General features: G+C 42.7%; 21 protein-coding genes and 1 long non-coding RNA gene across 36 annotated transcripts; 14 read left to right on the top strand and 8 right to left on the bottom strand.

Annotated features, from left to right (window-relative positions):
- Positions 1-46,219: 46,219 nt before the first annotated feature.
- ythdf3 (YTH N6-methyladenosine RNA binding protein F3) lies at positions 46,220-55,956 on the bottom strand. Its single transcript, XM_056433795.1, has 6 exons — positions 54,438-55,956; positions 54,061-54,337; positions 53,574-53,598; positions 53,127-53,206; positions 51,067-52,821; positions 46,220-48,490 (listed from the first exon to the last, which is right to left on the bottom strand). The coding sequence occupies exons 2-6, from the start codon at positions 54,082-54,084 to the stop codon at positions 48,467-48,469; spliced, it is 1,908 nt and encodes a 635-aa protein (XP_056289770.1). The 5' UTR covers positions 54,085-54,337; positions 54,438-55,956; the 3' UTR covers positions 46,220-48,466.
- Positions 55,957-56,301: 345 nt separating this feature from the next.
- abhd10b (abhydrolase domain containing 10, depalmitoylase b) lies at positions 56,302-60,436 on the top strand. The gene is made up of 5 exons (XM_056433796.1): positions 56,302-56,450; positions 56,898-57,084; positions 58,362-58,473; positions 59,457-59,594; positions 59,711-60,436. Exons 1-5 carry the CDS (start codon positions 56,357-56,359, stop codon positions 60,050-60,052), a joined length of 873 nt encoding a protein of 290 aa, XP_056289771.1. The 5' UTR covers positions 56,302-56,356; the 3' UTR covers positions 60,053-60,436.
- Positions 60,437-61,601: 1,165 nt separating this feature from the next.
- On the top strand, positions 61,602-64,589 carry tagln3b (transgelin 3b). Its single transcript, XM_056434004.1, has 5 exons — positions 61,602-61,738; positions 62,538-62,752; positions 63,141-63,315; positions 63,429-63,531; positions 63,614-64,589. Exons 2-5 carry the CDS (start codon positions 62,573-62,575, stop codon positions 63,753-63,755), a joined length of 600 nt encoding a protein of 199 aa, XP_056289979.1. The 5' UTR covers positions 61,602-61,738; positions 62,538-62,572; the 3' UTR covers positions 63,756-64,589.
- A 1,324-nt stretch (positions 64,590-65,913) lies between these two features.
- Positions 65,914-67,243, top strand: c1qtnf9 (C1q and TNF related 9). The gene is made up of 3 exons (XM_056434275.1): positions 65,914-66,100; positions 66,190-66,252; positions 66,474-67,243. Exons 1-3 carry the CDS (start codon positions 65,914-65,916, stop codon positions 67,241-67,243), a joined length of 1,020 nt encoding a protein of 339 aa, XP_056290250.1.
- Positions 67,244-68,399: 1,156 nt separating this feature from the next.
- Positions 68,400-83,164, top strand: spata13 (spermatogenesis associated 13). 7 transcript variants are annotated; one of them, XM_056433835.1, is made up of 14 exons: positions 68,400-68,860; positions 74,302-75,852; positions 76,732-76,799; positions 77,522-77,822; positions 78,658-78,802; positions 79,021-79,136; positions 79,373-79,552; positions 80,072-80,251; positions 80,482-80,661; positions 80,775-81,007; positions 81,502-81,631; positions 81,784-82,159; positions 82,304-82,378; positions 82,495-83,164. In XM_056433835.1, the coding sequence occupies exons 1-14, from the start codon at positions 68,852-68,854 to the stop codon at positions 82,674-82,676; spliced, it is 3,726 nt and encodes a 1,241-aa protein (XP_056289810.1). In that variant the 5' UTR covers positions 68,400-68,851; the 3' UTR covers positions 82,677-83,164. The 7 variants fall into 7 exon arrangements, with proteins under 7 accessions (XP_056289810.1, XP_056289809.1, XP_056289808.1 ...); XM_056433834.1 differs by having other exon boundaries at positions 78,655-78,802; XM_056433833.1 differs by lacking the exon at positions 76,732-76,799 and having other exon boundaries at positions 77,522-77,968.
- Positions 83,165-84,862: 1,698 nt separating this feature from the next.
- On the top strand, positions 84,863-90,604 carry tmprss7 (transmembrane serine protease 7). The gene is made up of 16 exons (XM_056433839.1): positions 84,863-84,970; positions 85,063-85,130; positions 85,300-85,493; positions 85,569-85,604; positions 85,684-85,912; positions 86,025-86,149; positions 86,497-86,609; positions 86,730-86,836; positions 87,034-87,170; positions 87,549-87,656; positions 87,784-87,891; positions 87,973-88,089; positions 89,078-89,273; positions 89,618-89,886; positions 90,180-90,316; positions 90,443-90,604. Exons 1-16 carry the CDS (start codon positions 84,878-84,880, stop codon positions 90,602-90,604), a joined length of 2,199 nt encoding a protein of 732 aa, XP_056289814.1. The 5' UTR covers positions 84,863-84,877.
- Positions 90,605-91,286: 682 nt separating this feature from the next.
- LOC130206094 (suppressor of tumorigenicity 14 protein homolog) lies at positions 91,287-98,405 on the top strand. Its single transcript, XM_056433841.1, has 19 exons — positions 91,287-91,406; positions 91,995-92,181; positions 92,272-92,396; positions 93,478-93,545; positions 93,659-93,852; positions 94,135-94,224; positions 94,398-94,617; positions 94,718-94,860; positions 94,997-95,094; positions 95,257-95,366; positions 95,576-95,709; positions 95,876-95,980; positions 96,154-96,264; positions 96,341-96,454; positions 96,571-96,690; positions 96,796-96,979; positions 97,059-97,330; positions 97,465-97,601; positions 98,077-98,405. The coding sequence occupies exons 1-19, from the start codon at positions 91,326-91,328 to the stop codon at positions 98,242-98,244; spliced, it is 2,661 nt and encodes an 886-aa protein (XP_056289816.1). The 5' UTR covers positions 91,287-91,325; the 3' UTR covers positions 98,245-98,405.
- Positions 98,406-107,141: 8,736 nt separating this feature from the next.
- On the top strand, positions 107,142-140,408 carry flt1 (fms related receptor tyrosine kinase 1). The gene is made up of 30 exons (XM_056433468.1): positions 107,142-107,379; positions 109,965-110,055; positions 111,162-111,367; positions 113,753-113,877; positions 120,440-120,605; positions 120,703-120,839; positions 121,323-121,494; positions 121,668-121,785; positions 122,089-122,258; positions 122,360-122,507; positions 127,683-127,806; positions 128,230-128,338; positions 130,508-130,816; positions 132,732-132,878; positions 132,958-133,089; positions 134,157-134,263; positions 134,429-134,564; positions 134,996-135,100; positions 135,195-135,308; positions 136,012-136,100; positions 136,516-136,600; positions 136,690-136,787; positions 136,939-137,061; positions 137,653-137,764; positions 138,027-138,126; positions 138,204-138,309; positions 138,426-138,523; positions 138,749-138,818; positions 138,974-139,065; positions 139,655-140,408. The coding sequence occupies exons 1-30, from the start codon at positions 107,325-107,327 to the stop codon at positions 139,821-139,823; spliced, it is 3,813 nt and encodes a 1,270-aa protein (XP_056289443.1). The 5' UTR covers positions 107,142-107,324; the 3' UTR covers positions 139,824-140,408.
- A 976-nt stretch (positions 140,409-141,384) lies between these two features.
- Positions 141,385-158,835, bottom strand: pan3 (poly(A) specific ribonuclease subunit PAN3). Of its 4 annotated transcripts, none has more exons than XM_056433469.1 (18): positions 158,040-158,833; positions 157,015-157,136; positions 156,765-156,834; positions 156,608-156,678; positions 156,280-156,424; positions 155,862-156,079; positions 155,302-155,406; positions 155,145-155,202; positions 154,564-154,725; positions 154,048-154,164; positions 153,472-153,573; positions 152,269-152,434; positions 151,927-152,014; positions 151,613-151,752; positions 150,432-150,561; positions 144,343-144,407; positions 144,126-144,264; positions 141,385-143,801 (listed from the first exon to the last, which is right to left on the bottom strand). In XM_056433469.1, exons 1-18 carry the CDS (start codon positions 158,377-158,379, stop codon positions 143,661-143,663), a joined length of 2,379 nt encoding a protein of 792 aa, XP_056289444.1. In that variant the 5' UTR covers positions 158,380-158,833; the 3' UTR covers positions 141,385-143,660. The 4 variants fall into 4 exon arrangements, with proteins under 4 accessions (XP_056289444.1, XP_056289446.1, XP_056289447.1 ...); XM_056433471.1 differs by having other exon boundaries at positions 158,317-158,832; XM_056433472.1 differs by lacking the exon at positions 158,040-158,833 and adding an exon at positions 157,802-158,033.
- Positions 158,836-159,141: 306 nt separating this feature from the next.
- flt3 (fms related receptor tyrosine kinase 3) lies at positions 159,142-169,065 on the top strand. Its single transcript, XM_056434003.1, has 24 exons — positions 159,142-159,534; positions 160,169-160,251; positions 161,011-161,162; positions 161,255-161,379; positions 161,506-161,617; positions 161,728-161,867; positions 161,987-162,165; positions 162,282-162,420; positions 162,562-162,739; positions 162,908-163,008; positions 163,150-163,264; positions 163,367-163,575; positions 163,667-163,779; positions 163,856-163,988; positions 164,967-165,071; positions 165,163-165,273; positions 165,358-165,514; positions 165,688-165,800; positions 165,940-166,073; positions 166,400-166,522; positions 166,616-166,727; positions 166,822-166,921; positions 167,758-167,863; positions 167,996-169,065. Exons 1-24 carry the CDS (start codon positions 159,507-159,509, stop codon positions 168,209-168,211), a joined length of 3,084 nt encoding a protein of 1,027 aa, XP_056289978.1. The 5' UTR covers positions 159,142-159,506; the 3' UTR covers positions 168,212-169,065.
- Positions 169,066-175,355: 6,290 nt separating this feature from the next.
- urad (ureidoimidazoline (2-oxo-4-hydroxy-4-carboxy-5-) decarboxylase) lies at positions 175,356-177,012 on the top strand. The gene is made up of 2 exons (XM_056434691.1): positions 175,356-176,405; positions 176,495-177,012. The coding sequence occupies exons 1-2, from the start codon at positions 176,141-176,143 to the stop codon at positions 176,842-176,844; spliced, it is 615 nt and encodes a 204-aa protein (XP_056290666.1). The 5' UTR covers positions 175,356-176,140; the 3' UTR covers positions 176,845-177,012.
- pdx1 (pancreatic and duodenal homeobox 1) lies at positions 176,917-180,958 on the bottom strand. 2 transcript variants are annotated; one of them, XM_056434690.1, is made up of 3 exons: positions 180,588-180,958; positions 180,325-180,506; positions 176,917-177,935 (listed from the first exon to the last, which is right to left on the bottom strand). In XM_056434690.1, exons 1-3 carry the CDS (start codon positions 180,737-180,739, stop codon positions 177,556-177,558), a joined length of 714 nt encoding a protein of 237 aa, XP_056290665.1. In that variant the 5' UTR covers positions 180,740-180,958; the 3' UTR covers positions 176,917-177,555. The 2 variants fall into 2 exon arrangements, with proteins under 2 accessions (XP_056290665.1, XP_056290664.1); XM_056434689.1 differs by having other exon boundaries at positions 180,325-180,955.
- A 1,488-nt stretch (positions 180,959-182,446) lies between these two features.
- On the bottom strand, positions 182,447-184,899 carry si:ch211-140b10.6 (protein POLR1D-like). The gene is made up of 3 exons (XM_056434036.1): positions 184,780-184,899; positions 184,246-184,320; positions 182,447-183,203 (listed from the first exon to the last, which is right to left on the bottom strand). Exons 1-3 carry the CDS (start codon positions 184,803-184,805, stop codon positions 182,855-182,857), a joined length of 450 nt encoding a protein of 149 aa, XP_056290011.1. The 5' UTR covers positions 184,806-184,899; the 3' UTR covers positions 182,447-182,854.
- Positions 184,900-185,866: 967 nt separating this feature from the next.
- lnx2a (ligand of numb-protein X 2a) lies at positions 185,867-196,164 on the top strand. Of its 2 annotated transcripts, XM_056434521.1 has the most exons (12): positions 185,867-185,946; positions 188,015-188,574; positions 190,976-191,211; positions 191,329-191,466; positions 191,667-191,866; positions 192,574-192,987; positions 193,113-193,286; positions 193,646-193,823; positions 193,911-194,136; positions 194,363-194,398; positions 194,538-194,696; positions 195,397-196,164. In XM_056434521.1, the coding sequence occupies exons 2-12, from the start codon at positions 188,081-188,083 to the stop codon at positions 195,530-195,532; spliced, it is 2,391 nt and encodes a 796-aa protein (XP_056290496.1). In that variant the 5' UTR covers positions 185,867-185,946; positions 188,015-188,080; the 3' UTR covers positions 195,533-196,164. The 2 variants fall into 2 exon arrangements, with proteins under 2 accessions (XP_056290496.1, XP_056290497.1); XM_056434522.1 differs by lacking the exon at positions 194,363-194,398.
- Positions 196,165-196,234: 70 nt separating this feature from the next.
- Positions 196,235-203,751, bottom strand: gtf3ab (general transcription factor IIIA, b). Of its 2 annotated transcripts, none has more exons than XM_056434144.1 (9): positions 203,603-203,751; positions 197,903-198,000; positions 197,716-197,812; positions 197,537-197,625; positions 197,384-197,457; positions 197,236-197,316; positions 196,931-197,163; positions 196,597-196,650; positions 196,235-196,515 (listed from the first exon to the last, which is right to left on the bottom strand). In XM_056434144.1, exons 1-9 carry the CDS (start codon positions 203,648-203,650, stop codon positions 196,390-196,392), a joined length of 900 nt encoding a protein of 299 aa, XP_056290119.1. In that variant the 5' UTR covers positions 203,651-203,751; the 3' UTR covers positions 196,235-196,389. The 2 variants fall into 2 exon arrangements, with proteins under 2 accessions (XP_056290119.1, XP_056290121.1); XM_056434146.1 differs by lacking the exon at positions 203,603-203,751 and adding an exon at positions 198,322-203,594 and having other exon boundaries at positions 197,903-198,235.
- A 98-nt stretch (positions 203,752-203,849) lies between these two features.
- Positions 203,850-207,223, bottom strand: rpl21 (ribosomal protein L21). Its single transcript, XM_056434147.1, has 6 exons — positions 207,179-207,223; positions 206,404-206,482; positions 206,225-206,286; positions 205,476-205,588; positions 204,337-204,487; positions 203,850-203,972 (listed from the first exon to the last, which is right to left on the bottom strand). Exons 2-6 carry the CDS (start codon positions 206,468-206,470, stop codon positions 203,883-203,885), a joined length of 483 nt encoding a protein of 160 aa, XP_056290122.1. The 5' UTR covers positions 206,471-206,482; positions 207,179-207,223; the 3' UTR covers positions 203,850-203,882.
- A 452-nt stretch (positions 207,224-207,675) lies between these two features.
- Positions 207,676-213,766, top strand: usp12a (ubiquitin specific peptidase 12a). The gene is made up of 9 exons (XM_056434544.1): positions 207,676-207,860; positions 208,924-209,004; positions 209,101-209,314; positions 209,536-209,771; positions 210,124-210,200; positions 210,470-210,553; positions 210,637-210,834; positions 212,739-212,817; positions 212,901-213,766. Exons 1-9 carry the CDS (start codon positions 207,813-207,815, stop codon positions 213,000-213,002), a joined length of 1,119 nt encoding a protein of 372 aa, XP_056290519.1. The 5' UTR covers positions 207,676-207,812; the 3' UTR covers positions 213,003-213,766.
- Positions 213,767-214,063: 297 nt separating this feature from the next.
- gpr12 (G protein-coupled receptor 12) lies at positions 214,064-220,160 on the top strand. Its single transcript, XM_056434583.1, has 2 exons — positions 214,064-214,624; positions 215,473-220,160. The coding sequence occupies exon 2, from the start codon at positions 215,485-215,487 to the stop codon at positions 216,487-216,489; it is 1,005 nt and encodes a 334-aa protein (XP_056290558.1). The 5' UTR covers positions 214,064-214,624; positions 215,473-215,484; the 3' UTR covers positions 216,490-220,160.
- Positions 220,161-220,341: 181 nt separating this feature from the next.
- wasf3b (WASP family member 3b) lies at positions 220,342-231,815 on the bottom strand. Of its 2 annotated transcripts, none has more exons than XM_056434530.1 (9): positions 231,388-231,815; positions 226,954-227,110; positions 225,064-225,198; positions 224,797-224,950; positions 224,018-224,135; positions 223,521-223,702; positions 223,091-223,366; positions 222,437-222,750; positions 220,342-221,349 (listed from the first exon to the last, which is right to left on the bottom strand). In XM_056434530.1, the coding sequence occupies exons 2-9, from the start codon at positions 227,084-227,086 to the stop codon at positions 221,192-221,194; spliced, it is 1,470 nt and encodes a 489-aa protein (XP_056290505.1). In that variant the 5' UTR covers positions 227,087-227,110; positions 231,388-231,815; the 3' UTR covers positions 220,342-221,191. The 2 variants fall into 2 exon arrangements, with proteins under 2 accessions (XP_056290505.1, XP_056290506.1); XM_056434531.1 differs by lacking the exon at positions 231,388-231,815 and adding an exon at positions 231,334-231,355.
- A 1,018-nt stretch (positions 231,816-232,833) lies between these two features.
- cdk8 (cyclin dependent kinase 8) lies at positions 232,834-241,439 on the bottom strand. 2 transcript variants are annotated; one of them, XM_056434332.1, is made up of 13 exons: positions 241,030-241,439; positions 239,534-239,609; positions 238,984-239,094; positions 237,310-237,450; positions 236,454-236,511; positions 236,232-236,363; positions 236,002-236,145; positions 235,179-235,248; positions 234,908-234,980; positions 234,651-234,742; positions 234,355-234,433; positions 234,075-234,233; positions 232,834-233,852 (listed from the first exon to the last, which is right to left on the bottom strand). In XM_056434332.1, exons 1-13 carry the CDS (start codon positions 241,155-241,157, stop codon positions 233,727-233,729), a joined length of 1,389 nt encoding a protein of 462 aa, XP_056290307.1. In that variant the 5' UTR covers positions 241,158-241,439; the 3' UTR covers positions 232,834-233,726. The 2 variants fall into 2 exon arrangements, with proteins under 2 accessions (XP_056290307.1, XP_056290306.1); XM_056434331.1 differs by having other exon boundaries at positions 234,651-234,748; positions 241,030-241,437.
- A 1,093-nt stretch (positions 241,440-242,532) lies between these two features.
- Positions 242,533-248,198, top strand: rnf6 (ring finger protein (C3H2C3 type) 6). The gene is made up of 4 exons (XM_056434296.1): positions 242,533-242,586; positions 243,663-243,818; positions 244,032-244,196; positions 244,559-248,198. The coding sequence occupies exons 2-4, from the start codon at positions 243,677-243,679 to the stop codon at positions 246,400-246,402; spliced, it is 2,151 nt and encodes a 716-aa protein (XP_056290271.1). The 5' UTR covers positions 242,533-242,586; positions 243,663-243,676; the 3' UTR covers positions 246,403-248,198.
- A 2,252-nt stretch (positions 248,199-250,450) lies between these two features.
- Positions 250,451-251,885, top strand: LOC130206364 (uncharacterized). The gene is made up of 2 exons (XR_008834097.1): positions 250,451-250,705; positions 250,849-251,885. It is a non-coding gene; the product is annotated as an uncharacterized LOC130206364 (long non-coding RNA).
- Positions 251,886-272,791: the final 20,906 nt, after the last annotated feature.

The following is a 272,791-nucleotide window of genomic DNA, read 5'->3' as shown; positions in this document are numbered from 1 at the left end:
AGAGGGCTTTACAATCTGTAAACATAGACATCCTGTCCCAAAACCTCACATCGCATCAGGAAAAACTCCCAAACAACCCTTTCACAGAGAAAATAGGGAAGAAACCTTCAGGAGAGCAACAGAGGCGGATCCTTCTCCCAGGATGGACAAGACACCCAAAAACCTATCGGAATTAGATCGGACAAAACTAATCAAGGTGTCAGAGTTCAGGCGTAAACCTACAGTATATCCCCGGATGTGTACCATGATTTATCCGTGACACTAAATATAACAATGTTACAGCTCCTTCTGCTTCTTGGTGTTTGCAGTAAAAGGAAAAGAGTTTTCTAATTTATCATATGTGCCATTTCCTTGCTTTATTTGACAGCCTATAACATAGCAGTGTATAAATATTGTTGACATATTTATACAAACGTATACTCTTAAGTCGTTTCCGTTGTATTTATTCAGTGACTTAACATAGACACGAATGGACACACGCGTCAGCTTCCATATGGTGTTCTTTTATTGTAGAAATGGATTCTGTGTGTGTGTGTGTGTGTGTGTGTGTGTGTGTGTGTGTGTGTGTGTGTGTGTGTGTGTGTGTGTGTGCGTGTGTGTGTGTGTGTGAGAGAGTAGAGCAGATGAAACCGCTTCTGTTGTGTTCTTCCTCTCGGGCAGCGCTCTGATGGCAGGTGCAACGGGATGACTGCCTGCCATCTGTCCAGGTATGCTGCGCCGTACGTCTTCACCCCACAGCTCGGTGGAGGTGTCTGAATCGTTGCGAGCGTGTCTGTTTCATGCCCTCTGTTCTCAGAAACATAAGACAAGGATTTTCTCATGAGTTTAACTTCAGATCAATCCAACTTTTTCCTTAATTTATGGTTTTCCATCATGACCAATATACGCCGACACTTGTTGAACACGTATAAGTCCATCACACAAGCACCCCCTACCAAGGGTGTGTGTGTGTGTGTGTGTGTGTGTGTGGGTGAGAGGGAGAGAGGCAGGTGGTAAATGACATTGCGAGCCAACAGACCGAGGTCATCTTCACTGGGCATAAGCCCAAGCTACATAATCAACTGGATAGCTGGCAGCTTGCTCTGCTGTCCTGACGCTGCCCACACTCACTGCTGTCCACACCTAGACGCTCCCCCGCACACACACACACACACACACACAACTTTCTGTAATATCGATTTGTAAACAGAATGAAATTATACAGAATTGTGATTGTTTTATTGATAGTAGCAGCAGCATTGCAGTCTAACTGTGGCACTAATTTGAACACAAAAAATTACTGTGAAAATTGGTAAATATGTTTTCACCATTTGTGTTATATCGATCTTTGGAAATAAATGAGGACCAGGATATTAATTTTAATAGGAGCATTTTGGATTATCTGAAGCATTTCTATTCTGCAAAAGCAAAACCATTCTTTATATTTTCACTGCTAACACACTATAATATTGCTGTAAGCTATAATAAAAACGGTTCATGTGTTTGTTAATGTACAATATGTGTCAACAATTCGAAGATATTCTGAAGGTATAATTGATATCAGTACAACATGTGTTTTACTTTATTGTCATTCATTATGTGCTTGTTCATACAGCCTCCTCTTGTCAGTATGGAGTTATCACTCTGCTTACTGCACATTAAATTGCAATATAAACATCTATTCAATGTTTAAACTGCTTGTGAGGGCTGAAGTGTCAGCTTTTCCTGCACGTCTCGTTTTGAGTTTATGCTAAATTAGATCCATTGTTTATTATTTTTTCTGATTAAAAAAATGACTATCATAGACTGCAGTGTAAAATAAACCGAGAACGTGTTCAGAATAGATCAAGTGCATTTACGTTATCTAAATCATCCAAGTGGTTTTTTTTCTTCTTCTTCTGGCGTGCTTACCTTTTTTTTCCTTTTACTTCAACGTTTCCTTCTCCGTTGTCTCAAAGAAAACCAAATACCACGGTTAATTTATAGTTGGGAAAAGAGTAGATTTCAGCCGCACTAAACGCCTGTGCAGTGAATAACACCGTTACGTTAACATGTGTAATGAGAAACTGCTTATTGGAAGATGTGTCCTCGAGATGTGTCTTTTTATTTTTGACATGTGGAATCCATACTTCTTAATCATGGACAGGAATATATATATATATATATATATATATATATATACATATTTACATGCTTGCATGTGGTTTCCCATCAATGTTACAGAAGATTGTCAATAATAAAGCGAGATTCATTTCCAGCAGGTGTCGGTTACCGTTGGTTATCTGTCTCCATATCAAAATGTGTATGTGGAGGGAACAAGGTCATAAAATATGGCAGCAACAATTTGTGATTTTACCCCTGCTAAGGTCCCCCATGCACATACCGACAGCGTGCCTACATTTACGCTTGAGGTTAGGAGGTGGATAGAGAGATGCTGAGGAGAGGGGGGATGGGATGGAGAGAGAAAGAGAGGAGGGAGGGGGACACAGCAGCTGGCTTCTTTTTCCCTGTCATTATCCCTGGTCGCTGTTTCAGTCAGCCCATTTGATGAAAGTCAAATAGAAGACTAGCCCTGATTATGTGACAACTGGAATTCACCTACTTAGTTAATCCTGCATCGAGGTTTAGATTTCAATTAATTTCTCTCTGGTTGCTCCATCCTCCCAGGGGGTGGTGAGAGTATGCTGGGGGAGGGGAGCCTGCTGTGTGGGTGAGGAGGATACAGTATGATGGAGAGGGCGGGGGGAAGGGAAGCCATACATAGAGAACAGAGATGGGGAAAATGTCTGCACAGCACATTTAGATATACCACGCAGCAGGGTGGGGAGATGGTAGCGGTCTGGTTTTCTTACTTTAACTGTGTGGTCAGGGAGCAAACAGTTTGTACCTCCTTTGCAAGCGACTCATTGTGCGTGTGTGACTGCAGCAAATGCATGAATGTCTTTCGTGCCTTTCCTGCACGACCGATACCGTATCTACATTTTGTTCGTATGCTTGTGTGTAAACCTGAGCGCATGCACACATTTCAGCGCATGTATTTATGTCTGTTTTATACAGAAAGCTGCATATTAATCAGGTCTCAGAGGCCCTTTAGAGGATCAAACCCCCCAGGTTGTGATTTTCTGCCATTAGTCTTACGAGGCTGAGGGGACTGAGACTGTTTAGGCCAGCTGAGCCTGCCGTGCTTAGGGAGCAACGCTACTGTATCTCCTCTCTCCTTCCCTCCCCTCCTCTCTCCGTCTCCTCCCGTCTCTGTATCTGACATTCCTTGACATTCTGATGAAGGTTTGAGTTAGAGCCTCCTGGCCGCTCGTCGCCATGGTAAAGCTTTCGCCTGATGGCGTTCGATCACACTGGGTGAAGCTGGCAGAGTGCCTGGTGACATGCTGCTGCACATCCATCTCAGAAAAGGGAAGGGAAATTCCATGAAGCAATATAGGTTCAATGTCATTTCACATTTCGGCAGATATTTGGATTAATGGAAATCAAAAGAGAAATAATTTATCTTCTCTGTATAATTGACATTGCATGTTTTCTAGTTAAAAGCAAGAACAAATATGTTGTTCTTGGACACTACAATCTAGTTATATTTATTTGTGTCCTCTTTTTGTGTATGAAATATAAGCCAATCATTTATTATTTTTAATGTATTATACAATTTGTTCAGGAATTAAAAGGTTGCGTACCAGGAATGAACAAATTGTCACCATCATGACATTATGCATTGAACATGAAAGATGTTTTTAGTTTGCCCTTTTGGTTACTGACATAATTCATGATGCTCCTTTTGTGAAAAAGCTGTTGGTTAATCACTTAAATTTCGTGAAGATATCCTGAATTTATTTGATCACATTGACTGCAACACAAAAGCACATTGTTTCAGACCTGCACTGCTATTGAAGGGCAACCTTTACATCATTATAGTTCTACTAATTTCTACTACATTATCTTTTATCCTTTACTTTCACAACATTTACTTTATTCTAAATATCAGTGCTCAACCAAAAACTTTTGTTTTCATACTATGCCTTTATTTCTTTCATCCAACAATTAATTTAATCTTTCGTGAAAAGAAGGAAACGCTAGTGGTTAACTCCTTTCATGGCATCATGAAGCTATAGCTGTAGTTATCCCTCTTCTAATGGGAAAGCTAATGGCAAAGCTAATGAGAAAGCTAATGTGAGAAGGTGATGGTGTTGGTAGCTGAAGATAATGCTATGGAGGCCTCCTGCTGGGAGTCCTCGCTCTCCATCAGTTCTCATTAATAGAAATGGTGCTGTGTTGGGAAAGGAGGCGGACTCTTCATACACTGCCAACCCGCTGTAATCTGCTTTCATCAGTAACGCCTGACAGTGGAGCTGGATACTCACCTTACCTCCACCCAGGCCTGAACCCCCTCGTCCTTAACTTGCTATCTCCTCCCTGCCAAGGTGAAACCCCCAGAGCAAAGGATGCTGGGACGCTAATGGTTCTTGGCATCCACGCCCACGAACAGTACCTCCAGATATGTGAGGACACCAATGTGAACACTATGACACATAAAGCTGCGGTAGAATGAAACATCATGGGGAATTCATTGTTACCTTCGCATTGAAAATGCCGGAAGGTTATGTTTTGATCGCCGTGTATTTATTTATTTATTTATTTATTTATTTGTATGCGTGTTATTCGCAAAACTCAAAAAGTATTGAACCGAATCGCATGAAATTTGGTGGGATGATTGTTTATTATCCGGGGACCAGTTGATTAGATTTTGGGATTGATCGGGTCAAAGGTCAAGGTCAAAGGTCATGAACAGGTCAAATCTTCTTGAATCACATGGAATTTGGTGGGATGATTGGTTATTATCCGGGGACCATTTGATTAGATTCTGGGATCAATCGGGTCAAAGGTCAAGGTCAAGGTCATGGAAAGGTCAAAATCTCTTTATTTACCATAGCACGATACATTTTTGTCCAATTGGCATGCAACTAATGCCAAAATGTTCATAATTCAATGCCCAATCTTGTGATATGCGAAGGTATGCGCTCTACCGAGTGCCCGTTCTAGTTAGTAGTGTAATAAAGGGATAGTTCAACATGTTGCTTTCTTGCAGACAATAAGATGAGAAAATCAATATTGTTGTCATGCGTTTTCAATAAATAGGAAGCTACAACTAGCAGCCTTTTAGATTAGCTTATCTTAGCACAAACACAGGAACCAGGGGAAAACAGCTGGTCTGCATCTGCATGTTTAATCTGTACAAAAGAACAAACATTTAAAAATATTGTGGTTCTACTTTTGGTTATATATTGGACTTTTTCTTGACGGGGAGAAATTACTTCCTGGAATCTTGTCATCACCATGAGGTTGCCAGGCAACCGGCAGAGATTTCAGGAAGTCACCACACCCTGGCCAAGAAATAGCCGGCCATGGATGTGTTAAGAGAGCTGGACACTGTGCCACAAGTCAGCCTGGCTGTCGCTTTGCTCACGTGGCCAATCATGATCCTCGTCAAAAGCTTTCCCCCCCTGTTGGTCAGCATTATAAAACTCAGTAAAAAATGTACGCTTTTAATCCATGAAGTTTCATGTTGAAAACATTTTATCAAAAGATGATTTTATGTGCAGGATGTCATCACAGTTTAAAGTCGATCGTCCAAGAGTGCTCAACCAGGCAGGGGCCCGACTTCTAGATTTCATTATTCATTCACGAGTCCTGCACATGGACCGAGCTAGCCAAGTCTTTTCCTTCTGTTTCCAGTCTTTATGCAAAGCTAAGTAAACCGCCTATTCAATAACCGACAGGACAGTAGTATCAATCTTCTCGTCTAACTCTCGATAAGAGAGCAAATAATTGCATTGCCCAAAATGTCAAACTATTCCTTGTTATGTGTGCATGTAGAGTATGTCTTAGCAAGTAAAACATTGCCAACGTGTTAGAAAATAATCAACCAGAAAAGGAGTCAGAAGGAATGAGTGTGTGTGTGATAGAGAAAGACATGTGGGAGAGTTTTCCTGGATATGTAATGGCCGCCATCCTCTCTCTCTCTCTCTCTCTCTCTCTCTCTCGCCCTCCTCCTCCTCTTTTTCCTCTCACGGCTGCGGCTCTGTGGATCCTCTGTGCCCAGGCATGCGGTACTGAACATGCATGGAAGCAAGCTACCTTCTGCACCGCTCCTCCCGCTATTTCAAGGAAAGTGCAACCTTTGCCTTGGGCCTTAATTATGTTCAATTTGCCAAGCTGGGCCTGAAACCATTGGGGGGTGGAAAAGCTCTCTGACCTATTTATCAATGCAGCTTTTTCCTTCCACTGACTGAGAACCGAACGAGAGAGAACAAGAGAGAGAACAAGAGAGAGAGAGAGAGAGAGAGAGAGAGAGAGAGAGAGAGATTACTTAGTTTTCACATCAGCAACAACAGCACAACATGTGTGGAAAACACAGGCTCAACAATGGTACAATATACCATATATGCAGTGTTTGCATTAGGAAGTGCTGATCGTCACGACTGAGGGTGTGTCACTGTACCATTTACATTTGATCTTATTAGGAAATTAATAATTCTGTTTGATTTCTTATGACCATTTGTCGATGCTCCGTGAAAACACTCAAACCAAATTCCTTTGTAGCATCTCTAAAGTCTCAAAACCCGGTTCAGAAACAATGAAACAGCATTATTTGTTTGACCTGCGGCCAACAAATCTGTATTATCTGCCAAACAGACCTCTGCTCTTTCAAAAGAGACTGAAGAAGCTTCTTCAGACCACATGATTGGAGGTAAACACTGAGGAGGCCATTGACCTTTCATTATAGCTTCTGATAAGGCCAACTATCTCCCCTCTCTACGCTGTGCCCTAAATGTCAAGTCACTGTATGTGTTATAATTACTCTGAGTTGGTATTTTCCTCCTCTTTACGTTTCAATGCAAATCCCACTATAGTTGAGGTTGGCTGAGGACATCTCAGACTACATTAGACATGTGTGGTTCATCTAGCTCTTCTTAGGATAATAAATTACACATTTTTTGTAACATAGCATTTTCCAAAGATGTAAGGCATTCTCAAAGCTGAGAATGTACCTCCCCAGAGTCAAGAGCTGGTTAATACATTCTCATTAAGAGGTTTTATGCATGGCCAAATAAACAAATGCTAATAAAGTCCTAATTATTTTTCTCAAAGCAAATTCATGGATTTTGAATATTCATGTTTGACCAAAAAGTAGTGCAATTATTTGAATTTTTCCTGGATGTTACTGAGCATGTTACTTTTGAAAAGGCCTCCCTTTAATTCCGGAACAAAACGTAACTCTGGAAGTCTTGGAAGAGTTGGTGTTTGTTTTATAAAGATCGGATTTGAGTGATTGCCGAGAGAATATTTGACACAACTAAAAGGCTCCTAAATGATCAGACTGTGCTTTTTAGCACATTTATATATAATTGGTTGAATATTTTCTTTCTCCCCGCATGCAATTTCAGTCAAGATGTTTTGCCAGAAGCCGAAGTGTCGATTTAATTTTGTTGTGAAAGATTATGTCAAAGACCTGCAGTATTTCTCTATAAAAGAGGAACACCCTCCAAACATTGACTCAATACAATGCACCATATTTCAGCTCTATTGTGATTTTTCTTCCCCCCCTCCCTGTGAAAACATTGTGCATCACTAATGCAATTTGACTTGTCAATGCAATTGTGTGGAAGAAGGTAGGCCCATTTTGTGAGTGTCAAAAAAGGCTTTTAAACTGTCACCTCGCTCTCTCCTTCCTTCATACAGAAACCTATTAGAGGTCCTCTTCTCCGGCTTGGACAATGGAGTGTGAACGCTGTTTGCCCATTCTGATTTCACTCGAGAGATATACACTAGTAATAACTGGTCAGGGCTCAGAGTCTGTTTTCGGGGATGTATGTGAATGTGTTTAACATGGTGGGTTCTGACATCCTAAACATAAGGGGTTTGGCGCATACAGACATGGCATACCAGGAGTCCAGGTCTAGTTTGCGTGATTGAAGATGGCACCTGTCTCATAAATGTCTTTACCGCTGCTGCTCTGAGCCTTCCGCAGCTTAGAGACAGCCAGAAGCCTCGCTTACAAGGAAGCCCAGAGAGGCAGAATCTGAGATTAGGAAGGTTGTTGTAAGCATTAAGATGCATGAATCGCCCTGTTAAGGACGAGGCTCTATGTTATTCGTTCGATTAAAAACTGTGAGGTGCTAAAGACATTCGTCAGACTCATTGCATGCGGTGATTTGCTGCATGCCTTTTTAACAAGTGCAGCCTTCACTTAAAAATGAAGTGAGGAGAAAACGAAATTAGGATTTGTGATTACAAAACTGAGTGCATGCTCCAAAAAAAACAGCAACAACTCATGAATAATGCATGGTGCCGTGGGCTATAGATTAAGTGTGAATATTCATTAATTTGCTTGCCCTTTGGGAGGTGATGCAAATTCCTACAAAGGCATGCTGGCAACTGGGTTATCCACCGCTCATATGAGTAAATAAGGGTAACTACGAATGGCACTGGTCATTTCTTCATGAATACCAAAGCTGCCTGCAAACTGCAGGACAGCGTCTGTGCTGTTCAGAAGTTTAACAGGGTTTTCCAAGTATTGAACCCCCTCCCCCCCCTCCTCTTAAGTGCTAAGTCACCAGAGCAGGAAAGCTCATTAGCGTAAAGAAGGTGGGGGAAGGAAAGAGTTTGAGTGATTAGGCTGATTGGATATAGCAGCTCTAGGTTGCTCAGGTCAGTACTAATCAGCATCCGAACAGAAGGAAGGTCCCTAACGAGTAATAAGAAAGAAAGACGAAGAGATAGGAATGCTGTCACACACACAAACCATAACCCTCTCATGTAGCCCCAGGCCGGCCCAGTGCAATCACTGAGTCAGCATGGCGATGGATGAGCCACCACGGAGTATAAAGACAACACAGCTAATATTTGATTGTTCTCTTTAGTCGCACCAGTTTGTGCTTTTGGACAGAGCCAGCGGGCCCAAACCTCCTGAAAATCAGAAAATAAATTGGGGGACCGTGCTCTGTGAATGACTCACAGTCTGCAGGTTTTCAGTCGACACAAGGCAATTTTACTGATAAGGCAACTTCAAACAGAGCAGAGGAGATATTCAAGGAAATCACCTCTTGTAGTTTTGACAACCTGTAGACTCTCATCCCTCTGCTGCACATCGCTGACTACCTTGGACACTATTTTATCTCTCACTCGACCTGCACTAGGTTCCCTTCCACATTCACTGTCTTCTTTTTCCTCAACCATGAAAAAACACACTCTGTAGGATGAATTGATTTTGTTTAGGGGATCATTTGCACATTTACCCAGAGAGCCCCACCATGTGCATCGGCCCTGCAGCATGGCAGTGGCAGGAGGAAGAGCAGGGATTGGACAGTGATAAATGAGTCATTAACCCCAAATTGATCATGACCTGCACACTTGTGAAGACATTTCATCATTAATATTTCAGCGTAATTATTTGTGCGCATGTTGACACCAAGGTTCTAATTTACACATCGCTGTGTGATGTATGAATTATTGTAATGAACAATATTTGAGCAGTTATTTCTTCCCTCTGCCACCATTTATATGTTCCCCTCCTCTCTTTGTCTCCCACCTCTCTCCCCTGTGTGCAGAGATAATTTTGTGTCATGATAAACTAATGTTTTAGGGCCTAAATCTGTCACTTATACATTTTACTCGGCTGGCTGAGGGAATTGTGCCACATGCAGATGTATGAACTGCTAGTGCAAAGTTTCTGATTTCTGTTTGTTCACTCGAAGATATTTTTGGTTATCGAAAAACACTTTTGGGAAACTGTCAGGAGAGATTTCATTTCTTATGAGTGGCGGAGAGATTGGCAAAACATTTTCATGAAGTTTGGTGTTCATCTCGCCTGAGCTGTGTTCTGTGCTGTCCCGGCTTTTATTTTGTCTGACGTGTAGGTATCTGCGTGGTGATTTTCTATCCCATAGAGGTGCAGTGTCTGCTTTGCTTTGTTCACCCCCCCCCCCCCCTGATGTACCCGTCAATTGTGCTCAGACAGATAGCAGCGACGGAGAGAAACCTTCATTTCCACTAACCCGTTCCCTTCAATATGAAGACAATTCAGAGCATCCACACTCTGCAAATCCTTCTGTACACTTGTGCTATAACATCAAAGAGCTGAGAAACATCCAAAGACAGATAGCAGCTGTGCTCTGATCGCTCAGACCAACATGCCAACACCTGGAACAACACATCTCATTTCAGGCACCAACACTGTTGCCACAGCTTCAACTTTAAAAGACTTCTGCGGGTGAGGTTTGAGGTTCAGAGCAGAGAGACATATTGATAGGTTTGAGAATTGGAGGTGAGTGCAAACCTGTGCATCAGCATGTCTTAATCCCAGAGAGCCATAATCTGGGATTAGTGATCCTCTCCTCACTGGATCCAGATTAGAGCATCCGCTCATGCAGCAGGCTCTGCACCAACGGCTGACGCCACCTCCGCAGCCCCTGTGGGAGGAGCTTAGAAAGGCTGTGGTGCTCCCTGATTGGAGGACGCTCGGGATAAACTATGTGGTGACAGGGGTTGCCAAGGCGATCATGCTGGCTTTGTGATGATTGGTTGTGTCAGAGCTCAGGATGCCTGGCTGTCCTCAAACCCGCATTAGATCACTCACTGTTGAGGTACTTGTATTAACGTACCTACACACACACACACACACACTGTTGAACATACGTGTAGACTGAATGATTGAAAGCTTTTCACTCTTCATACCAACAATTTTAACAACATACTTATTAGAACAGAGAGACATTGATTTATGGATCTGAAAGTGTGCAGTGCAAGCTATATTTCATTTGTGTGTGTGTGTGTGTGTGTTGGTGGATCTTTTGCTGTCAGATATCTGTCATACATGCACACGCACATACACACTCACGCACACACACACACACACATACACACAAAGCAGTAGCAGTAGCCCACATAGGTCAATCTCATCACCCTGCTCACTGGCACGTGTTGGGACCATAATCCTAAGGGTCAGAGGTCAGCTTCATGCTGCTTGCCTGGCTGAAAGGGCAGATGGGACACACACACACACACACACACATGCACACACGCACACATGTACACACAGGTCAGCCTCATGCTGCCGGGTTGGTTTGAAGGGCAGATGTGTACATTGTGTCATTATGGCGGCCGGGCTCCAGCCATGTTGTCATTGAGAGGACAGTCACTGGGTCAGGTGTACAGAGCCAGACACTGAATGGAGTGTATCATATGGAGGCTTTGGTTTGGAGTCTATATTCAAGTCTGCTCGTTATATCCATGACCTCTCTCTGGATGCATTTACATGACTTGAAGATGACGAAAGATCTCATGCAAGTCATATGTCATTGCCATTTAAAATGTGTGAAATTGTCTACGTCTTTTACTGATTTAGGAGGTCATTGTGAATCGGATTTTTTTTATTTTTTTTAAAGCCATAAATGCAAAAAGTGTTTGAGAGTTTATGTACAGCAAGCCTGAAAGGCAGAAACTCACCTGAATTGCTCTTTCTGCCGACTTCCTTGTTCACATTGGAAGCTAATCCACTTGAAGGTTTTTTATGAGACGGAGAAATCTGTGAGCAGCAAAAGAATGGAAATTGTGAAATGATGCTATTGATTTACTTTAGTAACATAAGAAACGTCAGAAGATCTTTTAGTTTTTTGTGCAACTATTTAGGTCACAGTGCATAATGGATTTCACTAACTGTTTTTGCCTCACGGGTGCGGGGAGCATTTTTGTAAGAAACAATGTAACAATGGTTTTTTTTGCACATCAATAACATGCTTCGTTTTGCTCACATGTCTCAACCCTTTCATTGTGGCAGAGACACAGTTTGGGCGGTTTATGATATGTAAGCTGCTTTCATTGCATTTCCCCTGCAAATGTGGTATTCAAAATACTGCAATTTTAAGCAATGTAATACATGTATAATCTGCTTTTGCTGGATTAGGCTCCCACATTATAACAAATCAGGAAGACACAACGGGCAGGGACTAGAGGTCTAAATATACTCCCTTTATCCGTCACTGCATCAGTCCCATTTTTGGGAGATGTGCTTCTGGTGATGAGCGCTGGTACTTTGTTTTTACTAGAAAACTATTAGAGTGAAATGACAGCGCTTATTTTAGAGACCGTCTGTTTCTACAAAACCTTCCATGAATAGTACAAGGCTTTGTTGAGATAATAGATATTTAAAAAAGATTAATTAAAGCAGGAGATGGAATTTAAGATAGTATTCCACAATGAATCATGAACACGCATTTTATCTTGTCAGGTGCATCTTTGATTATATTTCCTAAAAGTGCAATGTGTATTTGTCAGTATAGTCTAAATCTGGATCTGCAGGGAGCCTCCATGTAGAAGCCAATGGTAGTCTAGCGGTGAGTGAGAACACAAGATAGAAATGGGTGTTATCTGCTGTGAGAGAGGTGGCATAGGGTGACAGCCCTCAGTTAGGTCTGTCAGACCCGGGGCTCTGCAGTCTCAGGATAGCACAGAGAAAATGGAATTTGTTTTATCCCTGGTCTTCTTCAGGTCGACTGTGACAGGGTTGCCCCTCAATTGAAGTATCAGCACCTCTTTTCTCCTCTTCCTCCCGCTCGCTGCACTGTGCCTGTGTGTGCTCTGCAAGAAGCATGCCGAGAAGAGAAAATGAGAGGCGAGTGGGGGCAGGGTGGCGAGCACCTACAATAGGCAGCCAGGGGAATCCATAGTGCTCAAGGAATTTCCAGGCTTTTGTACCTCGGTTTATTGTTTGAATATATCTCCTCACCTACACCTATGTTCTGTTTGCTATCACACAGCATAAAACAATCCTGTATGTTTTATTGATTGCACTATGAATACAGAGCACTCCTTTAAATATTGCTGCCATTTTCAGCGTTGGCTATCTTGCCTTTAAGTAAATCACGTCTATCTAATGATCCTAAACTTCATGTTTTATGTATCTACCTCAACTAATAAGGTCAACTAGCAGTGAAATGGCCGACTGGAATCTATGCATTTTAATGCTGTTACAGAACAATGGACACGCGCCACACACAATAGGGTGGATATGGAATCAGTCAATGAGGAGGTAGTGTGACCAGCTGGAGCCCTCTACCCCCTGACCCCGAGGTCACCAACCGCTACCCGACTCTTTCATTCACCTCTCCTGGTCGACTCATGAAAATGCATAGAATAGCAAAGTTGCTTTGTCATACAGATAACCCCAACGCGTGGAGGTCTGATAGGGCATCATTACGAAATCACTTTCCTTTATATGGAGGGGGTGATTGCTCAGACGTGTCATACTCTGCTTGTTTGTGATTGAAAGCGAGGTCTGACCTGCAGCAGATGGACTTGGCTGTGTCTGGAAGTTGAGCAGTATAACTGGACACCCTTGCTTAACCTTGACCCCGTATCAATCTAGACTGCACTGCCAGGTCACTTGGGTTTCAATTTCTTTTGAGTAAGCATTCGAGGCAAGGGGGCAACTCGCATCAAGCAGCTACACTCCTTTCTTTAATCCAGGCTTCTGAAAAGCTGCAGGCCAAACCGAAAGTGCTTTAACTGGCTTCTGTGTGTCCCAGTCTCTTTCATAGCAGTGACTCAGGCTTTGTGTTGGGAGACTAAAGAGCTCTGTCCTGCTCTCCTCTGTCCTCTTTAGTGGCCATGGCGAATAGACCTCGCCGCCTCCAGCTCTCAGCTTGCAAACCGCTGAGGCTCAGACACTGTAAGGAACTGTGAACCAATCCAACCTGCAGAGGAACTGATCTGCCATTCTTGTCCGCCTGCACTTCAATGGCTATGTGACCTATTAGCAGGAGGTGGGCCTGTCAAAGAAATTGGGCCTTGAAGCTTTTGAGCGCCGAGGCAAACTATCAGCCTGCCAATGCAAAGTTTGTGCACAGTGAAGTCAAAGGCTTGCACCTCCATTTAGGCTTCACTTAGAGGCGGCTGACAGGTGTACGAGGCTTCTCCACTCCGATTTGTTAAACTTTCTAGAGCATTGACCAGGTTTGCCATGAAAAGCTTTTGAATGTTATTTAAACCAGTTTCAACAGTCAAGTCAGTGTGGACTTTGCTGGCTTTGTGTTTGATTGTAATAGAATCAGTGGATACAATAGGAATATTGAATTTTCCAAGGGTTGGATTTATGGTCTGTTTTTTTCAATCTAGTAGCATGTCTATAAAGCTCAGCCTCGTCGCTCGCTGAGTATTGTCAGACAATTGAGAGACCATTGGTTTGCTTACGCTCTCGGGAGGCAGAGACACGGGAGAGGCGTAGATAACCAACCCAAACATCCATGGATATCTCGTTGCCCTCCTTCCCTGGTCTTATATTTCCAGGGTTAAAAATCAATATGGCTACTGCTGATGAAATTTGACGCATGAGTGCGAGTCAGTCTGCAAAGTAGAGCTGGGCCGAGGCATTTCTCTTCACCCGCCTTCGTTCCCTTCCATTCTGTTTTTAAATGCAAAGGGGATTTCATTTCATTCTCCTTTTGCCATTTTACCTCTTTTTTGTTGTTGCTCTAAATCCAGCATTTGGAAAGCCCAGGGGCTGAGTAAATGTGATCGATTTCTAGAGAGTGTGTCATCCAGGCCGCCCTTTTTAGAAGTGGTTTGTAACAGAGGCACAAAGGCGCGTGGAACCATCATTCAGCCAGCTCTTCCATTGTTCACTTAATTCATGCTGAAGGATCCAGGTCAGGCCAGCAAGCACCCTTTACAGGTTAGAAGTCAGGACTCCTCTCTCATAAACCACGGGCAAGAACAAAACCACTTAAGTCCAGAGACGTGCTGTATCCGTAGCCAGGAGAAATCTATTTTCACAGCTGTTCTTCCTCTATTTGTAATATGACTGTGAAACTAATGAGAACAGAATATATCTGAAATTATATTTGCTCAACAGGGTTTGCAGGACAGGGAGCAGATATCAAGCGTGGTTATTAGTTGGACTGTGTTCACTGGAGGAGCAGATTTGAGATGATTTTGAATTTACACTTGGCCATTTTGTCTAACAGGGTTGTCTTTTGTGGGAAGTTGAGCTTGAATTAATCATAGCAACATGCCATCACTGTGTATTAGATTCGGATATAGCTGGTTTGTTTAGCTTTTATCTCTTTCACAAAGTATTCTGCGGCCCGGCTAAGTCTGTAACAATGAGCTGCTCCCAGCTATCTTCTCCTTGTCACAGAGGAAAGAATGCACGCGGCAGCCGTGCAGCCAGCCTCTCCTGTGAAGGAGAATTAATCTGCTCCGAACAACCTTTTATTTTCTCTACACAACTACTTGTCAACCGCCACTAAAAGCAATTTGTTTTTTGGCCCACTTCTTAAGGCTCATGTAGCAGGACTGAGAGAGCAGTGTGGCGTGTTGTTTCAAAAGGGAGAAGAGGGGAGGGGGGAGGCGGGGCCAGTGCTTTAATCTGATTAGACCTGGCTAAAATCCCAAACCAGGGCTGAAGTGCAGTGCTTGTGGTTTCTGAATGATTTACGCTAAATCTGTAACATGAAAATAATCTACTCTTAAAACCCAGGAAACAAATCAACTATGGTAAGGACATAAGTCGCTGTCATTACGGAGTCATTAGGAGAAACATTTCCATTCAGCGTGCAGGCCAGTGGTGCTGGCAGAAGGGGGCAGTGTGTGTGTGTGTGTGTGTGTGTGTGTGTGTGTGTGTGTGCATGTGTGTGTGTGTGTGTGTGTGTATACAGTGTGATTGTGTCTTTATATTACAGTATCTGTTTTTGTTTTAAATGTACAGTATGAATTGTCATTATTTTTGTTTGAATTTTTACATTTACGATGCAGAAGATTTGTGCGTTTGCATGTGTTTTCTATCGGCGCTCATCTCTCTCCAGTGCGTGTCTATATGCGTGTTTCTTTGTGCTGCTTTGGGATTGCAGGACGACTTCTCGGGTGCTGAAAAATGAATCAAAGCATGAGAGAGGAGCAAAGTCACACTGCAGCAGCTTGTCTCTCTCCACTGCTTTTACTTTAGCTGAGAGAGATAAATGGAGCCTGGAAAGAGTGTGTTCTAATAGGACTAAGAGTCTGCAATCACCTCCACAACCACGCAGCAGTGAACACCCAATTCTCTTTGATGAGTGGGTAAATACGAGCAGAACCACTGACGAAAAAGTCCAGATCATCAATGAATATTTATAATGGAAAGATTAGCATTTATTGTACAAGTAGTATTTGTCGATTGGAAGTACATTCAGGGGAGGCGGCCATTTAGGAAGATCGATAGAAAACTCTCATAAACATCCACTTCAGCAGATGGGTTGATGATCAATACAATCTAGAAAAGAAAACCAGCTGGTTATCAATATCCATTCAATATTGGAAAAAAATAGTGAATTGAGCAATAAGGCAGAGGACAGGAGGAAATATTACCTTTCACTGCCACCTGGTCGACTTGGAGCGATAACACAAAGCCAGATCTTCCTCATGACGCCATCAAAGTGTTTTACCTCGGTATACTATGTTGTCAGCCACAGAGCTCCGTTGTCTCATTAATAGCCTCCCAACACAGTGCAGATTTCAATATCAGTTTTCTCTCATTATCTCTCTTCTCTGATACCGTTTCATTTTGCGCGGGCTAAATTAAATGTAAAAACTGTAATGCAATTTTGCTGGAGGAGAACATGGCGGCTAATTGCATTAGGCTGAACTGTCGGTGGCGTGTGCAGCGTCGAGGCCCCCATCACTCTCTTGCAATTAGCGCTGGCTAGTCCCCTCAGCAGCAGGTGTCGTTCTGCCCGTGCCAGCACTCCAGCTGATTACCTTAGCCGAGCGCTGCGAGCCGCTCTCCTTCCATCTAGGTTACCGCACCACCACAGTCCTGTGCAGATACTCCGAGAGCCACAATTACATTACTGAAGAGCCCATAGATACAGATGGTCACGCTGAACGCGGGAAAGGCTGTCGAGTTGCAGAAAGGACCAGTGTGATGCTGTCATGCTGCCGGTAGAGGAGAACGCTTAGCTGCAACCTTGGGCGTGAAGGTTGTGGTGTATTGATGGGAGAAGCCAGGAGGATGAGGAAGAGAGGGCTATGAGTGAGCTTTGAGTGGAAAAACAGCAATAAACACACACACACACACACACACACATATACACTCAGCATGAGGTTGGCAGCATTCCAATAGAGAGCAGTTGGGCAAACCAAATTATAAATTTACAAGGACTAAATTACATAGCAAATGTGCACACATACTGTCACATCAGAGACACAGCTACAGGCACACAAACACACGCACAAGAACACACGCACACACACACACACACTCCTTCTCTGGCTGGCTGTCCTCTCTGTCTAACACACACACACACACAAGTACACACATAAACAAACACACCAGGGAAACAGAAGCCGCGAACATCAAACAATTGAACTTGAACTTTGGATGATATGTGCATGATATGAATAAAATAAAACTATCAAAGAAAGCGCCTCAGCTTTGCGATGCCATTTATTTGTTACTGGACCTTCCTTCCTTGATGTGTCCACGTATCTGAAATGCAACGCAGTGAAAACCAACTCAAAACCAACTTTCATCCCTGTTTCTTATATTTTGCGTTTTGTTTTTTATTCTTGTGTGTTGCTGCTACTGTCACGACAAATTTCCCCTTGGGGATTAATAAAGTATATATCTATCTATCTATCTATCTAAATTGTGATCCAGCAATATGAGAAAGCCAAAGAGCCGTGATCCAAATTCAAGAAGAGGTTGTAAAATTATCTTGTAAATTGTTGACCAGGAGATGTGGCTGAACTTGTTTGCACCTTGATACGTTTCTCTTGTCCAATTCATCCATATCTGATGGGTAAGTGAATGAAGTTATCCAAAGAAAGGGCAGAAGGTGTTGTATGGTAAGCTGATGGTAAAACCCTTTGAGGCAAACCCACTCACTAGAACATTTATATAATATTCTGTATGCTTTTGTTTTCCGAAAATGTAGTATTTTGTGGATAAGTCTAATTATTTCATAGAAGTCTTTATAAAACTCCTGTGATAAAAATTCCTGACTTTGACTTTAAAACAAAACAAAATAAAATGTTTATGTATTTTGTGTTGAATCTGACCCTCATCGCTTGCCATCCAGAAAGGTGTTTCGTGTTGTGTCGACTGGCACCGTGTTCCCGCTGTGCCATTGCTTTCAGTCTCCAGGGTGAGAGAGACCGTGCACTCTAGACATGACTCACTCATTGAATTCCTCCACTCACATGGCCTCACTGCAGCTCCGATCCACCGGAGACATTGCGTAAGTTAAAGACAACTTCCCTTACTCGATCTAATAAAATGATCAGTGGTGTTAATTACTGCCAGTCTTCTTTGGCCCTATACCATAGATCAATGCTTTTACACTTCAGGTGTTTTTTAAGGATCCAACCTTATGCTATCTGTCTGAGTCTCTCACAGTTCTCTTACAGCGACAATGAACCACCGTTAGCAACGGGCCACGCAGTTCAAGAATGGCCCTGCAGGCCCGCCGCCAATTACACCCTGAACAAGAACAGAAAAGTAAACGGTACAAACACTTCACACACTCACACACGTGTACCCAATCGCACAACTTCTTTCTTTGCCACTTGTTCTTACGTTCTTTCTCAGAGGTCTTAGCATGTAACGCAAAGAGCCGATCGACTGCAGCCTATTTGTTCTCAAGCTGTGAATGTGGAACTCTTAAATTTGTCATTTCTTAACGGCAAACTCTGACATTATACAACACTATATTAGCATCTTGTCTTTTACTAGAAAAACACGCCAGAACAGTTCTGTCACCAATGCAAGCAAAATAGTACATCTGAATTTAAATGAATATCCATTTAAAAGCCCAGTACACTTTATATATAATAATGCTTTTTGTTATGTCTGTACACTCTTATGAATGCGATAGCACAGAAACACCTGGAGGGAAGTTCTTGTAATGTGGCACAAACGTTCACTTGAACTGGTGGTCAAAGGTCACTGTGACCTCACAAAGAATGACTAAATGCAATAACTAATTTTCTACTCGGAACAATTTCAGATAAATGTCGAATAGGTTAAAATGATGAAGTGATGGCATGAATGTAAATTGCAACATTGGCTTAAAACAATGAGACGGTAACTCTAGTTAAAAAGGTATTTCAATAATTAAACATCAGCATCACTATGGATGGTTAAAAAGCCTCAGTGGTCACAGTCTGGACTGGTCCTGATCAGATCTTTGGGGGTATTTTGATGAAAATGTTGTGGTCGGTGGAGCAGCTCCAGCTCACATCTATAGAGACAATGCACACTCGTCTCTCCCCTGGTTAATTGCTGTTCATGTCCCCCCCCCCCCCCCCCCCCTTATATCAGCCCCTCAGCCAATTTACATCTTATTATGTCTAACTGTGCTGAGACCTAGGATCTCAAATAGAGAAGAAAATTACTCTCCATTTCTGGGGGAAATGTGACTCGTCCTAGTCACCCCAACATCGATGCATTCTGTCACTGTGTCAGAGGGGAATATGAAGATATTGTATACATTCTGGCCATGCCATTTGGATATTGTTCCATACTGTTAACCCAATATTAAAACCGTTATGTCATTAACTATATAAACAAATTACTTGTTTGCAAAACAACTAAATGAGCGAGGGTGAATTTGGCTTCTGCATTCAAAAATCAACATACAGTTGAGGCTTAAAATCACTTGATTATATTTGTATGCTTGAGGAAATGTTACTGCAATTACAGTTTACTTTCATTATATAAAGAGTAAGTTACCACATCTAAAATATACTCACTTGCCAAACACGAAGCAATTATCTACTTTCCTATATCGTTTTTATTGTTCACACATCTTGGAGCGTTGGCAATTGCAGTCAAGTTTGAAAAACAGTGTTGATTGATTATTGTTTTACTTCATTTACGGTCCTCCTTGTGAGCAAGTGAACATTCTTCTCTCCGATAATTATTGTTTAATTAAAGGGGAATCTTGCTAAGAAATTGTCAAGATGTCGTGCTGCCAAAAAAGCCAACACAAATAATGATGGATACTTGTGTATTATATATCTGTTGATTAGTTAGATCTAGAAAGGATTTGTGTCATGCTTTTGTGACAACGTGCTGTTTTAGTTAACTTGACTGAGAGAAAAAGCTTTCTGGTAGGGCAATTATTGTAGTTTTAAGCAGCCTATGTGGGAGGACAGCTCCACTCCCTAAGTTCACTCACCAGCAGTCAGTGACAAAGCCGATCTATTAAGAAAGCCAGAATTTGACCAGCTCTCTCAATCGATCCTCTGCCCCGTGCAGCCTATAAAATAAGGCATCGTAATGCGTGGCCTTTGATGAATGACAGGAACACACTGTCGAACTGATGACTTAAAGTTGTAGGCTGTTACCATCAGACTACCGCAAACACATGACTGTCAGTGACATCCCAATCACTTATTCCAAATGAAAGTCATAAAAACAAGCCACGGTGATGAGGACGCTTTAATTGTTTTTGATAACACGATTAGCTCATAAACATTAGAACATAAGCACATAAAGTGGGTGCAGATAATGAAATATGGCACACATTGGCAAGGTTTTGATGGCATTGGGTCATTTATTGTAATCTGTTAATAATGTTTATTGATTAGGTTACATAGAACTACATTACACCCATTAGCATTCATCAACCTGCAGGTATTATCTTTGTTTTTCATTCAGCTGTTGTTATTTCAACCACAAGCTTCCTATTATTTCAGGTTGCTGGGAAAACATCACTTGTGGAAAAGTTAAATGATGTATCTTAATTGACTTTATAGGCACCCGTTATATTGCATGTGTTCACTCTCTCTCTCTCTCTCTCTCTCTCTCATCTACATGTTCACACACACACACAGTGGTGGTGAGATGGGATCCTCTGATTCAGCAAATCAAAGGCCTCTCCTCCTGTCCATATTATCGATGCTGCTGGAGGGCCGTAAAGGATGCCGGGGTACAAGGCAGGGTGGGGGTGGGACGAGCTGGTTGATCTGTGGGGGGCAGGGCTGTAGCTGCAGATTATTCTGGAAATTGCCAGCTGCAGTGTCTGCAATCAAGATCAAACTGGTTCCGGGTGGGGGAGGAGGAAGTCACTGTCGATTTTTGTCAAGCCAGCCTGTGCCTGTGTGTCTCCCGGCTGAGTGGGATGACATTCGCGAGGGCGACGATGGAAATGTCCCACCATCTCATCCTCTCCTTAATAATTCATTCCGCCTGCCTGGGCTCTCTGCAGGTCTGTGGCTGCAGCCTTTTAATGGAGCCGGTGATTACCAACACCGACATCTTAACATTTAAATAATACACAGACGCCGGGCCGGAGCAAAATCAATCGCACATAGAGAGAGCGTTGTGGAGCACAGCACCAGCAGCAGCCATCTTACAGGATACACACAGCATGGAGATGCAAAAACACATCTAGCGCTCCTCGCTCTGCACGCTACCTCCACCCACCCTATTCCCAAAGATACTATGGGGTCTTCTTTTCCTTTTTTCTCTCATCCTCACCTCCTCCCTGTATCCTCTCTCTTTTCTCCCTCTCCCTCTATCTATCTCTGCTTCTCCTGCTCTCTGAGGATTGCAAGGCTCCTGAGGCGAGCGGCGGAGCCCTGGGACAGACCCTGATTAAAACTGCCTGCTAATAAAAGAAGGCCCCAACGCTGCAGCTCACGCTCTAATCCTAATCCTAATCTGTATGCATTCGCAGCAGCACATATTTCCTCCCTTGCTCAGTCCTCTGACACCAGACTAACGGAAACACAGAGGCAGCCATTTTGGAACAGCTGCATGGAGCTCCATGTAATGGAGGAGCTCTGCCTCGGACACAAAACCGCGACGCCGAATCTCCTTGTACTCGTCTGTGACCCCGGTACGCTCCTCGAGGTGCGCGGCTGCCGATAGCGGCACAAGATAACGAAGGTGCATGATGTGACCCTGCAGCGTTTAGCTGAAAACCGAATCCCCTTTCATTTGTTTTGGCACGACGCTCCACTCCAGCTTACACCTGCATTTCATTTGCACTGATTTAAAAAAAACACACAGGGGAAGCTTGAGAGAGCAGGAGAAGCAGCGCGTTCACCTGAAAGCGAGACTGATGGGCTAACAATACAGGGGGAAGGTGAGCAGTTTATTTTAGCAGCCATGGGGGGGAGGGGAGGGAGGGGGGTGTCTGCATGTCTCCAGTGATGCGGGGGTTATTTCTTTCGGCAGGCCTGCGAGTGCCCCGAGGCGTGAGGGATAAGGGCCGTAGAGGAGAGCGGAAGAGAAAGAATCGGGCCTGGAGAGACTCTGCAACATGAGTGCGCTGGAGCCATTAAAAATATAACACGAGATGAGTGTAACAGTGTATATATAACTGTGGAAAAAGAGCCCGCTAAGACGTGTTGTGTGTTAAGCTGGTCGCCTGTATATTTTGGTCGCTGCAGGGAGCTGAAATCAAAGCAGAAAGGCAGCGAAAGAAGAAGTAAACGGAGGTGTTTATTCGTTGCTGCTGGTGTGTGAAAGAAGCAAATCACATCTGTGCAGCGACCACTTTCAGTGCGATAAGAAACAATGGAGTTTTTAAATGAACAGGGGGATTGGCTTATAATTATGGACGCTGGGAAAGGATCTTGGGTGTGGGAAAGAAGAGAGGATTATGAATTTTGGCAAATCAGAGAAAAGCACGAGGGGAAATCTCAACGGCGCTTCTTTTTTTTCCCTTTTCATTCTTCTCTCCTTTTCTCACTCTTTAATTTTCTCTCCCTCGCCTCTTTGTCTCTATCTTGAGCTCCTTCGCTCTCGTGGATGTCGTGGATTTTACATGAGTTTGTCTATTGGCATCTGCCTACATTTCAGCTGTTCACCCGTCCTTAATTCTCTAAACTGCTTGTACATCTAAACTGCATGAGCAGCTCTTTCTCTTATTATCATTGCAGCGCTGCAGTATTCATTCAAACCTCTTCATTCTTTCTTCTTTTTTTTTAATCACAAATCAGTTTTTGAAGATGGAGAACGTCCCAATGTGAGAGTGCTTTAATTCCCTCTTGTATCATTGGCCCTAATTGAGTGACTTTTCAATCAGAACAAATAGCTACATTTGACATTTTGCCTTTCAATTAATGAGGTTAGAAAATCCATCAAATTTGTCATATCATTCGTTTTCTCAAAACGAATAATATGACAAATTTACTAACATGCATAGACTACTGTCTTTTGTGCTTAAGAGTTTAAAGATAATATTGAACTATTTGTCTGTCTGTTCATTGGCTTAGCTGAAGGTTAGCTCAAGAAATTGGAAACTGCTTCAAGCTTTATGCTAAGCTATAAGCTAACGGACAGATATGACCATTGTCCTTTTATCTAACTCTTGGCAAACTATAATAAATTGAAATTGCGTTGCCTCATCATTATTTCATAAAAACAACTAGTTTTTCTTTGACCTTTTATTATTTAATCGAAAAAGAAATCAGCACACTACTAACAGTACAATCTACCAGAATACACAAGTCGGTCCACCGATGAATATGTGATGGGGCTTGTAATTACAGGGTGCTTCGCAGAGTGTGATTGCAGCGCACCAAGGGACAGCGAGAGCAAGGTTCACGCTTCTTAATATTTCCCAGAGAAATAAATATAACCAAAAGGTATGCCCGCATGCTCCTGCAGATCACAGAGCCAAAGTCGTCTCTGTGTAGCCACATTCCAGAGAGCAATTGTTGAGTGATCTGAGAAGGCTGTGGGGTGAAAGAAAAGAAATGATAATCATAGCAGAATTAAAGGATAGAGTTTCTTTAATCCACGATGTCTTCGTACAAATTTTTTTTTGGAGAATTGGGCTGACTTCCTGCTCCGAGAGCTTCATTATTCTCTCAGCTCTAATGAAGCTAATGGCTGTTCCTTCTCCTCATCGAAAGGACTCGCCTCTTAGCTCTGTGCCTCCGCTGATAATACAGCGGAGTTTGGTTCATACCAGAATCTCCATTTTTTAACAACGCACAAGTGGATCTCATATCCTCCACTTAACAGCAATAGTGGAAACATAAAATATTGAACTTGATAATTTGATGTTTAAATTGTATGAACTTCTGTATGGAGAAAGAACACAGGCACTCATCCTACCTCTTCAAATGTGTAATTTAAATCAGCGGTCGCCATTCTCTAACTCTCAAACTGCAATCAAGGCTGAGGGTTGGGAAATATTTTAAGCTCAAATCCATCCATTTGAATATGAATAATACACAAGGTAGAGTGCATTATGATAATAGCGTTCAATTACCCACGATATCTGCATATCTATATCCTTTACTTTTTTAATGCCGTGGAGAGGAGTATTTCTGAGGACACTGAGAGCAGCATGAATGTTGGATCTTGGTCATCTCTCTCCTGCCTCTCACTTGCTTGTGTAGTATCAGCATTCACGGTCCGCTTCAATCAATATCAATTAATTATCATGACTACTCCAGAATGATAAATGCTTTTTATCTATCACTTCACAAATCAATGGCTTCACTGTTACCATGCTAACATTTCCCTCATCATCCAGAGCTCAATCAATTGAAAAGTCGCAGTGGACAATTTACACTGAAGATGTATGATGAAGGGGAATCAATTTTAGTAGCAGTGAGAGTGAAGGGGAGTGCGATGTGAGATCTGCGACGAACAATTTAAAAAGAGGCTATAACATCAATGACTCAGATTGTGAAACAGTAGATCAAAAACTGAGTTACCTGCATTCATTATAGCGAAGTCCTTGCATGTCTTCTGGGCAGCAGTACATCTCCTCCTGTACTTTTTAGACATTGTTCAGATGGAACATCTGACAGGATGTTAAGTCAGAGGTTAATCTTTACACACTGGCCATGTTTTCCTGTCATGCATCGGTTGTAGCTCATGCCACAGACCTCTGTGACCAAGAACCCAATGACCTGCTGTAGATGGTGTGCGGCCCCCGGGTCAGGGTGTGACAGGCGACGCCTCTCCTCGACGCTATGCCGCTGACCTTTGACATTTTGTTTGAAAGCTTGGCTTTCAGAGGAGATGAATAAATCTTTAAGAGAAATGCTAACGTCCGTTCTTACACACAGTAGAGTCTTTGCAGGGATTTAAAATTGTGTCTGTTACTTTAAATTATGAAAACTTATTTGATTTAATTTCCCACTGCAAGCAAAACCAATATATTTTATTTGGCAAAAATACCCAGATTATCATGTGTTATCAGAAAAATGTACAAGTTTGTTGCTCCATCCATGAAAGATTGCCTGGGAACATCCTCTATCCAAGACTTTCACACCACGTGGGCGATTTAGTACTTTCTGAATGATAAAAAATATATAAAGATATATAGTGAATAGAAGGAGGAGAGCAAGGGTCAATTATCCTTTGTTGTATCATTGCATTTCCGTGTGTGCATGTGTGTTTGTGTGTGTGTGTGTGTGTGTGTGTGTGTGTGTGTGTGTCTGATGAAAGCCCTGGCATTTGTAACATTACTAACTGGGTGACTTTGGCGACATTCCCTGAAGCATCCAAGGTGGTGGAAACTGTTGGGAGTGAGAGCTCAAACACAAAGGCAATTATCACTTATTAGGCGCCGAAAACAAAAACAAAATGGAGATCTTTGGGATTGTATCTTAAATCAAAAATAAAAGTTGTTGTGCATAAAAATGGCATCCGTGATATTATTAAGCATCACATTATTAGGTTGTTCATACTATTTATGCATCAATGCATAATTATCATTTGCTGTTTTAGCTGGTCTAGTTTATATTCAGGATCAGCGGTTGAACCCTCTCCAAAGTGTTACAAGATGAACCCTTTGGTGAGCTATTTGAATGAAGTGGCAGAATATCTGCACACAAATAGAACACAGGTATCTAAAATATAGTCTGATGTTTTTCAGTTAAAGAATTCACTTATAAAATCAGTTGTAAAACACTTCAATTTCATGCTGAACAAAGAAGAATGACACGCATATATCAAACATCATGGTATTAACATGCAAATGGTGAGCAATGTTTTCTGTAATGAGCCCCTCTACTGTATTTCTGCCTCCTACTTAAGGATCATTAGGGAAGGAGAGAGCTCCATTCGGATAAATGTCATTATGCCTGAAGTGGCCAAAAGTTTTTATTTTAATGTCAGGAACATCGTCGTCTCTACATTTTCTCCACAGAGCGAGTTTAGGTCTCTATGCATGTTTGCATAATTTGGACATAATAGATTGTTCACAATGGTCCAATTACCATGATTATACATGTTTCTATGGTAACCCACCAGTCCAGGTTTGATTCATTATGTTTTACCTCCAAGGCACTTTTAATTGTTGTGATGCAAGATAAGAAATGGCTGTTGGCATTTTTAACAACCACCAATTGGCTTTTAACAGCTCATTTTCAGTTTCACGTGGTGTCGGCCAAAGCCTCGCTTAATGGACTCTGAAACACACACACAAACACACACACACACACACACACACACACCTGTCCAGTAACCAGTGGAGGATTATTCCATCAGTAATGAGGATGTAAACTTCACTTGATGTATTTCATCCTTCATTTCAAAACAGCTTCATCCTGAAAATGTCCCTTTGTGCAAATTGAAAAACAAATGCAGTTATGTATTATATATTCTGTATACATAATTTGGGAAGCTTTTACATTCACAGGAAGATATCCCTTATGCCTGCGTCACCGAGCCTTAATATCTTCTGAAATAATTATTTATAATAGAGGGGAACTGTGTTTCCAATTACAGCATTTTTCTTAAGAGCAAGAAGTCCCTTAAATGGTCAAATTGAAAATGTATCTCACATTCTACACAATAATTGCTTGTTTCCACAAAAGTAATCACAGCACTCCCAGGCGAGAGGTTTTCTTCACGGTGATTCTGCTCCCTGTAAGTCCACAGAGGACCGGTCCACACATCTGAGGCAACAGGTCTCAATCAGTCATGGTGGCCAGAGTTTGGACCTCCTGGACACAGAGCTATTGGTCGTTTAATTACACAATGTGGGTCAAATGTCTCATGAGAGATGGAAGGCTGCAAACAATAAAGGAGTGAGACACAACACATTTGATGACAGGAGAAAGTTGGAGAAACAATCTTCAGAATAATAGTGTGCGACCATAAAAGTTACTACTCCACACATTTCGGATAATGTACATTCATTTTAATGATTGTATTAAATTAGTGAGAATAACCATATGTTTGAATATTTGTAGTTTGGCTGTAACACACCAGGTGCACACATAAGCAACCAGTGGAGCGATGTAAATGAGTACTTTTACTTAAGCTCTGTGCTTTAGTAAATTCTTCTGGTGCTTGCCATAAATATTTCCATTTCCTGCTATCTCAAACTTCTACTCAACTACATTTCGAGGGGAAATAATGTAATTTTCACTCCACCGCATTTTTGTGACATTAAAATGTTGAATATAAAACATATGATTAGGTTGTTTAGGATGATGAATTTTTGTAATTTAAACTAGCAATTTGCACATAGATTAGGTCAAATATGCTCCAGCTGCAACATTAAAATGAAGATTAGAACATCAATAATAATGCTATATATGATACACATATATTATAGTATTCTGAAAGGGGCCACTGTGCATGATGAGTACTTTTGATAAATTTTTCTTGCAAAACATTAGAATTTTTACATAAATAGCATTTGTAAATGTCACCTTTTTTTAAAAGTATAAAATACATGCATCATACGTTCACACCGTGCAGACATGTGCCAAATGCATAAAGCCTCAAGTGAACATTGATGTGACAAGCAACGATATGTACATGGCTCTGCAACTCATAGGAATCTTGTTATATACGCTCCTCTCTGTTATCAGAACGTGCTCCAAATCTCTCACCTGGTGACGATCTTTGGTTACGAGTCACAGCGTGTGCTACCTATGAAGGTGCCTGAATAGTGAAATCTCCGCCATGTTATTGACGTGCTCTGTCCCGGCTGTCTCTCTGTCTCCCTCAGCTGTGCTATTTTCTGCTCTCCCTTTGCAGCGCGGCCCTCGCTCAGGCAGGCTCTAATTCTGCAGCACTCGCCAGCGTCCTTCAGTTGACCTTGGTGCGCCAGGCTGCCCTCTGACGCCATGCTTCCAGCGTCACTGTGCCCCCTGCGTCTCACCAACGCATCGTTACAGACGCACAATCGCACATCTTGCCACCCCGCTAATCAATAGCGCATCAGGCTCCAATCCCGTGGAGGGTGCCTCTGGGGGAAAATCATTGGATTTGCAGCCCTGTGACTGATCAAACATGTACGCTGGTGTGTGTGTATGCTTGCATGTGCTTACATCTGCTTGTGGGTGTCTTTCAGTAATGAGCGAGGTGCAAAGGCTAATAGCGTTATTTCAATGATGACGTGTTGGTCGCTGCACAGGGTTGAGTTTGTGTATGTATGGTTTGCTGTGTGTGTTAGCAGCATGTCGGCTTCTGTACCTCCTCTATAGAGGTTACACTTGTATCATCTAGTCCTCCCCCTCGCTGTGCCCTGCTGCTGAATAGGAGCACTTAACACCAGTGTGTGTATGTTTCTACCTACCTTAGAAAGAGAAAACCTTATTTATTTATTTTCTCTCTGTGACTCAAAACGTTAGCCAGCTGCTTGCAACATTGCATTGTTATTTCTGTCTTTGTAAGATTTAACCCATGCTCATACTTGCACACTGTCAAGTATGTTCCTCTGTCGAGGCAAATAACATAGGCAGAATCATTGTTTCAAAGATTGCAAGTGCTTTTTGCTTGTTTGATAGCAGAAAGTAACCATACTTCAGGTGCCCATGTTATGCAGAGCATGAAAATGCCTGCATTAAAAAAGATTACACAAACTACATTTTAACTGTGCTGATCCTAGACCTGCATCTCTATAAAGGGCTGACCAGTGAGATAGAAGAGTGAGTGGCATTCGCCTCTATCTCCACCGCTCCATTCCGCTCATCTGTCCCCGGGGCCAGAGTCAGAGCGGCAGGATCAAAAGTAAAATCAGAGCAGAGAGCTGTATCCAATCGTGTCAGTCAGAGAGGTCTCTCCCTCTACTGTAGTCTGACAACGTCCAGGGCTGAGGGCACTGATCTCTATCAACGAGGATAAATTCAGTCAAGCCTCTAAAATGTGTGGTGGTGGACCTCAAGTGATTTAAATCATTAAAATGAGGCCAGCTGCATCATGCAGTCGGTGCACACGGTGGGGGCATCCAGCATCCTGGTACAGAGAGAAGACTGCCATCATCTGGCCCCTGCTGATACATCCATCCCACTGCAGAGTGCCTGTGTGTGCAGAGATGCAATAGCAGATCAGTGTGGGAATTTAAATGTGTATTGGGATATGATAATGTATGTCTGGTCCAGTGCAACATTGTTGGCAACCTCTGAGACATACATACCGATCTTAAAGGAGCACTCTGTACCTTTAAGTAGAACTCGGAAGTCGCATGCATAATGGTGTACAGAACCGTACGAGGAAGACCATTTCACTGTCGTCGAAGTGTTGGCTTTTTCCTGAGAGGCCCATTCTAGGTAGCCGGTATAATAGCACGATATTGTATGTATAGTGTGGAACTTGTGTGATCAGGAGAAAAGGCGCACTAGCCTGTCAGCATCTTCAGGAGGAACTAAGCTTTTACCAGAGACAGACAACAATCACGCATCAAGCGCTCCATTTTCACAAATAATAGAGCAGCGGCTCCTGCAATCATTATATGCGTCTGCGAGAGGGAGAGTGTGTGTGTGTGTGTGTGTGTGTGCCTTGTATAATTGTAAGGTTACAGATATATGTTTGTGTTCATTCTGCTCATAGTAAAAAGGTTGTGAGGTGTTGATCTACCTTTCAGCATGCGATTGAGAAAGTAAATCGCTAGACACTCGCACTTGCGGTCTGGAAGAAAAACTGCTTTTAGGGAATGAAATGAAGCGACTCGCACTAGTGCTCAACTCAGTTTTCTCAGGCTTTCGTGCTGTCAGTCAACAAATATCTATAACGTACATCTTACGAATTCAAACTAACAGTTTCATCAAACGGAAAATTATTTACACGCCGTCTCTTTTTAAACATACAATTTGCATTTCTGTCTCTGTCTCACGAGCACACTTTAAGAACATGAGCACAGACTGTTCCAGAGCAGAGGACGCTTCATAAAAAAGGTAATCACATCCTTGGGCTTCATGAAATCTCTGCTAAACCTGATTGTCCTGCGAACAGCCAGCGCAAAAACAAACAGGTGGAATTATCTGTGACACATAGCAGGCAGCAAAAACACACGGAAGCATCTCAGTCAATCAGCAATCACGCCGGTCCAGAGCATAAACACACCTATTACACACGCCGAGCAGTGTCAGTGTAAACAAAGCAGAACAACACACTCTGCATTTCTAGCTGCAGTGGCTCCTCTGATTGGCTGGATCGATCGTCAGAGGCATTTGATGTTATAGGAGGAGAGGCAAGGCGTATTGATTGAAGGATAATCAGAGTCAAGCCGACTTGGTCCTCTTCAATAATTCAAAGGAAGGATTTGGGGCGAGATTCCCTTAGATGGGAGGTGTGATGTACATTGCATAGCCTGAGAGGGTTGGGTAGCTGCACAGGCACGGGAAGTGTGTATGCGTGTGTGTCTGTGTGTGTGTGAGAGTGGAATGGGGGTGGGGGGGGGGAGGTCACATGGTCTCAAACATGAGACATCTTTTTAAACCAATAGCACCAACGATTAATTCTTTTTTAACTTTTATTCTTTACTTTTACTTCTATGAAAACTACTTGTGGAAAAAACACTATTTATAATTTGTATGTTACATGCATGTGTTTGCATTTGTGTGTGTCACGCCCACTCAATGCACATATTTACCACTTTAGAGGCCTGTTGCAACATTCCTGAGGCAGAATGTACAGCACACTGTGTTTACATCACCCAGAGGACCTTACATTGCAATCCAACCATGGATTTTCCTCTAACACCTTCAGCTCTTTATGTGTGACTAAAACAGTTTTTCCGTGACATTGCTGTGAAAAACAGAACATGCATAAACGTTATACCTCCTTCCTTTATATTGTCCCTGAATGCTTTCAATTCAGGTCTTTTGAAACCCCAAATCAGTTCGCATCGGATCAGAGGGCAGTCAAATTAACTTTGATTACGTGGATGTAGATTTAGCTGGTTTTGTTGTAATGGAGTTATTATCACAACTCTTTTATTTTTGTTGATCTGTTAAAGGGTACCTGTAGTGCAAAACAACAACGTGCTACATCCATTCGGCGCATCAAATAAATCATATTTACCCCGCCGCTATTGTCAACAAGTCACGCATAGCCCGAGGATTTACATTTCTTTGTCAACATTCCGAGTCCGTGAACGCTTCAGGGCGCAGCCATTTTGCTAGTTATTTACTCATGTCAAAGCTAACTATGACGTTGAGTCGTTGAAAGGAATTCAGCCAATCCGGAGCCACTTTGTGACAAAACAGCGGATAGCCTATAACAAACAAACTGAGCTATAAAGGTGTACCAAATATAATGTCTTTCCCTCTATCGTGAAACATTCGTAGCGAAGAATTACACAATCTATATGGTCAAAATCAATGGAGATACTGCGAATGCCACGATACACGGGCAGCGGACGCGGCCTTATTCGATATACCGCGGCCTCCATGGTGCGCGCCTACTGAGACCGCTATATAAAGTATGGGCTTCTTAGTCTATGCTAAAGGATCATCATAATCATGGGCGATAGTATGCAGGCAAATGTTAGGCCTCTCGCTTATGGGAGAATAAAGGTGAATATATTCAGAATATTAGTAATAATCACACCAACTCTGGTGATCGCAAATTAGCCTACATGAAACAACTGGCAAACTTACCGATTTGACAGTTCTCCTCGGTGCAGGCCCCCGAACATGTCGGCCGATCATTGCATCAATGAAAGACATCTCCAGCGCTGGCTTATGCGCGATGTAGCTATCAAGCTCACTCTTTTGTGTGAAGCAGATGAGGTCTAATGACACTATATCATCGGACATAAGTTCGTGCTCTTTACAACAAATGCACTCTGTCTGTTTTTTGTGGCACACATTTCCCACAACTGCACCAAACGTCCGCCGACTTGCGTGCACGGTCCGCACGGTGAAGCATCTGGACCGGCGGTCCGTCGGCATCAACTTCATCAGAATCATCGCTATCATCGCTGTCACAATTCACTAAATGGGGATAGTCTGCTTTTAAAGGTTCAAACAAGTATCCAGTTGCTGAATCAGACAATCTTTCATCGTCCATATTGTCAATCTCTCAGCATTTGTTTGCGAGCGCTCGACGTTGTTTATATTGGTATCTGAACACATCCGCTGTGGCTGGCTGTCGATCTCTCAACGATTTGACGTCACACCACCCGCGACATATTCAAGCTCCAGTGCAATGTCGCATGTCGGAGTTGAGGACTTTGAACAGCCTAAACTACGTATTGTTATTGAATACTGGACCGTCAGTGCATGAATAACCTTTAGAAACACATTATCTTTTGATCTGGCTACATATTCGCTTTCACTACAGGTACCCTTTAAAACACCTTTCTTGCTTCAAACAATGTGTCCAGCTTCTAAAAAAAGCGCAAATGTCACCAAATGTATTCTCGTGTATTAAAATATCATCAGTATTTTTGCCCAAGTCTCTTATAAAAGTTGGGACCGGAGCTATCCATCCCTCCATTATCCAAACCGCTTATCTTTCTTTCGGGTTGCGGGGCGCTGGAGCCGATCCCAGCTGACATTGGGCGAAGGCAGGATTCACCCTGACAGGTCGCCAGCCCATCTCTGGGCACATATGACCACCATTCATGCTCAAATGTAAACACACCCACGGGCAGGTTTAGAGTTCAATTAACATGTCTTTGGACTGTGGGAGGAAGCTGGAGAACCCGGAGGGAACCCATGCTGCCACGGGGAGAACATGCAAACTCCACACAGAAGGACCGCCCACTAGGGACCGAACCCGTGGCCCTCTTGCTGTGAGGCGACAGTGCTAGCCACTACAACACCGTGCAGCCCCAGGAACCGGCTCTAGAATGCTGCAAAAGAGCAGGACATTTTAGAAATCTAAAATTCTAAATTTTAGACCAGCATGTCGAGAGCAAAATTCATAAATCCTTTACAAAACTCATACTGTATATTTGATTATGGAAATTAGAATGAATACCAGTTAAATAGTCAATCTTGAATTATTTTCTATTTTTTTGAGACAACGTTAGCAGTCTTAAACATATTACAATTAAACATCCATAACAGTTTTGGATTATTGTTAAAGTGTTGACCTTATGGATGAAAGCTCAGTTTTTTGCGTTGATAGGCTACCTTAATTTCCTCTCTCGTAAATAGTTAATGTTATTTCGTACATTTAAACAATACTGGGGGGCTCAGAACTACCTAGCATCAATTTAAAAAGGGCTTTGACATGCTGTACATACTGCATACTGCAACACATTAATGTAAGATAACAAAAAACCATTGAAAACGAGACATGTATTTCCCCAGCAGATGTTGTGTGAATACATTTGTATAGAAGGAGAGCATTGTGGGAGTTGTGTGAAAATCCCCAGCCAAGAATCTCTAAAAGAACAGACATGATTTATGGAAAATGGTTTTCGGGGAGGTTGATAGCACCTATGAATAAAGTTGTGAACCACCCTCTACTGAGACTTTTGAAAAAATATTTGGCCTGTGACCAAAATTATGGTGAACATATCCCAGTTTCTGGGTGGTGCTTGGATATGTCTTTAAAGCCAAGCTCAAGGTGCTCTTTGCGGTGAGGCCCTGCAGTGGCTTTAGCGTCTTCATATTTGCCACCATCATGACCTGCGCTGTGGATCTATGTGGTGCTAGTCATACGTGCCTGGAATCCGACTGCAGCGCTGCTTCTGCAGCTTGGCGAAAGGTCACACAGAGGGCTTCCTCCACAACGCCTTGTTTTCTCCCAGCGCTTATCTCCTAATCACTGCAATTACTATGGCAACACTTGTTTGTTTGTCTGCTGGAATGGTGCATTAGTGCGTTTGTATGCCGCTGACCGGTGCAGACGTGCAGCCGCCTGGGGAGGGACACTGCGGTTAGAGGCTATGCTGACTGTAGATGTGGGATATGGATAGAGGAGCCGCCACCATCATCATCATCACCTTAAACATCATCATCTTGATTGTGTGTGTGTGTGTGCGTGCGAGTGCTTCTCTTCCTCTGCATGTCTCTCTCAAAGTGAAGCTCATACCACTGGGGAATTTCTGCATCAGGTCATCTGTCAGTCTCCGTACTGCGCCACATCCTATACACCAAAGATGCTCCCTTAAGTGTATTGAGCTGCAAAGGTTATGCCTTTATTTGCTCTTGCTGTGCAGCCCTCTGTTGATGTTGCCTTTACATCTTTCTTTACTCTATTTCTTGGGTTCTCCTCTTGTACATATATTTTGTGATGTACACTGGAGTCTTGTGATATCTTGTTCTTCTGCTGCCGCCCTTGTCCGGCTCAGCTTCCGACAGCAGCCCCAGTCCATTTGCTATTTGAGAAAAGGAGGTGAGCGTGTAGACAAATGTCCTCTCCCATGCTCTCTGTCACCTCTTACCTGGAATCATACCTCCATACGCACTCTAATTATCCCATTTGATGGGAAACGTGGCTCCTCCGCTGCAGCTCTGGATCCAGAGCCCAGCGTTTCCAGCCCTTAGCAGGTAGATGCGAGGCTCGTCTCCCACTCCTCATTACTGCAGGAGATACCTGGCTAATTATGGTGCTATGCTGCTGTAATGGAGACAGACCTGGATGCCAGGGTGACTGGGAGGAGCAGACATTGATGGAAAAGAGGGTGATGGAATAGAGAGGATTAACAAAGGCTGCTTATGAGATTGCGGAAGACTGCAGTTAAATACAAACTGGTAAAGAATTGCTATTATTATTATTTATTTATTTTTATTACCGTTTTTTTAAAGACATACCTAATTTAAAAAATATATATGTATGTTTTTATATTTAAAAAATTCTCGTCAACATAAAAATATGTTCAGTCCCTGAATTTTTATTAAAACAATCTGAAATTCAATGTGTGAAGTAAAACATTTAAAATAGCATCCAGAGCTCGAGCTTGGATAGAAGAGGCGGCGACAACGTTAGCTGCAGCTTTTCTTTATTCCGACCTACACAGTGCAACGCTTCTCTATTTAATGCCGCTTGACCTTGAACGGAAAACTGTAGCTGAGCGGCGCGGCAGGTGCAACACACGTGTGTGTGTGTGTGTGTGTGTACATCCTCTCTGACCCAGCATGTCCTCTTTCCATCATCTCCTGTTTTCCTCCCATCATTGTAATGGCTCTCTGCGCTGCCTCTCCCGGTTTATGCAGCATCATTCACAAACATCCCCCAGTCCTCCTCCTCGTCCTTCACCTCTCTCACTCCCTTGTCCTCTCATTCTTTTGAAATCCTTGACTCACGTGAATTCTCCTGAAGAGCTCCTGTATGTCAGCCGACCAGCCAAAGAGACAAAGGCAGGCCTGAGTTAATTACCTAGCATTTAGAGCAGATGGCTGCAGATGATATGTAAATGCTTGCTCAAACGCTTGTGTGTGTATCAGTGTGTATGTTTGTTTATGTGGTTGTGAATATGGCTGCATATGTATGTTTGCATATTTACATCACATTATCTTTTCTTACATATGTGTATTAAAAAAATGGCATCCACGCACACACAGACAGGGAGGCTTGAAGATGCCTTTTATTTCTGTAAAGAGATTTCAAATGTGAGCTATGATATGGATTGTTTTATTCCACCCAGATAAAGTGTTAATGACTGAGACCATAATTACGGGTTGCAATTTTTCTACAGTTACTCGCAGCTTCCTTTAGGCTGCTTGCATATTCATTCAAATTATGTTTCCCAATCTGTTTCTTCATCTTAAAATTAAAATACTGTGTTTACATTTGATTTTAATTATTTGAGCCCCATATTTTGTGCCCTGGTTGTTAAAAGATAATGCACAAGTATTTTTTGTAAAGAAGTATCTGCTCTAAATTCTTCCGCTCTGAGGCTGCAGAGCACCAAGTTGTATCTAGGCCATAGGAAGCCAATTGAGATATTTCATTTTTAGTCTGTTTTTGTTCTTTGGCTTCTCAAGAGTATATTCTCAAAGACCAAAGAGATACTCTTTTTGAGAAGCTCACCTGATGCCAAATATAAGCTGTCGTGTTCTGTTTCTTAGCATGAAGCGAGACACACAGTAAATCAATAAGGAATGTGCAATATATATGTGCAGAGATATATGTTACAGTGCACTCCATGACACAGGAAGAAATGTTACCACAAAGGGAGGGCCGGACGGCGGGGAGATGAGTGTGGGGGCTGGGGAGTAGTCAGATCAATAGTACTGCTAGAGAGAACGGTCCGTTTTTGAATTCCCACTGTAAATTCTCTGTGCCAACGTTTTCTCAGCCGCGAATGTGTGAATTACATCGTACATCCAAGCTATAATGCACCCTTTTGTGTATTGTGCTGTAGCTGCTGCAACCTGTGTGAAATAATCTCTGTATGTTTATTCTCCACCAACACACCCAGCAGGCGTCTGTGAATGTGCAACTGTAAGTTTGCAATGCCACAGATGGAGACCCACTAATTTACTCATGATGGGGATTTAATATGAGAGAATGCTGCTGCGAAGGTCAGTTGTAACTAATACACAACATCCTCATTCAGTTTGTCACTCAATCTGAGCTTGATTCATATTCAGATCCATCCGCCCTCTGCTACATTTCACACCAACATTAAATATATTTCTTTCTATTTGCACTGATTTGTTTTTTAATGCTCAGACATGACACGATCAGTGCAGCAGCAGTTCCTGTGATGGTTCGTCCCCTATTGGCTTCCTGGTGAGCAACGCTCCTTCACAGCTCTGAGAAGTTAATGCTGCTTCAGGCCTTTTATGGCATGATGGCAGATACAGCAGTTTGGCTTCATACATGTTAGGATGAATTTGTTAATTCTGCTATAGTCTTCAGATATTTCACTGTGATGTTCAGGTTGTATTTTAAAATTAGATTCAGATCAAAAATACAACATTAGGAATCTGTTTCAATTTAGAGTAAATAAATCATTCTTACAACTGCTTGTTGTTACTGCAAGAATTATCTAGTAATATGTATAGTGTGTATGTTGAAATTAAACAATGAACATCTAATGTAATTAAAATGTTTTAAAAAATGTTAAATCTGAATATTCTGTGTGATGTTCTTTTTCACAGGACTGAGAGGGAATCAAATCAGTGTGCCACTGCTAGAAAATGGAACCGACCATCGCTGAGCTTTATATTATAACAACGAGGCCCTCTCCTGGCATCAAGAGTCTCTACACCAGCAGCATCTTACAATATGACATGGAAATACAACCAGGATCTCTATTGTAATGCTTTCCAGAGCTAGTCCATAGGGATATTTTAGTTATTATTCATCCACGTTTTAGTCTCAATCGTGACAACAGTGAAAGAAAACATTGGTGTTGTCTCAATTTTAAATTCTGGAGACATTCTCACTGAACAAATGCAGAGGAAATGCTGGGATACACCCCAGGGCACTCCTGCAGTTAGCAACATCATGTGTCTTTCAGTCTCAATATGTCTGCTCTGAAATAATGTCTCATTGTGTTCAAATTATAGTGACCTCAATTACAATAATAGTGTACAAAAGAGGATTCTGATGAACCTTTGGCTTGTCTTTTTGTGTTAACCACCGGGCTTTTTTCTTACATGGTTCGATATAATAGTCTGATACATTTGAGACTGACGGAGCTCACGCTAACTCATTTTCACTAGCACAAGCACACAGGACACATCCCTGCAGAGAAGAGTGTGCACCTTTGATCTGGTCTTGCTCGTGCTCTATATCTATAACTATTACATACTCTCTGTGTCCAGATACACTTGTCATGCATTGGCGAGCTCAGATCCCAGGGAATCAAAGGTGTTTGGTAGATGCCTCTAGAACCTGCATTAATATGCATAAGAGTGGGAGCCGCCCTATGATGTAATTGCAGTAGCGGCGAAGGTCAGTGCCTATGCCCATCCTGTGCACAATATCAAAGCGCAGATGTACACACCGCTTAGGTTTCTTAATGGTAATCTCCATGCATTTTGAAGCTTGAGGATAACTCTGTTGATAGGGGTATGTAAAGAGATAACAATCTGCCTTAAATTGTGTTACTGCCATCTCTTTATGCTCTAAGGGGTCTGACTCTCACACTATAATGGTGGGCTCTCATGTTCTTTCCTTGGAAACACATCACAGTGATCCTTTCATCCAGGGAATACATATGTTTACAAGCCTCCCACCCACCCATGTGGTCCTATTCTCAAGGCCCTGTTGGTTGCGAGTATAATGGTCCTTCCTTTTTATTCATGTTCCAGCTCTGGCCCTGATCTGGCCCCAAGGATTCTACTGTATATCAAAGCAAAGCATCAAAATGTTTAATGAGAATCACTGAAAAAAATGTTTGTTGAATATAGATCCCTTGCTACATTACGAAATGTATAATACGCCTTATAAGAGAAATTGCCTTTGAAGTGAGTGATTCATCCTGCGGTGGTGAATTGATGCAGTTTCAGTTATTCTCTCTGAATTGTTTCCTGGTTGTTTTGGATCCTGTGAATCCCTCACTGGTGCATCGGACTGATCCAGGACAGAGAACAACTTCTATCACTCTGCTATGACTGCCATCAGATCCAATTCTGTCGCCTTTTGACTTATACATATATATATATATATATATATATATATATGTGTGTGTGTGTATATGTTCAGTATTTAACAGGGAATCAAACTTGTCTTTGAGGTTGTTTAAGAGTTTCCAGTCAAGTCAAAAATAACATGTCAGTCAAATAATCTCAACATCATGTAAAACAATATAAGAAATATCACAATGCTGCAGTTTGGACTGAAAGTATGTTTCATGTAAACCTTTTTCTGAAAATCATTTCAAATCAGTTACAAGGCATTGAGGCTCTAAAGCCCACTGGTAATTGTAATTAAATTAGGGCTGTCAATCGATTAAAAAAAATTAACTAATTAATCGCACATTTTGAAATTGCGATTAATTAATCGCGATTAATCGCGATTAAAAGTTGTTTCCTTCTTTTTAAAGACAAAACTTCACACAGAGCTGTGTTTTCAAAGAGGCTCCTACATATACAGTGCCAGCGAGGTATTTAATATCGTGGATGATAAATTGTTTCTTCAGTGAAACATCAGATTAGTAAAAAATATATATATATTGAGACCCCATTGGTCCTGTCATCTTTAACATTGAACAGCAGCAGAACCAGTGGCCTTGGTAACTGACTGACATTCACATATGTCACGTTAACCCTCTGGAGGCTGGGGGCATTTTATACATTTTACAAAATAAATTAAATTAACCTTTTAAAGTCTTTTGCATGTGACACACCCCCACGTGTTATACATCAAACATTCCAGAACAATCTCAGCTCTGAAATAAGGCTCATTGTCCTCACGCCGTGTTCTCTGGTTCTCTGACTGACAGGCTAAATGAGCCTCACCTGTGAGGTGGGAGGTCCTTTGTGATTTACTGAGTGTTCATTGGTTGTTTTTTCCCCGAAATGTTGACAGACAAACGGATTGACAAATCACGTTGAAGGTTTCGTGACGAGTTCTTTCCGCGCCGTTGTCACCGACACGTCGCCTCTGTTCCTCTGTGTATCAGAGGGGAGACGGAGGAAGGAGGAGCAGGAGGAAACCCGACTGATTCATCCACGAGTTAAACTGATTTCTCCTTATTTTCGCGGAGAAATAATTGTTTTAAAACGAAACAGTGTCAAACCGTACTGCGGTTTGACACTCAGAGGATGTAACAACTTCAACGAACACCGAAGCAAGTCGAAGTGTCCTTGAGCAAGGCACTGAACCCCCAGTTGCTTCCCGGGCGCATCACTGCAGCCCACTGCTCCTTAATAACTAAGGATGGGTTAAATGCAGAGAACTAATTTCCCCTTGTGGATTAATAAAGTATATATTTTTTTAAACAATAATAATAATTGCGTTAATTGCGTTAAAATATTTGTGTGCGCTAACGCGGCCAAATTAATCGCATAGATTAACGCGTTAACGCTGACAGCCCTAAATTAAATACTAACATGCTCCTGTTTATCAAGTCTAATTTCCCAGGTTCACCATTTTAGTTTGGGCCATAGCATGCTCACACAAAATGTATTTGAGGCTGATGTGAATGCCTTTGGTTTTGCAGGTATTTGGTCATAAACTTATGTATTGGGCACATTGTTAACCTAATGATGGCACTGGATGCAAAATTACGGGACCATCAAAATTATTATAATTCATCTCTCGGGGAATATGATTGTACCAAATGTGATAGCAATTTATCCAGGAGTTCAACAAATGTTAACTTGTGTGTGGCACTGGAAAATAAGTCAGCGGATCACCAATATCTTTATACATTGTCTGGGAATCATAAATGTTTACTAAATGCTAGATACTTGACTCAAAACCCAAACTGCCAAGCTCATAATAGCACTAAAGGAAAAATCGGCGGTTCGTCAAAGTCAGAAGTATTCATCCACTGAGGATAATAAATGCCTCAAAACTATTTAATGGCAATCCATCCAATAGTTGCTTCGGGAAAAAGGGAGTGGCCTGACAGACAGGCTGACATCGCCATCACGAGTGTGGAAAAATGAACCAAAACCTGACCAGACGACTTTAAGATAAGGAGTTTCTTAAAGGGAATAGGTTGCCAGTTCTGTGGGATTCCCCCTGAATTAGCAGTAGAGAGGCACACTTCCTGTACAGTAGCAACTAAGAAGATTTACGTGAGCCTCTGTCAATGCTAATAACCCCTGTGGTCTCACAGAAAGCTCCCCCAGGGCTGTTTCACTGTGCAAGCAATGGGTGGGGGTCGGTGGGTTTGAGCTGATGCCTCTCAGACTGTCCTAACTCATTTAGCTCTTCGAGGCACGGCCAATCCAACTCTGTCGCGTAGAAATAAAGTTCATCATAACCCTGCTGTATTTGGAGATGACTTGAGATGGCGAGAGCACAGAAGCGAGGAATGGGTAAGATGCATGAGTGGACAGCGAGGCCAGAAATAAAGACAGACACGCAAGCAGATATTCAGAGGCTGGCCTTGGGGGTCTCGGGGCCTTCTGGGTATGCCCCAGTGCTGACATCAGCAGAGCCAAAGCAACCTCCACAGAGCACCATGAACCACAAAGGGTGGGCGGTAGGAAGAACAAAAGGGAGGGGCAAGGAGGAGAAAAGATGGAGGGGGAGGGGATAAGGATGGGGGGTACAACACTTGTTATCGGATCATTGGCTACAGTGGGTTGAGTCGATGTGATCAATAGAAACTGCACATGCAGCAGAGAGCCTTTAATGGCCCTTAATCTCCATCAGGCCTGAACAGAAGGGTGGAAGAGGAAGTCACAGGAGCAAAGCAGCCTGCATCACATTACACACTCAACCTGTACTCGCACAAAGCCACGCACTTAGATATTCTCTCTCACACACATACACAGCTGAGTGGTGACTCCGAGGACTCCCGGCCTCAGCGGCCAGCATGTCATATGTCTTCCCTCTGCACTTTTTCATTTCATTATTTATTTATTTGTTGATTAGATTTTGGGATCGAGTCAAAGGTCATGAACAGGTCAAAGGACCAGTTGAGATTTTGGGATCGATCAGGTCAAAGGTCAAAGGTCATGAACAGGTCAAAATCTTTCGCAGAACTCAAAAGTCAAAGGTCATGAACAGGTCAAAAATCAATCAGGTCAAGGTCAAGGTCAAGGTCATGGAAAGGTCAAACTCTTTTTTTTGTCCAATTGGCATGCAACTAATGCCAAAATGTTCATAATTCAATGCCCAATCTTGTGATATGCGAAGGTATGCACTCTACCGAGTGCCCATTCTAGTTTCAAATGCATTACATTTCTGATCTTTCCATTCGGTGCTACCCCCTGCAATGCAAAACCTTGACTTGAACACATCGTCCCAGCACAGGACATATTCCAACCTTTGAATTTAATAAGCAGCTTGACCACAGCTAGTGTGTCTCCACTCTTCATCTCTGCAGAACAAGAGTAGGTGCAGTCCAGTTATGAAGTATAAATGTGTTGCCTATGCTGTGAATGCAGCACTCTCTCTTATTCCTTTAGTTAATTTTACTCATCTGGTTCATAGATTTAAGATTCATATTTCATGAGGGTCTGCGCTGGCTGTAGCCAAGAATCCTAAATGAGCCATGCAACATAATACACATACAGATAGGAATTCGCGAATAAATAAAATGAATAACGATGGCCCAGATATGCTCAGATGATCTTTAGATTAGGGACCTTTGGAATTTGCACCAAATACAGATCCTTTGGTTTGGGCCTTTTCTTTTTTATTCTTTCCCCATTTGCCATATGCACTCAATCTCCAGGAGATTTTAAAGCATCATAAAACAGGATTGATGACGCTGTCTATTCTCATGTCTCTTGTGTGTACATTTGAGATCTCTGAAGGACAGCAGGAAATGCAAGTATCTTAACAGCAGCCGGATACACAAGCACTCCTCTTTACACTGAGGCCTATCCACTTACATTAGTGATACACGGGGAAAGGCTTTTCATACCCAAGGAGCTGCATCAACATTGTGGCGTTGATTAGATAGGTGCTTCGTGTTGCCAGGAAACATTTGAACAGATTAATGACCTCGTAGGCCTTGAATTATTCCCAGTTGCATTGAACACTGCCTATATGCATTACTTAAACATTTCATTTGTCCAACAAACACATAGTTGTGAAAAATGCTTTTACAAATTGCTGACGAACACACTGCTGCACTAGTTACCTTCCCATTGAAAATGCCGGAAGGTTATGTTTTGATCGCCGTGTATTAATTTATTTATTTATTTATTTATTTATTTATTTGTATGCGTGTTATTCGCAAATCTCAAAAAGTATTGAACCGAATCGCGTGAAATTTGGTGGGATGATTGTTTATTATCCGGGGACCAGTTGATTAGATTTTGGGATCGATCGGGTCAAAGGTCAAAGGTCATGAACAGGTCAAAATCTTTCGCAGAACTAAAAAAATATTGAACCGAATCGCATGAAATTTGGTGGGATGATTGTTTATTATCCGGGGACCAGTTGATTAGATTTTGGGATTGATCGGGTCAAAGGTCATGAACAGGTCAAAATCTTTCGCAGAACTCAAAAAGTATTGAACCGAATCGCATGAAATTTGGTGGGATGATTGTTTATTATCCGGGGACCAGTTGACTAGATTTTGGGATCGATCGGGTCAAAGGTCAAGGTCAAAGGTCATGAACAGGTCAAAATGTTCTTGAATCGCATGAAATTTGGTGGGATGATTGGTTATTATCCGGGGACCATTTGATTAGATTTTGGGATCAATCGGGTCAAAGGTCAAGGTCATGGAAAGGTCAAACTCTTTTTTTACCATAGCACGATACATTTTGTCCAATTGGCATGCAACTAATGCCAAAATGTTCATAATTCAATGCCCAATCTTGTGATATGCGAAGGTATGCGCTCTACCGAGTGCCCATTCTAGTTATTGTTGGAATAGCTTCATAAATCAATTGGATGAAAAGGAATCATGAAGTGAGTTGCCCTGTACTTACAGTATTGGTTAAAATTGTAATTGTAATCAGTTTCATTCATGATTCCAGTTGGGAAAGTCAAATAATAGTCACTTTTTAAGTATCTAAATCCAGAATTTGCCCCACCGATACATATACATGATGATGCAGGCAGTGTTTTATTGACTTGCTTTGAAAAAGAAAATTAATTTAAATTTAGCTATGAGCTCAGTTTGTACTTTTCCACCGATTTGACACACAATGTCATCAGGGTTATCCGGACGCTGGCTCGAGACTTAAAAAAAGAATAGATATAGCATCAAACAACTATTTGTGCTGCAACGATTAAGTGGAGAAGTGTCTGTATCATGCTTTGTTGACATGCCTTTTAGTGCATGTTCGTGAATATGAGAGTGCCCCACCGGCTATATCTTAAGGCCGCCGCTCTGCACTGCACTCATAAAGCGATGACAGCCGAGAACGCCGTCCCGGAAACGGAGCACCCTCCCTCCAGTTCCCGCTCAGGTAAACACCGTTAGCTCTGTCAGCACTGTTGCCGTCGTTTAGCACCGTTAGCTTCCAGCTGCGTTTCACATTTTTTTAAGAAAGACTTTGTTACAAACTAGCTGTGGAGTTTGAAATAAGTAGAAAGGAGTAGGGGTTGCATGATGGGAAATGTAGGATTTTACAAATTGTTAGCTTGGTCCATTCTAGTTTTGATAATTAATTTGTATCTGGTTTTTTTGACTGCCTCAATGTTAAAATAAGTAGAAAGCAATTGTTTTGACAATATCTAAATATGGTGTGAGACATATCTATGTTCATGTATGTACAGTATGTGTACGTCTATTTTCTTATATTCTATTCTATTCAACACTCGCATTAACATAATTACCAAATAAATACATGAGATTACAAATCTGTCATTTTGCTTTCATTGTGTCCCACAATTAAGTCTTTCCAGCGCAGATCTACATCATAGCATTGTGGTCGGAAACACGCTCAGCCTCTACTTTCAGTTAGCGTGTAATGATATAACCATGGCAACAGAGACACCGTGGAAAAGGGCAGGAAGAAAACTTACATTACTGTCACTTAAAACACCTTTTTTCATATAGAAAATAAAACTTCAAAGTAGCCTTGAAAATAGAACTGTGAGTCTTACATTAATCATTGTCGGTGCTCTTATATTTTTTCCGCTGACGCCACCTTACTTTCATTTACATATGGAAACACTTTCCTACATAACACAAACAATGCTTATCAGGAAGGCCGACACACACATTCAAAAATAATTTCAGGTCCTTCTGATCAACCGCATGTCAGTTAACAGTCATCAACAGGATTAATGTTCCATGAAGACCTATTGCGTGTGCCATGGCCCAGAGTGGGAAAACCTTCAAAAACAGCGAAGAAGTGCCAACCCTGAGCCCTAACCTTGCCTTGAGCCATGTGTTGATGAGTCTTCAGTGTGACTGGAACTTCAAAGGCATTTCAGCTCACGAAGCAGAGGATGCTCCTTCTCTCTCATCTTCACTCAACTGAATCGCTCTGCAGAAGGACAGTTTGATGATTTGGGGGGCGAAAAAAGAAAAGTTTGCTTGGCACTTTCTTGGAACAGCTTTGACCACTGTGGATGGAGGCAAATTAAGTCCTGCTAACATTAAAGTCATTAACCAGTTAGTTTGAATCCAAAATGGTAGAAAAACAACTAAAAAACAACAACATGAGTGAAAGAAGCTTGCAGTGCATATCTTCCTGTACCCCGTTTCATTCTAATGATTAAAAAACAGGATTTACTGTTAAAGAAAGAGCTAAAAGACCTGAGAATAAATCCTATCATACCGCATATTTCATCATTTCCATGAACAGAGTAAAATACGCATTATATTAGAGGTACATCTCTGCACCATCACACACTAGTATTAGGGCGTTGTGAGATGAATAAATAGCGTGTCCCCTGCTTCGTGTTGTGTTCACAGACAAATGGAGGAAAGGAAAAGTGTGGTCTTTTCAAAGGCTGCCTGTGAAAACCGGATGGATGCACAAATTAACACAGAGAAGTTGCAATCCAAAGCCTCCAATGTTATAATTACAGCTCTTTCTTCCCCTTGACAAACACAAAGAGGGATTCTTCTCACTCCCTGCTCACGTCCTCGTTCTCCCTCTTTACTCCACCTCTCGCTGCACAGCTTGCCGAGCTGGCATTAATTGCTCCAAAAAGCTGTGGAAGCACAACAAGTACTTCTCATCCTGGTATAATTGTGTCTGTAGGAGTTGGAGGGCTTGATAAGAATGAAGGCTTTGCTACTTATACTCATAGGAAAGGCTTTGTGTTACATCTTGAGAGCTGAGGACTTTTGAAAGAACCGTGAAATGATGGCGCACTCTGGTGGACAAACAAAGTGTGGAAGGTTATTCATTTCAGGGTGGAATAAATATGTAAAGAGAATATAAAAAGCAAGGCACACAAACAAATGCCCTTCATGTTTGATATGATATAATCACTCATTGTAATGTTCCTGTGAATTACTAAATACATGCATAATAGACGTTAGTTCAATCTTAATGTTGATTTAGTAAACAGTCGTACAACTCACAATGAAAATCAATTTCAATGACAACTTTATTCATATAATTTTGCAATAAGTATTTTATAACTATGTCTTCTTTTATAGGTCTAACACATCTCAAAGTCTGATTACTGTACTGCCTTTACCTGCCCTGGTAACTAAATAACGTCATACATACATGTTTTAAAACAGTAAACAGGAAATTCCACATAATCTATTACATTTTATTTCAAGATAATAATACAAAAGTTTCGGACAGTTTAAAATAAATCATGCAGTCACGAAACTTTACAGGCGTGTCGTTGAGATCAAAAGGTTCAATCAGAGCAAGGGAACCAGATAGGGGGTAGGATGTGGGGAAGGAGCCACTGCCTCCACATCACTTTACTCATCTCGACCAATTTGGCATTGTGGCTGATGTGACCCCAACGCAAGATGGTCTTTAGATGGAGAGGTTTTTGATCTTTGCGTTTTGTAAACTATTAGATAATTATTTATTATTATTAGGAAACCATCTGAGAAGTTTTAGTTATGGGGAAATGTCTCCTGCCAAAAAGGCCGGAAACAACTGGTTTGATTTGTAATAAATGTTTGTTTTATACGGTTAATATGTTTTTTAAAAATGTTAAAATGGAAAGTGAAAAGTAACTATTTTATAAATTATAAATGTGATGCAGTAAAAATTACAACATTTGCCTCTAAAAAGTGTAGAAATGAAGTGTGGTAAAAAAAAGGGATCACTCAAGTAAAGTGCACGTACCTAAAAATTGTGCTTTAGTACAGTAAATGTACTTAGTTACATTCCACCACCGTCCGTACCGTCCATGCACATTCATGCATTGTTACACATTCCAGTATTGGTTGTAATCCCCGCAGCTGCAATGTTGTCAACTAACCCACTTTAGGCTGGCAGGTCTGCCTCGCAAGCATCATCTTCAAATCAATTTATTGTACACCTCTGGTATTTTTAATAAATGGTAAAACCAACCCCCTGGCACCAACACATTTTACACTTATTGTCACTAATATACTGCAATATAAAGCAGATGTGGACATGGAGCTGCTGCTACTAAGAATACATGGCTTAACTAAGAGGCACCTATGCAAATAGGAGAGGGACAACCTACTGAGAGTGTGTATTTGAGGGTGTGATACTGTGTGAAGCATAGAAGTAATGCACACATTTCTGGAGGCAAATGAGTACACAAAAACACAAAAGCATGGTTTGCGCTAAACATGGATAATTTTTATTTAGCTAGTGAGTTACCTAGAGGAGAAAACTGGCAGATCCTTGCAGTTGATGTCTTGCCGTTTTGGGGGAATCCCATTCAATCCAAGCAGGGTGTGTGTGTATGTGTGTGCGTGTGTTGGGGGGGGGGGGGGGTTTGATGTGAGGATTCCCCCAAAGATGCTAAGAGTTGTTAATGACAGACAGTCAGATTAAGCCTGAGGTACGATACAGCACATCTACATCAGAGCAAAGACAGTCACCCACAGAACCCAAGGAGGCCAGCGCTAGTTCTACCAGAGCAGCAGGTTTCTCCTCAGACAAATGCACTTCAGAATGACAGAATCACAAGAGAGGAAGAAAAAAACAAAGATGTGCATTGGCCGGTGTTGCTAGGCCCGCTGCATAATTGTAATCTTTTGGTACACAGAAACAGATGCAGAAAGGAAGGGAACAGGTAGATAGGGAGGATACATCCTATGATGGGCATGATTGTGGCTGTTTTAGCAATTAATTCATCCCACCTGTCAATCATCCTAACCTCTGTCTGAGGACTGTGATCAGACGGTTGAATACAGATTCAAGTAAAAGATGAAATCATAGAGAAATTTAATTATTTTCAGGAGCCGATGAAGCTCATCAATATCCTCCTTAGAGGCATACAAAAAAGAAGAAAAAACTACAAATAAGCCTGGTGAAATCTTCTGACTAGTTCAGTTAGTCAGTTAGCTGCTCTCAAACAAAATCAAAGAAGAACACAGAATTAGAGAGTTAAAGGAACTGGTAGAGGCCGTTTAGGAGGACTGAAAGTGCTTTAAAAGACAGATTTTTTAAAAGTGGGTTACGTTTTTCTCGTGAGACAGTAACACGGGGTTCGATGCGCCAGTCAACGGATACAGATGAGTCCATCTATTGTCATGTTGAAGTGTTCAGATACATTGTAGTCTTCAGCGGAAAGATTTGTGAGAGCCTTTCCTCCTTGTGGTTAGGCAAATTTGTATTTAAGGTCCTACATCATTAGTGTTGCAGTTCTAGCAGAGAGCTTGCTTGAAGGTTACTGTTTATTTCTATTGCGCTCCTGCCGAGAGAGAAAACAAAAACAGAGGTAGTCAGTGGATGGTGTCAGAACATGAACAAACAAGGGACACAAGCAAACATAAGAAACGGCTAAAAGTGCAACACGCTCCCTTAGTTTTCATTCACAGGATTAAAGTTAAATGGTGAAAAAAATATCCACGTCGAAGACACTTTTGCTCATAGTTGGTCCCACGCCGTCAGATACATGTGCAATTTAAATAACTCAGGAGCACAGCAGGGAAGTCTGGGGCCGCCGACAGAATGCGACATCCTCACAAATGTGACGATTGTTGAGGTCTTGACGGTGTTTTCTGGCAAGAGATCCTGATCATAACATCTCGGTCTGACAGTGACTGAAGCCATTTATGAAGGTGATTGATATTAATTTTACTTCTTAGATGCATCTAATTAATGCCTTTATTGTGTCTATCTGCACTCAGCAAATGTCAATAATTGCGAAGGATTTATTGAAAGTTTCCATTTGGAATACATTCAAATGTACAATATTTTAATTTAAGGGTTTTTCTTTATCAATTACAACTCCAATATAAAAGTTGATAGCATTTGTCAATTGAGGACTGATCAGTGTAAATAAATTATTTCCATTAATTCTGACTATATAAGAATAGCTGGCACTTCAGAAACCAAATAATGTTTTGTATATCCTACTGTTCTATTTGTACGGTTTTAATTCATTTTCTAAAATCAATTGATGTTATTCAAATTGTCCCAACATTGTATTCCAATAAGAGCAGAATTAACTAAACTAATAAATACAGTCATGCAAGTATAGAAATCCTGATTGTTTACAGAAAAAAAATGTGTTTACAGGTTACTAGGATGAAAATATAGTATTTGTAGGCAAGTCTATCATTCCCAGTGTTGAAATACTGAGTTGCTCTCCTGGCAGGAAAACAAATCCCTAAAGTACCAGTACTTTCTCTGTTTAGTCTAAAGATAAGAGAGATAAGAGCAGGAGAGTAAACATAACATAAGTAATCACAACACACCTCAAATATCAAATATTCAAGGGCGTGTCATGGATTACAATAAAAGAGGAATGCAGTGTTGTCTTTGAGCAGTGAGTGTTTACGTCAGTGGTCTGAGAAAAGCCCTGTGAGGCCAGTGTAACTCGACCCCCCCTAAAGGATGCTCAGATTGGGCTGTGGCTCCAGGGACAGCAGACTGGATCCCCCCCGAACACAGCATGAGCTTCTTTCTTACTATATCAAGAGCAAGGCAGCAGCTAACCTCCAGGTATTAATCCCCAAATTACTTATGCTAATAAAATCCTGCAAAAACGTTAAGATCAAAAGTTATCATAAAAATAAAAAATAAACAATTTAGGAATAGTGCAGGTAGCTGTGCTGGTTTGACACCTTTCAAAGTTCGGGAAGGACAGGCCAGACAATAGCGGACAATTAACCTTGTCAGGCGAAGGAGGGCGAGGCCTCAGCTGGGCCGATGCTGTCATGTAGGAGGTCAGGGCTACAAAAGCAGCACAGCGCAACGCCTGCACAACGCAGGATGAAACAGACTTTCTACTGACAGGTTGTTTTCAGAAGCCTGAAAACGTAGACTTGAAATATTTATGAGAAAGTAACCCGGCGCATATTAACAAGGTCAGCAGCGAGGAGTCAATACAGCATCAATGAGCACCAGCAGTGGGGGAATGGAAGAAAAGGAGGGGGCGGGTCACGGGGAGGGGGAGGGGTTTTTCTAAACGCAATTAGATTAGCATACTGGTGGATCTAAGAATGGATGCTGCAGAATGCCAGCAGTGATCGCGTGTCATTCTCCCCTTGGCTGCTGTTTTTCCACAGCAGGAGCATCCCAGAGTTTTTACCACTTCGATTAACATTTAACACCGTTATTACGTCCAACATATTTTAGCTTCCCCTCAGAAGGTGCAAGCTTTCACTGTGAAAGCTTGCAGAGCTATCTCTTCAGACAATCGTAATTAATGCTTTTTTTGTTTTTTGTTTTATCGTGCATTTTGCTGGGAAACGTTTCTTTTAAAAATCAGCCATTTAAAACATCTGAGGAAAACTATACAAATTCTAAAGGTGCAGCCAGTTTGCAGGCCGAGGGCTTATGTTGTTAAAGACTACTAAAGCATGAGGAGCCTGTGGAGAGCAGAGGCTTGTTGTTCAAAGGGAGATCAGAGCCTACATCTGCCTTTGTCTGAAAGAAGGAATGCCAGGAATGTGGGCTATTTCAGGAAATCTCTATGCTAACTCCACTTGGGCAAATCATCGCAGTCTCAACTGCACAAGATGGCTGATGAGGAGCTAGGGTTTCCTGAACCTGCCTATGCGTAATGGTGGCATGTCAATCTGCTGACAGCCCTCTGGGAACTTCCTTTTACAACAGACTGTTCATTCAGCCACAGGATGTTGCAACCTCCGTCTAAGAGCAGGTGGAACAAGATCAGCTGATTACAGTCTGGCTACAGCCCGTAACAGTGATTCAAGGATAGCTACCTCCCAATAAAATATAGGGCAACTAAACTGAACTGCCTGATGCATGAAAACAAGCTCTTTACAAGGGATAGGGTTATTTATATGCGTTTCTCACCTTCCTCAGAGCCTCCTCCTCTTCCTGACGTTTCTCATAATGTGCAAAGTCATCAAAGATTGAGGTGGTATGCTTGTAAGTGGCGATAATTTTAAGCACTTGTTTGGCCTTTTCCAGAGGCACTTCCTGAGTGTCCCTGGAGTTGGTTACTGGCTTGTTGTCATTGTTCTCCAGCCGGATGTGTCGCAACTGGTTGTTGGGCACGTCTTTGATGAACGCCCACTTCACCTCAAACTTGCCCTTCCACTTATCCTGAGACCAGACGCCTGCATAGGCATTGTAGTCCACTGGTGAGCGCATCTCCGCCACACCACAGAAGTGCCCACTGCCGTTGACGCTGAACAACAGGTACAGGGGCCCCTTGTTGCCCAGTGAGCGGTAGGCACCATCCAGACGCTTGTTGCCATGTTCTGTACTGCACCAGATAGAGTACTTGATTGAGCGGTGGATGTCATCTTCAGAATAGCTCTTGATAATGAAGACGCGTCCATTTTTCAAGTTCCAGTCAAAGTCTTTGGGGTTGTAGTTGTTGAGGACACGGAGTTTCTCCAACACGGGATGCACTTCTCCAGAGCAAGGGGAGGCACTAAGTGGGAGTCCCCCACCCATGCCGAAGCCCTCACCCCGGTTCCTGGGAGCCACCCAACGGTTGGGGGGAGGACCAGGCTGCTGGGGTTGGTGCTGATGAAGGGGCGGTGGGGGACCAGGTTGAGAGGAGAGGTGCATGTGTGGATGGCCAGGCATAGGCTGGGGGTGTTGGGGGGACTGCAGGGAATGAAGCTGGAAGGGCTGGTGTTGGTGTTGGGGCTGATGTTGATGTTGGGGCTGATGTTGATGTTGGTGTTGGGGCTGATGTTGGTGTTGGGGCTGATGTTGATGTTGGGGCTGATGTTGATGTTGGGGCTGATGTTGGGGCTGATGCGGAGGAGGCAACGGGTTTTGCAGTAAGGGCTGGGGCTGAGCTAGGAGAGGCTGCTGCAACATAGGCTGCGGGGGCATCATATTCTGAACTAATGGAGGCTTGTTCAGAGAGCCCTTCTCATCCCAAGTACCAATGTTCATATTGTGCTTTATGGGGGGTGGGGGAATGGCACCTCCCCCCATCCCCATGTTGGCTTTGGGTTTGACCTTGGGCTGTGGCTTGGCCGGCTTCTTGGCAATGGCTGCCCAGGAGGCAGGTTTAGGTGCAGATGAGCTGACAGAGGGAGGGAGGCTGTTGGCCGCCATGCTGCTCATACCTGCTGTGCCCCCTAGGGGTGAGCCCACGGTTTTAGTGACAGCTGCCACCATGTCCGTACCCAGTTTTAAGCCTGTCATACCTTGCTCAATGCTGCTCAGCACCGGGACTTTACTCAGCTGGGTGTCGCTTCCAAAGCCTGCCTGTCCATCCGTGATGGCCCGACCTAGAGAGCTGGGGGCATACCCATAGCTGTTACTGTAGACTGAGCTCTGTGTGGATTGACCCTGAGAGACACTGGTACCCCAGGTGGAATAGTCTGCATTACCAGGGAAGAAGTTGAAGCCATGCTGGCCCAGGAAGGGAGGGGTGTTCCCAAGGGCACCTTGCTGGCTAAACACACCTTCAGGGATGAAGTGGGGCTCGCCATTGCTCATCTGTCCATAAGCAGTTAGGTAGGGCATGGGAGGGTCTCCTGCTGTGGACCAAGCAGCCTCTCCCAGAGAGTAAGGGAAACCAATGGATGGAGCATAATAGCTGGGCATGTAGGGGTCAGACATTGGTGGATAGTTGTTACCCTGTGTGACAGAGAGACAGCCAGTTAATGTATACGAGACATGATAACAATTAAGCAAAATAATTAAACACTGTGACTTCATATCATGAAGAGAGAAGATAGATTGTGAGTTGAGTTATAGGAACACGTCGTCCGTAGAAGCAAACAGAAACTCACAAAGGAACCGGAGTGACTGTGTTAATGTGTTTCGTAGCCGACACCGAAGAATATAACTGATTTTTCCACGGCATGAGGTTATAGGCCAAGTACCAGGCGACACATTGTTGTTCTGGACAGACCATAATATAGTTTTATGTAGGACATTACCTGATTAGTCTGGCCGCTTAGATAAGGCTCAAAATCATCCTCATTAACACCATCCTTTTGATGCATTGATCCGTTTTGCACTAAGGGTGAAAAGAAAGGACATTAAATCACGATATATGCTTTATGGAAGTCTCACATATTTCCAGCTCCAGATGTCAATTCATTATCTTAATAAGGTAAGTGGTGGTCAAATCTAAAACATTACAAGATCTCAGTTGGGTGTAACATCATCAAAACAAATGCAGAATGCGAGACAGTCCACAATGGGAACATACATAATCTGCAGTTCAGGCTATAGTGTCTAAGCACAATCAACAGTAAGCAGATAGCATGTTAGATTTTTTTATTTTGTATGAATCAAAACGGACGGTGCCGCCACGCTGATGTGCAATTTATAAACAAGAGCTCCAGTTCCATTTAAACATCCGTGTTACTTAAACGTATTACCTTTATTTCCTTGTCCTTTAGGTCTCTGAAAGAGTGAGCAGCACAGGAAAAGGAGATGTTAGATCACGACAGGAAACAAGAAGCGCGCACACACGTACACACACACACGCGCACACACGTACACACACACACACACACACAGGCTATATGCTACATAAAGAAATATAACAGCCGATTGTCGAAACCTCCGTCTCCGACCATCGGGCCGAATGTTAACATTTACAGGTTGCTTCGCGTTATTGACCGGATGTCAAAAGACCTGACATCCAGGAACTAAACGGTGCCGCATTGGCAACCGGCTACAGCGAGAGTAGGTCGGTAATTCACTCGGCCTACATTACAGCTAATAGCCACCATGTATCAAAGACTTTTCTTCAGCAGCCAGTTTGATCTGGCGTGGCCACAAACAGATCAAACTGTTGTCGGCAAAGTTTCCTTCCGCCGCGCGGGTAATCTACGACACCTTTTCGGCTGTCAATTCACGAACCTGATCGACTGTGGTCGCAGACATCCTCCAGGAAGCGAAACTGAGAGCTGTTTGTGAGACTGTCCTCGGCTTCCCCCCCACCCCACCCCCCTCTGCCTCTCGCTGCACTCCGGTGCTTTTCCTGGCTCGTCTCTCGGGTCGTCCAATCCCTCTCTAACGGTTACACGGCAGCGGGGCTTCTTCTTCTTCTTCTTCTTCTTCTTTCTCCACCCGTGGTTCGGACCCGGCCGCGATCTGCTTCTGCTTCTTCTCGTTGTTAGAAACGGAGACTTTGTGTCTGTGGAGAAAAGCGTCAGTTAAAATGTGCGATCCTGCCACAGATGGCCTTTCAGCAGTCAACGTGAAGCCGCCTGGTGCCTTACTGGAATACCCCTTACCATTTTCCACAATGGCGGATAGGATTTTTACTCCCGCTTCCGTTCCGTTCCGCTGCTCCGTGACCTTCCGCCTGTGACGCTCTGAGTCATGTTACAGACTGACACTTCACATGACAGTCGCCGCGAGTTCCCCTCTACTTAGGCCACGTTATATTCTCTATTAAAAACAGCGTTTAGCCTTTTTAACGTCCAGCTGTTATCATTTCTGATAGCATGTGGTCACCTCTGCATTGGGAGCCGGTTTAAGCCGAGCCGCTGTAATACAGACCCGTACATGGAGGTCTCGATTTCCATTACAATACATTTAAAGTAATGCAAAATAGTGAATAACAAAACACGGTAGTTGTATTTCCTGCTATTTTCTAGCTGTATTCCACTTCAGTTTAAATGGAAATATTGTAGCCTTCTATACAGATGTAGGCTACTATTGTAAATCAAACATATGACTAACTTGTAAACTATGCATTGTTATAGATTGTATTATCCAATAGTGTAGTCAACAAACTGCAACAATAAAATGACCCTGATACATTAAGGCATTATTTACAATCTTATATTATTTCATAGGTCTGCAATACACTAAGGCAATGGCTCTCAACCTTTTTTCAGTGATGTACCCCCCTGTGAAATATTTTTTTCAGGCAAGTACCCCCTGACCAGTGCAAAGCATTTTGGGTTGAAAAAAAGATGTAATATGCAGCATTTTGCCTATCATATATAATATATAATATATACAATTCAGTTTATGAACTTCCACTTACATATCATTGAATATTTATTGAATAACTATTTTTAAAGGCTTTTTTAATGGATGTTCATTTTAAATATATTTAAAAACAAATCTCACGTACCCCCCAGAGGGCCTTCACGTACCCCCATTTGAGAACCACTGCACTAAGGAGCCATTTTGAATGGAGGAATCAGGATAACGTGTAACTATATGTAATTATGTGAAGGTGCGGTATTGCTAATGTTGCTTTATGAAAGGATGTAGATACGATTTCATCACAGCCTATACAAACTAGAAAAATCTGTCAAACAATCACGTAGATTGAATTTGTAAGTTAAACAAAGGTTTTTGGCTGCCACTAAAGATATTACTGAAGTACATACATGTAGTACAGTGATAGTATGAGGAGGAGGAAAATAAATGTAGTATTTTTTCTATTTTGGGATCTGAGAAAAATATAGTTGGTGGAATATAACAACTGCTACATTTAGTCAAGCACTCAAGTACAGCTATGAGGTATATATGTACTTTGTTACCTTCGCATTGAAAATGCGGAAGGTAATGTTTTGATCGCCGTGTATTTATTTATTTATTTATTTGTATGCGTGTTACTCGCATAACACAAAAAGTATTAAACCGAATCGTATGAAATTTGGTGGGATGATTGGTTATTATCCGGGGACCATTTGATTATATTTTGGGATCGATCGGGTCAAAGGTCAAGGTCATGAAAAGGTCAACATCTTCTTTTTACCATAGTGCGGTCAATTTATATCCAATTGACATGCAACTAATGCCAAAATGTTCATAATTCAATGCCCAATCTTGTGATATGCGAGGGTATGCGCTCTACCGAGTGCCCGTTCTAGTTTAACATGTGTTGCTCCTGTAAGTTTACTCCACTGCATTTGCCTGATGACTGTAGTGGCTAGAATAAAATGCATACAAAACATAGGTGAATTAAATAATGTGATAATCAAACATTGACACGGTTATATATACCTCTGTACTTGAATTTAAAAACAGAAGTTTGAATGCAGGACTGCAGTATGTTTACACTGTATTGATACTTTACCTGATCTTTATACTTCCACCACTTACATAGCTTTACTGTGGCGCTACATGAGCTGTGAATAAACGAGAGTCACTGCTCCTCTCGCGATACTTCCTCAGTGGGTCACGGAGCAGTATGGCAGCCGTCTCGCTGAGGTCCTGCCGTAGAGGACTTTCACATCTTTTAAGTAATAGAGGTCTCGCAGCTTTGTCTTCACAGCACCTGGAAGGTTTGTTCAAATCTCCCTCTTTGGTACAATTAATTTCACAACGTCTGAATTTCACATGAGGGCTTTTAAACGCCGAGGAGGGGGTGTGGCTCGTACAGACTGCGTCGTCTTAAAAATGTAACGCTAGGACATGAAAGCGGTGCGGTGTTTGCGCTTGTAAATGTTTGTGCGTCCTTTCCGTTGATTGGCGTTAAATGTGAAACCACTTTCACAATAATTGTGCTCCTTATGTAACTGCCTGAATTCTTGGTATCTTTCGTCGTCACGGGGGTAAAAGTCCACGTTTGTGCCTCCAGTATCCATGTGCTGTGTTCTAGTGTGCCTCCTCTTATAAAATGGGGTGTGTGGCATTATAGTTAGCAAATATGTTTTTCTAATTGAGCTATTTTACCCTAGGTTGTTGTGAGTAATTTACGTAACACGTTTTTGTTGTATTGTGCCAACCAGGGGTCAGGAGACAGAAGTCCACATTGCAGTATGCTTCACGACCAGACCTTCCCAAGCTGGCCTACAGAAGAGTGAAGGGGAAGAGCCCAGGTGTGGTCTTCCTCCCAGGATATGGCTCTAACATGAATGGGCAGAAAGCTGAGGCCCTGGAGGAGTTCTGTAGGTCACTCGGGCACTCGTACCTTAGGTAAGTCATGCAATGCTCATAAAGTCATACTAAATACAGAACATATCAAATGGACATACCTCATACATACAGTGTTTGTCCTGGATGCCTTTAGTCTGGTTTTCCATCTATACACTGAGAAACACCTGCAATACCTCTAAATAATAAAATGTTTGCACTCTGCAATTAAACTCCACACTCATAGCTCTTAAAACTGAACACGGATAATCCAACGTGTGCCTTGCAAAGAGCAACAGTATAAAGCACAAACTGGAAACGATGCATGCGCCCACCACACACTCACAGCTACACTCCTACAGCCTTTATCAAAGAATAGGAGAATCACATGTAGGCAATAAGTGAGGCTGTCTTTTTTAATTGTGTGTTGACAGAAATAATTAATAGATTTCAGCTGCTTAAAATAATTAAATATATTATACCATATAATTAAGATACAATACATACTTGTAAAACAAGCATAATATGCCATAGTATAAATAATATAATATATATATATAATTGTCTTTGAAAAGCCAAAGCATTGCATTTTAACGATGCATTAACTGGTAACATGTGAGAGGCCATAACCAGCTATTAATCATGTTATTTTCCACATTTTCAATCATTTAGATATTTTTGAACTATAAGTTTTGCAAAGCTTGCATTGTCTTAATAATTTTTTAGTTTTTATATAGCGCTTCTCAAGACACCCGAAGTCGCTTTACAGAGTCCAGTAGTCATACACACACACAGTCATCCCGGTGGTGGTAAGCTACATCAGTAGCCACAGCTGCCCTGGGGCAGACTGACGGAAGCGTGGCAGCCAATCAGCGCCTACGGCCCCGCCGACCACCACCAACACTCATTCACATCCATACGAACCAGGGTGAGGCTGCGGTGCATGTCTTTATGATGGTGGGGGAAACCGGAGTACCCGGAGTAAACCCACGCAGGCACGAGGAGAACATGCAAACTCCACACAGAAAGGACCTGGAACGATCGGGATTCGACCGGGATTCGAACCCAGGGCCTTCTTGCTGTGAGGCGACAGTGCTAACCACTGAGCCACCGTGTCATTCAACACCTTCATTCTTGAAGTGATTGGATATAAATATATGGCATGGCTCTATCACACAAAGTCAAAGGCGTCATCCCATGTTCAGTGTTGTGTATAACTGATTTAATGTACTTATAATGTCTCTAATCTACATTCACTTTTTTCTTAGCCTTTCGTAGCTTGCCTTTATTTTACCCTCTGATACAAACTGCCATGGGCTGTTCTATTTCTGTTTTGCCAGGTTTGACTACACAGGACATGGGGCCTCGGAGGGGGTGCTGTCAGAAGGGACTATTGGTACCTGGAAAAAAGATGTCCTTTATGTGTTGGATGAGTTGGTAGAGGGGCCACAGGTAAATATGTCATAGGGTCATGTCCCTGTGCAAACTACTGGTGGTTGGTAATCAATGAAATTAGGAACAGCTTTGCTCAATAGGGATGGGGGTTGAGAGTTTCACTTTAGAGCAGGGTTAATGTCATAATTCCTGCTCTCAGGAATTAGCATTGTCGTAGCTTTTTATGTGAGACTATTAATGAAAGAGAAATCCCTTGAAATGTATGAATGTATTTCAACAAGTTGGACAAGAATTGCAAAATGTAAGTCGGAAAACAGATTTCAGTCGAGTTATGATTGAAGGATTATAGTTGTTCAATATGCATGCAATGCATTACAAGACACTCTGTTTTGAATAGCCTACGGCCAATTGAAGCATCTTCTCACAGTGATACAAGTGCATCTCTTAAAAAATATTAAGCAAAATAAAGTGTTTTGCAAACACAATATACAGTAAATGTTCTTATGTTAAACTCTTTTTGTACTTGCACAAATTAATTATTGATTTTGACTGGTAGTTTGTCGTGGGTATTTTTTTCTCTCCCAAACACATAATACTTTGCCTTGAATATATATTTATGTCTTTGTTTTTTTACAAAAAAGTTAAATTACCTCCATTTAAAAAAACACTCTTATAATTACTAAATGATAGTTTTGTATGTTAATCAACCATAATTAATGCTATGAAACAAAACCTTACAACCAGAAAAAAACACAGAAAAAGGATGTAACACAGAATCAATGAAAAGAGAATCAGGGCAACAGCACAATCAATATAAAGCGTGAAGTATTATTATCCTTTCAATCTCCAGTATTCCTTGTATGTTTCACTCCACCTCCAAAAGATGGCACTGTGTTGCAACATTTGTGTAAACGTCAGTCTTCCATTGCTATGATTATGCTGCATGAGTCTGGCGTCGTCATGGACAATTAATATTGAGGTTTTTAATTTTGTGTTAATCAATTGTACAGGCTATTTATGGAGTTATTGCTTCCTTGTAGATAATGGTGGGGTCCAGTATAGGTGGTTGGTTCATGCTGCTGGCTGCCATTGCAAGGCCAGAGAAGACTGCAGCTCTGGTGGGCATCTCCACTGCCGCTGATCTAATTGTCACATTGTTCAACTCTCTTCCTCTGGAGGTAGGAACTTATTATCGTACCTCATATACATCACATGGATGCCATTTTGTTTTGAAAACTGCCGATATTTTCATTTCTATATGTTGAGTTGGATTTGTCCATGTTCTAATGCACAGACACGCAAAGAGTTTGAGGAGAAGGGGGAGTGGATCATGCCCTCCAAACACACAGAGGAGGGTCTTTACAAGTTCAGCATGGACTTTCTGCGGGAGGCAGAAAATCACTGTGTGCTCCAGAGTCCAATCCCCATCACCTGTCCTGTACGGCTCATTCATGGCCTCAAAGACGAGGACGTCCCCTGGCACATCTCCATGCAAGTTGCAGAACGCATCCTCAGCAATGATGTGGATGTCATCCTCCGGCGACATGGCCAGCACCGCATGTCTGAGAGGGACGACATCAAGCTCATGGTCTACACTATCGATGATCTCATCGACAAGCTGACCACTCTGGTCTGAGAAAGGAATGGGCATGTGAACTTGAGAGGTTGCTGAGATAAGGAGAGAAGGACTGTGTTTACTGGGAAGTCAACCCTCAAGAAATGTACCAAACAATGGCATGTTTGTCTGCCAAATATGACCGTTTACCCATCTGTTATCCTCCCCGTACTTCATCTGTCAACATGCCGTTACAGTGCAAACTCTATTGAAAGGAAGCTTCCCTGTTAGATGTTCCCTTATATCTTCAGGTTGCATTTGTATGTTCCAGGTTATTATATGGAGTGTTATGTTGGCCTTTATTAGGTCCAGTCTCCTGACTGCTTCCCCTTCCTTCTTTAGACGCCTAGTGTTCCTGTGCCTTTTTTAGTCACTTTTTGGCCAATAAAACCTCTGCACACTGAAGTGCATTTCTCAGTCTGTTACCCCAACTAACACAACACAATCAACAACAACACAAATCAACTTTCTTCATGAGCGCTGTTGATATTGAAATGCATGCACAATTCTTTAGTTCGAAAAGTAACTACAAATGTTAATTGAAAGCTGAATTACAAGAAAAACAATCTTAATTAAAAAGTGTGATTTTCTTTTTTTTGGTGGAAATAAAAATTTATAAGTGACCAAATACAACCCCAACTCAAATCAATATCATTACTATATGGATTTTAAAAAGGGGAGATTTCAAAATGTGGAAATTCTTTTATACAAATCTAGATGAATTAAATGGCTAATAAGAAATGCAGTTGTTTTTTTGCAGAGTAGAAGAGTTGGGTTTCCCCAAACCTGCAGACCTTTAGCCAGAGAGGCCTGCTGAATGCAGCCACTCGACTGTTGATTATTAATGTGAAATTGCCTACTAGCTTCTCCATGCTCAATGGGGCGAAACCAGCCACTTAACTCTCTCTGGTCCACTTAACTGCAGTGATGACCTTTAACTCATGGTTGAGCTTTGTAGTCACTCATTTGTTGTGTCAAAACTAAAATCAAACATCAATTTATGGGAGCATACCACATGACAGTTGAAATGCAAGCAGAAGAGATTGTGCATATGGCATTGCATCTGGTGATGTTTTACTTTAGTGAGCTCCCTTTAGTTCTTACATAAAGCATAGTCATGCACTCCAGATATGTTCCCCAGGCAATGCTTTGTAAACGGTAGTTGTTGATTGCCGCTTTCATATTTAAGCAGAGTTCATATTTCCCATATTTGTCCCCCTTCAACAACTCCGAGAAGAAGGCCTTAGCAAACAACAAATCTGTCTTAGCGTTTGCTTTGTGTAGAAGTCAAACAAACATAAACAATATAACATATGCAAACACTCACTTTGCTCAGTGCTCTGATGCCATTGAGCAAGGCACTGCATCTACCGGTTATTAATTGGTCACCATCATGTTCCTTGGTTTGCTGAGGGGTCACTTCATGAAGCCTGAAGCTGAGCATGCGCATCAGTGACCATGCACTGTCCGGAAGCCGTGTCACGTCGCACTCTGTGCTTCGAGTCTGCCGGGATCCCTCATTGGGAGTTACCATATAAAGGGAGTGACCCGCCCCCTCTCTGGCAAATGAGATCCAGCCCCGTCCGACGCGCCTGTGCTGCGCTTCATGGATGCTTCAGCAGTTCAGCATCCTCAGCCTCAGCCCTGCACAGCTCAGCGCGAATAACATCGTGACTCGGGACTAATCTGACCGCGCTCTCCTTTTCAGTAAGTGTGGTCTTTATTGAAGAAAAAAAAGGTTTGGGTGCATGACATGTTGGAAATGCTGTTTGTGCCGCGGAGTCCGTGTCGCAGCTCTAGTGTGTGCGCTTTGCGCAGTTACCTTTTGGGTTTGTAAAATGTTGACGTTTTAATTAAGAAGCTGCACGATGCGTAGCAATATGGTGTCGGGACATTAGATGGCGGGACTTTCTTGGAATTTTCGGAATTTGACTGACGGAATTTCGCCCAATAACCGATGCAACGAAAACAAAAACTGAAGAGTTAAATCAAACAGTTACATGCGGCCCAAAAGGGCTGATGTAATTCAATTAAACTCAATTTCAGGCTAAACATATATATGTTGTTCGCTGCATTGTATGAAACTTTGTGAAAAATATATTTAATTAATAAATTATCTTCATGATGACTGCATGCTGGAGGTCATACTCGAGCCATCGCATGCAGCGGAAACTGTCTTAATTGTTACCATAGCAATGGAAGGGGTGGTCCCTCCTCGGGACAGCTGCCATGGACCACACCCTTCTCTGCCACAGCCTCCAGAGATGCGCCACGGTGGCCTGCTGAGCTTTTCTTAATTAAGATTGTTTATATTAGTGGTCTAATTTAATATATTTTCACTGTAATAAACAGTAAAATGGTCAAGCCATTTATTCAGGCTATAAACTAGTCACAAAAACTCACTAATATAACGTAGAAATATTAATATGATGTTTCTTTTAAAAGAATAATGTAGTTTGTAACAGAGTAATGGCACTTCAGCCTCTTGTCTACACATTCTTTTCAGGGCTGCTGTACACTAATAGCGTTGCGAGAGTTGCCATGGCAAACAGAGGGCCCACCTATGGACTGAGCCGAGAGGTGCAGGAGAAGATCGAGCAGAAGTACGACCCAGACCTGGAGCAGCGGCTGGTGGACTGGATCGTCGGACAGTGCGGAGGAAGCCTGGAGAGGCCACAGACGGGCAGAGAGAATTTCCAGAAATGGCTGATGGATGGGACAGTGAGTGCATGGCTGCATCACCTAAAATAGAAGTTACCATTTAATTATTTAAACTACAACATCGTTCAGCCCCTGTTGGATTTATGAGCCGATTAAGTCTATAGTCTAAAATAAGAAACCTGATATATGTGCCCATTTAATTGTGAAAGCTTCAGTCAATAATATATTTACAGACCATTATCTGTATTTAAAAGAGGGGTCACACTGTTTTGTCTTACTAAACCCCTTTTATATTGTTAACTGTTGTGGTAAATGCTTTGCAAGTGTTACATTTAGCACTGAATAATAATAAGCATAAAGTAGCATAGGAGTATATAAACACCTAAAACCCTCAACTGGTACAGTCAAGGTGTTTTATGATTTAGATTTCTGACCTCCTCTGTTCCAGATCCTGTGTCGGCTCATCAACAGCCTTTATCCGAGGGGGAAGGAGCCTATCAAGAAGATTCTAGAGACTCAGATGGCCTTCAAACAAATGGAGAAGATCTCTCAGTTCCTGCAAGCAGCTGAAGCTTACGGAGTCACAACCACGGACATATTTCAAACTGTGGACCTCTGGGAAGGTGATGTTTCATCTCATGCTGGAGTGATATATGTATATTCACGTTAGTTAATACGGTGATAATCAGTTATCAGTTCATGTTATGATAAAATGATACTTTTGTTCTGGCTCTAGGAAAAGACATGGCAGCTGTACAAAGAACTATTATGGCTCTGGGCAGTGTGGCGGTCACTAAGGACGATGGCCATTACAGGGGTGACCGGGAGTGGTTCCACAGGTAAAGTGAAGCTTCACATTTTCAGAACTGCGTGACGCTTCATGTTCCTCTCCCTCACACCATGACTGTTGTTCTTGTACAGGAAAGCCCAGGGCTATCGGCGAGAGTTCAGCCAAGAGCAACTCCGCCAAGGTCAGAGTTTGATTGGCCTGCAGATGGGCAGCAACCGCGGGGCCTCCCAAGCTGGTATGACAGGCTACGGCATGCACCGCCAGATCATGTAGACCACTTACTAACGAACCCCCTGCCCTGCTTGTAGATCTTATTTTGTACTAATACCACAAAGGTTGTAGCCCCCATACCCTCTCTAGAACCTGCCAAGTTAACCTCACATGTCCTTGAAATGCTGCTTTCCCAAACAGTGTGATATCTTATAAAATGATGTCAAATATAGATGTTCTTCTTCAAACTCTCTTCTTGCTCCTCTTTTCCCATATTTACATGTGTTACCCCCCTCTCCTCTTTGTTTACTGTCATGTCTAAATGATTACTTTATGTGGAACTCAAAGTTAATGAACATTCATTTAGTCTCGTAGAAAATGTAAAATTAAAATATCTTCACAAGAGAAGCTATCAGTGTTAATGACATTTTAAATCTGAAATACTGTGAGCCACGGCTACAACATGCTGTATTCTATTTATTTGTATTTCCGTGTAAATTTATTTACGTTAAGTCATTGGTTTAGAACAATCTGTAGCTATGTACCTATTTAGCCATCTAACCGAATGAACTCATTAGGTTACACAATGTCTCTGCTGTCTAGACTCAGGACTTTTTGCAGTTTCCTCTTTAACCACAGATCGGGTCCTGATATATTGCCCTATGAATATAAATGTGTTTCATTCATTCTCAGTCATGCCCTTGTTATTTGTTTGTGAGATTCTATCTTTGTCCATGATGTGTCCATGCAAGTAAATGTGCAGCAAACAACATGTTTGACAGTGAAAAGACATTGCTTGAATGTCCACTTTTATGTATTGTATTGTTTATATATTTTAAATATATTTATATTTGGAGGCTTGTGAGAATAAGTATTAAAAATAAAAAATAAATGTGACATATATTGTTGTCTGTCTGTGTACCACAAGCTGGGCAGCTTGATAACTGTCAAGTCAGCGATTTATGCTGTATGCGCCGGGTGTTGTGGGCTTTTTTTTCTCTCTTATCTTGGTTTGATGTTACAGCTCCTCCCATGCGCCCATCCCTCCTGTTTCACCTCACTGTACACAATCTAATGAATGGGACAGCAGCACGGCATAATGATTCGGTTGATGATTCCTCTACCAGTCTTGATTCAAGCCTGTGTGCCAGAAAACTCTGAACTCTCTGAGTGACCTTAAGTAAGATATTTAACCCTTTGCTGGTCCTGTAACACTGTTAAAAAGCTGATTGTACCTCGGTGGAAGGGTAGAACAGAAGCCACTGTCTTAAAGGGATTCTCAACCCTCTTATTGTACGGTTCTTTGGGAATATTTGTAGAACTCTATTTCTTTTGTATAGCCTTTACAACACTATGGAAAGTTAGCGGCTTGATGTCCACTCTCAACGTGGTTCACATTAAATTAAGTCGGGCATCGAGATAACATCTGAAGGACACCGTCATTAAGATAAGCATAAACCTTTGTCGAAGGCATTCTCGTGATGTTGGGCTTTGGACCACAAAAAGGTCACATTTAATGTCAGCAATCCAGTTTATGAGGTCAACTGTTCCTGACTGTTGACATTTAAAAAGTACATTTAAGAAAAGCATGCATGAATTCACATTTTAACTTATTAGCATCCGATGACTTAACAGCCCATTAAAATGCTGTCCTTTAAATCGTGGACCAAATCAAATGTTAATATTATTCTAAGGCGTCCATTCTTAATGACATCTTTTTATTGCTCAATTAAAAGGAAGATATCCTCCCATACAGACAGCATGTAATCATTTGCTTTGTGATCAAGTCCTGCTGTATGAGAAGGCAGCATGTGAAACTATGTGGCTTTTTGCATGTCGGACCCTGACATACACTGCATGTGTATTATTAGCCTCAGTTAGAGGAGCATCTGAAGGGGCACAGGTGATGCGTAACAGGCAGACTTAATGAGTAAGCCACAAACACCGTCTGACCAATGAAATGGCTTTCAGGACGGAGGTCCCTCTTGTCCAAAGTTCTTGCAGCTTATGTTTTATTTGGTTGGTGTCTTGTGTGTCTTTTGTTCCACTGTACTCCTCTTGACTATTCCTGCTTGATAACTATTTGATTAATCGCAGCGTGTTTTCATATGAGTCGTGCATGTGGTTATGAGGCAAACTATGCACTGGATTTATTTTATTTCAGTTTAAAAGTGTTTGCATTGTTGGATGTTAGTTTTCTTAAACTGGTGAATCAGGTGAAATGTTGCAGCTGAGGCTTAGAGTCCCTCTCTTGCTTCTGCTGCTGGCAGTCCGGTGTGTAACACAGGAACAACCCCAGCATAAAGGCTGCGTTTGTGGACACCCTGGAATACCAGGGGACCCTGGACACAACGGTACGCCTGGCAGAGACGGCCGAGATGGACTCCGAGGTGACAAAGGTGATCACGGTAAGTTTAACGCTTGAATTCATTGAATTAGTTTCTTGTTTGAAACTTAAACTTCACAATTTATAATAACAATACTTTCTGAATTAAAGGTCAAGTTGGCCCTGTTGGATCTCGAGGCAATGATGGCCAAAAGTCAGACAAAGGGGAACTCGGTAGGTATCATCGAAATGAACTGCACCCCTGAGAAGTAAACAGATCTGTGCAGTAACCTGTTTGGAAACATTAATCTATTTTTACCAGCTGTTCATACTTTATTAAAACACAACTCGTATATTAGTTGTATCTTATTTGGCTTTCTGGAATATGTATATACTGAATAGTAAACACTGACCATAAAAGGATGGACGGTTTATTGCACGCTTGTCATTTACAGGTGCAGTTGGCCCAGCAGGGCTCAAAGGGAAAAGGGGAGAGAATGGAGAACGGGGGCCCCCTGGTAAAATGGGGCCCCAAGGAGTCCAAGGGCCCACAGGGCTGAAAGGAAGTAAGGGAGAGCTGGGGCTGCCTGGACCCCATGGACCTAAAGGTGATGTGGGGCCTCTTGGACCAGAGGGTCCGAAGGGGGAAATTGGCCTTCGAGGTGACAGAGGCATTCAGGGTCCACTTGGACCCCCTGGGAGAACCGGGTCTAAGGGGGAACTTGGTGTTCCAGGTCACAAAGGTAATATTGGTTATCGGGGTGAGAGAGGGACTCGAGGAGAGCAAGGTGGTAAGGGTGAGAAGGGAGATGCGTTGGTTATCTCTAAAAGTGCCTTCTCTATGGGACTCACAGCACAAAGTAAACTCCCGGCAGTTAACGCACCGATCCGCTTCGACAAGATCATTTACAATGAGCAGAATCACTACAACTCACAGACAGGAAGATTCACATGCCCCGCAGCAGGAGTTTATTTCTTCACCTACTACATCACCGTCTTCGCCAGAAACGTGAAGGTGGCTCTGGTGAAGAATGGTGTCAAGATAATCCACACCACGGATAACTACCAGAGCGGCGAAGATCAGGCAGCAGGTGGCGCTGTGCTGCACCTGGACGTGGGCGACAGGGTCTGGCTGCAGGTGGCTGGAGGGGAGCTGTTGAATGGGCTCTATGCTGATGAAGATGACGACACTACCTTCTCTGGGTTTTTAATCTTTGGCACATAAAATTAGACATGCTTTCTCTAAAACTGATGCTAAATGTTGTATAACGAACATAAATCAGTCAGGAGAATGTAAATGTAAACTTTAGTTGACTCTATTATGCATTGTGCAATATAATGAAGTGCATTTGCTCAACTGATCGAAGGTACTTGTCCTTACTTGAGCTTTTTAATTGTATGTGATTTTAATACTTTTAATCCATTATATTTCAGAGCTAAACATCTTACATATAACTCAATTAAATTGATGTGACGACTGTGAATGCCTTGCTGATTATAAATTACAATGTATTGTTAACACAAGAAAATAAGTTTAATCAGCTCAACACTGTAACTTACCCTTTACACATTTGTGCATAGGTGATAACTCAATAATATAATGTAGACACTCACAAGGGTAATGTCTCAGCATCATGAGCAGTTTTCTTTTCATATATTAAGTACATTTATCTGGTAATACTTCCATTCTTTTCTTCAAGTCAAGATAAATATACACTGTTGTATTGCTACTTTAAATAATCTGAATCATCTACCACTGCTCGTATTGTATGAGCATGATGTAGTTCAATCGATTTCAATTAGTTTTTTGCAAGGTCTTGTATACTATATGGTGGAATAAGATTATCAGCCTGTAAATAAAAAACAACGTCATTAAACAACCACAATAAATACTGGTGAAGCAAAAGTTAACTCAGCTTTGTGTCTTACTTTTTTCTTCTTGTTATGTTACAATAGAACATATTCTTACGTTACAATAGAACATATTCTTATGTTACAACACAACACATTGTTATGTTACAACACAACATTCACGAAGTGATTCTTACTCTGGTATTTGGGGATGGGCATGCACAACTGAAATACCCGAGATATTAATTCTCTAGGCAACATGACGCGAGGAAGACTGTTCAACAGCAACAGGAAGGTCTAGTCTTTTCTGTTCAAGGAGCTGCGGGGAATGAGGAGCAGCGTTTATTTTTTTCTTCAATGAAGAGCGCTCTACTGTGGGCGTGGCTTCGTGGTCATCGACTCATCTACTACATTATGATTGGCTGTCAGCCGTATGGCTACGCTGTGGTCAACCACTAACCTCAGTCGTAACCTCTTGAAACCACGCCCCCTGGAAACACTGCAACAAGTGCATTAATGATGCTCGCCAGCTCGATCCTCCAAGAAAGACCTATTTGAACTGGAGTAATCATCGAAATAATGAGCCTTTCTTGTTCAACTTCGGAATATATGGCATGGCTCAGTATTTATTTTGTGTCGGTACATGACTACCAACAGGTTTTACCGGTCGGTGAAAGCGAAATTTAAGAAGAAAACAACCCCTCAAAGCTTGCGTAATTTAGAAAAAGTTGATCAGGGAGCTCGTAAGCTAGCTCAAGTTGCTAGCCAGCCAGTTGTCTCAGTATGTCGCGGTGTGACTAGTTTGCGAAGCACTGGTCGTGGTTTTTGTTCCCAGACATGTTTTTGCGAGACGACGACGAGCGCGAGGCAGCCAGCCGTTGGAGCTCAGAGAAACCCAGGATACTCCACGATGGCTGAACAACACCAACAGCTGCTCCGTTGATGTGAGAAGAGGAAGGTCAGGAGGACAACATCAGCGACTATGAGCAGGGTGAGCAAGGGGTGTTTTCTCTTAGCACTAGCACCTACAACAAGTGACAAGTTGCACTACAATTCTTTTAATGTATGTATTTAATATGTGTGCCATTACAGTTGCGGGGATTTCTGATTTTCTGAAAGGAATCCGACCAGAGGGGGTTATTGTAGTGCATTACAGCCGTGGTTGTTATAGTGATGTGGGAGATGCCAGGCTGTGCAGGGAGTTGGTGAAGGAGGGGGCAGGTGGGGGCACCTACTACAAAGAGCGTTATGCTCTAAGAAAGTTAATTAATGCAGAAATAAATAAGCATTTTGGCCCCGAGTTCTTTGTGGGCTTAGAAAGCTACTCTGTATAATCACCTTGCATAGCTCCTTGTTTCCAGTCTGCTTCATTATTAGTGTGCATGTACTAACTTAGTCTGCAGCCATCAGTTTACTTACAATTAAATAGCTTGTTTTCATTGCTCCCCAGATGGAAATGTATACCAGAGGTAAAACTGTGGCGTTGAGTTCATTCAAGGAACACACTCCTCTGCTTAATAGAGGATTTATTAAACGAGAATATACTTCTTTTTTTTACAACGGTAGCCTACTGAACCACCACTAAATATTTTTACACCAGGCGTATATGGTTGTACTTCGGCCTCATGCGATTCAAAAGAGAGCATAGTATCTTTAGTTTATGATCTTAGTCTGCATCTACTTCTACTTCAGACCATAGAGCAAAGAATAAACTCACCAGCCAAGTTAAATAAGATGTTTGCATCATAGAAATGCTGTGTTCATTATCAATATGGAGCATAAACCAATGGGAACCGATGTGTAAGGTTGTCTCAGATCCCCATATGATACCAGTGGCTTTATGCTCTTGAGAAGTGGTTTTCATGGTCTTTGAATAATGATTCTTGTGGTTATTGTCACATTGCTGTCAGGTTACACTGTTGACAACCAGACTCAGTGGTGTTTTGTCCCCTCTAAGCCTTGTGCACTGTGTGGTGTTAGATTTCTGTATGTCTGTCTCCGCGACAGTCCACAGCAGATCAGGTGAGTAAGTATGTGAGAGTGGTGACACTCCCTGGTTTAGCCTGTACCTGTACTTCACACGCTCTATAGAAAGGGGCGTGGCATCTTCCAAACTCTTATTTTACAGATCAAAAAAGGAGGAACTAGGTCATTGACAAATACAACACGTAATCCATGAAACTGAAAACTGAACCGGTTACACTTATGTTGATGTGATCCAGGTTGGACATGTTGTCGATTTCATAATCATGTGACCACAAAACACATGACGTATTTGGTTTTAATAGTGTTTTGGAGTTTTATCTTTTCCATGTTTCGTCTTAAATATGTGGAGTGCACACCAACCAAGTTGCCCCCTGCAGTCAAGCCCTTGTGGGCTGTTTACAAGCTTTGGGTGTCACTCTCAGTCAGTGCTGAATAGCTTAGTTGTCGCCCTGATTAGGCTATCATGTGTAGATGAAACCGGTCCTGAACACAGACTGGTAAAGCTCCACTAATAAGATTATTACTTAGATTCAAGAGGAATAGGCTATACACACTCCCTCTCCCACACACTGCTCCCTCATACTGGACATTTATTTTCCTTCAGAGTTTTGCTGACAGGCTGTACGGTCAGATAACAAGAATAAGATTTTAATATGGATTAAAATATTGAACACTGAATGTTGTCAAGTGTTCCTAATCCTGTTAGACGCTTGTACACCCACAATGAGAACTCATTCATTTGAAAGACAAAACGCAGGGAATTGTTTCTCTAGTTCTGAACATATGTGCTGCTTAAGTTTCACAGAACCTTAGTTGTGTTTGGACATGTTAGTGATGTGTCTTCCTTACAGCTTGTATTCCTTGAGATGAAGAGACAACCAGTAATGTGACGGCTTACAAAGGAATGGCAGTGTTGCTCCGGGGCGGTTGTGTCTGTCTCAGAGTTAATCTAGAAAATGGAAAATGACAGAAACATTTTCCCTTGTGGTTTTCCAATTTAATGCTCAGTTAATTTTGACCTAATGAGTTTTATCCTAGCCTCAGGCAGGACATACCTCTGCAGAGGTGAACTATGGGTAAAAGATCACGATGCATTTATGACTCCTTGCATAACCGCCTGGGTTTTTTAGCCACACAGGAAGGGAGTCTGTGACTTAAAGACCTTCCTCCCTGCTCAGCTCGTGTGAGTGCACATGGGCCGTGCAATAGGTGAAAGGATGCTCAAACTAATTGTGCATGTGTTTTTAGAGTGCATGCGTTGAGCCCTTGTATACTTGTTTATGTATCTGGGCGAGTGTATTCTTCCATGTCTCTGGGAGTCTAATCTGAGGCTGGCTCCAGCTGGCTGCCATGTGTGTGTGTGTGTGTGGGGGGGGGGGGGGGGGGGCACTCCTCCCTGAGCTCTTAATTAACTCTGGACCAGGGCCCCAGTGCACCGCTCCCATCCACAAGAAGAAGCCAGAGAGCAACAGTGATCCTGGTACGGAAGCAGAATGAAGATGATTCAGGGAAGTTCAAAGTGACCTGCATTCACAGACCGTGTGGTGTGGTATTAACATATATGCAAGTCATATTTGTCTGGATGTTGCAATATGCATCGCTGTGGACATAGTAGATGCTTCTATTTCTTCCTTCTCCTAAGAAAATATGGAGGATTGGGAAAGATACAAAATATTTAAACTTTTTAACTTGACTTTAATGAATAACATTTATAAATACATATGATCAGATTCATGTTTTTTCCTCCAACATATTTGACAGTACAAATAGGACCCTGAGCAAAACATGCAGGTCAGTATTATATTTTATTCGTCAGAGTGAAACAGCCTTTCATAGTTAAGGAAACGTCAGTGTCTAATCCGTTCTTAAATGTGCTAGTAATGGATTGCTAACCGACCTGCCATGTCAACAGACAAACAAGTTTGTCCACCACATTAAAGCTCACATTGTCATCGATGCATTCAGTCTACAGTAGAAATACAATACGGCTCAAAAAGACGTCACCAGTTTTAAAAGGCATAGTTGAAAGTAATAGAAACTAACACACTGTAGACTTATTGGAGTGTAAAGCACAATGCATATTTTAAAAAAGTGAAAGTCACCACCTGCATCAGCTTGGTTCTGACAGCTTAAGTAGACGCCAACTGGCCTGTGATAGTTGGCGCCAAGTTTAGAGAAAAGGCAGAAAGGTGTTGAAGGATGACACAGTGGGAAGACTGGCTGATAGCGTGACGTGAGTATTCAAAACAAGAACTAGCCACTCAAGCTGTAGAAATTCCTTTCCTATCTCCTGTCTTTCTGCTTGAAGAATAGATGGAATAATTGATCCCGTCTACTTCTCCAGTTGCTGCTCGACGTGCTTTGTTCAGTGGCCGGGGAGGAGAAAGTACAAGAAGACAATTCAGCAACGCTTTGAAAGCCGCACATTGTTTGTCGAGGGGTGTTTACTGTCTGTCAGCAGCGGTGCTTGGCAGCGGTGGCTCTGTGTTTACATAAGTGTTCAGTGTGATGGAGTGAGCGGGTTGAAGTGACAGAAGATTCCACAGAGAGTTCGACTGAGGAAGCCCATCTGCTGCGGAGCATGCATGAGGACGGGAAGTATGGGAGCGCTGCATGCGGCTCCCAGCATGCGGCTCCCAGCATGCGCAGCCTGCGGAGCGGACAGTGGAAGCAACGCTGCCATGTTAGCTGAAGGAACCCTTCAGTTTGGGGTCGGACTGAGTAATGCTGACACAATCACAATATCTTTTGTTGAATACTTGAATGATAATAACAAGGAGGTGAGGTGTTTTTAGGACACTAGAAAATGCAAAACAATGCAAGAAAAGTAAAAAAAAAATAATCAGCATTGATTAATTTTGAACATCCCTGAAGAATCGCATTTAGAAGCTGTATATTCAATTAATTAATAGTTTATAACACCTTGTATGTTGTGATGAGTTTTTAAGTTTATACTAATGATGTAGTTTGTCATTGATTTAAATACGGGGTTGGGGGGAAGAGGGGGTTAAAGTGAAGTTATGCAGTAAATAGGATTTAATTGTAATTAAACCTTCATAAATATGATAAGTAAGTATTTTTGTACCATATTATATTATTCTTATAACAGAATCTCAGAGGATGTCTGGTCTCACATCATGATGTTGATATTACAGCCACACATCATTTTAGTCCGTATGACAGAGACTGAACATTTGGGTCATTGTCTGTGAAGTATTTTTGTTTTTAAATAACCTGACCAACTAGCTAATCTTTTTTTTAGTCTCACCTCTTGATGCAAAGACACTGAGAGAAAACTTAAATGTTATTTTAGAAGAATTATTTATTTGTTGGTCTAGAAGAGTACGCCTATATGGGATGATACATTTTAATTTGATAGTAAATAAGTTATAACTTATTTTTTGGTGTGAGACATTTTGATGTGGGTGTAAAACAAATGATACTTGAATGCCATTTGGCTGCCTCAGTTTCGGGGTCCTGATATTGTGCACACTGACTCACTGTCACACTGGTCATGGTTTACTGGGAACCTCGAAGAATAGAGCTATTGTTAATGTTATTACTGTTGTAACATCAATGCTGTTCCTTCTATGACAAGCTAAATGTACCCTTTGAAAAAACACATAGTATGAATTCAATAGAGACAACCTGTGTATTAGGATAAAGAGTTCAACTATTTTTACTGAATGAAGACCACACAAGTGACACAACCCTCCCCCACACCGTCACCTCCTCATCTATGTAGTCTGGAGAAAACAGGGCAATTAATTGCATTAATCACAATGGATTAGCAAGTTTCATGGCGTAATCACGCTGACAAAGCCCCTCTGCAAAGGCTCAGCTGCATTTGGCCGCTGCCCTGCAGCACACGGACACACACACTCACATGAAGCTGAACTTGGTACAACAACACCCCGACTTGGGCCTCAGCTCTCCTTGGACATTGAAATACAACCCCACGGACAAATCACGTTGTGTTCTCAGTGAAATATGTTCTACTTCTCTAGATCCTGTGTGTGCAGATTTAGGAATATCCACCTTTCTGTGCATCTGTGCCGCTCTCATTATTCTCTCTGCTGCTCCTCTCTCACATGCAAACACAGTGGAGACTGAACTGTAAAGTTTACAAAGACAATTGTTTGTTCTCGTGCTCCCATCCCTTTCGGCATACTGTCTGTCCTTTACGTGCTAATGTTATGTATCAGTAATTCATTTTCACAGCTTTCTCTAAAAAAACATTGCTATACAAATCTTATTGTATTAAGTTCATAAATGTAAAAAAGAAATTGATATATACATATAAACAAAAGAAGTCTTATGTGCTTTTAACTAATTAGCAAGTTTCATTTCTACACAGTAACCGTTGAATAGAACCATTTATTCGTCTTTAATGCAGAAAGCAAAGAGTTCTAAGATGAACTAAAATGATTCTGTTTGGTTTTGCAGGAAGAACAACAGGACAGGGTCTCGTCCACCAGCGAAGACTCTCTCCCGGGCCTCCACAGCTCTAAAGCTGACCCGCTGATCCGAAGCCGACCCCTCAGTGATGTATACCCATTCCACAGTCATGCTGACGGAAGTGTAGCCCCATGTCGGCCGTCTGGGTTTGGCGCCCAAGTACAGCCGGTGACTGCAGGTCCTCACGAAAACCGATTGAATGACATCAACTCCTCCTCCTGGTCCAACCCTGTTATAGGTCAACCTGAGGGAAAGCCTTATTCCTCAAGAATTATGAGGCTTTTTTCTAACTCGAGGAAGGCCCCAGTCGCCGCTCACAGTTCTCCCACGGACGGTCCCGCCTCGACCCACAGCAACACCAGTGTCCCCCAGTCCTTGGCAGGATTATCCGGACTGGGTGTGGACTCCTTCAAGAAGCTCCGCTCCTCTGTGCTCCAGGGCATACAGAGTAGAGGGGCAGTCAGCCAAGACGGAGACCACGACCCATCAGATCAGGAAGTGGCTAATGGCACAGGTGTGGCCGACATTGACCGCGATCCAGATGATGCAGAACATCATTTAAAGTGTGCAGGTGGATACAGTGTGTCCAATGGCAACTTTGATTGTCAAGTGTTGTCGGGGATGAGCCACTGTGGATCAGATATTGAGGACTACGACGATGAGGAACATGATGAAGGAGACGGTCTCCTGCGCAACACGCGGTTCTCAAGGAGTATCAGGAGAGCGTATGGAGCCGGACGCATCTCTTTACTGGACACAGAAAATAGGAGCATTGCAGGAAGCGGCACAAATGAAACGACGGACGGCCGAAAACCAGATCCGACGTCCGTCATCGACGTCCAAACGAAGAACGCGAACGAGAACACAAACGTGCCGGTGCTCAGCAGACTGAGCAGAAGTGCAGACAATCTTCACATATTTAAGGCACCTTTCAGACGTAAAGTCTCATCTCCAGGACCTACTTTGCTTCAGGAGGAACCCCAGAGGGCGAGCACGTCAAACGGGACACCGAACATTCAGAGGACCGCCAGCACCTCCTCGGTGGATTTCCGGGGCCACGCTGTGGGCAGCGTGAAGGGCCCCGCGATGGCCAAGGGGTCGATGCTGAAGCTCGTCGGCAGCATGACTGACCTGACTGTCAGACGCAGGCGGAGTCCCTCCCCGAGCCCGATCGCTCCATCTCTGTTGTCACCGCTGACCCGTCTCCATGACGACTACTCCCGCCGCGTGCCGTGCCTAACGACCAGCGAGCGACAGCGCCGGCCCTCGCCTGTCAGAGCCCGGGTCACGTCTGTCGGACGCAGCCCTGCGGTTCATCCACGGCCCGGAGACAATGACGGCCTCCAGCAGCACCGGGTCCTCATCAGCCCGGTTTCTGTGGAGGCCCCAGAGGGACCAGAGCAGACTCATTATGAACCACCAACTGAGGCCACAACAAGCGGCGATAAGCAGACGGCCCAATGCGATTCAGCTCCTCTTAGCCAGAAGGAACATCCCCAACAACAAGATCAGACTAAAGTCAGCGTGCCACCAAATGAGGTAAGGGACGAACAATCACGTGTGTAAAAATGGCATGTCTGATGTGAAATGATGTAAAGTTCTTGAAGCATGCTGCATATAGTTTCCGTTAGCAGTCGGTATTACATCACCTGTTCCTCCGTGCTTATTAGCACAGGTGATGCATATGTTCTGATAAAATGCAGAATGTGTGAAGACTAGTGATGGCATCAAGCTCGCCCGCTCTCTTTGATTACAAAGCTCTTCACTCCTTCATACAGATAACACATCACACATTTAGCAGCATCTCTATCATTGACCTTAAAGCATGGGATTGTAAATCATGATGTAACAGGCTCTGTACAGTTTCAAAAGAGGAAGGAATTACTGACGGAGGAAAGGTTGTCCGTATAATCTAGAACAGCGTGATCAGTAATGGATGCCAATCTTCCCGTTGAGTGGCGTTGACCTTGTCTTGGTACGTGCGCCATCACAACCTTTTTACGAAGTGATCTTTGAAACCGGCACGCTTCTAGCCCGCTGCAATGAGTCGGCACGACAACGTCACGATGCTGGTCGGACCGCGTTGTGCTTGTGTGCTGAAAGGAAAAGAGCTGTGTGTCCAAAGTCCCCTTTGTGTCAAATACATAATGACGCAGGCATGAATCGTTCTTCACTGTCCTTTTCCCTGTCAGCTGTGTGTGATATCCTGACTTCTGCTGCAGACGGGTCACATGCTCAGGCCAGCTGGTCTGAGCTACCGGGCACCCTGAAGGAGCCGAGTTAATGATTAGGCTTTGTTTATGATTAGTGGCCCTTGCGCAAAACTGCTCCATAGCCTCGTTACTGTGGGAGGGGAGGCAGCGAGCAGTGAGTCCAGCCCCCGCCTCACTCCCCCCTCCCCCCCTCCCTTTCCTCTAGCTGAAGCCAAGTGGATCAAAGTGCAGCACCATGGACACTGGGCCTTGGACGGCTAGCAGAACCACCAGGTAGACCGGATCCACGGACACGCCGCTCTAGTGAAACGTGCGTTGGTCTGAGAGTAGAATTTGTCCTTTGAAGATGAACCGGAAGAATCCGATTTATTTACCTTGGAAATCGAGCGGCTTTCACTGGCCTCAAAACAATTAAAGACACAGGTCAGTCGGTGTTTGTGTGTCTGCACAATGGTGCTCGCCCACTGTGTGCCTTTCCAGTGTGTATGTCGGGGAGCGGACTCAGATCCAGAAAACCAAGAGGTGAGGTTTGATATCGCTGGTTGACAGACTTAGAACTGCGGTTTCCAAATGAGTAACGATCAGCCAATATTTGAGCGTTGAGTAAACACAACATGCGTACATACATATAGAATGATAACATTTTATTGTGGAATTGTTCTTGCGGTTTTTATTTGAACTTGATAAGCTGAGGGGTTTATTGTGTTGAACATGTGGAGTCAATCACTGTGGGAACTGGAATACGTTCACGTGAGAATAAAGTTCCTGGGGAGAGTCCTGAGTTTCACACTGATTAACGTGCTTTCTGCCTTGAGATCCAACCAACACAATAGCGTCCCGTTGGAACTTTTATGACCTGCACTCAGCACCATTCTGCTCTGTTTCTGATGAACAAACGTTATGTCCTGCATCTGTGTGCATTGCAGATCATTGATCAGGGGGAAATCAATACCATTGTCCTTTTTGAGTTTTGAATGATTGTCTTTGCTCCCTAGGAAACATCGGATCAACAAGAGCCAGAAGCACTTCTCCAAACAGAGGACGTCCCTCCAACAACCAGCAGCACCCCTCCTGTTCCTCCTCCATGCCTCTCGGCGGCGTCCACATCTCCCACAGATGCATCCACGGAAACATTCGTCGTCAAGCCCAGGCGAAGGAGTGGACGCTCCAGACCTCGTCCCATCTCTGACTACGGGCAGCTCAACTCCAGGAAGCACTCTATTCCAGAGGAAGTGGCCGAACTGCGTGCCGAAGAAAGGACAGCTCATACAGCATCGCATCAAGACGGCAGTGGGGGTGAGGCATGCGGGAATGGAGAGAGCCCTGAGAGCGGCAGCGTCAACGGAGACGTTCAAGGCGCGAGGCAGCGTCCGAGCTCCATGATAGGAGTTGCTGATCTGTTCTCTTCTGATACTGAGGAGAAAGACGGCCGCCTTCCTTCTGTAAGCCTTTCAAGTTCTGGTCTGAACCTACGAGAAGCACAAAAACAATGACAATGCTGAGTTGAATTTCTATTTACTGTGGAGATGTGGTTGGATACTTTGTTCCAGTGACTCAGGTGTTGAATCAAGGTTGTCTTTAGGCTGATCTAGTTGCCAATGAGGGATTTAAATAATGAAATTGAAGTTTAGAAGCATGTTGAAACTCAACTCCAAGTTGTTGTTTCCAGTGTGTTCAACATACTGCCCATCCTCCACTTGGTTGAGTCAGAAAAACATACTTTTGCAAGTTGCGGTTTATGCATTAAGTTAATTTCCTTTGTTTTACAGATCTTCTCTGAAAAATACGTAGATATTTTAAAGGGTGCAGATCAGATTAAACATATTATTTCTAAATTGGTATTTTAAGGAAAAGATTGAGCATTATTTAAACAGTACAACACGATAAGGACCCGGAACCATTCCCTTAGCTCTGTACCTTTTTGTTGTGTTCTCTCTTTCTACGGCCTGTAGTGAAGGCATAAAATACCAAAAAAAAGAAAAAGTTGACTATATTTAATCATGGTCTTGGTTATGAATATTATCCTTCAAAAAGTCACAAGCTCTGTTGAGTGACCAGGAAGAGGGTGAAAGCTTGAGAAAATGAGCTCTTCCTAAAGCCCAGGATGTTTTTTCTTGTCTCTTCTCAGCAGCTTTTGTCGCGGCCGCCCATCCCCTCCCACCAGGTTCCCCCCTACAGAGCCGTGTCTGCCAGGTTTCGGCCCTCCGCCCTCTCCCAAAGCACTCCCATCGGACTGGACGGCGTTGGACGGCGTCAGCTGCACAGAGTCCTCAGCGGTGAGAACTACTGGGGTTGTTGTTGATCACAAATGTTCATCCGTGGGAAAGCAGAGTCTGAGAATGTCAATAAGTGTGTTGGAGGAAAATGTTGCTGTGGGGCCAGATGTGGGTGTGACCGCATCTGTGCCTTGTTTTCCGAATGATTTAGATCTTGTCAGAATGTGATCTGCTCCATACGTTATTTTATTTTTTTAACCCCTGTGCATGTGTTGCAGTCGGTGTGTCTGAGTGCTCGGCGACACTTGATGACAGCGTGAGTGAAGAGGAGGAGGGCAGCTTTGATGCCCCGCCCTACCTCCAGCCAGGGGTGGAGCTCTCTGTGCTCAACGAGGTACGGCTGAGGAGGGAAACACTCTTCTCCCAAGATGTGTATTGAATTATTGATGGATTCTTTAATCTGGTTGTACGCGTGCCTCGTGGACAGCCATGTGAAAATGTCCTCGAGCTGTTTGACAGAACGGACAACCACTGCAGTTCCCACAAGTCGAGACATAAGCGGACATGTTAGACGTGGGCTCAGCCTGCATGTAATTGTATTTTTATCTTATCTGTGTGTGTTCCTCTCAGTGGATAAGCTCCGGCCACAAGGTGTATGCTGAGGCTCTCTGGGACCATGTGACCATGGAGGAGCAGGAGCTAGCCTTCAAGGCTGGAGATGTTATCCGTGTCTTGGATGCCTCGCATAATGACTGGTGGTGGGGCAGGGGGGCCGACAAGGAGGCCTGGTTCCCCTCCAGCTTTGTGAGGGTAAGTGGACTTCCTGACCTACGTGTCCAACACATGTTTGCTTGCCAGCAGCACAGAAAAGACCTGCAAACTGGCTCCGTGCCAACAACCCTCACCAGCCCTGTTCACAGTGTGTGTGGACGAGTTCAAACCTCACAGGTTCAGCTGGTTTCTGTGGTGACCAGAGCTGATTGGGTGTTAATTCTTAATTAGGAGGGCTGTGTTAACCAGGCTGAGGTTATTTGATTGGCAGATGGCTGTCTGCTGTGTAATTGCTTGGAGCTGAATCAATGTTGCCGAACAAGAGCTGGTTAAACCTGCACATGTTGTTACCATAGTGATGTGGAGCTTATTGGTTTGTAATATTTTTTTATCTTTCATGAAACACAAAAAATATGTCAAGATCCATGTTGGTTTAATCATGTGTGGGGACTGGAAAGAAGATGTTTGGGAAAACTAAGCCTGACTTAAACAGATTTATTTGTGATTTGAATGCTGCTCAGGAGATCCCTCTGTGTGTGTGTGGTGGATGTGTTTCAGGTGCGAGTGAACCAGGAGGACTCGAGTGCAGAAAGTGTGGAGAGTGTCGCGGACCAGGAGGATCCAGCTCCCAGGGACACGCACAGCGTTGAGCACAAGGAACAGATGAGAACCAATGTGGTTCAGGAAATCATGAACACTGAACGCATCTACATCAAGCACCTGAAGGACATCTGTGAGGTATGGGCTGCAATGTGCTGCTGCTTCATTTAATCTTTAAATGATTCACACACTGCTCTTACGCTGTCTTACATTCTCATACATTTACACTTTTTGTTCTAGAATATTTAGCATAAGCAACATTTGTATTTCAGAAATGACTTTCCTCTTGAGCACCTCCTGTTGGCCAGTGTTTGAGCTGTTTCCATAACTCCTGTGCATTCAGCATGCTGGTTTTGTGCAACTTGCAGGGTTACATCCGCCAGTGCCGTAAACACCCGGACATGTTCACTGAGCTGCAGTTGAAGACCATCTTCAGCAACATAGAGGACATCTACAGGTTCCAGAGGCAGTTTCTCAAAGACCTGGAGAAGAAGTACAACAAAGACCAACCACATCTCAGTGAAATTGGCTCTTGTTTTCTCTTGCAGGTAGGCGACCTCACACAAAACCTTTCCCAATTCACGTACTCACTGTGTAACTCATTTATTTATCTGATTCAGTGGTTCCACATTTGTATTGAACGTTTCTTTTGTGTCCACAGGGAGAGGGCTTCGCTATCTACTCCAACTACTGTAACACTCATCCAGCAGCCTGCGCTGAGCTGCAGCGCCTCATGAAATCTGGAAAATATAAGCATTTCTTTGAGGCCTGCCGGCTACTTCAGCAGATGATCAACATTTCCATTGCCGGGTTCTTGCTCACGCCCGTCCAGAAGATCTGCAAATACCCCCTGCAGCTAGGAGAACTGCTTAAGTACACCCCCAAAGACCACAGGTACTGGATGTTCACTACGTCACTACTCCGAGACAAATTTGTGAAATTGGGCTATACAAATAAAACTAAACTGAAAACTATGTATTCTACTCTTTTACAACTCAAGCTTATTGTACAGTTTTGTAAGATTTATTTTTTTATTTACACAATTTTAGGATGCAATGCCGATGATGCTGCTACGGAGAAATATAATTCTACATTAAGCCCATCTTATGCCATCTTATACCTGTAATCAGTGAAGCTGCTGTCTGTGAAGCATTACGTTGCCTTGGCTGTGCAATGAATAGCTGCAATGATATGTACAGTATTTGTAGCTCACGAATACAATAAGTGTTCATTCATTCACCCTAAATAAATAATGGATTGTTTGATAACTTACTCTGTCCATGATTGTGATTGAAGCAATGTGCCAGTGTCACTGGAAATGTTCTTTCTATTAATTGAATGTGTAACGTGGACCCTATGCTCATTGTTTCTTTGCTGACTCATCGCAGTGACCACAGCGGGGTGAGCAAAGCCTATGAGGCCATGAAGAATGTGGCCAGTTTGATAAATGAGAGCAAGAGGCGGCTGGAGAGCTTTGACACCATCGCTCACTGGCAGGTGGCCATTCTTCACTGGGAGGTGATGAAAACTAATCGATATTCCTCCAGTTTGTACTCTGGTTGTTAATGAGATTTCCCGGATATGTTTTACCACCCTTCTGCAAAGAGTATTAAATAAATTGTATAAATGTTTTGACTCTACTTGTATCTTTCGTCAACGTGTCGCTGCAGGGGCCGGATGTCCTGGAGCGCAGCTCGGAGCTGATCCACTCTGGCGAGCTGACTCGAGTCGTCCGACAGGGCAAAATGCAACAGCGCAGCTTCTTCCTGTTCGACCACCAGTTGGTCTTCTGTAAAAAAGACGTCCTGCGCCGAGACCTGCTCCACTACCGTGGACGGCTGGATATGGACCAGACCGAGGTTCTGGACGTGGCCGATGGGCGGGACCAAGACCTGGGCCTGACCCTGAGGAATGCTGTGCGCCTGCGCCACGCCTCCACTCTGGAATTTGTGTGTGTGCTCTGCTGCAGGAAGGCCCAGGACAAGCAGAGGTGGTTACAGGCCTTCGCCAAGGAGCGGTACCGAGTCAAAGAAGACCAAGAGATGGGTGAGTTGAGAGGATCCTTTCATTCGTGACGCAACACTGCTCCTGTGGGTGGATGTCAAATAAAAGGGGAACGACTGTTGGAAGAAGGGAGTGGATGGAAATATTTGGACGTGATTTTGAATTTGTGTGTGTGTGTGTTGGCAGGAATGGAAATCAGTGAAGAGCAAAGAAAACAGGCCATTGTTAATGCCAGAAGGGCCAAACAGAAGAAGAGCAAAAGTAAGGAAATAGTTTACTTATGCCGCTCTTCATTTACATTTGATCGAATTAGTTGTGTCTTACTTTTTATTTCTATTTATGACTTTTTGTTTTTGTTTTGCCCGTTCCCCTTTTAGACATCGGTTACTCTGGTTCTGTGCCACCACACCACCAAAACCTTCACCCACTTCACCAGCGTCACATCACCATCCCAACCAGCGTGCCTCAGCAGCAGGTGTTTTCCCTGGCCGAGCCCCCGAAACGAAAGCCGTATCACATGTTGTACAACATCACCAGCAAAGCCTTTTTCAGGAAATGAGGCTTTGCTCCCTCATCTTTTCTTTTTTTTCTTCTTCCTCCCGTGCATGTTCAGAGCACGCCCAAACCGTCCTGAAGACTCCAAGAACACTTGGCTATTTGTTTTTCTTTTGGTCTGCCTGTGAATGTCAAGTTGTGTTCAGTTTTTTGTTTCTGTTTTATTTTGTTGCATCATGAAGTAAAGTGCCTATGAAGGGGCTTGACTAAAGTGTTAAAATACTGACGCGGCCCATTGTGTTGCCTTAAAGATGCTGCTCACTCGAGAGACTCCCACCCCTTTTAAACCCCAACTGAAAGATTTAAAAAAAAAATGTTAATTATGACAATGTATATTCTGCTTTTACGCCAACAAACATGGTTTTACTTTTTTTCAGAGGCTGGACCCTTTTTTTTGCCGCGAGTCTGTCAACTCTGAGCACAACAGCCAGAGAATAGATGAACTGGCACCTGCTTTGTTAACACTGTAAATAAAACTCTTGTACAAACAAACCTTGCGAGAATGTTGTCATTTTAAGACAATTTAGTTTTCCTATCCAAATGTTTGCTTCTCTTTATTGAAGAGCAAATGCAGTAGACTTTATTTGTGCCTGTTGAATATGAGTTCCAATGAATGAGATGGAAGGCACCGATAGCACTTAATGAATGAAACATTAGCCATAGGACTAGAGGAGGAACGTTGCCATCAGCGAGCGCCCTGTTCCCCCAATGCCAGGATCTGGTTTCACACGCCCGTCGACTGTGCATCCAAACGCTTGTGCTGTGTGGCCTCACGCGGTTTGTTGCTGTTATTAGAAGGCGTTTTTTTACTGAAGGATAAAGGAATGGATCTTAAAACACGGAAATCGGAGATAAGATGATAGAGGCTTGAAGGGATGCCTGTGTCATGGGCACAGAGCGCGAGGCCAACGAGAAGACGAGCGGAGATGATGAAGATGCATCTCAACCGGATGCTGCCAGTGTAAGTACACTGTATCTAAATGCGGGGTGTATTATTCTCGAAGTAACTGACTTAAACTACAACATTTAAAATCTACATTTTAATTAATTTAAATTGATCTGTCACATTTTAATGTGGAACATAGCCATTTCTCCAGATTAAAACCTGGAGCTCTGAGTGGACATAACATCAAAACCTTTATTAAAGCTTTATTAAATGCATTATATAGATTTAACGTTTTTCTCCCCGTGGGAATCTATAGCCCACTAACGTGATGGATTAAGTGCTGCTTGCACAGTATGGGATGACAGTGAATGAATAATATATGTGCATTGGGTAACTCAATGAGAGCCGAGTGCTGCATCTGATGGAGTCACTGTTGCCGTCCGGCTTTCTTCTCAAGCCAAAGTGACCAGTAATGGAGCGTCATTAACAGTAGACACAAGCTTACTTCACTGTCTGCAGGCTAAATGCCATGGCTTTGTTTACCTTAATGAACTTTGATATTCTTAATACATGCTGTGACCTTGTGTTATTTGAACCCTTGCTCACCCATGTATGTCTCTGTGCACCCTGAATTGATTAGCATATTGATCAGCATATTGTAATCTAAACTAGCTGACCTGGATAAGGTACCGCGATAAGAGACGAATGGTAGAAGCGAGGTTACGTGTTCTTAATCTTTTTCCAGTAAGTTAACCTCTTGTGCCCTTTTGCCCCAACACTGAATCCTAGAAGTTCTAATGCACCTGGTGGCCGATCTACAGCAGCAACAGAGCTTGTGCTTTACATATCTCTTCAGCATCATGAGCCGCATCCCTATTAAAATGGAAATGACACCTCGGAAGGGCAAGTCAAATGTGCACGTTAGAGTGTGAATGTGTCCTCCCTCCCTGGCTGTAGATTGCAGATGTATCTGTGGAGGTAGCCACGGTTGACCACACTCTGCAGAAGATCTACAGGAAGTTCAGGAAGACTAGACGGAAGCCCAGGGGACTCGAGAGGCTGCAGGCCCGTCTGTTGAGCATCCCTCACCTGGCTGTCATCATCGCAGCGGTGCTGTTTGTGGTGATGACTATCATGTGGTCACTGCTGTGGGTCTTCATATGTAAGTGAGAGGATTCGTATACTTAAGTCCCATATTAATGTATTCATACCGTATGATTACAAGACTGTATCAAAGTGGAGCCGCACCATATAACGCAGGTTTCGACTTGATTTACTTAGTCCGCAGAGAAAGCAACAGCGGGGCGTATTTCGCGGGTATGTTTCGCGTTGCCAACGTGGAGTTTATCCCAGAGTACCGCCAGGACGATTCCCATGAGTTTGTATCCATGGCAAACAAAATACAACACGTGGTATGTAGTGATGGAACCCTGTTATTTACACGATGCTTAGTGGTAAACCAGGATTTGAGAGAGTCTTACGGTTAATTGCTGGTGTCTCGCAGGTGAGCAATGTGTACAAGGTGTCCTCGGTGGCCCAGCTCTACAAGCAGGCTGTCATTTCAGACCTCAGGTACAGTGGGCCTGTTACTCATCATCATGAAGCAATAAGAGGTCCAGCTGATATTTCTAATTCACTTTGTGCTTTTGATTCCAGTAACAAGCGTCAAAACACTTATTTACGGCTGAGCAACACACCCTGTTTTTATAGTATTATTGTAAACTCTGTTTTCCTCACACAGTAACAACAACAAGGGCGGTCTGCTGGTTCATTTCTGGATGGTGTTTGTGGTCCCTCGATTAAAGAGCCCGGCTGTGTGTGAAGAGTGTGTGGAAGCCATTTTCAGAGACTCAGTCCACACCAGCCTGATGAACAGGTCCTCCGTTGGCAACCTGCTGGGACTCCCCGTGGATATCGACTCCATCCTCATCAACGGTGCGTCAGTGTGTTCACGTGTGCGTCCTAAAAGCGTGCGTCGATGCAGAGATTGATTATTGTGTCTTCCTCCAGCTGTTCAGCGATCAGACTATTCATCAAATGGAGCAGGTAGGAGATGATACTTCAGTGCAATCAAAGTCACACTGCTTGTCATCATGTGTGTCCATGAAGGTGTTTCTCCTCCCAGGCTCCCAGTGTGTAGAGAAGCTGCATGCCAACCTTCCCGGGCCGAGCGTCCCTTTAAACGTCTTCTCGTCATGGGGTGGTGTCAACTGCCATGTAAAACTCACCGCTGTGCCCGGCTCCATGATCCGTCTGACCGTCACCTCCTTCCTCATTGAGCCCAGCGACTGTGTGAGCGATGCTTTGACGGTGTACGACGCCCTGCTGCCCATGAGAGGGCGCATTCTGCACAGGTCTGTTTTTTCCCACATATTAGCAATTCTAAGGGATTTTATTCCAATACGTCGCTGTATTTTCTCTAAAACATAAACCTTGCGTAAAGTAAAGGCTGTGTCTGTGCTGCAGGATGTGTGAGCCGGTGTCCAGCTCGTTCTCCCTCGTGTCTACCTCCAATGTCATGCTGCTGTCCTTCAGAATGACCAATGGCAACAAGAGCTTCAGAGGACACTTTGAGGCCATTGCTGAAGAAGGTTTAACACATTTACCTTGTTACTTTATCTGCCAGTGGTTCACAGCCTTATTTGCTTATGTGTCACCCCTATACAATTCAATTCACTTTATTTTGTACAGCCCAGAATCACAAATTACGAATAGCCTCAGAGGACTTTACACATGATGATGAGCCATGAACAGTCTTTTTAATGCCCAAGGGGATTAGACTTTGGTTTCCGAGGGGATAAGAGAGATATTTTTGATTCTCCCCTGTGTCATTGTTCATCTTCAAACCCCTAAGATGTATCGAGAAACCACTTTGCGAGGCATCAGTCCTGACTGGGAGAGAAAGTATAATCCTTGAGTGTTTCTCTGGTTCTCTCAGCATGTAATTCTCAGATTGAGACCCAGTTGGAGCCCGACATCACCGGTCAAATCTACAGCCCCTTCCACCCCAGCCTTCTGCCCCCGCAGTGCTTCTGCACCTGGAAGTTTGAGGTAGAACACACACACACACACACACGCACACACACGATTTGTAAAACAGTGGCTGAGTTTGTCTTTACTGGTGGCTTCAAATAGCTTTTATTGATTGTGTGCTCTGTATTTTTCTTCCAGACCCCTAACCGTGCTTTAGGAGTTGCTCTGCAGTTTCAGAATTACGTGTTGAAACCTAAGGAAATGAAGGGCTGTGAACACGGCTGGTGGAAGGTCAATGAAATCATGTATGTGGGCGTGGGTTTAAAACTGTATTCAATACACATGTAGCTCATATGTGTCCATTTTTACAAACACAAGCTTAGACAGTGTGTGATGATATATCAATTAGCCCGTTAAATTATTTTTTATATTGAATTGAACTATCATTCATCCCATGACAACACCCTGTGATGGTTTGCTGGTGGTTGCTTTCCCTCAACAGTTTCTGTGGCAGCTACGTGGGACACCACACGGTGTTCCGGATCGCTGACCACAGCCCAGACATGGAGTTTCGCTGCAGCTCGCGTAACTCTGCTCAGCCTTTTCAGGCGTCTTACAGCAGCTACAATATTAGCCAGCGTAAGCACTGATGACTCATTACAACAGGCGGGATACACTGTCGGAAATGTGTTTCATCCTACTTCAGTGTGGAAGTGAGGTAATGTCTTTGTCTGTGGATTTTAAATAGTTCAATCTACTTTACAGAGAGAAATCATTGGACAAATAGACATAAAAACATTGTCTGGACATGTTGAAACTTGGTATGACAACATCTTGTTTGAGAGAACATGAAAGCATTTAAGTAGGTTCACTTGTGTCAATGTAGACTTTGTGTCATTCACATAGTTTCCACATGAACATCGTAGTGTTTTGTGGTGTCTTTTAGTCACGAGAGTAGAAATAAAGCAGCAAAAGCCACTTTTATTAATGCATCTAATTTGTCTCTGTCCCCACCAGCCTGTCCGGAGAGCCACTTCCTGTGCTCCACAGGACTGTGTGTGGAAAAGAGCCGACGCTGTGACGGCCTGGACGACTGCCAGGATGAGAGTGACGAGGTCTTCTGCTGTGAGTTGTCTTTATACGTTACACAGTACTGGTGATGACACTGTGAAGTACTGGTAACACATTACACTGTCTTTTGATTATATTGGGAATCAGTCACGCATTGGACACACGTTGCATATCTTCACAGCGAGGCCAACAAAGAACTGCGGTGGCAACAGCCCTCTGCATCCTCTGTTTGTATGCAATGGAGAGATGGACTGCACCAATGGAATAGATGAGATCAACTGCACTCAGGGTATGGATCTTTACGGTTCATTCATCTCCCCTTTTGCCCTTTAACCAGTAACATTTGCAATATGTTCTCTGCTTTTGTCAGAAACAACGTGCTCTGCAATCAGATATCAATGCAACAGTGGCCCCTGCATCCTGAAGAAAAATGCAAAGTGTGATGGTGTTCTTGACTGTGAGGACCACAGCGATGAGGCTGATTGTGGTGAGATTACCTGCTGCATGTGCACATTTTGAAGTGGCAGCGAAAAGAAAATCAATAATATCTCCACAGACTTTTAAAAAACAATTTTCTTATCCACCCTTTTTTTCTAGTAATAAATCTGGCACCTTGGTATAATGCAAAACCGCTTTATCAGCACTCTAAAAGATTACCTTTCCATTTTACCTTTTGAATAACTCCGGCTCTGCCCTCCACAACTGAACATTTTAACATCCAGTTCGAAACAAATAAATGTTGAATTTTAGAAGTATGATTTTGTTGAAATTTTGTTTCCTCCACCTTTGTATCATCATAATTGTTTATCTTAATATCATAATTCTAGTCTGTCAAGAACATTTCTTAAAGTAGTTTTTCTCCCACCAGTTCAATAATTTATTAACTAAGCCAGGATCACGCACATTTGGCCCAACTGTCCCAACATGTCCCAACTCAGTTGTTGGCTCATAATGAAGCACACTATAGTGATTATACTGCTGCATGGCCGGTTCTCTGCCAGATCCTTCACGTGGCTGCATGAGCATGTTGTCATTATTTTATAATCCACTGGGCAGCGTGCACCAAACCTGCTGACCTGCAGCAGTAATGACTCTCTCTGTTCGCTGTTATTTCATCATGAAGGGGTCTTAAGGTGATGGGAACCGGCTTGTCTTTCATCACTCACTGATAATACTGTACATGCACACACACACACACACACACACACAGATACACACACAGACAGACACACACACAGACACACACACATCAAAGCTCTATTTTTTTAATAAGGCGGCAGCAGTTAACACTTTGCAGGTATATTCCTAATATACCTATAAACTGCACATAATCACAATGCGTGTCTTTCTTTTGGGCATATGTAATATACTGCACATGTCCATATGTCATATGTTCTGTTCTCCTCTACAATAAAAAACAAAGTCCAGAATAATGTAACCAGTTCAACAACAGAGTTCATCTCTGTGCTCCTCAGCCTGTGGTCGGCCCTCCTCTGTGAAGAAGGTCGTTTCATCTACAGGACAAGAGCGTATTGTAGGTGGAGATGACTCTGTGGAGGGGGAGTGGCCGTGGCAGGTCAGCCTCCATTTCTCTGGTAACCTATACTGTGGCGCTTCTGTCCTCTCCTCTGATTGGCTCATCTCAGCAGCACACTGCTTCCGCAAGGAAAGGTCAGTCACACTCACCCCTGTTATGGTCATATGATCACTCTATTTGGTAAACATATTATTAAACTTTAAAATAAAATTAACAGATGATGATATCTGTACCTAGTGTTTTATTATATTAATAGTCTTACAGTGTTTCAACGAATTTACAACATTTTATGATATCATGACATATTATTGGTTCATCTGCCAATCATCACAATATCAAGTAGAAGGCATCTAGCTCGTAGTATTGAATTTATGAACAAACCCATCACTTACTGATGACTCATCTTATTTCAAGTTGTTCAGTCTGATCTACAAAATGTCTGCCTCCGCCGGTGACCCTTGACCTCTGACTCCACCAGGCTGTCTGACCCACGTTACTGGAGCGCCCACCTCGGCATGCTGACACAGGGCAGTGCCAAACACGTGGCGGAGATCCAGCGGATCGTGGTGCACGAGTATTATAACTCGTACACGTTCGACTACGACATCGCCCTGCTGCAGCTGAAGAAGCCCTGGCCTCCCTCCCTCAGCCCGCTGGTCCAGCCCGTGTGCCTGCCACCCTCCTCCCACACTGTCACTGGCAGCCATCGCTGCATTGTCACCGGGTGGGGATACCGCTCTGAGAAGGGTGAGCAACACCTTGGATCGAGCTCAGTGACTTTTATACTTTGATATAGCCATGAAGTCCTTTTGAGGGTTTGTCTGACAGGGCTAGTTTATGCAGTGTACTCTAAGCATCACATAAGTAATAGAAACGTACCGTTACAAACAGGATGCTCTCTTCCGTTTGGGAAGTGAGCATCTTCATCAATTCCTGCACTCTTCATGAGCTACTGTTCATGTCAGCTTAAAGCCTCGCAGATATGTAAATATTCACATCTGTCGTTTGCATGATCTATGTCCATCTTGCTCCCCCTGCAGACAAAGTGCTTCCCTCATTGCTGCAGAAAGCAGAGGTGTCCTTACTGAGCCAGACTGACTGCAAGAAGAGCTACGGACCTGTGTCATCACGCATGCTGTGTGCCGGGGTCCCTTCTGGAGAGCGGGACGCCTGCAGGGTGAGCTCACATCTGACTGAATCACCCATAATCACCTGCATTTATATGAGTGGATGTGAAGCTTTAAAAGTTGGTGTTTACTTTTTAAATGTTCTTTCTGCATCAACTGCACTTTTTGTTTCTCAGGGCGATTCCGGAGGTCCTCTGTCCTGTCAGGGACCGGGCGGGGGTCGTTGGTTCCTGATTGGCATCGTCAGCTGGGGGGCCGGCTGTGGCAGACCAAACCTGCCGGGGGTCTACACCAGGGTCAACAAGTTCACCTCCTGGATCTACAGCCATATCAGCTGACACGACAGCGAGGCTCTTATTCATCCAGTGCCAGCAGATGTTTCATTATTCTGTCGCTCACACAACATAATAAAAGCATCATCAGTGTACTGGGTATTTATTCAAGAGCAATGTTTTCCTTGTATGTGTTATTCATGTGTTACTCAGGTAGACACCCCCCAACAAAGCAAACGAGAAGCGCCTTGATATATTTTAATTCTAATGAAGTATCTTAGTTGCATTCCTCCCTCCAAGTCTTGGACTATAACCCCATGTAATGTCCTGTTGCTCCCTCACACTCATCACGTTTGGTGCCAAACGTTTTCATTGCAGGTTATCATGATGTTTGCCCTCATGGAGCATCCAGGGACGCAGCAGCCGAGCTCTGTGGTTCTACTTCACACACGTTTCCCTCAAGCACCTCTTTGTGCCCCGTAGCCCAACTCACGCACAGCGAGGAAGTTTGCCCACAAATCTGTCGCACAGATGGTTGTGCGGATTGTAGGCTTTAGCCTTTTCATAGTGCTCCTATTGTCCCCCGCTCTGCATTCTGGGACTCCGTGTGACACCATCAGGTAAACGGGAGGTGGTGAATACCCGCCGCATCCGAGCCACTCAGGTCGGATTTCTGCTTTTTTTCTCAAAGGAAGCGACAGTGGGGGTTTCCTCTCTCTCTCTCCATCATTTCTATGCCTGAGGTATTGTTGCATATCGCCTCTCCGGAGCTAAACGGGACAGTGCTATGAGGACTCTCCCCAAAAGAAAAACTTGTGAAGTGTACTGCGTCTCCGGGCATGGACTACCAGGCTGCTCCGCTGCACAGGTGAGGCACCCACAGAGTGCTCTTTTAATTGCGCGTAAAGGATGAGTGTGTCAAACGTGACTTTGCTTTCTCTTTGAGTCTATATATATATACTGTATATAGTCAGAAAATAGTCTGTTTAACTTTGGTGAGCTTTTACATCGTCTTCCACTCGCAGAATGATGCACAATAACCAGAACCCATCACACTCAGTCAGTTATGGCTCATCTTAATTGCAAAATCTGGTATGTGGGCGTCGTCGTCATGTATGCCCACATCAGGGTCAGCCACTTGATTGACTGCTGACATGGCAGAGGCAGGCCGTGGGAAAGCAGACTGGTCCAGCCACGCTTTGTCTGCTCCCCCGGGGAATCCTGCCAGCTCCTTAAATGTTTTAGGAGATCCTTTCAGCTCCGAGATGCTCACCGTTACTCTCACTGAATCAGTGGCTGCTCAGCCGTTAAATCAATGTCTCATTGGTTTTGGCAGATAAGCTGCATTCTCTTCATTGCGGTCCACTTGGGAGTACAATGCAAACAATTAGAAGCAACTTGAGCACAGATATTAAAAGCTGGTATGATATTTGAGTCATGCCCTTGTCTCTGGAAGGGAGAGGGGGAGCTGAAGGAGCCCGGCCAGTCACTGGGCCCCCTCACGGAACCTGAAGACCAGGCAGAGCAGAAGCTGGAGGGGGGGCGAGCTCCAGTCTGCGGCTCCTGGAGGAGATGGATGTTAGGTGTCCTGCCTTTCTTTCCTTTCGCTGCTGCCATTGCACTGACGCTCCACTTCTTAACATGTGAGTACAGACCTGCTTTTCTCCTGTCTTTTAGAATGTGTTAATTTGGACTTACAGTAACACAAGTGCACCTGTCTCAAATCTCTCCAGCTCCGCCCTCCTCAGTGTTCTTCCTCGGCAGCAGTGTGGAGTTCCCAAACATGAGCTTCTCCTCAGAGTTGACTGACTCCACCTCCCCTCAGTTCCGCCTGCAGGCTCAGGCTTTGAACCAATATGTAAGTGGGACGATGGACTTGTCTGTCACTGCCTCTGAATGACACAAGAGTGCTTCTTGACCTTCCCGCGCTGATCTTGCTGTTCTTACGTTGATATGTTGTGCTAGTGTCTTTAATGTGCCACTTTCAAAACACCGCTGCCCTTATTCTACTTCCCAATAATGCCTCTGCATTCTTATTCGTTTCCTTTCTCTTTATTCGGCTTTGACCTTCACTCTTTCTCTCTCTCGTTTTTCTTCTTCTGCACACCACTTTTCTCCCCTGTGTTCCTCTCTCTGTCTCTCTCTGGTGGTGTTAAATGTAAAGCTGAAACAAGAGCTGGGCCCTGTGTGTGTGCAAGTTCCCGAGACCCCGAGGGACAGGGCCCTTTCAGGGCTGAGGACAAGCCTGGCATTTGTGAGTCCAGCTAGACCCGGGCAGCAAGAGTGAGAGGAAGAGCAGGCCTTCAATAAAAACATTGTCTGTGTAGCTTTCACACAATCAGCCACTCTGTGTGCCGAACACTACAGAGAGGAGGTGAACCTCAGTTTGACGCTGGGGTTGATAGGGAGAGACAGGGCAGTAGGGCAGGGTGGGATGACAGAGATATGAGAGGGGGAATTTGGGATTTTGGAGTAAAAGGTCATCGGATGCACCGCTGAACATTCTTGCTGAGCACTGGAGAAATGGAAAATTGATGGGTTTAAATCTCTCAAACTCTACACTGCCAGAGTGTAATGCTCCTTTAGTCAGCTGCGAGGGTGAGTTATCAGGCCTGCTAAGTGGTCATAGTATCTGTACAGCCATCTGTTCATTAAAGAACGGGTGAACTCAAGGCCAAGAGCCCATACCTCCGAGGGTCCTAACTCGACACGGCCGGCAGGTAGAGACACAATGGAGCTCTGTACTGCTCACAGTCAACATACACACAAGCAGAGGTTGATACACACACATACACATACACACACACACACACACAAACAATGCTTTTGTTAAACTCGGGTGGGTTCATGTGTTACAAGTGAAAAGTGACCTCACTGATGTCGCACCTATGTGTGTGGTCAACCATGCTTTTTTGTCTTTCTGTCTTTTTTTAAAACAGTTCTCAGAACTCTACGAGTCCTCGGAGTGGAGCTCTTACTACCTGCGCTCAGGAATTACTGCCTTCAGGTTTGATGCACTCACAAAAAGTCTACTGATGAAATCACACTTCACACATAAAAGGCCCATGCACGACAACGACACACTCGGCTGCAATACATCGTACACCCTTTGTGTCACAGTGAAGGAGCACAAGGGCTCAATGTCTTCTACTGGAGTAAATTCTCCGCCCCGGACGACGTTGCAGTGGCGATCCAGACGTCCGGCCCGGAGAGACTGCAGCGCAGGCTTCCTGGCAGCAACAAGCTGCAGCGGGACACACGCAACGAGCAGCGCTATTACATGGAGCAAGATGACGACACGCTCCACCTGCTGGGTAGAGGCGCTCACCGTGTGACACATTCACCACCAACATATGCACACACGTGGTGGTTGGCCTCAGCAATATGCACATATTAGTATAATATAATAACTAAATGCTTGACACACCATGACATTTTAGAATATACACACCCTTTACTTATTTACGGCCAACCCTAAATGCTACATTAATAACGAACCAACTTATATATTTAATATTATTTCAGATGTTATAAGAGTATTTATTGCTCTGGAGTGGTACTGAATGTGAGTGTTTTGGCTGTGTGTGTGTATGTAGGTTTGGACCCTGACGACTTTGAAGTAAAATCTGACAAGAGTAAGAATCCGAACAGCATCCAGAGTGGGAAGTGGCAGCTCGGCTTCCAAGGTGAGAAGAGCACGGCTTTGACTCAATATCACAAAACCTTAAGGTCAAGTTTCTAATGACCCGTTAATAATTTAAGAAAAAGTGTGATCTCAACTTTAAAGGTTGCCATTAATGGTGATTTCAAGGTCATGATTATTTGTTGGACTGTGTATAATAAATCCCTTCCTGTCTAGCGATGTCCTTTGACCTCTATGCCAAATATGGCAACAACCGCACCCTGAGCCTCGTGAGTCCCAAGAAGCCGTACTACCAGTGGCGTCTCCGCGTGCCGTCGGGTCATGTCGTTCGACTGATCATCCTCACCCTGCATGGTGCCACGCCGGGAAGCTGCACTGCCCACAGGCTCTCGGCCTACGACTTTTTACTTCCATTACAGAACAAGATAATCGCACGGTAAAGACATCTCGACTCTATCGCTGTGATGATCTCATCTCTTGCAATACATCTCACTTCTATGTCGTACACATATCCTGGATGCATTTACCTGTCTCAGGTGGTGTGGGCTGCCTATTTCGGGTTCGTCACCCGTCATGAAGCTGACGTCCTCTGGGAATGTGATGCTGGTCACCTTCTCCTTCAGCAGACAGAGAGATGGAGCAATCTTCAAAGCTTACTTCCAAGCCATCCCAAAAGCAGGTTTGCGTGCTCTCACCTGTTCTACACATCTTGTGTGATATGTTCATATTCGTGCTGGAATTATTTATTTCCACTTATTAGCATATGTAGAGCAACGTTGCCTCGGTGTATTCTGTTCACTTCCCTCCCATTGCAGGTTGTGGAGGGTCGATTTCCTCCTGGAACGGCTCTATTTCCTCCCCCTACTACCCGTCCTATTACCCTCCTAACATAGACTGCACCTGGACACTTCGGGTGAGTGAATACATACCTGCTTGTGACTGTGTGTGTGTGTATGTTAGAAACAGTAGAATAAGAAAGAGAAGTTGGAATGTAAGGGAGTGAATCATCCCTTAGACAGTTGACCCGCCCACATTCCAGCACGTGGATGCTTTCTTTAGTTGCCTTTGCTTACAGGCGCCGTTGCCGGGATACCTGATCTCTGTGACAATCGTGACGATGGACATCCAGGATTCCTCGTCATCAGATGATTGTGAGAAAGACTGGCTGAACATCGGAGGGGTCAAGTGAGTTGTGCACCTGAGCTGTGGGGCCCATTTGCAACATTGGGTTTGCATTTCATCAGCATCCCTCGAATAAAAACGTGCTTTTACATTACTCACTTGACTCACTGTAAATGTGTTTAATCTCGTAATTCTTACAGACTTTGTTTTATGCTGCTGCTTGTGCGAGTTTAAAGGTAAAGTTACTTACTTTTGTGCTCCTCTGCATCTAGACTGTGTCACCCAGTGTCAGACAGCAGCAGAAAGCGAGTCTACTCCTCTCCTCTCTCCCTCCACTTCCATTCGGACGAATCTCTCACCAAAAATGGCTTTTACTTGCTCTTTCGCGCCTTCTCTCCAGAGGGCAGTAAGTCCAATCTGATGCCTCTCTTACTGCAATGTTCAGCGTACTAGAGACCGATATCCAGCATGTCATTCATTAAAGAACTTAGGGTCTCATAGCCACATCTACACTAAAGAAAGTACTTTAACTCCAGAGAGAGCATTCAGGTTTCCTCCCTGTCTATCCCCAGCCTGTCCTCGGCAGTTCCGCTGTGGAGATGGACGCTGTATCCCTCTGAGGAAGGTGTGTGATGGAGTGAAAGACTGCTCAGGTGGACGGGACGAGGCTAAATGCTGTAAGTCTTTTGCCGGAAGACACTCTTGTCGAAACAAAAGGGCTGTACACTCGATCCATGTAGCTTTCTTTTGCACTTAATCTGAAACACATGTCTGTTGTGCTACGCTCAGATTTGTATGTGTCTGTGTGTTTCTATGTGCATGTTTGCACATATGTGTAAAAAACATGTAGCATCCTGCAGGCCAGGTGAGGTGCTGTGTGGGAACGGCCAGTGTAAGCCTCAAAGCAGCCAGTGTGTGAGCCAGAGCACCTGTGAAGACAGCAGTGAAGAGGGGGGCTGTGGTGAGCAGAGTCGTAACACGTGTGTGCGTGTTCTGGTTCTTGTTTCGAGGATTCCAGCTTATGTGGTTGTTTTCAGGAGGTAAATGCCACCGCATGTGTTCCAACAAAGTCTGTTTGCCAAAGTCGTCAGTGTGTAACGGTGTCATCGACTGCAAAGACCGCAGCGATGAACTCAACTGTACCCGAGCGTGTGAGTGTTCATGACGTCAGACGGAACATGCCGATCAATTATATTTTACTGCAATATGTTGCATTTATAAGTAACCTTTTATTTCTATTCAAAGTGCTGTTTGTTTGCATTCTTAGACCTTAAAGGCTGCTCCACATCCTCATACAAATGTGCCAACAGAAAGTGTGTAAGTAAGGTGAACCCGGAGTGTGACGGGGTCAGAGACTGCTTTGACAGCTCTGATGAACTGCGCTGCGGTAAGTTGTAATTGTGACTGAAAACTGAACGAATGTCCTCTAGATATCCAAAGAGGATTCAGCTGAATACATTGTTACCTCCTTGTGTCTCCCTGTGTGTCCCAGGCTGTGGCACCAGGCCCAGGAAGCGCACTAAGATAGTGGGTGGCTCTGATGCAGGGGCGGGGTCATGGCCGTGGCAGGTCAGCCTCCAGATGGATCGTTACGGACACGTCTGTGGAGCCACGCTGGTCGCCAACCGCTGGCTCATCTCTGCAGCTCACTGCTTCCAGGACTCAGATGCAATTAAGTAAGAAAGATGCCTGGAAGCCTCATTATAATAATCATATATTACGTGTGCTCTGTGCCCATGAATGTTGCGTCCGCAGGTACTCGGATGCACGTGTATGGCGGGCCTACATGGGGATGCGGGTGATGACTCGGGGGAACAACAGAGCAGCCACCAGACGGATTCGCCGGATCCTCCTCCACCGGCAGTACGACCAGTTCACCTCCGACTACGACATCGCTCTTCTTGAGCTCAGTGCTCCCGTCTTCTTCAATGACTTGGTGCAGCCTGTGTGCGTGCCCGCGCCCTCACACAGCTTCACAACAGGGACCAGCTGCTACGTCACAGGCTGGGGGGTCCGCATGGAGGACGGTAAGAGTTAGTTATTTTTTAAAGTATGTTTTTTGTTCTCGTTGGTGTTTTGAAACGAGGCAACGTGGGGTAGAAATAGACGAGCAACACAGCATGGTGATGTTCATACTCCTACAAGAGGTTGTTGATTACAGGTGAACTGTCCGCTCGCTTACAAGAGGCCGCAGTGAGAATCATCAACAGGAACACTTGTAACAAACTGTATGACGGGGCCGTCACTCCCAGGATGCTGTGCGCTGGGAACCTGCAAGGAGGGGTGGACGCCTGCCAGGTGAGTGTGTACATCACTGCTGGTGCACCTACGCACAAGTATACATTTTATGGGATAATTACTTACCTCACTGGATTCAATTGCAGTTTTATTTTCTACTTTTACCAGGATTGCTCTCTAAGCTACAACAGTGTGTCTTTGAAAGAGGAAAACACACACATTCATATTTCTCCATCTGCTGCCCTCACTATTCATGGAGGTGCTCAGCTATGCAGCAGCTCAACACACTATATAGATAGACGTTAAAGATACCATTAGTATTCGTACTAAGTTAGACCAAACATGTTAGCGACACAATGTTAAAGTGAAGCCAGCTGCTGGTGGCAGTATACTGTTATGCTCAGGTAGCGCACATCCTCTTTGATATTGGATTAATTTTTTTTACGACAAAGAAATCACTTGAGCTGCTCTGTTAATGTTTGTATTATTCTTTACATTCCTGTGTATTCGTCTGAAATGACCTCTGTTCCCTCAGGGTGACTCCGGAGGCCCGTTGGTGTGCCTGGAGAGAGGCAGGCGGTGGTTCCTGGCGGGGATTGTGAGCTGGGGGGAGGGCTGTGCGAGGCAGGACCGCCCCGGTGTCTACACACATTTGGTCAAGTTCACTGACTGGATCCATCAGCAGACTAAAGGTCAAGTGTGACTAAATATCTCATGAAAAAGACAGACTTAACACACAGGGATGAAGGTTTCAGACATGACTTCATCTTCACATTCAGTCTTTTTTTCTGTCCATGTCAACGGGGCCACCAGGGGCCTCCCCTGCTCCACAGCAACCAGCCTTCGTTAAAAAATAATTAAAATAGTACTGAACCTGTTGTTAAATGGACTTGTTTTTGTATCGCTATATGCATTAATGGAAGAATGTAGTCGACAGAATTTGTTTTAAACTATTCATTGAGTTTTCCCTTTCTGCTCATTTGTAGACCGAACTGTGGGTTAATATTTACTGCTCTACAGTTGCTCTACAATTTTGAGAGAGCGAGTATGCTTACGTCTCCTCAATCAGATGGACAGGTCAGGCCAATATACGGCAACCAGACAGATTATCCTGTGCATCTAAATGTAGAAATGACTTCCTGTTTCCCCAGCCTCCTTCTTACATTTTCCAGCTCCATTTTAACTATGTAGATTGTGGCCATATCAGTTGTTGCCAACAAAAATCCCAACAGTGCTTTGATTGAACGTGGAAAGAGTTCTCCACACACATGTAACTGTATGTTATTGGCCTCATCTTCATCGTCCATGTACTGTATATGTGTGTTCATGACTGTATGTGTTGAAGAGTTATTGCTATTGTACTGTATGTGCATTTGTATATCATGAATTCATCTGAGTCATAGATTTATGTTCACTATATTCTGTAATTGTAGAGAAGTAAATAATCCCTCTATAGGATGTGATAATATATTTTGCATTTCAGTTTTACTGCAATTTAATTTATCTCTACGGTGCCTCCTTTGTACTCTATGCTACATCGAAAGCATGATTACAGCTCACCTTAAAGACATGATGCAGTTGATGCTGTCATGAGGAGCAAATGAGATTATTAGGAGAGCAGCTATACCGATATGTTCTCTGCAGACACTCCGCTGCGGCCAACGCTCAGTCAGCTCGCACCGCCACCTAGTGGCCAACCTGCACCATTGTTTGTTCATGTGCCGGCAGAAAGAATCACCAACATGCCAAAGGATTACAAAAACATGTAGTTTGAATCATTGTTTTATTCTATGCTTTTACATTAAAGTCACAATTTTCAACGCAGCAGGTTTCAACAAAACTGTTTTATTATGATATTTATATTGTTTTTATATGTCTTACTATAGTGTAACGGACTGAGGGAATGTTATGTTATAAATGTTATGTTCCGGATGTAAGTGAACGTCTCACGAGCTGGTAGCTGTGAGGCGTGTCTGTGATTGGACAGCGAGTGATGTTGTTGTGTGTGTGTTGTTGTGTTACGACTCGTTCGGAGCAGAGCTATGACCCGGAGCAGACGTGAAGCTGGTTTGGAGGTTTTCACGGCGTTTTGCGGGGGTTTTGGCGTAGGCTACGGCCAACAGTAGCTTGTTCTATGTTCTCTGAATAAACACCCTATAAGCCATCTACGTCTCGTAGCGTTCCTGACCCAGGGTCGCTACATTTGGTGTCAGAAGTAAAACTTTCGCTATCATCAACATCGCCAGAGAAGCTAAGTGGCTAACGCTCGTCAACGGTGAGAAACATGACGTCGGGGAGCCGTCTCAAGATTAAACGGGAAGGAGAAAGTGGCGAACGGAATTGACGGCGCAGCCTGAGCCTGGCAGACGACGGAGCACCGAGAGCGGGTAACAGAAATGACCGCTAGGATGGCTGCGGAGGCTGGCTTTGGCCACTCGGGCCGCGCCGGTGAGGGAAATGGCGGCCGTAGAGGAATAACTGCGGCCGCAGGAAGGGACATGACTGAGCCCACGGAGACACGGAGAGAAGCTATTGCGTCCACAATAAAGACCCCCAGATATGACGGTAAATCCAACTGGGAAGCTTTTCATGCACAATTTGAACTATTAGCCCATGCCAGTAGATGGTCCACTGAAGTAAAATCTCTCCAGTTAGCGATGTGCCTCACGGGTGACGCTTTATCAAGCCTGCTGCTGCTGAGTCCTGATGATAGGAGTGATTATGATGCACTAATTGGGGCTCTAAAGCGACGATTTGGACAATGCTCTGCCACTAGCCTGCTCCGCTCTGAACTATGCAGCAGACAGCGACGGCCAGAGGAGCCGCTGAGGGAGCTCCTCATGACATTGAGGGGCTTGTTCACCGCACCTACGCCCACATGCCCTCGTCCATCCAGAGTGAGCTAGCGAGGGACCATTTCCTCCAGGCCCTGCTGCCAGCTGACCTGCGCATCCAGACACTACTCGCTCACCCTGGGTCGCTCCAGGAGGCTTTGGAGTCAGCAACGGAGAGAGAGATGCTGTGTGCTGGCGCCATGGGTAAAGTGGTTGAAAAAGCACCAAAAGGGAGCGCTGCTTGTGAGACGGAAAGGGAGTTGGCGCAGCCTGCCTGGGTGGGGGAGCTAACCCAGCTAGTGAGGGCTGCCACTTCGAGAGATGAGAGGCAAGACAAGCCACGACCAAGAGTCTGCTGGGGGTGTGGCCAGCCTGGCCACCTGATCCGACACTGCCCCCGTGCCACCGCGAACAAGGGAAACGAGCCGGGGACCGCATAATCGGGACGATGCGGACCCCTGGCACTCTGTCCCAGCCCCCTCTAATTAACGAAGCTACGCAACCGTCCGACCAAATAAGGGCAACCAGACCACCGGAGGATTTTGATGGTCAGCTAGAGCGACTAGTGGTGCTGGGTCGAACATGGATAGGAGACTGTTGGTATACAATGCTCACCATTGGAGGGACATGCTGCTCTGCACTGGTAGACACAGGTTCGTCAGCAACCCTGGTGAGGCCCGATGTGGTGACAAATGGAACTGATATTTTTCCCACTATCGTGAAACTGCAGTCAGTCACCGGGGAGCGAACTCCTATGGTTGGGGAAGCAATAGTGACTCTGGGCCTGGGGAAAAAGTCTATCCGCTGCCCGGTGTGGGTTGCTAACCTGGAGGACTGTATACTGGGACTGGATGTTCTCGGGGCATTGGACTGTGTCATCGACACAAAGAGAGGAACTCTCACGTTCCCTGATGGTCATGTCATCCAGATGTGGCGCCAGCCACCCCGGCCTGGCTGTGTTGCGACCCACACCGTTGCCACACTGACGGCTGAGACAACAAATTATGCTGCCCCTAGCTGCATCCCTTCAAATGAGCTATCCACACTGCCCTCCACCCTGCCAGCTGCTGAGTTGCACCCACCCCCAGCCTCTGTCCGGCCAGCTACAAGTCCACACACACAGGTGACAAACGCCTCTCCACCTGACGACAGTGAAAGAGTCTTGGCAGTGAAGGAGGTCTGGCAGGCAAACTGTGGTGGTCTGACTCCTAGCGAACAAGACCTGTTGTGGCAGCTGCTTCTTGAGTTCAAGGACTGTTTTTCAATGTCGGAGGACGATGTGGGCCGCACAGATCTCATCCAGCATGACATCGAAACAGGAGATGCACGGCCGATTAGGATGAGACCTCGACGCCTCCCACTGGCCAGGCAGGCTGCGGCAGACAAAGCCCTGCAAGAGATGCAGCGAGCGGGAATCATCGAGCCTTCCACCAGCCCCTGGGCCTCGGCGATCGTCATGGTCCCCAAGAAGCAGAAGGAGGCGTGGCGTTTCTGTGTGGACTACAGGCCCCTCAACAAAGTGACAAAAAAGGACTCCTACCCCCTTCCACGCATCGACGAGGCCCTCGAAACGGTGGCAGGGTCAGCCTGGTACTCCTCTTTGGACCTTCGGAGCGGGTATTGGCAGGTCACTCTCAGCCCTGAAGCGAGGGCCAAAACTGCCTTCATCACGAATGGGGGCTTGTGGCAGTTTAAAGTCCTTCCGTTTGGCCTCTGCAATGCTCCTGCCACGTTCGAGAGGCTAATGGACAGGGTACTCGCTGGTATCCCTCGGCAGGAGTGTGTTGTGTACCTGGACGACATACTGGTGCATGGTGACTCCTTCCAGGCGGCTCCCGAGGCCCTGAGGCGGGTGCTGGAGAGAGTGGCAGCAGCAGGTCTAAAGCTGCACCCACAGAAATGCTCCTTCATGCAACAGGAGGTCACATTTCTGGGGCACAAGCTTGGGGGCGGTGTCGGCACCATGGATGATAAAGTGCAGACGGTGAAGGATTGGCCTACCCCCAACACTGTGCAGGACCTGAAAAGCTTCCTGGGCCTGGCCTCCTACTATAGGAAGTTTGTGAGGGGTTTTCCTGCATAGCTGTACCACTGTTCCGCCTGCTGCAAAAAGGGGTGGTGTTTGATTGGACAGAGGAGTGCCATGCAGCGTTCACTTCACTGCAGAGAGCCCTTGTGGAGGCCCCAGTCCTCTCACCGCCTGACCTCACCCTGCCTTTTATCCTCGACACGGACGCCAGTAATGCAGGCGCAGGTGCTGTGCTGGCCCAAGTGACTCCTGAAGGAGAGAGAGTGGTGGCGTATCACAGCAGACAGTTCAACAAGGCTGAACGCCGCTACTGTGTCACGAGACGGGAGCTGCTTGCTATGGTCTGTGCCATCCGACATTTCAGATATTACCTTGGGGGCCTCCACTTCACAGTCCGGACCGACCACTCTGCCTTACAGTGGCTCATGTCTTTTAAGGAGCCAGAAGGCCAGCTGGCACGCTGGATTGAGGAGCTACAGGCGTATGATTTCACTGTGGTCCACAGACCAGGGGCACGCCACGGAAATGCTGACGCGCTTTCACGCCGGCCTTGCAGCGCTGATGGCTGCAACTACTGTGAGAAAAGAGAGGCGCAGGAAGAAGAGCGGCTGCAACCTGGTGTGAAATGTGCTGCCGTGGGACCGGTGGGCACGCCAGCAGGCCATGGACTGACAGCTGTGGACGCAGCAGAGTGGGGTGCAAACAGGAAGAGGATGTCGACATAAGGCCAGTGCTCGCTTGGGTGGGATCCCAACAGCGACCACCTTGCGGAGAGGTTACCATGTGTTCTCGAGCCACAAAGGGACTCTGGTCAATTTTTCAAGCCCTGCGACTGCGTGATGGTGTCCTGCAGAGGGGGTGGAAAGAGCCGGCGACTGGAGAGACACAGTGGCAAGTGGTGGTGCCCAGGGCTCTGAGAGAGACAGTGCTCCGGGCAATGCATGGAGCTCCGGGATCTGGTCACTTCGGCGTTACGAAGACCCTCCGTCGCCTCCGCCAGGGGTTCTACTGGGGCCAACATAGGCGGGATGTGGAGGACTACTGCGCTGCGACAGCTGCACAGCGAAGAAAGGCCCTGCAGACAGATCTCATGCCCAGCTCCAGCAGTTTCCGGCTGGGTGTCCCATGGAGAGGGTGGGGATTGATGTTCTTGGACCGTTTCCTCACTCAGAGAGGGGCAACCGTTACATCCTCACTGCCATGGACTATTTTACTAAGTGGCCCGAAGCGTACTGCATGCCGAACCAGGAGGCGGAGACGATTGTGGATGCTCTGGTGGGGGGAATGTTCAGCAGATTTGGGGCCCTGAAGTCATCCACACAGATCAGGGCAGAAACTTTGAGTCCCGTGTCTTCGCCGCCATGTGTGACAAACTGGGATCCCACAAAACCCGCGACACCCCTCCATCCACAGAGCGATGGGCTGGTCGAGAGGTTCAACCGCACGCTGGCACAACAGCTGGCCATAGTGGCAGCTAAACATCAACGCGACTGGGACGACCACGTGCCTCTGGTGCTGATGGCTTACAGGTCTGCGGTGCAGGACTCCACTTCCTGCTCTCCTGCCCTTCTCATGCTCGGCAGAGAAATCCGGACGCCAGGGGAGATGATGATGGGAAACCTCCTGACGCCCCTCGGGTCCCGGGCTCGACTATGCTCGGAAACTCCAGGACCGCTTGGAGTCGGCCCACGAGTTTGCCAGGAACCAGATGCGCAGTGCGGGCGTAAGGCAAAAGAGGAACTACGATGTGCACGTTAGAGGACGCCATTTTGAAGTCGGAGAGCTGGTCTGGGTGTATAGCCCTCAGAGGAAGAAGGGCAGGTGCCCAAAGCTCGACAGTGAGTGGGTGGGGCCCTGCCGAGTCCTGGAGAGACTTGGAGAGGTGGTGTACAGGGTCCAACTGCCACCACGAGGAAGGAAAGTCGCTCTGCATCGAGACAGGCTGGCCCCCTACCGGGGCACATCCACCCCATCAGGACAAGAGCCTGGGGCACGGGGAACCCTGGACTCAGCCCAGACTACCCCCCAAACCCTTCCCAATGGGCCCAGCCTTTCGCCCGCCCCTTCACAGGCTCTTAGTGTCCCTGGCCCCGCCCCTCCCTTCCCATCCCCTGCCCTTGGTCCCAGCGTCCCCTCAACCCCTTTTCCTTCTCCCCAGCGCCGACGGCAGCCTCAGAGGAACCGCAGGCCCCCTGGCCACCTGAGAGACTTTGTTTGCCCCCTCGAGGGCGAGGGACTTTGTGGGGGGAGGGTAGTGTAACGGACTGAGGGAATGTTATGTTATAAATGTTATGTTCCGGATGTAAGTGAACGTCTCACGAGCTGGTAGCTGTGAGGCGTGTCTGTGATTGGACAGCGAGTGATGTTGTTGTGTGTGTGTTGTTGTGTTACGACTGCTCGGAGCAGAGCTATGACCCGGAGCAGACGTGAAGCTGGTTTGGAGGTTTTCACGGCGTTTTGCGGGGGTTTTGGCGTAGGCTACGGCCAACAGTAGCTTGTTCTATGTTCTCTGAATAAACACCCTATAAGCCATCTACGTCTCGTAGCGTTCCTGACCCAGGGTCGCTACAATACTGTCTATCAAATAAACTTAGCTTTTTATCTCTTTCTTAAATTAAACTTGGGGCTGATACATTTCTACTTTCTCAGATGTAATTAATGCTTTTGGGTAGCTTGTAATATGAGGCACCTGCACAGTACAGACGTTTGGAGTCAGTAATCTGATGACGTAATGGTGTGAGATAGATACTTAACCTCTGTTAAATGGTGACTTCTAAGTGGCAATATCAATATTGTTCTAGTTGTGCAATGCGTTGCATGCTTCCAATCAGAGCATGTTTTATTTTTTATTAAATTAGTAAAAGATCACCAGTTTTAAATGTGAGTAACACGCTTGTCCTGTTGTTAATTATGGAGGACAGCACCACCTTTACTCTATAGGGACAGCGGAAGCCTGCAGGCTCATTGTTGAGTACAAGACACCAAACTCCTCATTTTTGGGGGACAGTTCTGACAGTATGGCCAGCTGTGTCTTGTTTTGAAAAGGTTCAAAATTCACGCAACATGACACCCACCTTGAACTCCAGTGTAACTTTTTTCCATCGATTTGGATCGTCGCGCTGATTTATACCGTCCCCACAGTGCAGTCACCGGATAGGTGACGTCACGGAAGTCCGCACACCCATGGCGCGTAAGAGCAGTCCCCTTTTAAGTCAAGCAATGTACGGACCAGTGAGTTGTGAATACAAGTTAATGGTCCAACATGATCCTTTCTTTTTGACACACTTTAAAAAATGTCTATGTATAAATTAAATGATCACTTCATATTTAATAGTCAGCAAGTAATAGTCATGTTATTTCCAACAGGCTATACTCACCCCTGAATCAGGGATGGATTAACCAACGGGCCTACCGGGCCCAGGCCCAGGGGCCCATGAGCTCAGGGGGCCCCTGGGCCTGAGCCTCCGCGCGTGACGTCGCTGTGATTAACATTGTATTGATATGAATATGATGATATGATACAATGCGCCGTATGCCGGTATATGCTAGGCTTAAGTCATTCATGTCAGTAACAAGGCCCCAATAGTCCTACTGAGGGATGGATTACCGAACGAGCCTACCGGCACCAGGGGCCCATGAGCTCAGGGGGCCCCTAAACCAGAGCCTCTGCGTGAAGTAGCTGTTATTAACTTTGTATTGATATGATGATATGACACGATGCGCCATAGCCGGTATATGCTAGGCTTAAGTCATTCATGTCATGGTCATATAATTCGCGTTATGTTGTCTGCTCAGCTCCTGTATCGTTGTTCCATACGGACTGTTTTGTTAGCGATGCTAAAAAAAGTTATATTTAAATTGTACATATATTTTTTTTACTTTTTTTTTTTTTTTTTGCGGGTGGGGGGGGGCCTTGACACGTCCAGGCCCAGGGGCCCGTGGTTTCTTAATCCGTCCATGCCCTGAATGCAGGGAGGATGCGGCCAGGGCAGCTACAGACGCAGATATTTAGAAGATAGAAATACATTCAGTCATGAGAGAAATTGTAAAAGTTGGAACTTGTTGGGGTGAAATTATATTTTACTTTTTCAATCACTCTTTTTCAATCATTCTGTTCTGCGGTCTAAACGTGACCCCCAACCTATCCGTTCCTAGAACCCGATATCAATTCTGGGATCTGTTAAAATCCCACCATACGTTATTTGGTATATCGATCTCGATCAGGTTCTGCGGTCAATAATAGTCGAGATCCCTGTATCCTGAGTTGTTACTCCATCCTTTGCTACACTTGACTCTCTTATGGGTTAACATCAAATCATAAGCTCATCCTAACAAGTTCTCACCTTTACAATGTCTCTCATGACTACATTTATATTTATTTTTTAAATATCTGCGTCTGTAGCTGCCCTGGCCGCATCCTCCCTGCATTCAGGGGTGAGTATAGCCTGTTGGAAATAACATGACTATTACTTGCTGACTATTAAATATGAAGTGATCATTTAATTTATACATAGACATTTTTTACAGTGTGTCAAAAAGAAAGGATCATGTTGGATCATTAACATGCATTCACAACTCACTGGTCCGTTGCTTGAATTAAAAGGGGACTGCTCCTAAACGCGCCATGGGTGTGCGGACTTCCGTGACGTCACCTATCCGGTGACTGCACTGTGGGAACGGTATAAATCGGCTCTACTATCCAAATCGATGGGAAAAAGTTGCACTGGAGTTCAAGCGCGGTGTCCTGTTGCGTGATCTCCCGCAGCTATCCTCAGGAAACCAGCCATCTCTGCTCGCTGAGCGCCACAGCCAAGTGCGCTGCGTTGAGCCTTCTCTGGAGGGGGGAACATCAGCAGGAATACAACTTGGTTCATATTTAATATCTGAAACCCGCTCGCCGCATCAGAGTCGCCAGAGAGGATGGATTTGATCCTAATCTGCCTGCTATGTGGAATGTATGGTGCTCTTGCAAAGGGTGAGTGGCTTTGAGTGACTTCTGTTGACGCAATACCTTATTGAATTACTCGTCCATCACTTTTCAGTTAAAGGTTGTTAACTGAAAAAGTGTTTGTAAGCTATATAAAGTGGCATTTGTTTCTCCATAGTTATACGATATTATTCCACATAGGCCAGAGGGTCCTGTGGCGTCACACGGCATCTGGACGCTCTTATCTCCATGACTGATGCCCAACGTCCAGTTTGTTTTTACTTGGGACGAAAACAAAAGATGCACAGATGCGCCTTTTCATGGTGCGCGCTGTGGTGCGGCTGATCTTTTATTGGTCAATTAAGTCGCTGGTGCGGTCCTGTGTCTGAGGCTGTTGGGCTTGGAAACCTCTATTGGCTCTGATTGCAGAGACGGAGATAAGCGCTTTCCTGCGGCACACGTGTTTGGATAGCGCGGAGCCCTGTGGCCCTGCGCATTGTGCGCCTGGCCCCGGGTGAATGGCCTCACGCAGGGCGATGTTTCCTGAGACTGATGAGTTTGTCTAATGAAACTTCTGATTTAAAAGAATGAGGGGTCATGACCGGCTGAAGGACAATATCTGGGCAGGAACCGGGATTAATCTGTGTTCTTTGTCAAAACAGCCAAAGACTCTGTGTTGCCATTGGTCGCTGAGAATAACTTTGTTGGTTATAAAGAGAAAGAAAGCTACCGATGAGTTTCCCTGCCAAATTAAACTATGCGCAAATAACATCAAGTTAAAAACGTCATAAGCGTCGCTTTATAGATTAACTCATAATTAAACCCCATTTGTTTTTCGAAAAATAAAAATGTAAACATTGTTCTGTAATGTTTTAACCTAACTTTAAATATAACTAAACTAACATTACGAATGAGCTCATGCTTATTAGACGCCTTGCAGTCCTACCTATGACTCCAAGGTATCTAATTTGGCAAGATCTTAACCCTAACTTTGGATCTAAAAACTTCAGTCATTGCACTAATCAAACAACCCAAAGTAGTAGAATACTTATATGATATTATATGGATGTCGAGGAGTCCATTAGTGAGTCAACATGCATATATCACCAACCAGTTAAATACATTTTGCATACTTAAAACACATTTATCATCTATAACCATCTTAATGTTGCCTCATCCAATAAAACTGCAGACAAATGCTGCCGAATGTATATGATTTCCTAAAGCGTTTGAGAGATGCAGTGATTTCAGTCAGAAACGGTCTTGAGGTGAGCATGTATTCAGTGGTAAATATCACTTTTGTTTAAATTATACATTTATTTATTTGAAAACCTTAAAAAAATTCTTAATCACAACATATGTGATAAGTCAGTAGGAGTTATTCTTTTCCAGGAGTGATTAATATTTACTGTATGTGGAAACTTGCCACAAAAAGATATTTTCACAGGATGGGCATTTAACCTTTCTGTGGTTGTAAATGTGATATTTGGAAACAAAAGACATTTATTGCAGTTCGGTGAATTAGCGAGGAAACTGTGTTTACCTATTTGGAAACGGTGCTTGGAGACACTTCACAGCTTGTTGAAAAGGCGCCAGAAGGCTTGGAGGAGATCCCTAACTTCCTCCCGGTCTTCCCTCTCCCTGCCATGTGTGTTTTTCACTCACACAATGTGAAATCCAAGGAAATGGTATAGGAAGTGCTTGCAGTGTGAGTAATGCTCAATGGGGCATCCTCTGGGAACAATGATGCTGACAATGAATGGTACTAATGGACTTCAGTGATAAACTAACTCGCTGCTGTACCAGTGATTTAACTATACTCAGAGCAGTGAGACAGTCGGATTCTGACGACTGTTTTGACCTGCGCGTTGCACGCTCTGGAAGGAGCAGTCACAGTGAAGGACGGACTTCACTGAATGATGTTTCCGCTGTTGTTGGGAGGAAGGAAGGGCGGACACACAGTCGTCTTTATCTCTCATTAATAAACCTCAGCGATGGAGTGGAGAAATGCCTTTATTTGATAAACAAGAGCGACACTGCTTACGCATTTCCACACAAGTTGTCAAGTGGCCTGAGCGAGGAGATGTGCAGGGGGTCACACATACTGTGGCCTGGATGGAGTACGTGCTGTGGAGCCGGGACTCGCCGAGACCGGTTCTGCAATCAGTCAAAAATGGTTTAGTCTGGACAGAACATAAAGGGACTGCCCAAAATATTTATTGGTTCTTAAGTATTTTGTCTTCCAGGATTTCCTCAGAAAGTGGTCTGCATGCTGGTCGTCACAAAGATAGTTGGACTGCCCCAATCATGACTCCCAATTATATGATTCGATTTTAATATAATTGCATCCATTGTTTAGCCAAATTGGTTCGTTAATAAGCAATACATTCTGCTTCAATGAACACCTGGGACACAAGCCCCCATTTCAGAAAGTAAACATCCTACCCATGTCCCCAAAGCATACTGAATAATTAATTCACACAAGCTGACCTTGACCTCTGACCTCTCTGGATTGTAAGATTGTAATCTCTGTAAGAACCGACTACTAATGATGCAGCGCTATAGTTCTGGGATGTTGATGCCTCTGCATGTTCTGTGATTCTCATCCTCTCTCCTTGGCTCTGCACACAAAGATCAAAAGGGGAAGTACAGCGTCCCTATTCTGGATGTGAAAGCCCGGCAGCTGGTCCTCGACACCAACCAGACACTACTGCTCAGCTGCAGGTAAGTTGCAGGTAGATCCAGGCCAGACAACCTTAATGTGGGCAACCGTGATACACGGCAAGCATCTTTACTACTTGTGGATCGAAGCAAACAACATTTTTCATATCTTTCTATAAAATTATAGTCGACATCACATCCAAGACACTCATTATAGTGTAATTACAAGTTATTGGGTCACTAAGTTATTGTAGAAACAATCTACTTGTGGTTTTCCCAAATTAAAATCTCTTTTGCCAAAAGATTTTCAAAAGTAAATTCTCACAAAAAACTTCATTCAGATTTGTTCCATCATTCATGCAGACCTGTTGGTGGATGAATGTTGAGCTACATTCAGATATTTCTGTTTTGAGTTTTGTAGCATTTTTCCCATTTCACCTCCAGTTATGTTTCTTGTACATTTATTCTAAAAGTTGTTCATAAAATATTTCTTCAACAGTTACTAGCCAATGGTCCTCCTGTCAGGTTATTTGTCTCCAGGTCCTCTTAATGTATTGATTTACTTGTTATTGATATTATTTTAGCCAGAAATCTGTTGCTTCCTATTACACTCTCTACAGTCTAAAAGTTGCATCGGGGTGATGCAAGTTCAGAGATTGTTGTTATTGTTTTGCTCTCAAGGTTGTTTTTTCATTTTCTACACTCAACATAAAAAACATCATAGATAGATAGATAGATAGATAGATATATACTTTATTAATCCCCAAGGGGAAATTTGTCGTAGCAGTAGCAGCACCAATAAACCAAACACACATGAATAAAAAAAAAAAATTTATATATAAAAACAGGGATGAAAGATATAGAAGCATACAAAGCAAAATATAAAATAAAATATATATGTATATATACAACATATATGCATACACAATATACAATACTAATGACAATTAAACTAAATATAAAAACACCAAATATAGACAGTGTGCAAAATGCAAAGTGTGTGTATGTGTGTAGTGCAAATGAAATGTGTGTGTATGTGTGTAGTGTAAATAAATCATATGATTAAAAGAAGACACTCATGAGTTTTTAAAGAGCCTTTATAGCATCTTCCTTGGCTGAATGTGAATGTTTTCTAAGCACACTTCTAACCCCGTGTACCTGTTGACCAGGGGTCGCTGGGAGCTGTCATGGACGTTCCCATCAGGTTTGGCCATGGACGAGGTGCAAGTGGAGGACTCTCTCTGTGGGAGGAAAAGCCAGCAGTACTGCAGCGGTGTGACGGTCAGCAGCACCCAGGCCCGGCACACTGGCCTGTTCCGCTGCAGATACCGACACCGGACCCAGAAACTGACCTCCGTCTATGTATATGTTACAGGTAAGACTGCCACTTCTTTTCTGCTTCTCTAGCTGCACTCATTGAGCAGCCCCTCACGCTTATTGTTTATATCTCCAGGTGAAACAGGATGTGCTGGGTGCTAAATACAGACCAATGCCAGAGATACAATTATATTCAAACACCGTTTGTCCCAACAACACATCCTTCGAGATGACTGGCACAGTTTCATCTCCCTCCTCTCCTGCATCTCTCTTCTCAACATGGGCCTACCTCCCTGTTTTTTCAATATATAAATCTTTTTTTACTTTCGTTTACGTGCTACCTCGAGGCCAGGAATAGCCCAGCTGCTGAAAGGCTCAGGCCTGGGCAGAGTTTCCCAGGGCATCAGCCTTATCTGCTCTGCTCAGCCTTGCTCGAAGCATCCTGTGCTTGGGGGAGGAGGGGAAGGGCTTGAAGAGGGTGTGCTGAGAGGGGATGTCGCTGTGTCTCTACGAGGTGGCGGCAAGGAGGTGTGTGTGTGTGTGTATGTGTGTGTGTGTGAGGAGCTGAGGAGGATAAGATGAAGGCCAGTGGCTCAGTGGTATCAAGGGGTAGAGGAGGCACAATGTCTACCCAGCCAGCTCCGCCCTGTCCTGGAGGGTGACGCTGTTTGGGCTGGGCTGCGCCGAGGATGGAGCTGGGCTGGAGGCCAGGGTCACAGGGCACGCTACTGTTTGGCCAACAGGACCCTCGGGGGCCATCAATCGCTCAGGTCACCACGTCCATTAAGCATCAGACTTGGCCTGCGGCTCTGCTCAGACGTTGCCTCCCTCCCAGAGTCCTCGAGGAATCAAAGCAAGAGAAGGAAGCCGTCAGTCCGCTAGTCCTTTGGGTACTTTTGTTCAAATGTTCAGAGATTTTCTTTCCTTGAATAACACCCTACGGTAACAAACAATACAGTGAGCAACACCCACACTTTCAATGGCACAGCACTGTTACAGTAGTGGAGCTGGGAGGAGAAAGCTCAGAGAGGCCGTTTGATTGCTTCTAAACAATCTGTGTGTTTATTGTTGACTGTAGGCAGTCATTTGCTGAATGGGTATTCAATGAGTGGGTGTGGAGGACAGAGTATGTTTAGGAGTGTGTGTCTGTTTGTTTTTGTTTGTTGCTGAGATTGATATTTGGAAGTGTGTGTGTTTGTTTGAGTGTTTGTGCATAGAAGCAGATGATTGTTTTCTTTGCGTTCTCTGTGTGCATGAAATTAAAGGGTCAGTTCACAGAAAATGATGGAGAAACATATTTTCAGTCAAAGGGGTAATTTCCACTGGGGATGGGAGGACAAACCCGCTCACCTTTTAAAATCGTGTTTATTTCCCTTCACTTTTAATGTGCGTAATATTTTATTAGCCAAGGGCCCTTTTCTGGCCCCGGGTTTTGCCTTTGAGGCTATACTGTGAGGCCTCTCTGTCCTATCTTATAATTGATCAAGTTTATTGGACCTGAATGTAGTCTGAAATAATTTAGCAAACAGTTCTCAGGGCAAACCCAAACTTGCCCCCAATGTTATTTAACCATGCTCTATGATTGTATTGATTTTAGGGGGCCATGTTTTGAGAGATTTGTCTGTGAGATTTCGGCTCTCAGTCCAACACAATGGAAGTGAATTGAAGTGTGTTGCTCAAATAAAACAGCAGCATCCACTGAAACAGGACACTGTTTCTGGACAGAGATCTTCTCATTGAATTTTTTTAATGTCAGTTTTCAAAGCTCTGAACACCTTTAACCTAATCAATCACTTCCTGGTGTGCTGGCGGAAATATTGGAGATGAACAGAGCTGAAACAATGATAATTGAATAATCCTCTCCAAAGAAATTCAAACAATCTCTGTTCCTGGTTTCTTAGGATTATCTGATTTTCTCTCTTTTATATCATCACCAATTTTACATCCTGTAAAAAAAGAAAGAAAAAAATCCTGGACACTTTAAAGTGTACATATTGTGTCACTGGACAGTGATATTGAAAGAAAGAAGAGTCTTTGTTACCTTCGCATTGAAAATGCGGAAGGTTATGTTTTGATCGCCGTGTATTTATTTATTTGTATGCGTGTTACTCGCATAACACAAAAAGTATTAAACCGAATCGCATGAAATTTGGTGGGATGGTTGGTTATTATCCGGGGACCATTTGATTAGATTCTGGGATCGGTCGGGTCAAAGGTCAAGGTCAAGGTCATGAAAAGGTCAACATCTTCTTTTTACCATAGCGCGGTAAATTTTTATCCAATTGGCATGCATCTAATGCCAAAATGTTCATAATTCAATCCCCAATATTGTGATATGCGAAGGTATGCGTTCTACCGAGTGCCCGTTCTAGTTTAAGCTTTGATTTGATATGTTTATTGTTGGTACCGTATTTGTTCCTGACCCGCAGTGTTTGGGTTTCAGACAGCCAGCAGCCATTTGTGGAGCATCCGGGTATGAGCCCAGATGTGCTGTACATGAAGGAGAAGCAGCCGCTGGTCATCCCCTGCCGGGTCACCCACCCAAACATCACAACCACACTCGTCAAGGTCAGTGCAGGAAAAAGCTGTCTGCTTTATAATTTCATGGTTGGGTGCAGAGATCTGCTCTGCATCATGATCTCTACCTGAAGCAAGAGTATGTCCACCTTCATGTCCTCCTCGGCTCAATAACACCGCTCACGTTATCTGCACATCATCACGTGTCACATGTTTTTTCCACCAGGGCTCACAGAATGCACACAACGCACTGTAACGTTGTTTACCCCTCTCCAGATCATTCGCCACATTGTTCTTATCTTGGCAGCCATTAAGCTGTGGCGTGTGTGTCCGTTTGTTTGCGTCCATTTGCGGATATGTGTGAAAGTGTGTGCGGATATGGTTGTGAGTGTTGGTGCTTGAGTGCTGAGTGAGGGGTCGAGGGCAAAGAGGAGTATTTAGAGTACTTGCTGTCGGCATGTGTGTCTGTTTTTGTGTGAGTGCATGGTGCTGCCGACATAGATGTTATTTGCCTTTCAATGAAACAACAACAGGTATGTCTGCCTAAACCTGCAAGAAAACCTTCCAGTCAATGATACCTCTTTCTTTACTAACTTTTTTTCCGATAAAGCGAGGCCCACAGCGTCCTGTTGGCACTGTTTCTGCCTCTGGAAACAGGACGTGAGGTCTGGATTGCCCCTTTTGGCCGCTGACCAGCACCACTTCCCACATCTCACCCTCCACCGCTTGTAGTAGGAATCCTGGCTGCCAACTTCCCCAACTGATGCTTTAAAGTAACAGCTGGTTTGCCTGAAGGAGGAAGCAGAGGGCAGCTACTGTTGACCCCGCCAGATCAAAGTACAGTAAATGCTCTTTAATCACGAACGCTGATCATTAATATGGCAGCTTACGCGTGCGTCACTGTAGGAAGCTTATTGTGGTACAACAACAATAGAATAGTTGTAAAACATAGACAACTTTGAACTTGACTGTTTTTGTATATCACATGCACAAAACATGATAGGAACAAGAAAAAATTACATTTTAATACACTCCAACAATGTAGTATTGCACCTCCATAAAGTTAAGGGACTTACATTTAAATGAATGGTCGAAATTGGTGCAGTAGCAACAGAGATGTTCTAACTTTCAGCACGTTGTTTAAAAATCTTCGGCCCTACATTTCCTAAACTAAAAGAAGTGTATGTTAGACCCGACTACATGTCCATGTCTTTCAAAATCCTCCTCCCCCCCCCCCCCCTTAGTTTGAACCATACACTGTCTCAATTGAAATTGTATGAATAATAATTAATTCTGAAGGAAACAGTAATGTCTGGACTACATTTCTTATTAATCCGTGAAATGTCGACAAATGTGATCCACATAGTAGGGCTTGAGGAAAAATCAGGGGATGAAGTCGGATGGATTTAGCCACTGGGGGAAATGAATATCTGACCACCATTGGCTATGATGTAAGCATGGATACAAAGCAAGAGGAAGAGGAATTCTCAGGATTTAGGAGGTGCAAAACATCCTTGGGACTAACTCCAGACGATAGTGTATCGTGAGGATCACTGTGATGCCATCCATTGATGTGTGAACTAGCATTTTGAAGACTCAAGTTCGTCATTTTGGTGTTCGCCATGTTGTTCTTTTGCTATCAGAAGTGACACCAGAGGGTGGAGCAAAGTACAACTGCTGAATAAGACAATTTTGGATGACCAAAAAGTTAAAATTCACATCCATTAACTGGAGTCATCCCCTGCTGGTCATGAGAAAGAATGCAGGTTAAGAGCACTTTCACATTGGCTTCACTTTTCAGACTAGGAGGTTGTCGCCTGGGACAAACAAGACTGTACTTGACATGTCCTACTGGTTTTCCAAAATATGAAAATGATCATAGAACAGACATGGCTAGACATCAACACACACGCGTGTTTATTTTCTGCTTCCATCCCCTCACAAATGCCTGGAACCTCAAAGGTAATTATTCTAAAAACTGCTCCCCTCCACTTCCTTCCTTTCCCTCCTCTAATCCTGTTCTGGCCAAACCAGAAGTCCACTCACTGTCACAGTGTTTTTTTCCTGGATCTCTAATATGACCTTCTCGGTGAGAACAATACCCAGGAGGCTCTGCTCTGTCGCTCTCGCTGTGAAAGTGACCACAAGGTCCCGGAGGTCTGGAATGGCGGGTTCGACCCAGGGTTCAAGTCAAAATGTATATATCCTGTAGTAACAGGATGCGAGGAGATGGACTGGAGTCACATTCCTCCTGTCCTGACTCCTCTCTGACTTCTTCGCTCCTCCTCCTGTTTCTCGACCTTCACATACTTTTCATTTAGGTTTGGTTGATGGGGTTAGGAGGGGCAGAGAGGGCACTGAGGCCGATCAGAGGTGGCGTCAGGAAGTTTGGGGACGAGGGAAGAGCATCTACTTTACAGGACTGAGAGGGTCGCCTCACTCTGGGAGGAGGGATATCAACCAGTTCACACTGTGGGTGCAGGAGTGGGAGGAAGTGTGTGTGTGTGTGTGTGTGTGTGTGTGTTTGTATATGTATGTCAGTGGCGGTTCGTCCATAGGGGGCGCTAGTGCGCCGCCCCTCTTAAAATTTGGAGATGAAAAAAAAAGAAGAAGAAAAAAAAAATCCTGTCAAAAAACATTATATGCCAAATCATTTAAATAGTAAATATACCGTGTTGACGCTAAATGTGTGTGGAGACCGTAAGCCCCTGTCAACAACCACTTAAGTTAATGTGAAAAATATAATATATCGCCATTATCACGGAGAGAAGCCCTCCCTTTTCGAGGCGCTGGTCTAACGTGTGTACGCATCGATACACCATTTCAGTCGTTTTGGCAATGACCGCTTCACATTGGCGGATGAAACTGAATCTTGGGCGCACAAATGTGCACGCGATTGGATTATTCGGCAGATCAGAGACCCGTATGTTCCTCAGCCCATAGAGCAGTGTTGCCAGGTCCGCGGTTTTCCTGCGAATCGGGCCACTTTGAAGTGTTGCTGGTTGAATTTTTGTCCTTGGGTCGAGTAGACCTATTTTGCATTCAAATTACATGAATATCTTGAAATAAAAATCCATATTTTAAATGAAATAATTTATTCATACCCAAATCCTACCAAACTGACTCCAGATCAGCACGTACACACATTTTATTTATGATAATATACTGTATCTAATTACACAAGGCCATTTTAGGACCTAGGTGAAATAACTTGAGGGAAAACTGCTTTTAATGCTGGCAAACTAAACATATGTTGTTACTTTGTAGATATTACAATACATTTGGCAATGATAGCAATGCTGTTGGACTTTAAAAGCAGTGTATATGGTTTGGCACGGGCATATTTTGAGTTCTGATATTGGGCTGGTTTTATCTCACAGACCTGGCAACCCTGCCAGGAGCTCCACCTCCACCTCCACGCAGGTACGAGCAACATAGCTAGCAGAAGCTTGTTGTTAGCATGGCGTCGGTGACTGAAAACTCTGTGGTATCTCTACGAAAGACCTTTCAATCGACGGTCAGATATTGACAAGAAGAGGCTGAAAGAGTTGGGACGAACATCCGGAATTAAAATTCAGCAGCAAATCGCTGACCGCTGGAGGACGTACACCGGAGATTCTCCTCTAGCCGATATGCTAACCGGAGCTGGTTAGCTGAATGCTCCATGAGTAATTCGTTTTTGTTCCCCTGTCTGTTGTTCCAAAGTCCTGGGACTGAAACTCTGGACTACAACGGCGTGAGGGATCTACAGAGCTTCAGACAAGTGTAAAGCACGAATCTTGCCGCAGTTATCTAGCTAAGAGCATGGAGCTAACTCGCTAACAGCTGTTAGCGAGTTAGCTTCATGCAGAGCAGTAGGAGACCGAACTGGCATCGAAACACAACGAAAAGTTCTGAAAACAGACACATTCCTCAAGAATAATGAAACAGGCTGGTTACAGACATGATTGACTTTAACCAGAGAGTTATTGAGAAGTTTGCCAACTTTAAAGAGAGGAGGCTACTTGTCTTTACAGTAGTGGGTCTACTCTGTCACCCAATGTAACATGTGATCTCTTTCTGACTCTATTCTGCTCTGAACCTCTTTCATGTGAGGGTGAAACTCTTTTATTTTGCAAACCTCTGAAACCCAACCCAATGTTCCTTAAAGCTGCTCTGAACCTCTCATGCCCAAAGTCACAGTGTGTTGATAGTTGTTATTGGACAGTGTTGAGCACGCTGTGTTCTTGAAATAAAGCTTTGGTTTTTACAATATTCTACTCAAAACCTCTTTTCTTCTCATTGTTGAGTGCTATTTAAACTGCGCCCCCCCCCCAAAAAAAATTTCACCAGCCGCCACTGGTATGTATATATATGTATGTATATATATATATATATGTATGTACATATATACTCATATGTATATATACATACACTGATCACCGCCTGGTGGTGAGTTGGATCAGAGCCGGCTAGAAAGACCTAGCAAGTCCAAAGTGTGAACATGTGGCAGAGGAAGAGAAGAAGAAGGAGGCCTTTGTTTGTGTCCGTTAACCTCTATCAATAACGTCAAGTGAAAATCACCCGAGACGTGTCTGTTGAAAAAAACAGAAAACCAGGGATCAGGGAGACACGCCTACCTTCGATGACGTCAGTGGGCAGCCTGAAGCCACACAAAGGCCGTTTATCAATTCCAAGTACCTGAGTACAGACTTGTGTACTTTTGGAGTTTGGTCTTGGGAGTCCAGACTCCAAGGGACGGGCGGACGGAGGACGGTCTTTGTGATTGGAACAGCAGCTGACTTGATGACGTCACCACATCAGCTGTTTTTGCTCGTGTTTACTCCAATTATTCACTGTAAAGTATTTTTACGGTCAAACAAAATATAACAATCCTGCTTCTTTCATTATCCTTTAAATAAAATAATAAATACAGATAAACAGGTTTCCTTGTGGAAGTTACTTCTTGTCAGCGCATTTGATCTCTGTGAAATTGTCCATGACGTCACTGGCAAGGTCACCATGGAAACAGTGTCATTTTGGAAGCATTGTCAGTGACATATATGTATGTACTCTGGTTCTGTGCTGTGACATCGCTCGGGACGTCACGGAGCACCGAACCAGAGTCTATAAGTAGAAGTGGCTTCCAGCAGGATCGCAGAAAGGGGTGGGGGGGTTCTGTGAGATTAATAAAAGGGGTGGGGGGGATATATATAAATATATATATTCATTCATATATATATATATATATACAGGACTGTCTCAGAAAATTAGAATATTGTGATAAAGTTCTTTATTTTCTGTAATGCAATTAAAAAAACAAAAATGTCATGCATTCTGGATTCATTACAAATCAACTGAAATATTGCAAGCCTTTTATTCTTTTAATATTGCTGATTATGGTTTACAGCTTAAGAAAACTCAAATATCCTATCTCTAAATATTAGAATATCATGAAAAAGTATACTAGTAGGGTATTAAACAAATCACTTGAATCGTCTAATTAACTCGAAACACCTGGAAACACATTTTCAAATGTTTGATTTTGTTTTGCTGTTATAAATCTTTTTTTAACTTGGTCTGAGGAAATATTCAAATTTTATGAGATAGGATTTTAGAGTTTTCTTAAGCTGTAAGCCATAATCAGCAATATTAAAAGAATAAAAGGCTTGCAATATTTCAGTTGATTTGTAATGAATCCAGAATGCATGACATTTTTGTTTTTTTAATTGCATTACAGAAAATAAAGAACTTTATCACAATATTCTAATTTTCTGAGACAGTCCTGTATGTACAGGATGTCCTCTTGAGAGTACAACACTGACATTGTCAGTGCCTTTGATCTCTGTGACATTGTCAGTGACGTGTTTGCTCGGTGTGCGTGTGTGTGTGTGTGATAGGGGTGGGGGGTCCACCTGTTCCCTTGAGAGTGGGTGGGAGGCTTCCACTGTGTCACAGAAACTCGAGTAAACATTTCCTTTAGGCTGCTTCCAAAAAAACAACAAGGTTACACAGTTACACAAGTGTCCGTGTCAAGGTAGCCAAGTATTATAAAACCAAGACTGTGAGAATACAAGCAGCATCATCTGGGGCTTCTTATGGCAAAGTGGACTCTATAATTAGCATCTTCATGGAGGTTTGTGAAAGGGACCTGCTACTATCGTACCATTAGAACCTAAAATAAAAGCACAAACTCAAGTGGAGCCTCTGGATCTGGATTTGAGCTCAAACCTGCACAAGATGGAACCCAATTCCAGAACCTGCGGTTCAGTGAATTCAATGTAGCCTTTGGGTCCAAGAGAGAGACCTGAGTCGTCAAAGAAAAAAAGTGTAAATAAGTGAATCAATGTCCGTGGTATTCTTTTAGCTGCTTCAGTTTCAGGGACCTGGCTTCAGGACTGAAACTTGAGCTTGAGTTACACTTGTTAACGTCCCAACAATGAAGTCAAAATTAGTCTTGACGTGGACTTTTTTTTGTCTGACAACGAATCAAAAATTAATGACAAAGAGCAGTTTTGTTTTTTGTATGACCGCCGTTTTAACCGGGTGTTACACACGTGACTATATTCCTTCCTCAGTGTTGAAATGTCTTTGTGATGGTGGTGACGGGTGTTCGTACTCCCTCCTCCCACAGTACCCCAACCACAGCCTGAGTCCAGACCATAGGAGCATTTTGTGGAACAGCAAGCAAGGCTTCACCATCCGAGCTCCCACGTTCTATTACATCGGCTTTTTCTACTGCCAGACCATCACTGAAGGCGTCACACACAAGTCACGTATTTACTTTGTACACCGACCAGGTCAGCAGTGCATCAATTATTTTGACATACAAAGCAAATCACATGTAAATATGTATGTGTGTCTCAGTGAAATTCTCTCCATCATGTCTTGTCTCAGTGAGTAACATCATGGAGGTGTATCTGAACAGCAGTGGACCTGTGCAGGCCCTGAAGGGAGAGAGATTGGTCTTGAACTGCACCGCCACCGGGGAGTTGAACACCAGGGTCAACATCACCTGGGACTACCCTGGAAAGGTCAGACCTGCATTAAAGTCTGTGGAGACAAACGTTCAAACGGTTCTGCAAACCACAGAATACGGTGAACGCCGATGTTTTCGCAACCACAAATGCGCCTGCACAAACATACGATGCCGCATGGTAAACGTTGTGAAATGATTGGTTAGGTTAAGGCATAACAACTAGTTAGACGGGTGAGATAAAACATCATGGTGTGTGTTGAAATAATAACTTAACAATGCAACGTAACAACCGAAACAACGCTAACTGACATAAATAAATCAAAAATGCCTTTTTAATAGACTTTCTTATTCATGGTTCTCACTGATAATTTGACAGTAGAGACAGAACTTGAAAAATGAAATGTGAAAGTCAGATTGTTCGTCAAGAGGCCACACGTGTGTTAAAGTAGCAGCGCTTGGGTTCGCCACTTACTAAAGTGTTAACACAGGTGAGGCTTCGGTGTTCATTCTGTGGCACTTCCTCCCTCTGCACCTTTAGAATAACAACACCGGCTCCACTTTGAAAAGGCTCCTGAAACACAGAACGCACATGTTGTTCTACAATATTCTGACCATCCCGAAGCTCCAGCGCTCAGACCGAGGCCTCTTCACATGCCGCGTGAACAGCGGGGAAAACACCAAACAACAGAAAGTCACTGTTACCGTCTATGGTGAGTGTCTTCCTCTGAGACTCTCTGACATTTAGATGAACAAATTACTCAAAACTAGTTTCATTCTGATGGTGATGAACTCTTTTTTTGCATGTGTGGGATTAATGTCACAGCAATTATCTAACTTTTGCATTCGCTTGCTTAAATTTGTGCATGTGTGTCTTCAAAACTAGACCGTCCGTTTATTCGCCTGAAGCCCAGACATGGATCTGTGATGGAGGTACAGGCAGGACAGAAATCTTACAGAATCTCTCCCAAACTACGAGCGTTCCCCGCCCCTGAAGTCATCTGGTAAGAGATCACCTTGATCGCTGAAGTCACACCTAACCATCTTGGTTTTTGTTTTACCTCACTTTTTTGTGGGTAAATTAATTAAAAATTAACCTTTTTTTATCAATTTTTTCATCTATTTGAATCTCTGGGGCACATACTCAAAACCATTTCCTACGAAAGGCCTTGGAAATTATGTTTTTTATTCCTTTTTGCTCGTCATATTTAGTACGTAATTGTAGACCTCGAAATGATTTTCCACCTTAAAACTTTCACAATCATTCAGTCCCTGAAACTTTGCTCAGAGGTCTTTTTTTCTGCCAGGTTGAAAGATGGCATGGTGGCAGCAGAGCAATGCTCCAGATACCACATGGATGGGAGTTCCCTGGTGATCCGGGATGTGGCAGAGGAGGATGCTGGGAAATACGCTGTCCTTGTGCGAATCCAGGAACACGGACTCTACCAGAACCTCACGCTCACACTTGTGGTTAATGGTGAGAAACTGAATCTCTCCCCTCCCCAACCACCGTTAGCTCTGTCTTGGACTCACCTCAGTGTTTAACCTTTGGGTTTGTGTGCGCTTCTTGTCTGACAGTGAGTCCTCAGATAGGGGAGAAAGCGGTGTCGTTGCAAGACTCGGGCTCAGTGCCGCGGGGGAGCAGACAAGCCCATCACTGCACGACCCACGGAGTCCCTCCCCCCCACATCCAGTGGCTCTGGCATCCCTGCCCGTCCAAAGGCCTGTAAGTAGCCCAGAAGACACAGTGTGCCTCCATCATGAGCAGGTAGCCATTTGAAATGAGAAATTAGACAGCAAAACATACATATTATGTTTAAATAGTCATACGATCTAATGACCCACTGTTGCTGTTTTTAGTTGACATCATTTTAAACTTTGTATATTTTGTACATATTTTGGCGGCAAAGGCTAAAACTAACATCAGTGCTTTAATCTCACTTACACGTTACAGCACAACGTGTGTGTGTATGTGTGTGTGTGTGTGTGTGTGTGCGCGCGTGTGTGTGTGTGTGTGTGATTTTGGAAAACGAGACATGTTTTGTCTATTTCAGCATGTGTTCAGACAGCATTTCCTTCTTGTAACCAGAACAGATGCCTATGGGGGTCTTTCATGTGAGGAGAATTTGTGAAAATGTGTGTGTGTGTGTGTGTGTGTGCGCACCCACATATCTATGTGTGTCTGTCTCATCGTGTTTATATGTTTGCTTGCTTGTGCAACTCTTTTCCCATATGTTTGTTTCCTCTTTCCTATGTTTGTTTTAAGTGTATACAAATGTGTAGCCTGTGTGTGGCAGAATGTGTGTGTGTGTGTGTGTGTGTGTGTGTTTGTGCCTGGTACATTCACAGACACAGCACACTGCGTATCTCAGACTTGAAAGGACAGTGAAAAAGAACACACTTCAATGGAAACCAGTTCCGTGTTCTCAGTCACGATTTGTTGGTTTCCAAATCAAACGCTATGATTTAATGAATTTCCTGTTCAGGACGCAGGGTAAGAGGCCTGTTTATTATTGTGATTGCACACTGTATCCTGTGATGCCATTTCTTATATCTGACACACACACTATATATAAAGTTCTCATGAGAAATGGGACAACCCAGTGATGCAGAGGGACAGTCATTCAGTCAACACACACAAGTACTCAAGCCGGCTCTTGGCTGAAATATTGGTTGAGCTGTTCTTGGAGGTCAGTTACTTATTGTGTTGCTTATGACCACGTCAGAAAGGTTAAGTATCACCTGAGAGCACCACAGCAGCCGCCCATACTTTATTCCCATTGACATCATCAGTGTACTTGACCCTTAACACCGGCACTCTCACATGGCGCCATGTGTTCACCCGTCCATCTCCGCCCAATGCCAAATGTAATCTATACAATGTACATGCACATCTTTTAGCAGAGCGGGAATGCTAAAGTATCTGATCATCTTTATCAGAGGGATATAAACTCTTTATCCTGCAAAGATGTACCGAGAAAATCTCTTGCATGTTGGGGAACTGTATTGTAATCTTGCTTCTGTTGTACCTCATGATGGTGTTGTAGTGTAGATGCACAGTGTGTGTGAGAGCAGAATGCATCTTGTTTTGTTCCGATGAGGTCACATGGAATCTGCATGTGAAAATAATTGATTCTTTTGGTAAATCAATGATTGATATTAACGTTTAAATTGTGGTGGTTTGTAGGTTCAAATTTCAATTTGAATGTCTATAAATTAAACAAACAATTTGGCTAAAACACACAAAATATGCATGGATGCAAACATCCAACAGAAAAGCAATATTAGCACTAAAGCTACAGGTTATTAACATAAAGGATGTAAATTATAATTGTGACGTTTCGGCAGATTAAATTTGGCCTCTTCACTGGGTGATTCATGGTCCTTTTAAAAACTCTGTTCTGGTTCTGCTGCAGTGTCTGCATTGAGTGTGTTTCTTTAGATAGTTTTCGGCTGGATCCTCACTAGCCCCTTGTTCTTTGCAGCCCGGCTGCACCACAAGCCTGACGCCGCGCTGGAGGAAGCCCAGGGACACTGGACCAGACAGGGCCAGGTTGATGGGGGGCCTCGCGCCTGGGTCCTGGGCTCACTCCTGGGTCTGGCCCTGGGAACAGCAGCGCTCTTATCTGGCCCGGGCAGGAGGCGCACTGGGCTTCCTGTGCGAAAATCAGAGCGCTTTTCCTCTCGTTGTTTGGCTTCCTCTCCGACGCGAGACGCTTCCCAGCAGCGTGATTGTCCCTTCGTCTTCAAACGTGGCACAGTCCGCTTCCTCAAGAGCTTGATCTATTCTTGAGAGACCCCCCACACCCCTTCCCCCAACTCTGCTGCCCCCCACACATACCTCTCCAACCCCTTCCCTCACCAGCTCTGCCCTCCAACCCCAACCAAGCCAAGCATCAAGAACAACTCCCCCATCGCCTCCCTCCTTGGAGCCCATCCCCTCCACCACCACCACCACCACCTCAACACACTCATCAGCGCCTGTCCACAGCAGCCAGAACCCTCAGTGGCATTACCAGAGACCCCATGTGATGATCCTGTGCCTGCTAAACTGGTGTGGAAAATAAGGAAAGTGACTCGGAACACTGCTGAGCAGTGAGGACCAGGAGGCAGAGGAAACAAGGAGGGAAGAAAACCACATCAATAAGGATATAAGGACACCTGCTTTACTGATTATTTATTTATTTCTGTAATTAGCCCAAAGTAGCCCCTTGCACCCAGCCATCCTGTAGTTTTATGCTTTTTACATTTCACAGACATTTTGAGCCAGAAGAAGTGCAATTCCATTCATCCACCAGCCACATTTCTGGAGCTGCTTTGCTTGTTTTCTGTGTCCTAGAGTGGTACTATAATGGGTGCATGAGCCGTGCCCGTCCCAAGCCCCGATCTGATTCTGACATCCACAAAAGCTGTGAGTTTCTGTTCCGATTTTAAGCCACTGGTAGAAGGTCAAATGTGCTCACCTTGGACGGGCAAAACAGGAGAGAGGACAAGCTTTGTGTTGTTCACTATGGGATGCCTACAGTTCTCTTTTAAAAGACTGACGGTCAGCAGACGCCTACCATGTAGGAAGTGTCCACAGACCAGAGACTATGCCCTCTGTCATATCATGTCATCCTGTGTCGTCCAGCGTCAAAATGTCTTGTTTGTCCAATGATGTCAGTATAACAGCCCTCTTGTCTCTGTATTGAACGTTCATTAAAATCAAAATGTATGAGTGCCATCGGTGTTTTAGTAAAGTCTGTGTGTGTGTAAAGCAAGTGTGAAAGTGTGCGTACTTGTGCAGGAACGTCAATGTGTGTGTGTGTGTGTGTGTGTGTGTGTGTGTGTGTGTGTGTCTACGGGTGTCTCCCAATGTGATTCATTCCTTGTATACAGATGTTCTATGAGTAATATATGAATCTAATATTTAATAATTTTATACAACTAACTTACATATGACGAATGACAATATTTGCCAACTTTGTATGAATCTGTATTGAAGTGTTATATCAGTTGTTTGTGTTTTTGCATTAAACTTTGCTTATATTTGTGTATTGGTTTATGATGCCCTGTGGTTATTTTGGGTTTGAGACGGGACAGGGATCGCGGTACAAATCTATTTCAAGCAGTGAAACAAGACAGAAAGAAAAGGCAGGAGATGACCCCCACTGATACACAACTCCATCATATTTCCAGGCGGCTGCTGCTCACCCTGTTCTCAGTTACACACTGTGTGAATGTGGCTGTGGCTTTCTGTTTCTAACCACGTCTTTGTCAACACATCATCTAACTAACCATATTTGTTTGTACGTGTGTGTGAGTGCCACTTTGAGTGTGGAAGCTTTTCCTGGGAAGCGTGGGAGTGTTTGGTGTAATCTCTGCCTGTGTGATGGGTGTGTGTGTGTGTGTGTGTGTGTGCATATGTGTGTGTGTGTGTGTGTGTGTGTGGGTCTGTGTGTGTTGGTGTCATGCACAGGGTGGGTCATTTGTGCAGTTGCACATGCCAAGAGGAAGAGCAATCAGGGAGCAGAGAGGAACCAACCTCAGGGAGGAGCTCAGGACAGACAGACGGATACAGACAGAGACGGGAGTAGAGAGCGGCAGCAACACATAAACAGGCAGTGGCTCAATGGACAGAGTGGAAATGACCGTTTACACGATGGTTCATGTCCAAATAATGAAGCTCCTTTCTTTTCATTATTAGATTTGTCTACAGTGTACTGCCAGATAAATAGATAGATAAGTATCCCCCCTTTATAATGCACGGATGATGCCCTATACCATCAACTACCAAGTATTTTATTTTGCATATACTTCAAATCATGCCAAATAATTTGGGTGAATATAGTCACTTCCTTGCTGGTTATTGGGGATACAGATTCTGACATACTGTACAAAACGTTTAGCCCTTTTGTAATGCACAACGATGCATATTCAGTATTTTATTTAGTATGAACTTCAGAGTCATAATTTTGGTGAACATTGACACGTTTCCTCTGTCCTGGCAAAAATTGGAGGAAATACAAATTCCTTCAAACGACACAAAATGTATCTCCTCAATAAAAAAAGATAATTTCTGAATGATTTTAAACTGTTAAAAATATATAAAAAATAGAACTGTCTGTAATGCCTGTTCATCAGAATTAATCTAATAATGCTTTATTTCATTGACAGATTTTTTTTTTATACAATAATCGCACCAGTGCTTTTTGCACTAAACATATTTACCAAATGTAGTGATCAATAAAATAACTTTCATTTCTAATTAATTAATTGGTTCTTGTTTTAGATGGCTGCTACATTTTTATATAGCGGTGCAGCATAAATGTTATGATTTATGTGACATGGAGACACATTTTCTCTCCACTCAACACATTGTGTGTTTCTGGCCCCTTCATGTATGATTTCAGAGGTTTTCATCCTAAAGATGTGTATAAATAAACCATAAAGCAGACTGCTCTAGCTCCAGTTCCCACAGCTCAACTAGTGTGTAATCTATGGATTTAGACTTGTGAGACTCATAGAGAGAGAGACAGGAACTCTTGTCATAGAAATGTGGGATGATTTGTTAAGAATGGAAGGAAGTTGATCCACAGGATTACAATACCACCTCTGCATCCTCCTAGGTGAACAATCCAGCAATATATAGCAATCCAAAGATCCTATTGTGAGCTTACAGTGCAGTGAGAGGACGTCATGCTATTGATAAAAAAAGGTTTGGTGATGATGATTATGTGAATGAAGATAGCATCAAGCAGTGATGATCAAGGCATTCCCTGATGTTCTTGTCCTCCTCCTGCAGAGCACAGCTGAGAAAAACACACACAAACACACACACACCTGGAGGCAGCATAAAATGACTTGTGTCAACACAGCTGAGTCTCTGTCCCTATATCCTCCTCCTCATCCTCATCATTAGGTGTGTGTGTCCAACGTCCTCCTCGCCATGGAGCCGTGTGACAGAGAGGATCCCCGCCACGTCCACAAGAAACCACATCCTGAGTATTACGCACAGACAGGAAGTGCTTCAGGGGAAGAAAAAGGTAGGTGAAGCATTGCAATACACACTGTGACAGGATATTTTTTTTATGCTGTCGAAATTTAGATTAAAAACACAAAAAGCATCATGATATAAATAAGCCAGAAGGTACAATAACTACAATGTGTACTGGAAGAATATCCTCATCGCAATAATGAACAGATTCATTGATGGAAAAGGACCAACAAATCAAATCTAAATAGAAGTTGGATCACCTTTATTAATACTTTTATGTCAAGCTGCCCACTGGGTTGGAAGTGTGCAGGAGGCTCAGAGGCCCCTATTGTCTGCTGAGTGGGGCCACGGAAAGTATGATTCCTGCCATCCGTGGCAGAGGTTAGGAGCCGGAACCGTAAATGTGTGTGTGTGTGTGTGTGTGTGTGTGTGTGTGCCGGTTTGATAATGCGGATGTTTGTGCTCTCCACAGACAGTGGGGGTCCTGACTGTGGCAGAGGCCTTTGTGTCTGGAGTGTATCGCTGCGTTGCCTCCAACTCTGGCGGCACAGACCAGCTAGACTTCCACTTCTACGTCACAGGTGAGGAATCATCTCCTCAGATATACTCATGGGAGTTGTTTAAAAAAAAATAGATTATATCAGATATTACAGTAAACTGTTTTATATTCGCTATCTTTCCTCTCGTCCCTTTCTCTTCTCAGAATCGTACTTATGATTCGCGTAATGATTAGTTTCTGTTCTTTCTCGCACCTGCTGGCCTCCCTTTAATCACTAGTCAATTTAAAAATGAAACCAGGCCTCAATCCGCTGATTCACTTGATGCTTTGTCACTATAGTATTTGAAAATCCTTTTTGTACTGATATTCAAATTGAAATAATGATGAAATAATCTTAATTCTTTTGTTCTGTTGGGTCAGAATTACCGTTTTGAGAGTTCTACTTGATGAAAGAAATTTCATTTAATTATCTTTCTCAACCTGAAACATTTTCTGTAAAGAACATATACAAGAACATATTTCCCTCAACACAAAGGTTGGAGCTACACCAACAATTTATTTAAATATATATATATAGTTTTTACACAGTTAAGTGACCAGATGTGTTAACGTTCCCCTCACTAGAGCAAATTATGTTACCTCAACCAAAATGTAGTGCCTTAAAAATCACGGTAATTTCCTGTAGGATCAATCATTGGAATATCTGCCCCCTTTACATCCATCAGAACTGAAGCAAATCCTCATCAAATACCATTTAAGAATATGTTGAATAAACGTAGCTCTTGGCTCTTGGGGATAATGTAGGGCTAATTTAGGCTATAGACTAATTATAAGACTAATTACTTAAAGGTTAATGAAATGAATGTGCATTAATTTCCACATAAATGAAAAATGTTTTACACTTAGTGATGCTGATGTTGTATACAGTATATGATGAATACGATGTACTGGGTTTCCGATGCCAAGAAGTGCACAGATGACAAACACAAACTTTGAAAGTATTTATTTGACTGAACACACTGACTTCCTCTCCCATGTTGTGCTGCCAAAATAAAATGCCCTGTGCTGTGAGGAGTAAAAGGGAATATGAGCCCATGTGCAGGAGATGAATTTATTCTGTAGTCATAAGTACCGACCGTGAGCGGAAGAAGCTTAAACCAAAATGCTGAGTGAAAAGGAGGAGCAAGGGAGGTGAAACCGGAAGATGGGCATCGATAGAACACTGAGTTTTCAGGTGGCAGGAGACTGTATATTGAGTTGTTGAGTTAAGTTATGTGTGAGACGGGTGGTGCAATGTCAGAAATGTGCAAAAGAGACACAGCAGCATTGTCACTGCACTGCTGTGGAGAGCGCTCGATGCTCCAGAGCGACACATCTGTGTTCACGCTCACCTCGAGGGATTGGGACTGAGCCGCTTCAGTAACATCCAGATAACTAAATCAAAGCTGCTAAATTAGTTTCATTCAGAAAAAAACTTTTCTCATCTAAAAATCTGAAACTTGCTCAAGGGTATTTAGACACGATTACATTCTCAAGTGGCATCTGGTTACACATTTGAGAATTCTTCATGGAAAATGTGAAAAATTGTACCAGATAATTCAAATAGATATTTCACGTCGTTTAAAAAAGGGTTGTTATGTGTCAGAAGAAGAAACACACACACATGAATGTGGGTTGAAATCCTTGGCAGAAGGAAGTCGCGTACCTGCATCGGTACATCCTGCAGCTATGTGTGACGTGTGGTCCGATTGGTTACGAGGCCGACAGGTAAACCTTTTCGAGTGTCTATTTGTGTGCGTGAGTGTGTGTCTGTGAACGAACTGTGTGTGAGCGAGAGCGAAACAGGAACCTGGGGCTCTTATCGTTCCACTTCCCCGTACAGCACACTTCCTTGGACTGGCAGGTCCGCTTTATTTCGGGAGGCCTTGGGGTGTTCGGGAAAGATAAACACTATCTGCCATCAGGAAACTCTCGAGCCGTTTCCACGGGAAGTTTCGAATGGCTAAAGTAAATAAACGGCCTTTTCACTGTATTGCTGCTGGTACCCACAATAGCCATTTAACGTTGTCGTCAAAGGTTATAAAATGGAGGATTGGTTGGATCAGCTCTCCTGGTCTCGTGCACCAGACAGGACCCTCACACGCTGGTCGAGACACGGAGAGGGCTTTCCATCCGGAGATCAGTGAAGGTTTACATTTGGTTCCCGCTCCCTCTCCTCTTCTCCACATCTTTTCACCTCCTTTTCCCCCAGACGTCACAGGAGGCTTCAGTGTGAGCCAGAGGGAGGAGCCCAGAGAGGGCGGAGACCTCCACCTCACCTGTGTAGCCAATAAGTACCTGTACACCGCGCTGTCATGGCAACGAGTAAACGATACAGAGGACGCCCAAACCAGCAGCCCGGCCATGAGCAGTCAGCAGCTCACATCCGGAGAGTTTTCCAATCGGTTGGTCCTGTTGCTAAGCAACCTGACAGCCAGAGACTCCGGCGCCTACAGATGCTCCACCCGCCACCTGATCACCGGACAGGAGGCACAGCTGGACACACAGGTGGTGGTCACAAGTGAGTAGATGCAGCTTTACGTTCTCCTCGTCATCGTCCTCCTCATCATCTATAAGCCTATATTTTACGCAAAATAAGTTAACATGTGACTTTTCGAAACAATAATAGATCAAGTAATCCTCTGATTGATATCACAATTTTTGTCTGAACACAACGTTTGCTTTTTTCTGTTATTTTTTTAGATCAGTATAGAGTGAATACAAAAACATTCATTTTATTATTTGTTGAGTTAATTTTTTTAGATATACACACATTTAATTTTCCAGTCTTTTTCTCAAGTTGCAAAATTCAGATAGAAGGGAAGTTCAGTGTGACCGAATAAAAATATTTTGTGATTCTAAGAAATTAAAATGTTCCTCTTCAATTTTGCCATCTGAATTTCACAAATCCAATTTCAGCTATTCGTTTTAAGTATTAGAATTTTTACACCATTGTGAGTAAGTAGTTTAATATTCTTCAAAGGAGAATATCTTATTCTACAAATGCAGTGCTATTTAATTTTCAACCTCAAATATTCTAATTCACCAGATTTGGTATTATTAAGACTTCTAAGTTTCAATTTGAGCCTTTCCAATTAAAAACTGTCCTCATGGACTAAAATACTCAGGGATCCCAAAGCTGAACAGCAGAATAATATGTCTTGTCTCGGGGCCCCAAGTAAATTGGTTGGGCCTTGATTTTCTTGCGGATAAGGGATTTTCTTAATTTCTAATTTAGTTCGTAATAACTCAACTGCACATAAATAAAAACAAACAACACTCACAGTCTCTCACAGAGAGGCTGTTGGGAATGAAGTCCCCTTGGCTTCCTGGGGCCCCACCCTGCCTTTTTGCTCTTGAGCTCCTGCTCAGCACCTCTTTCACGTGGGAATGAGCTCTTGTCAGGAGGAAGAGCACACAATGGTACTTCCCACAATGCCACATTTACAGGCCCCCACACAGGGCCGGAGGAACAATCAGCCAATCAGACACTGTCAGGCCCAAGCCCCCGCGGACAATCATCAATTGTTGTCCAGGAGGAAGATCGGGGAAACAACAATCATTCGCCTTAAGTGACTTTTCTTCATGTATTTTACTGCTGTTCTCTATACAATCAGGGTTCAACACGTCAACTTCCTCCCATCCCCACAAGGGAATTACTATGGCGACAGCGTGACCAGAAAGAGAGAAGTTGGGGAGCGAAAATGAGACAAATAGATGGAGAATGGAGTAAAACATGGCATTCAAGAGAGTCAGGGAGCGAGGTGGACATTTGGTTGTGTGTGAATAGGTTGTGTAATTATAGTGCATGAGAAGGAAACAAAAAAACTGCAATCAACTCATTGTCCACTCTGGGTCCACATAATTAAATACTACATTGTTGCTTTTTAGAAATGGGTTTGTATTGTGGAGTATTTCAGGCTGAGTAAGGGACCAAAGAAAACTCAAACGGCAGCTGACTCACAGTTTGAAGCCAAGGCCACTATTCTGGAGAAATGTGTCACTACCAGTGCACGACTTTATTATTGTCCAGAAGTGGCACTGGTCCAGAAAACGGTGGGAAAAAATAGCTCTGCTTTCACTTCATCATGAATCTCTTTAAGTCTAAAAATAACTGCAACTGCAATACCTGAATGCAGGTTTAAAAGTATCAAAAGTAAAGTATACACCAATAATATTTATATTATTTATAGATTCATGTATATATACTGTTGGGTAGTTAGATAAAATCCAGCTGTCCAAATGATATTACTTTACTCAAAAATCTAGGTTATTGGAATTATAAAGTGTCATAAAATGTAAATACTCAAGTAACATACAACTACCTCAGACTAGGGTTTAAGTACAATACTTTGTAGTTACATTGAGTAATCTGCCAAAAGTGTCTCAAACATACAAAGCACACATGTTCACGGTGTGTGTGTTTTTCCTTTCAGTTCTGGAGCCTCCGGTGCTGCTCAGCAATCTGACAGATTGTACTCTCAACGCCAGCAGCTCAGTGAGACTGAGCTGTGCCTCTGAGGGCATCCCCCCCCCAACCGTCACATGGTACAAGGATGAACGAGCCCTGTCTCAGGGATCAGGTAAAACACAGAGCGTGCGCATGCAAACTGCTGCTGCAGCTGCATTCAAGAGTCTAAGAGTGTGTGCCACCATCTTTAGGTATTGTGATATCACCAGAAGACGGGAGCCTCCACATTGATCGGATCACAGCGGAGGATCAGGGCCTGTACACATGCCAGGCCACCAATGTGAGGGGGTCCGCCGAGAGCTCTGCGTATATATGGGTCAACGGTAAGTATCTGTCAACCGGTCTCCCTTTGATTGGCTGGGTTTACGGACGTTCATGTCTGAATGTCCATTGTTCCCAGTCCTGTAAATAGATGTACAGTCTGGATGTAGAGACACACAGTGCAGTTTATCACATTGTTTCCATGGATGTAGTATTTATACACGGAGGCATGGTTGTTTCAATGCTATTAATGGGAGATTATATGTCTGTTTATCAATTCTTGAGTAAACATTGATCACCTTAACATAATACAAATGTGGGACACACTTCTTTTGTTCAGTTCTCCTCACACACACACACACACACACACACACACAAACACTTCAGTCATACGTCCGGTGTAGACAGGCCCCATGTGGCTCTGCTCAGTTTGAGCATCGTTCCCAAACTGAAGTGTAGGACACACTTCCGGTTCTGCGGGAGGAGTGGCTGAGTGTGTTTGGGCTGTGTGTGTGTGTGTGTGTGTGTGTGTGTGTGTGTGTGTGTGTGTGTGTGTGTGTGTTTGTGTGTGTGTTCTGGTCAGTCAGGAAGGAAGCTGCCTCCCATTTTTATTTCCACCAGAAGGGTCCGTCCTCTGCACTTAGCTGAGCTGAGCATTTTTACTTCTTCAAATTAAAGAAAGAAAACATAAATTAATCGGGTGGATGATAGTAGATAACGGTGGAAACACAGTGCCCCCATTTATAAGGGTGGAGAAAAATGTAAACATCGAGCTCCGAAGCAAAATTATGTATCCTCATTTTCACCTATATCCCTGATGCATCTTCAATTTTTAAATCATCTAAATAGACTGGAGGAGAGAAATCCTAGTTGTAATATTTTTTTTTTTTACTTTATAAAGATATATATATATATATATATATATATATATGTATATCATATTGAAAGTCCTGTGCCACTGCCTCCAGGCCTGCTTGAGTATATTAGAGTGCATTACATTTAATACAAAATAAAAGCTAATTAAGCACTGATGTGTATTTATGGTGTGTGTGTGTGTGTGTGTGTGTGTGTGTGTGTGTGTGTGTGTGTGTGTGTGTGTGTGTGTGTGTGTGTGTGTGTGTGTGTGTAGGGGCCACAGAATCCTCATTTCTGGAGATTCCCGCTCTCACCTGTACCTGTGTTGTGGCCGCTCTATTCTGGCTTTTGCTGACGCTCTTCATACGCAAACTGAGACAGGTGAGATAAACAAGACAACGTTGTTTAAATAAATAACTCATGAATGCATGCTTTTTGTTAACATGACTTCTCAGATGTTGGAGTTTCTCATAAGCACCTGAGAGATTCTACAAAACAACAGTTTTGCTATTTTACTCGTGTGGGTGTCCTGTTCTTTCTCCAAAGCCCAGTAACGCTAACACCAAACCCAAGTACCTGTCCATCATTCTGAACAGTGGAGAGGGGCCAATAGAGGAGCAGTGTGAGCGACTGAAATACGACCCCAACCAATGGGAGTTCCCTCGGGAGCGGCTCAAATTAGGTAACAAAATGCAGAAATGGATATTTTTTAACACAAGTGATTTGTGATTTGAAGGATTTTGTGGATGAAATACTAACGATGGGAGACGGCGAAGGGACTTTAGATCACATTACGGATAAAAAAGACTTTCTCAGAGGTCTTATCAGAATATTATTGGGAGTGACTCTCATTCCATTAATCAGACTTTGTGCCGGTGTTGTCTGTGGTGAGCTTATCAACAGCAGGGGGTGGGGCGTACACTGTGTAGACTGGAGGTAATCAGCCCACTAGGGTGGGATTCAGTTAGATGGACTGTTGATGGGGTCTTCTCTTATCAGCATCTAGTAATTAATAAAATAGCCCAATTAGACACAAACACACAACTCCCTTTCCCCCTGTTAGCCTCACTCCCATTCTCTCTCTCTCTCTCTCTCTCTCTCTCTCTCTCACAGGGAAACCTCTGGGCCGTGGCGCCTTCGGTAAGGTGATGCAGGCAGCTGCTTTTGGTATCGACGACGCCTCCAGCTGCAGGACTGTGGCTGTTAAGATGCTCAAAGGTACAACATTGGCTCCCTGGTATTCTGACCAAATGAAATCACAAGTGCTCTGCGAGAACATTTATTCCACTCGTGTCTGCCTCTTGTCCACCAGAGGGAGCGACAGCCAGCGAACACAAAGCTCTGATGACTGAACTGAAGATCCTCAACCACATTGGACATCATCTGAATGTCGTCAACCTACTGGGAGCCTGCACCAAACTGGGAGGTGTGTTCTTAACATGCTTATGTAGATAGTATATACTGTGTATATACAGGACTGTCTCAGAAAATTAGAATATTGTGATAAAGTTCTTTATTTTCTGTAATGCAATTAAAAAAACAAAAATGTCATGCATTCTGGATTCATTACAAATGAACTGAAATATTGCAAGCCTTTTATTCTTTTAATATTGCTGATTATAGCTTAAGAAAACTCAAATATCCTATCTCTAAATATTAGAATATCATGAAAAAGTATACTAGTAGGGTATTAAACAAATCACTTGAATTGTCTAATTAACTCGAAACACCTGGAAACACATTTTCAAATGTTTGATTTTGTTTTGCTGTTATAAATCTTTTTTTTTACTTGGTCTGAGGAAATATTCGAATTTTATGAGATAGGATTTTAGAGTTTTCATAATCAGCAATATTAAAAGAATAAAAGGCTTGCAATATTTCAGTTGATTTGTAATGAATCCAGAATGCATGACATTTTTGTTTTTTTAATTGCATTACAGAAAATAAAGAACTTTATCACAATATTCTAATTTTCTGAGACAGTCCTGTATAGGTGTACTATAAGCTATGAGTATTTATGTGTGTGTTTGTAACCTCACACTAACTATAATATATGTGTTTGTGTGCATGCGTGCGTGTGTGTGCATGTGTGTGTGTTTTCTGTGTGTGGGTGTTTTCCATGTGTGCAGGGCCACTGATGGTCATCGTGGAATACTGTCGCTACGGAAATATTTCTGTCTTCCTGAAGGGAAAGAGAGACGTGTTTGTGCACAAGACGGTGAGTCCACCACGCATGTGAAGATGTCGTGATAAACTTTTTTTTTTTTTAAACAGGACCTCCATGACGTGCAGACACAGTTCACACATGGCTGTGTGCCACACACTTCTCCTCGCAGTTAAGAAAAGAAGCAGCGACGTCGCCCCTTATTGCTGCTCTCACTTCTGCAATCGGTTTGAGGCTCAAATTCGTTATCAGTTCCCGAGCAGAGCGCCTACTTCCTTCATTTCTTCACAGGTTTAGACATAACTACAAACTGCAGCCCTGAAGGTCATTTTCACAGAGCTAAACATGTCGATGAAATTCTTTCAACAAAGTAACCAAAACCATAACAAGTGTCAGAAGACACATAATGACAATTTCTTTTTTTCATACAATAATTAAAAAACATCTCACTGATTTCTCTCCATCTCAGCCAACCAGGGGGGAGGATGGAGGGCCCGGTCATGTCGCCAGCATGTCTGAGTTTGATGAGAAAGACAAGAGAGAAAATCGCCTCAGTAAGCCATGAGCATAAGGAACGTTTTTTTTTTGTGCATAATCAAATTGCTTTAATATTACCCTGTGGCCCCTCTCTTTCTTCCTCCAGATTCCAAATCTGCCTCCAACTCTCCCTTATTCCTGGAGGATCTCATCTCCTTCAGCTTCCAGGTGGCGCGAGGAATGGAGTTTCTGGCCTCGCGAAAGGTTTGATACTTGGTGTGTGTGTGTGTGTGTGTGTGTGTGTGTGTGTGTGTGTGTGTGTGTGTGTGTGTGTGTGTGTCTGTGTGTGTGTGTGTGTATACAGGTACACTTGTGTATTTCATGTGCGTAATTATTTGTGTTCTTCTTGCATCAGTGTATTCACCGAGACCTGGCAGCCAGGAACATTTTGCTTTCTGACAATAAAGTGGTCAAGATCTGTGACTTCGGCCTGGCCAGAGACATCTACAAAGACCCCGACTACGTCCGCAAGGGAGACGTGAGTACACATGAGCAGCCTGGTCCCAAAATGCACCGCCTGAAAGTATTTCACGAACAACTGTTCAACAAATTGACTGATGACATTCTGAGAAACCTCACCACTGAAAGCAAAAGTTTGGAGGTCAATGCAAAAAAAGAAAAAATAATAATAATTTTTCATATTTTAGGCAATTTTTTTAAATAAGTCGCAATTTTTTTCTGTGTACATTTCCAAATTAAACTGCTTTTGTGGCCACTTTCCTAAACAATACTCACTAAAGGAAAAAATGCTTTTTTGTTCTTCTTTTTTGTTCTTTTGGTAAATAACATACTTATGGGTTATTCATGGTTAAAACAACTATACGTAATGTTATTAAAAGGCCATAACTGAAACATTAAAGCACAACGCAAGTTTGAATACAACTTGGAGGAGTATGCATCCTATAACTGCTGTTCCCAAAATTAACTTCTATTTCGGAAACATTAAGCAACAGACATGATGTAAAATTTTTCCTCCAAAGGATCTGTGGCCAACGGCTTTTTAACCAGCCAAACTTGAAATGTTTCCCCACCAGTGGTCTTTGCTAACTCTGCTCTGATTGGCTGACAGGCCCGCCTCCCTCTGAAGTGGATGTCTCCAGAGTCCATCTTCGACAAGGTGTTCACCCCGCAGAGTGACGTGTGGTCCTACGGCATTCTGCTGTGGGAGATCTTCTCCTTGGGTAAGGGCCCTCTCACCACAGTTTTGTTCACAGTTGGTGGACAAAATAACAGAAACACATTGCAATACAAAAGCCCTGCAACACATGCTATGATCTGATATCTTATGATCTTCCATTTTGGATGGATGTGTTCACATATTGATGTATTGACAAGTGTGTGTGTGTGTGTGTGTGTGTGTGTGTGTGTGTGTGTGTGTGTGTGTGTGTGTGTGTGTGTGTGTGTGTGTGTGTGTGTGTGTGTGTGTGCCTGTGTGTACAACAGGAGCCTCTCCATACCCTGGTCTATACATAGATGAAGAGTTCTGCCACAGGCTGAAGGGGGGAACAAGGATGCGAGCGCCTGAATACAGCACACCTGAGATGTGTGTCGATACGTTACCTATAATCATAAGGGGAGGAGTGTACATTAAACACGACACCTGTATGATTGTGTGTGCAGTTACAGCACGATGCTGGCATGCTGGGAGGCCAGTCCCTCGGATCGACCCACCTTCACTAACCTGGTGGAGACCCTGGGAGACCTGCTGCAGGAGAGGGTTCAGCAGGTCAGACTTCTGATGAATGTTTCTACTTCAGGCTCATGATTTCGTTCTTGTCTAACACAATGTTTCTTAACATATGTATACGCTATACTCAAAGCTGTGTTCCCTCTCTTTAACAGGATGGTAAGGATTATATTCCTCTCGGAGCTTTCAGAACTGGAGACACTGGTCGGAGTGAGACCTTCAAAGAAAATGTGCTTTCAGTCACAAACCTGAGGTAAACAATATATACATTATGACATTTAATATGCAGCATATATCTGGGTCAGTGCACCTTGACTTAAGATGGCGAAGTGTTGTCGTCAAATAAATACAAGAAAGGGGAGAAACTGACAGGTGCTGATGTGAACGTGTTAAATAGCTGTGTGAGAAAACAGAAACAGGTTGAGAAAGTAAAGACATTTCCAAATGTCTATGTTTTGAATCTGAATCCAATCTCCAGTTACATGAGGGGCATGGCCACACTTCAGACGTTTGAGGAACTCCCCTACAATGAGCCGGACGGCCCCGATGTAAGAAAACACCTTCACTTCTGATCGCAAAAATGTTACCTATACTTTGTCGGAATTTATTATTTTCAAGGAAAACAGAATAGACAACGAAAAGATGAAAAAAGATAAACACAGAAAGCCCAATAAGCTACATGTTTGCATCCTCTCTGCTTTAGGATGAGCAGAGTGACAGCGGCATGGTCCTACCATCCGAGGAAATGAAGCGCCTGACGTGGAATAACGGCCCCAAGGGCAGGAAACTCAGCAGGTGACCTTCACAGTGTGGACGTTTATTTGTAGAGGCAAAATAAGACTTTTTTTTTAAAAAGGGTGTCTGTGGGCTTAAAAGGTATTACATGGTGACAGGTCAATTCGGCGAAAAAAAGAAATTAATATTCCGGGGTATTATATTTTGCAAAACTAAACTGTGACTTTCTTTGACATACTAAACTATGAAATTATAGTGGCCTACTGAACGATGACAGTTTAATTATCAAGTAATTAGTCAATGTTTAATGTTAATTCAGCTGCAGTTGAGCCCTTTAAATAAAGCATTGTCTGCACATATCTAACTTTGGATAACTCTTCTATTAATAACATTTAATTGACAGAAATTATCTTTTTTATGACATTTTAATGGTATAATATGGTGATATTTTATGGCATACCATGCTACAACATGTTTACTTCCAATAATGTGCCCTTTTAATGAATTTTTTTAAGACATTTTAGGTCATACTATATTAGGACATTTTAAATAACATTCCATAAAATTATTTTCTTGGCATTTCAAAATAATTACAGACAGTGTCATGCATTATAAACAAGGTTCTGACTCTAATTCTGTATATTTGTAGGTTCTTTGCCTTCACTAAGCGCCGAGACCCACAGGTGCCTTTCCTGTGCAGTGACATCACAGGTCTCTGGGACAACAAGCCCTCCATCTTGCCGTGTGATTGGGAGTCTGACGAGGGCGGCTCTCCTCCTCCGGACTACAACTCTGCTTTTCTCTACCCGTCCCTGTAGCTTCTGCTCTCGGACAACTTTACACAGGTTATACATCGTCCTGCTCACGAGCTTTAGTCAACGACAACTTATTCTGCTCTTCTAATTTGCTGTTAGCATCCTCTACCTCAGTGTATCTGCATGCATTCATCTGTCCTCCTTTTACTCATTCAACCAAACTAAAAAGAATATTTCTCCAGGTGTAAAACATCCCTTTGCTGTTCTTAAGTTCCTGAAACCTGATGATGTTGTACAACAAAGCCTCTACAGTATTACCAAGTAATATCTGCATTACCACACGTAACCTTCCCAGAGTAGCTAAGCATTACCTGGTCGTACTCATGTAGTTATGCAGAATGTATTGACTGACCTATCCAAGCTTCTTGTGTTGGTACCTCATGTGCTGAGCTTTGTTAAGAGGAACACTGCTGTATACGATTATGGTTCCTCCTACACAGCTATTATATGCTGGATAAAAGTTATTACCTATTGAGTTATAGTATTTGACCGTATGTACCTATTTGTTTTTAATTTAATGTTGCAATCATTTCATTGATGAGTCTGTATCTTACTGTGAATGTTAAAATACACTCAGTTGCCAGCTTCCTTTCATGAAGTTTTTAAGTTTTACTGAAACTAATTTAGAAAAGTGCCGAATCGTCTAGCGCAAGTTTCAGTGGAGATGGACGAAATATGTAAAACACCGAACTACAAAATACAGTCTGCAAAATCCACATAGTAACATTATTTGTTTAAAAAGGTCATAACAAAAAAATTATTCTATGGGCCACTATATTAGACCAAATACTAAATAAACTGGAAAGTGTATCTTTACCTCTATATTAAAGTTTTGTGAGATATGAAATCAAGTCAAATCATCGCGAGTTGACAAAAACATATACCGTCTTCTTACTGTATTGTTATTGACGAAAAACACTCAATACATGAGCAATGGTCCAGATAGTTTTTTTTCAAGCAAAAATACCAAATATTCCCAAGTTCCAGCTTCTCAACTGAGAAGTTGCCGCTACAGTAACTTATTTATAGGTTTTGGAATGTTTGACAGCCAAAAATTAGACAATTGAAGAAATACTTTCTCCTTTTTTGAAATAGACCATATGAATGCAGATGTATCATTAACCAAAATATACATTTTAGTTGGAGCCCCACAAAACATCAAATCAAGTGTTACATCCACTATACATACATTTGTATTGTATTTGTTACTTAGCAGGTATGCACCCTGACACCTGGTGTTCTCATGCAATCTGTGCCAAATCATCACTTGACTGCATTTACATGGTTTTCATATCTTAGAGTTTAAGATGATAAAGCCATCGCAATATGTGCCATGTGAGCAATGACTACATTTACACACGTTCTGGCATAAGGTGCAGTCTTGGTAAACTGTATTCCATTTGCTGGTATCTTCAGTTTTAAAAGACGATCAATCATTGAAGAGCAAAATTATAACACATTTAGCTAAATCCACCCCATGTGTTGACAATAGTGTTGTTTTTACGTTTTTATACTGTACATTTTAAAATATTTTATGTACCCACTAGCAAAACAGACACACATATCAGTTTGGTATTCTTTATTAAAATACTGTACACACAAATATTGCAAAATTTGAGACAAGGGGCATAAAACATACTAAGATGGTGATTGTAGGCGTTGGTGTGGGGGAGAAGAAGGTCATCACTAATATCAACCGGAGTGTGTGTGTGTGTGTGTTATGATGTGGAAGATAGTGATATGAGAACTGACATTGTGTGGACCGAGCTGGGGGGCAGGTGTGCTTCTGTTTCGAGGGTTTTCTAAAGCACCACATTCACCAAATGTTTGTCTGTCTGTTCATTTCCCGACAGCAGAGGAAGTCGGACATGATCCAACACAGCCAGCCCTCTGCAGGTGTGTTACCCCAAAGTACAGATCATCCACTTCCATGAAGACATTGGTCTCGCTTATGCCTTCAACCTTGATTTGTCTCTTATATGACACTGCGCTTAATACACGAGACCCGTTTGAGGCTTTTGCTTGTGCGCACTCGACAAAAGCTACTGAGAAGTAGAATAAGGCAGAGGAATCGAAAACAGTAATTATACAGAGCTGTATCTCTTTATCATAGTGAAGCAGGTTTGCACCAATTTTATACATTTAAGTTGATTCAAAGAGATTCAAATCATCACTGGAATATGAACCGTACTTAAGGGCAACATGATATCCCTCACACCATGATCTCCACAGTGCCACTAACTTCCTAAAACCTGCACTTGAAGACGTCCCACCCACCTCACTGTAGATCCTCTATCTGACTGGACAAGGGGTGACCAATGACAGCCAAACACATTCAATCATTGGGCCCCTCCAGCTGTTGGTCATCCTGAGGAAATCAAAGCCACACAAGTGAGTGCAGCAGCCTGCGCCACCGTTTGTTTCGTCTCCACCATGTTTGTATTTCATGATCCTTAAAAGTCAAATAAAACATATCTGTTGTTGCCCTGCTGTCGCCTTTGTCCTCCTTCCCATTTCCCTAAACCCTTACTGGAATTGGTCCACAGAATAATAAAGTTCAATCGAGGCAAAAATAAATTGCCCTCCCAGTTCCCAACATGCATTCCTGCACAGAGAGAAAACACAGCTCGAAGTTTTTTCCAAGAGTCACTTTTTTTTACTCAAATGTAGAGTGGCCCCGACCCCCTGTTGGGAAGAGGAGATTGCGATAAAAAGCAGAAAGAAGGAGTGTAAGAGGGGGACAGGAAGGGGACTTTGGGGGCAGGACGACGGGTGGGGGACAAAATAAGGACATTCCACAAAGAGGCAGCTGTGGCTCCGCCTCAACAGAAGCCCCACCCACGGGCCAAACCAAGTGCGAGACAGCCGAAACAAAATGACCCCTCCTTGCGCAGTTCATGTCACGAAAGCGTCCGTGAACCAAAAAGGTGGTTTCTGCGTATGTAACAAACACTTGATAAACAGCATCAGGAGAAAACACTCCCGTCTCAGTGCCAACAAAAAAACATTTTACCCCCAAAATTATGAAACCCAGTCCATGGTACCACATGCCTGATGTTCTGCAAATTCCTGAACTAAAATGTCAAAAATCCATAGATTTTTCCAGTTTTCGAAACCCTTCTCACGCACCCAAGTGGTTTGTCCTTTCTGAGGGGGAAACAACCACCAAGGCAAAGGTGGGCCGACCCATTTCATGAAACGGGTGCCGTCCCGGTCGAATGAGAGCCTCGAGTGGTGCGTCCCGTCTCCGAGTGCGTCAAGAATGAAGGGGTGTGGTCTCTGGCGGGTGGATAGAAGTAAATAGAAAGCTGGATTTCATTGCATCGTTGTTCTTTTGTTTTTCCTGCTCTGGTATTTATGTTTCTGTGTGACTCTAGCTCTCTGTACACCCTGTAGGCCACTCACACATATTGATAACAATAATGAAAAATTAAAATCTTAGTGCATCCTCTTCAGAAAAAATAAACCCCAAATGTAGAAACAAACAATAAAAGCCAGAAAAAAGTTCAAAACCTCACGGGTTTTTTTTCTTGTTTGTTCCCCAAATCTAAAAAAATGTCATCGTATTCGTTCGTCACAGGTTCCGTTTTTGTCCGTTTGTGTTTTTTGTCCTGTTTATTTTTACGATTTTTCAACTGCGGGGGTTTAGGAAAACTAAAAAAAATACACTTTAGAAAAAGCCTTCCTGGTGGACATAGTCAGTGTATGTGACTGAGGTTCACGAAGCCCTGCCCCGCTGCCTTCGCCATGCTGATGTCATCTCCATGAGACTGGTCCTCCGCTGCAGTGCAATAGTGTGCTCCAGGGACAGGCAGTCCCATCCCGGGCCCGAAGAGGGCGCTACAGAGAGCCGGAGGCTGCGCCGTGCAGCTCCTGGAAGGTACTGTCGAAGCAACGCTTCAGGTCCGAGTAGGTCACGACCAGGACGCTCTTCTCATCCCGCGACACCAGGCTGATCTTCTCAGGAACGCCAGCGTCCAGCTGTGGCAACGCAGGAGGACAGTCAGAAACACTCATATTTTGTAAGAAACGGTAAGTAAAAAATGTTTGCGGATTTTAAGTAACGCTGCAACCCGTAGTTGATGAACCGATCAGTGAATTAGGCAAAACAATCAATCTACAACTATTTTTGAGAGGTTTGAGCAAATCACGGGAAGATCTCTTTTCAAAAGGAGACAGTAAACTCACTTTTTCAACGATAAAAGTTAAGACGGTGGTCATATTTGAGATTATTTAAAAAATGTATCATTACAAAAAATTATTATGATTAAAAAACAACAAAAGAACAGAAGAAAGCCCACTGACTTTGTTGAGGCAGGAGACGATGTGGCTCAGGTCGATCCAGGGCGTCCCAGCTTCTGTTACCTGGTGGAACAGGTGATCCCGGAAAAGCTTCAACAGGTAGCGATCGCCCGTCTCTGACCACGTCGGGTCTTTCTGAAACCTGAGACCGACAACACCAGGTCACAGAGTAGGAACACAAACACAAAAGCAGGTAGAGTTTGATATAAGTGTTACTTACTCTGGCCGCTCGTTGATGGTGCCCAGTTTGGCCAACAGGCGGAAGAGACGGCCATTTTGCACCTCCTGCAAATAAAGGAATTGATATTCACGATCTTATTTCAATAGATTTTTGGAAATGTATGCCTTAATGGGACAGTTGGTAGGAGAACATCGGCAGGAACGGAATATCTTTTAAAAACACACATTGCATGTGCTGTAACCGCCTACCAGGGTTTAAGGAGTTTTAAATATTTACAGAAAAATGGAGTCCGCATATCTCAACTAAGTCTTTGAGCCGTTGCACAGAGCAGATACTGGTGGCATTGAATGAGGGTGAATCACAGACGTAATGCTAGAGCTGGTTCAGTGGGCAGAGTGGGTCCTCCTTTAATCACACGGTTGCCCGTTTGATGGCCAGCTCCTCAAAGTGAGGACCAGCATGTCAAAGTGTCCTTGAGCGAGGAACTGAACACCAACTACTCCTAAAATGCTTAAAGTCTTTTAAAAGCCGAGGTCAAATATATAATATGTACCTGAACATATGTGACGATTGAATTTAAGTAACACACTTGAAATCTGGGTCCACGTGAGGAATATATTCTGCAGCCGTAGCCAGTCACATTCAGTTGAGCTTTTAGCACATTTGGGATTTTTTTTAAGAGTCGCTCAAAATAACACTATTAACATCATAATGTTGATGTGCGTCCTGGGGCTGGCCTGCGAGACCTCCAGTTAGAGGTGTAGCGACTAGGGATGGGAACCGATTGTTTGGGATCGTCAGCCAAATTCTTTAATGGTTCTGCTAACGGTCCTCTGTGGCGTTGCGCATGCGCGAACTTTTTTAGTTTCTTCAGACGGCAGCAAACATGGCAACGAAGCGCTCTAAAGTTTGGCTCTATTTCAGACGACAAAATGACAACTACGCCACTTGTAACGTGTGTAAAAAGTCTATTTCGTCGAAGGGAGGAAATACAACAAATATGAAGAAGCATTTGAACACAGCGTGGAATTAAATGACAGGAGTGTCATGTGTTCGATGCAGCAGCTCAGCTAACGTTGCTTCATCTATTTCTGTCCAAGGTAAACTCCTCAGAAGTGATCACAACCACTCACTGTGTGAAGCAATGTGCCTTTATTGTGTGGAGTCGATCAAGTTATCTTCTGTCCCTTCGTTTGAAGCATACATTTGAGCTCCGGCATTGATCTCCCATTATTGATCACTTCACGTTTGGATTGAAAGTCCAGTTTTGAGAAATGTTTGATCGTAACGGTGTTAATTATCGGAGGGCGTGTGTTATCAGCAAACGTTCGCGTTATCGTATTAACCCATTATTAAACTGAGCATATCGATTTTTAATCCATTATTAAGTTTAGCATATAGCTACGCTAGCTTAGCTATAGAATCTTCCATTTTCAGCCCCCTACATTGAGGCAGAGGTCGTGTTTGCCTCCCCTCTTAATGTGGCTTTATGTCAGCTCAGCAAATTCAGCGATTTTGTTAGTGCCATTTGTTTCATTGTGTAAACCAGCTTTCACTATATAAATAATCTGCATTGCCATCCAATTTAGCTGATGACGTTCAGAGTCAGACCGGTTCAGAGGCTGGTAGTCTGTCTGGGTCACATATCTTTGTGTTCATCCTCCACCCCATCTGAGAGAGTGTTCTCCACGGCTGGAGACACAATAAGTCCTGAGAGATCGCGTATCCTCCCGGAGAAAGCAGACATGCTTATTTTTCTGCACAAGAATTATTGATGATCCATACAATTAGGGCTGCAACTAACGATTATTTTGATAATCGATTAATCGGTTGATTATTTTATCGATTAAAAAAACAAAAACACTTTAATTTTCAACCCTTTATTCAAAACAGGGTCCGTACGGTCATGGAAAACCTGGAAAAGTCATGGAATTATTAAATGGCTATGAGCAGGCCTAGAAAAGTAATTGAAAAAAATAAAATCCCAAAATATTTGGAAAAGTAATGCAAATTTGTTTTATTCAAATGTTAATTTACACGGTATATATACGGTACGCTTTAGAATTCTCATTGTTATTTTAAATACTACATCTTCTCACTTTGTCACACATAGAAAGTTTTCACAAAATGTTTAATCATGGAAATTTGGTTTAGTCATGGAAAGGTCCTGGAGATCCACTGGTCAGCATGTGGATGAACCTGTTCACTGGTCACCATGGTGATGAACCCGTCACAAACAGACTGACAGCTTTCCTCTCCTGAGCAGTGGTCCCCATGTGGCCCCGCCCCCTGAACAATACCAGAGACGCGTTACGATTTATTATTTTTTTCACCTGGCCCGCTGCCGTTGAGATTGCAGTGAGACGCGAAAAAAATGTGAAGTGGTGCTCTTCTTCGCAATAAAACATCTTTGATGGGACGTGTCGAGTCTCGGCCAATCAGCGTTCAGATGTCCACAGCGTTTGGGAAGTTAAGTTAGCTTGAATGTTAGCCCGCTACATCTGCTGCTGTCACGCTGCACGGTGTAGCGATACTAACAAAGTACCCGTACGTTAAAAACGATGTGATTTAGCATATTTTTAGCATCGATACTTCATTAAAAGAGCGATCAGAGCGCACGCGCTGCTCCGCTCCGTTAAATGTCTGCACGCGCAGCGCGGCGTCGTGGCTTATCTCCGTGGAAAAATATTTTCCGCTATCCGCCACGGAATAAATAACCACGTTTTCTACGTTATACTATTGTGGAAATGCCACACGTCGTGACATGTAGCACCCTGGTGTCTGGGGTCATAACGTCACCCGGAGGCGCACTTAGCTCCGTGAATGTCTCCGACTACGTGAAGGACTTCCGCATCCAGCGCCACGTGAGCAGCAGCAGCCAATTAGATTCATCAACAGAGGAGCAGCTCAGCGCTGATTGGCTCTCACAACGCAGCGTTCCGTCTCTCGCTCCGCTCTTGTTTCTCCTGCGCCGCTCTGCGCTCAACTCAACTTTGTTTATACTCGGTGACTTATTGAGCGCCGTAATAATCGCGCGACACAACGAATCCATAATGAAATTCGTTGCCAACTATTTTAATAATCGATTTGTTGTTGCAGCCCTACATACAATTGATGGTTTCACACTTGGTATTTGCCACTGCTAGTTTCATTTTTGGCAGCTCAGTTCATATACCCTTTAAAAAAAAGGAAGGAGCACTGTAATTTCTAGGAACATGTTTAAATTAAACAGAATACATTTTATTTAAGTTATGTAAGTTTTATTTTAAGTTCAAGAGGAATATGTATAAATGTTTTTGGTCATTTAATTTTTTTTTTTATGTGTATGTATACATACTGTATATGGTGTGTGCAGCATTATAGAAAATTATATAAAAGAAAATTAATGTAAATAAACCCGTTTGTGCTCTTTTTTTCACCCCTTGCCCAATAAGAATCGATAAAAGAATCGATAAGGCATCGGAATCATTAAAATCTTATCAATTCTCATCCCTAGTAGCGACTCAAATTCATCCAGCACAAACCCCACCGCTGGGAGCTGCTGCAGCTAACCAGTAACTGAAGGTCCATTTCCCGAAGCCGCCGCCCTCCTGGCGAAATCCTAATTTGGTGGCGGGCAGGACGAATTTAACTAAATCCTCTTTGGATGTAATCCAATAAACAAACTATCAAAATGCACACGGACCCTGAACCTTCAACATGATTGACACGCCCTTGGTGCAGACTCGTGCTCCAGTGACTCGCATCACCTCTTGAGGTGGAAGTGTTATTGCGAGACAGAAGGGCCGGCGGTAGCTGGTTAACATGCTAATTTCAGTAGATATCTCTGCAACACAATACATGGATGTCTTTGATATAACGTCAACTCTAACCTCGTCTCATTCTGTTAACGTTAGTTACATTTTAGAATATAGCCAGAGTAAATGTCTGGCTTTATCTTACACGTTGTGCCACTTCGACGTTAATGAATGAACAAACCTTTCTAATTGTAATAAAGGGAAGAAACATTTGTTACGTACATGACAATTCCTCCTTATAATGAACCTCTTTAAAATAACAACACTACTTATCCCTGAAGGGAACTATGTCTGAAGCTGAAACCTTGGTTGCTAGACTTTCTTTCAATACATGGTGCTGGACCCTCGCAAGTTCCACAAGACACTTCCTCCTTACTAAAAGTCAACAAGAAGAAACTGCATTTTCTTCTAAATGCATCTGGTTTCTACTGATTATAAATTCAAAGAAATCCAAGACAGCAATCACCAGTTCCAACATCAATGACGAATGTAAAAATGGTGCTACCACAGATGATTAGTGGCTGTTTTTGACAGCACATCAGATTGTTGTCAACAGGGTGTCGCTCACCTTTTACCTCTGCAGATAAAAGTTACTCCTGCCTCTCCTTTCTCTTTCTCCTCTCTGCCTGTCTCACTCTGTCAAATCTTTTTTTGGCTGTTGGGCAAAGTGAAAATTATTGAAAACCAATTAACTGATCATGTAACAGTTGCTCTCGACGTATTGTATGGAAACTAGTTTAACAACATTGGATTTCTCAGAGAAATGTGAGATCACCTTGCTTTTTTAGAACAGTGTCTGCATCCTTAGTGCCTTCCACATTGCCAACAACACTTTGAGTTTGGTGCATTGCAAAACAATTACAGATTTTTTATTGAGGATATTAAATACACAGAAAATATTTTTGTATAAAACAGCAACTCTGCTAACTTGAAATTACTTGGATCTTAATCTATTTCATGTTTTTATATTTCAGAGTAGGGGTTCATAATGAGTCCAGGTATTACAATATGCACAAAGATTATTATTTTAAGTCAAAAAGTAGTGTAGTTGATGGTTACATTAGTGGCCTATGGTCAAAAACACGAGTTAAAGTTTCTGCTCATCAATCTGATCTCTTCTTAAGAGACATGGAGACCAGACTTGTTTGAAAAGTATGCAGATTCTAGTTTGTTTTGTCCGTTTCTACCTGCTGGGTTGGTCACGACAGCTTGGCAGCTGTCTGCGGACATCAGACCGATATCAAGAAACACAAACAGCAGGAATAGATTAGTGTGCCGACTCTCCTGCTCGATCTGAGCTGTGAATGATTATTTAAATTGAGTGTCAGTGCTCTATTTACTTGAAGCATCATGGATTAGCTGTATTTGTTTAATGTACATAACTATAACAACTTTGCATGCTGTGCAGCTTTTATTATTCTTGTTCAAATCTAAATGTTTGAAAAAGTAAAAAGTGAAAAAAGTACAATCTGATATATAATTGAACCAAAAAATGTAAACAATAGCAGTCAGCAACTTGACTACAATGGTGTCGCAATACACAACAATTGGGTCAGCCACAACACATTTCTGAAACCCGGCTCATGGTACAGACCAGTTATCCTCAGGACTGATAAGAGATCTTCTTGGTCTTCGTGCGAATGTTCGGATAAAAAAAAATTGCGGAAAGTGTTTTGAGTTTGAAATGTTTTTTGGCAAATAAAACCACAGCTACTATTCTATGTGTGCAGACACATTATGCAGAGATGGTCGGATAAAGCAGAAACGCTTACACTCTCCCCGTCAGCACAGATATCAGCAGGTCACAGGCAGGTTTAGCCAGAAAACTCTATTTTTTAAGTCCACTTTATTACTGCAGACTTGTATTGGCTTGTTCAAATCATCAGTTGTTCTCTGAACTTTTGAAGCCGACATCTTGAGAGGACATCTAATTAAAGCAGAAACAGACATATTTTGCAGTTAGGAGGTAAAAACACCGTTACAAATATGGAAATTGTTTGGTGGATGTGCACAAAGTCATGGTGCTAAGAGGAAGTTGGGGATTGAACGAGAAGACAAGGCGAGGGTCGGTTGTTTCACATATTCACACGAACAAAGTGAGATTAAATTCAAGCCGAGACTGTAAAGCCTACAATATACCATACAACTTCCTGTGTGCACACAACTTCCCCTTTAGCTCACTAAACCAATGGCCTATTTCCGGCCACCAGCCAAGAATATCCCCCCGACAAGAACACAACTAAATCATGCCTACTTTCTGCTGCAGGCCTGGCGAGGCACAAACTCTCCGATTATGTTTTTTTTAACCAAAATGCAGCGCCCTTCGCATACCTTGGCCAGATCCTCCTCAATGACATCGTTCCTCATCTGCGACGCATCCAGTTGCGTGTAGAATCGAGCTCCAATCATCGGCATAATGTCATTGACGCTGCGCAGGCGAGATTGTTCAGTCAGCAGATACCTGCATGTACACAAAAACATCGAGTTTCAGGTGAGTTGGAAAGGGAGGATACCAGCTCTTCCACGAGTGTGTGAGGAAAAATATTTATGGGACAACACTTTTGATGCCAAAACTCAAGTCACAGCCTTTTTATGGGGATTCAAATGCTGCTCGACTCATGCAGAAAAGGCGATAATGTAAACACTTAAAACTTGACAGGTCATATATTTTTATTCGTCAGTTTCAGACTCATTTTAATTGGCCGACTATAGACTAAGTTTGAGACCTTAAATCCTTTCAAAAATATATGTTGACCGCAAAGGTTACTGGCTAACCAGATTGGTCTGATAGGCTAGTCTGTACACCTTGCATTTACAGGACTGTCTCAGAAAATTAGGATATTGTGATAAAGTTCTTTATTTTCTGTAATGCAATTAAAAAAACAAAAATGTCATGCATTCTGGATTCATTACAAATCAACTGAAATATTGCAAGCCTTTTATTCTTTTAATATTGCTGATTATGGCTTACAGCTTAAGAAAACTCAAATATCCTATTTCTAAATATTAGAATATCATGAAAAAGTATACTAGTAGGGTATTAAACAAATCACTTGAATTGTCTAATTAACTCGAAACACCTGGAAACACATTTTCAAATGTTTGATTTTGTTTTGCTGTTATAAATCTTTTTTTTTTACTTGGTCTGAGGAAATATTCAAATTTTATGAGATAGGATTTTAGAGTTTTCTTAAGCTGTAAGCCATAATCAGCAATATTAAAAGAATAAAAGGCTTGCAATATTTCATTTGATTTGTAATGAATCCAGAATGCATGACATTTGTTTTTTTAATTGCATTACAGAAAATAAAGAACTTTATCACAATATTCTAATTTTCTGAGACAGTCCTGTACATAGATGGTATATCTGAATGCTGTAAGTACTTATAAAGTGTCTCTAAATATATTGAATAATATATTGTTTTTTATCCTGAGCCAGTGTTTCTGAAACCGTGTTCTGATTCGATGTTGAGGGTTTAGGATAACGCATGCTGCACCCCTCTCTTACTTACAGAATGAGGTTCTTGAGGTCTGAAGAGTAGTTGATAGACACCAGCTCCATGGCCTTCTGCAGGTTCTCCCTTTGAATACCAGCCAATGAGTTACATGCCAAGGCCAGCACCACCTTGCCCAGCGACACCAGGTCTGCTTGCTGCAAAACAAAAGCACACATCCCAGAAATGCACATGTGAATGATAATATTCCCATTTTGAAAAAAGTGCTTACCTAGACATTCTTAAATCTAATTGATGAGATACAACTCTCACACTTAGCACTTCTTTTATGTATATTCATGTGTAATTGACTACAAATGACATAAAAATACCTGGTACTGTGGCATTAGGGCAAGATGATTGGTCTGACTGTTGTCAAAAGTTAAGACATCAAACACCCCAACACAGTTCAATCGTAACCTGCAGAGACAAGAGACCATTATCATCAATAGTTTATGTGCATTTGTGAGAGTATTGAGTGTGCACAACCTCATGGATGTGAAACCGAACTAAAAATACTCTTCCGCTATTATAGTATTTACAGTGAACATTGAAAATGAACATTAAAACGTGGGCTCTTCCGTACAGCACTATTGATGGCTATAAAGAGACAGGCTCTAGTCAGCCATATTCATCTCCCCTTGCTGAATGGAGAGGCATTTATGTATGTGTACCTTGTCTTGCCAGTGATAAGAATCTTGCTGGGGTCCATGACGCGGCAGGCCAGGCCGGCAGTGTGGATGGTGCGCAGGGCCGAGCTGAGCTGGACAATGTAAGCCCAGATCAGAGACTCAGGGAGCAAACCTGCATGCTGCCGTGGTGGGGGAGGCTCATGTTGTCCTGCACAGAGACGCGCTTTATCACACATATGCAGCCTGCAAGTCTCCACATTAATCATAAAGTAAACCTCAAACTGTCAACTTCCTTGGCTTTCTTATCTTCAGGATAAACTGTCACTCGCAGTTCTAACGTCAGTAAGAGACGTCATTTAACCTAACTTTCCGAACAAAAATCACAACTAACCTAATCTGCTGATTACTCTCTAGATTCTATAACATAAAAAAACACTTGTATGTTAGAAAGAAGGGGAAAAATACCCATGACGTCAAATGACGTCTTCAAATTGCTTACAGTCCAGAAACCCAAAGATATTTAGTTCACAATGATATCGAACTGAAATCGTCAAAGGCAAATACGGATCTCAGGGCTGTTTGACATTATTGCTAAAGAAAATTCTACGATGATCAAAATAATTGCCCTTTCATTTCGTGAAAGTTGAAGTTGAGAAAATTCAGCTTACTGTTCCCAGAAATCCTGTTTACCTTCAGTTCAGAACTGTGTCTTCCCTTTAATATTCTGTAACTGACCACAACCGTACACTACAATTCATACATTATCGGTTATCAGTGTTTCGATACATACTAGACAAAGGCCAGGCTTGAAATGGTTTTGCTTCCTCTGTCTGCATTCTTGTAGACCTGACAGCACCTGCCCTTGGATCAGTTTCAGCCACAGTTTCCTTTAGGTCCCCACGAATCAATCGCACAGACACACACATGCTAACTGTCAAACTAGGAAACTGTACAAACTCCAAACACCTGAATCTTCTTTAAAGCCTCAATACATCCACAGGAGTAGTTTAAGGCCTCTAAGCTTCATAGGAAATGTGTCTTTATTTACAGTAATCTGAGACATTTTGTGTATACCACTAAACCATCAAACACATGGCTGTGAACACAACTGCCGGCCCAGCAACCCTTAAAACAAACCTCATTAACAAACTCAAAATGTTTGTAGCAGAAGTGTGAAGATGGGCTTCTGACGTGATGCTGGCTCCTTTTCATTTTGAAGTTGGAAGGGTGGGAAGACCAACTCACCCCACTTTCTCTTGGTAAAGTAGGAATCTGCTGCTGGGTCATTGAAGTGTCTGCTGAACATGGTTTCTGCACCCGCATGGAAGTCATAGGAGAACACCAACGCTAGAAAAAACAGAGACATATAAGAAATATTTAGTCGAACAGCTACACATAGTTTAAACAATCTAAATAATGCCACTTTGCACCTTTCTACAGATTCACGATTGCTGATCAAAACGAGACCGTTTTAATATTTTGGTTAATTTCCATTCATGCTGCTCAGAGTAATCCTAGTGACCGTCTCGTCTGCCAACAGCACAGGCTATCAGCCAGCCAATTGGGTACTTCATCAGTAGTACTGACTTTTGAGGGCAAAGAAAGCAACGCTTTGGTGACATATATTCATTCAATAGAGTCTGAACCCAAGAATGCAGTAACAACGAGACCGATCCACTGTATCATTTAGAATTTTTGGGAGGCAATGGCATAATATTGTTGATGCGTGTATGTCTGGATTATGTCAAACATTACTATATCCAGAAGACACAAAACAAACAAAAAAGTTCTGTACATACAAATGGTTCTACACACACTCACAGTGGTCTCCAAAGGCCTTCGTGGTGAAGACCTCCCTCAGTGTTACGGCATTTGAGTGCTGAATTTTCTTCCACATGTCCACCAGCATCATACACTTGGTGTTAACAAGGCGGAAACCTGTAGACATTTAAAAAGATACACAGTACACAAAGAGGCAATTAAAATATAGATATATATTACACTATCTCTGTGCCACCTTTGAATGGCAAACACAACACATGCATTTCATGTTTATTTTAATGTACGAGAGGAATCATCACACGTGTCCTGCACTGATCATCATAATTAAATGTACAAATAAGAGCTCTAATGAAATTATTTTTTTTGTTCAACATTAAGGCATTATTTTCTGTCGAGCGGAAATAAATTATAGATTCTTCCCCAATAGCATTGTTTTCTCCTGCAGCTCGTTTGTCTTTAGTTACTAAATATAAACATGACATAGACCATTACATATTGTGTGACATATGTGTTGTGCTACTTTGGAAGAACATTTCACATCAACATATGTATTACCGTGTATCCTCCTCAGGCAGTAAGGCAGGTCATCCTTGCTGTTGACAGCCTTGTAGCAGGAGGTGATGTAGCTGAAGTTGCTGGTCTTCTGCATGCGGTTTGGTGGGGGCACGGCCTCAAGCGGGAACAGGCTGTGGTAGCTGTCCACCTCAGAAGGTACATCTGCCAAAGACAGACATAGTTTCATCAGAAAAAAATAACACAAAATCAAAAACAGATCCAACAACTTGAGGTACACTCTAGGTCACAGCCAATATGAACAGTTATTTGTTTTAACCAATTCTAAACCGGCACTAGATTATACATTTAAAATATGATTTGATTTCACACATTATTTATTTTTTAATCACAATTTTTTAGCAAAAACATATTTTAGCACCCTTACACACTCCGATGAGGAAATCAACTCCACACACGTTTAAGTAAGCAATGGAGGTTTGGTTACTTGCAAGCCAACAATAGCATAACAATTGTGTTGATCAAAACAAAGCACACTTTTTGTAAACTGCAAAAAAATATTTTTTTAAAGGAAATTAATGAATCAATAAGAACCCTTTGTTGTGAAAGAGAAGACCCTGTACCTGAGTTCTCTGAGTGGTCAATCTGGGCCATGGTTATCAGATGTCTGTTTATCAACTCCTGGAACACAAATAAGAGTGCATCACATCACACATCACCTCTACAGATGATGACATGGGAGATATTTAGTGAACAAGGAGATGGGTGAGTGGGAAATACCTGTCGAAGTTCATCCGCCATGAAGAAGGACGGGGCATTAGCTTTTGGCTGCATGTAAGCCACATGGGGCGCAGTGGGGGGATAGATATGGTATGTAGGAAACACCTGCGATGAAACCAAAAAACACAGCTTCCTATTTATTGAGAAATGAAAATCAGTGAGATCAGACAAGTAATTTTCCCTTTAATGAATTGATAAGAAGGAAACAAAATGTAATTTGAAGCCAAATCCATCATGTTATCCCCAATGAGTGTAGATTTGAAGTATGTACCGCGTCTGCACACAAAAAAGACAGCAGCTCACAGACTTAAGTGTTGGTTCATGTGCAGGAATTTAAAGGTCAAAGCTCTTGCTTCTCAAAAGAAGCTCAGATTAGATAATGGTTTAAATGCAGACAGATTTGAATGCAGTGTCCTGGTTTACAATCCATTTCTACAAATGTCATGATGTCACGCTGCATCTTTGTGTTTGGTTATGAATTCAAAAGTTAGTTGATTATGTTCCCAGCTTTAGTATTTATTAACTAAAATACAGAGTAGCACACCATGTGCAGTACATACCATCCCAGCCATTGGTGCCGGGGTGTTGTCCGTGTAGAAGTAGGTGGTTCCCCCTACAGTTTCTTTCTGGATCATATGAGGACCTGGGTCAGCTGCAGTTGTTGGCACCATGAAGTTGGCAGGGTTTGGTGTGTGACTGCGCCGACGTGGAGCAGGTGAGGTGTGCGGTGTAATTTTTGGGGAGTGAAGGGGGGAAGATCCCGCAGAAAGAGACATGCCTAAAATTGGAGACAGCGATAGTCTGCTTTTGTTTCAACAGTAGTACATGTTGTGCTGCACACAAGAGAAAGTTCACAAACTTGCTGAACTATAAAATTCAGAGCCAAAGATGGAAAACAAAACCATGTAGAAAGTAAAGCAAAGCAGATAGATATAATGGGGTGGTTTCTCTGTCGTTGATTCTGCAAAAAACCCTCACCAGGAGCCAGGGCAGCAGCTGTGGAGCTGCTGAGGCCAGGATGTGGGAAGAGAGGCGGGGGGAAGGCCTGGACAGGGGACTGAACCATAGCGGGCATACGTGGAGCTCCCTTAGGGACGAACTCACTTGCTGCCGGGTTAGGAGTCTAGTGCCACAAAAAAAACAGGCAAAAGTTTACATTAAATCTACCACTCCTGTTGGAGGCAATAAAGACAGGGGTGGAAATCAAACGTATCCAAGTTAAGTCTCAACTACATACTCGTAAAAAAGAACAGTACATCATATTGAAAGCACTTCACTGATTTGGATACAGTGCTTGTGTGCTCACCTTTCTCCTTTGGGAAATACTAAGAGCACCAAAATCACTGAACAGTGAGGATGTCGGAGAGTTCACTGGTTCTGCGAAGATCAAAAAGTGTAAGCGTTGAGCAGTGGCCGCTTCAATATACAATGGATGAGCATTGCTCCGCTGAGCAGAGTCTTACCATGAGTGTTGTGGCTGAAGTTCTTGGCACCATCGTTGAGGCTGGGAGAGCTGCTGCTGGTAGTCATTCGCTAAAGAGAACAGAAGCGTTACAGAAGACATTCCAACGTGCATGAATGTTTGTCATTAAGTTAGCAGCAAAAATCATTGTGTTATGATCAAAAGTGTAAACTAATGTAGTGCCTCAGTTTACATGAGGACCTACGAAAGCATGTTCACACCGACTTGAATCTTCAGCTTCCCTCTTTTACCTGCATCATTGAGTATTTAGTCTCTGCTGGGCTTCCAAACCCATTGACCCCAATAAAGCTGCTGCTGAAGTAAGAGTTGGTTAGATTGGCATCACTCAGAGTTGCACCCTCCATCCCTGGGACTGTGGATGACAGAAGCCAAAGTTGAGCAAAAGCTAATAAGAGCGAGAGATATAATGATGTTTAACAAAACTCATTAAGATTAATAATGCATGCCAGTACTACTGCATGCTTGCTAATCCACAAACAGCTAATTTAAAAGCATGCAAAAGCATTTCAGTGTGAGCCACAATGCAAGTCTCCCACAGAGCAACATCCACGAGTATCATTTAATAAACTTTCCCAACATCGACGTTACTGGTTTCATTGGCTCCAGGTTAAAGATGACGTGATTAACTTTTGAGTCGCATGTGGATTATAGTTGGTTTGTTTACGTCATGAAGCCACCACAACACAATGCTAAATCAATGAGCGGCTAACGTGGCTAGGCTAACGTTAGCAAACAGTAAACTAAAACTGCATTTAACAAGTAATACTACACTTGACTGAAAATATTTAACTGGGCTTTAAGAAATGGCGCTCGTACTACAACGCACAACTCACACTAAACGGCAAAGCCATGCGCATGAAAGTTAATTGAAGCGTTCAGTTTGAAGCTAGTTTTGCGCCACTAGCTGGCTGTAGACTTGTTCCCTCACAGCTGTCATAGAAACAAACAAGCAGGCCTCCGCCTCCTCCTCCGAGCTGCAGCAGCATGGCTCACATGTTGTCACAACACATAACGTACCACTTTACCACCAGAAAGCAACGATAACGTTATCCACGAGGCCACCAACGAGCACAAGGCGTGCTGGCTGCACCCTGGAGGCGGTGGTCATGTTTGGCAGGTAAAATGTAACCCACGTTGTTTTGGGGTGACGAGGCCTCGAATGAATCCTCGGGCTAGATTTTAACAAAGCCCACCAAGGCCCAAAAGTAAAGTCATTGTCAATCCCCCCGTGTGAGGCCCTGTGGTTGTTACTCACTCGTTAACAGCTGCCCCTCTAGAGATGCGCCTGCGGGGCCCATTGTTTCACTTTTCTTGGACACACCGGTGCCCGCGCTGCCCGGACAGGCCGCTACCGAGCCGCCGAGGGAATACACCGTTGGGGTCCCGCCACCACCTCCGGCCATTGACAACGGTACGGGGCTCCCGCCACCGTGCAGCGGCAAGCTCGACATGGACGGATCTTCGTGCAAGAACTGGCACTCTTCTCCATAAAAACAAGTTTTGTCTTTCGCGTAATATCGGCAAAACTTCACCTTGACATTGGGTATTCCGGCACCCCCAAGCGGAGCAGCTGAGGCTGGGAGTCCACTGTTCATGGCACCGCTGCTGCCGCCACCTCTGCTGCCGGAAGACACTCAAACATAGAGATGCAGATAGCTCGCGAGCCAGCCGGCTAGCCTGCAAACAGTGTCCCCTTAAAAAGAGCGGATTAATATCACTTCAGCTGGTGGAGAAGACTCAAACCCCTGCAGTACATTATACGGCTAAGATGCATTTGGGTTTGAGAAAATATCTTTGCATGCGTGGGATCCTGGTCGTCGTTGTTGTCGCTATCCATGCAGCTGCCTTCTTCGTAAAGTAGCCTGTTGTTGTTTTTCTGCTTGCAGCCAGGCTGCTACAGACTTGATAGCGTGGCTTTGCATTGTGGGTACAGCCTTTGGCAGAGTTTACCTTCTACAAATTGAATTTGCCGCACAGTAAGATTGTAATATTGTAATAGTGTCTATGCAGATGATGAGGTAACGTCTTTCAGCATCAATGCGTCTTGGTGTCTTATTTTCAGCCGTCAAATTAGTTAATTATTGACATATTAATAGATATTAAATTGTAGCAACTGACTGGTTTTATATAATGTTATATTTGCTTCATCGAAGAAAACAGATGAATGAGAAAACAACATCAGGACAAACTTAAATAGGCTATGCACAAAACAATAATATGCAGTATAGTCTTTATTGTAATTCTTTTAAGACAAAATCTATCAAATATTTGATAGGTGAAATTATAACCGGTAAGAAATATAAAATCATGACAATTTTATCTGAAGAAAATATGTAATTTTAAATCTAGTTTTAAGCAGTTTTGTCAGCTCTCACTTAATTTAATCATCCATTCTAAGCATAATAAACGTGTATATACAGTTAAGGACGTTATGTAAGACTTTCTAACAACATGTACATGATTTTATTTGTATGCTATTTTGGCTCCCGTCATATCCCATTGTGATATTAGTAATAGTTTATTGTACATTTATGATGATCCTACTATATTTTTTACATTTCTCTTAACAGAAATGTGCAGCCAGGCGTGGCTGACAACGTCATCGTTTCTAGTGATACTTCCTCTGCTTAAAAGGTGCACGCACGTATCATTCACATCAAAGTTTCGCTGTCCGATCCTAAAATGACTTTGAGTATGTGACACTGACAGAAAGAAAGCATCAATGCGAAGGCAGAGAAATATGATTGCGGGTGAGTGAGACCACTTTAAGTCTCTGAGTTATTAGCAGTGTTGGCAGAGTGAATACAAAAGAGGATTTAAAGATGTTAAGGCTATTCATTCAATAAATATAAATGTTGTCCGACTCTGTAGCCTTTTATCATTAAAATAATGGTAGGATAATATCTTTAATTTTGCATTTTTGAAGATAACATTTTGGAGAATAATCAAATAAAGTGTGAAACATTCAGTTAAATGTTGACATTCACCTGTAGTTTAAGAATACAGTATGCAGAATGAAAAGTGTCTAACTTTTGTTGAGAGGCTGAGACTTTAGGTATCATTCATCATACAAAGGGAACATGCTGCTCTGTTGGAAATATCAAATGTCTAAAAACTAGAATGTGTCTGTCTCTGCAATAACAAAATAAGTGAATGGGTTTTCAGGTGTCTACTACATTATGTGTCCCGTATAACCATTATAATAAACCACAGAAAGGGTATAACTGCAATTGAGGTACCTTTATGACAATATTATTTCCTTATTTTTATGATTGCATTTCTCATGTACATCTCTTTGAAATACCCACTTTTTTTATTGCCTCAGGCTATTCAGAAAGCATACACAAACATTTAAAAATAAGTTAACATGTTCTGTCTTTCTAGTTGTTTTTCTTCTGTGTGCTGTCGAGCTTCTCTGCTCTGATGGCATCGCAGTGCAGAATCAGGCGTGTGTGCCCAGTCATGAGGTAAAAACCTTTGGGATATTTACTGTTTTTTAATTAATCAAGTCATATTATTATGTACATATAAGTATTTCAGAGTAATTGTATGTTTCAGAAACATTACTGAGTTAAGGGAAACTATAAATTATTGGTGAACTCCTCTGAATGTACAGGGAATGTAAACTACACATTACACTACATTCAGACGGTAGGTTTTACAGATAATACAATATAATGTGATAATATAAGATGATGTTATCCGTTGTTTTCTTTTTTTAGCACATAACTTGTTGTCGTTCATGTCATAACAGTGTCTTCTATCGACCATAAAGCAGATTAAACAAATATATTTTGATTGTCTTGGATTCACGTAGAAACAAAACTGCAGAGCAACAAAAGGTTGTCAAACACCGGAGACAGAAACCACACGTATACATTTACTGGTTTTATTTCTGCCCATCAGTTTGAAGTGTGTCTGTTTTTGCATTATTTAGTATAACCTTTGAAAAGATGACACCTTTTAAAAGCAGACTCTTTTATTTTTGACATGTATGGAATTCGATTCAGCTTGGTATACTTAATCCTGTGGATGATTTATAATTAAAACACAGACATTGAGTAATGAATGTTATACGTCTAATAAAACATAGCCTTTTTTGTTTATAAAGTTTATAAAGTTTGCCATATACCGTAGTTTGCAAATTTTCTACAAAATCCTAATCACGCAACCACATTGAAGGCTACACACTGTGCGATCATTAAATGGTGAATCTTGTCTCTCAGGTGGCATGTTTTGTGCCAGCTGACTACTTGAATGCATCTGGTTCTGTCAGCGTGGAGGTGTGTGTTGGCAAGAAGCTCAACATCTCCCTGGAGCACTTCTCTGAATTCCCTGTTTGCCACTGGATCAGAGGAGCAAACTCAATACTGACGGTGTAAGTGAATGTATATGTGTGTGTAGGTGTGTTTACCCTGGTTGTATTATGTGTATATATTTAACCTGAGTGTTTTTCTTAAACCCCATCAGAAATGGAAGTAACTCCATGGTCCTGCCACCGCTTTCTGAGATGGATTCAGGGGAGTTTACGCTGAGCTGTGAAACTAGCGAAGGGATCAGCTCCTCACTGGCTGTGGCTCTGCATGTAGTGATGAGTGAGTGGCAGCCCTCTCTCAAGTCTCATCACCTCTCTCTAACAATGCTAAGACTCACGACAGCAAACAAACACTGAACCGATTGATGCTGATAAAATTTTGACAAGTTGCTGTTTTTTTTAATAGAACGTCCCACAAAACCAAAGCTGACACTGGACAAAGTGGATAACAGAAAGCGTTCCCCTTATTTCACATGCATCTCTGAGGGCTTCCCAAAGCCCACACTCAAATGGACTGGGTAAGATGTTATCCACTATGTATGCAGGATTCATGAGAATGTTTACTAGCTTCATCAAAAAAACATGAGTATACAGTGGTATAATTTTCTGAATTCCTCCTTTTGAACAGAAACAATGATGGGACCAATGTTCCTGCAAACAGTGTAATGGCAATTAGCACAATATCCAGTAGTAAATATTCTGAGCGTGGAGTGATGTGCTGTGCTACAAACGCTGAAGGACAAGAATGCTCTCAACTCTATGACTATGGTAATGCGATATTTTAACAAATCCATTAAAATACATTCTAAAAAATATGTATTTAACAAACAATTATTAGACTACAGTTTATAAAAGTAATTGACTTGAGTCCCTACCGTGTGTTTCAGACCTGGACGCTAACTTTATGAAACATGATGAGGTTTCTAAAGTCACCGTGAGCCCTGGTCAGCCTTTACTTCTGCGCTGCCGAATAAAATCACAGTATTGGATGCAACTAGTGTGGATGAATGGCAGCAAAAGAATGAACACCACGATATTACCCTGCTCCTCTACAGTCAAGAAGGAGGTACAGTATTTCCCACTGAGATCATTGTGATTTAAAAAAGAAGAACAAATTAATTATTTCTCTTTTATGTTTGTGTTTCCCACTTAAATCACAACAACAACATATTTTTGTTCCAGATTTGCATTAAAAGTGATGGCCATAAAAGCAGTCAGATGGACTACCTGTTCATCGAGTCAGTTAATGGGAACCACAGTGGCACATACACCTGCACGAGTCAAAACAACAATACAAAGTCTGTTGACGTTCACGTCCAAGGTTAGCAGAGCAAATTTCACTTTGTTTTTTCTCCCTGGTTGTGCAGTCATTTTAACTTTTATCACGGAATGGTTCTCTCTAAACTTTACTCTAATTTGTACAATTTGCGCATGCACTGATTATAATCTTGTGTTTCCGTAGCGGGGGGTTTCCTCTCTGTCCAGATGGATAAGAGTCTGATCATATCAGCTCAGAATGCATCCCGCTCCGGTTTGCAAGCCAGTGTTTCCTACCACCCTGTGCTCCAGCGCTGTTCCTGGGAAGCTCCTGATAAAAACATGAGTAAATGCATCCGGGACAATTGGGTGACAAAACACAGGTAGTTGCATGAAGCAACGTTTCTGGAGCTGAACTCCTCAAAATGTTACACAGTTGTTTATTAATGCTCATGTACATTTCTACAAACTATCTTTTTGGAAATTGGAATTATATGGGGTGTGTTATGGAAGACCTTTGAGTGGTTTCATAATGGATGTTGTCTTCTCAGGACTGTGAAGCTACGTGATGTACTCAAATCAGGAGATTATAAATTACACTTGGAGGCTGGTGGACAAATAGAAACAAAGACTATATCAGTGTGTGTTGTAGGTAAGAGAGATTTATTGTGTCTGTCTGGAATGATTAACATATGTTGAGTAACTTCAACACGATTATATCACTTTTAATAATTACATTCCAATGACATTTTGACAATTTTGCAATGTGCATTGTCCTCTAATGTTGTTACAGGCACACCAAAGTTCAAATTCGGGATTAACAAGGACAACAATACCATCACCTTTGAGACCGCAAGTCTTGTGCCAGCCATTTATACCTGGATGTTATGTTCTTTGTCTAATGACAGGTATACTCATTATAGCCTGTTGTTGTAAACACACACATAGACACACACACACACACACACACAGATTCTGACTTCCTCAAGTCCTGACTCTTTGTATTCTAGCATCTGTGAAACAGACTCTTCGTGGGATGAGATCCCAGATGCCTCTCATACAGACTCGGATGTCTCCTGTGAGAAGACGATCAAGGGCTCTCTGAGCAGAGATCTAGTGGATGGACATCATTTAAGGGTTTGCCTGACAAACTCAGTTGGCTCCTGGTGCCAAACCACAAACTTAATGTACTACCCAACTTCACCCCAGGCCTCCACAGGTAGCGAGATTGATTTCACATCAAAACCATGAATTTATTATTATTCTGATGCCTGTCATTAGAAACTATCTGTCGTCACTGTTTTTTATAGGTTCTGCAAATTATGATAACGACAGCATGATGGTGCTGAAAGTAGGCAGTTTGATTCTGCTCATGGCTTTGGCAATAGTTAGCGTGGTGCTCATGTACTTTGTCAAAAAGAAGGTATGTATTACACATTGACAAACATACACACACAACACACATGAGGACATGATGCCATCCCCTTTGCTTCCAATAGAAACCCAAGTATCAGCCCCAGCTTCAGATCATCCAGATGGTTGGACCCAATGACAATGATTACATCTACATAAACTTCAAGGAGTTTGGGTACGACCTGAAATGGGAGTTTCCCAGAGAGAACCTGGAACTGGGTACAAACTGCACAGAGCATCAGACATGATACCAGACGGCAGTGATGGAAGAAGAACTCCGATCCTTTACTTTAGTAAAAGGGGCAATAATACGGTGTGAAAATTCCTACAGCATAAGTACAACTCCTGCATTTCGGGATCCTACTTAGTATACAAGTATTATCAGCTTCATTTAGTTAAAGGAACCACACACAAAAAAGAAGAAAAATGTACTTAAAGGAAAATAAAAGAAGAAGTTGTGCAGCCTGTGACGGATTTAAAGAAATAATTTTCTTAATACTGATGCATCGATGTGTTCGAAGCATTTTACTGTTGCAGCTGACTAGGAGAAGCTTTTAGTTTGAACTACCTCACATGTTGTTAGAAGGGTTTACTTTACTAACCCTCAAAGGGTCACAGGTTGTTGTAATATGAAGAAGAAGTTCTGCTACATAAAATTGGATTAATCTAAAAAAAAAAAAATTGTTTTTTCAAATTTGAGAGAGACATTTTGGGGCCTTGAACAATTACAGTATTTAAATGAAACCATCTTAGAAGATTAAAGGGGAAATCTCTAACAAATCATAAACATCGACAGCAAGACACTGAACCTCAGGCTGCTCCCCGGGTCAAATGCAGAGAAGAATTTCTCCACTGTGGGATTAATAAAAGTGCACATATCTTTCTTTCTTTCTTTTTTGTAAGAGGCCACAAGCTAAAATAGAAAAAAGTTATGTACCACTGGTTTAATATTTAATAGTGCATTGCTCTTTATCTGTTGTTGTTTTTGTTGTGAAACAGATGTGAAGAGAAGTAGCATGAAATTTAAATTCTAAAATAAAGTATAAGCGCCTTAAAACTGCACTTAAGTACAGAAGTAAATGCTCGTAGTTGCATTCCACCACTGCCTGACTGTTTTAACGTTATTGTTGCAAGTTTCATTACAATGTGGCAATAAAGTTGACTTTGCTGTGTGTCTGTGTGTCTGTGTCCTCCCAGGTCCAGAACTTGGCTCTGGGGCTTTTGGCATGGTGGTCCAGGCCACAGCTTATGGCATCAACAAGCCTGGAGTCTCCCAGCAGGTGGCCGTCAAGATGCTGAAAGGTCAGCGTTTCATTTCTTTATTCCGTGAGCAAAATGCTAAACATTTTTATGGAGGTCGTTTCAGCAGCTGACGTGATATTTGACGCCGCAGAGAAACACCAGACGGTGGAGAAGGAGGCGCTGATGTCGGAGCTGAAGATGCTGACTCACATCGGTCAGCATGCCAACATTGTTAACCTGCTGGGAGCCTGCACTGACTTGGGTACAGTTACCACTGCTAATACTTTGGTCAGATGGGATGATGTACATCTAGTGCCATAATTTCTTATTTGTTTTCTCTGTACAGGACCCATATACCTGATTTTCCAGTACTGCTGCTATGGAGATCTACTGAACTACCTAAAGACAAACAGAGAGCGCTACCACAAGTGTGTGACCGACGCGTTCAACAAGGACCGTTTCAGCATCCTTTACCACAACCTGCAGCCGAGGAAACGCTCTGGGTGGGAACGACGGGAAACCAGGGGTCGCAAGAGCAATATTGGGAATAGTTTAGCAATAATGGGAGATCAAACATAAAGAACAGATTCTGAATAAGTGCTGGCATATTTGTAAAATAACTCTTTTGAAAGTTTAACTTTACATTGGCAATAAAGTCACGTTTGTGTTTTCTCAGTGAGCTAGACACAGCAGCGGATAACTATGTGCCCATGTACGGCTCTACCACCAGAGGGCAGGAGGACATCGCTCTCCTTACCATCAACTCTGGTGACATGGACAGCTTTGAAGGTGAACAAATACTTGAAATTAGAACATGCATGTTGTCAGACAAATAAACTGGTATAATAACACCTTCAGTGCTTCCGAGCAGAAAGTAACAGATCTCTTTGAGTGGTGTTGATCCTAACTGATCCCAGTTCATCTGCAGAGCCAATGATCCACGAAGACCCCGATGATCAGACAGATTTGCAGACAGAAGACCTGCAAACCTTGACCTTTGATGACCTTCTCAGCTTTGCCTTCCAAGTGGCCAAAGGCATGGAGTTCCTCTCCTCCAAGAATGTAATAAAAGGTCCACATGGTGGAAACGCTCTACATCTACGTCTCTCAACCCACACTTTTAATATATGGAACCATTTTGATAACTGATTAGTCATTTTAAAACAGATTACCAATCAGTCCCTATAGTTTTTATCTTATCTTTCTTCTTTGTACTACATCCTGCATGGATAGTAAACCTATAAGAATTATTAATCAGACAAAACACACTATTTGAAGACAATAACTTTTGTTTTATATATTGTTATATGACATTTTATAGACCCAACAATCCATCACTTAATCTAGAAGGAAATCTGCCTCTGATGACGGGTCCTGTCTGTCCGCAGTGTATCCACCGAGACCTGGCAGCTCGAAACGTGTTAGTGACAAAGGGCCGGCGGGTGAAGATCGGTGACTTCGGACTGGCCAGAGACATCGACAACGACTCCAACTACGTCGTGAGAGGAAATGTATGATACTTTTATATTATAGCTTTCAAGGGTTGCTATAATCAATATTTCTGATCACGTCTTACACATGATGCGGGTCACATGGCTTTTCAGGTGCGTTTGCCAGTGAAGTGGATGGCACCAGAGAGCACCTTCCAGGGGATCTACACCATGAAGAGTGACGTCTGGGCTTATGGCATTCTGCTCTGGGAAATCTTCTCACTTGGTAGACTTTGCGACCGCTTTCAGTGCATTTAAAAGACAAGCATGTAATCAATTCCGATACTGATTAATGCCAACTCTGTCTGTGTAACTCTCAGGTGTTACTCCGTACCCGGGAATGAAGGTGGATCACACGTTCTATTCAATGATTGAAAGAGGATTCAAGATGGATTGTCCGTACTACGCAAACGAGTCTGTGTAGGTGTTGCCTGTCTGTATGCAGCCGTTATGTTTATGGGTTTAACAGAATCACGTACTATGTGCCATGATCACAATGAAGGGAAGCAGTAATACGGCATGAGTCAGCATATTAGATATGCAGGCTGATGTCGTTTTTTGAACGAGGGGCAACATCTTCAAATAGTGTTGAAAAAGTAACTTTAAAGTGATGTACTTTGGTACAATATTGAGGTATCCGTACTTTAATGTTACTGTTACTATTTTCTGCTACATTATGCTTCTACTGCACCATAATTCAGAACTAAATATTGTGTTTTTACTTCAATACAGTTAGTTAAGAACTTAATTTATAACTTATTTTGATTAAAACAAATATCAAACTACACTAACAGAGTTTTAAGTACATTTAGTTTGTCCTAATTATAGCCAAACCTTTATAAGAATTGGCTATTTCCACTGTTAGTGATTTAACTGTATATAAAATGGTTGAACATTCACCAGCTCAACTGATTTTTCTAACATGTTAATACACAAGTGCCAATTATCCAATGACATCATATTTGTAACAGGATGAAATGGGACACTTAACAGTATTTTTGGAGCTATAAGTAAATGTAGCTGATATTGCTTCTGTACTTGTACTACAAGTAGGATTATGAATGCAGAAGTGTACTTGTAATGGAGTATTTGTACATTGTTGTATCAGTACTTTCACTTTTAAGAAAATTATCAGAGTACTTCTTCCACCACTGTCTTCAAAACAAATACAGCAGTGCAGCGACCTTTGACTTGTAGTCATTATGGATAACAAGGAATCTTACGAAATATTGAATCTCCGTGGTTTCCTTCTCCAGGTACGGGATGATGTGTAAGTGTTGGGCTCTGGATCCCAGCAACCGGCCATCCTTCTCCAAACTGGTGTCCTTTATGTGTGATCAGCTGACAGACCGAGAGGAGCAGGTAGGCCTGTAAAGCAAGCTACACACATTGAAATTGTTTATTAGAGTTTTTATTCTGCTCACCTCCACAGCTGGATAGACATGTTAAAATGGTCTCTGATCTAAAAGCAGCTTTCTATGCTTGCTCTTTCAGCTCTACCATAACATGCCCGACCAGACATCCAGCGACTACCACAACACAGCAGACGTTTTGGACATTTCCGCCTTGACAAAGAAGAAAGAGGACAAGACTCAGTCAGCCAATGATTACTGCCGACCCCGTACGACTGAAGAAAGCAGAGCAGAAGTGTCCGACGCAGACACTGTGGCAGCTGACGAGAAGCTGGTGAAGCCAGCTGATGCCGAGTGATCCCCAAATGCTTAAAACCAATTGGTCTATATATATTTGACATTTTTTCTCATGGTAATAATCTCAGTGACAGAAATCACTTGCTTCTCATTCTTAGAGCATTGCAACAAGATTTTTTTACAATATTATAAATAAATTCCTTTTGAGCAGCTGAAATTAAAAACATTTTTGTATAAAAGGATGCTAAATATTCTCAGGACTAGAGACATGTAAGATATGGAGTTTTGTAACATTTTTATACATTCGGTCTACATACTGTAGCAACTGATCCACTTTTAGTTTTAGATTTGATCATATACACCATATATCATGTGTATTGTTATGCAGTTAAATGTGATGGCAATTATTTTGTTGTGGTATATTGTTTGTATGTTTTATACCAGCAGCTATTACTTACAGATCAAACGAAAAATGTTGTAATCATTTTCAAAACAAGCTTTATTTTTTTTATATTTTAGGGGATTTCTTTATTATCTTTATTTTGTGTGTTTGCATTATACCTGCAGTAAAATGGACTTTTACACATTCATTAAAAAAAATTGGTGATCCCGATGGAAGTCACCTGCATATGTCTGATCGGTCAACAGTTCAACCCTAAAACATGTTTTCCATTACTACAAAAAGTCTAAAGAGGAGTAACTATTCCATAATATCCTCTAATATCATTTCATGTTTGTGACATACCTGTCAATCTCTAAAAAGGCAACTTTTCATGAGTTCAGAAAAAGTATTGTTTTCAGCTTTCAGCTGATCTGAAAGGGTTTTGAAATGGTGTGTTAAGCGTGTGAAAGTTAATTGTTTTATTATAATGGAACATGTAAAGAAAGAAAACAATTAAAATCACAATTTGCTTACTATGCTTAACTCTGGGCAAGTATCAGATGGTTATACGTATAACTACAGAGTTGTGCAGAATGAATGTGAGCAGAGAAAGACCACACAATAAAGAAACTGGAATCAGAGGATAGAATTAGTATGAACTATATTGGAGAAATAAACTGAAGCCAGACTTTTGAGCTCGCTTTGTCCTCTTGTTCATCAGGGGGAAAAGAGAGCCACCTGCTAGTACACACTGATGTCTCTGACAGCACAAGGTTTAGGATGTGTGAATAGCACGACACGTGGATTTGAGTCGGACAATTTTCGGAGAGCAGTGCAGAGCATGCAACTTTTCTATTGGCCTTGCATATTGAAGGCCCCATCAGTGGAATTTATAATACACCGCTTCACATCCAACAAAGTATACTGCCCAGTGGATGCCTCACATCTTATCACAGCAACTAGTCGCTCATACGGTATGACAACAGTGCACTGATCGTGGGCTGTGATGTCCTGTGTGGTGTCGACTTGGACGTGTATCATAAGTTGTACTTTAATATACTACGTGTACTTTCTTGTACTAAAATGGCACACACTGAAGTCGTACTTAAGTACATGCAAGTATACTTTTCTGTACTAATTACGGTATGGCCCTGGGTCTTATCTTGGCTCTCAGGCCCCTGATTGCTACTTCCAGCAGCAGAATTATCAATCTAGATAACATATTAACATTGTTTATAATGTCAGTGTTGTGCGTAACAGTGATGTTAGCATAACAAGCTTGATGGTTTACTTAAGTGTTATTTGACATAAGTTATTAGACATAAATTGTTAGAAATTATAAGATTGCCCTCTTTACAACCATGGATAGCTTACTCATCAATTGTAAGCAAGTGACTAGCTTGTAGGAAACGTTACCTCCTCTGTGAAAAGCAAGCTATAACATTGGCCGAGTCAACGCCACAACTCACCATCATATCATTGTCACCAGTTGGTGGTTTCCCAAATAACTTTTCAGCTCCACCTGTAAAGGATTGCTACGCTGCCGGCTCGCGCTCAAAATCTGCATCATAAGCGAGCGAGTGACGCAAGTGCTTATAGGCTAGAGTGATTGACTTTTAATAACACCTAAAACAAGAAAAAAGATGGAAACCATGAGACAACAGACCAGAAGGAGTACATGTCAGTCAGTGATTATTGACTTTAGGTATTAGAGTAAATTTAACTTGTTCTGTGAAGCAGAATATAGTCGGGCCGGTGATGTCAGAGGTGATGATAGAGGTGGGCCGGTAATGGATTAGCCCAACCCTTCGGTCTACCAGGGATTTCCCCGGTATCCCCTATGGCCAGCCCACCTGTGTTGAGAAGTAAAGCTGCCAGACACATGTAGTGGAAGGAAAAGTACACAACAAGCCTGTAAGGTGTAGTGGAGAAGCAAGTATGTACAAGTACCTTAAATGTACTTAAACGTACTCCTGCAAATAAAAGCGATACTGTGTGCGTTACTTGGGCAGTAGAGGGTGTAATTTCACTGCCTCGTGGGGCACTAAGAAGTCTAGCTTTCTCTTTATTCCGAGCATTATATATTGTATGCTAGCTATGCTGATTTACAAGCACACTTTTTATCTGTGGAGATGTTATTAACAACTGTATTTGATAACATGTTCTTATTTTCTGATAAGTGGATGACATGGTATACTGAGTCAGTAATTTACTAAAGATGGGCAAATATACAACTACTCCCCAAAATAATGTTCTTTATCATTGGACGATATCGCATACATGTTATTTAGGATTGTTGGGGACTCATGTCAGGGTTGACCCTTGACCCAACTCAAGTCAGTTAGTTTGATTTGGCTACAGAATAAAGTCTGTGGTTTATATTCCTTCAGACAGGAAGAAGTGTGGTCCTCACCACACAAGATCCTTCTAACAAATAAGGTAAAACAGGTTTCATTTGAGTAGATCCTTATATAATAACTCGTCTTACAAAAGTGAAATAGTGACCAAGGTGTAAATAGATTTGCTGTGAACGTGTTCTGCATTTATGTTGATCTTGTGCAAATGAGCAATAGAAAATTGTTAATGTTTTTTTCCAATCTTGCATTTTATTACAGAAATAAATAAAACATAATAAACATGATTGCAGCGACAGAAAGCGGTTAATGCATTTAAATGTATTAATCACATGTTTATAATTCAAGAAGGTTAATAAAAAAGGCGTACATTTTGTATTTTTGAATGATATGGAATAATAAAATGTGTTCCAGAAAAGCTATCAAAACAGTGATCCTATTTTAAAGTCAATAAATGATCGCACACTCGAGTGTTTATAGATTTATTTTACGTTGGATATGTTTTATCTCTGCAGTCTTTTTGTTTGTGGCACTGCTTCTCCTTTTGTTTTCGCAATGCTCCACCTGTAGGCTATGTGAGTAGTTCTGATGTTTTCTCTTGATACAATGGTAACAATGTAAAAGATTAGAAAGAAAAACACGTATGGGCGTATTCATTGTGAGGCGTTGGGGAAATACAGGAAATGCCTTTAAACGCGCTCTATACCTGAAAGGCTGCTGTTGCAAACGGTGAGAACACTTGTGAATAAGTCCACACGGTAATTACACTGCGGTCGAGCCAGCCGCCACTTCGGAAAACACAGTCAAGCCAGCCCGCACGATTTTTCTCTGGACACGTATATACCAGGCATTACGGTGTGAGTGTGTGAAAACTGTTTTCAAAATAAGAGCGAACTTCCGGTGAACGTGATATGACGAAACACGCCTTTAAATACAGATATAGTGATAGATTAAACTAATTGAAGAGATGAAAAATCATGAATGGTATAAATGATGAATACATTAAATGAAAGAAAGTAATTATTCCAATATTGGGATATTCTGATTTAGAATTTCAAAGTAAAAGATAAAGAAAATCACATTCATGCGCAAATGTGTCTAATTTCAGAATAGATTTAGAACAAAATGGTGCGTAGTTATAAAATATTTTCACTTCTCATTCATGGTAGAGTACCTCACGGTGTCATCCAGAGATAATCAAGACATTCTGACGTTTGATTTCTAAATGAAAGCACTTCATAAAGAAAATAATAGTAATATATTTCCAATATTTGAATTTTATTTTAAGCAAATCTGTAACTTTCTTGAAAAAAATTACACTGCAGTCTTGTTATTGGTGACCTCAGCTAGGCCCATGAATATCTTCATGAGATATTACTGTGTGTATTTTGAATAAATTCAATTTAAATTTAGCGAAAAATAAATAATGTTTATAAATTTCCAACCATCGAATTTTATTTAAAGCAGATCAAAAATGGCACTGCATTCTAGTTACCTTCGCATTCTATGGAAGGTTATGTTTTGATCGCTGTGTATTTATTTATTTGTGTGTGAGTGTGTTTGTGTGTTATTCGCATAACTCAAAAAGTATTAAACCGAATCGCATGAAATTTGGTGGGATCATTGGGTATTATCCGGGGACCATTTGATTAGGTTTTGGGATTGATCGGGTCAAAGGTCAAGGTCATGAAAAGGTCAAAATATTCTTTTTACCATAGCGCGGTCAAATGTTCATACATAATTCTTTTGTGATGTTTACCACAATATCCGGTATCAAGTTACATCAATTTACAGTTCCCCACACTCTCATGCCAAGTACCATGCGGCGAAGGTATGCGCTCTACCGAGTGCCTGTTCTAGTTAGTTATGTCTAACTTTAGATTAGAAAGGAACACTAGTCCGTAACATTTAGCTCCATACCTTCCTTTTATTAGTTGTTTTCATCCTGTCTGCCTGTTTCACTCACTATCATGTCATTCCAGATCCTGCTTCCCATCTCGTCAGTCCAACTCCCTTCACCTGTTCTCTCACCTGCCTCTGATCACTCCCTCGTCAATCCCTCATTCCCTTCACCTGGTCCTCATGACCGTCTCACCTGTTGCCCATTCCCTCATTAGTCCCTGTCTACTTAGGTCCCCTCACTTGCACTTGTCCTCTACCAAATTGTCTTGTGGTCTCCAGCCCAAGCCCTCCAGCGTTCAAGATTAAGTTGATCTACTTCTGCTAGTTTTGTTCCTGAAACAGCTGGTAGGAGCAGAAAGAACATCCCATTGTTTTTGTTCCAGATGTATTTTTTCTGGATATGTATTGATAGTAGTATAATGTCTCTTATATTCTTTGTATGTGTTGAATTCAACAAATTTGGCTGCATTACCTGTATTTAAGTACTGCACGTAAGTGACAAAAAGTCAAATAAATTGGATAGAAGACAAACAAAGTGATTGAGACATTAAGTTAAAAAAACAACAACAGCATATGCAACAATATTCCAACACAAACAATTAAGTTATAATTAACAAAATGTACTCATGAAGTAAGTAGTCATATGGCAAGAACTTTACCAGCATTCACAAAAAATAATAACAGTTTTTTTCTAATTCTTGGGAGTTTTTCCTAAGTGCATGCAGTGTATTTAAGTGAATAATTAAGTGCGCGGAAGGAAATTGTCCTGGGGATGTAAGTCAGTGGGGGACCCGGGCTTTTCAGGAGCCCAACTGCCGACGGGAAGAAACTGTTTGTGTGGCGTAAGGTCTTGGTCCTGATGGACCTCAGCCTCTTGCCAGAGGGGAGGGACTTGAACAGTGTGTGACACGGGTGAGAGGAGTCAGCTACAATCTTCCTTGCTCGCTTTAGGGTCTTGGAAGCAGACAAGTCCTGGAGGGATGGCAGATTGCGGCCAATCACTCTCTCAGTAGAGCGGATGATCCGCTGCAGTCTGGCCCTGTCCTTAGCAGTGGCTGCAGCGTACCAGACGGTGATGGAGGAGCAGAGGATGGACTCGATGATGGCAGTGTAGAAGTGCACCATCATGGTCTTTGGCAGGTTGAATTCAGCTACCTCAGGAAGAACGTCCTCTGCCGTGCCTTTTTAGTGATGGAGCTGATCCACTTCAGCTCCCACTTGAGGTCCTGTTATTTAGCTGACTTGAACTTGAATTTCCTGAAAGTCTGTAGAGTGATATCTCATGAAAATAATCATGGGCCTAGCTGAGGTCACCACTAACAAGACTGCAGTGTAATTCTTTTCAAGAAACTTACGGATTTGCTTTAAATAAAATTCAAATATTGGCATAATATTAATAATATTTATTTTTCGCTAACTTTAAATTGAATTTATTCAAAGTTCACACAGTAATATCTCATGAAAATAATCATGGACCTAGCTGAGGTCACCACTAATAAGACTGCAGTGTGATCTTTTTCAAGAAAGTTACAGATTTGCTTAAAATAAAATTCAAATAGTGGCATAATATTAATAATATTTATTTTTTTCTAAATTTAAATTGAATTTATTCAAAATCCACACAGTAATATCTCATGAAAATAATGAGGGGCCTAGCTGAGGTCACCAATAACAAGACTGCAGTGTAATGTTTTTCAAGAAAGTTACAGATTTGCTTAAAATAAAATTCAAATATTTCCATAATATTAATAATATTTATTTTTCGATAACTTTAAATTGAATTTATTCCAAATCCACACAGTAATATCTCATGAAAATATTCAGGGGCCTAGCTGAGGTCACCAGTAACAAGACTGCAGTGTAATTTGTTTCAAGAAAGTTACGGATTTGCTTCAAAGAAATATCAAATATTGGAAATATATTACTATTCTTTTCTTTATGAAGTGCTTTCATTTAGAAATCAAACGTCAGAATGTCTTGATTATCTCTGGATGACACCTTGAGGTACTCTACCATGAATCAGAAGTGAAAGTATTTTGTAACTACGCACCATTGTGTTCTAAATCTATTCTGAAATTAGACACACATTTGCACATGAATGCATATGCATAATCCTGCATAATCCTGCATAAGCAAGCTCGGATCAGAAGCCCAGGAGTTATCACCACTGTGCCATTTTAACTAAATACAGTCTCCTGAACTGGGATAACCTCATTAAACTCGCCAATATGTGTCTCGTTTTAAAAGTTTTTAATGATATGGCTCCTCCACCACTTGGTGAATTTATTAAACAAAAAACACAGAGTAGCAGACAAACTAGATCTGTGGAGAGAGGCGACTGCGTCATCCCATTTAGGAGGAGTTCTTTTAGTCAGTCTGCCTTTTCAGTGAAAGCAGGACAGCTCTGGAATGCCCTGCCTCTGAATATACGCACTCGCAGAACTTTTTACTCTTTTAAACACGGCCTGAAGAACTGGCTTTTTACCAGTCAGATGTGTGAGCATGAACTGTGTAAATAATTATTGTTTTTATGTCTGTTTTATTTTTTAATTTGTAATTTTATTTTATGTTTTAATGATTTTATGAAAAGGCCAGTATTTTATCGTAACCTGTATGTTTACTGCTTTTCTATTATGTTACCGTGTTAACCTCTTACTCCTTCAGTGAAGGCTGTAACATCTGGCCACAGGGACCAAAGCTGAAATTTAGCCTAAGCTAACGTTAACACATTTACCCATGGGTTGATTAATGTGTACGGTCCCTGTACAAATAAATAAATAAATGAAATGAAAATGAAAAAAATTTGATTTTCTATATCTTTTATTTTGAAATTTTAAATCAGAACATCCAATATTGGAATAATTACCTTCTTTTATGTATTGTATTCATCATTCATTCAATTCGTGATTTTTCATCTCTTCAATTAGTTTAATCACTATATCTGTATTTAAAGGCGTGTTTCGTCATATCACGTTCACCGGAAGTTCGCTCTTATTTTGAAGACAGTTTTCACACGCTCGTACCGTAATGCCTGGTATATACGTGTACTGAAAAAAATCGTGCGGGCTGGCTTGACTGTGTTTTCCGAAGTGGCGGCTGGCTTGACCGCAGTGTAATTACGTCACTTATGTGTCAGTATGGACACATTTGTGTCCTCTGTCAAATTAAATTATTTCTAAGTTTGGCAGGTCAGCACAATGCAGCCTGCATTTACAGTTCAGTGTGTTTGGCTTGGGCAAGTTAGCCTACCTGTTTTATTCGAAGAAAATACAAATCCCAAAAAGAAATCAACATCAAATGATTGGCACATATCATACATACATGTTAACCACCGGCGTATAGGGGGCTTGGGATGTGTGTCCACTCGTGCATTGACCCTTGTTGTCTTGTCCGAAGGTCAATACAGACTGCCTGGGCGACTGCTGAAGAGAGTCACATGAACATGGACATCGCCACAGTAAACGCTCTTACCTATGAGGATTTTGTGAATGTGTTGGGCAATGTGGTGGAGAAATGCCCCTTAATAGCAGCTGCTGTGTGGTCCGGACGTCCCTTTTTGACCCTAACTGCGTTGGAGGCTGCGATCCGTGAATTCATCGATGCTCTCCCAGAATCAGGTGAGAAGGTACATTTAGTTATACGTCTTGAAACGTGCAAAGGCACCGACGAGACATCATTAAGACATTATATTCGTTCGTGCCCCCAGGTAAGGAGGGGGTCCTCAGGTGCCACCCTGACCTCGCGGGCAGGGACCTCCAGAGCGGCACCTTGACTCGGGAATCGCGCGAGGAGCAGGCAGGAGCCGGGATGGATGCGTTGAACTCTGCGGACGCCTCGCGCATGGCCCGTCTCAACCAGGAGTACAAGGAGCGTTTCGGGTTCCCGTTTGTCATCTGCGCCCGGATGAACGACAAGGCCAACATTTTACGGCAGCTGTCCGAGCGCTGTCAGAACGAACGCGCAGTGGAGAGGGCGCGCGGAATCGAGGAGGTGAAGAAGATATGTCGCCTGCGTCTTGAAGCTCTCGTGCTCACTGACGCTGCAAACAAGCTATAAACCTTTACTACTGGTGTTCGTATCGGATGTGTCCTGTTTTAACCACCCGGATGAAAAGATGGCATTGCATGCTATAGGCTATGATATCTGCTTTATTCCAAACATGTGTTATTCATGCGTCATATTGTACAGTTCATTTAGTAAACAATAAAATAAGTTTACATTTGATTACAATTTACACGACATATACTATGTACAAATGGACATTGGTAATATAGCAAATACGGTCCTATAGACATATAGACATCCATAAACACGATTGTACTCCTCACATGTCTGAGGTGAAAAACAATGCAAGCACTGATATGATCAGGCCATGCTTCAGTTTGCGCAACTGAATCCATGTCGCTTCTTTGAACGGGGGACAAGTAGTTGGTCCTTACATGGCAAGGTTGTCTCAGCATGCCATCTGGAGCCCAAAGAAAACTCAACGCATGCACGATGAAGTGGGATGAAGATATGTCCCTTCAGCCCAGAGAGACAGTGGTATCCAATAAGAAGGCGCCGGTGGTCCGTGAAGGTTTAAGGGGGTCCCTGGAAAATGAGCACTTGATGTAAATAACTATAAGAGAGACTAGTTTCTCCTTTCTTGTCCTATAATTATTCTTATATGATTCCACTCAAATAGGGTTTCCTTAAATGTGGATGTTACGTCTCTTTCACGTTGTTTTTCCAAAAAAAGATCACCAAGAGTCTGAACCTGCTGCGGGTCTATGCGGGCTCCCCGGTCACAGGCACGGAGAGGGAGCGCAGCGGGGAAACGGGGGGTGAAGTGGTGTGAGGTCCGTTCGTTGAGGTGACCCCTCCCGCGGCCTCCCCCTGGTCTCCAGAGGTGATAGATGAGTCCTGGTCCGGTTCGGACCCCCTCACCTTCCTTCGGTCTTCCTCCTTCTTCCACTTCATGCGCCGGTTCTGGAACCAGATCTTGATGTGGCGCTCGGTGAGGCCCAGGGTCAGCGCCAGCTCCACGCGGCGCGGCCTCGAGATGTAGCGGTTGAACAGGAACTCCTTCTCCAGCTCCAGCAGCTGGGCGCGAGTGTACGCTGTCCTCGTGCGTTTGTTTTCCTCGGATTCCGCCATCACGTATGGTCCTGGACACAAGCAGGGATTGACTCCGGTTAGATTGAATGGGTTTAAAATGTCAATCCATCATATATAGTTCTAACGTTTAACTAACTTCTACTATTTTTAAGTTTTAAGAATAGCGTTTCCTTATTGTTGCCACGGAACAGAAACATGTTCCTCTTTAAAACATTTGGATGGTAAAGCTTCCAGTTTATTTTAACAAATGACTTGTGATTATTATATCGTAACTGTTGCTCAGCTTGGTCTCGTTCGGACTTTTCAAAGCCAGTCTGGTTGAACAATTGTGCAGCGTTTTGTTTTCCTACAACAATGTATTGCAAACTTATCATATTAAATCTATGGAGGACTGTTTACAACCTAAATTGCAGTAATAGAGTGTTCCTCTCAAGCATCTGACTGTAAAATGTAAACTTTTGAACATTTATTAAAAAGGCATTTGAAGGTAAATTTACATACATCTCAAGCAATGTCATTGTACATTCAGATAATGATTGACAATGAAGGGAGGACATAAGGTTGTATAGGCTTATTAGAAGTGCATGGGTTATATTGTGACCTCTCAAGCAGCACCTGCAACCACCACAGCGTATATTTGTCTTTTGATAGTAAAATAAACATTTACTCTCTTGTAATGTCACAAGGAATTTACAATTACTTGATATTTACCTAAAAATAAGCCTTTTCTTTAGTCCGAGCTAAAGTATGAAGGCAACAGGCTCAAGCTGTTTTTTTCCAAACTTAGTGGGATATTATTCTGGAGAATAATATTGTTGTTCAGGTCTGTTGGTATGCAGTTTGTAATTTCCCTTTATTGTGGAAAAAAATATATAATATGTTTAGCTGTAATGTATCAGATAAGTGATCAGAGATTACAAAAAGAGATATGTTTGCGAGATCTGCGATCCTCTTGATGTCACTGAGACTTTTTTTCATGCTGGATTGTTGCATTAGAGCTTCAAGTCGCTTTTTATGAAGCCATCACATTATTTATCATTTTCCAGGACCTCCGGATCCCCTCCTCAGAGTCCTAAACCTGATGATACTCATTTCAGGAATTATACCCATGGCCTCTAAATTTCGCGAGACAGTCATGCAAAACATTGTTTATCTAGAAACAACATTCAAAAGTATAAGTAAATAAAGCCCATATTGTGCAGTTATAGTCTTTAACATTCGTTGCTTTAATGGTGCACTTTACAAAGGTCATAAGGGAATCACTCAGCGGGATCAGGTCAATGCAAAAAGATATTTCTCCCGAAGAAATGTCTGTTTGTGTTGATTAAAATGGAAAGTTAAATTGAAGTAAGATAAGATAAATTGTGTATATTTTAGGATTGGTAGTTTTAATCGAACACATTTTTAATACAGGTTATTAACGGTATAAATACGTGTTCATAAAGCGGCGATGAAGCTTGGCGTCCTTTATCATCAGCCTGACACTTTAAAACAATTTTGTTTTAAACGTACAGTTTTGAGAATGGTCTCAAATGAAACCCCGTAATAATGTCATCGTGTCCGTTAAAAAACTTAACTTTACAATAATTATGCTATTAAAAAAAATATATAGAGTCTTTGACATTTCTTCAGTGCACTATATTTAACAATCACAAAAATAATGCGCAAAATAAACCAAAAGTATCCGCCACAATGTACCCGAATACTTTGTCTACACGATGTTTTACATCAAGTCAGTGGCGCAGAAAAAAGTTTGTTCGCAGGTCTAAGAACTTTATTGATATATTTTAGCTGAATAAACTGAGTGGTCAATACGTTTTCGTACATTTTCCACGCTCATTAAAAAAACGTATACATAAATATGTTAGGCGGGCCTATAATTAAAGCTACTTTTCTAATCAAGATGCCTCCCCAGGAAAGACATAACTATAAACACTCGAATGTAAAATGTACTTTTGTTCATGTTAGCTCCCAAACATCAATCAATAACAATTGTGGTAGCATATGGGTGTATTACCGACCTATTATACTCTAGAATCTATAGTGTAGGCTTCAACCTATCGATGGCTTAAGATAGGGCGAAGTGTGAATATGTTTTGTATAGACAAACCCAACATTTCTGTGACGATAAGACCTGATAAAAGCAAGCGCTGACCTTCCGGGCCTTTTACAAATTGACTGACAAGGTAAACTGAAACACCCAAGATCATATTGTTGCGAGCATGATGTCACTAGGTCTCAGAAAGAGTCAGAGGGAACTCACTGTGCTATGACTACAGAATAATCTTGTAAACAAAGCATAGCTATACCGTACATTTAAATAAGCTGATCAGTGATTATCAACACCCAATCAAGCAGAATCAGCTCTTTACTCAGTGATCGTCTTTGTAACTCTGATATTATGACATGTGTTAATGTGTAGCCGGTTGGAAGATTTACCTGACCACTGTCCCTTCCAGGTGTGCGAGTGAGATTTTGTGGTTTTCATCCAGGGGAAAGGGAGGTGATATATGCCCTGTTCCCCCGTGTCTCCATAGCCTGCAGCAGGCGGGAGAGGCTGCTGCTGGAGCCCCTGGGGATGGTGGAGCTGAGGCACACCTGGATCCTCCCGCATGGATAGACTGTAAGAGGGGGCAATGTCAGCCAGGCTAGCCTGCTCCAAGGCTCCCATGGACGACGGTGTGTAGACGGCGTGGACCTGCCTGCTCATGTAGAGGCAGGGCGGCGGGCTGTGGCTGTAGTCGTCCCCCTGTGATCTCTGGTAGGCACAGGAGTCTTTAAAAACCTGAGAAGGATAATAATGATCTTCCCGATTCATGGCTTCCGAGGACCCGCACATGTACCGTACCTGCATGCGCCCTTCCTCGGCGTGGACCTACTGCTCTATACCTGTCTCTGGCGCAACTGGGAGGCCCACACGGCTCCACACAGGTGTGTCACTCTGCCACCATGTGACTCTACAGCACCAAAGCCATTGGTTTCACTGTTTGCAGACCTACAGCCGTCAGTTTCCAGGATATTCCACGGCTTGGTGGATTGTTCGGTAAAGTGAGCAGAACGGCCGCCAGCGCGTAAATCAATGCTACTCTGTAAATACCGCAACGTTTACCTGGCACACACCTGTCTGCCCACGCAGCAGCAACAGACAGTGAACAGGTGACTCTCTGAAATCCGTCTCAAGAAAAAATGCCAAAGTTATTGCGCGCACAGCATCATCTTTTTTCTCGTGTACAGGTGTAGTGTAGGAGTGTCCTCACACAATGTCATCGACCAATGTTCATGATGTATCTCTGGTCTGCACTCGGCGGATGAATCGATACGTATGGGCGCAAACATTGGTTGACCTGGAAGATAAGAGACCTGCGAGACAGTTGTCTTGGAAACTCGGATGAAAAGCTCAATAAACACAGTACGTTTCCACAAACAAAAAATTCTTGATGGCTACACTTTTCAGACTTTTAAAATGTACCCATTAAACTTCTGTAAATGCATCATTTAACACAACTTATCGGCCCGCGGTCCCCGCACACGGGGCCGCTGCACTCTCGCTGTGTTTGCTGGCCATTAGCCTTCAGCAGGTGTGCGCTCGCCCCATTAAACAGCAGCTCTCGTGGTTAACCAATTAAGGCTGGAGTGAGCAACAGAACTCAATTAACCGGCGTGCGCGTGAAGCGCGTCTCCAAAAACCTACTCCTGCACGTTTACGCAACGTTTTGGGCCTGCATGATCAGTGATATATTTTTCATACATTGATAGTACTGGAGGACTTCTACCCCGATAGGGTGCATCAATAGTCTATTTGCACAGAGTTCTTCAAAAGCAATTATGGCACTTTCCACAGTATCTTAATGGGGCACTCAGAGATGCAATAAAATTCAAGTAAACCAATTATATAGAAATCCGCCTTTGCACTATGGCTTAATGGTGTTTATATTTGATCGTTCTTTCAAAGAGGAAGGAAACAGTTAACCCAAGCTACGCTCCACTACAGTGGTGAGGGATAATGTGATTTATGAAGCATGAGGGGCGTTAAACGCATAGCTGACTTTTAGATACAGCATTTGGCATAATGGCTTCAGCGAGGAGTAATGCATTTTAAAGTTAGTATATAATAGATCTAGTGGTGCATGACCACAGAGAATGACAATTACCACATTTATAAAATGCTAGGGGTAGAACAATAAGAGTCAATCCTTACACACATGGAGACATGCCGGATGAGAACGCTTGAGCACATTTCCATCTGTTGTCCTAAAACCCCGGTGACCCCACTAAAACCTGTTGAAATGTGTGTGCGAGTTTAAATCACTTTAAGTTATTGTTATTATATTATATTATAGCCTTATAGCTATTAATCCATTGCTGGAGACCATCTTGTTAGGACACACGTAGCGTCAGGAAAACAAGATTTATTTTTCTCCTTTGATAAACAAATTTGTTTCTGATAGCCGGTAGGCCTATACATGTCCAGCAAATTGGACAAGCGATAAAATGTGCTTACCCAGTGGCGCCAGCAGTATGGCTTATGTAAACATTATGACTGGTGAATAATGACAGAAGATTGGTATTGACCATATAATTGAAATCAAATTCACTGTAGGTAAAAACAGAAATACATCAGAACATGAGTCATGTGTAAGGAGAGGGAGCAACTTGTTGTCCATAAAAAGTTGTTTAATTTAAGTGGAACATCTTTCTTTTTTCTCAACATTGACTACTGGCTTTAGGAGCAATTTAAGTGAATCAAATAAACCTCACGAACTACCCTGTATAAACATCATCAGGAATACAAACTTTAGAATAAACATCTTCTCAGACAGGTACACAGGACAGTTCTCTCAGTCTGCAGCAGTTCTGTGAGGTGCGTCAGCTGCCCAGCAGTGAGCAGTGGCAGGAGTGTCCACCTCTGTGCAGCCTGAACAGGGAGTGGCCTCTGTACAATCTGTGTTGCTCCCCTCGACAGAAGTCTTTATTCATGAAGTCTCTCTCTGCTTCTGTTCTGTCCATCCCTTCCATGTCTCCTGTCTCTGTTGTCTTTGTCTCTGTAACTCCTCTCTTTGTCTCTCTCCAGCTTCTTATCTTTGCTATTGCAGCTGTCCCTGTCTTGGTGGTTATGGTCTGTGTGATCTCCTCTACTTCTGTAATCTCTGGGAGGCGTTCTGCTGCGGTTGCGGCTTCTGTCCGGGGAGTCACTTCTCAGGCGCCCTCTCGTGGCGGAGTATCCGTCTCTGGACTCAGCGGTGTGCGGCTGCAGGCCAGTGGATCGCAGGGTGTTGAGGAGGAAGCGTTTGTTGGTGCTGTGCAGGGGACACTTCAACCTGACAGCAGAGTGAACGGACAAACTTTCAAGCTCGGACACTTATCTCTGAGATCTTGAACAGGAATGTGACTGGTTTCCAGTACTATACATTGTATGAACTTCAACACAAACTAAAGTTAGAAACACGTAATCCTCTGGGGGACATTGTGTGTCTGCATGTGATGATGATTGTCTTGTGTTGATGTTATGTATGTACTTGGTTTCAGGTGTAAACTCCTTCAATAAACTCACTAACAATCCATTCACGTTGGTTTTACTTTTTAAATAACACATTATGATGGTTTGGTGGGTGGGCAATAACTACAGAAAATACAATTTTGACAAAACATTATAAACCCAATATAAAAATGTCCATTTCTCTGATCTGGAACAATAAGGTAAATACATTACATTACATGTCATTTAGCAGACACTTTTATCCAAAGCGACTTACAATAAGTGCATTCAACCTAGAGTACAAACCAAGAACAACAAGAACACAGGAAGCAACACTTCCTCAACTCAGTCAAACCACAAAAGCACCACAATAAGTGCCACTGAAATGCAACTCTGTGTTGTAATCCAGATATAGTCGGAAAAGATGTGTTTTCAGTCTCTGGCGGAAGATGTAGAGACTTTCTGCTGTCCTGATGTCAGTGGGGAGCTCGTTCCACCACTGAGGAGCCAGGACAGCAAACATATTCTGTTTTCCTTAAACTTACATCTTATCAAGCTATATTTTGTACTAGGTTTATTTGTACTACAGTTATTTTCTCAGTTTGTCAGCAATGTTGAGTCTTATTGTGAGTATGTATCATTATATAATAAACACATACACATGTAGAGAGTAAAACACACATTTGAGGACATGAACAAACAAGCTGAGAATATAGAAAGAAAACATGACAAAGTGAGCACATACTAAATCATATAACACTACAAATATGCGACACACTCAAGGAACAAAAACTGCCAGATGTGGCGAGTCAGATGAGTAGCAGTCAAGTGCACCACAGACGTGTGCAGGTGGACACAGATGACATGTCAAACACAGTGCTCACCATCCTGCAGGGCCCATGGTCTCTGCTCTCACTCGAGCCCTGTCCGTCTCCTTTAGGAGCTCCTCCACTGCACGTCTACACAGATCAATGAACACATGCACGTGGGTCATGTCAAGGAGAGGAAATTGAGGACAAAGATAGCACAAAACCTCAAGGGGGAGCCAAGGGGAGAATAATTTAATTAAGTGAGAGGAAACAGACTAATGCAGGGTGCAGAGGAGGAAGTGAATCATTCGTGAATGAATGCGGGACAGCGGAAGTGTCCATCTTTGACCCAAGTTGGTGAATCAGTAAGAGGAGACTCATTCAGTTTGCCTTTAACCGCACATCAGAGACAGTTAAAGGTGACTGTTAGTGTATGGTTTCCTTTCAATGACAACACACTCGTCTTACAACATATTACATACAACAGCTGTCAACCAGAAATATCCCTCCCCTCGGATGGAGGGGTGTTACGGGTTAGGCAGAAACTCGCTACAAGTGTTAGCAGCTGTTGTACGTTAACTGAGGATAAACAGTGAAATAGTGGCATACTTCTCCAGTTCGTTGTCCTCTGCCATCGCGGCGCAATTAGCTAACGGCACGTTTGATCAGCGTAAACTCCACTAAAAATCGATGAAAGAATGTTAATTGATGCTAGCGCTCATCTTTCTGTTTACTTCTCCGCGAGGTCCTTCAACCAAGGACCCTGTCCTTTCAGCTGTCTTTAAAGATGCCTGAAAATTTCCAACAGTCATTTTCAAGTATTTTTTGTTAACAAAATATTGACACAACTAACTTGCTAAATTATTGTATGGATCAAAAATAGTTTAAACGCTTAAAATGCCACTTGGGAGATTTATTATTGAAGCAGTTTAAATCAAAACAGTGGTGGGAGGTATTCACGCAACAATGTTACCCTAGTATAAACTTCTCACAAATAACAGTCCTGTTTCTTACTTGAAAAGCTTTGTGTTAGCTGCAAGTGCTGTATCAAAAATAAAAATTTACTCATGAACTTATAAACTCATAGCACCTATTAATGACTCACATGCCAGAGATAGTTACATTGTCATTACATTGACAACCAAAAGGTTGTTCATATTAATGGTGTGTTGAAGTACTATAACGCATTAGTAGAAATTGTATTAAATATACCATTACAATTATATAAGAGGTTCTTCAAGACAAATGTGTTTTTACTGACATACTCAAACCATAAATTAAACATAACAATATGTTGTAACTGTTTATGGCTGTACAATACAACCGTTTATCTTAAAAGAGCATCGCTGTTAGACAAAACCCCTAACCTGCAATATTACATATATCTAAAAAAATAATAATTTATGGAACAAAAACTTGTGACTTTTATTTAGGAAAAAATACAAACAATTACTAATTAAACCAAAAGTAAAAGTTCTTATTTTACATCACAGAAGAGGTGAGTAAGGCTAACAAAGTCATATTTTAGAGATTTGTTTTGAGCAGGCAGTTTTGACGCCAACCCTAATTCTGCTTTGGAGTGGCAGTTTGAGGCCCCGCCCAGCAGCGTTGACAGACAGCAGTGGGCGGGGCCAGCGCCGCCAAAGGCACGGGGGCGTTTTCGTGCGGGTTTGCGGAACGGGCCGTTGCGGTGAATGCGTGATTGAGGTCCCGCAGCTAATATTCGTTCCCCTTTTTGGGGCCGGAGTGCACGGCGCGGAGGAGCAGCCGGAGCAGGTAATATTACATCTGCTCATATTTATGGGCTGCATGAACGGTGTCAGTGTGTGGCTTGCTTTGCATTGTTATTGCCATTGTCGCCTCATCTGTCCTAGCTTCTCCGTTTGTTGAGGGTGGGATGGAGACAGACAGATGGGAACAATGATTACAAAAATGCACTCGTCTAATCAAACGTGTTCAACGCCTACGGGATGCTAATGGTTCAAGACACTTCAGTTGGTGCCTTGCCAAGGCAAATCAGGACAATGACAGGGGGAGAAATAATGGGAATGATCAATTATATCAGTGTCTGCTTTTGTTGTTAGCATTTTATGCTTAACTGTTGTGAACACACTGCATATTGCAACAGAAATATTGAAAGTGGCTAACAGCCATTAGATTTTGTTTTAAGATACGAGACGACGAGATGGGGGTTTACATAAATGTAGGCTAAACCGACAGGACCTGAGATTTTAAATCTGTGGACTAAAACATCATCTCATTTTATCTGAAAATGCAGGCGAGGTTGTTCATAGCCTGTCCTGTGTTGTAAGATTAGATTGTCATCTCTGAAAAAAATGAGCAGACAGGTGCAGAGCCAAGACTGTTATTTATTAATATCGACAGCAGTAGTACAATGACAATAACAGCATGGCCTTGGACTCTCACGCACACACAGTGAGTCTAAAGACAGATAAGCATTTGCTAGTCTTCTTTTGACTTGTGTAAAATAATCTGTTGCTACAGAGTCCAGCTATGTTGAAAATAGATTTAAGTGCTTTTCATGGATGGAGCTCTGAACTGCTTCCTCACTGAAAACCCGAAGACTTTACTTATTGATAAAGACCATTCGCACGATCTGGTACCTAAAATGCTCTTGTGCATGTGTGTGTGTGTTTTTGCTTTTGCTTGTGTAGACTTATACTTGGTGTCTACAAGTGTGTGTGTGTGTGTGTGTGTGTGTGTGTGTGTGTGTGTGTGTGTGTGTGTGTGTGTGTGTGTGTGTGTGTGTGTGTGTGTGTGTGTGTGTGTGATGTGGTGATGTCACAGCTTTGTTATAGGAACAGAGAAGCCTTGTGTCCTCATGATTAATTCATGTCCAGCTGCGGGATAGAGACAGAAGCATCCAGTCACACACAGACAGGAGCACGTACTTAAAGGATGCTGAAATAAGTAACTACCGGTCCGGTAGCCAAGGAGACAGGAGAGACAGGTTGTCACAGAAATGGGTAGCCACGGAGACGAGACGGGAAAAGCGTTGGAAAAAACGAACCAAAGAGGCTCTCATCATCGTCTCCGCTGTCTGATAAGCTTTCAGGCTTTACCAAGGAGGAGCGGAGCATCCTGCAGAAAGAAATGCATCTGTTGTGTGGATCCTCTGCATCCCTCTCCGGCTATACTCTGAATGTCAAGCCCCACTGAACAGAACAGGCTCCAGGTCGTCATGGAGACAAGAACAGACCCCCGCTGGAACAGAGGCAGGTAGTCACTGTGGCTTGGCCCACTGTGAGCCGAGGCACGCCCTCTGCTGTCCACTGATTGCATCAGGCCCACAGGGGCTCAGCTAATAGAGCGTCTGAAGGTCTGAATGGCTTTGGATGTGAAACGCTGTGGAGATGATCAGTGCACACAGAGCATCCGCTCTGGGCACGCTCTCTCCTCACGGAGTGCTATATTTCAAGACTCTGCTTTAGGCATGTTCTCTTTCTGTTGCAGTAGAAGGCTGAGTACATCTACTGTACATGGCCTGAACCTAAAATAAATTCGCTGTGGGGAATGTGTAAAGAATTCTCTTCTTTGTTTGTATTTCTTTCGTGGACTCGACTGCCTTTCAGAGCCACACACATCCTTTTTCTTGTTTTGTGCCTTTTTTAGATTGCTACATCCCATGAATCTGTCTTGCACCTCTTCTTAATGCTCTGCCTCGGCTCCTTTTAACCCCTGGCTGGCACTACTTTTCCTGGATTTCCTGGATCTATGTGCACAAAGCATTTCCCATATGAATAAATGCACAAGCACATAATCAGACACTTGTTGTTTTTCTGAAACAGCTGTTTAACCCTCTTTGTTGCCCTCTGACCTGCAGGGTGATGAGCCAGCAGCCACTGGGGGGCATCTGTCCTCTCTGCAACTTCTTCATCCTGTGAAGCTTATGGGATCGGAGTGCTTGTGCCCCTTCCCAAACACTGCAGCCCCACTGGAGTCATTTGTGCCAAAGCTGAGTTGCGTTGCAGGAGAAGAGATGGGCAGCCCGGGCTGCGAGGTGGGTCCAGCCGGGCCGGGGGAGCCCGCCTTGGAGGCTCTGTGTTCCGAGTGTGGCCAGATCCACCGCAGCTGGGAGAACCACCTTTTCAACTATCGTCTGGAAGTGGACGACGACCTGGTGTGCCACATCTGCCTGCAGCCGCTGGTGCAGCCGCTGGACACGCCGTGCGGGCACACCTTCTGCGCCCGCTGCCTGCGCAGCTTCCTCCAGGAGAGGGACTTCTGCCCGCTGGACAGGACGCGACTGCAGCTGCAGGCGTGCCGCCGATCCAGCATACTGGTGCACAAGCTGCTGGACAAGATGTCCGTGTCCTGCCCTTTGACCCCCGTCTGCTCCCTCAGCATGCCACGATGTGACCTGGAGGCACACCTCAAACACAGGTAGTAAAGTGTGCGTACACTCATAATAGATTTATGCTTTTTATGTGTGCAAACACACACACACACACACATCAAACACTGTGCATACGCTGCAACCATGATTTCACAAGCCTTGAATCAGTAATGTAGCTTTATTGTAGCTGCATTTGAATTAATCAGACAAAGACACTGGGGAAAGGATTAGCGCATTCATAATTAGTTGATTGAAAGACAATGAACTAATTACAATTTTTTTCATTTTACCCACAAAGGTGCCAACAATTAATTGGTTCTTGGAAGTAATGCTTTACTGGTTTACTTTGTCTTCTGTGGTAGTTAAGAAGTCATCACTTTAGGCTAAAAGGGAAATTGCAACAGCGTTTCTCCATTTTCTGAAATGTTCTCGATGAAACCATTCAACCATCAATGTAGAGCGTAATTGATGAATTAATTGACGATGAAGACAACTCTGGTTAACTTTATATAACCCCTCCATCCTCACGATTTGCTTGTTTTTGCCTGGCACCTTTGGAGATCTCCTTGTTCTTCGTCCAGAGCGGTTTGACTTCCCCGCGATCCTTAACCTGAAAGGTTTCACACTTTGGCTTTTGGCCCATTTGGACCAGCTGCTGTGAGACCCTGTGGGGATTATTGGGCTGTAGGTCATGTGACGGGGGATTAGTGGTTCCCTACTGCAGTCATGGGTTGACTGACCAGGAGCTCCATATTCTCATTCTGCAATCATGCTGAGCAACTTCAACACCAGATAACTTTTCAACCATTTCTTCTGTGAGACAGCCAAAGGCAACCCTGACCTGTGGTGAGTCGAGCCTCAGTCGGCGGGACTTGGGATGCCACAAACCTTCCTCTCACCGGTTTCCTCTAACTTGCCTGTTGTGTGCCTCTCAATTTCCTTTCTTTCTCGCTCTCTTTCTTTCTTTCTCTGTTGCCCGGATGATGTGTGTGCATTTGTCTATGCATCAGAGTAATTATAGGGAACCCACATTCAGCTGTTTTTGCTTTTGCATTGATGGAAGCTGTGTTTTTTTTGAGTATGAGGGGATATCAAAATATATGTAGAAATGTTTGGAGAATATATTTAGCACATATCAATTAACTTTACTTAGTAAAAAAATAGGATTTTTAAAGGATGATATAATAATGAGTTAACTATCTGAGCCCCGAACATACTGTAATAGTGTAACAAGTTGCTTTTGTTGTGAAGATTTATTTCATTACTGTTATTAATTTTAGGAGAAAACTTCTATTTGGTAATCTTTTAAATGATGGTCTGTTGCGAAGGAGCATCAATTTGCTTATTTAGTGGATATCAGGTGACCGCTAAACACCTCAGTTAAGTCAACGAGATGTTCCTTAATAAGATCACACTAACAAGCTATTACTAGGAAGGTGTTAAAAGCTTTTCTGAGTCTGTTTTTAAAGTCAGTGAACTGACTTGGTTGGTAACACAACAATATATGTCTAGAATTAGCCAAAGTTAGCTCACATTAGCCACATGGTCACAGCAGGTCAAAGATGCTTTAGCAGAAAGATCTCGTCTATCTCAGTGACCATTGGTGTGTTTCTTTTGTGAGCAGAAACATTACAACAAATTCACATAGTTGCACTTTAAGAAAAGACAGGGTTTTTCCAGTGTTCATTGTGAAGCTGCAGCCAAATCAAACTTTACTGTCAACAGTCTCCTTGTTAATCAATCACAGCTCAGCGGAGGTTGCGCACATCATGTGGGTGTAGAGAAGACAAGGAAAGATGGTTTGAGAGCCATCAAACAAGGTCACTGTGAGGACTAACGTGACATTCTTCAGTAAAGATTACAACTTTTTGCCGCTCCCCCATCCAGCAGACGTAAGGTCTCAGATAACAGGAGCCAAGAGAGGGAATCGGTCACTGGACATTAGATTAAAAGACAAGCGTGTCAAGCCACAGTGTTCCTCCGTGGTCACATTAGGCCACATTAAACATCGCTTGCTGACTGCTTTTTATTTTAAATATTTCAAGAGCAAAGAATTGTGGGACAGTAGAGTCAGGTTTCCATGGTCCTGTTTTCTAAGAAGAAAAGGAAAGAAGCATTTAAATTATTTTACCAGCTTATAGCTGCTACTTGGAGTAAATACTTCTTTGTCAATTAGGGGTGAGATCACATTGATCCCTTGTGTCTGTCAGTGTCTATTTTTAATTGTCTTACAGTGAAGACTTTCTGTTTCTGGGGGATAATCGATGCATCTGTCTCCACCAGAGTTGTGTTTGTTTTCATGGAAAGGAAATCTCAGAGGGGCTGAACCACAAAAAGAGACTCTCCCGGATGGGATCAGTTGCATCACATAAAATCAACTGATGCTGAACCTGATTTTCTTTACACGTCAGATGGACTAACAAACTGACGCCTGTTGCTTGGTGAAAGGTGTCCCGGGACGAGGTGTCAGCAGACGAACGTGGAAGGCCTGCGATGTGAGATCGGGGATGAGCGAGCAATGGTGACCAGCCCCCCCAGGTCGCCCCGCTCCCCACAGACAGAGCTGAGAGACCGCACACCCTCTCCACCCTCCGGATCTAATAACACCAGCGGCAATGGGCCCGCGTGGACAGACAACGCCGGCTTCGACAACCCTGCCTTTGAGGAGAGCACGGAGGAGGAAAGTGAGTGGCTCCGCCGGCCTTGTACAAAGTAAAGGGTTTCAGATTGCCAAAGCAGTTTAGATTGAGACAAAAACAGAAGAAGTGGCATCAAAGTCTTCACGTCCCTCTTGTCTTTAGGTGTGGTCGGGTTGGAGTGTGTGGTCCCCAGGGTGAAGCGGCCCCTCAGTAATCCCTGCATCCACCTCCTGCGCTCTGTGAGCTCCACCTCCTCTGGCTGGGACTGCCCCGAGTCGCCGCCTCTCTCCGCTGAGGAGGGTATGACATCACTTCCTTCATTTATCTGAGCATCTTCACAAAGGGCTGAATACTAGAGATCGGAGATACTGCAGCTTCTTGCATTGTAAGAGCTGTAATCTTAGACGTCAGGATAATCACATTCAGGCAACATTTGGAAGATGTGGTAATTAGATTTTTTTTAAATGCAGCTGTGTAATGTGATCTGTTTGTCCATAAAGGATGTGTGAAGTTGCCCTCGCTTCCTGAAGGAGAGATAACTGCCATAGAGATCCACCGGGCGAACCCATATGTTGAGCTGGGCATCAGTGTTGTCGGGGGAAACGAGACGCCTCTCATCAACATTGTGATTCAGGAAGTGTACAGAGACGGGGTCATTGCACGAGACGGGAGGCTGCTGGCCGGGGATCAGATACTACAGGTAAAAAACAACAATTATTTGGGCTGCTTTTGGGCTTCATTTGAACTATTAGGTCCACTATGGTTGTTATTTCACAATATCAGGTTAACAGTAGCTGTTATGGTAGAGTGCAGTCCATATTATTGTGTAATATAATAGTAATTTATTATCTTTTGTATGCATCTAAATATTTATTATATATATTTTCTCCTTTCATCTACCTCACAAAATATCTTGTTCACTGTCTCGTAAATCAACTGTCTATTATTATTCTACCTATACTATTTAAAGGTACTCTAATACATATGTTTATATTTATAATGGAGCACATTATATAGCACATTCTGTATGAGAGGGGTTGCTCATAAAGTGAAATACACAGAACATGAGCATCTAGCTCTGCAGCTCTGAGGAGCATTTCAGCAACTGTTTTGGTTTTAAGGCCAACAACTTTAATGTTTTGTTTCACTCTCACCGCTTTCATCAACCTTATTCTCAGTCGCAGCAGACAGCTGTTTTCAGGAAGGCAGACAATCAAAGACTGCCTGATGAAGATAGTGGAGCATTTAGCAACTAAAGAACCAAATATTTTTCTCAAAACACAATCTGTGAGTGAATATTGGACTTACATTTGTAAGAAGACTTCAAATGAATGCTAATGTCATTGACCAAAAGATCAATCAACGCAGGCTTAAACATTAAATAACCATCCTCATTTTTCTCCCAAGGTGAACAATGTGGACATCAGTAATGTCCCCCACAGTTTTGCCCGCTCTACACTGGCCCGCCCCTGCACCTCTTTGCAGCTGACTGTGCTCAGGGAGCGTCGTTGTGCCTCCCGGGCGCCTCCCTCCTCGTCCTCCTCCACCCCGGCCGTGCCCCACGCCCCTTGCTCCACCCCTGAGGGCGCCCCGTCCAGCCCTGCTACCCTGAGAATCACCCTACACAAGAGGGACACAACAGAGCAGCTCGGCATTAAGCTGGTGAGGAGAACAGATGAGTCAGGAGTGTTTGTGTTGGATCTGTTGGACGGAGGCCTGGCAGCGAAGGACGGCAGACTGAGGAGTAATGACCGAGTGTTGGCGGTCAATGACCAGGACCTACGCAATGGCACCCCGGAGCAAGCTGCTCAGATCATACAGGTGGGGGCTTCATTTGGTCATCAAGGCTTCTTTTGGTATCATTTAGAAGGAAAAACATGAACAACAAAGTCGGAAATGTGAGTTAGAAATAAGGTCCCTAAAAGACTCAAACTATGTCTTCCTAGGCGAGTGGAGAGCGAGTCCATCTGCTGATTGGCCGACCCACCAAACCAACTCCTCCTCCACCGCCAAAATCAAGCTCCACCAGAGACCTCTACTGCCTTGATCACTTCCTGCCTAACCACAGCTCTACCCCGAGCCCTGTGCCAATACACCTCTCCCGCACCAGCACTCACAGAGTGAGCGAATGTGTTATGTGTGTGTTTGTCTACGTGGGAGGAAAGTCGTGAAAGATGCAGTGTGATCAGGGCTCATTCTTTTCTTTTCTTTTTTGGTTAAAATATGGAATACGAGATGAATTTCAGTGGGAACATCAGACTCTTTAACATTCAATTAGTATTAAACCTTTTATACTTTTAGGAACTCGTCTGCATTTCCCCCTAGTTTTCGCTTATTTAAAAAGTTGGCTCCTTAATGTTTGGTGAAAATAAGTAAAAACTGACAACAATGCACAGAGTAAGTATACATGTTCTGTGCTCGTGACTGACTCTGTGTCTCTTTGTTTGTGTGCGTGTCGCCTCCGTGTGATTATACTCAGGACCTTTCCCAGTGTGTGACCTGTAAAGAGAAACACATCACTGTGAAGAAGGAGCCCCTCGAGTCTCTAGGCATGACTGTCGCAGGAGGGCGAGGTAGTAAGAGCGGGGAGCTGCCAATCTTTGTGACCAGCGTCCAACCACATGGCTGCTTGTCGAGGGACGGACGAATCAAACGAGGTGAGCACTCCCTCAGAAATGACCAGAACAGGACAGATCGAAAACATTGCGTCAGAAACAACCGCGTCTTCTTCCTTTCTCATCCAGGTGATGTGCTGCTGAGTATTAACGGGCAGGACCTAACGTACCTGAGCCACAGTGAGGCAGTGGGCACCCTGAAGGCCAGCGCTGCCTCGGCCTCGGTGCAGCTGCGGGTGCTGGAGGTCAGCATGGTGGAAGAGCACGACCCAGACGAGCTGCTGCCTCACACACATGACAGTGACTTTGATGCCAACTGGTCCCCTTCGTGGGTCATGTGGCTGGGCTTACCCAGGTGAGCTTGAATGCACTTGTGTGGTTATCAGTGCACTAGTCAGACATGGACTGGTAATTGAGCTAATTTTTTATTTTACATTGTCTGGTTAGATATACTTTTATAATTAATCAAATATATGTTATTTATTTTCATACCATTATTTTGATTAATTAAAAATGTTATATTAAAAAAAAATAAAGGTTTCATGGTGTGTTCAACTGGCTGAAATATTTTTTTTCTTTAGATTTTACAAAATGTCTTTAAACAAGGTTGAAAACAGGTAATACTACCGCTCCAGATATTTTCCACTACTTTTAATAGATTGTAAGTCACAACAGATGAAGCAGCCACGTTGCTCCTTGAAGCACAGAGACCATCTCTACTATTGGTTGTCTCTGCTCTCTGTCCTCCTCCTGCAGCTACCTGCACAGTAGTCATGAGATTGTACTGCGGAGGAACCACCCGGGCAGCTGGGGCTTCAGCATCGTTGGGGGATACGAGGAAAGTCACGGCAACCAGGCGTTCTTTATCAAGACCATCGTACTCGGCACACCTGCGTACTACGACGGACGCCTCAAGTGAGTAATCTGTTGTTCATTACGTGTCTGACTGTGGCTTCTATTAGCTGGGAGATAAACTGTGACCTCCAGTTGGTGATTGATAACGATGGTGTGATGATAGGCCACGCCTACGGAGTTTATTAGAAGATATCAAAACTTTTTTTTTCTGTGTTCACTATATAATTTAGAACTATACCTTTAATATGAAACCACTCCATGTTTATCATTTACAATAACAATATATATTTGTTTAATTTAATTTGTCCAAACTGAACCGGGGTTATGTTTAACCCATGGGTCTTCTTTTCTCTGTATATTGGCTCTGTGAAAGAATATTAAATCAAAATCCCTCTAAAATAAGTCTTGATATTTTATATTTTTCATTTTGCTAACAAATCTGACCAAACCACAACAATAAATAGACCCCACTAATAAGTATTAGTAGCCAAAGCTTGATACTCCTCTGTGCCATTGACCTTAGAAACACAGCAATAAGCTACACCTTTGCACCGAGTGACATGTTCTATCATAATGAAGACACACTGTAGCTTTTTTTCAGTCAAGCTTAAATACACCATCCTGCAGTCAGAAATATTCACTAGAATTTGAAATGTGTTGAGCGATTTTCTCCAAATACCTTCATAATGTAGAGCCGTTTAAATGGCATGTCACTTCGAGACCCATTTATTTGACATACTGACTTGTGGTGTCACCCTAGGTGTGGCGATATGATCATGGCGGTCAACGGCCTGTCGACAGAAGGAATGAGCCACTCGGCGCTGGTGCCCATGCTGAAGGAGCAGCGCAGCCGGGTGGCGCTGACTGTGGTCTCCTGGCCTGGCAGTCTGGTCTAGCCGGGGGCAGATCTTAAGCCGGCCGCGCACCACACAGAGTCCCCCCAGAATGTTCTATATTGGGAACGACCTTGGCCAAAGTGAACTGGTACACGCTACTGTACATCGCTCCATAACGGGCTTAATCCAGGACCAAAAGCATTCAGAACTGTAGTAGACCCAGCCTGTCCTGTCCAGGTGGGAACTAATCCAGATCGTGGCACGTCACTCGACAGACTGCACTCACAAACACACCGCTGTGTTCATATGGTCATGTTGTCCCGCGCAGGGAGAAATGGTACTGCAACTGTTAACAGGCGATCCGTGCCATGTTCACCTCACCAGGCACTTGTAGAATCCAGGGCTGTATTCAGGTGGCGGCGTCATTGCAGGTAGAGATAGAATATTACACTTTAAAAGTAGCCTGTAATCTGCCGTCATTTAGGATAACAACCCGTCTAGATGTTCTGCAACATCAGCGCTGTACCCAGCTGAATGAGCCTCAGGCCTTATTAGAAACCTGCCACACCCTGGGGGCTCAACTGCCCAAAGGCCTCATCACCATGACAACCAGCTGTCTCATCAGCTGGAGTTTTATACATGTGTGTGAATGTGTGTTCTGATTGTTTTAATAAACATTTCCTTCCACGGATTGATGGCTCCACAGCGTGCTTTTAAACATGTCGAGTGTGAATAGTCAGTGAAAGATGGCTAGATTAGTGCTGCATTAATGAGGCTTTATTTTCATTAACAAAGTATATTAAACAAATATATTAAACAAAGTATATTAAAACTGAAATACTATGGGATTTGCATCACCATTAATAAACACAACCATGTAGATATTCATAAAATAAAGCCTCACTATTTATCATGCTTTAAAGTTGTATTGAGCAGCTTTTTAGCTTTTCAGTAAGCGTGTTGGTCTCTTCTCTATCGGCTGCAGCTGCCTGTCGGCTCTGCACCGCCACGCGCCAGGGCAGATTCTTTTTAAGACGCAGTTTCTGCAAGGGACAAAAATAAAACATTCACACAAGGGAAGAGAAGACAAATTAACAGGAAAAAAAAAGTTCAGGACACATTACCTTCAGCTTTTTCTTTGCTGGGTCATGCACCACACCATGTCGCCACAGGCTCTCCTGATTAATAATGAGAACAGTTACAGACTACACTGCAGGAATATTTTTAAATCGCATGTAGTCAGTTAAACCATGTGCAGTTTGTTTTGAATGTGTCAACTTAATATCTGCCACCAATTAAAGTATAATGATGTGTGCTGCTCAATAACACCAAAAAAATAAGTTAGTGATATGTCAAAGCCTTTAGCAAGTAAAAATCAAAACCATCAGCATGACCACATCCAACTAGTTTGTGCTTCGCAGCATCACTTAAACTCTGTGAATTAAAGTTACGGTTTACCTTCATGGCGAAGCTTTTCCCACAGCCAGCATATGCACAACTAAAGGGCTTCTTGCCCTCATGGTCCCCCAGGACATGGTTCTCCAAGTTGAAGCGACGAGTGAATTTTTTACCACAACCTTGGTTTGGGCACAACAGCTTCCTCCAATCCCCGGAGTGGACACGCTGCTTATGCTGATGCAAGAACCACGCATTGTTGAACAGCTTCGTGCACTCTCCACACGGCACCTTGACTGAGGACAAAGGCAATCATGTTGAGTTAACAGGGTCGCACCACAAGATGTTATAGCATTACACATTCATACCTTTATGTTCTTTCCTGTGCTTCAGATAATCTGTCCAAGTTTTCCCCAGGAAAGGACAGGCCTCCTTCTCGCAAGGGTAGCCTGCAGCAGAGAGCTTTAGTTAAACACATGCCAAAAATAACTGAAAAGCTTCTGGCTTGCAACCAACCTTGATGCATTTTCTCATGATGCTTTAGTTTTCCATGAGAGGGAAATTCTCTTGTGCAGCCATCGACGGTGCAACTACAAACCAGAAGAATTCATTTGAGATGACTAAAAACAAGATACAAGTTATTATTCCTGCAGACATTTAGAAACTCACTGAAATTGCAGAGGCTCTTGGTGCTCACACTTATGAGCTTTCAGTTGGTTCCTCTTGTTGAAATTACGTGAACAGCCCTGATGGTCACACTGAAAGACAACAGGAACAGAAAGGAAGCCAGTGCATTGAAGTAAACAAACAAGCAAATAGCCAGACAGAAAACTTTAGGCTTACTGTACTTCATATTGCTTCTCCCGGTGCTGGTGTACTCGAGCCATGTGGTTCTTCATGCTGGCTTTTGTGACAAAATCCTCAGAGCATTCGTCGGCCGGACACCTGGAGACCAGAGCAGGTAACCAGTCAAGGCAAACACCAAGGTTACATTTTATTTCCCCCAGTCATTTTAACTAGTGAATGGAGGCTTACAGGTGTGGTTTTTCCCCACTGTGATGGAGCGAATGTCTGGTGAGTTGATGCGGAGTGCAAAAGCTCTTGTCGCAGTTCTCACAGGAGAACGGTTTCTGAAGTAAAGGGAAACATTTAAAACAAAAATCACACCAACTTCAACTGGAAAATCGAACACATCAACTGTGTCCGCTCGGTCTTTCTTGTGTCACGTGTTCATTTAACTAGTGGATCACTTACCAATCCTGTGTGTTTGCAAAGATGAGCCTCTAGCTTCCACGACTTACTGAATATAGCTTTGCAATCAAAAACAGTGCATCCAAAGTTTTTTTTACTTTGCAACCTCTCCCCCATCTTTAATAAGAAATGTCAGATGAGTTTAAAGACAGAACTAGTTAAAAAGGGGCAGGACATTTATTGACCTACAACCAGCAGCTCACCTGTGCTTAATTTGTCTTATTGGACTGTACCAATTAGAGCAGGGGAGAGGGTGTCCTACTTTACTGAAACTGAAAGAATATGCAATGTATTTGAGATTTAATTATCTTTACTGCAATAAATGGATATAAAAATAAAAGAAACCTTTACACACACCTTTAGCAGTTACCGTCAGGAATCTAGCACAGGTGATGCAACATGTGAGCTGCTAGAAAATGATTTAGTCCCCTGAGTTTAATCGTGATCCCACTGATATTAAGACATTATAAACTTCCATGATCTTTCCTCCACATTGATTGATTCAGGCTTTAAAAATGTCACCCAGGCTCCAGACAGTAGGATATCTGCTGATCTGCTGTGTGTGTACACGGTGCGCAAGCAGGGAGAGAGGCGACTGTCTGTCTCCTTTAACCACACACACACAGACTTTACTGCTCTAATCTTAATCTTATCAATGCTCCAGTATTGTTTTCTGATAGGTGTGATTTATTGTTGTCAGAAAATAGACTTCAGTGAGAACCTTGGTGACCCTCAAATCGGAAACTATATCAACCTTTCTCCGCTGTGAGATCGGCACTATATTTCAGAGAAGAAATGGCACATTCCTTCTTTTGGAAATGGAAAATGTAAATCTCAAGCAATGAGACCCACCATTGCTAAATTCAATACGTGAGGAGGCGTGCTGCCACAGCCTTACTTGATCTAGTATGATCAGTAGCTAATGTTTAATAGTGTTAACTTTAGGCACACTTTGCTCACTTTATGACCCTCCAATTGTACTATTTTAGCTAAATGCTGCACAGTAGTTTGTATTCAGGAAATGTCACAGTGTCTATAGGCTACGTGCTAACACTTTGTGTAGCATAAGTGACTCAGTAACTGACTCAGGTTCTGATGATCATTTATGCTAAAACTAAACCATTTGATTAAAGCAAACGGCTTGATGCGAGACTATGTAACTGTTTACTGGTTACATGCTCAAACATTGTGTAACCAGTAACACAACTTGAGAAAAGTCAATAAGTCAACAAAACAAAGTTAGCTCTATCTACTTAAAGTCCGCTAACATTAGCCAAGATTAGCCACCATAAGCTAGCCAACGGGTCATAACAGACCATGTAAGCCTAAAGCAGTTTATTGAACTGAACAATGGTGCTTTTGTTTGTTTGTGAATTCAACTTTCTATTTGCAAGGGCTATTTTTTTTCTCCAAAAATTAAAAAGGAGCTGCTTCAAGTGAAATAAGAAACACCATTTTTAAGGCTCTAGAAAAAAAGAGACTGACAATCCAATGACACTATCTGCTTGTCCAAACATTAGAGATACCCCTCTGAGCCCATGCCATGCTCTCATGTGAAACCTTTGACTGACTTTTGTGAATAAGGCCTATTGAGAGCCTGTTGGGCGTTACCTCGGTGCCCTCCCACGCTTCAGGTAAGCATGCCTGGGTCAGTTGACACCATTATCAGCCTCCTGCTCTTCCCATCCGGTCCCTCCCAGCACCTCCACCTCTGCCGTCAGGGCCAGGATCAATACAGCTGGCCCAATATCCACATATATGACCATGCCTCCCCTCGTCTCTGATAACCACACAGACTCTATCACCCCACCTATCACACACAGAGATACAACATGCACTCTGTTTGGCCTGCTGTGGGATTTCCTTGTGCCTTTGTCAAAGCTCCAGGCCTTTCCCAAACACACACACACACACACCATGAGGACATACTCTTTTTTTGAGAGGAGAGTATGAGGTCTGGTGAGGACATACAGAAAGAAAACACATTTTATATTAGAAAGTACTGATACGTGACATATTTTTTAGGTATTCAGTATTTCCTTATATACTATGTACAGAATAAAGTATTGTGCATTTTACTCCACTACATATCTCTTCTAAAGGAAAATCAACCATATGAAACCATTTTAAAAAGAAGCTTGCGTATATTTTCCGTGATGAGTTTATGAAAGATTCTGATAAATGTTAAACCTTTTTTTTTATATTCTTTTAATTAGCTCAACATAGACATTGCATTCGTGGATTATTTGAAGTGACCGTGCACTGTTTCTGGAAAGTCACATTGTTGTTGAAATGTTTAAATGCTTTGAGCAACACAAACAAAATCCCATTGATCTTTCATTTCAAATGAATACAATTGAACCTGCCCTTTAAAGTAAGGGTGATCAGGTGAGGCAGAAAGGCTGAAAACGGTGACATTTCATGTAATGCAACATTTCCACACTCAAGTCCTCTTGCATCAGTGGTGTCCATATCCAATTATCTACTCTTTGTGTGTGTGTGTGTGTGTGTGTGTGTGTGTGTGTGTGTGTGTGTGTGTGAGTGAGTGAGTGAGTGTGGTTAATATGTAACACTCTGGGTCGATACGGCTGCTGGCTGAGCTGACAGACTCAATCTGTGTGTGTCAAACATGTGTGATTAAGGAGTTCATAGTGCTCCACGGCTTTTATCCACCATCCTCGTCTTTCTGCCCTCCTCCCTCTCTCTCTCTCTCTCCTTCTCTGTTTACTCTTTCTCTCTTCAATCAGTAACTTCCATGAGTCAGTGCCACACTTGACACTCTGGTGTATCTGTGAGAACACACACACACACACACACACACAAAGGACGTACTGTAGATGTATAGACAAGGGGGGGATATCGTGTATAATAAGAAACTCCATAGATTCCTACAAATTGAAACAATAGAATGCATGATTAATTTTCAATCCATTATTTGCTTTAATTGATGGTATCAACCTTCGCTAAAAGCTGTGGGAATATAGAAAACCCGTAGAGGCACAATTCGCCTTATCTAAATACTATACAACTGAAATCCGGATCAATACCAAGGGCTTTGGCTGCCAACACGCTCATTGATTGATTGCTTTTTATTTTTCCATCTGTTTTTTCCTGGTTCTCCTCAGCTTGTTGGATACTTATTACTCTGTCCTGATAAGACCTGTGTCTGAGGTCCCTGACCTGCAGGGTTGTGAGAGGGTGAAGGAAGGCAACCTCTGCAGGTTTATCTGAACATCATTTTACATTCACTGAGTATTCCCCCCCTTTTTTTAAAGAGACGTCGCTTCCTTCACATATATGGAAGAGATTGTCTTACTCCAAGAAAATTCAAGTAATGCTTCCACATAAATTAAATATAATCCTTTGACTGATGGCTTTCTACGTCCTGAACGTCACGCACACACACTTCATCCTGTCAGCTGCTCCCTATCTCTGTAAACTGGTCCTAATTTGTGTAAATATTGGGTAAAGTACTGAGGTGCGATGAGATAACCTATTTGTCACATAACCAGCCAGCCATTCAGCCTCCACTGATTAAACAGCAAACATCAAGTGGTCCACACACACACACACACACACTATGACAGGCAGTTTTTTCTCTCTCACACACACACACACACACACACACACACACACACACACACACACACAGGTATGACTGATAAATGGATCAAAATTGTATTCGGTGGAAAATACTGAATAAAAAAAACATAATTTACTTGAAGAATGGAAAAATGTCACCAAAATGTTACCTTAATGATGAACCTCTATAACTTCTACGACTCATTCACATTCAAACAAGACATGTTTTTATATTGCGGTCAGCGAAACAGAAATGTGTAGATACCTGACATTATAAAACATGTCATGTTGTCATTTGATTTCAGAAGCGGATTTTACCTGCCTACAAGTACTACTTGGAATAAATAAAAGTCACCAGATCTGTGGTTATGCTCAGAATCACATTTTTTAAATCTCTATATCTACTTACAGCTTAGGACAACAAGCAACAAATAAAGGACTATGTACACAAGTAGTGAAACATATAGGTATTTACATAAATATATATAAAAAGCACCAATAACCAACAATAAAATAAGTAATATTGTTATATAGTTGTCTGTGTATTGTAAACTAAACAGATAGGGAAACTAATAAACACTGAATGAGTATACACTGGATGGTTGTTTGTGCGTATGAATTGATCTCAATAGTGATGGAAGTTATATACAGGTAAACAAATATCCTCCATAAGAGCACCAGTAAATAATTTGTTGTTATATGGTTATTGGCAATGTATTACAAAATATAGTTAACGATTCAATTAATCACATATTTTGATCATTGATTGCCATAACCGAAATCTCAATCCAGTTTTCTACACATCTCCAGAACAGGGCCATGTCCATTTAAGCTTCATAACCTGGTGGATACTGCCACCTACTGCACGGTGGGATCTCTACTGATGGATTATATATTATTAGTTTTCGCTTGCCACAAGTTCATATGCAAAATTTCAGAATCTCTTATTGAGTTCAATAAAGAGCTCTGTGGGTTTGAGCGATGTTTGGCTGAAGAGTTTGTTGTGACAGGTTGATGAGGTTCAACTACAAGCATCCCTCTGAAAGAGGACACCATCAAGTCTTATATTCATACCTGCAAACTCATGAGGGGTGAAAAAGGTGACAACGGGAGGTGCAGGTGACTTTTTTGTTGTCTCCACACCACATCCACGTTGTTTGATGACACCTCAAAGCTTTTATAACTAGTCTTTTGATTGTTTTGACCGCAAATCTAAATAACAAACATTTTAAGAAAAAAGGTCCTCTGAATAATTCAGTGATCGGGCCCTAATAGCAATAAAAACTTTACATTATCATTATATATAATATGGTTAGTCATTCATGAACCAACTTCCTTTTTTTTTTACTTGTGTGCCTGTTCCATAATTCTGTTCCAGGATTCGGTTCGAGGAGCCTGTTCCTTCGACGTGTTCCATCTAAGATGTTTTATTGCGAAGAGCACCACATCACATGTTCTCCGTGTCTCACTCCAATCTCATAAACGCCGACCGTCCACTTTACCCCCCTTAACCAAAACAAAAACTCTTCGGATCTACACTATTCACGTGGATGACCTATTTTGATTTCAAAACGGCGAATTTCACCGAAAGGTGACAAGTTTGCAGGTATGTATATTAGCTTGACTGAGTGACCACCAGATGCTTATAAACGACTGTTCCGAAATCAAACAAGGGGGACAACTCACTTAACATGAGTGGTGATCTGTAGATACTAAAGGAGGTTCCATTCAGGTGTCGGCGATAACCTCAATGAATTGAGCAACAATTGAGTCACTTAAAACCCGGGCCTTCGTCTTCAGCAAAGACTCAATAAGCTCGATACAGACATTTTCCTACCAACAAAGGAAGCCCTACTCAGAGAAATCAGTTAAATAAAACAACGTGAAAGGCTTTCCTATCTGTAGCCAGTAAGGATAAGGACAGCGGTTGCTTATTGACAGTGCAACCATGAGAAACCGTGTAGAACTGAGGACGTGTGATGCTTATGACATGTGGGCTTGTCACTCTCAGATCGCTGGTGAAATAAATGTGCATTTTATTTCATTTGGTAGTCAAAGGAGGATAATCATCACTGAGTGACAGCGCATCATGACAATATAGCATCACACAATTCAAAATATACGAACAGATGACAACATGGCAAGCAGCCCGTGAACAAATATTTTTATTTTGTTGAGCTCTTTATGCCATGAACTCGTAGGGGATGGGCTCCAGCAGCTGTGGCTCGTTTTTCTTGGTGCTGACAAAGTGAGCTTCACGGGGAGCAGCAGGCTGTAGAGACAAAAGGGGGGGGGGGGGGGTTTAAAAGAACAAATAACTAAATCTATAAAAAAAATATATATACACATTTGAAAAACGTGTTCAATATGAAAACTAACATTAGTTACAATTTAAAATGGCGTAACTATTAATTTCATTCACAACATAATCTAAAATACAGTAGGGATGTTAGTGCTTTGCCTTTTAATAGTCCATACATTGAATGTTATGCTTTAAATTTGTTTCAGTTTCATCTACACTCCGTGACAGTAAAATAATTGCAGCTGAATGACTTCCTTTCAACAATAATTATTTCTTCTTTAAGAAGGGGGGAACACTCAAAGTTGGCCACAGGTCATTTGGCATCATTTCATACCTGTCTCTTCAGTTCCACCCAGGTGCCCTTCTTCTTGGCCTCCATCTTTTTGCCCTCGTTCTCTTTGACGCGCTGCAGGAAACTGTCCCTGCTCTTCGAGTGCTTCACATGCTCAATACGCACGTTAATCCTCTTGGCCAGGATCCTGCCCCTGTGACAGCAGAAAACATAAGTTAGTCCACATTGGAAGCAAACTCAGAACTGGCATTTGTATCCTCAAAACAGCCCCAGGTCAAACAGGAGTTAGACTGGAGTGCGTAAGGATGAAATACTTTCCCCCATGCGAATGACCACTGAGGACACGGACAATCCTTGTGGCAAAGTGAAGATGGGGTCAAATCACTCCCTCTAGATCAGTGGTTCTCAAACGTTTGTCATTCCCCAATGGAGGAAGAAAGTGTTTGCCAAGTGCGTGCATGTTCACGAGGAGAAGAGAAGGGGGACGGTAGCGTATCCGTTCCTTCCATTAACCTACAGACTGGCAGGCTATCACAACACCAGTGGTGTTGGCGCAATTTGTTAACTGTTCCACCGGGGAAACATGATATAATTCCCCAGTTACGCTTTGCCCCACTATCCATGGCCACACTTGAGAACTGTTGTTCTAGATGGAGTATAAGCAAGTACATACCAAAGACTAAAACTAGGATTTAAGAGTTGCAGAAAATATGTCTAAAGGATCGTAAAAGAACATCCATGAAGATAACTTTATGCAGTGTGGTGTATTTCTGATATCTATGAATGTTAGACATCATCAAATGTAATCAGCTCTAAAAACAGTACAGTATGAAGCGTATTAAACAAATAGTCGGGCGAGTAAACTATTGTATAAATTAAGATCATAAAAAAAAAAAATTAAAAAAAAGTGATTTTTATTCATATTACATTTGCTGTCCCCTTTTGTATTTAAAAGATACAGACTAGATATCGGTCATATCACCCAGCTTTAACGACAGTTATCTTAATTCGGTGAGTTTAACAATTGAGAACTGGTCAACAAATCAAAGCGTGATCCGTAGTCCTTAAATAGTAGTTTGTGTTAGTCTGAGCTAGTTTTAAGTCATTTGGTGTGTTAAAGCTCAAAGTTGCTTAGGTATTAACATTTAGATGCCACAAAACAAAAGTCCCTTCCTACTTACTTGACTTGCTTGTTGACAATAATGCCAAGAGCATGTTGTGTTACATTGTAGACACGTCCTGTCTTGCCATGGTAGCACTTGTGAGGCATCCCCTTCTGGATGGTACCTGTGCCCTGAAAAGAAAATAGCAGATTACAATGCATTACTCAAAGTGAAACAAAGTAGTGTTTAAGTGAGTCAAGTAAAACTGTCAATAACAAACTCGGCTCTTATTCAGAAAATGTTGTACCTTAAATTTGTCATGATACTGTCACAACTTAAAAGAAAGTGTAACATTTAGGTGCACCTATTCTATGGGCAGATATCGAGCAAGTTTTCCTTAATGTATAATCACCTGATAATAAGAATCGGCATGTGTTCGCTTAGAATTAAGTTTATTTCAAAATATGGCGCAGGTCCTCTACAGAGCCGACTGCCATGTTTCTACAGTAACCCTGAACAGACAAACCAAATACCGGCTCTACATAAAGGATATTTGAGTTTTCAGACCAGCCATCTCCTACATGCTTGGCAAACAGGAGAAGTTTAAGTTAGTTGCAATCTTGCAACTGAAAATGTATTAAGTACTGAAGATTATGCCCACCTAAGCATCCAATTTAAACTGTATCTATCAAATAATTGCTGTTCTTCTCAGGTGGACCACATATCTTCAAAATAAACTTTTCTGTTTAGCAGTGGGTGACTCAATCCTGTTTACACAAATGTCTGAATTTGACCAATGATATTAGCCAACTCATACTGTGACTTACCTTGATGTCAACGATGTCTCCTTTCTTGTAGATGCGCATGTAAATAGACAGGGGAATTGGGCCTGTGAAGCAAATGCAGCCGATGAAATAATGTCACTTAGCAAAAGAGTTGTCAGTGCCTCTAAATACCAAATGTGGGTTTGGGTTTCACTCTGTTTGGTTGGATATAAACTACTCACCATGCTTGCGGAATGGTCTGCTGAACATGTACCGGGTCCCTCTCCTCTTGCCTCTGGTGTTCGTCATGATGCCTGATTACTGGGTGAAAAATATACATAAGTTAGTCACAACTTTGGTTTTCTTCCAATGTACATCTTCCATTTGTTCAACATACGAAAATGGCATGTATTCATTATAATATCTACAGGATTTTGTCTCAATGCACCACAAGGAACAAGTCATGACGCAATAAGACTAAATGGTAAGACCGATATCACCTGAGATAAGTTAGCCGTCACAACTAAAGATGAGCGTCGTGTTTAAAACAGCTGATTGAAGGCAATAATACAAATGGTGTAGTGTATCCCGATCACACGCACATGGGATTTCATTAATTTGATTAAACATAAAGCTAAACTAAGAAACGTATGTAACAAATAGCAGCGAGATACACGTAAAACGCTCTCCGACTTGGCATCACGATGTTTGCAATATTACAGTTGTCGAAAACAGTCGATTATCCACCAGAAATGTCCCGTTATACGAGTTACAGCGGGTGCAACAACAAAATACTGTGAATGCTAAACGTTGTGCTGCCCGTCAGGCCCGCATGGAGAGCCACGCTGCTGCTCCTGCTCACTTTCAACGGAAAATGTCCCTCGATGCAACGTTTGTTCACGCTTTTCTAGCCTACTGAGATGTAAAATAAATTACCTGAAATATAATTAATCTAACAACGTAGGAATTACATAGCAATAAAGTAGAAAATAACATTTAACAGAGAGAGGATCTTACCCCGGTCTCGACAAGATGGCGGGTGCGGCGGAAAGAGAGATAAAAAGACCCCAAACTCCGCCTAGTAAAACGTCCAGAGCCTGTAGGGCAGGCCGAGATATCGCCTGAACGAAATACCCGTAAATGCAAAGTTGTCAGCTCATTCACGAATTACGATGTAATATCTGCCACTGTTTAAGGAAGTAAACTACTCAGACTGTTTATAGTTATAATATATAACGTGTATTGGATTTTCAAATTGTGTGTAATAGCTAAATGACAATACATTATTTAATATGATCAGGCTGTTGAACATATTTATAATGCGCATGCGCAAAACGTCCGAAGGCGACGCTTTCTTTTTTAAAGTTACGTAGAGATTACGTTACTATATCAACAATGTTTGGATTATTTCCCTGATCTTTTCTTATAAGGTTACGAGTGTCTGAAAGTATGACACCATATAACCACAAACAAAAGCAAACCGCTTTACTGTTAGCTGAACCACCGTGATTACACGAAGACGGAACAACAGGCAGGGAATCCTCTTGTCTTCTTCATCTGTTGGACCTCTTCGGAGGGAGCGCAGCAGCATCGCCTGCCTCCCCCTCAGTCTTATCAGCGCGCGGCGGTGGTTGAAGATGGCGCTAGCCGAATGGAAATCCTAATGACAGTCTCCAAATTTGCCTCATTTTGTACCATGGTAAGTGCACGGCAATCTCAAACTGGCATTACTCGGACTACAAACTTACATAGAAGTCGTTGCTTCTCCGTGATTTTCTTTTTAACCGTGTTATTTTAAATATTAGCAGTTGATTCTGGGGTCGGTGCTAGCCAAGTATATTTCCGACCATAGCAAAGCGAGCAGACACCCACTGCTTTCTCCGCTCTGTTTTTTTGCTCACCGCAGTATATGGACGTTCTTTGGTGTATATGCTTTTTCCACCTCCCTCATTGACTATTTATTTGGTTAATATTTGTCCCTGCCTCTTCGTGGACAGTGACAGTGCACCTGCTGCAACTGGGATCCGCAGTTAGCGAGCTAACGTTGAGGTGACGAGCTAACGGGAAGCTAAGCCAGTGTTGCAACACGATACCACCTGTATCACCGTTGGTTCATGAATGATAATGAATTATCTGCAGTATATGTCGCTTAATGGTAGAGAAGCGGTGAAAAAAAAGCAAGTTGACGTGTTGGCCTTCACTACCAGACATTAACCAAAGCAATGACGACATGGCTTAACATTAGCTGCGCAGTTGCAGACCCGCTCCGGGTCCGTGTGGACAGTTTGTCACTGTCTACATGCATCGCACTGTATTTTTTTAGCGTTTCACAAACATCCTCTGCCGAGTTCTGGGCCCACTTACAAATTCAATTCTGCGTTTGAATGATTTCTATACTGACACGTGTAATGTTGTCTTCTTAACCAAGTTTTACAAAATAATTTTTGGATGAGCTCAATTTTGCTTTCGGCTAAAGATGATGTTTTTATCTACAACCTCATAAAAGGGCAGCGTGTAGCTGGGCGGGGAGAATGTCTTGGGAGTTTTTACAGCACCCGTTGTTGTTGTTTTTATCCCTGCTACGAATTCCCATCAACATTAATTATTGCTGGTAAGTCATTTGCCATTTTATTAACTGATTCAGTCGTGGCATTGGTGTGTTTCTGTCAACGTTTCCCCCCCCCCCCCCCCCCCCAAGTAATTTAAATATGTCTTGACTTGCAAAAAGAAACGTTTTAAATAAAATGTATTTGCATTTACAGGGCGCCAATGCCTCTGCTCTGGAGAAAGAGATTGGATCTGAGCAGTTTCCGGTCAATGAGCACTACTTTGGCCTGGTCAATGTAAGTGAATGATGCACCCTGCAGATTCACCGTTATGTAAACCTCTCCACCTGGCGTGTGCTCAAACTGATTTGTCTCCATTCCATCTGATTATAGTTTGGAAACACCTGCTACTGCAACTCGGTGCTGCAGGCACTGTACTTCTGCCGACCGTTTCGGGAGAAGATCTTGGCATACCGCAGTCAGCCACGGCGAAAGGAGAACCTGCTCACATGCCTAGCCGACCTGTTTCACAGTATTGCCAACCAAAAGAGGAAAGTGGGCGTCATACCGCCCAAGAAGTTCATCACACGGCTTCGCAAAGAGAATGGTGAGAGGAAACTGATACATTATGGGAGATTGGTGTGATTAAAACAAAAGCTATACCAGTTACAATTTAACGCTGTTTTTAATTTAATCATTTCGTTTCAACGTGTTCGCTGCTGAATCCTGCAGAGCTTGAAAACATCAAAAGACCATGAAGTACCCGCTGAACATGTAAAATAGCTGAATTGGAACTCTAAAGTCTCTCTCTACAACTTTCTTCCTCAGAGCTGTTTGACAATTACATGCAGCAGGATGCACATGAATTCCTGAACTACCTGCTAAACACCATCGCAGATTTGCTTCAGGAGGAGAGAAAGCAGGACAAGACCAACGGCCGCCTTGCCAACGGCACGTTGGACTCTCAGAACAACAACAGCAATGCCACACCCGCTCCAACCTGGGTCCATGAGATCTTCCAAGGCACTCTGACCAATGAGACACGCTGCCTTACCTGTGAAACAGTAAGACGCCTCTCCTGTTTTCATATGAGGGTGAAGCTTAAGTGGCCTCCACCAAACATCTTCTACGGTGTCACCAGAGTTTTGGTTAAACATGTTTTCAACTCAAACAGTCCTGCTGCTGAGGCACATAAGATAACGTGCACAGATGAAGCTCTTTGGCACCAGAATAGAGAACAGCTTAAGTTGTTTGTGCTTTAGTTTCTCTCGGTGTAAGTGCAACCGATCTTTAAGGCAAATAGAATAGAACGGTAGGCCTAAATAATGTTATTTCAAACTTATCCAGCAGACTCATTTATCTAGTATTTGATTTTGGTTGCTTTACGGTTATGTTGATGTCCTTTTTTCTCTTTAGATAAGCAGCAAAGATGAGGATTTTTTGGACCTTTCTGTGGATGTCGAACAGAATACCTCCATCACTCATTGCCTCAGGTAACTTAACAACATGTAGAAGCAGAGCTGAAGCCGAGATAGTGGTTGATTGACAGAAAATGAATTGGCAACTCTTATAATTAAAGAAAACCGTTTTTTTAAGCAGAAATGTAAGATATTTGATGGTTCCAGCTTTTTAAAAGTTCTTCCTTTTTTACAGTTTTTCTGTTGATTGGTTTGCATTGTCCCTGTAAAATAAACGTAATTAATTTGGTGACGTGGACCTCATGTTTTACTTTGACTAATCATGTCTTTGTGGCTCCTCTCAGAGGTTTCAGTAACACGGAGACGCTGTGCAGTGAGTACAAATACTACTGTGAAGAATGTAGAAGCAAGCAGGAGGCACACAAGAGGTCAGTCCACAGGTTTATTCTTAAGCTGTGCTTTTAGCTGTTCGTTGGATGTTGTGTCTGACTCTGTAATGTTTGTGATGTAGGATGCGTGTTAAGAAGCTGCCAATGATCTTGGCTTTGCACCTGAAACGCTTTAAGTACATGGAGCAGCTGCAGCGCTACACCAAGCTATCCTATCGCGTCGTCTTCCCTCTGGAGCTCCGCCTCTTCAACACCTCTGGGGACGCCACCAATCCTGAGAGACTCTACGATCTGGTCGCTGTGGTGGTGCATTGTGGGAGGTGTGTAGGTGATCACACAGCCAGAATAATACACCTCATAACCTTCTTCACAGCATCCAGAGACGGGCAGATAATACATGTTTCTAATAATACAATGCATGTGAACCCATTGGCACAAGAATGAAGGCACATTACAATCTAAATCACATCTAGTGGGAGAAAACACACCCTCATCCAGCTTCGTTCAGCTGTGCTGCACTGTTAACCAGTGCTGATTTTGACCCAGTGTGAGTGGGCACTTTGTCTGTTTTATACAAGGTGTTCCCCTTTCTTCACACAGTGCAAGGCTGAAACAGACTCTCGCCCTCCACAAATGGAAATAATTCAAAAAATTTATTTAGAGTTGAGCAAATTAGTCGGTCGTCTGTCTGAATCTTATCTTCTCCCTTTGGTTTACTCATCTATGCTTCCTTTTTTTCAAGTTTCAAGTTTTTATTGTCACATCCCCTTTTATACAAGTATAATCGGTTTGTGAAATTCTTATGTGCAAAACAACCCGACAGCAGTAGCAGACTAAAAGAATAAGAATGAGAATAAACTATACAATATCCACACAGAAAAGAGAGTATTAACAATATATGTATATAAAACAATGTAATAGAATATACATCATGACAATATATATATATAAAACAATGTAATAAAATATACACTTTTTTGAGACTATATATATATATATATGTATATACATACAATATATATATACAATATATATATATATAAAACAATGTAATAAAATATACACCCTGGCCATAGATATTCACAGAATATGTTCTGGTGTTTTAAGTTATTTTCAGAGCACGGAGGCATACAAGTAAATTGATGTCATGGTTTTAGGCCACATATCATCAGGGATTTCAGTTGGTGTCGTGATGGTGCTGAAATAAAACAGTATATTCGACACTGCTTCAACTGAGTGAAGTTAACACATTTCTGCCCATAACCTCTCATGGATTGAGACACCTTTTTAGTTTTAGAACGTATTCATCAATCTCAATGAATGTTTTTTTCTCACGCTGACATTATAAATACTACTTCCGTGTATGTTGATCACGACATTTTGATAACCAGCTCCAGTGTGTCTGTCAGGTTCAGTGAGTTTGAGCTTCAGCCTCGTACGGGTCATTCCATGCTGACCATGTGATGTGTGTTTGTTCACAGCTGCACAGATTTGTGTTTCATTAGAGGCGTGTACTCCCACTCGGCTGTTTCCTCCTCCTTGGACGGTCAGAGGAATGTCAATCAAACGTAATGTTTACACACTTAGGAAGGAGTCTAATCAGGCACGACAAGTGGAAACACCTGATTGTCAGTCCAAGTATTGGGCTCGTTCGAGAAGTCCGTAAAGTGGACGAGAGCAGCAGCCGGGGGCAGGGAAAGCCAACTGCGGTCAAGTCAGACATGTTCCCGCTGCCTTCAAAGAATAAACAGGAAGTGAAAGAAACTGTTACATCCCGTTAGATCCGATCTGTAGGCTACTTGTAGTTCGCAGACCTCGTTCAGCTTTATTCATGTGTTTGTAAATATATTTGTATGTGGGACGGTGTGTGTGTATCTGGCATTTTATGATATCCTTTGTTTCTGCCTGTTTAACACTTGGATGCTCAATTTAATATTTTCATGAATACGCTTTATTATTATCAATTGGACAATACATGTTTTTGGATGAAACCTTCATCGTTCAACACGAGACTAACGGACAACAATCGAGCATTAAATATTACAACTTCGCAGAAAAAAAGGATTTTCTACAAAACGTGATGCTTGTCGTCACATCTAGGAGCCAATCAGCTGTTTGATCTGGCGACAGCCAGACATTTCCCATCATGCATTGGGTCATGCCGTGCCGAATATGTTCACAGTAGTTAAAGTTGCCTTTAATGAAGTGTTCTGTTTCTTTACAGTGGGCCAAACAGGGGTCACTACATTGCCATTGTGAAAAGTCATGACTTCTGGTTGCTGTTTGATGATGATATTGTGGAGGTAAGTAGGTTAATGTGCATCTACATTTGATTTAGTATTCACAGTACGTGTAGTTTTTAAACCTCGTCTTTCTGTTCTTGTAGAAAATTGACGCGCAGGCCATAGAAGAATTCTACGGTCTCACTTCTGAAATCTCCAAGAACTCTGAATCGGGCTACATCCTGTTTTACCAGTCCAGAGACTAAACGTGGAGCCCCATGTTTAGCCACAGGAACCAGAAGATGCTCTGTTGCCGCTTCATGAGGAGCAGCAGACTATAAACACGCCACAGCAGCCCAACTGGTGTCCCACCTGCCCGCCCAGCTGTATTTAGTTATTGTGCTTTTACGCGCTCAGCGCTGCAGCTCAGCCGTGGAAGTTCCTCCTGGACCCCCACCTCCTTGCCCTGCACCTCGTCCCCTTCACTCCGGCTGGACGCTGCTGCCGTCTGAACGATGAGACGATAATGAATGAAAACCGTGTCAAGATTTGTTTTTAAAGAGACGACGAATGAGGGATGTACAGATATTGGTTGGTCGTATGAGTGGCATATTTGATTTTTTTCCTTGGGTGTGGGGTTGAAGGGGTATTTAATAATTCATATGATGTAACATCGGCCCGGTGTCTTCACCCCCCACACCGTTATTCTGGACTGGGATTTACTGAGAGTGGGTCACGTTTTTGATCAGACGTAAAGGGGTTTGGGTTGGGGGTGAGCGTCCCACTTCTGGGACACACCGGGTTGTGTATTTCTACAGTGTACAGAATGGTATTTGTATAAATATAACAATAAGATAATATTATCATTGGAAATCGTTAGACCTTGAGAAGATGTATGAACACTATGGTGCACTTTTGATACCGTTTTGTAGGTGTTGGCAAGTTTATTGTGAGGGTTTGCTTGAAAAGGCCTGTTGTAAAGCGATTAATTTCTGTTTTAAAGAAAACGAAATAAAGCCAGTAAGATTGATGCAGGGTGTGCCCTCTTTCCTGCGGCCTACAGGTGCGCGCTGATGACTCATAGGGGGGCTCAACCGCGCCCCTCGGCGGTGGAGCCCGGTAGCCCCGCGCTCCTGCTGCTTCATCCATTCAGACCCAGAACGCAGGTGCTTCGTTGAAAGGCACACAGGCTACGATAATACAACAAGTTCCCATCAGCAGAGGTCTCTCGGGGGCGGTGCCGTAAGGATGGAGAGATGAGGCAGAGAAGATGGAGGACATATGAGTGTGTGTGTGTGTGTGGGGGTGTGACACACATCAGGGGTGCTGTTAATAGCACAGACGGGACCAGAATAGAAGGGCGTCGCAGGAGGAGAGAGGCTCTGCGTCCAGCATCTGAAACTCGAGACGGGCACAAAATCACTCAAACTGGTTTAACTCGTCCAGTTTGGTTCAGGTGAGCCGGAGCGAGGGGCAGCACGCGAGAGAGCCCGTTTTATTCTCGTTAAGCGACACGCGCGCACACACACACACGGAGACACTCCGCACACCTGTCTTTGTCCTTGAGACTGAAGATAGACATGTAGCTCCTTAACGGAGTTCAACCGGTCTTTGGTGGTCTGGCCCATGGGACTCCTCCTTCATCAGCAACACTTCCTCTCTTCCGACGCTGCTCTCTGCACAGCCGCAGTCCACGGCCACACGCCGTCAACAGCAGAGCGGCTCCGCGCTCTTTTCTTATTCTTCCATCCTCCCGGCTTTCAGGCAGAGAGTCCCAGCATCCCCGCAGCCCCGCCCCCTCACCTCGCTGTCTGCCGGCGCTGCGCCATCCTCCTCGATAGCATGGCGATGCAAGGCTGTCGGTTTTCCACCTAGACGGGAAGTCAAGGTAGGAATGGGATTTTTGAGCATCCTTGACCTGCATGAAGGGGAAAACGTAGCCCGTTTTCTTCTCTTTTTTCTTCTTCTCCTTTCGCCAGCATCCTTTTGCTGACGTGTTCCTCTGATGCAAGATGCAGAGAGGGTAAAGCAGCACCATATGGCCACCAGCGTGAGATGCATTTATGCAGTTGAGGTTGCATAAATTCTGCTTGAACAAATTATTCTGCGGGATTAATAAAGTAACTATCTATTTCCATGACGGGTGCGGTATCTTCTGCTTTGTAAAGCGACACTTGGGCTCCGACAGCTGCGTCAATAATTACCGGTGTATTGATACATCTTAAGAAGTGTGGCCTGAAATTTGCAACAAAGCCTTCTTTGGGTTTTCCATTATCGCCTTTCATTTCCCTGGTTCATAAATTAGGCTACTCACCTGAGGTTTAATTCCCAGAGGTGATATGCATGAGCTGGCTGGAAGCTAACATGTGTATTCCTACTGCTGAGCAGGGTTTTAATATTTTATAAGAGGGTGAACCAGAATTAAGGAGACTTGTTCATGGTTTTTCCTCTAATGCTCCTGCATGATGTGCATTCACAAGCCGACTCATCACGGGCTGAGAAAACGATCTTATCAGTTGTGGAGTTCTAGCAGTGTGGTGTCTCCAAGTCCACACAGACCCTGTGGTGGGCTCAACGCTGGGGGAACAGTCCCCACTGTTGGTGTCGGTGCATGAATCGCAAAGCTAAAAAGATGAACCAAAGAACACACAAGGGTGCATACATTTATTTGTAGTCCTCATGGGTTTGCTCAAGACTTTTATATATAACCGGTTGCTTCTCTGTGTCAATTTTCAGACGGGGGCTACAATGAGTGAAGAGCCAACGGTCTCCCCCAGCTGGCTGAGCCCTGACCCCACAGCATGGGCCAGCGGGGGCCCGATGGACAACAGCACCGGCCTGGGGACGTTTCCATCGGACTCCCTCCCGCTGCTGGTCAACCCCTGGGACATTGTGCTGTGCTCGTCGGGGACTCTGATCGCCTGTGAGAACGCCGTGGTGGTGCTGGTGATCTGGCAGAACCCGGCGCTCAGAGCTCCCATGTTCCTGCTGATTGGCAGCCTGGCACTGGCCGACTTCCTGGCCGGCCTGGGCCTGGTGCTTCACTTCACCTGTGCCTACTTTCTTCACTCCGACTCGGCCCAGTTGCTGACCGTGGGCCTGGTGGTGGCCTCCTTCTCCGCCTCCGTCTTCAGCCTGCTGGCCATCACCATTGACCGCTACCTGTCGCTGTACTATGCCCTCACCTACAACTCTGAGCGCACGGCGGCCTTCACCTACACCATGCTCGTGCTGCTGTGGGGCCTCTCCCTGTGCCTGGGCCTGCTGCCCGTCACAGGGGTCAACTGCCTGGCCGAGGAGGCCACATGCAGCGTGGTGCGACCGCTCACCAAGAACAACATCGCTGTGCTGTCCGTTTCCTTTCTGCTGCTCTTCGGCCTCATGCTGCAACTCTATGTTCAGATCTGCAAGATTGTGATGCGCCACGCTCAACAGATCGCCCTCCAGCACCACTTCCTGGCGTCCACGCCCCACTACGTCACAACGCGGAAGGGCGTGTCCACGCTGGCCATCATCCTGGGTACCTTTGCTGCCTGCTGGATGCCATTCACTGTCTACTCTCTCATTGCCGACTACACCTACCCTCCCCTCTACACCTACGTCACGCTGGTGCCTGCCACCTACAACTCCGTCATCAACCCGGTCATCTACGCCTTCAGGAACCAAGAGATCCAGAAAGCGCTGTGGCTGGTGTGCTGCGGCCGTATTCCTGCCAGCGTGGCCCTGCGTGCACGGACCCCAAGTGACGTCTGACCAAACGGACCCAGGTGGGAAGAGAGAGGCGCCTTGAGTCAGCTCTGCTCCTCACTGGATCTGACTGGTGTCAAAGAGAGCAGCAGAAGGCAGAAGGTCAGGGGAAGTGGCCGAGGGCTGTGGCTTTAGTTCTGGCTGGTGATGTTCAGTATACACAGCCCACCAGGATGAATGGCGTTTTGTCTTTCTTTGTTCCATTCACCATAGGGCAAGGTGTCTCACTGTCTCCCCCAGTAACGGCGGCCACCATCCCGCCCCCTCCTGTCCAGCCCGTGCCACGCCCTTCCTCTGTTCTGCAGAGCGCGCTGAGTGCATCCCACGTTACAGGCAGCAGCGGTATATACACTGTGCGTATAGTTAAGAGCACTGGAACTTTGGTTGACAATTGCTGGTGTTTCGTCCAATAGGGAGGGATCATTAGTGTGGGCACGTGCGTAGAAACGCACAGATTACCTAAGGAGTGTGTGCGGGGCGGAGAGGAGAGAAGGGAACGGCTGATTGCGCAGACGTTTCCACATCAAGCCCGTCTGGAGCAGCATCCCGGCGCTCTGCTGCTCCACTCTGAACGTGCGTCGAAGGCTAAATAGCCGCGGAGAGCTAAAAATAGACCCGGCGCTCTCTGATCCGCGCCCCGCGTCCTCCACAGACGTCGAGGAAGAAATCAAGCCGTTTCGTCTTCCCCTCGTCTCTCCAAATGTGTCTTCTTTTCTCTCTGGATTTGTGTGTGAATGTGTTACATCTCGCGAGTGGGATTCTCACGGTAAAGCCCCAGGAGATCCCACCATTAACCCCTCCTCCATGTTGATCATTAAACCAAACCGAATAGAAAACCATCGGATTATGTAAACACCTACAGCCCTCCTTCTCCACCTTTTTGAATGGAGATTGCTTATGACTTTTTGAACGTCTGGAATTTGTAATGTAATGTGCAATCATAATTTAATTGAGAAGCACCCACCTATTTGAACAATTATTGAATTATAAGGTCAGGCCTAGTTTTTAAATCACACAACAGCTAAATGAATTATGTAGGATATAAAATTAACGTTATTATCAGATCATTACAAACCTAAAAGGCTAACTAGAAAAAATAAGATTTTTTTGGGATGGAAATATGCTAATTCTGAACGTATTTCCATTAATTTGAACACCAACCACATATCTGATCTGCATGCTTGACTGCAGTGTGACCTGCATGCAACAAGCACAGATGCTCTATTTGCCTCCTTGGTTCAGTGTGGTTGGTCACACTGGTGACTCCAAGCCATGGGACATACCCTGATGTCATCATGGCCCTGATATTTTAGTTTTTCTACAGTGTACCTCACATGTATCACATTGAATGAGCTAATCATCACTTGATGGTCACAATAGTTGCACCCTTTTTTAAAGTGCAGATACGTTTGAAGTTTAGAGGCTCTGCTTTCATCGTGATTTGAGTCCAACTAATTGTGGTTCAATGAAAGCTGAAATCGCAACACTATACCAGCTGCTCTGAGTTAATCCTCCATTAGTTTTTGGTCTCATAATTGGTTTGAAAACCCTCCGAACATGCACGCCGATTACTCATTCCTTCATATCTTGTCAGCAATAACAAGCCTTTGAACGGTAGTTATTTAGCAATACTCAGACAGCAATAACACCACCTCCCACCATTTCTTCCTCCTGCGGCGTGAAGTATAATGGCCGCTCAGGTGGGGATGTGTTGTAGTGAAAGTGCTCAGTGAGCTGCAAATCATCTTCAAATAGGTTTTAGGGAAATCACTCCTGGGCTGGAAAAGTGCACGAGATCAAATTACTCCTGTCAGTGACACCACTGCCTCATTCCTCCGCAATGATGTGTTCTTCTTCTCTGAACTAAAATTGGGCTTTGAGCATTTTTCACACCAAAAAAGGTGAAATTGATTGATTTGTTGCCTCTGCCTTTTGTGAGCATATGAGCTGTCCTAAGTCTCGTAACCTCAAGTCTCTGTGCGATTTGGGGCTGTGTTTTCGTGCATACGGTATGAGTTGCATGACCTCTGGGTGTGTGCATGTGTGTGTCCGTGTATGTGTGTGTGTTTGTCTTTATGATCCAGCAGCTCGGCAGACCTGAATCTATCTCCTTGTACAGGGGTAAAACGTGTCTGAGGGATTTGACCCCCTGACCTTTGAGGATATTGCTGCCAGTCTTCCTGTTAATTCTGAGAGAAGTGGCCTCGTTGTGTGTTTGTAGAGCTTGTTTCAAGAGATACTCAGACGTGGAAGCTTCTGCACTTCAAGCCAAAGTGAAAAGGACTCACTTGGATCCAAGTCCTGCTGTGGTTTTTCTGTCTGCTCTTTATCTCTCATATTTAAATAAATCCAGTCTGGTTGAGGTAGGCGTCCTCTAAGTGACCTCTGAATAATTCTATGAGCTAAATGTGGTCACTTCCAAATAAAAGAAGTGATGCTTTTCCTTTCCTTCCTCGCTCCCTCCCCTCTAAGCAAGCCTGAGGCCTTTGAGGAGCTTCCAATCCTCATCTTTCTGGCCTCATCAGGTGCAAAGCATTAAAAAAAGGTGGGAGGGAAGGTAAGTAAGAAAAGCTGAGGAATAGCATTTCTGAGCATCGGAACGTGAACTTGTGCACAGTGTCGGACTGAAGAACCATGTTGTTATTAATGAGCACCGACGGGTCCGGCTGGCACGTCACACACCATCACAAACTCTTGTTTCTTTACATTTTGAGAAAAGTCTATTTTGTTATATTTATTGAAAAGGTCTATTTTTTGCCACTATAGTCTGGCCTGAATTCTTTCAAATTATGTTGTGATAAAACGTCGCTGTAAAGCCTTTTTTTGAATGTAATAATAATCAAATTGTTGACTTAGTTTCTGTAAATACGGCATGCTGAAGAGGAAGGACTTAAAACCACCTTGCATGGTGCTACCAAAGCCTGTCGAGCCTCGTCAAATTATGGGATGAGTTGGGTTGCACCTTTTTCTTCAATATGCACCAGTTTATTAAGGCTGGTTAATGGATAATTGATTGGTTATACATCTTTGAGGGGAAAATATGGTACACAAACATTCTCTGGTAGGTGAATGTTGTTCTCTTGTGCAGTGTTGTTGAGATTTTCATGATTGAACAGGTGTGAACAAGGGCTTTGTATCCAAGAAAAGCAAAAGACTGAAGTTGGATGTAATATTCTCTGTATACACACACCTGTTTATCTGTTGACTTGTTTCGCGGTGTAATAGAGCATAAAGTTGTGTGCAAAGCAACTGGCTTTGTGAGAATATGACTGGCTGTTCAGCAGGAGGTTTTCTTTCAGATGGTTACTAATCTAGAGCTAAATATCAAAACACTCAAGGGCCTGTGAATGTTTGTTTGTGTGTGTGTGTGTGTTTTAGGGGTATGAGACGGAAGGGCACCACAGTAACAGCATCTTGTGTAGACGTATGCATAGTTTTCAATGTGAAATGCACTTTACTTTTTGGATGAAAATGGCACAACAAACTAAGTATCTGCAAAATGAAACGTATAAAAGATAATCAACATGCACTAACTTTACTGAGATATTATATAAATGTTTGTGTGAACGTGGTGTCTATTTTTCCAAAGTGTTAGTTGTACTTTTTATTGCTTTGGTTAGTTCACTCAATTGAGAGATCTTGTTAATTTCGTATTAAAAAACAAAAAAGTGCTGTGCATAAAACTCTCGCCTTGACGATTTTGTTCATCCCTGCCACGGCTTCCCCTTTCACACTGCTCTGTTTCCCTGGCAACTCCCTTCTTAGCTATACTGTAACCATGGAAACTGAAGTCTGAGAGGCAGGTATCTGTTGTGTCTATGACGACAGTGGAACAGTAAAGAGACATGGCAGCCCAGCCGCGATCATTGATTCATCATTTTATTTTTCTCTGGGTCAAAGGTTACAGAGCTCACACTAGCATATGCATGACAACACCCCCGCCCTCCCGCACAGCAGTGATCGATTGCATATGGCACAATCAATTATCATTTAAATCATTAATTAAGACTCATCACGTATCACCTGCTCATACATCCATAACACAGTATTTAAAATGCTCTCCCCATTCACTTCCTCAGAGGCATGAACCCGTCGTCAATAACTCCGTGACTCCTTCACTTCCAGTTATTGTCGTGTTTCAAAACACGACTCTTGGTCTACAGCATACGCGAGTGTTTCAGTAAAAACATTAACAAAAAAAGACAAATACATTGGTTAGCTCAAGAGGGAAGTTTCTAATTCTTCTAACACTCTCAGGCTTTGACTATACATGAAGTTAGCACCTTCACAGGGTGTCTAGTGTTATAACAGGTAGAGAAACATCCACTGGGGTGTAATCACAAGGCTTTAAGATATATATCTATAGATATAGATATATATATGTCGAGCTACATGTTAATGTTTCAATGAGTGGTAAGTATTACAGTATGTTACGAGTGTCTATACAGTGTTTATGCATCTTGAATGCACCCTCACATTTCCAGTTTTGGACCATTCAGCTTATATGAACCTACAGCATGTGATTGTGTGTGTGTATATGTGTGTGTGTGTGTGTGTGTGTTTCAGCCACAAAGTGTGGGACAACCCGTGAGTGTGGTACAGTAAGCATTCTTTCAAGTGAGTGTGAGATCGACTGAATGTGTGTGTGTGTGTGTGTGTGTGTGTGTGTTGTGGTGTGTGTATTTTCAGTTGTTTTTTTGCGTGCATGTTAATCCGACCAATCGTTCTCCTCCAACTCGGAGTCGTCCTCGGAGTCGGAGTACTCCACAGCGATGCGCCGTGAGAGGATGGTGGCCACGTCGTTTCCGACGGGCTCCCTCTTCGCCTGCTGCTCCTGCTGCTCCTGCACCTTCTTTAACTGGATGCCTGAAGAGAAAGTGATTATTGATAAAGCTCAGTACTAAAAGAACACTATCGGGGTTCCCAATCTTTTCCAGATACATTTTCAGTGATGATCTAGCTAGTATGACAGATCGTGACGACGTTTTGGGGAGTTTATTCACAAGAGCATTTTGATTTAAATACCAAGTATGGCTATTATAAATTAGTTGTAAATACTTTACAAATGAGATACAACAAAGTTGGCTATAACAATAAAATTAAAATGGTCTATGACTTTCTGCATAAATGTGGTCTTTAAAAGCCGCTCCATCAGTCCAGCTGGTAGAGATTACACTCGACAGCTCAGTTAGTTTTTATTTGTGGGATAAAAGATCTACACTGGATCCCTGCGGTTGTAAATAACCAAAACATGTTTCCTCTTTGTTTAGTAGAACACTACAAATGTCTTCAAATGTTCCCTTGAGCCACTTAATTATAGCGCTCTAGATCGAGGCCATTTCCTGTCCTATCATGGCAAGTCCTTATAAAATGTAGGTCACAAACATTTGCCTTCTTTTAAATGATTTTCAATGGATTTACAGTTATATTGCTTGAGATTTAACAATTGTTTTTATCCCAAGCAATACACTGATTTTCAAACTTTTGACTGAACAGTTTTTACCTTTAAAAAGTATTCACCCCCTTTTTTTAGATCCCTTTGTAGCGATTTGGTTCCACTCAATTTGTAAATGCACAATGAGTAATGTTTTCTGAAAAAACTAAACAGTGTAAGTGACTCGTGTCTTTTTGTCTGACTCATACAAAAATAACCCCTCTCAATCCTTACTTATGACCCCCAGCAGTGTGGCAGTGTCTGTATCTGCAGAGCCTTCTGCCTGAATATATATATATTTTTTTCTTTGGCTGTTTTCAGGACGATTCTCGGCCTCAACTGCTCTAAAAACGTAGCGACAAGGTGCCAGATTGTAAACACGCATTAAAGAGGAGAGTTCGAAAAAGGCGAACACAGCAATAATAATGAATATAACGCGGCAAAACGCCAACACATCCTACTCATTCTGCATTTAAAGGCTCTTTTTTCTGTTGACCAGGGTAAAAGAACAGCTCTTACCCATACGTATAGCAGCCAGCAGATCACTGCGGGCCTCGTTGCCATCTGAGGTCTCAGCAGGTGCAGAGGAAGACATCTTGCGGCTTGAAGAGTGGAATGCACCGGCTGGGAGGGGAGGGGGTGGAGGACCAGGGGGAGGGGGCGCTGCTAGGGCTCCACATATAGGTGGCGGAGGCAGAGCGAAGCCACCGGCGCCGGCCATTTGCCCGAGAGACATTGGACCTCCGGGAGGTGAGGCAAATGCAGTTTGGGCAGAAGGAATGAGGGGGGCAGGGGGGGGAGGAGGAGGACCAGTGTTGGCATAGCCATCCATACTGCAAGAGCAAATGAAAGAGAATTAGCAGAGGTTACTTAATACACATTTTAACTGGCTGTATTTTATTGACAAGCACAGTCATCAGGGTTTGAGAGAGAAGCAAGAGGACTGCGACCCACTAGGTGGCAGCATTAGCTAAGAGTTCATACATAGTATAAATGTGTGCATGAATGAGACACAATGAGCAAGAGCAACAGTAAGCGACATATAGAAGATATGATTTTGGAATAAATTGAATAGACATTGTGCTCATTACACAAAGCCCTCAATGGTTGCTGTTAAAAAACACCTAAACCTAAAGATAGGTGTCTTCCAGAGGCTGTGGCTGATATGTTTACCTGTAGTCCATTGGTGGAAGGGACATGGAGCCACCGTTCATCGCCTCAGAGGGTGGAGGAGGCAGCTGGACTTGGTGGTGGTGAGAGCGCCCCAGTGTCCCACCCTGATAGGCCATCATGGTCCTGCCTCTCATGTCATGTTCACCTCCTCCGCGTGGGGCGTGGCCCGCTGCAGCCATCTGGGCAGCCAGCGCGCTGGGCGGTGGGCCAGAGTAGGTGTGGGCGTGGCCGGCCTGGTTCATCATGTTGTAGTGGTGCTGATCAGGACCGTGACCCCTGATAAAGAGAGCAGGGAGGAGGACGAGAAGATGGAAGGTGAAATAAGAATGTGGAAATAACCCGGGACGATTCCTCAACTTGTGAGTTTTTGGAGGAAATGATGCAAATATACAATGCCTCCTTAAATAATCAGGAAACTGAAGTGACCGACCTGTTCTCTGGTGACATCGAGCCCTCGGAGGAAGCCCCTCGGTCGCGGTGTATGGTGTGTCGATTGTCCGGCCTCAGCTCTTTGTCCAGAGCCATCATGTTCCACTCCTGCCGACGGTTCCTCGCCTTTCGGACCTTCTTCACCTCCCTCTGTAACGTTCCATCCACACAACGCTTCTGCTCCTTTGAGACGGAGAGAGAAGGAGAGCATTTAGGCTATTTCGTTTTGTAAAAGCTATCAATGGAAAGTCCTTAATTTTGTGTTCTTCTATGCACAATAATATAAATAGTTCCGTGAATAAGTTACATTTTGTCTAGTAGGTTTGGTATTGAAATGTAGAACCTAACCTGATGGCAACATTTGGTGACTGATTAACTGAAAACATGAACTACATTGGACAGAAAAGCCCCCGTTTGAGCTGGCAGGTAGAGTGAAATCTCTAATGACGTATTAAAACTATAGCGTGATCTGTGAGCTCCTCGTGAACATCATTGTACCTTCTGCTTCCTCTTCTCTTTCCTTTTATCCTCTGTGTCCTGCACCATCGTTTCCTTCCACAAGTTGAAGAAGTAGGAGGGGTCGGTGTAGAACTTAAGCGCTTCCTTGTGGTCATCCCTTCAGAAACAGACACCAAGAGTTATACAGGTGCATACATGTCTTTGCAGAGAAACATGCATGGATAGGTTGCAGCATGGCTCAGTGTATCTCTGTGGGAAGACTGCGTTGGGTATAAAACTATGAATATTGCAAAAGTGGAAGAGGCTGATGGGAGAACATGGGGAAAAGTATGAGTGTGGATCCAGCATAACTGAAAGGGATGGGATGATAGAGTGAAAAGGCAGAGAGACAGAAAGAATGGATGAAGAGGGAGAGAAGTGTGCTGTGTAGTCAGGGGTAGGAGTTTGATTCCCACTGGAGCCCGCCATGCTAAATATGTAATGCACCCAAAGTACTGGAAAGCACACTGGATACAAAATACAAGGAAATAATAATAATATAAAATATGCAGTTTCACTGTGAATGTAGGTCAGAAACAAGGAGCCAAAATAAAATAAAGAACATCGGATGACTTTCTAGTATTCCTGTAAGTAGAACACATGTTTTAAACTTGAAATGTTATGTTTGATTCACTTTGTGAATGTTTATTTTGTCTTTCACATTGTAAAAGTGCTCATATGCTGTTGGTTTCATATCGTTAAAATTAAGAAAAAGAAGCTCTTAATTGAAAGAGCTTTAGAGAGTGTGTGGTGAGTGAGAGTGCATCAATAACACCAACCTGTAAGATGAGAGGATGTTGAGGGGCGGAGGCTTATCACTCAGGTTGTATATGTCCTTGACAGGATTGGGCACGCTGCTCTTGGACACCACCTGCTGGTCCTGAGTGGTGGAGCTCTTGAAGGCTTTCCTCATGTTGATGTCTTGCAGGGAAACTGAGAACATAAAAAGAGGTCAAAAGTAGTTTAGAAAGACAGAAAACAAGACACGGATAACGACAGGTGACTTCCTGTCCTTTCCCCCCTCAGACCACTGACATCTGACCCACCTTCTTCTACAGTGGAGTCCAGCTGTGTGACCTTGACAGCCAGCCGGTCAATGCGGTCCTGGAGAGAGTTGGCGCGCAGATAGTAGGTGTTGGCCTCCTTAAACAGCTCGCCGAATATATCCTCCGCATGTTTACCTGAAAAGGAACAGCAGAAAGACAAAGAAACAGGAAACGTGAGAGCTAGAAGGAGACTTGTAATCGTTATCTGGAACCAAGCAAATCCCCACAGAGGCTCAGGTTGAATCAATACAATGGTAATGTGACCCAATGTGAGGCTAGAAAAAGTATTTGCAGGAAATGGCATCTCATATAGCCACATTTCTCATTAATAAGTTAATCTGCACAGACTATAGAAATTCCAACATTTGAAGTTATTCACCCCTGGCCTGTTATTGCTAGAGATTCGTCACCTCAGGGTTGTCGGTTCAAAGCCCTAAACAAACTGTGCCAATGTTTGCGGCTCCGGGTCCCGACGGTGTTCACTGTTGGCGACCTCACAATGGAGGTGTGCATGGGGGTTCAGCTCCGAGCTGAAGATTCAGTTTGTAAAGCAGAACCCACGTTTCACTTCTTCACGTGGATCTCAGGACTGTGATTGACATTCGATTTGATTTAACTTGTCCTTGCTTTGGTTTTAAGACACATTCATGGTTGTGTTCTTAACCCTGTGTTCTGGGGTACGTCCCTGAACAGTAGGGATGACCCTGCTCTGGAACGGGTTTTTAAAAGGGTCACGGGCGGGAAGTAAACCACATTAAACGCTGCGAGTGTAAAACGACGGTGAGTCCAGAGTTTATGGAACTATAAACGTTTGACAGTGGGGGTCCCAGCACAAAGCTAATGAGTGTAAAAGCCTTTTTACTAAATAAGTGGCTCAGCTGGGCAGTACTGAAATTATAGACTTAGCATGAAAAAATGCATCCTGTGGGTGTCAACAGTTTAAAACCCAGCCGGAGCAGTTTTATTATCGTAGTATGGCAAACACACACAAAAGGCTGTTTCTGTCCCTCCTGCTGACAGGATGGGCTGCAGGAAAAATAATTACAGGAAGGAAGAATCACAGATCCGGCATGCTGAGCCGGGTCCACTCTGACCTCTCCATGTGCACACTGACATGCATGTAGTCTTCAGACATACCCCTTCAAGCCCACATGGGAATATTATACATAGCTTCCACAGCTGCTGTTGAAAGGCCCACTCCCAAAGCAGGAACTTGACACAATAAGAGACGGACAGAGAATGGATATGACAAAATGTGGGGGGTCAACAGCAAAAAGGGACTTGTTTTAAAATGTATGCTATCCAAATGCAGTGGACAAAGTAAAGATGAATGGGAGAAAGGTGAATGTCCAAATACAACACAATGTTGATGGTTTATTAAACGAGGACATGGAAAATGGATGGAGAGATAGATGCCCTTGGAGAAGTAAATACGTCATTCTAATGCATTTACATCGAGCAAAACAATCAATATGAAACAGTCCTGTACACAAATACTGTTAACATACACCCCTCCAGTCAAACATACAAAAGCACACAACCACACACACACCACACCACACCACACAGCTGTCAAGATAAATTCCCTTTTGCAGAGCTACAAGGATTACATTTCAACCCTCTATTCTCCGGCGCGAGGCCACACTAAGTCTGCTGCTAGCCCAGTGACCCCAGGCAACGTTACCATGACAACACCGAAATCAATCGCAGCTTCAGGATTACTGCTGAAACCATGTGACCATGTTGACAGTCATCAAACTAAAGTGAGTGCGCTCACAGCCAGAGGTTGTCAATAATACTTTTATCAGCCATTTTTTTCATGCGACGGCGACTTTGCATGTGTGTGTGTGTGTGTTTGTCTGTAACTGTTGCTGTGAGAGTGTCTCTTACTCAGGCTGCTGAGCTGACGGATGATGGCAGAGAGCGTGTTGTTCATCACGCACTCCAGCTCGTTGCCGATGCCCACGGGGAGCTCCCCTCGGCAGAGGTGACGTGGCTCGATGATCCTCTTCACCAGCGGCATGGCGGCGCTTCACACCGTCAGTCACTGCGAGGAGACACGGGAAACAAGCACGCACTCTTTGAAACGCCTGAACGCTGGTGAGAGAGAATGAATGGAGAGACCAGCATGCAGGTGCTGTCCGACGGTCTACTGGACATGAGAAAGCCATCCCCCACTGGCTGAGGACACACACCACATCTGCCTTAGAGCCATAGGAAACAGAGGTATAACATATATGCAATATATAACAGAGGTAGTGAATTTATTAATCGTTTGTTTCTGAAAATCTCAGGAAATGACAATTAAAATGTCCAATTGGATATATTGGAATTACTAGTTTAATCGAACTAAAACTCAAATCTATTCTATTCTATTTCTCAATTTTAAAACAGCAAATATTCAAATTAGAGAACCGGACATGAGATCACATCCCCTCTATGAATAGAAAGAATAATGTGTGGTTGTAGTTTTCATTTTTGCTGTTGCAGTATGGGGCGACATTTTATTATGAAGTGTATTTAGTTTCTTTGTTGTGTGTAAAAATGAATAAAACATGCGGTGAGTCGGTGGCCAGGGAACTGAGAGTGAAGACCGACAGCGTCCCGACTCCCGACGCCAGAAGACTTTGGCGACCAGCAGAGAGATTAAAGCTTTAGGGATCGGAAGATACAGCATGCCAGCTAATCCCAGGCCGGCTCGTCAGTGGCCCAGCTGGGACCCCGACACAAACAGAGATTCATGGATGTGGTCAGGCAAACACCAAAAGGGCAGAAAAGTCAAATGGAATTTGCATAAATTAACACATTGTTGCTTAACAAGAATAAAGACAAACACCTGAACCATTCACCATTTTCTCCTTAAAAACTCACACACACATTTGCCGTTTCATCGCAACTTCATTCTCCTCATTAAACCCTCACTGGTTCTATAGTCAGACACTATAAATGATCTGTAGTTCAAAAGACTACAAACAATTACTCAAAGCCGGAGAAGTCCCAGGGTGCATCAGAGCAGCCATCTTATCTGAGCTTCTTCCTGCGTCCTGTTTTTGCGCTCTCAACCTGCCTCCTGTTTCCTGGTCCTCCCCGTGTCACATCTCTGCTTCCTGTCCAGACACTTGGCCAGAACAATACAGCTAAGGCTCCTGAAGCAACGAGAGGACGGACAGGGAGGCAGATGGAAAGCTGCTTGCATCATTTTTAGACTCACTGGTGAAATGATTCACTCATAACTACAGTTTCAGACACAGGAGCCCTGGCAGCGTGACAGAGGCTAATAATAACGGAGAGGTACTAGAAATACAACTCATGTCGGTTGGGCCTTTCAGATATCTATTTGTGATCACAATACATTAGATTAGATGGGAAGTAAGGTTGAGAAGGATTTAAAGTGGTTTATCTTTTCATCTTTGTGAATGAATCCTGATCTCACAAGACACCAAATATAACGATGAGGTTACATCATCAACACGATAAATCACCCGTGAAGCAGGCAGCAGTGCTGTGCTATCAGCGTCTCAGCAGAGAACGATACTGTTATTACAGATCGTGTCATTTCAGCTGTCCAAGACAGAAAAGAGACACCTCTGTTCACTGAGGCCAATTCCCACAAGCTGAGTTCTCATCTGGCCCCGTTTTCTCAGCCAGCGACCTCCTGCATACGCCGACAGCCTCATGCCAAAAACACAAAACAAAGGGCAAAATGACATCATGTGCAGCCACAAGGACACTGAATACAGTTCATATGGTCTGATTTGGAGCAAAAGAGCTCCCCGGATCTGCTGGTGGAAACACTGTGCATCTCGTAGCATACAGGAGGGAGGGGAGGCGAACGACAAGATTGCATGTTTCTGCCTTGACTGTCTGTCTGGCCTGACAATCACATCAATGAAGCGAAATAATGAGCGACTGGGGGGCAAGCAGGAGGAGGGAGGAAGGGCCTTGTCAGCTCGTGAGAAATTAGAGGAAAGTAGAGGCGAGAAGGGCGCATGAGAGAGACATGTGGGATAAGAGTGTGTGACAGGAAAGAGACAGTGAATGAGACTGTGTGTGAGCCGGTGGTGTTTAACATTAAGAGGTGGAAAAAGTATACGTTTGTGTGTGTGTGTGAGGGAGAAAGGGTGTATTGGGTGGGGGGATGGGTATGAACAGGGACCTCGGGGGAAGCCACTGAAAGGTTCCCGGGACAATAGAGCTCCGTTCACACGGCAACAGCCCTAGCTCTCCCATGCATCCTCCTCCTCCTCCTCCTCTTCAACCTCCTTTAAGGCCCCCTATATTCTTGCAATGCAAGCTTAGCAAACAGCACTCCTCCACTTATTTGGAAGAAATACAGGAGCGAGTAAAGAGAGTAAAGTCTAAACATAAGTCACTAGACAGAGGAATGTAATAGCGTATGCTTCTTCTCCCGTCATGTGTTTTAAAGCTTAATTCATTAGAACCCAACATGCACCCTAGAGGCATTAGGACATACAGCCAAACACACACACACAAACACACCAGGTAGCCTTTAAAATGTCCCATTAGCAGCATGTTAACAGTCCCATTCGCAGCAGAAAATGTCTTTGATCCTCATAGGGGTGACATTCAGGCTCCATTTAGGGTAAGACACACTTCCCCTGTGACTCCTGCAAGATGCCCTCATCCGGACACCAATGCAGAGTTAGACGAGGCATTTACTACAGATGTGAAAACCCCATTAAGATCTGAGAGGGTAGTCATTACCAATTTATGAGCAGAGTATAGTTTCTTGTGTTGCAGGCCCTTTTTGCTTGCTCTGATGTTATAAATAATGCATCTTGGATTACGTCAGGTCACACTGCCCTAAATATGATGTTAAAAAAATTCTGCAGTGACACTGCGCCTACATTTCCTCATCCCAGTACTACTCAGGGGCATCCATGGTCAAACATCCATGGCACTCTGGGTAAAAGTAGCTTCTGAATAGTGAATCCTCAATGTAGAGTAGGCCATGGGAGCTTGGTCATAACTTTAATCTTCTATTGTGCAGCCAAAAAGACAGAATATCTGTTTAAAGTGTAATATATATAATTAAATTATATATACTTTTGATTTTTAGTAAAATTGTAACATAATATACTCATTCTGTCATTATGCAATTATTTTAAAGCACACATTAGAGCAACTTTGAATGAGAAATTAACTTAATATGTTGGTTTGGCTGGAGGATAAATTCACTCAGATAGGCTCAAATTATCCTCATAATCCTAATGGTGATACAATGGGCAAAATAGCTGATTAATTTGATAAATAAATAATCTAATAACAAATCAAGTATTACATACATGTGGAGATTTTCAGTTTTACAGTTTCTCCTAATCACAAAAATGTATATATTTTAAGTTGTTTTAGCTGCTTTTAGTTCCAATTAAGTAAGAGATGTTAATATGACTATTTACCCCAGTTTTACATTTGTTTTGTGTAAATGTTTACCATTGTGTATATTAGATTACTTATTATATTATTATTATATTAGTATAATGAATTAATCTAAAATGTGGTCAATTTCTGTATTGACAGTGAATAGTCAGACTAGCAGCTATCGTATTGTTTGGATTTCAGGTTGACTATGTGTCGCATGAATGCATGATTAAGTTATTACCAACGACTGTTTGGATGTCTTTTTTTAATGCCCTAAAATTCCCAAATTCATCCAGACACACACACACACGCTCGCGCACGCAATCCCTTTCTCTCTTACCAACAAGCTGATACACGCACATTAACACACAGACACACACACACACACACACACACACACACACACACACACACACACACACACACACACACACACACACACACACACACACACAGACACACACACACACACACACACGAACTAATGGCAAACGCGATCAATCACTGTTCCGCACCGTCGCTTCACGTTACTGACGGACTGACCCACATCTGTTCTTCCATCTCGGTTCCAGTGAATTTCTGCCAGTTTTAATCTTAAATTAAAGGTGCCGTTTTACGTATCATCGTAAATTGAAACGCCGGTCACTTTACAAACAGATTAAAATCCCTGTGTACAACCAATATAAATTAACTGGTCAAAAACGATTTAAAGTTACCCGGCAATGGGGAAAAATGTTCAATTGTTAAGGGCGGTTCGGGCAACGCAGGATCCGTTTGTTATCATGGACAGGGACTGACCACTGGGTTAGCTATCTGGAGTCCAGTGGTCGAGCTCTTAATGAGGACAAATGAGACCACGGTCCACATAAATAGGCACACACATCTCACCATTTAAATAAAAGCTGCCATTCGTCATTGTAAAAAGAACCATAAAACCCTCACCAGCACTTGAAATATTAGAAGAAATCGACCCGTCCGCATGTCCCGTTAGATACTCCTATTAGCTCTCAATCCTGTGTCCCCCCAGCAAGTCTGGCCACTCCGGGGAACAACCCTTTGAGGACGAGGACACGCCCACTGATCACATACACCAATCAAATCTAGAAGAAGGGGATTTAACACATGATGGACGTTCAGATTAACCAATGGTATCTCTCGAAAGAAATGGATGACAAGGAGACTCCCGAGCTCCAAAGCAGTGTTGCGAATGGAGGAGGCGGGGCTACAGTTGGGCGTTGCTGAATAGTAACCGGGGATTTTTTTTAACGCAACTGGGTCCCCATCCTTGATACAATTATTAGGATTTTAAATTCATTTTGGGGCCTGTGGGAATTTCAGACATGAAGACCTATTTATATAACGAGTTAGAGCAGACAATGGTGAACAAGCGAGGTTTGCAGGTTAGAAAGATGCTTCAGGCAGTGATGCTGAGAATGAGCTCGGGTATTATTGTGTAACAGACTTAAATAGCTGGGCCGGCATCCCGCAAGAGGTTCAATAAGAGGACTTGCCATACTTAGACATGTCCTTTACTCTCCCAGGTGTGTTTGTAGATCAAAACAGTCCGAGGGAAATGGCAGTCATCAAAGCAGGGAAAGGGAGCAGATAGTCTTAGACTGTAGACTGGGTTTAGTCCACTGGAAAGGGAGTTTCATGATTGAAAATGCACTTCTATTCTATATAAGGGGAAAGCCACAGCCTGCATTCTTTATACAGCTGTCAATTTAACATATATAATTGATTTCCACATGAATACCAAAGCACACATGTACAGAATTTGACCATGTAATAAAGTAGTAGGCAGTTTAGACCGACACGCCTGGCAGACTTACAACACGTGTATGAATTTGGTTCCAAATAGGAGATTCTGTGACAGAAATACTGTAGATTTCATACTTATTAGTCCTGAAACCATTAATCCACCAACATAAAATGAATTAACAATTTGTATAACAGATTGTGTTAATAATTTATAACAGAAGAAAATCATCTGGTGACAGATTCTCAGAATTCCTGCTTACTATAATTATGTATAATGTGTCAGTCTTGAACTGTTGATCAGACTTGTAATATGGGAAATTGTAATTGTTCTTTCACATTTCTTTCCCAAAAAGCCCAAGCACATAAGCCAAGTCTGATTCTGTATAAAACATTAAAAAAAGAAAAATACAAAAATAAAAGCTACCTTTTAGGTATCTAAAAGAAGATTATTTAAAAAGGTGCAACGATTGATGACCCCATTAAAAACCAAGCATTCATCCAGCAAGTATAAACACAACTCCTGCCAGCATGGGAATCGAAAAAGAGAACCAAAAATATGTAATAAGTTTCAAAAGGTAAAGTTTGCATCACTCATCAGCTGGATGCACATACACAATTAACAATATAATTGTTTTCACTTTTATTGTTAGGATACTTGCTTCATGTAAAATATTTCCAAACAATACAATGCATGTTCCATCTGCCGTCCTCCACGCGTTGGTAGGTTGTCACCATGTTGTACGGCTTGCCCACAGCATACAGCAGCGGAGCGCTCAGACAGCGCAAGCTGCTTTGCCACACTTACCCTGAAAACAGATTAAATTATACACTACTAAAATAATTTTTTGTCATCTTTTTTTGTGTCCTTTCGCAACACAAAACCCTCAACGCCACAGCTGTGGGGGCTCCATATCCTCCCAGCATGCTTCACGCAGCTCAGTTCAATCCCCAGCTGAGGCCTTCACAGCGCCTCGCACACAAAATAAACAGACAGGAGGCGGCCAGGCATCTGTCACCGCTGGCAGTCACATAGCAGCCTTCAGTCTCATCCAAGCGTCAATGGTAGAGGGTAACTGGCTGAGGTCAGGCGTAGGTGGGGGTGTGGAGACAAGTGGAGGAGATGACACAGCAGATTAACACATGTCCAGCCCCCCCCCCCCCCCCAAGCCATCTTCTCTTGGTTAGTTTGATTCACAGGACAAGGTTGGGATATATCCTTGTATCCATTCTTCTAATCCTCCCGCCTTCTAATGTTCCCACCCCCCATCAGGTCTTGCTCTATAGCAGTGTTTCTAATACTCAGGTTATGGGCGTGTCCTGAAGCAGTGTAGTTTGTTGTCAATCAGACCTAACTGCTGGGGCGAAAGTGCCCTCTGTGGGGTGGGGCGTTTTGTTGCCTTGGACATCCCCACATTCCTCAGTACCTTTGTTCAGGTGGACATGTTCAGGGCGGTGTACATGCGTGTCCATGTTTAGAAGTGTGTGTATGTGCGCGCGCTTGTGTAAATAAGAGGGTCTTCTCAGTAACGGTGGGTTTGGTGGGAGTACTGGGGCGGCTGCTGGGAGGTAGAGGAGTATCCCATGCTGCTTTGGGGCAGTGCCGTGCTTGGTCCAGGGTTCTGGTAGGCAGCATGTTGATTGGAGCGCTGTAGGGAGGCGGAACACAAGAAGATGCTCATTAAATCCTATTCACAACACTCTTTGGTTTGGCCTTTTAAAATTAGCCTCACATTCCCTCTCGTGCCCTGTTGGGTCAAAGATTTGAAGGTTAATTTGCAGCGTGTGCCATTCGGCACAGACATGAAACCCTAACATGAGAGAGCTATATCTCCCTCCAAAAGTAAAATGTTGATGAAGGAGAGACCCACCTGGTAGTCCGAGGTCATAATGAGGCCACCTGAAGTCGTGGTCGGAGGAACAACTCGCACTTTCTTCAGAGGCGGGCCCTGAGCATGGCTGTTGTCAGGGTTGCCGGTGTGTCCCGCCCCATTTGTGTGGTTGTTTCCCTGTTGCTGTTGCTGGTTTTTCTAACGGTAAAAGAAAAGTGTACATTTTATTGTACGTGTACACTTACTACCTTTATGGATACATTCAGAAAATAAGCATGCTGAAGGACTGAAGTGGGACAGCAAGTGGCACATGTCCTACTTTGTCTGCCTTGTCCTCTGGCTCCTCCTCAGTTAGGAACTCCCTCTTGGGGTAGGGAATCTGGCACCCTGCAAACACACTGGAGAAGAAATGCAAAGAGAGGCTCGTCAACGTCAAACATTTAGACCAAGGACTCAAAGCTTTTTAGCAAAGGGACCTGTTCCAGCGTTATAGGAACCCGAGGATCACATTACTCAAGCCAAGGTAGCACCAGATGGATGAACGGAATACAGAATGTAGGTGTGTGGGTATGTGTTTGTGTGTGTGTGTGTGTGTGTGCGCATGTAATGACTTACTCAGAGGTGGGCAAGGGCTCCTCCAAAAAGTAGGGGTCCTGCATGGCCTGCTCAGAAGTGATTCTACGGATGGGGTCCATTGTCAACAGCTTCTGCAGCTTTAACGAATGCAGTGTGAGCCTCAAACAGGAACCATGAACAGAAGCAGCATAACGACAAAGCACGCTTCCTTTGGCATGGAGAACCGAACTCCATCTTCTTTTATAGTTGTACTATGAAATCGATAAGTTATGCAAATGACATGCACTTTAACTCACCAAGTGGAATGCTTTGCTGTCTGGTTTGACTTTGTGTTTTTCCATGTATTTTATAAGGCTGCAGTTTGTGTATCTGTGATTGAGAAGGAGAAAACCATATTATTTGTCATGCCCTTAATGTAATCACCCAGTATAATAACATGCAGAGTTATAGCATGGGCAAGTAAGATTTGAGTTAAACACATAAATGTCTTTTTGCCAGCACACATAGCACTTTGCTTTGCTCCAACTCTGTTTCTGATCTTTCAGAAACTAGGACAGCAGTACTCACGTGTTCCTTCTAAAGTCTTTCATCAACGTGGAGTGTTCTGGCATCTTTTTAATGTCCTCCCAGTCTTTATCTGATAAATAAGGGAAAGACAGGATTACATCCTGTCACAACCTCCCTCCCTTTAAGAACAGATTATTTAGGTTGTAGGGTCTGGATTGCAATCTTTTAAGTAAAAATGCTCATGATTTCCCCACAACAACCTCTTGTTACATAATTAGAGGCATATCGAGCGGTTTTGGTTTACATTATATATTTAAATGTATAACAATTGAAGTTTTTGTACAATATAAATTTGCCTCGATGCTAAATTTGTACGGTTGAACGTATCAAAACAAGATTCATCCGACAGACTGGTGAATTACACAACTGGAGCAGCAGAGATGGTAGAAAGAAGGAAACAAATATATCAGAAGCCTCTTAAGTGAACTGGAACATATGGGCCCAAACACAGCCCTGCAGGGGAAAGTGTCTGTTTGGGACTTGGCTTCATCTATCGTGTCAGTGGATGATGTTCAGAGGCAACAGACCACGGTTCTGCCTCAAGAACAAAAAAAGAATCTTTAAAAGACCGGCAAACAATCTGCCTCGGATAGGAAGCGAAAATGCTTATCCTTCCACAGCATTTTCCATTGTAAAGGCAACACAGCAGCATGACACATTTGTTTAATAGCAACTAACAACAGCACATATTGCCGTTAACGTCACAAGTAACAGATTCCATTTTTATTTAATAAGGTATATCTTTAAAAAAATATGTATGTTTCTAAAGATGTAAACCCCCCCCCCCCCTGAGGATTGCTCTCTGGTAGCACTAGACTCTCACCAGCAGGGAAGCCCATGACATTAAAGATGCGGTCCAATTGGTCGTGGTGGTAAGGGTTACTGGTCTTGATGTCCTCCTGGCGACAGTGGAATATGGGCTCAGACGTCAGCAGCTCCGCAAAGATGCAGCCAATAGCCCAGATGTCTGAAGGGAAAGCAGAGCACACAGTTAACTTAAGCCGTCACTAAAGTGTTCACACATGGGAAGTCCGGGTGTTGCACGGTTCTCACCGATGGCTTTGGTGTAGTGCCGTGCCCCCAGCAGTAGCTCAGGTGCTCTGTACCAGAAGGTGACCACCACAGGGTCGAGATCGGCTAAAGGCTTCAGCGGTGAATTGAAGAGACGGGCAAACCCCATGTCCGCTGCAGAACAGACATTTAAGTCGGTAAAGTAATAGACAACTTGACAATAAGTGAATTTTAAAACATGTAAAAAGGAGAAATTCTACATACCAATCTTTACTCGACCCCTCTCTGGCCCCTCCCCCATAACTAAAATGTTAGCTGGTTTCTGAGGAAAAGAGACAGATACATAATTTTGAACATGCTTCCACAATACAACTACTAACACATTAAACTACTAAATCAGCTTAATCTGGCCCAATTGTGGCGCTCATGATTTCTGCTGTGTTCAAACCACGTTAAAAATAAGATTAATTAAGACCACATTAAATTACATTTGTGACCAGCTCAAAAGCAATCTGTACAAAGTATGATGCTTATCGAAACCTGCAGATACTCTGAACTGCATGTGGTGTAAAATCAAAACTCTATGTTGCTGCCATCTAGTGGACAGAATATGCATACTGCATCCCACAAGTGCAAGCGTTACATTCCCATCTCACTGTGGCTGTAAATGGAAGATAATGTAGCTTTCCAATCAAACAGTAAACTATAATATATAATACCAAAGACTAAATTGAGTGTATTTTTTTTTTTTTTTAAACACGAGAAGCAATGCTCGCACATTTCCTTGAGAAAACAACTGGTAATGTTTGAAATTTAAATTAAGCATATATGAAATAATCTTTCAGTCAAATATATAGAACAGAATATTGTATATAAAATGTTTATGAAAAAATGCATGCCCATCTTGGACAACTTAAACCTGTTAATAATCATCATTCATCTAAATGCAAAACAAGTTATTAGCCTTTACTCAACACATGCATTGACACTTAACTGATTACGGACTCTTTGCCTAGTCATAATCTTCCAATCTCTCATCAACTGCCTTATTTTCCTTTCAGCCAAAATATGTTCTCTCTCTCTTCCTCTCCTCCTCCCATTCCCTCCCCAATCCTCTTACAAGGTCTCTGTGGAGGACCCAGTTGGCGTGGAGGTAATGGATGCCATCCAGGATCTGGTAGAGCAGAGACTTGACCATTCCTCTAGGCAGCTGCAGTGGTTTCTTGTTGGCCTTGGATGCTCTGTGGAACTTAATAATGTGCTACAGAAAGACACGATAATAGTAATTGTAGTATGAGTTGGTACATGACTAAAAAAACACATATATTTGTGCTGTCCCATTGTCCAAATAAATCGGCAAGATAAGCAAGTCTGGTGTTTGTGGGATGCGTTTCCACTTCCTTGGGAGGGGAATGCGAGTGTTGCAGTTTTGTGGCAGAACTTTGCACTTTTACTACGTTCTGATACCTTGCCACGTGTAATGCAGCAGAGGTTTGACAACAAAATGTTGAATACCTTTTGGTGTTTTAGCTTTAATGGGAATTAGCAAAGCATAAAAAACACCATTTGAGTTTTCTTGCAGCTGGTTGATGTGAATATATACAGATCAGCACTGAGTAATTCTGAATTTGTGAATGTCTGTGCACTCCTTTATCAAACAGCATAGATATATACAGGCCCCATTAACTCACATCTGTATGTGTATATACCTATGCAGTATGTGCATTACTCTAAACCAGGCCTATTCAACTAGCAGCCCGAGGGCCGGATACGGCCCGTTTGAGTTTAACTACGGCCCGCAAGACTGCCTGCAAATCAGTATAGCTTGGTAAAAAAAAAAAAAAAACTGACGGACACGCCTCTTTTATACATTGAGACATCTAACCCAGAGCCATTGAGTTTCACTGTTGCCTCAACCAAACCTGTATGGTGACATCTTTATGTTATGTACCCGTGTTGGTTGCCGGTGTTACACCCCTACTGGTTTTCAAACCTACTGGTTTCCCTGCGCGTGCGTTGTGTTCTCTTCACATCTGCAGCGGGGCTCTGTCTCGCTCACCAGATTCGTCACACATTCACAAACATATTGCTGGAGATCTTCAAGCCACCGTTCATATCCATTTCGGCGATTACGATTGTATAAGTGAGCAGTGCATCACAGCCACGGAGGAAGAAATACATTTTCGAAAAAATAAAAATAAAAAGATCGCCCGACCTGGTTTCGATCTCTTTCACGCAAAAGGAGACTGGACTCAAAGATGCGCAGTCTGTGTGCTGCGCCACCAGATATTAGTTTCAACTCAAGTAATTTATATATTGATCCATTAAGTCACATTTCTTATGTTTTCATGGGAACAGTTTGGTCGAAGGGATCTGAAACAACTGGTTACCTTGAGCGGATATTTACACTTTGAAACATGTTTATAGTGATGCTTGTTCGCAACACTTTTGCCACACAATACCGACGCATTTTCGTGTGTGACTGTTTACCTGTGGAAATATACATGACTGTTTTTCATTTTTAGCCATTATTTGATCAATATTCTGTGCGGCCCTCACACCCCCCGTGATTTTCTTATTCGGCCCACTTGCTACTGAAGTTGAATAGCCCTGCTCTAAGCTAATAAAGACTTTTTTGTATTTTTAAAGGAAGTATACAGAAACTTTCCTCCTGCATGCAACATAGCGGCATATTCAACGGGCAATATGCTTATACTTATCACGCATGCAGTGTGTGTGTGTGCGGGATCAGTCATGCAGCTCCAGTGTGTGTTGTGTGTGCGTGCATTTTTACCCAGAGATCATGTTCGGCGTAGTCAAACAGCAGCCACACTTTACGGTCTGCGTGTGACAGGAAAACCTTCTGCAGTGAAATGACGTTGGGATGCTTCAGCTCCCGCAGCAGCTACAAAATACAAACTCACTCAGAATTCCGACCACACTCATGGCAGAAATTATTAATCACAAACTAGTTAATGCTGCTATTAACTACTTAAAGTTGGAGAATTACTGTCCTGATAACCATAAGTAATAGATACAAGTGGGTGGAAACAATACCACCTGTACAACGGAATGCAATGCATTCAAAATGAATAAAACATGTTGAAGCATATTATGTTTAAGATATTGATTTTGAGAGCATAATTTGTATTAATGCTATTGTATATAGCCGTTGTATGCATTAAATCAATGTCTATTTTCTTCTTCTGTGAGTCTTTCTAACTCTTGTGTTGGTTGAAGCTACTCTGAAGGTGATTCAGTTATTACATAAGCTAGGGTTATGGCGTGGAGGGAGTTGAACAGAGACCAAGCAACAGGGGCAAAGTAAGCTGTGCAGTTCTTACTGCAATCTCTCTGCAGGCTGACATGGAGATGCCAGTGCCTTCAATCTGCTTGAGGGCGTAGTCCTTATCATCCTTCCTACAAACGGAGAGAGGCAAAACAACATCAACACCAGACCAGACTGCGAGCCCCTTGAGAGTTGTAAGCACAGAAACATAAAGGGGGGCACTGGGCAGCCGGCACTCTGAGAAGAGGCCGAGTTGCATTGCCTCAGGATTTGTGAAATCAAGCTCACCTCTGATGCTCAATACAATACATGGGGAGAGGAAATCGGTCCCGTTTGGCAGCTGGCGAGGGACAATATGAGCACTGGGACTCGCTCTCACGTGAATAAATTGGTTATAACCCTCCTAAATCATCTCATAAACCCATGCGTTGTGCTTACTCAGGCCTCGTCCAATGCTGCAGCACAAATTAGCTCACTAAGTCTCATAGACAGGAGCCTCCTCGAGTAAACACCAACATCTTAAAACACGTTAGGGATTTTTTGTGTGGTTCTGGCTGCCAGTATGCCCGGACTGTGAAAATAGGCCTTGTATGGGCCTGGTAGCTCAGGCTGCCTTCAGCTCTTACCAGCTCTGGTCCTGATACACTTAAAACATGGTCATGAGTTGAATTAAAAACAGTGGTGAAATAAATAGAAACAGTTGTGAAATAAATAAATAAAGTGTTTAGAAATGAAGGTGGGTGGCAGCCTGGTGGTCTTTGGGTTTAAGGATCTGAACATGAACCACAGAGTATAACAAGTTTGGGTCCAGCCAGGGGACCTTTGTTTCATATCATTCACTCCAACTTATTTCATGATATCTCTACACAATTGCCAAAAAGGCAAATACACAAACCAGGGAGTCAATTTTGGCCTAAAGTTAAGAGTGATAAGGATAAAATAAGTGCTTGCAATGAACATGACCAACAAATGTAGGCATGTTAGAGAACAGATTGTATACACAACTAATCAAACCAAAAGGCAGCTCTCATGTCAGTTGCTTTCTTTAGGATGAGAACATTAATTTAAAGTTGTTGAAGAGATACATGTATCTTGTAGATTTAAAAAAAGCAACCACTCTTCCTTAAAAAAAAGCCCATCACCTCCACAAACAAGGGCCTGCACCTGCTGTAACCTACATTCACCAAACTCTCATGTGACGGCTCTTACTTTTACCTAAATAAAAAATGCGTATAGTTGAGCAACAGCACAGGACACAAAATCCTTCAGAAATAACCAAAAACATCGCAGAAAGGGAGGCCACAGTAAGAAATGGTCCACCATATGTTAGTGTTATGGTACACGTCAGAAAGCCAGCATCCTGACGTGCAGCAAATAGCTTTAGACGGTCCCCTTATTTCATAACACAACATGCCTCATCTCATCTGCCGGTGGCACACCAGCCTTGAAGAGGAACAGCAAATGAGAAAAGATATTAGAACGTATTTGGAAGAGGGAGGAAGTGCTGGCGAAGGGTTCACAGGCTAGAGGCCTCGTCGGTCATCAACTCACCCATCTTTTCTCTTCGCCTTGTACACATGGCCGTAGGTGCCTCTTCCTACTTTGCATCCTTCGTACTCAAACAGGTCCTCGACACGCTCTCTTTCGCCGGTCAGCTTTACTTTAAAATCATAGTCCATTATCACCACCGGTTGGGCTAAATGACTCCTTCCTTCTAAAGCGTCGCTCGGGAGGCAACTAGGCTACTAGTCGAGCTCGGTTTGATAAGCTAGTTGCCGTCCCCAGCGTGGCTCTTTCTTCCTTCAGCCCAGCTTCCACATCGAGTTTTCGGGTTAAATTGTTTGTACCGGAAGGGATGTGCGGTGCTCGGAGAAAGTCCGGGTAGAAAACGAACCCGAAGAGTATTCCTTTCTCTTGTTGCTGCGTTTCACTCAGCCGGTGTCTGCTCCAAAGAGACGCACTTCACTCGGTAATGACGCCGTATTCGAGCACGGCACTGTCGCAAAACGTCGTGAAGACAGCCCTGCTGCAGAGAAAAGGCTTCAAGAAAATTAGTAGACTCGTTATGATCAGAGATGATGGATCAGTTTATACAATTATACCAACTGCATGTTGAAAAAGGTAACTGTAAAACAGTTCGTCATAGTGTAACATATTGCAGTGCTATAATACAGGCACGTAAAATAAATATCATCATCAGATGTTTGTCTATTATCTCAGTATAAAATAATATATTAATCAATGTAATGTTTAATGAAGCAAATAATATAACAAGTACATTAATTCATTGGAAGAATGATAATAATTAATAAAGATGCAGAAGAAGCAGTTGTATGTTCACCTTTCTAACATAGAGGCAATTCAAAGTGCTTTATCAAACAAACAAATGCACTGGAACCAAGAAGTAGCCGAATATAATGAAGTAAATAAAGGTGAAGGAGAGAAATTAATTAACAAAGCGACAATAAAACAGAATTTGTCATTTGTTTTTAAAGTGGTGCAGACAAGATAATCCGGAGATTACAAATGATCACAAGATTTGATCAATGTAAGGCATTTTATTGTAACACTAAAGCAATAACCTGTCACGATATTCACTGTATTATACACACCAATGCTATTCAGTCATACAAATAAAGTATTTTTTTTTAACCTGGAATTATCTGGGGCAACTTCTTGTCTGGTCATTTAAGGTCACTGTGGCAAAGCTGTTTTAGGACATGAGCTCTTCAGTTTGGATGTTAATTAATTCAAATTATTTATTTACGTAAGACTGTTAATACCATCATGTAAAATAATACATTAAAATTGAATGCCGTGCATTTAAAATGTTAACCACAATTGTACAATACAATAAGAGTTTAAATAACATAATGGCTTTTTAGTAAACGGTTTGAAGAGTGCCTCGTTTATTTAACGGGACCATTTTCTTTCGATCTATTTTTGTACAACAAATATAGAGCTATGATTTGCATATCTGTGTTACCTAGGAACAAATGTAGCCAGGGAATTTGTTTCTGACGGACACTGTAATGTAGCACCACTGGTCCCATCTTGAGAGAGAAGGGAGTGCAAAGGAAACCGTCCATATTACCGCTGCTTTGTCAGGTAGTAAATTCCTTTTAATGTAATTGTCATCTCTTCTAAAACTATGTCAGAGCTACGTATATGTTCTGTATACATTAACTGCTTCGTAAAACCGTGTGTCACCTTTATATCTGAATAGTTATTCAGCCGCACATCTGTGTCTGGTGTCGACGGACTGCTATTCGCTTTCGTTAGATGTGCTAATTTGCTAGTGCTTGGTTAGCAACGAAATCATTGCGCATTCAAAATGACACGTCGCATTTTCGAAAGGTCCTCAAAGCGGCCCATTGTGTTTGGGGGGGGAAACGCAGTTAATCATTGCCACGCATTAATATATGTAATTCTGTGATAAAGCCGACAGGATTCTTTGTCTTTCCTTTTTTGCCCTGCGTTTACATGGAGGAGACCTCCGTTTAGTTTATTGTCGGCCCGCCTTTGTCGCGCGCTGATTGGACGGTCGGCGTGTCCGTCAATAACGCTAGGCCGGTCATTGGTGGCGAACCAGGATGACAACGCCAGTTTTGTTGCTTTATTCCCCTGCCTTCAACATGGCCTTCCGTGGCTACTGTTGTAACTTGGCTAACATGAGCTCACACGAAGCGTTGTTGTTGGGATATTTAGTGGCGGTTCCTTACAGGGACTACATCGAGCATTAATCCACAAGCTAAATTAGTTGAATCTACGGCCTTAGTCTTCTTGCTACACGGAAGCAAGATTACTGTAGCTTTCTCTTGCTGGTGAAATCTTTCGATAGAAAATGGATGGCGTTGTCTTAATTGTCGTCCTTGACGAGAGATTAGTCATTGTAATGCTATGGTACTCGAATAACGCTAAATTGGAATTATATTTTCGCGCTAGTATCTAAAAAAAAAACAGTAAGCGAGATATGCCTAAGAAAAGCATTCGTTCTTTTTCTTGACAAAATAAAGTCGAATAGTCATTAGCTTGAGCAACATATTGTAATCACACAATGAGCATACAGAGGCTCAACCTTTGACTTCAGCCTTATTTTATAAATACTAAATGTAATGCTATAAGTGGGTAGCTTCAGATGACATTCCACCTCTGACTGACGCCCTCACTCATCTTTCTGCCAGCACTTTTCAAGGTGATGGACCCTCCTGGTGGGGGAGACGAACGGCAGAGGCAGGCTGAGCGTCTTCATCGGGAGGAGGCTTACTATCACTTCATTAATGAATTAAATGAAGAGGAGTACCGCCTAATGAGAGACGGCAACCTGCTTGGCACCCCTGGTGAGGAGAGATGCATCTTATGCTAACTTGCTGATTGTGATTGTCAATGCAGCTTCACTTCACACATATTCCAAACATATGACACTTATAGTATGCTATATGCCACAATCTATGTTACCAATAATCTTCTCTCCCAATAGGAGCAGCAATATTTCTTCTTGACTCACTACTTCTGACGACCCATAACGGCCTGCATGTTCATATGTTTCACAGGGGAGGTGACTGCTGAGGAGCTCAGGCAGCGTCTTGATGGAGCAAAAGAGCGCATGTCTTCTCAGCCCCGTACTGAGCAGCGCGCGCAAACCGCTGATTCTGGAGAACAGCAGGGCAGCAGCGGCGAGGGAGAGGAGAGAGCGGCTGGAGGCAGACGAGGAGCAGGTAGGGAGAGTTGGGAAGGAGTTGTCTTTATCTGATCTTTCCCAATTTGGCTTGATGTAATATGGCTTTGGTTAAGTTACTATCGATTAGCTAAACAAACCCATAAACTGTATAATATATACTGTAGATCATTATAATGCTCTTCCTGATGAAGCGGAGTGCTTTTGAAACATATTTGAAACTGTATGGGACATAGTAAATATAGCTAACTTGTGGGCTTTGAGGAACATATTAAATAGATTAGCTAAAACTGTAAGTGTTGTGTATGGACACCATGAAATTGCAATCATTTTATTGATTTTGGATTTTAGGAGGAATACATGTTAGTTTACAGGCTTACCAATAATTTTTTTTTTTTACAGGGGCCGCAGAGCCAGGAGCCGAACCATCTAATGGTGACTCATTACTGGAGTGGCTGAACACTTTTAGACGCACTGGCAATGCTACTCGCAGTGGGCAAAGTGGCAACCAAACATGGCGTGCTGTCAGCCGGACCAACCCTAACAGTGGAGAATTCCGCTTTAGCCTTGAGATCAACATTAACCATGATCAGCCAGAGCCGGGGGAGTATAATGACACTGTGGTCACTGCAGAACTGCCAGTGGCGGCCCAGAATATAACTTCACCCTCTATACGCACTGCTTCCACATTTCCCAACCCTCGCCCTTCAACCACGCCAAGGCCAGTCCCGTACCCCACCCCTCGCCCAGCCCTCAGTAGGAGGATGCAGACACGGCGTGCACGCAACAGCACTACCACTCTTTCTATGAGCCCCCCTGCACTTCATGCACCCGTGGCCTCCCCACGTGCTGTTCAGAGGAGAAGTGCCACTTTGCACTCTTTGGCACCTCCTCCTACTGTTCCCAACCCTCCTATTGATCAACTGACACCGTCGCAACATCAAGGCCTGAATGCCGAAGTAGAGCAGAGCAGTGATAATATGTCTGCTTCTCTAGACTGTCCCTGTGTGTCACTGCAGTCTAGGTCTCAGGCCCCAGCAGTGGGACATGAATCGCGTGGCAGGAGGACTCGATCACGTGGTCGTCCACGCAGGGCTATTGCAGGGGCCGGGGTTTCATCCCGCTTATCAAGGCACAGCCGTTCCCCCTTGCACAGAATACCTGTTGCCAGTACCGCTCTCCCATCAAGTAGTGGTGTCGGTGGCTCTAGCAGCCAAACTATTGAGCCAGGCAGTGGCACAGGCTCTGTTTCCATGGAGACGGTGGAGGCTGTGGCAGAACCTGCAGCTCTGACGGAGCTAACTGTAGACGCAGGAGAACGCAATGGTGAATCGCATGTAGTAGGAGCAGGAAGTGCAGTGGTGCGACGGCACCCAACCATCATGTTGGACCTGCAAGTGAGAAGAATCCGACCTGGTGAAAACCGGGATCGGGACAGCATCGCCAGCAGAACGCGTTCTCGTGCCCGGGTTGCAGAGAATACAGTCACCTTTGAAAGTGACAGTGGTGGATTTAGACGCACCATCTCCCGCTCTGAGCGAGCTGGGATCCGCACCTATGTGAGCACTATTCGGATTCCACTGAGACGCATCAGTGAGACAGGCCTGGGGGAGCCCAACTCAACCGCCCTGCGTTCCATTTTGCGCCAGATCATGACTGGATTTGGGGAGCTGAGCTCCCTAATGGAGACAGAGGCTGATTCTGAATCTGTTGCACCTAGCCACACAGATGCTAGTGTTACAAATAGTAGCAGCAGCCCAGCCAGTCGTCTGCATACAAATGAGACCGAAGCTGGCCAAGTTGGTACAGGTAGGGTAGATCAAGAGAGGGTGGGAGGGGAGGAGGACCAGGGTGGGCAGGCCAGGCTCGGAGGAAGCGTAGTGACCACCGCAGAAGGCCGAGCCACCAGCAGAGACACCAACAACCTGGTAGAAAATGGTACTCTACCTATCCTCCGGCTTGCACACTTCTTCTTACTCAACGATGAGGAGGATGATGAACACCCGAGGGGCCTGACCAAAGAGCAGATTGACAATCTATCCACGCGCACCTATGGTCAAGCCAGTCTGGAGGGGGAGATAGGTCGTGCATGCAGTGTTTGCATCAATGAGTATGCCCAGGGCAACAAGTTGCGCCGCCTGCCCTGCTCCCATGAATTTCACATCCACTGCATCGACCGCTGGCTCTCTGAAAACAACACCTGCCCCATCTGCAGGCAGCCCATACTCGCAGTGCATCAAGAATGACCCATTTGCTCAAAATCACAGCTATCAAGTTCCTGGCTGGCTGAACTGAGTAGACCCAAGTGGGCTTTGCATGTACATAGGGCTTTAATGGTTTAATTTTTTTCTCGAAAATATCCATTGTGTTGAAGTTGAAGACGGTTGAACCAAAAGTGCGGGGTAAAAAACTATAAATGCAGAGAATTTACTAAACTTTATTTTTTTAGACTCTTTGTTTTCAGCAACTTTTATTTTCTTCCTATGACCCGTTTCACTGGTTTCTGTCACCAAGCTTCAGAGGCCCATGTCGTTGGATGGCATTAATGCTTAATTAAGGAGCTCCTGACGTCACAGCTGACTCGTCTCACCTTAACTCTCATACGTGTGACATCTCCTTGTCACAGCTGGTCCACACAAATCACTTCTAGACTTGCTTTCTTCAGTATAAGCTGTAAATAACTCCCCACTGCTTGTAGTTTTTTATTGTTTTGACACAAGTAGCTCTTCACAAGCCATGTGTTTAGAACGGAAGCAGGAAACTCTTTGTTTTGTTTTATAATTCACCATTTTAAAGCTTTGACATCCATTTTAAAGTGTCCCTCTGCAATTGTTTAAGAAATATGATTTATTGGGATGTGTATGACATATGTATTTAATTTTGAAAGAAGTTTTATTCTGTATGTCTAGTATTTGTTTAAGCTCTTTCCATACATACATTTCTGTATAATTGCAATACAGAATTCATCCATAAAGGTCACCCACTTGGAAATGATAAACATTACCCCATATCAGCAGCACACAGAGTGAAAAGGCAGAAGGCATGTGATAATCAGGAATTCAGAGATGTAATTTAGTATGAGTTGTGCAATACGGAGTTGTTCATTGTTGTTTACATTGTAATGCCTGATTATCATCTCCACTTAAAAACAGTCTTGTTTACCCTGAAATCAAAGTTTCCTCTTGGTTCCTGTTGCTAATGCGGATCCATATCTGACCGACACCCCGGAACCTATATCACAAAGTTTCATTGAGTACTAAGTCTGGTACATCGGCTGAGCAAAAACCTGGCGCATAGCTCTTAACAATAAAAATTAATTTTCTCTTTTAAAAAAACCCGATTTTTATGAGAGAGCTGATGCCAAATTCTCAATGTTTGGAACATCTACAATTTTGAGAATCCGTTAACTCATCTCAATTTCATTATTGTCCCTGTGCAATGGTTACAGTGTAATGCTTGAATGAGGCAGTGTTAGTTATGATAATCCTGTTAGCACTTTATTATTTTTTCTTTACATTACTTGCTCAGATGTTGGCATTTCCTAGTGTAGCACAGGTGACTTATTAAATTGAACCCCCTAGTCGGTGTGTTGCCACCAGGGTCACTTTGAACACCAACAGTCCACAGGAGCTGCTACATTGCTGCAGTTAATGTGACACTAATAATACAGCAGGAAGGATGCAGCTGCGTGTGTGTGTGAGAGAGAGGTTTGTTGGGGGGGGTTGTATGGTTTAATTGTGGGTGCATGTACGTTTGTGTGGGTGCTGAAGGAAAATGTCCAGTGTCCCAGTAAACCTGGTTCTCAGAAGGCTTCTGTTCAACTTATGTCCACCTTGGAGAGGGTTGTGGCAAATGAGCTCAGAAATTACTATTTATTCTGTTCCTATTTAATAAGATGGAAACTTTTGAAATATGTATTATGTTTCGATGTGATGAGAGTAAACATTTAAGATAAATATGTTACTATGTAATAAATTGCAGACATGGGTTTTTTTCTCTGCTCCTTAACAATGGAATAAAATACAGCTTTGCTATGCTTGGACTTTCGGAATGCACGTTGTGTGTGTGTAAGCGCGCGCCACTGAGCGCTGTGCCCGCGCAGTTTAGAGCAGTGGTCACCAACCTTTTTGAGCCCAAGATCCCTTACCTCCGCCTTCATGACCGGCAAGATCTACCTTTGAGGCGTTGAGAGAAAACGACGGTCCAGACTGGACTTATGACTTTTTATTTGGCCTAATTGTCATTTTGGTCCAGCGTTCAAATTGATGTGACCAGGTACACAGAATTTAAGTGTAATATAACAAGTAAGATATTTGTTAACCGCACACAATATGAACAAGAAAAAACACATTTCAATGAGCAGCTGGATGAACTACCAATATAAATGTTGTATTTATTTACATTTCGTTGCCTCTGTACCTGTACTCTAGCAATGACAATAAATTGAATCCAATCCAATTACAACACGACACTGACAACATGATCAGTCAGTGCAACTCATGTAAATTCAGCTCTCATCACAATGCCATCAAGCCATGTGACTCCAGTCAGTGTGACGGATGTGACTGAACTCTGTGAGCTTGTAGTTAGTTCATAAGCACAGACAGACAGTCTGAGGCCGTCTGTGAGCTGCTGTCAGTAATCCAGCTCCTGGTCTTTGATTTGGTGATTTTCTCAACTCCACTGACGAGTTTTTCGGGGCAAAATTGGTATTCATGAAAGTGTTCTCATCTGGGACTGGTTCTGAAGTCAGACCGTTGGTGATTACGTTCACATCAGCTATACAGACATCCTCAGATTTAAATAATTTTCAAAATAATAAATATGAGAATCACCATTTGTGACTCCTGCATCTGTCCCTTTTCAAATAACAGAATAAATGCAATTGCAATCACTTTCAAGTAAACCAGATTGCTCTATCAGACAAGAAAAAAAAGCTAAATGTTGAGCTTTTGTTTTGAAGGACAACAGCAGAAAAACCCAACTCACGGAGGTAAGACCTGGCAAGTCGCCAAGAATCTCGGCTGTCGCGCATGCGCAGGCGTAACCTGTTAATGCCGTAACGTAAACATGTACACGAAGGTACAGGCATTTCAACATTTATTTATTGATGACTTAGTTTTATGTCGGTGTACTTTGAGCTTGTGTAATATGTGAAGTTATCAATAAAGGTGTTTCTGCATTTCCCCTGCGCCTCACCTATAGTGGTACGTCCCCCTCTTTCGGGGCGCACAGCTGACAACACGGCTGTGTAAGCAAACCCGTTTTCAGGCGTTCATGAATCAGGCGGAGATCTTTTCTGACCTCAATCTTCCAGTCAGAAAGAAAACATTTCAGAAGACACCTCAGAAAATGTTCGAAAACAAGGAACAATGTGTTTCTGAATTTATTTTCATTTTATTTTGGAGATCGACAGGGAACGTCTCCGAGATCGACCGGTCGATCGCGATCGACGGGTTGGCGACCACTGGTTTAGAGCGAGTGACAGGCGCCAACGGGGTTGCCACATTGTGACGTAAACGTTTTTTAAACACAAAACAGACGTTTGCATAGAGCACAGGTGGGTTTATGCTTCAGACGTGGTTCAAAACGTTTCTGTGCATGTTTGTGTGGCTTTGTGGCCGCAAAACTAGTCATTCAGGTGAGTGTTCGCTAAATACGTGAATATTATTCAGAATGTAATAATTTTAACGCTCTCTGGTTCCCACAGTTTCAGTTAACTTCAAGGTTTAGCTCGCTAACGTTAACGAGCTAGCTTACACTAGTTATATTTAACGTTAAAGCCAGGAGTCTAAAATAACAAACATTACTATTACTGCTTTAAATGACGAGCATTAACTCCAACACGTATAAAGAGCTAGTTATAACGTTATTTCAGATTTCCCCCAAAGCAAACTTATTTCATAAAAACCGAAACTGGAATCAGAAAATATTTCACGTAATATTTCAGGTAAAACTATGTTTCACGAGTTATTTGTTTTAAATAAATTGATTAAATGACATTTAACAGCTTTTGGTTACTTTGCGAAATGAGGCCGGTGCGCGCCCCCGTGGCTCAAACCCGCACCTGCGATAAAGCCGAGCCACAGAGCCACAGAGCCATGGAGACATGACGGGAGCGGACGTTTGACAGTTGTCCTTCAGAATAAAGGCGTATAGATCATGTATTTTTATGTATTTGATATATACTGTTAAACTCACTAGTTCAATGCAGGGCTTCAACTAACATTAGTTTTCAATTTACTAATTTTCTCAATAATCTATTTGTTAAGTCAGAATATTGAAAAAGGCAGAAGCAATATTATACTCAAGAATTTAGATTGGTCAATTCGTATGAGTCCTGCAATATGGAGAGAAATAGCATTGTTACCTTCGCATTGAAAATGCCGGAAGGTTATGTTTTGATCGCTGTGTATTTATTTATTTATTTGTATGCGTGTTATTCGCAAAACTCAAAAAGTATTGAACCGAATCGCATGAAATTTGGTGGGATGATTGTTTATTATCCGGGGACCAGTTGATTAGATTTTGGGATCGATCGGGTCAAAGGTCAAAGGTCATGAACAGGTCAAAATCTTTCGCAGAACTCAAAAAAGTATTGAACCGAATCGCATGAAATTTGGTGGGATGATTGTTTATTATCCGGGGACCAGTTGATTCGATTTTGGGATCGATCGGGTCAAAGGTCAAAGGTCATGAACAGGTCAAAATCTTTCGCAGAACTCAGAGTATTGAACCGAATCGCATGAAATTTGGTGGGATGATTGTTTATTATCCGGGGACCAGTTGATTAGATTTTGGGATCGATCAGGTCAAAGGTCATGAACAGGTCAAAATCTTTCGCAGAACTCAAAAAGTATTGAACCGAATCACATGAAATTTGGTGGGATGATTGTTTATTATCCGGGGACCAGTTGATTAGATTTTGGGATCGATCGGGTCAAAGGTCAAGGGTCATGAACAGGTCAAAATGTTCTTGAATCGCATGAAATTTGGTGGGATGATTGGTTATTATCCGGGGACCATTTGATTAGATTTTGGGATCAATCGGGTCAAAGGTCAAGGTCATGGAAAGGTCAAACTCTTTTTTTACCATAGCACGATACATTTTTGTCCAATTGGCATGCAACTAATGCCAAAATGTTCATAATTCAATGCCCAATCTTGTGATATGCGAAGGTATGCACTCTACCGAGTGCCCATTCTAGTTTTAAGTATGCTTAGCTGTTATACGGCATTCAACAGCATAGTGACACACAGGCTGCCAGTGTATGTCTTCAGATCTCTCAGTAAAGGGTGGCACCTTTAACCTTACCTGCCAGTTTCCTATAGCCTGCTCAGTTGTTCTAGGCGCATGAACGTTGTGTGAAAGAGAATTAAAATGTCACCATATTCTACTGGATTATTTTTAATTCAGCAGTTTGCGATTTATAATCAATATATATATATTGTGACGACCTCTGCCTCACTGTCTCTGCTGGGGTGTGGGTGGGTGTGTGTGTGCTTCTCTCTCCCTGATTGGCTCCAGGTGCAGCCTCTCCCCAGGTGCTCTCAATCCAATCAGGATCTCCATAAAGGACCTGAGGAGGGCTGCAGTGTCGCTCTCTCTGGCCGGAGGATGTAGGACGAGGAGCAGCCAGGAACAGCTGACCTCCGGCCTATGAATTGTGTTTCCGCCGGTGTTGTTATCCTGTAGCGGTGGAATAAAACTTCTCTTTTTCCTACTCGCGCCACCGTCTCCATCGTGCATTTGTTGTGGCTGAGAGCCAAGCCATGACAGCTGGGGGCTCGTCCGAACTGGTAAAGATAAGGTTGTGTGTTTGAGTTAGTTCGTTATTTTGTACGGAGTTTCTCCTGATAGGTGGTAGCGACGGTTCCCTTGGGGTCGTTGTGCGGGGTGTAATGTTGTGGTGAAAGTGGCTGAAACTTGGTTTGGGGGCATGGCCGTGGTCGCAGTATTTTGCTAGCTTGCTAGTCGCTTTGCTCGCCAGCGGTCTGTAGTGCATAAGTACCCGCAAGTAACCACATGAAGACTAGGGAGGTGATTAGTTAGCGGGTGTCGTAGTGAGTGGGGAAACTCCAATCAGTTTTTTTTCTTCTCTCAGTGTAAGCTCCTGTGTGGCGTGGTAGTATGGCGGATATAGACGCGTTTATCAGGGCTCCGTCTCAGGAAGCCCTTGGAAATTTCGCAATGGAGCAGCTGCTCATTATTGCGGAACATTTCTCGGTGGAAGTCGTTGGCGATAAGAGGCTAAAAAGCACTATAAAAGCCTCTATTGTGTCGGCATTATGTGAAACGGGAGTGTTGCCGGCAGAGAAAGAGGGGGTGGTAAAACCTCTGTTGCAAGCTAGTTCACTGTCCTTTGAGCAGCAGAAGGAGATGTTATTGTTGCAGCTGAGTCATGACAAAAGGAGGTATGATATGGAGTTTGAAAAGGAGATTGCAGTGGAGAGGATGCGGCAGGAGACTGAGAAAGCCAAAATTGATATGGAAGGACAGCGTCTTTCCATGGGTGAGTGGCACGGTGTACAGGGGCCCAAGTCGCCTCCATGTTCGATGCTAACAACTTGCGCTTGTTACCGCAATTTAATGAAAGTGATCCTGACACTTTTTTTGCTTTTGAGCGGGTGGCTAAAGCTAGGAATGGCGGATGCAGACTGTGCCCTGATGCTTCAGTGTGTACTCACAGGAAAAGCACAGTCCGCATATTCTGCGCTATGTTCGGAGGATAGCTCTAGCTATGTAAAAATAAAGTTGGCGGTGCTTAGAGCGTATGAACTTGTTCCTGAGGCTTATCGACAGCGGTTTAGGTCCTTGGAGAAAAAACAGGGGCAGACTTATGTGGAAATGGCGAGGGATTTGTCGGTTCATTTTAAACGTTGGTTAGCTGCTCTGGACATCACTTCTTTTGACAAATTGGGTGAACTCATGATTTTGGAACAGTTCAAAAACATCCTTCCTGACAACATTGCAACCTATATAACAGAACACAGGGTAACTTCGGCATCCGAGGCTGCAGGGGCAGCGGATGAGTTTGTGTTACTGCATAAGGGCAAGTTCGAGGGCGCTGGAGATCTGCCTGGGTTTGGGGAAGTGGAAGGGCTGTTGATGTTGGGTCATTGGGGATGGATCCAAAGAAAGTGGCTTGGGGGAAATCGGAGGATACTTGTAACTATTGTCGTGAGAAAGGCCATTGGAAACCAGATTGTCCGGTGCTTAGAGCAAAATCCAAGGGAGGAAGGTTTGTGGGTAAACCAGTTGCGTTCGCTGCTCCTGTGAGTAGCTGCTGTGTTGACAAGGTGCTTACGGACCACTTATGTGGACCTGAGGTTCTGGCATCCTATGCTCCTTTTATAAGAGAGGGGTTGGTGTCATTAGTAGGTAGCCAGGTCAAAATTCCAATTAAAATTTTGAGGGATACAGGGGCATTTGACTCCTTTATTATTGACTCTGTTCTGCCTTTGTCTGAGGAAAGTGACACTGGTGACACGGTTCGGACTCGGGGGATGGGATTAATGGTTGTTCCTGTTCCTGTTCATAGGATGTATCTTGACTGTGATCTTGTTAAAGGAGATGTAGCTATTGGGGTACGTCCGGCTTTTCCAATCGAGGGGATACATTTCATTCTGGGTAACGATTTGGCAGGTGGTAGAGTCTGGGCTGATGGTTCTTCTGTGGTAGTCACTGGTGGTCTGATTGAGGCAGGAGCTGAGAGGCGCTCTACAGTGGTGCCAGACGTTACGGCCTCGTGTGTGATCACACGGGCTAGGGCCAAAAGGGATCATGACTTGCTATCGGATGGAAAGTCAACTGACACAGTGGAGGTTTCATCTTTGTCTGAGTTTTCGGTGTTACTTACACACCATGAGGTGGGAAAGGAGCAACGTCAGGATTCTTCATTGAAGGTCTTTTTGACTGTGCTGCGCCAGTGGCAGAAAGGGAAAACGCTTCAAGTGGATACATGTTGCGTAATGACTTGTTGTTTAGAAGATGGATGGCTGTTGATGGTAGGGAAACTGAGGTTTTCCAGCTGGTGGTGCCAACTAAGCTTCGTCCTCTTGTCCTGAAAGTCGCACGATGAGTGTGGACACTTTGGGGTTCGGAAAACATATTTGAACATCCTGAGACACTACTTTTGGCCACGTCTAAAGACAGATGTGTCGCAGTATATCAGAACAGGTCATGTGTGTCAGCTGACAGGGAAACCGAACCAGAAGATCAAACCAGCACCACTACAGCCGATACAAGTGGTAAGTGAACCATTTACACATCTCATTGTGGATTGTGTGGGTCCTTTACCATGTTCAAAGTCTGGTTGCAAATATCTGCTGACTGTGATGTGTCAAACCATTAGGTATCCAGCGGCTTATCCTTTGAGGTCGATTACAACTAAGGCTGTGGTTAGGGCTTTGTCGCAGTTTATTTCAATATTTGGTATTCCTAAGGTCGTTCAGAGTGATCAAGGCTCCAATTTTTCATCTCACAAGTTTGCTCAGGTGTTGAAACTTTTGAAGATTAAGAAGAACCAGTCAACAGCTTACCACGCCCAAAGTCAGGGTGCTTTGGAAAGGTTTCACCAGACATTGAAATCCTTGTTACGTGCTTACTGTACTGAGCTAGATGGAGACTGGGAGGAAGGTCTTCCTTGGTTGATGTTGGCTGCAAGGGAGGCGGTACATGAAGGTACGGGGTTTAGCCCTAATGAGTTAGTTTTCGGACATACGGTACGGGGTCCCTTAGCAGTGCTGAAAGAGGGTTGTGTGGACACTGAGCCACCACGGAGCTTGGTGGATTATGTGAATGGCTTCAGACGTCGGTTGGTTGTTGCTTTGAGTATGGCACAGGAAAAGCTGTCAGGGTCTCAAAGTAAAATGAAAAAGTTGTATGACCGTCGTTCGGCACGACAGGAGTTTAATCCAGGTGACCAGGTTCTATCACTGATGCCTATTGTTGGTTCCCCATTTCAGGCGAAGTATTCAGGTCCATACACTATCATTGAGAAAACTTCTGATTTAAATTATGTTGTGGCAACACCAGAACGAAGGAAGACTAAACGCCTCTGTCATGTAAATCTTCTGAAACCCTACCACAAGCGGGAGGTTAACACAAACACAGGGGTGGAGAAGGAGGAAGGCCAGTCGGCTGTTGCGGTGACACATGGTTTGACGCATGAGGGGGATATAGTGCCTGAACCAGATGATAGTTTGCTCTGTGGTCGTTTGAGAAATTCGGAATCGCTAGATAATTTAGACGAGTTGTTGTCTCATTTGGCAGAATCAAGACGTGAGGAACTCTCAGCAGTGGTACACAAATATCTGTGTCTGTTTGGAGACACTCCTTCGCAAACTGACTGGGCTGAGCATGATATTGATGTTGGGGACGCTCAGCCGATTAAGCAACATTTTTATCGCATGCCACCAGTCAAGCGTACTCGGCTGGATGCAGAGATTAATTACATGTTGGAGAATAAAATTGCGGTCCCATCAGCATCTAGTTGGGCGTCTCCATGTATTTTGGTGCCGAAGCAGGATGGGACACCTAGATTCTGTACTGATCTAAGAAAAGTGAATGCGGTGACAAAATCTGACTCTTTTCCTTTGCCGCGGATGGATGACTGTATAGATCAGGTGGGGTCTGCAAAGTATGTTAGCAAATTTGATTTGCTTAAAGGGTATTGGCAGGTCCCCTTGTCCAAGCGAGCACAGGAGATAGCGGCATTTATCACACCATCAGGACTTTATTCATATAGGGTAATGCCGTTTGGGTTAAAAAATGCCCCTGCTACATTCCAACGGTTGATGAATCGCGTGGTGTCGGGTTTAGAGGGCTGTAAGGTGTATCTGGACGATTTGGTAATTTGCAGTGATACTTGGACGGCTCATGTTCAGCGCATCGAGAGGTTGTTTGAACGGTTGGCGGAGGCACATCTGACTATTAATTTGGCCAAATGTGTCTTTGCAAAGGCAACAGTGACATATCTAGGCCATGTGGTAGGTCAGGGTTGTGTGGCTCCAGTTCTGGCCAAGGTCAGAGCAATATCTGAATACCCACAGCCCACAACCAAAAAGGAACTCCAGAGATTTTTGGGTATGGTGGGTTACTACAGGAGGTTCTGTGAACATTTTTCCAGTACAGTGTTTCCTTTGACTGAACTTCTTAGGGCTAAGGAAAAATATACTTGGTCGGTTGACTGTCAGAGAGCGTTTGATAGAGTTAAGGCTCTGTTGTGCTCCTCTCAGGCGTTAGCGGCTCCATGTTTTGATCGTCCTTTTAGTCTCCAAGTAGATGCAAGCCAAGTGGGAGTCGGTGCGGTTCTGCTCCAGCGTGACAAGGGGGGGGTGGAGAGACCCGTCAGTTTCTTTTCAAAGAAACTTAACAGCTACCAAAGGAATTATTCAGTTATTGAGAAGGAAGCGTTAGCACTCATTTGCGCGTTGCAGCATTTCACTGTATATGTGGGAGCAGGAGGACCAATTTTGGTTTACACAGATCACAATCCCCTGACCTTTTTACATTCAATGAAGTGTCCCAACCAAAGACTGACGAGGTGGTCTTTGTTTCTTCAGGCTTACAACCTGGATATTAGGCACATTAGGGGGTCCGACAATGTTATTGCTGACGCTGTCACGTGCCCCATGGCACTAAGTATTGCTTTTTGGTTTGGGATAGGGTTGGTTGCAGGTGCCGGTGGTCCTGGGGACACCGACTTTAAGGGGGTGTGTGACCTCTGCCTCACTGTCTCTGCTGGGGTGTGGGTGGGTGTGTGTGTGCTCTCTCCCTGATTGGCTCCAGGTGCAGCCTCTCCCCAGGTGCTCTCAATCCAATCAGGATCTCCATAAAGGACCTGAGGAGGGCTGCAGTGTCGCTCTCTCTGGCCGGAGGATGTAGGACGAGGAGCAGCCAGGAACAGATGACCTCCGGCCTATGAATTGTGTTTCCGCCGGTGTTGTTATCCTGTAGCGGTGGAATAAAACTTCTCTTTTTCCTACTCGCGCCACCGTCTCCATCGTGCGTTTGTTGTGGCTGAGAGCCAAGCCATGACAATATATATATGCAGGCACGTGCACAGACATTTTGGGGGGCAGGTGCTCAAACCAAAAAAAAGGGCACCCAATGCTAAAAAAAAATTCTGACAGAGTTGAAGCATTAGCAGCAATACACTGATGATGCAATACATCCTTGACCTGAGTTTCCTCTGGCAGCATCAGACCACTAGCTTACATTTTCTTTATGAATAAAGATGAATTATTATATTGCAACAACAGTACAAGCGTTCTGATTGGCTAATGGGCGTCATGCCAGCCACATATTGCCCTCCTCGCTGGTCTGATACAGATCCGTATTGCCCTCTGACGTCATTTTCAAAATGAGCGATATTGATAGACATCAACAGTCAAGAGCAGTGGTCCTCAAACTAAGGCCCGCCTCCACATTTGGCCCGGCTCTCTGAACAATACCAGAGAGGCCTTATGATTTTTTTTTCAGTCTGGCCACGCAAATCCTAGACTAGCCCCTGTTAAATAGAACGGAATAAGAATTCTCTCTCTTTTCTCTCTCTCTTCTCTCGCCCTCTCTTTTCTCTCCTCTCCTTCTCTCTCCTCTCTCTCTCTCTTCTTTCTCTTCTCTCTCTATTCTCTAAACATAACTAACGTCAGTAAACAGCTGGACAAGGCTTTGTAATCACAGTTGTAAAAATTTTTTGTGGTTGGTCACAAAACAACGTCAGGGGACAAACACCGTCATGACCTGTGTGTCTGGTGCTGCGGGTCAGAGGAAAAGGAGGTGCACCCGTTTGGTGGCGCGAGGAGACCTGCGCGGAGGAGGAAGTGGAGGAGGAGGAGGAGGAGGGAGGAGCGCGGCGGGGGGAGGGGGGGCTCGTGAGCGCCACGGACAGGGTTGCCAGGTCTGTGTGACAAAACCAGCCCAATATCAGAACTCAAAATATGCCCGTGCCAAACCATATACACTGCTTTTAAAATCCATGTCCAGTACCGCTGCTAACCATGTTGGTGTCCTCAGCATAACTCCTTCATGATGGGGGGCACAAGTGACTTTTTTTCGTCAGGCGCCGGCATCGGAGCTCTGGCGCGCGAGACGGAGATCGAGTCGTGTTAACGCGACACGTAGAGACAGAATGACATGCTGCTGTAGAGACGACCAACAACAGACGTATTGGAAGCTCATTCTGCACATGCGTTAAATGCGTTTAAAAAAGTTAACTCATTAATCCTGTAATTTAATCATAACGCGTTATTTGTCACAGCACTAATATATATATATACAGGACTGTCTCAGAAAATTAGAATATTGTGATGAAGTTCTTTATTTTCTGTAATGCAATTCAAAAAACAAAAATGTCATGCATTCTGGATTCATTACAAATCAACTGAAATATTGCAAGCCTTTTATTCTTTTAATATTGCTGATTATGGCTTACAGCTTAAGAAAACTCAAATATCCTATCTCTAAATATTAGAATATCATGAAAAAGTATACTAGTAGGGTATTAAACAAATCACTTGAATTGTCTAATTAACTCGAAACACCTGCAAGGGTTTCCTGAGCCTTGACAAACACTCAGCTGTTATAAATCTTTTTTTTTACTTGGTCTGAGGAATATTAAAATTTTATGAGATAGGATTTTAGAGTTTTCTTAAGCTGTAAGCCATAATCAGCAATATTAAAAGAATAAAAGGCTTGCAATATTTCAGTTGATTTGTAATGATCAGAAAATATGACATTTTTTTTTTTTTTTGAATTGCATTACAGAAAATAAAGAACTTTATCACAATATTCTAATTTTCTGAGACAGTCCTGTATATGGTTCTTTGAAATAAGTTTTTTTGAGAAATCATAGGTTAGGGCACTTATAAGCTAGATAGCTTCAGCCTCGACCCTTTCGGTCAGCCACTTTCTTCTTTTGTTGAATTCTGATTGTTGTATATTTTGCTGATCGAAATAAACTAAACTAAACTAAAATAAACTAAACTAAGGGGTTAAAAGGGCCCCATTTGTGAATCCCACAGAACCAAACCCACCCCGGGATGGGGTGTAGGAGTAATCACACAAGGTGATTCTCGCCAAACCGTCCCAACCCGTTGGGGAGGTCGGAGATTCATAATCATACTCGCCTATGAATCGCTCCTCCCGTGTAGGCGATTCTGAACCGCCTATCGCCCACCGCTCCTGTGCGATTCACAAATCCCTGCTGCTTTGCTGGAAATCACTTCTACTTACAGACTCTGGTTCGGGGCTCCGTGACGTCACTAGCACCAAAGCGCTTAGATGTCACGTGACAATGTTTCCATGGTGACGGACAAGGTCGCGGAGATCGAAGGCACTGCGCGGATGTGTCGGCGTGTACGTGCTGATCTGGAGTCAGTTTGATAGGATTTGGGTATAAATAAATTATTTCATTTAAAATATGGATTTTATTTAAAGATATTCATGTAATTTGCATGCAAAATAGGTCTACCGAACCAGCGGACAAAAATTCAACCCAGCAACAATTCAAAAGTAGCCCAATTCAGGGAAAACCGCGGACCTGGCAACACTGGCCGCTGAGCATGTCGGGAAATTCTCGCAAGAACTCAAATAAATGCCCGCGGATGATAAAACACATTTGGGGGGACTTGATGACAGAGAGAGTAACTTTTATTCTTAAATACGGATGAATAAAAAAAAAGTTTCTCCAGCAAAAAGGGGACTTTTCTCATCCAGGGCAAAGGGGCTGGTGCTTGAGCACCACTAGGGCTCTATCTGTGCACGTGCCTGCTTATAGTATTACTTATAGTATTACTTCTGGTCTTACTAATGGTATTACTTATAGTATTACTCATGGTATTACTAATGGTATTACTAATGGTATTACTTATCGTATAACTTATAGTATTACTTATGGTATTACTAATGGTATTACTTATAGGATGACTTTTGGTATTACTTATAATACTTATGGTATAAGTAATCTAATCTATTCTAATCTAATCTATTATTCTATTTTCTATTCTAATATATTCTAATCTAATCTATTATTCTATTTTCTATTCTAATATATTCTAATCTAATCTATTATTCTATTTTCTATTCTAATATATTCTAATCTAATCTATTATTCTATTCTAATCTATTATTCTATTTTCTATTCTAATCTAATCTATTATTCTATTCTATTCTAATGTATTATTTTCTATTCTATTCTATTCTAATCGAAACACTATTCGAGCCGCCCAAGATGAGCTTCCTGGTTCTGGGGCCGTGTCGGTTTAACTAGCCAGCAAACAAATGCTAGATAACCTCAACTCCTCCTGAACCACTCAACGCTCTGGTCTGCGAGCAGGCGACTCAAACCCCTCCGGCCCCTTAGAGGGGGAGGAGGAGCATATAAGACCTCTGCGCTGCTTTGGAGTTCGCCATCCACCTCTAATGGTATTACTTAAAGTATTAGTTTATTAGTTATAGTATTACTTATAGTATTCCTTATAGTATTACTTATGGTCTTACTAATGGTATTACTTATAGTATTACTCATGGTATTACTAATGTTATTACTAATGTTATTACTAATGGTATTACTAATGGTATTACTTATAGGATGACTTTTGGTATTACTTATAATACTTATGGTATAAGTAATCTAATCTATTCTAATCTATTATTCTATTTTCTATTCTAATATATTCTAATCTAATCTATTATTCTATTTTCTATTCTAATATATTCTAATCTAATCTATTATTCTATTTTCTATTCTAATATATTCTAATCTAACCTATTATTCTATTTTCTATTCTAATATATTCTAATCTAATCTATTATTCTATTTTCTATTATAATATATTCTAATATTCTATTTTCTATTCTAATATATTCTAATCTAATCTATTATTCTAATGTATTCTTTTCTATTCTATTCTATTCTAATCAAAACACTATTCGAGCCGCCCAAGATGAGCTTCCTGGTTCTGGGGCCGTGTCGGTTTAACTAGCCAGCAAACAAATGCTAGATAACCTCAACTCCTCCTGAACCACTCAACGCTCTGGTCTGCGAGCAGGCGACTCAAACCCCTCCGGCCCCTTAGAGGGGGAGGAGGAGCATATAAGACCTCTGCGCTGCTTTGGAGTTCGCCATCCACCTCTAATGGTATTACTTAAAGTATTAGTTTATTAGTTATAGTATTACTTATAGTATTACTTATGGTCTTACTAATGGTATTACTTATAGTATTACTAATGTTATTACTAATGGTATTACTAATGGTATTACTTATCGTATAATTTATAGTATTACTTATGGTATTACTAATGGTATTACTTATAGTATTACTCATGGTATTACTAATGTTATTACTAATGGTATTACTTATAGTATTACTCATGGTATTACTAATGTTATTACTAATGTTATTACTAATGGTATTACTAATGGTATTACTTATCGTATAACTTATAGTATTACTTATGGTATTACTAATGGTATTACTTATAGGATCTAATCTATTCTAATATTCTATTTTCTATTCTAATATATTCTAATCTAATATTCTATTTTCTATTCTAATATATTCTAATCTATTATTCTATTCTAATATATTCTAATCTAATCTATTATTCTATTTTCTATTCTAATATATTCTAATCTAATCTATTATTCTATTTTCTATTCTAATATATTCTAATCTAATCTATTATTCTATTTTCTATTCTATTCTAATGTATTCTTTTCTATTCTATTCTAATCGAAACACTATTCGAGCCACTTAGATGAGCTTCCTGGTTCTGGGGCGTGTCGGTTTAACTAGCCAGCAAACAAATGCTGAATAACCTCAACTCCTCCTGAACCACTCAACGCTCTGGTCTGCGAGCAGGCGACTCAAACCCTCCGGCCCCTTAGAGGGGAGGAGCATATAAGACCTCTGCGCTGCTTTGGAGTTCGCCATCCACCTCTAATGGTATTACTTAAAGTATTAGTTTATTAGTTATATTATTACTTATAGTATTCCTTATAGTATTACTAATGGTATTACTTATAGTATTACTCATGCTATTACTAATGTTATTACTAATGGTATTACTTATAGTATTACTCATGGTATTATTTTTTATTTAATTATTATTTTTCTTTTTTATTCTAATATTATTATAAGTAATTTTTTTTTCTAATCTATAAACTATTTAAAATACTTCTTCTTTTTTTTTTTTAAAAAATCTATTTTTCTATTTTTTTTTTAAAAATTTTTCTAAAACTTTTCTTTTAAAAAATTAAACTTTTTCTTTTTAAAAAACAAACAATCTATTATTCTTTTTTTTTTTTTTTTTATTTTTCTAAAAAAACTATTGATAAAAAAAAAAAAAATTTTTCCCCGGGGGGGGTTTTAACCCCCAAAAAAAAATTTTAAAAAATTTTAAAAAAATTTTTTAATATTTTAAATTTTTTTTTATTCTTTATTTTTATTTTTTTTATTTTAAATTTTTTTAAATTTAATTTTTTTATTTTTTTAATAAACTTATTTTATTTTTTTTTTTTTTTTTATTTTTAATAAAAATTTTCCAAAATTTTTTTTTCTTTTAATAAAACCAATCTAATTTTTCAATTTTTAACAATCAATTTTTTTTTCTTTAAAAATCAAAACTTTTCTTTTAAAAAATTACTTTTCTTTTTTTTTATTCAAACAAAAAAATATTGACCCAAAAATAGTTTGGGTTTGGGGCCTTTGGGTTTAAATAGGCCCAAAAAAATGTAAAAACCCCAATCCCCCTGAAACTAAATTTTGGGGGTTTTTTTCCCCGGGCTTTGGGGGGAAAAAAAACCTTTTTTTTTTCCCTTTTATTTTTTTTATTTAAAAATTTTTTTAATTTATTTTTTCAATTAAATTACAAAATTTTTTATTTTCTAAAATTTTTCTTTAAACAATTTTAATTTTTTTTTCAATTTAAATTTTTTCATTTTCTTTAAAGCTATTCAAATGGCCCCTTTGGGGGGTTTTATGGAACCCGTCCCAATTTAAATAAGGTTTCCCAAAGGGTTTAACCCCCCCTTTTAAACTATAACTTTTCTTTAATTAAAAATTTTTTATTTTAATTAATTTATTTTTTTTTAATTTTTATTCTAAAAATTTTATTTTTACTTTATTTTTTTTATTTTAATTTTAATTATTATTCTATTTTATTAAAAATTTTCTACAATTTATTTTTATTCTAATTTTTTTCTATTTTTATTTATTCTAAAATTTTTTTTTTATTTATTTAATAAAAAAATTGGAAAAAACTTTGGTTTGGGGTTTTTTTAACTAAAAACAAAACTAATAACCCCAATTCCCAAATCAATCTTTCCAATCAAATCCCCCTTAAAAAATATAAATCTCTTTTATTCCCATATCTAATTATTCTTAAATATTTTTATTTTATATATTATTATATATTTATTTTATTTTCTTACTAATTATTATTTATTTCTATTATTCTAATGTTTTCTAAATTTTTATTATAAAATAAAACAAGGTATTCTTTTTTCTTTAATAAAAAATTTTTTTTATTTAATTTTTAAAATAACTTTTCACATAAAATTTTTTTTTAAAAACATTAAAATTTTTTTTTATTCAAAAATTTTAATTAAATTTTTATTTTTTTTTATTTAAAATATTCTAAAAATTTTTCTATTTTCTTTCTAATATTTAAATTTTCTATTTTTCTATTTATTCTAATGTATTCTTTTTTTTTATTTATTTTAACAAAATATTCACCCCCGTATTCCTTTTGGGGCTTGGTTTAAATAAAAACAAAAGTAATAATCAATCCTCCCAACCATAACCCCTTTCTCAACATCAAACCCCCCCCCCTTTAAAAAATATAAATCTTCTTTATTCCCTCCATCTAATTATTATTAAATATTATTTATTTTATATATTATTATATATTTTTTTTATGGGTTTCTATTATTCTTTATAACTATGGAACAAGTTATTCTTTTTTTAAGAAAACAAAAATTTTTTTTAAATTTTCTTAAATACTTTTTGGTTCAAAACCCCCCCCCCCCCCCCCCCCCCCCCCCCCCCCCCCCCCCCCCCCCCCCCCCCCCCCCCCCCCCCCCCCCCCCCCCCCCCCCCTCCTCCCCCCCCCCCCCCCCCCCCCCCCCCCCCCCCCCCCCCCCCCCCCCCCCCCCCCCCCCCCCCCCCCCCCCCCCCCCCCGCCCTCCCCCCCCCCCCCCCCCCCCCCCCCCCCCCCCCCCCCCCCCCCCCCCCCCCCCCCCCCCCCCCCCCCCCCCCCCCCCCCCCCCCCCCCCCCCCCCCCCCCCCCCCCCCCCCCCCCCCCCCCCCCCCCCCCCCCCGGGGGGGGGGGGGGGGGGGGGGGGGGGGGGGGGGGGGGGGGGGGGGGGGGGGGGGGGGGGGGGGGGGGGGGGGGGGGGGGAGGGGGGGGGGGGGGGGGGGGGGGGGGGGGGGGGGGGGGGGGGGGGGGGGGGGGGGGGGGGGGGGGGGGGGGGGGGGGGGGGGGGGGGGGGGGGGGGGGGGGGGGGGGGGGGGGGGGGCTCAACCCTCCGGCCCCTTAGAGGGGGAGGAGGAGCATATAAGACCTCTGCGCTGCTTTGGAGTTCGCCATCCACCTCTAATGGTATTACTTAAAGTATTAGTTTATTAGTTATAGTATTACTTATAGTATTACTTATAGTATTACTTATGGTCTTACTAATGGTATTACTTATAGTATTACTCATGGTATTACTCATGGTATTACTAATGTTATTACTAATGGTATTACTAATGGTATTACTTATCGTATAACTTATAGTATTACTAATGGTATTACTTATAGTATTACTTTTGGATGACTTTTGGTTTTACTTATAATACTTATGGTATAAGTAATCTAATCTAATCTATTATTCTATTTTCTATTCTAATATATTCTAATCTAATCTATTATTCTATTTTCTATTCTAATATATTCTAATCTAATCTATTATTCTATTTTCTATTCTAATATATTCTAATCTAATCTATTATTCTATTTTCTATTCTAATATATTCTAATCTAATCTATTTTTCTATTCTATTCTAATGTATTCTTTTCTATTCTATTCTATTCTAATCGAACACTATTCGAGAGTCGCCAAGATGAGCTTCCTGGTTCTGGGGCCGTGTCGGTTTTAACTAGCCAGCAAACAAATGCTAGATAACCTCAACCTCCTGAACCACTCAACGCCTGGTCTGCAGCAGGCGACTCAAACCCTCCGCCCTTAGAGGGGACGAGCATATAAGACCTCTGCGCTGCTTTGGAGTTCGCCATCCACCTCTAATGGTATTACTTAAAGTATTAGTTTATTAGTTATAGTATTACTTATAGTATTCCTTATAGTATTACTTATGGTCTTACTAATGGTATTACTTATAGTATTACTCATGGTATTTCTAATGTTATTACTAATGGTATTACTTATAGTATTACTAATGTTATTACTAATGGTATTACTTATCGTATAACTTATAGTATTACTAATGGTATTACTTATAGTATTACTTATAGTATTACTTATAGGATGACTTTTAGTATTACTTATAATACTTATGGTATAAGTAATCTCATCTATTCTAATCTATTTTTCTATTCTAATATTCTATTTTCTATTCTAATATATTCTAATCTAATCTATTATTCTATTTTCTATTCTAATATATTCTAATCTAATCTATTATTCTATTTTCTATTCTAATCTAATCTATTATTCTATTTTCTATTCTAATATTCTATTCTATTCTAATGTATTCTTTTCTATTCTATTCTATTCTAATCAAAACACTATTCGAGCCGCCCAAGATGAGCTTCCTGGTTCTGGGGCCGTGTCGGTTTAACTAGCCAGCAAACAAATGCTAGATAACCTCAACTCCTCCTGAACCACTCAACGCTCTGGTCTGCGAGCAGGCGACTCAAACCCCTCCGGCCCCTTAGAGGGGGAGGAGGAGCATATAAGACCTCTGCGCTGCTTTGGAGTTCGCCATCCACCTCTAATGGTATTACTTAAAGTATTAGTTTATTAGTTATAGTGTTACTTATAGTATTACTTATGGTCTTACTAATGGTATTACTTATAGTATTACTCATGGTATTACTAATGTTATTACTAATGGTATTACTAATGGTATTACTTATAGTATAACTTATGGTATTACTAATGGTATTACTTATAGTATTACTTATAGGATGACTTTTGGTATTACTTATAATACTTATGGTATAAGTAATCTAATCTATTCTAATCTATTATTCTATTCTAATATATTCTAATCTAATCTATTATTCTATTCTAATATATTCTAATCTAATCTATTATTCTATTTTCTATTCTAATCTAATATTCTATTCTAATATATTCTAATCTATTATTCTATTCTAATATATTCTAATCTAATATTCTATTTTCTATTCTAATATATTCTAATCTAATCTATTATTCTATTCTATTCTAATGTATTCTTTTCTATTCTATTCTATTCTAATCAAAACACTATTCGAGCCGCCCAAGATGAGCTTCCTGGTTCTGGGGCCGTGTCGGTTTAACTAGCCAGCAAACAAATGCTAGATAACCTCAACTCCTCCTGAACCACTCAACGCTCTGGTCTGCGAGCAGGCGACTCAAACCCCTCCGGCCCCTTAGAGGGGGAGGAGGAGCATATAAGACCTCTGCGCTGCTTTGGAGTTCGCCATCCACCTCTAATGGTATTCCTTAAAGTATTAGTTTATTAGTTATAGTATTCCTTATAGTATTACTTATGGTCTTACTAATGGTATTACTTATAGTATTACTCATGGTATTACTAATGTTATTACTAATGGTATTACTAATGGTATTACTTATCGTATAACTTATAGTATTACTTATGGTATTACTAATGGTATTACTTATAGTATTACTTATAGGATGACTTTTGGTATTTCTTATAATACTTATGGTATAAGTAATCTAATCTATTCTAATCTATTATTCTATTTTCTATTCTAATATATTCTAATCTAATCTATTATTCTATTTTCTATTCTAATATATTCTATTCTATTATTCTATTTTCTATTCTAATATATTCTAATCTATTATTCTATTTTCTATTCTAATCTAATATTCTATTCTAATATATTCTAATCTATTATTCTATTCTAATATATTCTAATCTAATATTCTATTTTCTATTCTAATATATTCTAATCTAATCTATTATTCTATTCTATTCTAATGTATTATTTTCTATTCTATTCTATTCTCATCGAAACACTATTCGAGCCGCCCAAGATGAGCTTCCTGGTTCTAGGGCCGTGTCGGTTTAACTAGCCAGCAAACAAATGCTAGATAACCTCAACTCCTCCTGAACCACTCAACGCTCTGGTCTGCGAGCAGGCGACTCAAACCCCTCCGGCCCCTTAGAGGGGGAGGAGGAGCATATAAGACCTCTGCGCTGCTTTGGAGTTCGCCATCCACCTCTAATGGTATTACTTAAAGTATTAGTTTATTAGTTATAGTATTACTTATAGTATTACTTATAGTATTACTTATGGTATTACTAATGGTATTTCTTATAGTATTACTTATAGGATGACTTTTAGTATTACTTATAATACTTATGGTATAAGTAATCTAATCTATTCTAATCTAATCTATTTTTCTATTTTCTATTCTAATATATTCTAATCTAATCTATTATTCTATTTTCTATTCTAATATATTCTAATCTAATCTATTATTCTATTTTCTATTCTAATATATTCTAATCTAATATTCTATTTTCTATTCTAATATATTCTAATCTAATCTATTATTCTATTCTATTCTAATGTATTCTTTTCTATTCTATTCTATTCTAATCGAAACACTATTCGAGCCGCCCAAGATGAGCTTCCTGGTTCTGGGGCCGTGTCGGTTTAACTAGACAGCAAACAAATGCTAGATAACCTCAACTCCTCCTGAACCACTCAACGCTCTGGTCTGCGAGCAGGCGACTCAAACCCCTCCGGCCCCTTAGAGGGGGAGGAGGAGCATATAAGACCTCTGCGCTGCTTTGGAGTTCGCCATCCACCTCTAATGGTATTACTTAAAGTATTAGTTTATTAGTTATAGTATTACTTATAGTATTACTTATAGTATTACTTATGGTCTTACTAATGGTATTACTTATAGTATTACTCATGGTATTACTAATGTTATTACTAATGGTATTACTAATGGTATTACTTATAGTATTACTAACTACGGTATAACTTATAGTATTACTAATGGTATTACTAATGGTATTACTTATAGTATTACTTTTGGATGACTTTTGGTTTTACTTATAATACTTATGGTATAAGTAATCTAATCTAATCTATTATTCTATTTTCTATTCTAATATATTCTAATCTAATCTATTATTCTATTTTCTATTCTAATATATTCTAATCTAATATTCTATTTTCTATTCTAATATATTCTAATCTAATCTATTATTCTATTCTAATATATTCTAATCTAATCTATTTTTCTATTTTCTATTCTATTCTAATGTATTCTTTTCTATTCTATTCTATTCTAATCGAAACACTATTCGAGCCGCCCAAGATGAGCTTCCTGGTTCTGGGGCCGTGTCGGTTTAACTAGCCAGCAAACAAATGCTAGATAACCTCAACTCCTCCTGAACCACTCAACGCTCTGGTCTGCGAGCAGGCGACTCAAACCCCTCCGGCCCCTTAGAGGGGGAGGAGGAGCATATAAGACCTCTGCGCTGCTTTGGAGTTCGCCATCCACCTCTAATGGTATTACTTAAAGTATTAGTTTATTAGTTATAGTATTACTTATAGTATTACTTATAGTATTACTTATGGTCTTACTAATGGTATTACTTATAGTATTACTCATGGTATTACTAATGTTATTACTAATGGTATTACTTATAGTATTACTAATGGTATTACTTATCGTATAACTTATAGTATTACTTATGGTATTACTAATGGTATTACTTATAGTATTACTTATAGGATGACTTTTAGTATTACTTATAATACTTATGGTATAAGTAATCTCATCTATTCTAATCTATTTTTCTATTTTCTATTCTAATATATTCTAATATATTCTAATCTAATCTATTATTCTATTTTCTATTCTAATATATTCTAATCTAATCTATTATTCTATTCTAATATATTCTAATCTAATCTATTATTCTATTCTAATGTATTCTTTTCTATTCTATTCTATTCTAATCGAAACACTATTCGAGCCGCCCAAGATGAGCTTCCTGGTTCTGGGGCCGTGTCGGTTTAACTAGCCAGCAAACAAATGCTAGATAACCTCAACTCCTCCTGAACCACTCAACGCTCTGGTCTGCGAGCAGGCGACTCAAACCCCTCCGGCCCCTTAGAGGGGGAGGAGGAGCATATAAGACCTCTGCGCTGCTTTGGAGTTCGCCATCCACCTCTAATGGTATTACTTAAAGTATTAGTTTATTAGTTATAGTGTTACTTATAGTATTACTTATGGTCTTACTAATGGTAATACTTATAGTATTACTCATGGTATTACTAATGTTATTACTAATGGTATTACTAATGGTATTACTAATGGTATTACTTATAGTATTACTTATAGGATGACTTTTGGTATTACTTATAATACTTATGGTATAAGTAATCTAATCTATTATTCTATTCTAATCTAATCTATTATTCTAATATATTCTAATCTAATCTATTATTCTATTTTCTATTCTAATATATTCTAATCTAATATTCTATTCTAATATATTCTAATCTATTATTCTATTTTCTATTCTAATATATTCTAATCTAATATTCTATTTTCTATTCTAATATATTCTAATCTAATCTATTATTCTATTCTAATGTATTCTTTTCTATTCTATTCTATTCTAATCGAAACACTATTCGAGCCGCCCAAGATGAGCTTCCTGGTTCTGGGGCCGTGTCGGTTTAACTAGCCAGCAAACAAATGCTAGATAACCTCAACTCCTCCTGAACCACTCAACGCTCTGGTCTGCGAGCAGGCGACTCAAACCCCTCCGGCCCCTTAGAGGGGGAGGAGGAGCATATAAGACCTCTGCGCTGCTTTGGAGTTCGCCATCCACCTCTAATGGTATTACTTAAAGTATTAGTTTATTAGGTATAGTATTACTTATAGTCAGGCACGTGCACAGACATTTTGGGGGGCAGGTGCTCAAACCAAAAAAAAGGGCACCCAATGCTAAAAAAAAATTCTGACAGAGTTGAAGCATTAGCAGCAATACACTGATGATGCAATACATCCTTGACCTGAGTTTCCTCTGGCAGCATCAGACCACTAGCTTACATTTTCTTTATGAATAAAGATGAATTATTATATAGCAACAACAGTACAAGCGTTCTGATTGGCTAATGGGCGTCATGCCAGCCACATATTGCCCTCCTCGCTGGTCTGATACAGATCTGTATTGCCCTCTGACATCATTTTCAAAATGAGCGATATTGATAGACATCAACAGTCAAGAGCAGTGGTCCTCAAACTAAGGCCCGCCTCCACATTTGGCCCGGCTCTCTGAACAATACCAGAGAGGCCTTATGATTTTTTTTTCAGTCTGGCCACGCAAATCCTAGACTAGCCCCTGTTAAATAGAACGGAATAAGAATTCTCTCTCTCTTTTCTCTCTCTCCTCTCTCTCCCTCTCTTTTCTCTCTCTACTCTCCCTCTCTCTCTCTCTCTTCTCTCTCCTCTCTCTCTCTCTTCTTTCTATTCTCTAAACATAACTAACGTCAGTAAACAGCTGGTCAAGGCTTTGAAATCACAGTTGTAAATTTTTTTTGTGGTTGGTCACAAAACAACGTCAGGGGACAAACACCGTCATGACCTGTGTGTCTGGTGCTGCGGGTCAGAGGAAAAGGAGGTGCACCCGTTTGGTGGCGCGAGGAGACCTGCGCGGAGGAGGAAGTGGAGGAGGAGGAGGAGGAGGAGGAGGGAGGAGCGCGGCGGGGGGAGGGAGAGGAGGGGGGGCTCGTGAGCGCCGCGGACAGGGTTGCCAGGTCTGTGTGACAAAACCAGCCCAAAAACCAGCCCAATATCAGAACTCAAAATATGCCCGTGCCAAACCATATACACTGCTTTTAAAATCCATGTCCAGTACCGCTGCTAACCATGTTGGTGTCCTCAGCATAACTCCTTCATGATGGGGGGGGGGGGGCGCAAGTGACTTTTTTTCGTCAGGCGCCGGCATCGGAGCTCTGCGGCGCGCGCGAGACGGAGATCGGAGTCGTGTTAACGCGACACGTAGAGACAGAATGACATGCTGCTGTAGAGACGACCAACAACAGACGTATTGGAAGCTCATTCTGCACATGCGTTAAATGCGTTTAAAAAATTAAGTAATTAATCCTGTAATTTAATCATAACGCGTTATTTGTCACAGCACTAATATATATATATATGGTTCTTTGAAACAAGTTTTTTGGAGAAATCATAGGTTAGGGCACTTATAAGCTAGATAGCTTCAGCCTCGACCCTTTCGGTCAGCCACTTTCTTCTTTTGTTGAATTCTGATTGTTGTATATTTTGCTGATCGAAATAAACTAAACTAAACTAAAATAAACTAAACTAAACTAAGGGGTTAAAAGGGCCCCATTTGTGAATCCCACAGAACCAAACCCACCCCGGGATGGGGTGTAGGAGTAATCACACGAGGTGATTCTCGCCAAACCGTCCCACCCCGTTGGGGAGGTCGGAGATTCATAATGTTGAGTATATTCCTGAATAGCAAAGTCATGTTGAGTGCTCTGTGCTGTAAGTTCATGTGTACCTGTGTCCGTTGAGGTGCTGTTGTGCGCATGCGCAGAATAAAACACCCGTTGAGTTCCCGGACTCGTCTGTCCTTTTTCTCCCGTGAATGCTAGCTACTAGCTAACCACTTTGGTGACTGCAACAACGTAGAGAGCTGCAAGAATGTCTCACGCTACACATAATCAGACTCGCCTATGAATCGCTCCTCCCGTGTAGGCGATTCTGAACCGCCTATCGCCCACCGCTCCTGTGAGATTCACAAATCCCTGCTGCTTTGCTGGAAACCACTTCTACTTATTACAGACTCTGGTTCGGGGCTCCGTGACGTCACTAGCACCAAAGCGCTTAGATGTCACGTGACAATGTTTCCATGGTGACGGACAAGGTCGCGGAGATCGAAGGCACTGCGCGGATGTGTCGGCGTGTACGTGCTGATCTGGAGTCAGTTTGATAGGATTTGGGTATAAATAAATTATTTCATTTAAAATATGGATTTTTATTTAAAGATATTCATGTAATTTGCATGCAAAATAGGTCTACCCGAACCAGCGGACAAAAAATTCAACCCGCGGCAACAATTCAAAAGTAGCCCAATTCCGCGGGAAAACAGCGGACCTGGCAACACTGGCCGCTGAGCCTGTCGGGGCGAAATTCTCGCAAGAACTCAAATAAATGCCCCGCCGGATGATAAAACACATTTGGGGGGACTTGATGACAGAGAGAGTAACTTTTATTCTTAAATACGGATGAATAAAAAAAATGTTTCTCCAGCAAAAAGGGCACTTTTCTCATCCAGGGCAAAGGGGCTGGTGCTTGAGCACCACTAGGGCTCTATCTGTGCACGTGC

This window comes from Pseudoliparis swirei, chromosome 16 (assembly GCF_029220125.1).
Source record: "Pseudoliparis swirei isolate HS2019 ecotype Mariana Trench chromosome 16, NWPU_hadal_v1, whole genome shotgun sequence".
Taxonomy (NCBI): Eukaryota; Metazoa; Chordata; class Actinopteri; order Perciformes; family Liparidae; genus Pseudoliparis; species Pseudoliparis swirei.
Note: the sequence above shows the minus strand (reverse complement) of the source record. Positions and strands in the feature narration are given on the sequence as shown.

Coding starts and splice junctions, on each gene's coding strand:
- ythdf3 (XM_056433795.1), bottom strand. CDS start 54,084: ATGTCTGCGACCACAGTCGATCAG. Junction 53,207..53,573: donor TAAAGGACAAGGAAATAAAG/GTAATACGTTTA, acceptor TTTCACCCTTAG/TGCAAAACGGATCAATGCAT. Junction 52,822..53,126: donor TAAGCGGCCAGACTAATCAG/GTAATGTCCTAC, acceptor TCTGTCACACAG/GGTAACAACTATCCACCAAT.
- abhd10b (XM_056433796.1), top strand. CDS start 56,357: ATGGCAGCCGTCTCGCTGAGGTCCTGCCGTAGAGGACTTTCACATCTT. Junction 56,451..56,897: donor GTCTTCACAGCACCTGGAAG/GTTTGTTCAAAT, acceptor TGTGCCAACCAG/GGGTCAGGAGACAGAAGTCC. Junction 57,085..58,361: donor CTCGGGCACTCGTACCTTAG/GTAAGTCATGCA, acceptor CTGTTTTGCCAG/GTTTGACTACACAGGACATG.
- tagln3b (XM_056434004.1), top strand. CDS start 62,573: ATGGCAAACAGAGGGCCCACCTATGGACTGAGCCGAGAGGTGCAGGAG. Junction 62,753..63,140: donor AATGGCTGATGGATGGGACA/GTGAGTGCATGG, acceptor CCTCTGTTCCAG/ATCCTGTGTCGGCTCATCAA. Junction 63,532..63,613: donor GACCGGGAGTGGTTCCACAG/GTAAAGTGAAGC, acceptor GTTCTTGTACAG/GAAAGCCCAGGGCTATCGGC.
- c1qtnf9 (XM_056434275.1), top strand. CDS start 65,914: ATGTTGCAGCTGAGGCTTAGAGTCCCTCTCTTGCTTCTGCTGCTGGCA. Junction 66,101..66,189: donor AGGTGACAAAGGTGATCACG/GTAAGTTTAACG, acceptor TCTGAATTAAAG/GTCAAGTTGGCCCTGTTGGA. Junction 66,253..66,473: donor GTCAGACAAAGGGGAACTCG/GTAGGTATCATC, acceptor TGTCATTTACAG/GTGCAGTTGGCCCAGCAGGG.
- spata13 (XM_056433832.1), top strand. Junction 78,803..79,020: donor GCTGCACAGAGTCCTCAGCG/GTGAGAACTACT, acceptor CATGTGTTGCAG/TCGGTGTGTCTGAGTGCTCG. Junction 79,553..80,071: donor TCCCCTCCAGCTTTGTGAGG/GTAAGTGGACTT, acceptor GATGTGTTTCAG/GTGCGAGTGAACCAGGAGGA.
- tmprss7 (XM_056433839.1), top strand. CDS start 84,878: ATGTTTCGCGTTGCCAACGTGGAGTTTATCCCAGAGTACCGCCAGGAC. Junction 84,971..85,062: donor CAAACAAAATACAACACGTG/GTATGTAGTGAT, acceptor GGTGTCTCGCAG/GTGAGCAATGTGTACAAGGT. Junction 90,317..90,442: donor GAGAGCGGGACGCCTGCAGG/GTGAGCTCACAT, acceptor TTTGTTTCTCAG/GGCGATTCCGGAGGTCCTCT.
- LOC130206094 (XM_056433841.1), top strand. CDS start 91,326: ATGAGGACTCTCCCCAAAAGAAAAACTTGTGAAGTGTACTGCGTCTCC. Junction 92,182..92,271: donor GACGCTCCACTTCTTAACAT/GTGAGTACAGAC, acceptor AAATCTCTCCAG/CTCCGCCCTCCTCAGTGTTC. Junction 96,691..96,795: donor CTCTGATGAACTGCGCTGCG/GTAAGTTGTAAT, acceptor TGTGTGTCCCAG/GCTGTGGCACCAGGCCCAGG.
- flt1 (XM_056433468.1), top strand. CDS start 107,325: ATGGATTTGATCCTAATCTGCCTGCTATGTGGAATGTATGGTGCTCTT. Junction 121,786..122,088: donor CCCGCCCCTGAAGTCATCTG/GTAAGAGATCAC, acceptor TTTTTCTGCCAG/GTTGAAAGATGGCATGGTGG. Junction 138,524..138,748: donor CTTTCAGTCACAAACCTGAG/GTAAACAATATA, acceptor TCCAATCTCCAG/TTACATGAGGGGCATGGCCA.
- pan3 (XM_056433469.1), bottom strand. CDS start 158,379: ATGAACAGTGGACTCCCAGCCTCAGCTGCTCCGCTTGGGGGTGCCGGA. Junction 156,425..156,607: donor GTATTTCCCAAAGGAGAAAG/GTGAGCACACAA, acceptor TTGTGGCACTAG/ACTCCTAACCCGGCAGCAAG. Junction 144,265..144,342: donor ACCATCAACGAGCGGCCAGA/GTAAGTAACACT, acceptor TGTCGGTCTCAG/GTTTCAGAAAGACCCGACGT.
- flt3 (XM_056434003.1), top strand. CDS start 159,507: ATGCGAAGGCAGAGAAATATGATTGCGG. Junction 162,740..162,907: donor AATTGGGTGACAAAACACAG/GTAGTTGCATGA, acceptor TTGTCTTCTCAG/GACTGTGAAGCTACGTGATG. Junction 163,265..163,366: donor TGTTCTTTGTCTAATGACAG/GTATACTCATTA, acceptor TTTGTATTCTAG/CATCTGTGAAACAGACTCTT.
- urad (XM_056434691.1), top strand. CDS start 176,141: ATGTGTGTCCACTCGTGCATTGACCCTTGTTGTCTTGTCCGAAGGTCA. Junction 176,406..176,494: donor CGATGCTCTCCCAGAATCAG/GTGAGAAGGTAC, acceptor TCGTGCCCCCAG/GTAAGGAGGGGGTCCTCAGG.
- pdx1 (XM_056434689.1), bottom strand. CDS start 180,739: ATGCAGGTACGGTACATGTGCGGGTCCTCGGAAGCCATGAATCGGGAA. Junction 177,936..180,324: donor CTGGAAGGGACAGTGGTCAG/GTAAATCTTCCA, acceptor GCTTGTGTCCAG/GACCATACGTGATGGCGGAA.
- si:ch211-140b10.6 (XM_056434036.1), bottom strand. CDS start 184,805: ATGGCAGAGGACAACGAACTGGAGAA. Junction 184,321..184,779: donor GAGGACAACGAACTGGAGAA/GTATGCCACTAT, acceptor TGATCTGTGTAG/ACGTGCAGTGGAGGAGCTCC. Junction 183,204..184,245: donor ACCATGGGCCCTGCAGGATG/GTGAGCACTGTG, acceptor CTCTGCTGTCAG/GTTGAAGTGTCCCCTGCACA.
- lnx2a (XM_056434521.1), top strand. CDS start 188,081: ATGGGATCGGAGTGCTTGTGCCCCTTCCCAAACACTGCAGCCCCACTG. Junction 191,867..192,573: donor CCGGGGATCAGATACTACAG/GTAAAAAACAAC, acceptor TTTTCTCCCAAG/GTGAACAATGTGGACATCAG. Junction 193,287..193,645: donor CCCGCACCAGCACTCACAGA/GTGAGCGAATGT, acceptor GATTATACTCAG/GACCTTTCCCAGTGTGTGAC.
- gtf3ab (XM_056434144.1), bottom strand. CDS start 203,650: ATGGTTGCACTGTCAATAAGCAACCGCTGTCCTTATCCTTACTGGCTA. Junction 197,626..197,715: donor ACCGGGAGAAGCAATATGAA/GTACAGTAAGCC, acceptor GTTGTCTTTCAG/TGTGACCATCAGGGCTGTTC. Junction 197,317..197,383: donor TCATGAGAAAATGCATCAAG/GTTGGTTGCAAG, acceptor TCTCTGCTGCAG/GCTACCCTTGCGAGAAGGAG.
- rpl21 (XM_056434147.1), bottom strand. CDS start 206,470: ATGACGAACACCAGAGGCAAGAGGAGAGGGACCCGGTACATGTTCAGC. Junction 205,589..206,224: donor GAGACATCGTTGACATCAAG/GTAAGTCACAGT, acceptor TTTTCTTTTCAG/GGCACAGGTACCATCCAGAA. Junction 204,488..205,475: donor ATTGTCAACAAGCAAGTCAA/GTAAGTAGGAAG, acceptor CTGCTGTCACAG/GGGCAGGATCCTGGCCAAGA.
- usp12a (XM_056434544.1), top strand. CDS start 207,813: ATGGAAATCCTAATGACAGTCTCCAAATTTGCCTCATTTTGTACCATG. Junction 209,772..210,123: donor GCTGCCTTACCTGTGAAACA/GTAAGACGCCTC, acceptor TTTTCTCTTTAG/ATAAGCAGCAAAGATGAGGA. Junction 210,554..210,636: donor AAGCAGGAGGCACACAAGAG/GTCAGTCCACAG, acceptor TTTGTGATGTAG/GATGCGTGTTAAGAAGCTGC.
- gpr12 (XM_056434583.1), top strand. CDS start 215,485: ATGAGTGAAGAGCCAACGGTCTCCCCCAGCTGGCTGAGCCCTGACCCC.
- wasf3b (XM_056434530.1), bottom strand. CDS start 227,086: ATGCCGCTGGTGAAGAGGATCATCGAGCCACGTCACCTCTGCCGAGGG. Junction 223,367..223,520: donor TCGATGTCACCAGAGAACAG/GTCGGTCACTTC, acceptor TCTCTTTATCAG/GGGTCACGGTCCTGATCAGC. Junction 221,350..222,436: donor GCTGGCTGCTATACGTATGG/GTAAGAGCTGTT, acceptor CTTTCTCTTCAG/GCATCCAGTTAAAGAAGGTG.
- cdk8 (XM_056434331.1), bottom strand. CDS start 241,157: ATGGACTATGATTTTAAAGTAAAGCTGACCGGCGAAAGAGAGCGTGTC. Junction 239,610..241,029: donor AAGGCGAAGAGAAAAGATGG/GTGAGTTGATGA, acceptor CTCCGTTTGTAG/GAAGGATGATAAGGACTACG. Junction 236,364..236,453: donor GAGGGGTCGAGTAAAGATTG/GTATGTAGAATT, acceptor TCTGTTCTGCAG/CGGACATGGGGTTTGCCCGT.
- rnf6 (XM_056434296.1), top strand. CDS start 243,677: ATGGACCCTCCTGGTGGGGGAGACGAACGGCAGAGGCAGGCTGAGCGT. Junction 243,819..244,031: donor CAACCTGCTTGGCACCCCTG/GTGAGGAGAGAT, acceptor TATGTTTCACAG/GGGAGGTGACTGCTGAGGAG. Junction 244,197..244,558: donor TGGAGGCAGACGAGGAGCAG/GTAGGGAGAGTT, acceptor TTTTTTTTACAG/GGGCCGCAGAGCCAGGAGCC.